The 288,358-nt window shown below is 39.7% G+C and overlaps 2 protein-coding genes and 1 long non-coding RNA gene across 3 annotated transcripts; 2 read left to right on the top strand and 1 right to left on the bottom strand.

The window, feature by feature from the left end:
• Positions 1 to 14,481: 14,481 nt before the first annotated feature.
• Positions 14,482 to 54,354, top strand: Dyl (transmembrane protein dusky-like). Its single transcript, XM_076830640.1, has 6 exons — positions 14,482 to 14,692; positions 28,698 to 28,779; positions 49,220 to 50,001; positions 50,237 to 50,557; positions 51,000 to 51,324; positions 52,343 to 54,354. The coding sequence occupies exons 2-6, from the start codon at positions 28,711 to 28,713 to the stop codon at positions 52,751 to 52,753; spliced, it is 1,908 nt and encodes a 635-aa protein (XP_076686755.1). The 5' UTR covers positions 14,482 to 14,692; positions 28,698 to 28,710; the 3' UTR covers positions 52,754 to 54,354.
• A 47,440-nt stretch (positions 54,355 to 101,794) lies between these two features.
• LOC143378718 (tyrosine-protein kinase Dnt) lies at positions 101,795 to 237,598 on the top strand. Its single transcript, XM_076830645.1, has 9 exons — positions 101,795 to 102,445; positions 151,434 to 151,561; positions 197,652 to 197,919; positions 207,344 to 207,518; positions 219,621 to 219,825; positions 230,628 to 230,784; positions 231,598 to 231,865; positions 232,564 to 232,750; positions 234,839 to 237,598. Exons 1-9 carry the CDS (start codon positions 102,301 to 102,303, stop codon positions 235,085 to 235,087), a joined length of 1,782 nt encoding a protein of 593 aa, XP_076686760.1. The 5' UTR covers positions 101,795 to 102,300; the 3' UTR covers positions 235,088 to 237,598.
• Positions 237,599 to 266,214: 28,616 nt separating this feature from the next.
• LOC143378946 (uncharacterized) lies at positions 266,215 to 268,544 on the bottom strand. The gene is made up of 3 exons (XR_013088394.1): positions 268,126 to 268,544; positions 267,109 to 267,198; positions 266,215 to 266,657 (listed from the first exon to the last, which is right to left on the bottom strand). It is a non-coding gene; the product is annotated as an uncharacterized LOC143378946 (long non-coding RNA).
• Between the last annotated feature and the right edge of the window lie 19,814 nt (positions 268,545 to 288,358).

The following is a 288,358-nucleotide window of genomic DNA, read 5'->3' as shown; positions in this document are numbered from 1 at the left end:
AATGAGATTGTATTAAACTAAACTGATATTAAAGAATTTATGTTTCTGTTATAGTTGAACTTTAATTGTCAAACCAGCCATGCTTTTGACTTTTTGGAAGATTTTTCTTGTATGACAATATAAACGGCGTATATTGAACAGTTCGTGTGTTACGAGAGAAAAATTATGTAATTTGAATGCGCCACGAATAAAATAATAATCATTTCGAAAATACTTTTTTTTAATTAATTAAGTTTAAGCCCCAATTATGCTAAGTTTTGTATATGTATTCCTCTTTATTTAAATTCCAATAGCATTGAGAATATCATGTTAGTGCGTACAGAGAAATTCATATTGATGTATATATTTGAAAATCTCGATTAAAAATTAAAAGGTTATGGCTACAGTCTATTGAATAAATACCAATTTTATACTTATTTACTAGCAAAAATACTTGATTAAGGCAAAATCCTGAAATTATTTTTTTGGGGATTTATGTGGGTAATCTTTGTGAGTAAGAACCAATTTGATATTTAATAGAGCCTAAGAGATATTAGGGAATAAGGGAGTCCGAGCAAATATATTTTACTCCTTTTTTATCTCCTTGGGGATGGAATTTCCAAAAATCCTTCTTTACTGGATGCCTGCGGATCGAGCCCTCGGTCACTTATTCCCGCCGCGGTGCTATTTCGCAAGCGAGAAACGCTCGCCCGGTCGCCGCCTGGCGGTCGCGTCGCGAAATACTGTTATTTAAAAATCATTAGTTAAAAAAAAATAAAAGCGTTAGAACCTTCATCTCGTGAAGACGAACAATGTAATGTACCACACTTGTGGCTACAGTTCATATTTACAGAGAAACCGCATTTCAAAGTAAGCGACTTCAATTTTATATAATAGTATAGATTTCATTGCAAAAGTTTCAGCAACAGATTTTATAATATTTTAAGAAATTTACCTTATAAAATATGTATATATGTTTAAGAAACCTGTAAAGTACAGTAAGCTCTTAAAAAATAAAGAAAGTATCGACTAAAGTAGAACGACCGAATTTCTCTACTTTTTTCGAGCGACACATTTGGTCAAACTTCATTACAAGTTTCGCGATAGCTAGCTGTCGTATATTTCAAAATAAAGCAAGCAACACTTGGTAGGTCAAAAGATAAATTGCCCCTCTTACTTTCTCAATCGTTCCCTAATTGCACGAGGTTGTGTATGTGTAGGAAACAGTCGCGACCACACGAAATTTTAAATTACTTTCTACTGTTCACATGCAACGGCTAGGCACCGCTAAGCACCAGTGATAACATAGTGAAAACGGTGGACTAGGACCTCGAACACTGCTTCTGAAATTCAATAGATCAAACTTAAACGTACAAAAAATATTTGCCTCGACGCAGATTTTACCTTACGTAAGTACTTACCCAGCACTCGTTGTGGAAATTTCTTCCAACGTTTACTTAATATTTATTTATTCAATGCAACTAAAGAAATGTTACACATCAGTGTCTGTCTTTAAGCAGTAAAATAGACCTTTTTGTAGATACTGATGCCATTTCCTATGTCCATTTACCTAATGACATTACACGAATTGATCAGAAATGAATTCAATTAAGTCAAATATTAATCGAATACAACAACGCAATTAGGGTTTGTCGGTTTAAAAAAAAACGGGTTTAAAAACCGGTTTTTATTTATAAATTTGTAAAATTCGAAAACCGGTTAATTTAAAAAAAAAAAACGGTTTTATATACTGGAATTAATATGCAGAAATGAATTAAATGTTTAATTAAAAACGTTAACATTTTGACCTTAAATCGCTTCGGACACAACAAATAACTCGGACATTTTTTAATATTTTTGTACAGTATTTATACAATATATGCACTGATACATGCTCTACGCATAAAACGAAAAGAAATAATTGTCAACCTCGTAGTATCAGTAAAAAAAATCGTCTATTTCAGTGCTGTTTCGAGCGCCTCAGGGTGGCGCAACCCCTTAACTGCATATATTTTGTCTACTTTTCTGAGTACTGTATGCATGATCCTCAGTTCTCGATCTTAATTTTAAATCAGACTGCATATATCGATTATTTCCCTGTTATTTCCTTATTCGTACATTTGCAGGTGTATTTTGATTGGAATTCGTACATTCGCAACGTTTCCATAATCCGTGCGTTAGCCTGCAGGCTAGTCCCCCGTTTATTGGCGCGCTAAAAGCGTTAAAAGCGCAGCTTCTCGAGGCATTCTTCAGAGACCATGGCGCCGTTGGCGCTGACACCTTCGGTTTAAAACTGTTCTTCGCGCGATTAGCATATAGGCACACTGACATACTAAGATCCTGTATCTACGTGCTTTCCTTTTTTTTTCCTCGATCACGCTTTTCGGCTCCACGGGACCTCCAGCGGTCGAGTTTAGAGCGCGGCCCGCTACTCAACTGGCGAACAGGACATCGAGTCAGTTTTAGACAGGTAGATCGATCTGCGATGGATTAAACGAACCTTTCCTTGTAACGCGAAGCTGGGGATATTGTTTCACTTGCACGCCTAACCCTAGCACTTAAAACCTGTAGATTTGGAAGTCACAATTTGGTGGAGTTCTGATCGCACGATTCGTAATTGACCGATTCGCGTCTCAGAGCTGGCGGGTCGAGTTGTTTCTTGGAAGGACGTGGTGAAATAATCTGAGGCGCAGGGAGCAAAGAACGCGCTGAAATTTCGTGAAACTTTCGTCAATTGTGACAATCGAGCACGGCTTTCACTCCATTTGAACGAGAACTTCGGGCCGCGCCGTGTTTCTTCGCACGAAATTTTTCACTACCGATTGGTTCGTAAAACACGAGGTTTTGTTTCGTCGTACTTGTCCGCTGTTGGTGCAAATTTTCTTTTGTCGTGAGAACGAAGCTTCTGGATCACTTATTTGAAATATTTTATAATATTACCGTTCAGGATGTGTTACGTCGCTAATGATAAATTACGGGAGTAAACGCCCTTAAGGTTATTATTTTTTTTCTCGGTTGCTACTTAAGATATTTAAATGAAAAAAAAACGAAATATAGCTACATACTACCTGCACTTCATACATTTTTCTAAAAATTATAAATCAATTATTAAGGGTAGAAAAAGAATATTATAGTATAACTTCCACCACTATTTTAGTCCAACTTCGCCCATAAACAATCAATGTCCGATTTTTATGTTACCCCCAAGATATTCACACATTCCTTCATTAAGTGCTCCACATTGTATAATTCCTTGTAAGTACAAAACTTCGTTTCTCCCTTTACCACTATCATTTATTCCTATTATGATCTACTTCCTGGCATAAGCAAGACTTTGTAACGCCAACTTCTTATTACCCTAACCATCAGAATCACAATTTCACTCTTCTTCATCATCCCCTTAAATGTACATCTATGTCTAACATTTTAATTGTTGAATAATGAAAGTGTTAGATCGTCGCAGACCGCGGAAGACTCCCTCGCTAGACCGATTAAATCCACACTGTTTCAAGCTCCGCACGGCCGCTGTATCGGGGAAGCGATAAGACTTAAAAGGATACGCGCGTCGGTCACCCTGACCGACGTGGATTTATTTCCACTCGCAATAATTACCACCGCACCCGTGGAGAACGACGCACACGGCGAAATGCATATGGATACACAGCTCGTGGTGCCGACAGGGTGAAACGGGAAAAGAAAGCCAACGATTCAGTGACCCAAAATTATCGGAGGTATCGGTACGCCGTGAAGAACGCCCACGAACGATTGTCTTCGTGACGACGCGACGTCTGCCCGTGCGCGATCGAACGAGCGAACATACAATAGGGCACATCCAGGTGTGCCCCCGATGCGTCCTCTTCTTCGTGACGAGCGAGAGGGATTTTCTTCTGCCGTGTGTTTGAATAAGGGCTGGGGTTGTAGTTGCCAAATTTTTCTCCGATAGATTCGAATATCGTGAATAATATTCGAGTATCCCCCAATGAAATTCGAATATTGTAAATAATATTCGAGTCTGCCTCGAATAGAATTCGAATATCCTAATATTCAAGTACCTATGGCTTGAATGAAATTCGAATGTTGTAGTACTCGAGTGTGCCCCGAATGAAATTCAAATATTCTAATATTCGAATATGCCTCGAATGAAATTCAAATATTCTAATATTCGAGTATGCCTCGAGTAAAATTGGAATATTTTCATAATCGAGTGCGCCTCGAATGAAATTCGAATATTCTAATATTCAAGTATGCCTCGAAAGAAATTCGAATATTCTAATGTTCAAGTATGCCTCGAATGAAATTCGAATGTTGTAGTACTCGAGTGTGCTTCGAATGAAATTCGAATATCCTAATATTCAAGTACCTATGGCTTGAATGAAATTCGAATGTGCCCCGAATGAAATTCAAATATTCTAATATTCGAATATGCCTCGAATGAAATTCGAATGTTGTAGTACTCGAGTGTACTTCGAATGAAATTCGAATATTCTAATATTCGAGTATACCTCGAATAAAATTCGAATATTCTAATACTCGAATATGCCCCGAATGAAATTCAAATATTCTAATATTCGAGTATGCCTCGAATGAAATTCGAATATTCTAATACTCGAATATGCCTCGAATAAAATTCGAATATTCTAATATTCAAATATGCCTCGAATGAAATTCAAATATTGTAGTACTCGAGTGTGCTTCGAATAAAATTCGAATATTCTAATACTCGACTATGCCGCGAATGAAAATTGAATGTTGTAGTACCCGAGTGTATCTCGAATGATATTTGAATATTGTAAATAATATTCCAGTGTGCCTCGATGAGAATTCTAACATTGCAGTACTCGAACTTTACATCGGAATTACTTCCGCAGTAAAATATCTGAACACATTCGAATAATTCATAAGTTAGCAGAGCACTAAAAACTATTAGAAACTAATTTCTTCATGTTTCTGTTAATATGTACACATGTGGTTTAAAAAGTGTAAGAGCTTCCTTCAATGTTCCCTGGCTGACATTTTAAACCAAAGTTACTCAGGTTTAAATCCAGAAATGTTCCAGAATAGAAAATTTGCAGTTTTAGAACGTTCGTATTCGCCACTAATTCAAATGTAGTATTCGAATGAAGCAACACTCGAGCAAAATTCGTAACATTTCAATGCTTATGAAAGATTAAAATAATTCAACTAGGATACAGACTGTAAATATAGCCTGAACTATACGTAGGGCAATTACTTCCAACCTTATAAACACATAAGTCATTCAACTATCAAAACAAGCGTCCCACAATTCTTAGCAACACCCCACACGCAATCTCACATGTATCATCCACGTGAAATAAATTTTATTATAAATTAAATTCTGTTCAAATACATCACTATTGTTTAAAAAAAAACATAGTATGACATATACCTTATATATTCACATCATCGACGACTACCTACGTCCCTATAGAAAATTTATAGTAAGTAAAGCCGTATTTGAGAAAAAAACAGAATATTGAATTATTCGAATAGTCCCAACACTCCCAACTACTGGTGCGCAGTGCCGTGGATATGCAATTAGCCGCCGGTTATTAGAACGGGCGAGGCTTTTCCCCGTTTACAGGCGTGCATCTTAATTAGCGGACGAAGAGATTCGGATTTAACGCGGCGGGAGAAAGTTGGTTCAAGGTGAACTGCGAGAACGAAATGATGTCGCGCGTGTAGCGCGCTGTAACGCGCTCCGGACGCTGTGCCTCTTTCGTCGCTCTTTCTCTACCCCCTCTCCTTCGCCCTGCTCCCCCCCCCCAACCCTGGCTGCACGCCCCTGAACGTATCTGTAGTTTTCGTTTTACGACTCACGGTCGACTTGCCGTTTAATCCTTTCGATTTGATTCAATTTGTTGCAATTGATTCGAGCGGATTAATTTAATTCAATTTGCTTTGGTCATCTGACGTGACGCTGACATTTTTGCTTTCGGCGAACGCGCGTCGATGTTGAGGAAATGACACGATACCGGAGCGTGTTTGCACAGAGGTATCGGGAAACGGGAGAGCTTTCGAGCAGCTTTCGGCTCCCCTTTTTCGGAGTACAAAATTGGAGAATTCTAAAATCTATTCAGACGTGCACTGAATTTCTTGTAACTTCGAAATGAGCATCGACGTGTGTAAATTCAGCGCAGCTATGTGGGTTAATCTGCTTTTGCATAACAGCATCGTTGCCTCTTTAAATCCTCATTAAGTACTCGCTGAATTTTCAACTTTCAGAGGAACGAAAGGTAGTTGCCGCGTAAGTAGGATGTAATTCACGTAAAGTGTGTAGCTCTTGGACATTGTGAAGGCAGCTTAGCGAAAGCTTAAAATCTATCAACTTTGTAACGACGCTGAAGAAAGCTGTTGCGACTGCAATGAATAGTAATCTGTGATGATAAGTATGACGTGATAATAATTATTATAAGTTATCGTCAAGTGGGTTACTTGCTATTGATGGTTATTATATTACAAAAGCTACACTCCGAATAGCAGTAGCATGCTATGAATAATAATTATGAAAATACGCTGATACGTGATGTAGTTACAATTTTTGCATCTTTCCTCGCGTAATTTACTAAAAATTATTGCTATATCGCAACCAAAAATAGCTTATCAATTGTGAAATTAATATTACAGAATTTAGAAAATTGCAGAGATGTTTTCAATTTACTTCTTACAATTTTAATTCTTATCATGTATTCCAATGGGTTTCCCGTTTATACCAATAATAATAATAATTTTTGCTATGTCGAATAGTAACCAGTGGTGGCGAACCTTTTTATCTCCAAAAGTTTATAAGTAATAATTATCGAATTGCTGACGTGCTGGAGAGTTTTTAATAAGAGAAAAATTAATAGAAAAGTAATCCTTGCAGAATTTTATTGAGACACGATTAAAAATTAACATATAATTTTATAAGAATGAATTCATAACTTGCCCATACACATTGTCGTACAGTAAAAAGTTGGCCAAAAACATTTTAGAGTATCTAACCATATAATAATTATTTTAGGTTAATATATAGATATATTAATGATATCACTTGTAAATCATTGACGATGCCACCAAAATTTTCGTACATGCCACCCCTGGCACGCGTGTCATAGCTTTGCCATTCATCAAATGTTCATTCAACATTTTCTACTTGCTTCAGTTTATATGTTTTTGAATTTTTCGAACACCAACGTGTCTTGTTGCACCTATGCAGCGAACTGAGGTTCAAATCGACTTGGAAAAAATTACAGGATGTGTAGAACACGTGCCATTTCGGCGCAAACCTCTGATACGGTCCGTAAAAATTCGAGACTTTCATAAAAAAAATTAAGTAGTCACCGTATTTTTTTTATGAAAGTCTTGAATTTTTACGGACCATATCAGAGGTTTGCGCCGAAATGGCACATGCTCTACACACCCTGTAATTTTTTCCAAGTCGATTCGAACCTCAATTCGCTCGCAATCAGGAAAAAACAAAGAGAAAAAAATATTCGAGAAAAATGCATTTAAAGTTTCTGGGCAAAGGCGACGCTGGGTTGCCGCTTGACGCTTTCAACTGCTAAATCTGCAATTTCGCGAATTTTACTATAAACCAAGCGGCATTTTATTGAGAGAAGATAGTACTTTCGGAAAATGCAATACAAAAGATCGATTTTTCGACTGCCTAGTCCCCTCAAAGCCACACCGTTAAAGTAAAGATGACAATTGTATTTTCTGTTTCGTCCATGGTTCTAATTACCCAGTACCTTTACCTGCATCCATAAACGGCGTAGAATTATTTATAACAATTACTTCGAACAATTTCCATCCCAGAGTAACCAAATGATTAAATCCCACTATGCCACTAATTCCTCGAATAACTTTCACATTCCTCGCGCCGTGCTACAGAATCCCCAAAATTATCCTACATAATAAATTCCCAGGAGTCGATGCGCCGTTTTTTTTTGTCTCCACGTATCACGCGACTATGTATCCCGTATTCTCCCGTTCACCAAGCGAATAAGTTATTCGACGTGTTAGGTATTACGTCGATCCGCGGCGCTGCATCGCCATTGATTTAATTCGGTGGGTGCGGTAGCAGCAGCCATACTAATGCGGTTTCGGCAGCTGAAAGTGTGCCAGAACTAAATCTTCCGTTCGACTTAACCCGAAATGAGCGATCGATGGTGCTGCCTTCGAAATCGCCTGCGAATCGACGCTCGGAACGCTCCACGAATTCCTACGATTGGGTGGTTCGAAGCGAGAAATCGGTCAAACGCGCGATTGGATTGGATTCTTTCACGTACGGTGCGGAGGTGCCTTGGCAATTTCAAATCGTCTCGAAATAACCGATACGCCGATCGCTACGCAACTCGCTTCCAAAATACAGGGTGTTTCATGAATACGTGTCTGTTAGGAATATGTTGGAAGGACTGTCCAATTCCAAGGTGCTGGGGTAGGTGCTGCGTGGTTCATCAGAGTCCATTTATATACCGCAAGGCATCCTCGACTTCCCCACTCTGTGGTCAGACCCAAGGGTGGACAGCAGGGTGACAGTTTGAAAGGATTGATTTTTGTTGGGGGGTATTTGTTTAATGGTTGGGGTCTCAATGATGCGCCATTAAAGTATTAAGGTAAAATTCGAAGAAATAACGGAGTCATGGATGGTTTGGTGCAGGTAGTACCTACAACGCTGGAAATCGGCCGTTCGCAGGTAATCGGAGCTCCTTCTAAAACTTTAACCCCTCGACTAGTGTTCCTGATTTCTCGATATTTTTTGTTTCTCGAGAAATCAGAAATGAGATGATATCTCTTGAGAATTCTCGAGAATTCTCGAGAAATTGAAAAAAATATTTCAAAAATTATAGTTTTGGAATAATGTATATCTCCGTATCTCCTACGGACACTGTTTGTCAAGCGGCTCCCGCGCCAGTACCAGATACTCTAGAGGCTGTCTGTACAGTGATGTTTCAGTGCCAAGGCTTCGTGTAGCAAAGTGACGTTTTCGTTCCTAGGGCCCGGGCCCCGCGGTCTGTCTTTCGTTTCAGGTTGGGTGGGGGGTTTCTTCACCTTCCTTTTGGCGCAAGGGCTTTTCCCCTCTTTAATAAAGCATCAATGAACGGAATTGATGTGCTTAGTGCAATTCTCTTGAGAATTTATTTTTCCACAGACTGTAACACCAAAGAGAATCTTTTTCTTTTTACGCACATTGTACGAACTAAGAGTTTCCACAATTGGAACAATTAGTTTTTCTCTTTAATTTCAGAATGTGTGGTTTATTTATTTCTTGTTTGTTTTTACTACTAATTTTATATGTTATTGTACTCATTCCTAATAAAAACATTTTTTTTTAAAAACAAAAAAAAAAGTCTTTCGTTTCAGGGGTCGGTCGCTGAGGGGTTAAACGCGTTTTTCTCGAACCGACGTTTTTCAAACTGGGCGGAAAATTTTCATGCCGGCTGTAAATAAGATTATCTTCAGTTAAGCGAACAGAATTTTCGATTGGGTAATTAGTTTCTTCGTAAAGTCGACAAAAATCTCGATATTCTTACCGATTTTCGACCGTTTTCTTTCGAAAATCAAACAATTTTTGTCGAGAAATAACAAAATGGCGCCGGTTCGAAAGAAAAAGTTCCCCAAAAGGGTGTTTTCTCGAATCTTACCCCGAGAAAAATCTCGGTTATTTTTCGACAAAAATTCTTAATTGAGCTACGGGCGATAGTGACACTAGTAAAGATTAAGAATCTTTTCAAATTTTTTGTTTCAGATCAGCCTGAGCCGGGAAATCACCAGCGCCACGAACATATTACTTTTTGTAGGTGTCACACTGACGCTGTAAAGAAACATTTGCAACAAGTTAAAAAAAATCTTTAAATTTTTTTTGTATAATATATGACTAGCTTAATAAATCCCAAAAGGATCTATTTCATTATATGTTGTATTTATTGAGAAAATAATCTTTGAAAATAGCTTCATATTTTGACCGATCAAAGTAGAATGACCCCTTCAGGGGTCAGACCACCTTAGCCAGGTCGAGAAACACCGCATCATTGGAATTTATTTCTAAGTGACAAAAAGAGTAGCCATTTGATAAACGCAGGAAATAATCATCTGCACCATGTTTTATTTTATTTCCTCTTTTATCAAACGTGCATATATATATATATACAACTATGTAGTATATGTAGGCCCGCAGCGACAAAATAAGATCCGTGTGAAAGCCGCGCTAGGCTCTCGTGAATGGCCGCTGACGTCAATGCTCGTGGAAAAATTGCGCAATTTCACCGTTCCTGCGGACGCGAAATTCGTTCAGTTAGCTTTCTTCCGGAATCAGAACCGCAGCGGAGGCGGGACACGGAGGAAGAGCGCCTCGAGAATCCGGGGAAATTAACGGGGTCGCTGTTCGGTATGCGCGTTAATTACCGACCGATTTGCGTTGCAACGCGCGAAATCGTTGTAATTTCCCCGGGGGAAATCTAGTTCCTGCTCAGAGACAATATTTCGAAATTCATCGCTTACTTTCAGTTACGCTTCCGCCACGATTATCGCGGCCATCCATTTCGTTACGTGGCAGTTACACTTTGTACGCGGGCATGAACATGTCTCAGACACTTAAACAATACACAATTATCGATAAAAGTATATTTTTCCTGTGTGATTATATCCTTATACAGGTGCGGGGAGAAGGAGAGAAGAGTGTCCTGAGGTCCTGAGTGTTTGAGGTCCTTGCAGCAAGAGGGGTGCAGCTCCATCTTTACCAACTTCGAATAGATTAGAAAAAACTGTTTATAAAATTATTGCGTTGACTTAACATTAAAAAGAGAACAGTAATTGAAAAATATATATTTTCACGCAATAAGTGGTAGCTATTGACTTGATAAGTTTTTATTTCTATTTTTGGCGAATTTTTCAAATCTGGAGCTGCCCAAAACAAAAATATTGCACAAAACAGTAATGGGTACGGGTTCAAAATTTGCAGTAAATCTGTCAAAAAACTGTAGAAAATGGAGTTGCATCCTTCTTCCTGCAAGGTCCTCAATGCGTACGGTTCGGCTGGCGTGTCTGTCTATTATTCACTACTTCCACTTGCTCTCTAGTATCCATCACTATTAAATGGTACTTCTACTTTCTTGTGATTTAAATACCTAACTGTACTTGGATTGTGTTTCGTTGACAGAATCGTCAGTCACAAGAGAAATTGAATTATCATCTAGTCCACGTGAAGAGTGGGGGGGGGGGGGCATTAATTTACAATTTTGCTGGTTTCAAATTTGTTTAAAATACACAAGACTTTAATGTTTACAATTTTGTACATACACATACGTTCATTGTAATCAAGTGTGCTACAGTGACTAACGCATCAATAAATAAATAAATATATATATATATAAGCATTCATAGAGACTACAGCACCGTAAACAATATTGTTACATCTGTTACGGTTTTTAGTTCAGTCAACACGACGTCACAGCTTTCTATTCTACAGTATTTTTAATTTTTCATAACTCGTATCTGTATCACCATGCAGCCTGTGTCTGATTTTCAATTAGCCAGAAAAATTGGCGCCTATCTCTGCGATCTTCGTGTTATCCAGCAATATAGACGAAAACTACGAAACTAAGGATAAAGTGTCTAAAAACTTACAGTAGCCACGAACGCTCCTGGTCGAAGACTTTCACTGCTATCTTGATCGTGCTCCACTCCCGGTATCCAAGGAGAGGAACGAGGAGGCGAGCTAGCACAGTGTCCAGGGCAGATGTCCAAAAATTACTTTCAATGAATCGCGATTGCAATAACACAATTAAAAAAAAAAACATGAAATTGCCATTCAAATTTTTCTGAAGCAAACATTTCTAACGACGTTCAAATGTGTAGAAATTCGTTGGCTTTCGCTCTTATCGTCAAGTAAATCACAGTAATGCATAGCATCAAACAGGATGCATATTAATGAGCGAGAGTAAGTGGCGAGAGAGCAAAAATTACATATAAGCACTCGTTTCGTCTAATCCCGATCTTAATAATAATTTCTTGTGCGTTGCATGAAATGTTTGCATATATTAAATAATTATATGGGGTTGGGAATACTTGAATGAAATTGATTGAGTTGGTACGACTTGAAACGATGCCGCATGAAAGTGTCGCGTGGATCATTTGCGATCTATGATACATATTTATCGTAAAGCTTTTACCAAATAAACAAGCATAGTTCATCGCACCAGACCTCCATTGCATACTGAAATAAATCAGGGGAACGAGGTGCTGAAACTACGCAAATGATTTAAGGGGTTATTCTACTTTGATCGAGCGAAAAGTTAAGCTATTTTTAAAGATTTTTTTCTTCGTAGATACAACATTTAACGCAACAAATCTTTTTGGTATTTATTAAGCTGCTATTACATTATACAAAAAAAAATTAGAAGAATTTTTTTAATTTGTTTTAAAACTTTAAACGCGAATATCTGAGAACAACATTTTTTCAACTGGTGCAGGTGATTGTAATAAAATTATTTGACCAATCAGTCTGAAATTTTCACACGTTATTCAGCACATCAGTGGGTATCGCAGGGACTCCGGAGAATTTTCTTGATTAACAATTTCATACCTTTTACAAAGAAAAATGATTGACAAATTCACCGTATTTCGACACTTAAACTTCAAGCCTCCGCCATTTCGTTATTTTTTTCACAGTCAAAATAATTCTGCTCCCAACGCTAACCACACTCATAATGACTACATCATACTTTGAATTTTTTGTTTTACATGCGTCGTTCCCCTGAAATCATCTGCACCAGCACTACATTGTATTTTCAAGGCGCTCAGATCAATGTGATATATATATTTAAAAAACAACTGTTAAAAATTTGAAACAGATTTTTTTATACTGTCAATAACTGTATTGGGACATGAAAATCGGGACGCTAGGTCAATCGCGCGAGGTTGGCTATATATTGGCACATTTACACGTACAAATATTCTTGTTTATTTTACGTTAAATACCAAAAAGATAAATTTTTCTTATGTACGTACTGACGAGAAACTTTCTGAATGAAATCTTTATGAATGAAAAAAAGTTCCATTTAAATCGTTAATTTTATACACAATATTCATTATACTTTGTCACTGTTCCCTTAAGGGGGGAGCCTGGTGTAACTAAATGAAAATCGAGGCATTTTTCGGGATTTTTTTTAAAAGAAAGTATTCGATAGATCTTTCTGAAACTTTCAGCATATTGTGTTAACAGGTTAAGGTATGTAACAAAAAAAAATTATTAAAAAAGTGCGGCAAATAACAAAGTTATGCCCAGTCCGTTGGCGACGCAATTATTGCACTGCGAGCAACGTAGCGTCTTTTGGTTTCATCTGAAACCAAAAATCGAACAATTTTCTTTTAGTTTATGAGTGTACGCACAGAATAAAGAAATTTGAAACTTGAAAGATGCAAAATGAACAAATGGCGGCCTCTTGAATAAAATGTTCACTGTTTCCAACGAAATTTTGCCTCAAATGTCTAAAAAAAAGTTATTTATCTAAACAATATCATTATACTAATAACTTAGTACTATGAAGAAAATGTTCACAAATATCCGTGCACGAGGCCAAGTGGATTGGTTGAATATTTTTTTAGTTACATTGCCCGCAAAGTATAAAACTGTCGTTTCGAGAAAAACACATTTCAAGTTTTGTGGTAGCCTGGCGCTCCGTAGCAAAATCGGCTATATCCGCTTTAATTTTTCGAATTTCGTTTTGCTGCTTTGGGAGCATATTGTCGTGATGTTCAACTATTGATTTATGCAAAAAAAAAAATCGATTTCTTCGATCCGCTACACCAGGCTCCCCCCTTAAACGGCTAGTTATTGGTACATTTGCCTTACCTGATCCAGGACGACACGCGCTCCTCTATCTTCAATCCCCTGCAGCCCCTTTCTTCTGCAACGCCTTGTACGTGGGGCGCGAAGCAGGATAAAGATCGGTGCCGTTCCTCCAGCAATTTTTCGGCGACCCTGAAACGCCCTGGGAACTTTCGCTGATATCCGGTCACTGCTAGGCTTCCGGTATTCGCAGCAGCCAGACCGCGACCGTGCGTCATTCTCCGACGAATGTCGTGATTCAACCTCGCTCCGTTTACGTCCCATTGTGGCTCTCTCGCCGATGATTAAGAAAATAGAAAGTCGAGCCCCACGATGCAGCCGCCGGCTAAAGTAAGCACACGCTGCCCGCGAATCCGGTTGCACGAAATCGATCGCGGACGCCAGCGTCGGGACGCTGGATCCTCACGGGGGCTGGTCGAACGAAAATTTTCCCGGGTGGAAAAAGCTCCGCGACGAGGGTCCTATCGTTTCTCGAGGATTTCGCGCGAGCTGCCCACGGAATCTGAATTTTTCCAGCAGGTGACGGTCTCGACAGACCTAGCGAGGGTTTTTGGTGAAAGCAGACGACCCCGAGAGGGGAGAGTATATAGGCTGCGTTTCGTTTCTGGCGGGCTCACAACGAACTCACACGGCAAGCCCGTCGCGGTGTCTTTTGCCCGTCACGTTTGTTAATTGGTCTCACGGTACACGGATTCCCTTTCGTTCATTCTCCGCAAGCCCTTCGCGAGGATCACGCCCGGTGTCGTCGAAACTGAAACGGACCAACGGCAACGAGACTTAGAAGCTGCGGGAAGAGAATCGCAAGTGCCAAGTGTGTGTGCAAATAGGATTATATCGAGCTACCCCGTACGACGGAGAATCAAGGTTTGTGGCTATGTTGTGCTCAGTGATACGGACTCACGTTTGCAACATGGTGGTGCATAATTTGTAGCTATTAATTCTGACCGTTTCAGACGGTCGTGCTTTTGGGATCTCCATTCTTTGTATACCCCGAAATGTACGTACACTGCTCGTTATAAATATTCAATCGTTTGTGCATCTCTGCATCGTTCGGTGACTTGTGTCTTCGTAAGACCGGCGCTCTGTCCGATTTGATCGCGGAATAGGGCAGGATTCCTACCGGGGGGATTTTCATGCAACTTTGTAAGTAGACAGAGAGGTAAACAGTGTTCTACCTACGCTGGATTTTTCGCTTACGTACTTAATTGTTCACGAGATACTTGACCATAGAGATGGTGTTTCACTTGCTACTTCGTTATATTGTGTAAATACTTACGACCCCAAACTTCGTTCAAGCGAGATGATATAGTCAAGTGGGTAGGGGTCGAAGTGTTTTGTGATCCAGGAAGACCCAGTTCAACAATCGTTTTACTAGCGTCTTACTTTGTCATTTTACTTCGTTTGAATTTGTGCAGAAGGTAGACGGAAAAGTACACTTTTAAATATACTGTTTCCTAGATAGCTTTATCAGACAATCTTCGTTATTGAATGTCTTGTAAACTTTTGAGCGTCTGCGCGAAACACCACGCATAGATCATATATTTTTGGCTCTCTATGCGCCTATAATGTTTCGTTAAATCAGTGCACAGTATATACTTGGTGCTTTTATTAACCTATTTGACTACAAAATTGTCTGGGTTATTAGTGATCAGTTAGCGACATCGGATTTTACTCAACTCGCCTGTAATCTTCGATGAAATTAGAGGTTCGCTGTTCTGTCCCGAATTACGGTTCAATTTGTTTTATATAAACGCGAGGTTTTTGGGAGAGGTGCTCCGAACGAAGCCGTGCCCTTCTCCGTTTCTTTCTTCTTTCCCCCCCACCTCGCGGCTTCTGAACGCGCGTCGAGAAGGCAAAAGGGTATGTGGGGTAGCGAGTCAGTGTGTCAGCGTTCTCACGTCTCTCTTCGAGGCGTCCTTCCTTCTCCGGGTCTATGCCGAGAATAAGGCCGCGTGTAGGCAGAGAAAGATCGTCGTACGGATGACGGAGAGAGAAGTGGTCTGTCGCTGGATGGCCGTTAGAGAAAGATAAAATCATTCTGAATCTCACGAGCATAGTTGAGGATTCGTACCTGATCTAGCTGCATGCCAGATCAGTTCTAGGATCGAGACAATCGACTTTTAAGCGAACGCGGCAATATTATTTTACGCAAGAATATTTGCTTTTGTTCTAGACCTGCTGTGACGGTAAATTTCAATTATTTGTTTATATAATCAGGTTTGGTGGACGCTGGTCGTCTAAATATGTTGATGAATGATTGCAACACAATTTTGGTAGTGCTATTTTTAACTCGTCGAGAAGTTTCTATGAGCAAGATTAGATGTTTTAATCAATGTATGGAAAGGAACCGTTTTTCCGCTGAACAGTATTAGTTTCGTTAAAAAATGGAAATCCAAATACTAAAAAGGAAGTTCGAATTTGACATCGCTAGATTCGCTTCTCTGCACTACCACGATCCATGCCGAATTTTTTACGACGATTTTTTTGAAAAGTATTTATTTAAAAAACCTATGTGTGAAGCTACAAATTATTTCTTACTACAGTCTTAAGTTCTTAATATACCCGTATCGGATATTACCTTCTTGGAAGTTCTCCACTTTTGCTGTATCAAGTTTGACAGATCTTTTTCCCAAACTCGTGGGGTACTGCTTTGAAAATAGTTAATGCCTGTTGGTCATCGAACTTCGTGCTGCTTAGTCGTTTCATAGCGTCTAGGACCATCGAAAGCATTCTGTCGTCAACGGACGTTTGTCCTTTTAGCAAACGAGACAAATACTCATGAAAGTTCCTGGGCGACCGTTCGCGTCCACGTGGGATCAATTTTCCGCAGCGCGACGTCGCCTTAATTTCCCGCTTTCTGCCCCGTCCTAGCAGGAAACCACGGAGAAACGAACCCTGGGCTCAGAAAAATTTCGAAATGCATCTTCACGAATACGCCTCGTCGAGAAAAAGTTCGCTCTTCTTTACTTTCTTTAACCCTTCCCTAACCCAGACCGTTCAACAAAATGTAGTACAGTAATTTCAAAATTATTGCTCGACCTTTCGCTATTACAGGGTTTAGTGATACGATTAGGTAACCTTAATTTAAACTTAGGTATGCTTGTGACGCATACTCGGCGTGCAAATGGTTAAAGATGAGAGATATGATACAGTAATACCTCTTCCTTCATTCCTAAGCCAGACCAAACCACACATCTCTCTTGCATGCTCCCGATTTCTCGTCCACATTGCAATAGCTAATCGGGATTGGCCTCAGCGACCTTTCGCCCCAAGGTGCAAACGTTAAAAAGAAGAAAGCGAGCCAAGTGACGTCCCACACAGGCCGTGAAGATCGCCCAATCCACTTTCCAGTTTCCCCTAAAATGTCATCGTACGATTAACTTTCCATCGATAAGTGGGCCAGTGTGACCATTTGCATGCCCGAGCCATCTTCCTTTATTTTTTACCTTCGCATCCTTTCCTGCACGTCACTTTCACAACAGGGGCAGAATTTCGCGCGACACCGCACCGTCCCATGGTGCGTTCCACATCGCGTCGTCTGGCATTCTTATGGGGTTTCGCCTGATGCTCGTGCAGCGCAACTATAACGGTACCTGGTTACGTCATGGCGCTCGCACCTGTCACGCCTCGACTGGACAAAGGGTTGCACCACCGGGCCCCCCCCCCCCCACCGCCGGATAATAATAACAAGGCGAGAAAAAAATACGAGGCTCGAGGAGGAAGCAGCGCCGCTGCTATCCGATATCTGATTTCCGTGACGAGGAAACTGGGGCTGCCGCCTTCTCGTTTCCTTGGCGCAGTGACGTATTCGGAGCGCTGCGACGCCCAGGGCGACTCACTGTCCCCAGACCTTGATTATTTCAGATTACGCCCGTCGCGAAAATCACATTTATCGACGTCGTCCACCGATACGCTCGTGCTCGCCACACGTGCACACGATTTCCGTGGATATCGGAGCCAACGAGTTTTCGAGAGGGCGCTGAAGGTGGTAGGAGTAACCGGTGGTACTTATTCTTTGCCCAACGAATGTGGAACGAATGTATTATACCTTGTGACAGCTGCTCGAAACCGAGGAGAAGCTCCATCGTAGTACGCGAATTGAACGTAGCGACGACACGCGCTCAGCAATGGCGGCGTGAAGACTTAAAGTTTGGGTTTCACGATCAGCACGCCTCGCCTCGGATCATGTTAATCTTCTTTTATGCTCTTCTTATGCATCCAAGCAATTTCATTCACAATGTGTTCCACCTGGACTCGCTACAACTTCGCGGCGTGGATTTTTCTCTAAAGCTGGGAATCCACTTGGAAACTAAGCTAAGCTATGCTATGCTATGCTATGCTATGCTATGCTATGCTATGCTAGGCTATGCTATGCTATGCTATGCTATGCTATGCTATGCTATGCTATGCTATGCTATGCTATGCTATGCTATGCTATGCTATGCTAGGCTATGCTATGCCATGCCATGCTAGGCTAGGCTATGCTAGGCTATGCTATGCTATGCTATGCTATGCTATGCTATGCTATGCTATGCTATGCTATGCTATGCTATGCTATGCTATGCTATGCTATGCTATGCTAGGCTATGCTATGCCATGCTATGCTAGGCTAGGCTATGCTAGGCTATGCTATGCTATGCTATGCTATGCTATACTATGCTATGCTAAGCTATGTTAGCCTATGCTGTGCTATGCTATGCTATGCTATACTATACTATGCTATGCTATGCTATGCTATGCTATGCTAGGGTATTCTAGGCTATGCTAGGCTAGGCTAGGCTAGGCTATTCTAGGCTATGCTAGGCTATGCTAGGCTATGCTAGGCTATGCTAGGCTATGCTAGGCTATGCTAGGCTATGCTAGGCTATGCTAGGCTATGCTAGGCTATGCTAGGCTAGGCTATGCTATGCTATGCTATGCTATGCTATGCTATGCTATGCTATGCTATGCTATGCTATGCTATGCTATGCTATGCTATGCTATGCTATGCTATGCTATGTTTTAGCTTAGCTTTTGGTGGATTGGCTTGGATTCCCGGCTTAAGATTCAAGATGAGCTTATTCGAGGCGTTAGTAGGAATGAGTATGGTGTTCTGAAGATGGTGCAAAGTAATCTGTAGGAAGTTATCGGGTATGGACTTTCTCTAAGCGACAAACCAAATGTGTGAACAGAGGTAAATTGAAAACTTTGAGCGGAGGAAGTAAGCTCCGCCTGATGGTGATGAAATGCAAGACGATTTAAAACGTTTCGACTTAAAGCTTAACACTCAGGAGATCCCAAAACGTTGTTCAAGAGCGTTATGTTTAGGAGTTTTGTGCAGGCTTGTAAAGTTTCTGAAGATTTGTATACGTTGGTAGTATTTAGTTTTAAATTTATTATGCATATTTTATTCAAAAAGGATATAGATTAAAAGACAACGTTGCCAATTAAATCTCGTTCTTACATTCTTTGTAAACGTTTTACATTTCTCTTCGCCTTTGGTTAATACGATTACAAACCAACAGCAAAACACCAACCATTCGAAACTCAACAATTTCAAGATTGTCAAGACTTACGAACCCGTTTCAGTTTGAAGACAGTCTCCAACTATTAAGCATCCCAAAACTCTTGAAGTCCCATTATTATATAATAATTGCACCGACGCGTATTGTTATTTGTAAATATTCCTTGCTATGTGAGACAATCGGAAGAGCTGACAAGGTTGAAGGAAGCGCACGAGGGTACGTGGTTTCGTGACATAATTGTGCAACGCGGTTTCTCTGACCAGCGATTATTCTTGGTCACATACCGATTAGCCTGGTCGCGTTTAATGCGCGGGCTTGTCAATCTGAGACGATCTCAAGGATGAAACTCCTTCGGTATACCCTTTCGGTATCCTTCGTGAACTCGATTCGGTTGGGTGCCATTTTCCTCGGCGTTGTTACGTGCGGAGACTACCTGTGTTTAGGTTAACCCTCTTGGCGAGTCTGGACTGCACACTAAGGTGGCCCTTATTTATACGTGCCGATTTTTTTTTGTATTTCTTTGCTCTTATCCCCTAGAACGGTGCCATTTGATAAAAAAAGTAACATGATCTGGTTCTATTCCCATTCGAGCACTTTCCAAACCATACAGTACCTACCTACACATAATTTACCGTTAGGCACTGGGTACTCATTTTCATCCCCTAAAGTCTGAAGGTGGAGCATAACTCAACTTCCGCCACAAAATCACACTCCACCATTTGTAAAGCCCTATGAATAACCTGAATATACCTTGGATTTTGTATCTTCAAGTCCTTCATTTGAAAGCCAAATCAACCTTTGATTTCAAGTTCAGTAGTAAGCCCACAGCGATGCGCTTTAACCTCTCGAGGTGTATGAAGCTAAAAACGTTACGAGGCCAAATTAACATTCCCAGTGGCTCCCGGTGTTAACCAGGCACCGGTTGGTCTCCGCAAATATCAAATTCTATAAAGCAACTTTGCAGCCGCCCTTCTCGGCCGCAGCCCTCGGCTCGTAACAGCGTCTACTGTGCGCGTCGTATTTGGGGCGTGAGACGTAAACGACACATTCTCGACACGCACGCGTTCTTCCGCCATTTCTCTAGATTCTAGATAAAGGGGCGCGAATGGCCGCCGCGGTAATTGGAGAAATGCTGCTCGCAAAAAAAACGTGGTCCCAAGGAGCGGAAGAGAAGTCGATTCATTGTAGTCGAAAGGTCGACTTCCCGAGCTTTTTATCGGCGGCTGAACTCTTGGGTCGTTTACGTATTTGTCCGTGGAATAATTCAGAGTTTTTATCGGAAGTTGCAGAGGAACAGGAAGTTCGTGTGATTCTTGCCTCGCCTGGTGGTAGCACTGTTCAAGTAACTGATAGAAACAGTCACTGCGGCATGATGCAGTTTGATTATTTTTATTGTTTATTACAAGGTACTTTTTCCTAGAAGAATGATTTTATTTAATTCTCAGGACCGATATTTGGATGTGGAGAAATTCTATTTGCAACCAGATCTTTTGATGTTCACAAATTTTATTGTTCACACGTTCAGGTGTTCACATCTTTGAACACTTTGAAGTACTGCTGTCTTGCCTGCTTCGTTAAAATTAAAGTAACGCTTTTGTTGGAGAAATGAACAATTTGGTAGCAGTTTTCTTTTCTTTATTCAAACTGCCGCTTTATTTGAGGCCATTTTTTTAAAGAGAATCTTCCCTTAGAAGTGATAAAAATTGTAATTAATGTTGTAACTAGTTACGTCATGTTCTTAGAAGGGGAGTTAACAGTAGCGTACAGTTATGTTTTTCAGGAAAAGTGTATCAGAGTTAACAAAACAGTTGCTTCACTTACATACCCCTTCTGTTCATCCTCAAATTCATTTCTCATTTAAAAAATATTCATTCGTTCATTTAATACAGAAAAGGAATGTCTGAAAGCCGAAATGCAAAGGGAGTAGAACAAAGTTGTTCCAAGTCAAAATATTTCACGTCCCTATGAGGCGAATATTATTAAAATCGTTCTAAAATAAGATAAGATAGTCTATGTTAATTTTATCAATTTGAAGATAGCGATCGAAATAACTGGAGACCCACTTCCTCGCGTTAAGTAACATGTGACCAAGCAAAAATGCTAACGGAAAATGGGTTAAGATTTCAATACGTGCCTGCGTATGTAAATTTAAAATACACAGAAGCTATTCGATGCTGAGGTGGTCATCTCTTTCGAGCACATGACTAACCAGACAAAGATTTGGGTATTCGGAACAAAATTCTAGGGTACCATCCTCCTAGATTTACGATTTTCGATCAGTTACCGCCGCGCCAAATGGGGAGACTGATTTTTGGGGCCGCTTTCTCCTAATAGCCCGCCTTTCTACCGAATCCTATTTCAGGTCTACATCTGGCATTTCAGCTGGAGTGTGTGTTGTGCCCCTTCTACACTTGTATCGCATCATCTTTGTACAAATTGCTTCTGCTTGATTATACAACATATATGCAAATATTTACATCCACTGTTTGGAAAACAGTGGAGTGATTCGTAGAAATTTGAAAAAAAAAAATTTTTCGTACCTACTTTCTTCGTGAAGTGGGGACGCTTAATGCCTACCTCGTTTCAGCTGTTTTATGCATTTCAAAGTCGGGGAGCCACTTAACGTCGTGTTCGCGTGCATTTGGTCCAATTAGTTTTTATGGTAGTGTATTTTCGTGAACGTGTTGTATTGGATTGTTAGAACATTTTTCTTAACTTAATTAAACGGGAAAATATTTCTCAGTTGATGGATCATTCGTGTCAGAACACTTACATTTCCAGCGATAGAAATGAGAATGTTGTTATTCGTGCTTCTTGAAGTTATATTTATTTTTTTACTTCGTGGTACGAGATGTTACAAAATTCCTGAGTTTGAACATCGTCCAGGATTACTACACACATATATGAATAACTAAAGTCGAAATCTGTTTTAGATATTAGCTAATCATAGGTAGTTTCGGAAATATAATTTTCGTTTTATTTTGTTGTTTTAGACATTTAACGCATACGTAATTAATTCAATTGTTTTATTAAGATACTGGGCTGATTCAATGAGAATTGTATATTTTGTACCTTTACTTCGAGATTTGAACATTTTTGCAGCTAATTCTTAAATGTTCTTAATTGCTTAAATGGTATTAAAAAAAGTTCCTTAATTAAATAACAATTCTGCATTAAAGTTCTTAACTAAATATAAATATCAACAGAGCACTACCTCCTCATTTGAATTTGCTGATTCAATGAGAATTCTAAAACTCTATGCACTTACCAACTCAATTAAAATCTCGCAATTTAGACATTTAAAATCGTACAATTACCAGTCGTTTGAACGGCAAAATTACAAAAACAGTTCCTCTCATTCGCGTTTCATTGTCCTATTCGTGCCCATAAAACTGCACCCTGGCCGTCCTGCGATGCTTGATTGGACTTTTTAATCAGGGAGCCCCAAGCAAAAGAGACGATGCAATTTGTTGATCGAGTTTGTCCCGAATCAAAAGCTACGCTGCGGTGTGTGCTGCAGAAATTTTGTCACCCGAGCCAATTCGAATAGTCTCGCTGATAAAGGGCAATATTTGTCAAAGATTCGAGCGGGATACGCTAGCCAGTGAGCCGGGGAGATGAGACGGTTGGAAGAGCCAGGCGCTGGCCCGCGATGACTGGCTGAAAGCTGTTCATAGATTTTCCACCTATCCTCTGAGACCATCGGCGATGTTCGACGCGTGAAACGTCTTAGGTCGCGGAATTTCGGCGAATATAGGGGACCTTTGTATGGCTCCTGGCTCGGGGCGCAGATGAAAAGAGAACGTGATGAGAAAGAAGCAGGAAATGCAATCGAACCGAAAAGAAGTCGATGAACGGAAAGAGAGTAGCGTGTCTGTTCTTTTGGTGCGCAAGTAAAAATGTATCAGAAAGGCAACCCATGTCTGGCGAGAAACTTTGAAATGATGGCCTTTCAAGGTCAGCGTATCTACATATGACATTCGCGTAAATTGTTGGGAAATAAATTCACTAAAATATTATATTGATTTACGTTTGAAGAAAAATAATATTGTTCAGATTACAGTTTATTGTGATTACAGTGGTTTGGGTTATGGGTATAGTTATTGGTAATGAATAAAGAAGGGTGGATCGATTAGTATTATTAAGGGGGATTCTTGTCTAATAGCCCCGAAAGTAATTGATATTTAAGATTTTTTTTAAAAATAACTGTTGGTCGTATTGGATTAAACTCACTTGGGATGTAAGGAGGCATCTTTAAACTTGCAGATTTTTTTTTTAAATTTTTAAAAATGTCAAGTAAACTACCTCTTCATTTTCCCGAAAAATGGGCCCCTCAACGTTTGCCACCTGGGCCTTTTTTCGTAAATCCGCCACTGGGTTTGGCACTTATGTACTGATACCAGTGGCGGATTTAACAGGGCGGCCTATGAGCAGTTGCCACCTGGGCCCCTACTCAGAAGGCCCCACCAGGGCCCCATCCTTAAAAAGAAATTATGATTTTATACAAACTATATTCTTTTTCTGTATTATTACACTGAGCCCGTTTTCGGTAAACTACCGCTTTAGTTTCCCGAAAAATGGGCCCAGCTCAGAAGGCCCCCCCAAGGGCCCTGTTTTAAAAAATGAATTATGATTATATCCAAGCACTTTTATTTCTATATTTTCCTGTACATTTACCCCCTTTTAGTAAACTACCTCTTCATTTTCCCGAAAAAATGGGCCCCTCAACGTTTGCCACCTGGGCCTTTTTTCTGAAATGCGCCACTGCTAAACTGTTTTCGCTTAACCAATAACCTACTTAGCCGGTAAACCTTTTCCTAAGGCCCACAGTAGACAGACAACGAAGGAGAAGCATTCACTTGCACTTTCACGTATTATCTACCTACCGTTCGACGTTATCCCTGCGCCCGGCGACAGTCATAAGCCACTTCCGGATGGACGAGTTAACGCCATGCGGGCGAGGAATCTGGGCCAGCCCGCTGGTTGGCTTTTCTAGTCCCGTTCTTATCGGTCGCGGTGTTACGCAAATCCAGGTTGGCGATGCGATTTCGAGGATCGAAAAGGAAAGTAGGAGCACGACGCGTTAAGGGCGACGGTTTTATTGCATATTTCGTTGGATGAGTAGGGCTGCGAGGGTAGGGGGTGGGGGCTTGGAAGGCTCGGCTGAAGATTGCTACTAATTTTAGATTTAATTTGTTTTATGTTCTACATGCACTGGAGCATGGCATACCACTTGCACACTATACCAGTTTATCGCCTCCGCAATCTTTCGCGTCTACGAAAGTGGAGCGTTTTATAATATCCGCGCGGCTAGGCGTTTGCGTTTCCAGACGCCTAGCAATTAATCGATACCACGATAATCATGCAAATTACACGCATCTTGCCGCGAGACGTTGTGGCGAACGAAATTTGTAGTTTCTTGCTGTAATATCTGTAAATTCATATATGTATTCACAGTCAAATGTATCGACGGTGTTGGGCTCTAATTGCGTTCTACATATCAGTTAAAGATGCTCCAAGAGACCTTGTTTTGCTTCAACTAATATGTTCCCGATTTAAGTTGCTGCTGCGAGTGGAGCAAATTTCCATCGATTACTCAGCGATATCCTTTTGATTTTTGAAATACCACTTCGCACATCTTCGAATGTACTTAGCAGCCAGTTACTAATCCGTCAACGGCATTGCTTCCAATCAAATGCAAACACAGAGAATGGTATCCGTTCTAAGGAATAAATCACGCCCACTAGAACGCTTAGGTATGTCGTCCCCAGGAAAACGATCGAGACCACAGATCTTCATTCTGCCCTGCGCCTCGTAGTCACGCGTTCATCCGGTCGTTAAAGAGAAATGACGGAACGATCCACGAATCGACATATAGGAAAGTAGCCGCACGTCCTCGTTTTTGGTTCTCTCCTCTCCTCCAACCCTCTTTCATCGCGATTTATTGAAATCGAACCTAGTTGAACGAAACGACTGCCCCGCGGTAATTTATTCGCTGATTCCTCCGAGACTGCACAGATGCGGCGCTCCCGTGCCATTATTCGAGTCACGATTCGGCATCCGTTTCACCCATGTATGTGACAGACAACTGAAATATTTTTCAGACGTTCCTTCCTCGCGCTTTAGTTGGAAAGCCAACTGACGCCGCGATATTGTTACGTGCGCAGGGCAGTCTGGGCCGTTCGTTGTTTTGCTACGTGTCGCCCCGTAAATGAGTTTCCTCGTGAAAACGGTTTCCCACCTGAGCGACACTGGTTTGAACGTCCGACAGACTCGGGAAAGAAACCCTGTAATCGTGTTCGGGGAACGCCTCTTCGTTCGGCTGACGACGTATTAATGAAAATTTGTCGAGCATTTCAATGGCATTGTAATTTATGTCCCAGTGTCTGCCTCAGGTATGCCGTTTCAAACGAGTTACGGGGACGTTTCGAATCGAAATAACAAATTCGGGAAGCGAAATTCATCGTTTGTGCGCAAGAGTGTAAAAGATTTAATTTCGGGCAAATTGAAATAATCGATTATAATTTGCTCGTGAAAGTGTGTTGCATAATTCCTTTTATATTTCATCCCTCCATATTTTAAACAACGAGCTGTATAGGAAAGTTTGTACTAAATTTATATTTAATTGCCGAGGCAACTGTAGAAAATTGGAGATGATAAGCACTGTTTGGCACATTTTATATTAGGGATCGCAAATTCACCGACTTTTTCAATCACCGGTAATTCGGTGAAATTTTCAAGCAATACCGGTTTACCGGTAATTTTTTAAGGTGCTGAAAATATAAGAGTAAAGGTTACAAAAGAAACTTTGTTTAAACTCTAATCGAACGTTATAAAAATATATGCAAATTAAATTATTCCGAACATAAAATATAAAATGATATAACAGAAAATAGATATATTTGTATAACTGTTGACAATAGGTACTTATTAATATGGATCTTCACCACGCAACAATGAAAAGAATCTTAACTTACATACATAATTAAATATTTCTTATTTAACCCTTCTTTTTAACAAATAAGCACGCGAAAAACATAATTCGTCTAAACTTTGGTCTCCTGATCGTGACCTAATTTTTGTAGAAAATAATCCAGCTACGGATAAAGCGCTCTCAAATTCTACACTTGTTGGTCGGGTAGTCATTAAGAAATCATATGCCATTTGTGTGTATAGGTATATTTTCTCCTTACTTTTCCTACTTGAAAATACGTCCATCTTTTTGATGACTTGATTCAGATTTTCAGTTTCCTTTTGCCTAAGAGTTGGTCTTCATTTCTAATTGAAGTTTTTTTTTTCACTGACAACATAATAGATGTCGCTGGAATTAATGAATGCATGTATGCGCTATATTGCTCTGCGTAATTTATCGAATTACCGGTAAAAATTTCAGGGTATTCCTTGCGATTTACCGGGCAATCTTGCGATCCCTAATTCATACGTTTTCCAAACAATTCCCCTCAAGAAAATTTAGGCATTCAGCATTTAACTCATCGGACACTTTGCACGTTCCATTATAATTCCGAAAACGTTGAATCGGTTCTCCTAAAAATTACACTTCACCCAGAGAGCATTTCGTTCTCCGAATTACCTGTTTGCAATATCCTCCCTGATTGACAACTACAAGCACCACCATCATCGGCGTTAACCCTGGCCAAAAAGAGTCCATCAAAAGTCTCCAAACATTCTCCACGCTTCGCAAAGAACAACGACCACTGAAATAAACTCGACTCTCTCTATCTCGCCCCCCTCTCTCTCTCTCTTCTCCCCGTTCCCTATTTAATGACTCTCGCGCCTCGCACTGAGCGTCTTTCACCTGTGCCCGAGCAACATCATTCGCCCCGTTGGGGGATAAAAGTAGAGGCGGCAGAGAAAGAGAACCGGGGGGGGGTAGGGGTGGGGGTGGGGTTAGGGGGGCGAAGAGAGACGGCGAGATAGGAAAAAGAAGGAATGGAAACGGTGGCAGAGAGCGGCCGGTGGAAAGGGAGGGGGACGCCGCGCGAGTACGGTGGGCCTGTTTGGGACTCTTTACGTAGAAGGCGGAAGGAGCAGGGGGAGGAGTGGAGTGTACAGCACGAGCGATCGAGATCGTCAGTAGGTCACTAGGACGTGGCTCGTGGCCGAGACGAGCGTGGCTTGCACCTTCAGTCAGTCCTCGTTGGCCAAGGTAGCCACCTCTGGGCCCGTCGAGTCGAGTCGCGGCAGGCAGACGCAGTTCCCCCGTTTTTTTTTTTTTCTTCCACGGGAAAAGGAAGCACGGTCACGCTCGGGCCCGATGAGGGACTACTGACGCGCGAATCGCGGGGTAATTTCGTGCGACCGACGGCGTGGCTTGAAGGGGGGCGAGAAGGGATTAAAAGAGAAGCGAATAAAGGAAAAGGGACGAGCCCGCGAGGAAGCTCGGAGGATTCTCCAGGCGACGACAGTGTTTCGTTTTGGGGCGCAGAGGTCGCGAGCGGAAGGTCAAAGGATCCCCATAGAGGTGCATCGATCGATCGTTCTCCTTTCCGATCTAACTGCTGTCTCGCTGCCACCAAAGGGAATCGTTCCCTCTGATCTCCGCGGAAGGAGCCGCAATATTTGTCCTGCATCCGCCTCGGCTGTTTTCACGCTTTCTTCCCCTCTGTCGCGGAGTTTTCATATTTCCTGGCCTGCATCGGTCTAATACCCTTTTCCCCTTTGACATGCCTGGCTTTATTCAAAACCACCGGTTTCCCAATGTTTCGTCTCTGAACTCGTTCCTCTATCTCCGTATCCGCGTCCCCGCATTTAATTTTTCTCCTTCTTTTTTTTTTCCTTTCTCGGCCCCTTCTTTCCCTTTAAACTTTATTTCCCAGCCAATCTCAGCAGAAATGAAGCCTCCCGCGCGTACTTTGAATCCGGCGAAATTGAATCTCCCGGCGCGGCGGGGCGGTCGAACTTTTTCTTTCAGCACGTCATCCCCGAACGTGGTTTTAATTAAGAAATTCAAGTTTCTGGAGTGCGGTTCAGATGCTCATTGCGTAACGTCCTTTGCAGAGGCCCGAACAGCAAACGTGCCACTTGTGCATTCGACTGGCGACGAACGCCGCGAGTCTCTCTTGTCAGGCATACTTCCGATCCCTTCGACACTTGTGCTCTACTAGCAGTGATAGACGACAGTGATTTCAATTGCGTAATCAAGTTCTCAAAAACATTGATGAAATTTATTATAATGTAAATCAATTTAAGTGCGCATTTACCTGCGTGGAATTTAAGTACTTCGTAGATTCGTGGAATCAGAAGGAAGGGGAAATAAATGAAAGAACGATGAATCCTTGGTTCGTCCAATTGATTGCTTGAGTGTGGTCGCATTGATAGAGAGCTCTGTTCTTCTTTTATTGCAGAAAGGATACGCACATGATGGAGAGGACGAGGCGGAGTATACGGAAGACAGCTTTAATCTTGTTGCTGCCCTTGCTATTGGCTGTGAGTAAAGTTTCCACCTGTTCTTTAGATATATGCCTCGGTCAATTGACTTAAGCCTTCTTCCGAAGTAGTCGAAGATGATTGACGACGTCGTGCAACATCAAATCTTTCGCGAATAACTAAAGTTCACGTCACTCGCGTCACACTTCGCTCAGCTTCTATCATTCTAGCAGCTTAATACTGCCAGTGAGGATTTCGAAAGAGCGTTACAACGAACTTAAATACAAAATTGGTAGAAATAGACGTAATTAAAAATCTCGGTTTTATTTACTTCCAAGAAGAGATTCCTAGCCTTCCGAATTAGAAAAATCTTCAATTCACCTTTCACAGGGTTGTTCTTAAACTGTCCAATTAATTTTAGACAGACGAATCACTTTTAAGTTAAATAATCGTTTCCAAAAACTTTAGACTGAAATTAAAAATTGATAAAGGTCGTTTCACGCGGAACACTGCTGTGCCTCGCGACTACTTCAGCCATGTTCAAATTTCGTATCGTTTTTTAGCTAATGTAAACCAAAGGCTATTGTCCGCCAAGTGAATATCTTTGAAATGCCAGTCGTGAGTTACAGAAGCTTCTCGCGTGAAAAGGCCTTAACAGTTCCCTGAAGTTTCATACACGTACAAACTGCAAATACAACATACATTCGCGCGTTTCAATAACTATCGTACAATTAAATTGCCATTCGGGAAGGCGACTCGTCGATGGGACACACCGATTGCCAACTCTTGGCAGCGGGCTGCTCTTGCCTCGTTCTCTTTAAGCATAGGTTGCACCCCGGCAAATAATCGATTCGTGCATTACCACGATCTGTATTATTATTTCCTAGGCACCAATTTTGCCGTCGAATGAATGGGGATTACTGTTCGTGGTTAGTGGCTGTTCTCCGCGTTTAAAGTGACAGACGGCTTGTACGGTGACCGTTAGGCCGCGCTTGCGTAAAACAGGTGAATCTATTTACGTGCCTGTCTGTAGTCTTCCACGATCGTGAAAAGTGCTCCAAACATGCATACGCATTAATTTGTACCGCTACAAATAATTCGAGGGAACTCACCGCAAACAACGAAAACTCCAAGTTTCGTGAATTAGCAGGCTGCACTCCTGTAGGATGGAAATGGTACCCAAACGATACCGCAGCAAGTGTAGTAACCTCGGTCAAATCTGATCCAAGGACAGATTAGAATTCTTAATGAAAAACTATCATTATAGATGTTCTCAATTTAAGGGAGGAGGCCTAGCTAGACCGGTGAAAACAATATGCTTCTTTGAGAATTTTTTCTAGACAAAACCGATAAGCTTTTGTTATTAAACATTAGTCTAGTGGAAAGAGTACATCTTACGGATATTTCAGTATTTTTTGTGGTAAAAAGTATTGAGAAGTTTGTGAGTTATAGGCGATACCAGAGACGTCCTTTTTTTAGGCGCTTTGCGGTGACAACCGTAGCTCGGTGCAAGATCATCCAAAAATTAAATTTCAATTTTTTTTTTAGATAATATATGGAATTATCTAGGTGCTATCGGACCCGATTTTGGAAAAATTATTTTGAGTAAAAATAGCGGCTGTGCGAAATTGAAGCATCGATATTTGGCAAAAAATCACTCGGTCTTTCGAGTGTAAAAAAAAACTAGGCGATAAGAAAAGGAAAAGCTTCCGATAGCGCTTAGATTTTTAAGCCTACAGTAAGCCTGCGAAGCCTCGAGCAAATCGGTTCATTAATTTTTGAGTTATGTGTGTCACACCTTCCTAGTTACACGCGTATAACTTCGTCAATTTTGGTCGGATTGACTTGACACTTTCAGGGAATATTTTCAAAATGTTGTACCTACTTCAAGAAAATATAAAAATCGAAAAATTGATTTTTCGAAAAATTTCTAGATAGGCCTCTCCGCTTGAACACACAAAATTGGAGAAATGGAGGTGTGAGTGGATCTCTGAAATTACATGACCGAATGCGTAATGAGTAAAAAGACAGAAATGTCTTTCGGGTTCATCGCATTCGGTGAGCAGATCACGTGACAGTTGGCAGTTTTTTTTTATTTTATTATGAACACGATCCTCGTGAAAATCGTCAAGGATCCAAGAAAAGATCGGTCGTCCCGTTAAACATACTTTCATAACCGTTAAAAAATTCTGTGTGTCCTATCGATGGAGAAGGGGTGAATGAAGGAGGAACGGGCGCGTTTCATTGATGCTTAAACGCTCTCGGTTGGACCGCTATTCGCGGGACGCACGTGCTGGATGAGACACAACGCGACGTTAATGCTTAAGAGGAATCACCGTCGCCGCGGGCCCTCCTTGTGCTACATATTGTCGTCTGTTGTGGCGCTCATCGGTTTCAAGTGGAAGCTCAATGAAACGCGCGAATCGACCACCCTCGCCCTGTTTTCTGTTTTCCATTTTTTTTTTCAAGTAGGGCGCAGGGAAGAAACAGGAGTGTGGAGTAGGGTGGAGCGGTACCGTATAGACGAAAATTTAAATATGAATTTTCAGTTCAAAATCTAACACCCAGGCCAACTAAAAATTCAAATTTAAATTTTTTAAAATAAGATTCACCATGTGAATTTTTACATTTTAACAACCATCTTGCAACGTTGCCGCCACGAAGTGTGCTGTATGGGATTAACCAAAATAACTGCACTATATTATTTCATAAAGAAACGTGGCACTACGTCAGTCACGAAATTCTTAATAAATTAAAGATTTATTAAATCCTTTTTCTTGTTAGATCTTGGTACAGAATTATTCCGAGTAAAATAACAAGCAAATCTTTTTCTCCTTGCAATGGCTCGATTCAATTTGATTGTTGCATTAAAAATCAATTCAGAGAAAGCTTTCGCCAGTTTCGACGGCTGCATTGCTTAATCGTACCGAGCCCCGCGCCAATAGATATTTTATCGATAGGGACGGTGCTTCTTTTTGGTCCCAGCGAGACAACTCGTTTGCAGGCACGTCATGTACATGCATATGTACATACGCGCGCTGCATCTAGTCGTGAATGCATTACAGCTTGCAGACGGTAATTCTGCATCGCGTTTATCAGCGTGTTTTTCTTGTAAATATACGAAACTGGGATCGAGGCAATTCATTTCCCCGAGAGCACGTAAAGTACTTTTTTCGAATATAAATTTCGAGCCCCCCGTTGACGAAACGCGCGGTGTTTTTGTTACTCGGCTGTGAACTGATTAAATTTTCCAGCGACGCCGTTAAATCTGAACGATGTAAATATCCTTGTCGACGCCAGAAGGTATTTCGACAAGTGTTTGTTAATATTTATGAGCGACGCAATCGAATGCATTCCCTTAATTTAATATTTCTGTTCGTCGCCGTTTCATCATTTGAATGTTAAACACTTGTAACAGCAATTATGCAGATAATTCGTAAGTGGATTTATTTTTGCGGAATAGCGTTTGCATCCTTTGGCAGGTAGATGTGAATAGGATTCTAGATTAGGTTAATAGTACGTTGTTCTTTGTACTGTACGTTTTTAATGGAATAAAGTCGTAATAGGATTATTTATCATTTGTTCAAATGATGCAAATTTCACGTTAAAGGATCCAGTGTGTTTTATTTGTTCCTTCTTGCATGAAAATTTATCAAGAGACTTTGAACAATGCACTCTTAATTATCATGTAAGCAGGAGAACGTTCTCGTACATACATATCGTAGACCAAATTATTATTTTATTATTCAAGAATGACTTAAGAAATGGATAGTTAGTATTGCAATCTCGATAATTAAGATCTTTAAACAATTTTTAAATCCCCATCAAATTCAAGACCTCAAAGCTTCAATAAGTGAATTAACAGTTATTATTTTCCGACTATTTAAATTATGTTGTTGGAAGTATTGATTGTATTGCTTGCAAATCTGCGTAATGTGTAAAAATTTCATATCTTCGCGATTGATTAAGTGGCTGGCATCAAACTTATTCTACTTAACGGGTCATTCCACTGTGATGTGAAAAATTGTCATTCTTTAGGATTTATTTTTCAGTAAACGGAATGTCCAACGTGAATAATGTTTTCTCTATTTATTAATACACTTATTGACAGTATAAACAAAAATCTGTTTTAATTTTTTAACAGTTTTTTTTAAATATATATCGCATTGAAGTCAGCGGCTTGAAAAAGCGATGTAATGCTGGTGCGGGTGATTGCGGTGGAACGACGCATCGTGAAAAAAAAATTCAAACTGTGTTGTAATCATTATTAGTGTGGTTATCGTTGGGAGCAGAATTACTTTGCCTGATAAAAAACGAACAAAATGACGGAGGTTTGAAGTTTAAGTGTGGAAATACGTTGCATTTGTCAATCATTTTGCCTTATAAAAAGCATTAAAATTGTTAATCAAAAAAGCTTTTCGAGGTCCCTACGATACCCACTGATCCCGCTAAACAACGTGTGAAAATTTCAGACTGATTGGTCGAATAGTTTTCTTGCGATCACCAGTTGAAGAAACGTCGTCCTGAGATAATCGCGTTTGAAGTTGTCAGCGCGCTCCGCTTAGTGCACCGTCTTCTCTGCAACTTTCGGTTATAGCAGCCAAACTAAAGCGAATCAGACCACGAACCTTTACCAGCACATTCTTAGCTATATATGTACTCTCGAAAAATGAAAAAAAATCGACTTCTCCAAAGCGTCACAGTGGAATGATCCCTCAAGATATCGAGCCTAGATACCTACTCAACAATCACGCAACAATACCCCAGTAGTATTCCGATCTCACGGCGGAGTGCTTGTACTGAAATCATCGATTCTTGGTTGCAACGAAAGGTAGAACTGTCTTTTCTGATGAAAGTGCATCATTGATGCGGTAGCGCGCATGTTCGTTAGACTATGGCGGCAGAAATTTGAAGTGGCCAACTACTGTACCCTGGTCAATAACTGTATCGCTTACCCTATGGATAGACAAAGCGAACGAGTCGTAGAGAAATGTTCGTCGTGCCAAGAGGACTCAATACCTCGTGATCAACATAGGAGTCTATAGATCGATGAGCGTAACGCGCATGCCCACGCGACAAAGCGCTCTGAATAGTCTCGTTCCGCGAGATCCTGTCCACTGCTTGCTCTAAAACGCGAGGAGAGCGAGGTGAATGAAAACGCCTAGTGCACCTGGTAGCAGCGTCGTAGAAACACGTACCTGCCAACAGCACAGTATCCAGTGTTAACTATACCTACTGAACAGCCGAAGCGAAGATAGTAGGTCGTCGCGTCAGACGCGTTGTCCTCTTTCGACTATACACTCTCTAGACGATCTTCTTTCTGCCTCTCTCGTCCCTCGTCGCGCTGCCTCACTCTCTCTCTCTCTCTCTCTCCCTCTATGTCTCTCTCTCTCTCTCTCTCTCTCTCTGTCTGCCATTCCTCTCTATCGCTGTTCCTCACTGTCAAGGGAACGGCCCGCGAGACGATATGTAGCGGGTCAGCCTCTAGTCGAGTTCCAGCCAAGGATTGACTTCTTTTCCATCCGCAGCTTTCTTTCCTGAGAAACGTCTCGCCTTGTCCCCTCGCGCTGTCCCGCCTTGCCATGGCGCGCCTCGTCTTGTCTCGCTTCCGATCTTCCAGGCCTTTTAGCGCGAAACGATCCCACTTGTCCTGGTCGCACGACTTGCCACAGTAGCTCTTCTACCGTCGAAAAAAAGCTTTGAACCGGGACGCTGTCGATTATCTTCCTGGGGCCGTTTCTTGTCGACAGGGACCATTCGGATGATAGTTAATAGCGGTGCTTTGGTGGAGGGTGGGTGGCTTGTTAACTTTGATTCGAAAACATTGATGCAAAGCCGCGTGGGTTTTATCACTCGCCTGGCGGATAGGGATTTCGATCCGTCCTAAACATAAGCACTATAAATTGTAGGTATTATTAGTCTTACTTCTCCGAGAAAATGAGTTTCTCTTGTTCTGAAGAACAAATGAATTTGGAGCATAGCAGAATTGGATTCTAATATAAATGCTTATTCCGAGGGGTATGTGAGTGAAGTTATAGGTCTGAGTTAGCTCGGGGTATGTCTGGGTTAGGTTTAGTATAGGGTTACCTGACCTGCAGTGCCTTATTTGTGAAAGTTTGTTGTACTGTATAGAGGGCATGCTGCTTGCTCTTTGGACGTTGCTTTAAATAACTTCTGAAAGGTTTCAAAGGCAGTAGTATGCAGTTGTCACTTGCTGCAAATGTGTACAATAGTATGAGTCTCTTTTACCTTGACAGGATTTCAGATATCTTTCCATTAATATTTCCGTCATGTTAGTCAGGGCTATCTCATGTAAGAATACAACTTACTTCTCCGTTGCATATGTAGAAGCAGAACATGATCATTGAAGGAGTACAGAGGTAGTAATTTTTCAAAAATATCTAGCATGTTTGGAGATGCAAGTATTGTTATCACTTCCTCTGTTTAGTAGTGAACTATCATAATACTTGCAAATAATCCGTGTAGGGTAAACTGTACAATGATTGGCACCCTAAGCGGAACTCCCAATTGAAATGTCTATATCCTTTTGTGAAGTATTTACATGGTCTTAATTTTTAGTTATTATCAATGATTATGGATTCCTCATTAAAATAAAGTCTCGAGTACCTATTAAGTCTTTCATTTTAAAAATATTCAATAAAAAAAAACAAAAATAGGCATAAAAGTACAATCATTGGCACCCTAAAATTTGAGGTTGTATAGAAAAACATATGTAGTTAAAAACGAACTTTAAAGTGTTTAAACAGACTATTTCATTCGCTATTAAATGCTTACAACACCCAGTAAATCTGTACTTCAATCCATTACTTAGATATAAAGCGACAAAATATAATTACCTACCTCTTATCAAAATTTTAAGAAAACGCCTAAAACTTGTCCCACTTTGCGGTGTTGCCAGATGTAGAATGTGCAGTTCAACTACTGGGCGTTGCAGTGCTGTACTGAAAGAAGAATAAGAAATTGTAAAAAAGTACTTTCTAAGCTTGTGCTTCTTAATATTTGGCTCTTTAACCAAGACTGCCAATGACTAGTGCAGTGCCAGCATTAGTGCAGTTTACCCTACCAAGTGACTTCCTAGGTCCACTTGCAAGGGTCTACCAACGATAAGAATCAATTATGACACTTAGATGGATTAATTTCTAATGTCTAATCTTCGTCTGCAATTGATTTACAGATTATAAGATTCGATTTAAAGAGTGTTTAAAGAAAGTAGCGGGAGATAACGAAAACTGGTGATTTGCAGTAGGTTTCGCAGTCATTACCAAACCACCATTGATAGATTCCAATGAATAGGAAAAGAACACTTTCCTTCGGCTCGCGGCTGTTAGAAACGTGCAATCTTGCGGATGACCGCGAGCTTTTCACTGCACTTGTTCCGCTAACGCTTCTGGATTGTCGTGATTCAGGATTCTTCTCGTGATTCCACCAGTTCATTGTTCCGGACAACCTAACGAAGCTGCTAAGTTCGTAAACCCGTAATTTAGGATTATGTTAATTTCCATTAAAATGAAGTACATTGAGTAGATGAAATAATACGTCAGAAATGCTACTACAACGGCTACAAATGGTAATTCCAGTTAATTAGTCAAAGCCTATCATTCTAACGATATAAATGAACGTTTCGGAATTTCCAGATTTTATTATTATTAATATTTATGTACATTGTTCGTGTTTGGTCATTACAATATCCAACCAACTCGATGTAGCCAATATTTTACATAAAACCAAAGATGACATAATCTTCAAAATGTGACTAATTTTACGGCAAAATAGAATAATATTTCTACTCTCCAAATATTTTCAGAAACTACGCTGACATCGTAGCTAAGATTACAAAGACAGTTAAAAGAACCAATTCTTCCAATTTCCCCTGCGGAATATCAGAAACCAAACTGAAGGAGTAACAGTTAGGCCAATGTAATCGAATTAAGCAATAGAAGCCCTGGCGAAATGGTCGGCGCTAAATTTGTCGGTTTCGCAAAACGATTCGCAGCGAGGACAAACGTACGGCGCAGTTAGCGGAGGACAGGACAGACGTTTTTCGCATAGCAGTACCAGCGAACACATTTCTTCTTTAATTAAAATCCCACCCCAGGAGTTTTCCTCAACAAAAGAGAGCGCACTCCCCACGGTTCTCAGCCTGATTCTCACGGCTGGAGGTCCGCGCCTCCGTTCTAATCGTCTCGTTGTAATTAGATCGTCGCTGCTTTTCCGGAAGCCACAATTTTCGGCTGGAAAAACGCGTAATCTTTCTTCCTGAATTACCGTACCGTTCATTGTAAACGCTAGCTTTAAATAAGGCAAAATACAAGTTGCCATTGTTCGATCCTCGAATCGTTGAACTAGTTCGTTCAAGACGTTATCAATCTTCCACTTGCACTCGATTGTCGTTACGAGGGATCCGTGACGTAATTAGTGAGTACATTATACCGATGCCACGGTAATTGGACATTTATCGACGGATGAATGTTTAGCGCAGTGGTGCACAGGGAGCCGTTTTTAGCGCCCAGACGTGAGCAACCCGCCTGTCCCGTTGCTAAGGTTGGAATCGGTGAGGAGAACTGCAATAGTGTACGTGCATTTGGTATGACTTGAACCCAGCTATACACACTATTGCGGTTCGCCTCACCGATTCTAACCTTAGCAACGGGACAGGCGGGTTGCTCGCAGCTAGGCGCTAAAAACGGCTCCCTGTGCACCCCTGGTTTAGTGCGTGTTGAATATAGGAGAACACTTTCTGTCATCAATAGCGATCCATCGTTCGTGAGAGGATTGTTGGCATATTCTCAGGATCGTTTGTAAACATTCGAAGCTTGTGGTATAATATGTTATTGTGTTAATTCGATAACGAACCCAACTACTTCTAGTGACATCTCGTAGATTAAACCACACATGTTAAATACTGTTATTACTTTTATGTATCTGCAGTTCGAAGTTTCCCGATCTTTTCTAAAATTATACTACGATTGTTCAGTCGATTCAGCTCGCAAGGGAGCTTTACTAACCCCGAAATTCCGATTTTATTTTAAGCTTTGTAGATTTCTAGTTTTTACAGGGCCTCAATAGGAGTATCAGACAAGTTTTTTGTCCTGCTACTTTTCGGCTCTTCGGGGTGAGAACTCCCCTTACGGGGGGACTATACTTTAGGCAACGCTAAAACAGGCCTCTAGTATTATAAAAAATTAATTTTAATTCTTCAAAGTTGCGTAAGTAGATTAAAAAACTTCCTGCAAAAGCGCACTTCTATTCCTAAGCATTACAATTTTGTCAATTTTCGACTTTTGTTGGTTTTTGAGGTCCATCGATAATAGTTTGGAATTATCTAGTTGTATGTGTAAGGGCAAGTCGTCTACAATGCATATTTGTAACATACAATTTTTTTCGTATCTTCAAAAGTCAAATATAAAGCCAGAAAAAAGTTCAAAATGATTTGCTTCATAAATTCTCCGGAAAAAATTCCCAAAAATCGGCCTGCTCCAGCGTTGCCTAAAGTATACTCCACCCTTACGGGGGAACAACGCCATGAAGCCCGGAAAAAGTGAAATTTTTAAAAAAAATTTGTTAATACAATGCTAAAAGTGCACTTTTTTTTTATCAATATTCCTATAATTCAACCAAGATGACTCTACCTTTTGCGCATGATTCAAAGTGTCGACTTATCCGTAGCTATAGTTCCGCGTGACGTAACGTTGGCTTTAGAAAAAGCTCCGTTTAAATATTTTAACAGAACCAGCTGGCAAAACATTTTCCCTGGGAGCAGCAGCCGTGCAACAGCTATGTTATCAAAAAGCAGGTGACATATAAGTGTTGCCGTCGCAGCCAACCCGCTCGACCTACTTCTTCGCCACCATGTACAGAGAAAAAGAGACGCCGGTTGCATTATAACTTCGGTGGTTTCTCTTCGTAAAATCTGCCACCTATCTTATTTTCGATAGCGTCTGTCGAAAGCACGCGAGCCCGCAGAATCGTTCGTAGCTGGGTGTTGCTTTCTAAACGGGCAAAACTCGGCCACTTGGATACGATCCCGCGGCTTTTATTTTCCGACGGGCCATTTTCCGTTCGCCCGCACGACCGACCCCATCCCAGCCTTTCTCATTTTCATCGACAACCTCGGATAATGGACTTCCACGCTACACGGTGGCCTCCTCGATTTCGGTTCGGTGCTCCTCCGCGGACGTTGCAGCAGCTGTCGGTCTAACAACACTTCGTGTGGCGCCGGCGTGTTATCACGCCGAGGGCACTTTCACCCTGTCCACGGCTCTTGGCATGCTTTCACGTCAGTATTTTCTGGAAAGCACAAAAAGTATCGCCCAAAAGTCCACGAATGTTTACGTTGGAAAGCAACCAAGCTTGGAGTTCGGTTCGTATTTCGCCACATCAACGATCCAACGCTTGCGCGGCAGTCTGTACCTGTATATGTGGTCTTCGATGCGTCGTCTACTAATAAAAATTCTATTTTCTATACATATTCGCTGGTAGATGTTCGTGAAAATTTTATCAAATTAGCCACCGATGTGATTTACATTTTTTCGCTCTTTTATTAATATAACTTTACTTTTATTTTGGTAGTGTGATAGAGCAGAAAAAATTGAACGATTCTTATAATTAAATTTTTGTTCCGTATCGCACCGTTACAGAAATATACATTAATTAAAACCGACTACAAAAAAATAAAAAATACACTGAAACGTAAAAAACTAGTTTTTTCATTATTTAATCTGTGACTTTCAGTTGTTTTTTTATGTCGACGCCTTATCATTTGCACTGTGTAAATCTGGCGCCGATTTAAAAAAGTTTAGAGTCATAGATTAAATAAGGAAACAACTTATTTCTTACTTTTCAGTGCATTTTTTTATTTCTTTAAAGTCGGTTTTAATTTTTTTTAAATTTTTATTTTTTACTGTTTTGTTATTTAAGTTGTAGAACTAGATCTATTTTAAAAATTATGGGAAGGTCTATAAAAGGAGCTGCTCGTAAAAGAAAGAACCGTTTGCTATGAACGGAAGATTCCAATAATAATGAAACAGATTTCTTATTTTTAGTGTAACTTCAAAACTACTGAACCGATTTTTATAATTCTTTCTCCGTGACCTAAGTCGATTGGAGCTAAACTAAATGCAATATGGTTCACGAAAATCGGTCCAGTAGTTGCGCAGAAATTCGCGCACAAACATAATACGTACAAACACATCGAACTGAAAAACTCTTTCTTTTTGAAGTCGGTTAAAAACGAAAAAACTGAGCTGCGCTGATTAGAAGTTGTTAACGAGTGCATGAAATGCAACCGTTCGAACACTATTTCGTGGATAAAAGTCGATATTTTTACTGTACGTACAAGACTAGTGTATAAATGATTAATTAACAACCATAGAAAGCGTTAAATTAACGGTGCAAATATTCACGAAAATATATTTAGAATTATACCTTAATTTGCGTGTAAAACCAAGCCTAATGTGTTGAAGGAGCAGAGAAATTGTTATATCTCATTTTCCTCTTCTTCGGATGATGGTTTTTCCATAAAATAATCGTTAATGAAGTTTACAGGTGAATGTATGTATAGAAGGACCATAATAACCAGCATCATTCTGTTAGACATTTTCCACATACACACATCGAAATTTATTAAAAAATATGATATGGTGACAGTATTTGAGCAATTTAAAATGTTGACTTATTGCGGCAAAATACTCCTTTCTGTGTTACGATAAACACATTTTTGGGGCATCGATTTTTAATTACGACATGCCACTCATAACTAGCAGAAATATCTACTTTTTAATTAAAAAATGTATAGACACTACGAATTTACATAATTCAAGTCATGATTACATTTATGTGTGATACAATTCGGTGGAATTTATATTCGATAAGGGACTTAAATGACTGAAATCATAAACTCAGCTGAAGTCACGGTGAAGTTAAGGCCAACAAAGTGCTGGCGGAATTGATTAGGTAGTTAATTAAAGGGCGCGGTTTGTCTTCCGTGTTGAGTGAAAGTGTGATGTTCCAGCGTCTCGTTTCAATTACAATGGACAAATGAAATTTGTCGTTTCTATGGCTACTATGCCTCGTCCGAACGTGTCCACTCTCATATCTAACTTGAATCTGGCTTCTTACATTAACGAAAGAAGCTGATTCCCTTTAATTCTCGAAAAACTTCAATCTACAAACGTTTTTTTTTTTAAATTATCATTACAGGCTCAGAGAAAAAAGAAAAAAACGACCTTCCCTATTTTCATCGCTATTCCGACCAGTTGCAATTTTTTTCAAAACGACGAAACACATCACCTAGAAAACTAATTCCGCTAGCTTCTAAAAAAAACTCAAGTCGTTTGGACCAATTTTAAAAAAGTTATGCGATTTTAAAGATTGTCAACTTACTTTCCGATGCGACTGTACCATAGAAATGTAAGTCTTATCTAAAATAGGGTTTAAATAGAGTGGATAATTTTTTTAGAAGTTCCAAATAAAAGACTGACTTGATGTACACACTCCATTTTATATAGCCTTATCATAATGTCTGAATTCATTGGGTATTCATATATTAATTGGTCACGTTTAGTTTATTCCCGTGAACATTACTTAATTCTGAGTTGTTCTTTTTCAGATTGTTATAGGTAGCTATGTGTACTGTTTACTGTACATTACCTATTAACTTATTTACAGCTCCGTATATCTAACTTTAATTTCACTTTTTGCGAACAGTTTCTTGTTTAGAGTCGAACTTTAACGACACCAGTAAATGCGTACTGGAATCCATTTTTTCGCCTATTTTCCTACTTCTGCATTCTCGCTTAACGCGTTCCCTATCACGTGGGTCACGGATGGCTTACGATATCTATTGGAAGTGAAGAGAAGCGTATCTCTCAGTTCGACATTAAAATCGAAGTGGGCAGAAAAGATTACTTCTGTAAAATTCAACATCGCAATTTCATTTTCTCGAATTCCATATGTTTCCTTCGCGCAATTTTCTAACAAGCTAATTAAGTAAGACACTGTGCATAAAAAATGTCATACCTTCTTCAGCTGTTTAGATATAACGACGCAACATGTATTCAGAGACTCAATATCTTTTAAAGCAATTCAAAGCATTTGAACCGTAAAACAAAAATGTAGAACTAAAACATTCTTTAAGCACCCTGATAACATTACATGGGCAACGCATATTATGTATTGCAGCTAGGTGTTAAAGGGTGAACAATAATACAGCTTCATTTCGCCACATAAAAAGAGTACAAAAAAAAAAGAAAAGATTTTAACAAAGGAAGCCTGGACTAAGGGGCAAGATTCAGTGAAGATAAATTACGCTGTAATGAAACCTAACCCTCGGCAAGGTTAATGCATTGTAGGAGGAGGTTACAGGCACACTAGGGGTGAAGCTACTGTTTCCCACGAAAATTCTTTCAGCGCTTAAAAAATTCACAGAAGAGTAGTGTATCGCTCGTCACGGTTCAGTTTTTTTTCTTCACAACGATCGCTGCATTCGCTCTACGATTTCGTTTCACGCATCGACCGGTTCTGCGATACTTTTCTATCCAGAAAGTCCTTAGAGCAGATCGGGTGCAGGTGCAAGTAGAACAAGAAAGCGGACAGGTATGCGCACGGCCGACCTGCCTGTCGGTCAGGCGCGAACCGTGCATTTCCTGTTGGTCCTGAATCGACGTCTTCTGTCATTCTTGTCGCATCTCGCAAGGGGAGTGCGTGACATTCGTTTCGCCAATTTCGTCGGTCGCAATAATGCGCGACGCGCGTGCGCACAGTGGGGCGAATCGCCAATTTAGGTGGAAAAAATTCAAGCCATCAATATTTATAAGAATCGATATGTTGGCTGAAAAATGTCTAATTAGAGCAAATCCAGCATATTATCTTTTTAATGTACACCGTTTTCGAAAATCGGTTCGCTCAAGTTCATATGTTTGAAGGCAAAAGTCAATCCTGAGGAAATTGCTTCGAAATTAGAGCGTTTTTCGCATTAAGGTAAATTTAATATTTAAAAACCTTTTTATATTATAAAAATTTAATATATATTCTTAATTTAGCATATTTTGGTTACTTGGAGAAACCTCTATTAATGGTAAATATGGGGCATTGACTATGCAAAATTGACAAGGTCTTTTTTTTTAAAAAAACTTAATTACTAACCAATGCCACAAAATGCCACTGAAATTCCATTATAATTAGTAAGGTTACTGCGGATAGTTTCGATTTATGTTAATTTGAACTGCTAATATGTGCTAATGGATTGAAAATATAATTATATGCAAAAGTGTCACAAGCTCAAGTTAATAAAAACATATTAAACGCGTTACTACTTTCTTCAGATCCGCTTATTAATACTTTCAGGGAATTACCATATAAAAAGAAGGAAGCTATTCCAAAAGGTACATTGCATTTGCTGAAAGGACTAGAAATTTTAAACCAACTTGCAAACCGGGATCACCTATGTATCTAAAAACACCTCCATCTTCGCTTTCCGTGAAAGACCGCCACCTCTGGTTTCGTTGACGATTTCTAAAAATGTATCCTCTAGGTAGTTCACATGGTGTTCTTCTAATCTAAACATGGCACGGTACTCTCGGGTATGGTTCCTTCGACTTTTGTAAACCTTGGGGGCACGAATTTGCATGAACAACGCCATGATTCCGATTGAGCAGACAATTTAAGACAGGCGACTGGCAGACTTAAGGGGAGGTTCCGGTCTAAAAGTCGATTTTTTTTTCATTTTTCGAATATTCAACCTTTTAGGAATACGCGTTTAAAAGGATTTGTTGAAATTCGTAAAATTCCCGAAGTTATAGGCATTTGAGTCGCGGCAAATGCATGAGTAACACCCGGCCACTCGGCACTCACGTAAAACTTTAAACGCGTTTTTCTCGAAACAGTGTTCTCAAAACGGTGGGACCTGTCTCTCCAAAAGTTATTATCCGATTCGACTGAAACTTTTTTTACGTTGAAGAATATACTTCTGGCTAGGAGGGAACTGAAAGAACCCCAGATACGTGGATCAACTGTACAATCTCTCGCAATACATTGTCAATCACAGTACTATTTAGTAATAATAACAGCAACGTCTTTATTATTCTGCAAGACGAAATGCAATAAAACAGGAATGCGTGTAATTAGCGGGAACGTCGAGGTGCAGCAAAGCACTCTATTTAAACCGAAGCCCGGGGAAGTTAAAAGCACGTTGGTTATTTTTTGCGAGCAGAAACTGTCGATCGGTTACCCTGTTACCGCGTAATTTATGGTTTCCCCGTGTACAGCAGGGCGTCAAAGTGAAATGACGGCGCGCGGTATCCGGTAGAAAAAGACGCTTAAATTTCGTAACTTTTGTAACAGGAACCGCAGTAATTTCAGGAACCTGACTACGCCTGTACAGTTACCTTCAACTGTGCCTATACGTGATGCTTTTTCGTGATTCCTTTTTCCGGATAAATATGATGTTCTCGTATACAAAAGGTTTACATGATACGTGTTGTCGGATTAAAAATCAGGATCCACGCCGTCTTCTATTTCGGGCCGCGTCGAATTCTTGGCTACATGGTAAATGTCACATCGGTGCATTGACGGAACAAGCTAAACCGAGCTTTTTTATGGAGATGGATAGTTTAAAATTAATCACTCGGAGAATATTGACTGTTTGAAGTAAAACTGGCAATAAAATTATATATACATAGGGTAGATGTCCCAATCACTGCCACTGCCCCTATTACTACCATTTTATTTATTCTACTTACATAATAAAAACGTGACGTATAAAGAATAGTGTTTAGAAGGATTAAATTGGGACTGTTTTTCTTCTTCTTCTTCTCCTTCTTCTCCTTCTTCTCCTTCTTCTCCTCCTCCTTCTTCTTCTTCTCCCCTTCTTCTTCTTCTTCTCCCCTTCTTCTTCTTCTCCCCTTCTTCTTCTTCTCCCCTTATTCTTCTTCTCCTTCTCCTTCTTCTTCTTCTTCTTCTTCTTCTTCTTCTTCTCCTTCTTATTCGTCTTCTCCTTCTCCTTCTCCTTCTCCTTCTCCTTCTCCTTCTCCTTCTCCTTCTCCTTCTCCTTCTCCTTCTCCTTCTCCTTCTCCTTCTCCTTCTCCTTCTCCTTCTCCTTCTCCTTCTCCTTCTCCTTCTCCTTCTCCTTCTCCTTCTCCTTCTCCTTCTCCTTCTCCTTCTCCTTCTCCTTCTCCTTCTCCTTCTCCTTCTCCTTCTCCTTCTTCTTCTTCTTATTATTATTATTATTATTATTATTTTTTTTTTTGCCTTCCATACTTAAAATGTCCTATCTAGCATTTCGAAACATCCCAGAAAACTGAAATTTTATTTTCTTTCTGTGCCGTCTTTCTAAAAAAAAAAATAATAAATTAGACTGTTTCTAGATTTCTACGAAGCACGTAGGGTTTTCTAACTTTACTTAAAAGGTAACAGACGCGTGGTATTTTAAAATATTTCAACGTTTCTTGAAAAATAGACAAATGCGAGATAGGACATTTTAATTAACCCTTCATTGACACTTTGGGCGCGAGCCACCCATAAGCTGATTTTGTCGCTCTGTACCTTCTATATGCAAAATGAATACCTTTTCTCCAAAGCTGACTTACAAACTATGTTTTCTCTCAAAATATTATATCCGAGCAACAACTCTGTAGATTTTTAGCTTCTAATATTGAAATTTGTAAAAGTTGCAACTATTTAAAGATTTTCTTCGTTTTTTCTCGACATGTGGTAATCTAGAATTTTTTTTACAAAAACTGTGATTAAATTTCATTAAAAAAACTTTTGGAATATATTTTAGAGACCTTAAAACTGATCCACGATTTTTTTTATGACGATTGGATTCTTTGGATGATAATGGCAGTTGTTCAAAAATTTATCTGGGTGTGAGCCACCCAGGTATGTCAAAGTTGATCGAAAAAGGAGGTGTGTCAACGAAGGGTTAAGGAGGGCAGTACTGTACACTATTCTCGATGAGTTACGTTTTTATTAAGTAAAACGAATAGAATGACAGTAATAGGGACACTGGTAGTAACTGGGACATTTACCCTACGTAACATGATACATGCAATGTTCAGAAACTAGTGATTTTATATTAATCTTTAATTTTAAAATATACTGTTGAATGGCCAATTTTACACAAACATTATCATTTGTTTCTAACATGTATTACGAGCAATCAATCTTTTGAAAAATATATATCACATAAAGTGAGCATAATTTTCAATTTCTCACAACCAGTGACTGGTATAAACGGAACGACAGGGATCATGGAAGTACATATGTACCTATGTACCTACTTATCGCAGCAGCTTTCGAATATCATTTTATTCGTCACCTGAGCGTTCAGTATATTTCTTACTCGGTCATTCGTAATTCATCGGTAGTTTAGCGCCAACTTATCCTCGTAATTGGCGCCTGTGCTTTACGACCCCGAGCGTCCGGCATACCAGAGCGTATGCGATCTTCATAGCCGACGCTCCGGTTTCGAGTTGTAGGATCACTCGAAGCAAGTTGATTTATCGTGCATAATTCGATCGCGTGCGTATGTCAATCGCGTTAACCTGGAATGCAAAATCTGTGGGCGTTGGTCAGCACTCTTGACACCCTCGATATGCGTGCGCGTTCGATTCGGGCCGCGGAAGCGTCTGTTGTATAACAGTAACCTCGTTTTCGGTTGCCCCTAACCGAATCACTATTGCCGTATTAATACAAATCCCGTGCCGGGTAATGGGCGCTAACATGTGTCGCCTCCAATTCGTGACTCGCATTCGTTATGCTACGCGTACATACCTGCCGCTTGACACGCAAGATAAAACACAAATGGCAGGTGAAGGATTAAGAAATTAAGTTCTTCTGGCAGCAGCTTCTGGTGATTTACGCAATACTTTGCCATCTATTTTGGATTTCAGAGAGTGTTACTTTGTGGTTCCTTGCTACTGTTTTTAAATGATTTTACTTAGCCTCGATCCTCTGTATGATTGGTGTATGGTTCAAATCTGGCGACTCAGATTTTGAAACTTTGTAGGCGTGCGTGGGTGTCGTGACAATACAATTTTTTTATAAAAAAAAGTCAAAAATGAAAAGAAAAAAATGAAAAATCCACAAACGCTAACAACTAGAAAATAAAGATGTATATAAAAAAAGGGTATGTTAAACGATTTTACTAAAAGTGCAGTAAAAACTAAAATATAATTATTTTCTTGTACTACACTTTCGATGGTGCTATGTGACTTTAAATAAAATCATACAAGCCCTGTGATTATCCTTTTTCTTGAACAATTCTACAGGATAATCACAGAGTTTTTTAATTTTTTCGAGAATTAAAGGGAATTAGCTTCTTTCATACATGAGTCATGTTTATGGGGGTGGGGGGAGATTAAACACGCGCCAAACGGTGTAGAATTTTTGTTACCCATATTACGCGCCATAACTGAAAACACTGTCCAAAATGGAATTGCACCCCTCTCGCTGCAAGTTCCTCGATTACACAGATGTGAAGATCCGGGGTTGAGTGTACGCAGAACCTTCGATCAAGAGGGGTTGGCGATCTTCAAGGTCGTGTCAGCTCGACAGTTCTCAGTAGAATTCCGTGGAATCTCGTGCACCGTAACCCCCCTTCGATTGGCATTCCGCGAAAGGTTGCAATGGCGAATAACGTTCCTGGAATTCCTGATTCGGCTACGCTCCTGCACCGTGTCCCGCGAAACGAGCCGGAGCTGCGCATCGTCATTCATTGTAATTCCAGAAAGACTGGCGCCTCGGCAACGTTTGTAGACACCGTAATATAGAACAGAAGTAAAGAGGATAGCAGACGGTGGCGAAAGGGGGAGGAAGAGGCGAGATAAGCGGCGACGACAAAGCGTTCCTCATTTTCCGCTGCCGTCTTGCGAGCCTATATTCTCGGTTGGCTCGCCGTTATGACTCTTGAGGGAGAGGTTTCGAAACGCAGCCGGTTGAATTGCCATACCGCATACGTGCAGGGCCTTGAAAAGGGCACTCGCCTGCCATGGGACCCGTCATTCATTTCCGTTAAGAGTTACTGGGCCGTTCTTTAAGAAATTCCTGTACATGCTGTATTTGCGTCCGGTTGCGACATCCTGCGCGTATAACATGTTTCTGAGTTTCAATCCTGGATGGAATTTATTCTAATGTTGAACGCGAGTCTTCCGTGCGCACGTAAGGATCATAAATCAACCGTTCACGTACGTGAAAAAGGGGTAGGGGCAGTTGAACAAAACGGGATATTACAAGAAAGTTGTTCCTAGCGAAAAGGGAAGAAGCAGGTGTCTCAGGCAGTGGGGATGATGAAAATGATGTGGCCTGCTTATATTGCAACGAGCTTTACTCAATATCGGCATCTAATGAAGGCTGCCATGGATACAATGTGGGGATGAATAAAATGGGATTCGTGAACAGTGCAGCAAAGCTGATGAGAATGATGAAATATTTATTTCTGACTTTTTTAGCTAAACAGGATTGCTGCACGATATTCCTTTTTGATAAGCTACAAACTCGTTAGAATGAATATTTCACAAAGTCTGATCCCCTTTGAGATACGGTATTAAATAAATACCGTAAGCGGGGATGACTTTGTGAAAATCAAAAATTCGCACCGTAAGCGTGAATGACTTCGCGACACTTTTTGATGTTTTTCAAATATCACACGAAAACTATACATTATAATCCCGAACCAATACACTGCTTTAAGACAAATCAATGATTACTTTTATAGTTAAGTCAGAAATGAAATTGGAAGTTGTTACAAAGTCATCCCACATTGAAGGGGTGACTTTGTGACAATATTTCAACCCTTTTTATATGGTAAAAAAATTACTGTATGATGAAGCTTATCTCATCTTTCTTATTTCAACATACGTTACACTAGTTCATGTATAGCTTACGTACAGATCACTTAAAAATAAAAAACAAGCACTTTTACAGTGCTTTAATACCCCCTTCAGGGTTAATTTGACTTTCCTTAAAAAAACGCTATTTTGCAAAATAACATAACTACTTATTAAATTGGAGCTATTGTGCATTATACAATATATCTTATTTTATATGCTTAGAAGAAAATATTAAGCTTTATCTATCACTGTGGCTCGAGACAAGCCGTCAGAAGTACTTACCTACCCCGTTTTGTCCAACTCTCCCCTATAGTTCTCGACATGAGAATGATTTTTGATAGAGGATCTTTATAAACTCCCGTCCTTGAAAGAGGGTAGAAATTATGTTGAACGAAGTTCTAGAGAAACTAATTTTCTACGGTACTCTATTGAGAGGAGTCTTGTTCAAATTACGAAAAAGTATGCACGGTGTTTTGGTAAAAGGGCTAGCTTATAAACTTTGTTCTTCATTCACACCAAAACTAATCTTTTATCAATCACCTTAGTGGGGTACTAGGAGTGAACGTCATAAAATCTTAATACTTGCTATAAAAAAAAACCCAATAGAACGTTATTGAAAAAGAAATAAGCGAATTTAATTTTGTTTGTTACAGAAAGTGAAATGCGAGGCTCCACTAGTCGACAGCAGCGCACTGCCATTGGAGCACCGATCGGTGTATGGCCCACCGGCCCAATATGGCGCCCCGACGACGCACGGCGCCGAGGAGAATTGGCCGCTGGCCTCTCCTGACACACCTCAGATAAAACACCTTCAGGTCCAGTGCGAGAAGACTCACATGCGCGTGAACATCGAATTCGATCGACCGTTCTATGGAATGATCTTCAGCAAGGGCTTCTACTCGGACCCCCATTGCGTGCATCTGAAGCCAGGCACGGGCCACTTGAGCGCAACCTTCGAGATCTTCTTGAACTCGTGTGGAATGAGCTCTTCCGCCAATCACAATGTGGCAGCCTACGGAGCACCAACGCCGTCCGGCAGCTATGTGGAGAACACCATAATCGTTCAGTATGACCCGTACGTGCAAGAGGTGTGGGATCAGGCCAGGAAGCTTCGTTGCACCTGGTACGATTTCTACGAGAAGGCTGTGACGTTCAGGCCGTTCCAAGTAGACATGCTGCACGCCGTTACCGCCAACTTCCTCGGTGACAATCTGCAGTGCTGGATGCAGATACAGGTTGGCAAAGGACCGTGGGCCAGCGAAGTGTCGGGCATAGTGAAGATCGGGCAAACCATGACGATGGTCCTGGCGATTAAAGACGATGAGAATAAGTTCGACATGCTGGTGAGGAACTGCGTCGCTCACGATGGCAAGAGGGCGCCGATTCAGTTGGTAGACCAGTATGGCTGTGTCGTTAGGCCGAAGATAATGTCTAGGTAAGTCGAAGCACCTGTAGTGTTTTATTATAATTTTTATCGTTGATTGTCTCCAGTAGTTCAGTGACACTTACCACATTTGCATTCCGCAATATTTACTTTCATGGCGTTAGAATTACTGGTGTTTCTTTATGACTTTGGAATGTGTCTCCTTCTTTACCCGAATAGTTACTGTACTTTCCATTCCTCCTCAACTGATGCCCTTGGAGCTCATACAAATTTCCTTTTCTCATAGGTTCCAGAAAATAAAGAACTTCGGGCCGAGCGCCTCCGTCGTCAGCTTCGCTTACTTCCAAGCCTTCAAGTTCCCGGACAGCATGAACGTTCACTTCCAGTGCGTCATACAGGTCTGCCGCTACAATTGTCCAGAGCCGAAATGTGGGCACCCTGGCCTTGAGTACGGCGCCCCCGCCACAGGTCTCACTCAGGAGTACGGCATACCTGCAGGACACCCGAATCTAGGCTCGGAATATGGCGCGCCACCAGTACCTGAATACGGTGTACCGCCTGCGTTTGCTGATCCTCGACACCCCAGTGGGCCTGCTGGAGCGTACAGGTCAGCTGATAAACATAATCCAATAAAGGAATCAATTACTCTTGAATTACTAAATTACTGTGGAATTGCATCACATAATAGTACGCGATGACCGGGAAGCTGGGAGAGAAATGAAATTAATTACGAAGGGGGGACTGTTTTGAAAGTTACCTGTTTTGATAGTGTTGGCTGATTAACAGCAAACGCGACTTGTTACATGTGTAGATAGTTTTCATTTATGCAGAAACAAACAGGATTGAAAGATACAATTTTTGTGTAATTACTTTATTACAGTATTTCTCGTTTAAATAAATAAATATCCAATTTCCGTTTGTTGAACATCACGAACCGAATATAATGAAATAATAAGAATATAATAGGAACGACAGTGAGTTGGGAAATAGAAATAGTAAAAGATACTTCGATTTCATACTGCATTCTAATCCGAGATTTGTTGCAACAGCGAGCCAAACGCGGACGTAGTACCAGCACCACAAGCACAAACCTCATCCTCCTCACCCAGTTCGACGCCAGGCGACGCGACGGCCAGCAGCTCGCCGCAGAGTCCACAGGACAGCATTCACCTTCCTCCACCTCCTTTGCCTGGCCACCCGGCAGCGGCCTACCAGACCGTGAAGAGAAAGGGTACCGCCGGTTCTGAGGAGCTTGAGGGTAACCTGGCCACCCTCGGAGGTCGGCCGAGGTCGGTCGAAGGTTTCCCAGCCGAGCTTAGAGGCGCCAGAAGGCGAAGGTCTGACGATCATGAACAGCTGGAAGACAGTGATTCTGTAAGTACCAAACGATTGTCAATGATTCAAAAGGGCATTGACTCGTAAAGCAGCAAGGACTCAGGGCCTTAACGCCTCCGAATGTTTCGGTGGCAAGTCGAATGCCTAGGGACCTGTTCAACGTACTTTTCGTATATTACATGTTTGAGGTCATAGAGACATCGAAGCAAACGTTACGTTTACATTATATGAAAAAGAAAAGTTTCTTATGCGAAGAGGGTAAAAAGTATGTTGGATGTGTGGTAAAACAAAATATCTACCTGTGACCAAATAAGTGCAGCACTGTAACAAGTAGCAATGGACACATTTGGCGGTTTATACTCTCAATGTTATCCGTTGGCCATTGCACAGCACTTGAATGTTTCTCGGTTTAGTCGCTATATTTTGGCGAGGCATCATAAAATCAATTCGTAGCAACCCTTAGCTTTGGATGCATTTAGTGCATATTAAAGTTATTTACACTTGTTCGAGTGGTGACAGATATTACATGTAACATGACATATATATATATATATGAAGTGTATATATATATATGAAGTGATAATAGACTCGTGGTACGAGCCTACATGGACGCACACTCATGCAGTCCTCCCGCAGTTCTCGCAACGGGTAACATTGGAACAGTTCTGCGCTCGGCTGTTGCCCAGGTCCCAGAACTTCAGGAGGTATCTGCACCGTAAAGGGCAGGCCTGACGTATACAAATACACCTCATGTATCGGGTTGGCCGAGTAGTTCTCCCACATTTTTTAAGCACATGCAGGGACAAGTTTTGTCGACATACAAATATTATCCAATACAGGAAGTGTCTTTCCAATCTCCCAAGTCGATTTTCAAAGTTCATTTGTGTCCACGAACATAAGCTCGTGTGTTCCAACTAAAACTTCATAGTAGAAAGAAACGAAAAGGTTATTGGACCAAGCAAATGCACCACAGAATAACAAATCTCCATATCGTAACGCGAACAATTCCCAGCGAGACTCACAAATACTCATCCGCCCTGATTAATATCATTTCCAGAGTATCTATCGCACCGTCACCCTGGTTTCCACCCACGTGTACAAGCGAGCAGCCCAGGAGATGACGGACGTCAACACTTCCAGGATCATTCAAGTTGTTGCTCCGGGCGACGTGAACTTCGCTCTGGGAACGACGAACTCCAGCAACGACACCACGGTGGTCATCCAGAACGCCAGCGCCTCTGCCGACCCTGAGACGATTTGCATGAGCCTTCCAGGGTTCGTTGGCGGCCTAGTGATGCTGCTTCTCGTCGTGGTCGTCGCCTCGCTGGTCGCGGCGTTCCTGTTCGTCAGGGTGCGCGCCGTCGACCGAAAGAACGTCGGCATGACCGGGAGTACTTTCGTTCATCCGGCGTACGCAACGGAGAACTGCAGTGTGCCGAATCCAGAGTTCGTCAAGGTGGCCAACTGAGATCTCGCCTAGACGATCGCGTCGATGTAAGGGACACTCAGTGAAGGGACGAGAGAAAGCGATCACTCGAGGACGGGCGACCTCGAGGACAAACCGTACTGGGATGTTATTTAATTTTTAGGCCCGTGTCACCTCGAACGAATTCTCTTTGTTCACCTCCGCCGTCCATTTAACCTGTTCTCTCGGGATTCAGTTGCTCCCTCTTTTCCCCTAGAAGGCTCTCCTCTCCTGGTCGAACTCCGCCAGATACCAGCAAGGTTTTGTCGTTCGATTGAGCTAGCTCGAATAAAAGAACGAGCAGAATGTTTGGGTGCCGTGTAAATAACTGCCTTAGGGACGCGACTCCATAGGAGAGGGAGAAAGTAAAAGGGGGAGGACGAGTGAAAGAACGACAATGCTGGAGCACGTTTCACTGGTCGCCATTGTGTGTTGCTGGACCTATCGCCCCCTTCACGAAGCGACACGCGCGACACCCTGAATTGCAACGTTTGTCTTTAGTTTAGCTAAAACTTGCTCCGCCTTAGGTCGGCGAAAGTCATTCAAACGCTCGGTCTCTGTTTACATGGATATTGAAATTCTTTGCGCCCCAAGTATCGTAGCTAGATGCAGCCGACTGGCTCCGTCGGCGGAGCAAAGAGCGCCATGCAGGAGGGACAGGTTGCTTAAAAGGTTCGGAAGCTATTGAACACCCTCTGGTACGATCAACGAGATCAGAATTCGTAGCGACAGTGGAGCGTTCCTCGGCGTGTTTCAAACTGGATTTCGTGGCACGTTGTGATCGTGGTAGAAGTAGAGATAGGTTAATCACGCGGCAACGCGCGGCGTGCCACGGTGGCAAAGGTTCGTCGATGATCGCCAGAACAGTCTCGGGGGGCATTGTAAATAAGTCGAAAGTAGTCAGACGGCCCTTCGAGACACGCGGGTTCCATCGAACTCCGCGTCCTTCGATCGCAAGCAGCGTACACTCGATCGTTTATACGTTTGTACACATCGAATGGCAATCCTTTTCTCCAGTTTCCTTTTACCTCACGCCTCGTGCGTCGCGGGCTTCGCGTCGTTGGCCTACCGCGATGGAAGGCCGCCATGACGCTGGACGTTGGTCTACGCGTCGACGTTCACGGAACACGCGGTGATCCTTCGTAACGCTCGCGAGACCACCATTATTTATTGCTCCTCTTTTTGTTACATCATCTCTAACTCTTTCCTTTTCGGCCGATCTAACCCTAATTTATTTATCGAAATTCCTGCGAAAACGGCTCCCCACTTTCTCGCTTTCCCACCTTCTCTTTCTCTTCTTTCCTCTTACTTTTGCTCGCTTAGTATTTAAGACTTTTCAAGGAGAAGTGTTCCCTCAACAGGGGGATATGTTTCAAGTATGCGTCGTGAACACACGCCGAGAACACACACACAGATACACAGGCTACGTGTAATGCATGAAGGATATATGAATGAACAACAAACACGGACGCAAACGGGGAAGCACCCGCGCGCAAATTATATACGTCGTTATACTGGCCCGAAGAATGTATACATCCAGACAAGATTTGATTATCTCATAATTATTTTAATTACATATTCATTTTTATTTATACAACCCTGCGTTCCTCTTCTTCATTCCCTTGATATCCCGCTGTGTTAGCTCCGGTGGACACCGGCAGCATGGGTCATTGTGCAGCCGCGTCAATATAAGGTTGTGTTCTAGCAGTAGGTACATATATGGGGAGATATTCCTCTTAATATAAAAATATGTATATTTTGCGGCAGTATTGGCATATTGGCGCGACTGCAAACTGAAGCTTGTCGATCATATGCACCGGGCCTTACTCCACTGTCGGTTCAACACACAGTTCTAGAAATTAGGGTACGATTGAATCTGAATTGAGGTGGGGTTTTTTCCTATACGCGGCCGGACGCAACGTCAAGAAATTCAAAGTCGATTTTCTCGAAAATGAAGGGCAACATCAAAAAATTTTATTCGTTTTTCTCGACTTATTTACTTGTTACAAGTCGAAAAGCAACAGCAAGTTTTTTTGGTATCGCGCTTCATTCTCGAGAAAATCGACTTTGAATTTGTTGACGCTGCGTCCAGACGCGTGTAGAAAAACATACCTTTAAATACGAAATCTAATCAATTATTTTGGTGGCAATGAATCTACATTATGTATTTTCGGAATCTATAATTTATATCTGATACAGTAAGCTTTCTGTTAAAAAGATAGTATTCTTCACAGAATATCAAAGTGCTTTGCACTTTTTCAAGTAATAGTTCTGAAAATGAAGAAAGTATTTTTGCCTATTATTAGCAGAGTGTTTCCCTATTTTTCGCGTATTCGTGGACCATATTTCACAAGTACATGCATTGATTTTGAGAAAATTATTGTTTCTTAAAAGTGGGTTACTATATGTTCAGATTTCTTGTAAATAATATTTTAAGAAATATACGCTGCCATTTACAAATGCGTAAAAACATTCGTGTGAAAAAAACAACAAAAGAGATAAATCTTATGTGAATTCAGATTTTAATGAATTTTAGGAAAGTTTTCTAATAGAATGAATTTTGTACAATATTATTTGGACTACTTTCTGATCATTGGGTGCTATAAAAATGTGTTTTAAAGTAATTTAGTCTAGTGACTAATGAACTTAAGGTGTCATGGTAGGTGGCACCTAGTTTTTGATTTTTTCCATACATCCAAGAACGGTCTGTACTTGGTGACCATAAATTTACGTTGTTTGCCTGACTTTTGGACTTTTCGTAATTCTTCAGCTACATTGTATAAACTGCTCTCGGGGTTCAAGTCAGCTGACACTAGACCCCTGAATTTACATCTATTCCAAATAAAAAGCAATGTTTATTAAGAATTCGTTTCCTTGATATTTTACTTAAGTAGCCTAATCATAACTGGGTGGCTTACTTTTGCACATGGTCATTCGAGCTGGCATCTCTGAAATACGATGAAATTTCTTTCTTGAGATTTAAAATCGTCCCTAACTCTATTCTGCAATTGAGTTTATAACGATGTTAATATTTAAATTCTATAAAATCCATCGTTAACTGTGCATTCATTCTTGTACCGAATACTTTTCCTGGCCGCAAAAAATTGAAGGTTGATGTTCTTGCGATTCAGAATCCTTAAGCTGACATACTCGGTCAATCTCATGCAGATCGCTTGCAGGTGGCAAGTTTCTTCAGGATAATATGCGTGGTCATCTTGTCTGAAGTATAAAATATTTCAGGTCTGTTTCCTTCCTTGCACGAAAAAATCAAGATTTCAAGTTTAAATAGCCGCCATTTTGTTTTAATTTAATATTTCGGAAAATTCTCTCCGTCAACCTGAGGATACATTAATATACTAAAGAAAACTTTTTGGTTTTTTGATTTTAGATAATCTGGTTTCGAATGACAGTGCTCACCACAAACCAAATTTTTAAAAATGCTTCTTAGATGTCGTTTGCTAAAAAATGACCAAATATTCTTTAAATGTTGCTTCCGCTTTTTCAAAAAAAATTAGTTCTAAAAATTAGACTAGATATAACCCCCTAACAGGTTATTAGCCCCTATTATCTAGTGTTACAAATTAAATAGCTTTAGTAGTTTATTAGATACTTTGGCATTCTAAATTACCAACAGTGTTCCAAATATGCTGCACTTCCTCTACAACAGCGTTCATTAACCTATTTAGTTCCCCCTGGCGCGACGCGACTTTAAAGCAGGCTGACATCGAAAATAGTTGGTCGTTAATTGAAAAACTTGATTATTAGCGTTTCGTGCACTTGCAACAGCCCCGTTGTAATTAGTAACCCTCGCTCAAGCACAATTGTACTACTTTTTGCCCCTCAACGTACCCGGACTCGACCTCTTCTTCTTCGGCGTCGTCGTGCCCTGCAACAACAGGTTTCCGTTCCACGACCTTCTTGTCCTTATTTCGCGAGCTGTCAGGCGACATCGGTGCTTTGGCACTTGCAGAACCGAACATATTGTACGTTACACGAGCATGCAACGATGAAATTAATCGGTGTCTATTTCTTAAAAGCCTCAGTGGCCCTACCTCTTTAACGCTACTTTCAATGGCGGGTGGAGGAACTTTTCCAAATGCGTTGTTGATTTCTCCTGCAGCATCAAATCATTTTTGGTGAAATTGGAAGACTGCATTTATTATACAGCGCGACAGCTTTGATACATTGTTTGAAAGACCATTTGGAGTAAAAATTTCACGTGACTGTATGTCGTTTTTTTTCTATACTTTTGTCAGTATTCCTTACAAGTATTCAAAACACTATTGCTGTCAGAATAAAATCACAAATTTCGCAGTGGACTTTAAGAATTTTTCAGTGGAAGATAATACGAAGTATTAGTTATTGTTAACCAAAAATTAGCTGTATGTTATTTAGACAATTGCTTGTTGTGCTGCATAACGGAAGATTTTAATGGAAACATGCCTACCTTGTTTTCATTAAGGGAGCAGGCCACTATAAAAAATCGGAAAAATCGATTTCTGCTTTTTCACATTTTCTGAAAGACGTACGTTTCGAGAATGCTCTCTCCAAATTTTATGAAGAAATTCGAAAAATCGATTTTTTTATTGCATTTTCCGGAAGTACTATCTTTTCTGAATACAATGCCGCTTGGTTTATAGTAAAATTCGCAAAGTTGCAGATTTAGCACACAAACAATGATCACACTACTTTCATACCTAAGCAATAAATGATAGTACTTAGGTATATTAATCGTGGAATTATTAGGCAAAATTATTTAGTGGACAAACAGATCTGCAAATCTCGGTTTCAATGATAATGGACTTACACTGATTGGTTTTTTAGCCCTGCATATGAACATTAGTACTCACCATGTACACAGTCTTAAATATCAAGTTCTTTTCGTTGGCGTTCCACTGCCATGTTAGCGGCAACCCTGCAGGATTATCCCTCCAAATTCCTCCAATCTGATTGTAGGACAGCCTGCAGAAATAATTGGAAACTTGAATTGAAGGTGTGTCGGGCCGACAGTAATTAAAAATTCCTGCCAGATTCTTTTCCCTCGCGAACCTTGTTCCACCGTTCTCGTCGAAGACAGCACCGTTGCCCATGGTGTCGAATACCGCGACAATCTGCGATTCACTATCGACTCCCACGCAATCCTTGCCTCCTGGGGTGAATACAGTATACATATCGTCTTGAAATCGATTTCAACGAATATTTCTTTTTTATGCCTTTCCTCAGCCGTTTCAAGTGGGTTCGTCTTTACTAAACTACCAAGGTTGCTGAAACTACTGCTTTTTGCGACAAAACGTGTTGATCTTTTATTCAAAAATGATTTAAAATAAAGCTGTAAATAGGATGATATTAAAATGTGCTTGATTCCATTTAAGAAATATGGTTTAGGTACTAAATAAAAACATGACAACTAATATTTTAAGATAAATTGGACTTTTCAAAATTAAAACTTTTCACTCTTTTCAGCAACCCTCGTATAATCGATTATCCAGTTGAGGGTTAAAATTTAAGTATTAAATTTACTCAAAACCCAAAGAAGTAAAAAAGTGATTTACATACATATCGATCGCTGAACAGCTGTTCCAATAATTTACTGCAAAATTGACCGTGAGCCGTCAAATTTAAAGTCTAATTATTTTTATTGCAGCGTGTATTAAAGGGGCAAAAAGTGTCGATCAACCAAAGTTCCAAACGAGGATGACGAATCAAAATAATGGCTATTTTAATACTTATTATCCTTCGAATAAGTAAAACGTGTACAATATAAAAAAAAATCATCTTGAATTTCGGGTCAATGCCAATTTCGCGCTACATTTTTTTTTCAAATCTCTATTGATTGAAATATGTGGAATCAGTTGCGAAACCTGTGACAAACATTCTTTCTACACTCCGCACATTAAAGACATGCGCTTTTAACTAAATTTTATAAATATGGTAACTGCGGAATGTCTAACGAAAGATTTTTAGTAACTGAATTTTCTGAATTGCGAATCTTTGAAATTTAGAATAACTGGATTACAACTGTATACAGTGGATCAATTGCAGTAATATGCACACAGAATCTACAATAGTTGCGAATCTATTTTCAGCAAACTTTTGAATCTTTCAACAGGAAAATCGATTCTAGTTAGACTACATTTGATATTCCATTATTTTTTTATTACATTCACGATCTATCGGTTTCTGAACTTTGACAGCCAGTTTCCCGTTTGGGTAAAACACTTCTCCAGTTCCATCGGTTTGGAAATTTAAGAAAATGCTGGATCCATCGTCGTAATATATCCTTCCATCGTTTCTACGCTTCTCGAACCTGCCACGTGTGAGGTCATTAAGCACTTAATGATTAACCATAACAAATTGTGAAAGTTATATACATAGTTTATGGGAACAAGTTAGAACAGGACACCGTCTATAATGTCGTCTTGTTAGCTTTACGCTTCACCCTAATAGCTCGTTAGCAACTAATCCCGAAGTTTACTCAGAGTTGGGTGGAATGCGGATTATGACATTTTTAGTTTCAGTCGAATCGGATAATAACTTTTGGATATACAGGTCCCACCGATTTGGACCAATTTTTTGACGCCTTGACTTTAACGACTCCCCACTGCCGTCTGTAATGATTAATTGTAAAACAAAAAATATATTTCTATAACTTAAGACATCCTTAATACAATGCAATAAGTCCTACTAAATTATATATAGTAGTTTTCCTTTAATTAATTCCTAAAAATCACCTATTTTTGGGCTCTAGACCAGAACCTCTCCTTAATAGTTTCTTGACACTATAAATTTTAGCAATAATGTATGTGAATTCTTCTAACAAGATTCTGCTAAATTACTGTCAGAAATTTATAAAAAAAAATTAATAAATGTATATTATACATTTAAAAATAGAATAATGAATATAAATTAACGAAGTCTGAGAATTCTATAATTTTTATAATATGCTTCAGCAAGATCTAAAGCGTTAGACATATCAGAATACCATTTTTCTCCCTCAATAAACACCTGTCTCCGTTAAATTCAATCGATATTTAGATTAATCTTTAGTAACCTTTATAACTGTCGGTACATCAATGTTATTCGGCACATAAACCGTACGCGATAGAAGATACTTTCGTCACGTTTACTATTAGGTGAGTCATTTCTCATTCTTTTTTAATTTCCCCTTTTAACGATACACAGTTCCCTGTTTTTATCGTCGTCTTCCCAAACTATTTATTCGGTAATGGTTCGACGTGTTGGGAATCGATGACCGTTCATATCATTGCCTCTAGGATAACCCCCACCGTTAGTATCACATCGTCGATTCGTTGACGCATAAAATTTAACGAGCTATTTCGCACGATCGAATTCCACGGACGACGAGGTCGTCGGATAGAACTCAAAAGGGAAGTGCACAAGGTTTGCATCATCGATTTGGCTAAAACGTTGCATATAGTTTGCTCCATGCCATGTAATAACATTGTTGAATATGTACATACATAGGGTTCATTACTCAAAATTTGGGGAGGAAATTAAGTTGAATATTTGGTCTCCTCCAGACCCTGCATATGGATCTGTATGTACAAATGAAAACAATTTAAATAGCTAATCGTAGCCATAATGAAAAGTTAGTAACAAATGTATACATATGCTTTGAATTACTATACGCATTTATAGATTAAATTAATTATTCAGCTTTGATATTCATTTCCTCGGAAAATGTTGAATAGTACGTCCTGTCCATTTGATTAATTATTAGATACTAAAAAAAAATGGGTACAAGGATAGACAAATATTTCAGATGTAAATCAAAATTTCAATTATAATTCAGAGAAGATTAAGATAATACTGTTTTCCCCCGTATTATTTTTTTTATGCAACCTTTGTGTCTTTTTCCAATCGACATGTCATATAAAATTGGAATTCAAAATTTCTATTATTCCTTAATGTATAACGCTTGTACTCCTCAATGCAATATCGAAGGCCGGTTTTATCGTTATACTACCATAGAAAATGATAGGATCACCTACCAGTTTAGGCGAGGTTTCGCTGGCTCTGCTTGGTAGTAAACGATTTTCCTCATGGTTCTAAGGACCGGTAGCACGGTCCAGCCTTGTTGCACAAAGTGCTCGTCTGATAATTGGTACTCGATCGGGCTCCTATGACCTATAATGGGGCGGGATTTTCACGAGAATGCCGTACTTGGGTCACTGTACACGCGTAAACCGCATTATCTGGATACAATACGATAATGACGGCTAAACGTTTGCCGGCCCCAAGTGTTCCCGATTAATGACGATTTGGTATCAGACTTCGGTCGATCTCCATGAGAGCAGGAATGTCGATAATGACATGAGGTTACATATCACCGCTTTCGAACGCAGATTTAGTGAATCGATATTGGTAAGAATGCTTGTTTGCCTATTCCGTTTCTTTAGCGTTTACATACATTCGTCAAAGAGAAAAAAGATTTTGCTTTTGAAGTTCTACGAACGCGAAATGGAATCTCCAACTGACTTCCGCGTAAGTCATTTCAGAGCAAATCGATTACTTTTAGCATTCGATGCCAAGGACTTTGATGAAATTGAAATACGATGTAGTTTACGTGAAACTACCTTCACTACTCGGCTTCGCCCGAAATTTAAATTCTGATTTTATAAAAAAAGAATTTTTAAAATTTTTTTCGCGAAGATGGTCACATTCGTCTGAATTAGTCAGGCATAATGAGCTGAGGCACATTTCGTGATCCCAGAGTGTATCGTTCAAAAGTTTTTAGGCGACAGACAAACACACGAACATATAGAAAAATTGGGGAAAAAAATCCGACGAGAGTTGTACACTAACTGGCTTCGTATTAAATTTTTTCTTTATTTCATTGTCTTCCTAAAAAAAAATGCCGAAAATAACTGCAATTTTGCTCCGTCCAAGGTGGAGGGGCGGGGGAGTGGTGGTTAACCCCTTAAGGGTGGTTTTCACGCTGAAGAACCGAACAGTAGCAGAAAAGAAAAATTGTTTATACTTCTATTGAAGTCCCTACGAAATTGCAAAGTTTTAAAAAGAATTCGGATTACCGAAGTTCCTTTGCAAGTGAGAAATAAGGCTACCGAAATTGACGCTACAGTTATCAAATAGAACCGATTTCCAGAAATGTAAACGCATTTTCTGAAGAAGTCTCAGTTTCTCTAAAAATGCCGAAAATAACTGCAATTTTGCTCCATCCAAGGTGGAGGGGTGGGGGAGTGGTGGTTAACCCCTGAAGGGTGTTTTTCACGCTGAAGAACCGAACAGTAGCAGAAAAGAAAAATTGTTTATACTTCTATTGAAGTCCCTACGAAATTGCAAAGTTTTAAAAAGAATTCGGATTACCGAAGTTCCTTTGCAAGTGAGAAATAAGGCTACCGAAATTGACGCTACAGTTATCAAATAAAACCGATTTCCAGAAATGTAAACGCATTTTCTGAAGAAGTCTGAGTTTCTCTACGACGTCGCTGCGGGTTCCCAATTTTTATCAACTGTACCTACCTCCCTTATGTTTCTTCATTAAGCCAGAATCAATACCTTCTGTTCTCCCGCTCGAGCGACCTCTTCGCTTTCCATCACGTTTAAGAACATCTCCTTCTTCATCACCGCTGCGGGACACTCCACCCTTCTCGCTGTCAAGTGCATCCGCTTTTTTCCTGCTTCGCCGTCCAGCCTTTTTGCTCTTACTCACATCCGCCATTTCTTCCATCTCTTCATCCCTTCCTCTTCGCGGCGTCCTTCTGCCTCGTCTACCAGTTGTTTTCTCTTCATCATCCGTGTCGCTAGCCCGCGTCTTCTCAACCCGTCTGCTCCTCTCATTTTCTGGCACCGTACTTTCATAAAGTTTCCTCCCTCGTTTCCCTCCGAGCTCCTTTCTTTCTCGATTCGACTGATCCCCGTAAATCGACTCAGCATCTTGAGTCTTCTTCGGTCGCCTCCGACCAGCTATCCCCCTTTTTCGCATGGACTCGTCGATCCCCCCAACAGATCGAGTGATTTTACGTTCTTCCTCGTAATCTGATCCCTTTCGACGACTTCCACCAACGTTTCTCCTTCTTCCATCGATCTCGTGTCCATCAACGTCGCTCGATCTCATGCCCTTCGTTTTCCTCGTTAATCGATCAACCCCTTTTTCAAATCTCGTTCCTAAAGGCCCACTTTTCTCTGACCGGTCCCAAGAAGGCTCCTCCGCGTCTCTTTTAATTCCCTTCCGCCCACTTTTATAAGGAGCATCGCCGCGTTCATCTCGCCCGCCTGGCGTGATAGGATACTCGGCGCTCCGGCCGATATTGCGGCTCCTCCTTACTCCACCCCTCATCTTTCCACCGACCGTGCGATACGCCGTCTTTGTTAAATCTCTGCCCTCGACTCTGTCAAATTTATCTGCTCCTAGAGCGGCGTGTCCCTCCTCTGGCCCTGTCTTTCTCCAGGACGCCTCTATGCGACGTGACGGACTTGTCCCACTTGTCCCACGAGCACTTGGATGTTTTATCGCTTGATCGAACTCGCCCAGGTTCCGTGGAGCATCGTCCACTCCTCTCGCGCTTTTACTCCTGTCCGTGGACCGTGCATCGACGGGATCATAATCCGTGACGCGCCTGCTAGCAGATGTCTCGACAGAAGGGTGCGTCCGGGATCGTTTCACGTCCGCCACGTACACCCCCGCGTAATCTTCATCGGTGCCCAGAAAGCGCTCGCTCTTCAAGTGGCTGGATTTTATGTCCTCGTCGCTGGACTTGCCTTTACTGGCGCCCTGTTAACGACAGAATCCGTGGACTTGTTTGTCGAGTTGCTATAGAATTCTAGCGTGAATGTTGCTCTTGCAAAGCTAACCGATATCGATTGTTGCAGAGCCCACTCCTCGCGGATGCTGCTGTACCGATGCGCGTTCTTGCAGCAGAATGCCCCCTGGAAAAACATGGTTTGTATACTTTGTGGAAATCGGAGTGTCTGTTATAATACTGGAAAAATATTTGGCCCAGGTTTGGAGGTTAAGCAGTCCCATATCGCCACCGAAATTGCTCTACAAGAAAATAATTATTTTTCAGTTTTTAGGGCATTTTTAGTAAAATCGTTTAACAGCATTTTTTTTATATTTTTTATTTTCTACTTTTTAGTGTTTGTGGACTTTTTTTTAAGTTTTTGTAGTATTTTTTTCTAGTTTTTAGTGTCTGTGGATTTTATATAATTTATATATTTTTGATTTGTTTGTAGTTTCTGATGTTTGTGGATTTAATACATTTCTTTCTATATTTTTTGATTTTTTACTTTTCTTTAAAAAAAAAATTGTGTTGCCATCAAAACTACACACGCCTGCGAGGTTTCGAGATAATTGGATTACCGAAAGTGGGTGAAAATTGAGTTACCAGATTTGAACCATACGCCAAACAAACTCCAAACATACAGAGGGTCGAAGCTAAGCAAAATCATTTAAATATAGTAGGAAGTGTTAAATATTGCGCTTATTAATTTCAATGATGTAAGTGTTATTATTAGCAAAATATTTTTTACGGTCATATTCTGTAAGATTTCAAGGCTATCTCTAGTTTGTTTAATCGGTTTATATACTTATGTTGACACTGTGTTGTAGTTGAATTAAATAAAAATGGTAACACGACCTTCGGATGACCTTAGCAACAAAAAGGTCTACTTGAACTAATACTTCAACATTTCTTGGTAAGCCACTTTATAATAAATATAAGTTACGTTTACTACCCTAATCTAGCCCCGTTTTAATTAGGGTATTATAAAAGTACCTTCTACGTTACGTACCCAATGTCGAGTCACTTCACTGACAACGTGATCGCAAAATCTACAAACCCTGATGCAGGGTTGCGTTCGAGACCTCGTTTCGCTCCAATTACAAATAAAGTTGTTGACGAGACACAGTGTTAACTTCGTTTCCTTACCGGGAAGGTGTTCTGCAAACGGTGCCATAAAAATCTCGTAAAACTCAAGAACTTGAATAGTTAACATCTTAACATATACCACTTCATTAGTACGTTTCATAATCCCATTAAGCGTTTGATGATGAATTGGGGGTTCTACTGCACATCCATTCACTTAAGTGCCATCATAGTTAAATATATTAACCCTTCCTGGTCACACGGTGTGTATCGCACCTCAAGATATGTCTTTGTCAATATTTCTGTAAATTCTTAGACCATAATAATACAATTTAAATACCTGGTGAATTTTAACAAAAAAATCGCTATTATCCACAACCAGTTTTTCAAATACAAATTTCAACTTATCAAAATTTGCATTTCTAGAAAAAGGCTATTAGAGCACGATTGTAAGTGTTGCATATGTACAATTATCACTCAAAAGTTATAAAATTGAGAAATACGCAAATGGTAACTCAGAAATGACGCTGGGGTGCAGTGAACCCCATTTGACCACTGAGGGTTAATAATTTAATGTGATAATTTCATACCATCTTCCTTTCTGTGCTCCTTTGCACTACTTAATTTTTACAGGCTAATTTTAATTACATACAAAGCACGTTAATCGTTACTCGATATAGAGGTTACCTTCTAAGGCTTGGTCACGGCAAATAAGCTTTTTCACTATCCCTGTGAGGAGAAAGGATAACGTTCGAAGTCTTTCAGACGTGGCGCACGACGGCAATTGTTCCAAGGTGAACAAGACATCTTTCACTTGACATATAATATTCTCGATCGCGCAGAATTTTTGTAGACATGTCAGGATTATATCTACCTTTTTATAGAAAAAGAGGATAATTGCATCATTTATTAATACACATAGACCATGAATAAGTAACGCATGTGTTGACGGTAGAGATGAATGAATGAAGAAGCGCTTTGTAAATATCAATACGTATTTTTTTTACTATAGTGTAATCGATAGAAAATCAAAGCCTATAATAATTAATAATATATCACAACACATTCTCAATTCATAAAAAATTCAACCAGTGTTCTACCATTACTCGTATTACTATATTCTTCGCATCTATCTGATTTTATCTTTATCCTGAGCACGACTATGAAACAGACACAATCTGTTCTCGAGATATTAACAGTTGAATCTTAGCGGTGCAATTCCCGGGCCGCGCAGTTTAAGAACCGAGTCAGCTGAGCACGGAGGGAGTCACCGCTCGCACGCACACAGCCGACCGCGTTGCTTAAAACCGTGAAAATGGGTTAGCGCGGTCGGCTCTACTGTATGTGGTGGTCTGTATCTACGCGTGCCTCCTGCGCATGCGTGAGAGCAGTCACTGCGCCGCGCCCGGCTGACTCGACTTTAAACTGCGCGGCCCGAAAGTTGGACTGTTAATATTCAACTGTTAACATCGTGAGAACGAAGCCTCGGATCCCAAAACACTAAAGGACTTTTTGACGTTTTTTTGTATCAGGACATTGCATGTTCTAGGAGATCCCTGAATTTTGGGACACCCAATTTTTGGTAGTGCTTCCATGAAGAGTTAATGGTTAATATAGAAGTTTAAGTTTCAATTGGTATCCGCATGTTTTGAAAGCGCGAGAGGAGCTGGACAAAACTTCCTTGACAGGAGCGATTGCTCAGAAATACCTGACCGACTTGAAAGGGCATTTTTCCGAACCTTGTGCTACTCAAAGTGTTAATTAATACCATCGGTAGAAAATTGCTAAAATATTACTTTGTAAACAATATGGCCTGGCACATCTTGCATTTCACGACATCGCGTGCAAGGAAACACATCGCGAAATAATCCAGATCGTTGGGACTCTTTTTGGGGCACGTTTCCACGGGCTATCGACTCCATTGCCATGATCACGACGTCTAGCGCTCCGTGCAAAGGAATATTATCGTAATTTACGTCGTAACATTTCATGGTGCGGAACCTGATTATTTTCGTATACAATTATCCCAGAGGTTAATTATCAAATTGATTTATGCACGCGATAAGCGTATTTTGCGCTGGATTATCGTTAACGAAGTAAACGCGGAACGAACTTGAGGAAGTCCGTGAAATTCTTTAATAAACGATGAGCTCTCAAAAAAACCTTCAGCGCGAGCGCCTGTCGGTCCGAATCCTCGATTAATTGATCTTTTCCGGAGGAGCAGAACTTTTTGCACAACATCGCGACACGGATACTGTCTCCCTGGAATTTCAAGGAGGGATTTGATGAACTTCCAAAATAACTTTGTAGGTACTGCATAACCGTTTCGTTATCGCGTTCTTCATTTCGTAAATGAGAATTACACTCATATAGAGTGGCTCAAGTAACCTATTTAGGACAGCTAATATTTTGGGAACAATTGAATAAATTTTAATCATTTTGATCTCAAATTTCATAGATTCCATGGGTCTTCAAATCTATGATATGAGTGATTCCCAATCGCTCCTCTAGGGGGTTAAAATGGTATGTGACTTTAAAATTTGGAAGGAAACCTATACTATTACATAAAATTGAAGTTGCATACTTTGAAATGCGGTTTCTCAGTAAATATGAACTGTACGCACAAGTGTGTTACATCACTTTGTTCGTCTTGGCAAGAGGAAGGTTCTAACGTTTTTATTTTTTTAAAATACTCATTTTTAGACAATAGTAGTTCGGGACGCGACCGCCAGGTGGCGACCGGGCGAGCGCTTCTCGCTTGCGAAACAGCACCGCGGCGGGAATAAGTGGCCGAGGGCTCTCGAGTTTACAGATTGCAGACTACAGATTATGAATCAGTCTCGCTAATATTTCGGGCGAAGCCGAGACGGGGGATGCCTGACCTATATAAATACAATCATTTTTGGTAATCTACGTTAGAAAGCGAGCACCAATTTTTGCCCATTGAATGTTATGAGTGCTTGAAGTTCGAAATGTGATACCTCAATATTCGAGTCAGGCATAAATGCACCTACAATAATTTAATTTTTGCTATACTAATTGTTTACTGCTTCTGTATATTATGTGGAATAAAGACGATTTCTTCTTATTATTATTATTATTAATATAGTCTCATTCTCACTGATTGTCTGAAACAATTTTTACACAAAAGGCACTGGGTCCGCGTATTTTGCATCACCAAACATCGTAGTTTTTCTGTTCTTTAAGTGGACCGACCCTAACGGCTACACCTTAGTGACATCTAATTTCGAACTTTTAGCTCTCGTAACTTTTAAGGGGACCCTCCAGCCAAACCCCTTAAAAATAGGTGATTTTATGAATTTTTTACAAGGTCATAACATATCCCAAAAAATATTATTGGCATTTATTGATACACTCCTTAGGGTGCAAACAAATTTTTTTGTTTCATGTTTTCGGTCTTAATGGATTTTCTAGGTGGCACTTAGTGCAGACGATGCCAAAAAGAGATGCCAAAACGGTAACCACGAAATTTACTCACAGGATCGTCCAAAATCAAAAATTCAAAAAATTTCTTAAAATTTATTTCAATGGCTATCGCGGTACCCTTTGTTGGGGCAAAAAGGACCGAAACTACGATGTTGGTGCACATTTGAACGAACTAGTGCAAAAAAAGCGGGTAATTTTCCGCACAAATATGCAGATAAAAAAGAAACCCGTGATTCAAAATATTATGTTATACGGTGCTGCGGTAGCGAGTCCAATTACGAATTAAATGTCTCAAGGTTTTTTTAAATCGGTTCATTAGTTCTTCTGAAATCGTGGTTACTGTTTCGAAATATCGCGTTTCAAGAAAAACGTGTTCAAAGTGTTCTCGGCTCATACCTACTTAGGTTTGGAGTTTGAATTAGTTATGTGACTGTAGAATCTATACCGTTACAAATTTTGACGTGAAACTTTCACAGGGTATTGTCGGGATGTTATACTACAAATATATAAATATATAAAAATCGATTTTCTGAAAAAGTTTAACCGGAGAGTCACCTCAAAGGGCTAATTCTAACAAAGTGCTTTAGGCAAAAGTTTCTTGACTTTTAATGTAGATTATGGAAATGATTGTATTTATACAGGTTTTCGTTAATAATTTTGAAGTAACACCCCATTTTAGTCCCCCGGGGGTTTAACCATTTAACCCAACAAATATTTACAACCAGAATGATTAAAATTTACCCAACAGTTCCCAAGATGTTAGCTTTTCCGTGTTACGTGGGCCACCTTGTATACTGATGGATCGATTCGAAATACATATTTATAATACGATGAGTAGTGAGTACCTTTGACGAATTGAGGTGATTTTAAGCAGCTTCGATAATTACACGGTGCATGACGAATCTCTTTGGGGAATCGGTGAATTAGTTTCCATTTGGCCTGATATCAATCGCCGCAGTAAATCATCCGTGCTCTTGACAGTTCTCGTCGTCTGGTTGACAACTAACAACTGACATACGTTATGTCGCGCAGAGTATACGCGGCGAGTTGGCACATCGATGTTTTATGCTGTTCCATAGCGATGTTCACGATGCTTTGATGGTGAGCTCGTTGGTTTTATTCCTGGGAGCATTGTGTGAGCAGCAAGAATGTGTCTGCTCGCTGGCTTGTAACAGAAAGTCAATAAATTTAGCGTGAATGGAATGGAAAATTTTATCCCTCGCTTTGTAGAGCAGTAGACAGAAGTTATTGTGGCATTGAAAAGATGACTTCGAAAATGGTACTCATATTTCTAATTGTATAATGTGTATTCAGTATTACTTAGTTAATGTCTGTGAAACTAGAACAAGTGAGATGCAGGATTTTTATTTCTCAGAGATTGTTGGATACCACCAAAGACATGTGTTTAAGCCAATTGTAAGTTTTATCTATAGCACTTTGATTTGTTTAAGCAGCACATGTTTTTACTAGCTATGCAACTGTATTCACAGTCCACTTTTAACGAGCAAAGTGATTTGGAGCAAAAAGCATTAAGCGTTCGATACTTATTCTGGAACAGAACCAACGATTTTTCAACATAATAACATAATTTACGTACTGTATGGTTGACTTGCATACTGCTCAAAAGGGAATGAAACCCGATCTTGCTAAGCCTCTGTCTTCTAAATGTATTGAACTACAAATAAGCCCGTCAGTATGCATTCGCGGCCCTTTTTCTACTGTGAAATTGGGCTCAGACAGTTGTGGGAACATGAATGCTCTCAATTGAATATAAGTCTTTCGTGAAAAACTCGGCTGCACCACATCATTGCAGAAAACGATGAAAATGTCAACAGATAGTCTCTAAACGTAACAATACAGATGTACGTCTGATCGCGTACTGAGCGTTTCTACTTGCTCGTTTAAGGTGGTAGGTTACCCTCGATAGTCCTAAAAATGGCCTTTTTTCAAACACAAATTATAAAGTGATAAATAACAGTAGAGATAATGTTTTTTTCTAGTTTTAATCTTTATTCTATGAGCTTAAACACCAAAAAAGAAAAGTCTAAGTATCTCTATGTACGTAAAAGTTGTGAGTAAGAACGTAAAGGCGTGTACCCGGTGTACCGTTTGATGGTGAACAAAATCTCGAAAACCGTTCAAACGATTTGGATGAAAATTTAATGAGAGATGCAGAAAACCATTCCCTACGATGTGCCGGAAAAAACCAATGCGTTTTAAAAAAGCTTGAAATGCAAATTGCTAAATAAATTAGAAAGTATAATAGTACATAGTTATAGTTCCCTGTAGAACTATGAAATTTCCAAGAATATTAATAAACTGTTCGAGTAAGTGAGGAGCACCCTCTGCTATATTTTTCGTCACTCATACTGATTACAAGGAAAAGCGAGGGTTAGAACAGCCACCCTTGTTTTTGTAAAAGTTTTTATGGCGCTGGACATAATTTATCTACTGCTAAACAGGTTCCTGCACTTTCACGTGCTGCATCGGTTTTATCCAACTGCGACGTTCATTTGAATACTGGAGAAAAAGCATCGTGGCGGGGGAGAAATCCACTAGAATCAGCCCTGCGACTAAACTTTCGTAAACGAAAAAGCTGTAAACGCACGGATACGTGACTATTTGCGTTGACAAGTCCAGAAAAAAGTCATAATTTGTTGTACTGTGTTATATTTGTTTCAACTGCATTAAATACTCCTATTCTGTTAGCAAGATCGTTCGAGGAACGCGTTTATGATGCAAACGCACAATAAATTGCCACTGCTAAGCATTATCAGAATGAAACTCGTATAAATAGAGTGGGTAATGTCGATGAAGATCTCCCCTATTCCTTCACGTTCCACGCCTCTGTCACCCCGTTCAGAGGACGATTGGTCATAGGGCGAGGGAATGCTGCCTACGATTTACGATAGCTTCCCATGAATACCATACTCCCGTAGCACATATAGGCGTGCCGTATTAATATAACATCGCGACACGAAATATTAATATCGTCGCGAAAGTGCAGCAGCTCGGTATGCGCCATATGAGGTGCTTTCTGTCCTCTGTGCAATAATCGTGGGAGGTAACGAAGCGGGCCTGCTCGGCAGTATGCGAGGGGCGGAACAATTTCCGACGGTAGGAATTTAAATATTCCATACTCGGTTGGTTTTTAAGTCGAATGGCGCTGGCGGGAAGAGAGGGGGGGGGGGCGATATCGTCGTTTGAGAATTTCGCTGGCGCACTCTCGATTTCCCTCGCCTCACTATCGCCAGGGATACGGTTTGCCAGTTAAAGGACGCGCTGGAATTGCAAGTCTCGAGACCGTGTGAGATTCGCCAGAAGTTGGAAGAGTCCTCCCCTGTTGGCTACGGGATGAGTAACACCGCTGGATTAGATTCACGAACTGATGGTTTCTGGGTAATGCCTCGTGGATATGAAATTGCATTACACCTTGCCGCGCATCTATTGTGCTTGAAACGTTCTTGCCTTCGTTCGAATGTTGTGCATACGCATAGGAGTTCGTCGCAGGGATATTAATGTTAGTTTTGTACACTGGGTGGTTTATACCGTAACTGTTTATAGACACCTTAGATTAGGCGATTATAGTCTTCATAGAGCAAATGAATTTGTCGAATTTATCGCATATTTTTTCGGGTTTCAGCTCTTAACATAGAAATAATAAGGACGATTGTGAAGGATGCCTCCGTTTATACAGCCGAATGTATTGCCCTCTTTGATGCCGTAAGTATTTCTAGACAGAACCTTAACCACACACACAACTTTTATGTATTTTCTGACTCTCCGAGTGGTCTACAAAGCTTGCAGTCTACGAAAATTAATGTCACAATTAATAATTATGTCTTAGAGATTAAAAAAATGCACAGAGAAATTCTGGCAAATAACCCCGAGGTTCTAATTAAGTTTGTTTGGATTCCTTCACATATTGGGATGATTGGCAACGAGGCGGCAGACCGTCTTTCTAAAAGTGCGACTAGGAGTGAACAGCCTGAATCTCTTTACATACCGTATTCTGATTCGTATTCCCACTGCAAAATGATATCAAAAGCCGAAAATCACCGCCTACTTTCTGAAAAAGGTCTAGTTAAAGGCAAAAATTACTTTGAATTGTTCTTCAGCCCATCCTCTGTACCATGGTTCGCAAGATGTGACACTTCTCGCGAATTTATAGTCACGTTTAATAGATGTAGAGCCGATCATTACAATCTGGCAGTCTCTATTGCAAGAATGTGATAATAATAATAATAATAATAATTATAATAATAATAATAATAATAATAATAATAATAATAATAATAATAATAATAATAATAATAATAACAATAATAATAACAATAATAATAATAATAATAATAATAATGTAATAATAATAATAATAATAATGTAATAATAATAATAATAATGCGTCTTTATCACACCAACAAATTGCGTTAGATTAATACATAGTTGTTTTTTTTCATTTTTGTGGCGCAATGGGGGAGATTCAGCAAAATGCTGTTTTAAAATCCTACCCTACGTTCAAGGGCCCACGAACTCCTTTTCCTCGTCTCCAATCGGGCTCAAACTTTACACAGATTTTTTTTGTTGTATTGGATGTAACTATTCTGTGTGCCGCCAAAAAGGATCAAAGGACGAAAATAAGAGCCACCCTAGCATAGACTGTACATTTACTATAATCTTGTACTTAGTTCTAGTTTACTATACGTCTATTCTCAAAAATCGTCCAAAGCACTTTTACAAATTTTTTTAGCAATCAGTCGTTGGCCAGCGATAAAAGCGAGCAGACGGGGAATAACGTTAGGGACATAATTCCTCGAGGCGTTCGTTGGAAGCCCTCAATTACGGGATCCTCGCAGCGGTCGTTTCCCTAGCAAAAGAAAATCGTAATTAGCAAAATTTTCTCGCGGGCGATGTCGAGCTAGAAGCGTGGCCTGATCAAAGGAAACGGGGCCAACGTAATTACAGATGGATTTATATTTAAAAATGCGTTTAGGTACGCATAAATTCTCGGCCATTGCCTCTAATCGCTTTGAGTACGACTCGCCTTGGATCTTTCGCCAATTAACGTAACGGACCCCGAGAAATTACGCTTCTAGAAATTGGCGTATAAAGGACGCGCCGCGTCACTCGGCCCGGGGGTGTTCATCCAGTCCTCTTGGAAGTGGAGAAATTCTGCACGAATTGCCTTTGAGCCTGATTCTCTCCCTGATTGCAGGCATCTGTATTCCTAGGTGCGTTTAATCGAAGCGCAAAACAGGGATACAAACGGGTATTCCTTCAATTCAAAGTACAAGGTTGATTCTATATGAAAAAATAAGCCGACAGTGTGGAATAGGGATTTTTTTTTATTTGGGCGTCGTTTTCGAGAGAAAAGTCATTGAAGTAAATAGTTAAATACATATATAGTAGAATTGCGGGTGAAACGAATCCTTATGTAAAAATGAGTCGTATTTGTAAATTCACTGTTTTTTGAAGGACATGCTTTGTTTTTCGGGAAATAAGTGTTGAACACACTGTTACTTACAATTATTTAGTCAATTCCACGCGAAGCGATGGCTTTTTTCAAATCGAGTTTCTTTTGGAAAAACTAAGTTTCGTTCGTGAAAAAGTTATTCTACACACCTGACTGCATTTTTGCACGGGGCTAGACTGTGGACAGCATTTTCGATTTTTATGCTATGCCATAGGTAAATGTTACACGATGCCTATATCGAACAGATTGCTTGGTTTTATTATCTACCATTAATTTAACTGTTAGAACCTGTATTTCTGGTAATAATTTATCCATCTTCTTTGATTAGGTTGTGCAGCAGCTCGTTTTCTCATGTACAATTCCGAAAATCTATTCCATTTCCACAGTTTCAAATAGAACTGAAATGGCAGTTCTTTGGTTATATGAAATGAAGTGAAACGCTGTAAAGGAAATGATCATTCCGTAAAACCATTCCGGTTTCCGGTCCCCTTCGCCAGTCAATAGCGACACGACGAAGGTGGTCGTGAAAATTTTATTTCGCTGAACCATATAACGCACAGTACTTTCTTTGATTGGTTTGCTTGCGATGGCTGAGATTGATAAAAGGATAATACTTGCTTATGATTATATGGTTGTTTCAATAACAGTATTTCTGGAGAAATTATGTTCATATTCCAGAATTAAGCACAATGAGAAGGCCAATTATTGATTACCTTGTAAATTCCCAATTTATATTACCTATCTTGATCGACAAGTATTAAAACCGCATATCAGTCAAGTTTCTCCAGTCATCAACCACTTCTACGACTTGAATTTTGTAATTACAAAGTGCCTATATTTTTCCATATATGAGTGTTGACGTTTGGTTTTAAATTTCCTTTAATACAACATATTTGCACAACCACAAATTATGTCAACTTACAGTTAAAAACCTTAGACGTTGAACTTGTTATATTTATCACCAAACATTTGTGATTAAGAGATTTGTATTAGAACCTATTTTAATATTTCCCAGAACACGAGTACAGTGGAAGGATAAGTGCAAGTTGGAATATTTCAGCGAGATACTCGAACTGATGGGTTTTTGACAATTTTTAAAGTCCTCTCTGCTTCAGCATCTTATTGAAATATACCAAGTTACAATTCCTTTGCGAGGTATTCCACGTTACATCATGGAAGCATGTCTTCCACGAATAATGTTGTTGTTTATATAAATTTGTATGTTAAATAAATTTGTTTTGCGTTAAATAAGCCCGAATAGGGCAGCAAGGTTAAAAGGCGTATGTGTTCTTGTATGTATATATGTATCTTGTTTTGTTGTGATCCTTCTTTCTCGGTCGTTGCACGGGATACGTTTATAAAATGATTTTTAAATTGTTACGCTAACAGATTCATTTGTAAATCGCGGATTTCGAATGACCTAATTTTACACTTCTTGAATTCTAGTTCCTACCACGCGTAGCGTTACAATCTGTTTTGAGACTTCACCGGTAACGTTGCATGCGACACTAAAATGGCAAGGGGGTCCTAGGACCCCCCAAACCGGCGACACAAAAATACATTGCTTGATAGGTCTATTCTATACCTCGTCTGTGATACAATTTATTGCGGTCTACCAATTTTCACAGTATCGACGAACTGTATGCAGAAATAAATGTTGTGTAACAAATTGTAACGCTACAATGAACAATGATCTCAATTTAAGTTTTCATAAAAGTGCCAAAAAGTAGAGCAACTAAAATTGTTCACGTTACATACTTTTACATATTCCAAAATTGTGTCTAAAAGTATCGTCAACATTTTTACTGTAAGAAATAACTTTGAAATAAACTTTTATACTACTGGATCCATATAAACAAAGTAAAAGGTACACTTGCGTCGTCCATATTTGTTATGTTACACTAGCGCCACCGTTCCCGCGGTGGTAGATTCCTTGATTAGAGCGACAGATGGCGCTGGTAGTTAACTGTTTTCGTGTATGACATCTGTTATATTTTACACCAGGTTTACAGGCTACAGTAGTATAAAGAGACTATTAATCGTAATATATATTTTTCCCATCTTGTGGATATTTTAGTAAATGTTAAAAACAAAATAAGTTTTATTGCTTGTTCCCCCACAGTTCTTCACTGTAATCAGGAAGAATTGCAAAATTTCGTTGAAATTTTTGCGCAATGATTCATGTAGTAGTCCCTTTCATAGTCCCAACTTTGAAGAAAATACACTACAGTGCATTTGAGGAAAGACGTCAAATATTTTTCGGTCCTCTAGCTTACTGGCAAAAGTTTCGTTGAAATCGGTGCGCAACAATTCATATGATTCCCTTGTCAGCCGAAATCCCAATAAAGATAAACGTAAAGTCTAAGTGCCGACCGATCTTTTCCTCGCTTCCTTTTCAGCGCGCGCTGTGGCGCACACCTACCTCAACCGTACCGTTTGAACTTCAAAGCTGCGAGAGCACTTACACGAGATGAGCTTGCGGCTGAAAAGCTTCGGGGAAAATTGCAAAGACCTTGACGCGCTGGAGTACGTTTCCCGAATAACACTGAGGTATCCGCGCCGCGGTACCCCCGAGCTTCTTTATCGCTTTTCATCAAATTAGAACCGAACGTGCTCCTTTCTGAAACATATGCCACGGCCCTATTGTTGCTCCGGCGGGGGTCGATTTACTTGGAATTCCCCCAGCGGCGGCGTTTACGGAAAACAAGGCCCCCCCGGTCTGGAAAAGTTTGGATGGAAATTGCGACGATTGTCTCGCTGAAATTAAACGCGTCTGCGTCCTACTGCTGGGAGCTTGGATTTTTCTACGTCCGTGCTCGGAGAATGGTTTTAATAAACCTATGCAACTCTCAAGTTTTCCCTCGAATGCTCAGCGCGGGACGATGAACAGGAAGTTGTGGAGATCCACTTCTACGTATACTGCATCACGGAAGTGAAGACGTTGACTATTTAATGCATAATATTTAGCTGGCAACCAGAGCCTGCTGGAAGAACACGTGTATCTGGATGAATTTATCTGTACCTGGCTGTCGTAGAGTAATAACTGAGGAAAGTTTGTGTAAACCTCAATTGACAGATACGGGGTCCATTTTGACCCAGCTTGTCTAATATGAAAGCGTATTCTGAGAAATGTAGGGGAAAGGTGTCTAAAGCGATCCCCTTAAGGCGCAATTCATATAAAAAATACGAATGCACATTATTTAAAAATAAAAGTAAAGTAGTTTTTGTAAGATAGTTTATCTAACATATTATTGGCTTAGTGTATAAAATGATCCCTAGGAGGGATCCTTAGGAAAATGACCTCGAGGATCATTATGCACCTACTGATAATGAATAAGACGGACATTAAAAAGCATTGATTTATTTAAATAAAAACAGAAATTAAACTCGGTCACAAAATATGTGAACTGTATTTTGGTTTTGTATTTGTATCTATATTAATTTACGTATTACTTGTATAATTCTTTCTCTAATCTGCACTTGATTGCTCGGTGTATATATTGTTGTTTCTTGCATTCATCAAAGTGCTTCCGTTTAAATAAATAAATAAAAAGAAAACTAATGTCTCCACCAGGCGATATCTTTATCGTTTCTCTATCTATTTTGACAATTCGTGTTCGTTGCTAGTAGAGATGACGTACACTTTTGGATTTTTTATGATATTTTATGGGACGTAGGGTAAACTATACAATGATTGGCACCCTAAGCAGAAATCCGAATTGGAATGTCTATATTTTTTTGCGAAGTTGTTATATGGTCTTCATTTTCAGTTATTATCAATGATTATGGATTTCTCATTAAAATAAAACATCTTGAGTACCTATTAAGTCTTTTATTTTAAAAATATTCAATAAAAAAAATAGGCATAAAAGTACAATCATTGGCACCCCAAAAATTTGAGGTTATATAGAAAAACATATGTAGTTAAAAACGGAGTTTGAAGTGTTCAAACAGACTATTTCATTCACTATTAAATACCTACAACACTTAGTAAATCTCTATTTCAATCCATTACTTAGTTATAAAGCGACAAAATATACTTATCTACCCCTTATCAAAATTTTAAGAAAACACATAAAATTCAGCCCTTTGTTCCACTTTGCGGTGTTGCCAGATGTAAACAGAGTACTTCAACTACTGGACTTTGCAATGTTGTAATGCAAGAAAAATAAGAAATTGTAAAAAAGTATTTTCTAAGCTTGTACTTCTTAATATTTCACTTTTTACTGAGGAGTGCCAACGACTAGTGCAGTGCCAGCAATAGTTCAGTTTACCCTACACGAGTCCTGAATCTCACCTAGCGCGGAGCAATAAAATTTATTCCTGCAACGAACGTCCTAATAATAACGTAATCTGTCGTTGTTCTTTTTGTATTTCTACAGTGCTTTTCAATCCAATTTGTTCTACTCTTTACGTGGTGGAATAAACTCGTATTATTATTATTTCACTGCATTGAACTGAAAGGAAACTTCCAACCAATCGGCAGTTGAATCTCACCCAATCGCAGTATCTACCCAGCAACGTACGAGCGGAAGAGACGTCGTTCCACGAATGAATAAATTTTCCATGTAATTTTTCCGCGAAAACGAAGACCAGCTCCCTCTGTAATATTCTGCTCGGGTCGTCGACAAGAAGATGGTGAAACGCCGGGGGATCGCATCAAGGATCGGTGAACGCAACCGCGGGATAGGTTTGCTAACGCCATGGGAGGTCGGCGGGGCCAATATTCTGTTCCTGATGAGTTAACCCAGACAGTTTTGAATATTAGATTAAACGTCGGTCGATCCCCTGTCATTAGCAGGATGCTCTAATCAAAGTCGATCCGAAGTTCGGAACCGTTCAGCGGGCGGTGGTGCGTCTTATTAAAGCGGAGACAACCCCCCGTCTTGTCCCCTACCCTCCCCCCCCGCTACTACGTATTACCTCTTTGACAGTGCCTCTATCAGCTACACTTTCTATCCTCTATCCGTTTATTCGCATCGTCGGCTGCCTGTGGCGTGTTTCACCCTGAATTACGGGATCATAGTTGTCGCATGTGCTTAAGTAGTCCATGGAACAGGTTTAAGTGAATCATCCTGTGCATCGTTAACGCCATGGAAGCGCCTCTCTGCAACGAAGCAGCGGATTCGTCCTTCGAGAACGACTAGTTTCGCTACTGGGCACCTACGATTACGATATTGAAAGTATCGTTCGTTTCTAACACAGCCGGCGCATTTAATTTTGTTCTCTTCTACTGCAAATAGAGGGCGTAAAGTGTGGCTAAGTTCATGTAATGCATACCAAATATTAATTATAATATACAACTTAAATAATCATAAGCTTTCTACCATAATTGTAAGTGTACAAATACTTCATTGACTTCCAAGTTCTTGTTTTTATGGCATTATTCTTTTGTAACCCATTATGAAAAGTTGTTAATTTGTACATTACCCCTGTACATAGTACACTATTAATGGAAACAGTTATTGTTAGTGTATCACTTGTTCGTATAAATTTATTGCAAAAAACTTGATGCACAAATACTTTTTTGACTCACTGTACGTGTCTTGGTCATCGTGCAACGATATGTTCCCCGTGCCAATATTGAGTGAGGGTCACGTGACAGGTAACATATGAAAATAATCCAGTGATACAATAAACGCTTGCAGTAGTGTACAGGCGTTATAAGCTATCCGTACACGTTTCCAAGGCTTCCGTCCATTCATGCACCATTTCTCCCGCGTTTCCCCCGTACCCATTCATGGCCCGTTACTCTTGAACTGCAGGTGCGAACGCGCACGAAAGCCTCGTTCATGCTAATTTTATCGCTCGCGGATACGCCGTCGAATTACCGCTGGCGAGTCATTACCGTGGATTTTGATAATATCGTGGCTCGTCGATTATCCACGGGTTTTGTTCGGTGCTCACGGTAAACGAGCCGCGCGGTACTTACGCCTGAACAATGGCCGATTGTTTGCTCGTGTACTTGCCGCTGGCTGTAAATCAATGAAAATTTAATCGCTCGATAATTTAATCGATACGTTAATTACAACTAATTTTATTGATAACCGACCCGATACACCGCGCGGCTGGATGTAAATCTTGCGCCTCTCTGGCTCCCTCTGCTAAATAACTTCGTAATTTTGACGCTGTCGTGCGCCAACCGACCGCCGCGGCGTTTTCGCTTCCGTTGTTTCCCGCTCTTTGCGGACGTGTTATCCCATTGGATTTCGGTCGATAATTGATTTACAAGTTTCATACGTCACGAAACATACGTTTAATAAGTACTACCTATGTAGTTGTGGAACACGAATGAATATTAATCCAACGGAAGAAATGATGCAGGGTTAAAAATATTCTCTCCTATAAATAACTTTTGACGTTGTCGTGCACCACACCCGCACGTGCGGAGTCACCCCTAAAGAAATGGATGATTTTAGTTTCAATTTTTGAAGGGTGACAAATATTAAAATTTTGATTTTCTTTAATGCCAGTAGTAGGAGAAGTTGTTCAACCAATAACATGTATCCTTGGAACAAATTTTCATTGCAAAATTTGGACACGGTGACAATTTTGCGTAAGATGCGGCAGCTGTCCCACAAGTACCCTATTGTTTTTAGCAAACGCGTTCTGTATGAAGCAAAAGGTCTAAATACTTAAACATTCGAAAAATATTAAAAATGTTTTATCGCAAATGAATCATCGCGGATAACATAAACTTCATTTCGCCCTCTCCTGTTTTTTCCTTTTGGTGTATATAATAATTAATTATAGATACACATTCTGGCCGATGACACAATTCTCTTTATTTAATCATATAATATCTATTCTTGTCTAATTATTTGGATTGTTTGCGTCTGCATGTTGAGAGGGATTCTTTAAGTAAACACGTAATAACTTATTCGTTTAATCGATTGTGCAATTTACAGAAAATAATTTAGAGAAATTTAACTTTACGTTATTCTTAGATTTTTACGTTTTTTACCATAACAAAAGAGGCGCTTGAAACTGCGAATTTATTTTATAATACACGTGCGATATTATATTCCTCTGGACGCTATATTTCAAAGACGTTCACATAGATACGTTTTCACGGTACTGCAACTTGCATTTTCTCGTTTACTTCTTGTCGCTGGGAACGGAAAGAAATGGTCCGGTCTACAAGGGTGGAAGAAAAAGGATAGAGAGGACGGGAGGAAGGATTTCGAGTTGATCTCTTCTCCGTTCTTGAAGCTTCGTAGGACAAAGAAGCACTTGCACGGTAGAGAAGCAGGAGAAGAAGGACAGAAAAAGGTCGGTGATAAATGTTTCAGAGGCCGACGCAATGACAAAACGTTTTGAGGTCGAGAAGTCACGATTCGGAGTAAGGACACCCCTTTGTCTTTCCTGGCGACACGTAAAAATACACGGCACGTGGTCCATCGTTCACGATCGTTTCATTCGATTAATAGGTTACGTACATTTAGGGTTTGTCGGTTTTAAAAAACCGCGTTTAAAAACCGGTTTTTATTTATAAATTTGTATTATAAACTCGAATCTTTTCGAGCGGCTCGAATATACTTATAGCAGATCGAAATTTTCGAGCGGACCGACTGTGCCAAGTAAGTAAGTAAGTAGCTTGAAGCTTGAACGTTTCGGCAATACGAATGTTTCGAATATTTTAGGTTACGAAGAAAAAAGTAACAAGGAAAGAAAGATAACATAAAGAGAAGTGTATGAATACGTTCATAAATACACAAAAAAAAAAATGAAGAAAAAAAAAGAAAGATTTGAATTTAGTACTTATTTTCAAAAGTTACAGAATATTTCCCTTTACAGCTTATATTTTAATAATTCACATTTCTTATCGAGAACCATTATTTACATTCCCGTAGATAAACGTAACCTAAAATAATCGAAACATTCGTATTGCCCGAAACGTTCAAGCTTCAAGCTACTCGACACAGTCGGTCTGCTCGAAAATTTCGACCTGCTCCAAGTACAGTATTTCCTCGTTAGCGGCTCGGTGGTCGGGACCGGCGTTGACCCGGTATCGTGAACGGAGCCCTAATTCCGAGTGTTCGTTTCTCGCTTCTTTCTGGCCGAAGGGGGGAGCGAGATGGAACACTGCGTGCGCGGCGAGCGTGCGCGATGGTCGCGAGCGCTTACCGTGAGCACGAAAACCGCTTCGCAAAATCTTGACGCAGGCCCGGCTCACGGTAAGCGCTTGCGACCATCGCGCACGCAAAGGACAGAGTGTCAGGCGTCCGAACAAAACATCAACGCGTCGTCTGCCTCGTACCGTCCGTCCTCGCTCGCTTTCAGTGCCTCTCGCTCGCTCTCGATCCATCTCGCTCTCGCCTTCGCCGGACAAGAGTGAGACAGAAGTGGTGGGGATAGCGAATAGTCCGTATCGTGTACAGCAAACCGAGCCCGTAACGAGGAAATACTGTATATTTGAGCAGCTCGAAAAAATTCAAGCTTCTCGGTTCTTTCGAGCCACTCGGTTTTTACTCGGGGTACTAGGCTCGGCTCGGCTCGCTTTTTTCTAGTACTCGAACAGCCTTAATACCTATACTACCATCTTTTCAATACAACTCATAAACTGAACTTTATTCGTTAGCAAATGTAGCGACCACGAATTTCTGTCAATACTATATTTTGACCAGTATGACCGCAACCACCGTATCAATCTCCAGCACCACGTCCCTCCATTTCTATTAATTCCATCCACTGCTTGTAGGCTCCTAATACAGCGCAATAGCGTTCGCCGGAAAGAAAGCGCGCATATAGATTTACTACGATACCTACGATACGTGACGTTCAAATGGGGTAAACCTGAAGGAAGCTATCGTTGTACATAGTTTCTACGAGGAGAAAAGCAAATAAAGTACAAGGGGGTAGCGTGGGGAAAAAAGGACAGAGAAAGGGTGATTCAACTCTTTTATTACTTGCTGTCTCTTGATTTGCCCCTACTTCCAGGGAGGCAAGGAGGAGCCAACGTTCAGGGTAGTCAGATGGCATCCAGGCAAATTTTGAGCGAGCCAGCAGCTCATAAAAGCTCGGCCTCCTATCCGAACAACCCCTGCTGTCTAAGTCCACCCGGGCGGAGCGGGGAGGGGGTGAATGTGATCCGCCAAAGGCGTATTTCAACGACACAGGGATGGGGGTGTCCGTCGACGTGTTTTGGCCAATTCTGTGCCGTCTTTGGAAGAACGGGACTCAACCCCCGCGGACGTCGTAAAGAGCTGCAAATTGCTGTCCACGAACGAGCGGACGGAATATATAAAATTTGGCCCACCGCCATTTTCACCCTGACCACTTCTTTTTTTCCACGGAGAAACGAAATCTCTGGCGAATGGGCATAGTTTCGTCGATATTTTTTTGTGCTTCGGATTCTGTTACAGACTGTCGTGGTACATTAAACTACATGGCAGGTGAAATTTGCTGAATGGAATATTCGAGGAAGCTCACCCGTGTTTGGCGAAGGGGTAGTAATTGTAAGCAACGATTGTATCTGATCCATTTACACCTGGTACGTTTAGATGTATCTAAATGACTGCTTAAAGTAATATATTTGTAAATATAATTAATTTAATTTTATTTAACGATAATCCGTCCGATGTGGTATATCTTTTATTTAGATATCTCATCTAAGGAAGCGCGTGGGCGTGCGAATTTAATCTCTGAATATTCAGTGGATTATCAAAAGAGTTTGGATTTTTGCAAGTGAACGGTGAGATAAAGGATAGCGAATATGTTATTGTCAGCGTGGAATATTTCTGCGTCTCGTGCAGACAGAAAAAAAAATTCAGAACTGTCCAGTCTTCGCCGAGCCTTGCCCGAAATGTTCCCTGAGTAGGACAATAGCTTAGTCCCCATGCGATTTCCAACTTCGCCCCGTACAAATTCTTTTCGTCCGCTACGCGCTGCCTTGCCTTCCATTTTTTATTTCTCCTCCCCGCTTCTGTCTCATTCCATCTCTTCCCCTAGTTCTTTTTTATTATCCCTAGAGGCAGGGAAGTTTCAATGGACTTTACTCAATAGACTACGCTTCCTAGTTGGCTCGGAGCTAATAAACTATAAATTCACCCCCAACCCTCCCCCTGCCCCTGCCCCGTCTTCCGATACTTTTTTCATCCCATAGCCGGCTCTATCGTAACTTCCTCCGCAATAAGAGCCCCCCGCCCCCCTCGCTGCGCCGACAAATATTCGGGAAGATAAACACGCTTGATGTGTTTGTTGTACGTTGGAATTCGAACTTTATACGCGCGTATAGTGCCGTATAAAAATATACAGCACTCGATTGGTCCCCATAATAATATACTTTTATGATGAGCATTCCTCTTTCCATGGTTACTATGCGATTATCTCGGTGCGCGGAATTTTATGATACAAAACAAATACGTATACGTGGTGACCCAGCAAAAACGGGACACATTAACTAATCTCCTTATTTTCAAACGCACAAAAAGTTGTTCCATATGCACTGCAGGGGAGACCGGGACTGGTAGGCCAGTTCTTCAGTTTTTGATTTTTAATAACTTATGTGGACGAGATATCATTAAACCGGTTAGTATATTTGATAGGGCACACATTTGGCTATCTGATCAAATTATTAAAGTTGACTCAGTGTGAAAACAATTAAGGTATTTTAATGCTTTTCTAGCAACTTACATGCTGGTCAACCAGTCCCATGATCGGGGTTGGTTGACTTACGGTATGGGGTAGGTTGACTATAGGTACAATCAGTTAAGAAAATGGTATTAGCAACTTATCTCAGTGGTAATAAAATAACACAATGTCACAAGAGTTGATTCATTATAAAATATTAATTTCTTTCTTTCATATTTTAATAATAAACTGATTTTTTTCGACTCAAGCATAAATTGTAATGTATTTATAACATAGTAAAATTTAAACGAAAAATAAAAATCGCTCTCTGAATAACAAAATCACAATTTAAACCTTATTAATGTTATTAGTCAACCAGCCCTGTCCGATCATTTTGACTTCAATAATCTATATAACCTTCAATTATTTATGTATAAACAAAAATACTATGTCAATAGATGGCCTAATGAATAAACTTTAAAATAGTCCCTTAGTATACCCTACTAAGATTCTCAAATTATTGGAATTAGATAAAAAACAATCACCTCATCGCTCAATGTTATTTCTTTCATTACGTACTTTGCTCATCTTCACTTTACAGTCCTGCCAGGAAACATTGTTATTTTATGAGGCTGTCTGATAACATCGTAAACAAGTGAAACATAATTTCCAATTTGACATGCACTATCCATTACCTATTCAATTTTCGCAGTGCTGCGGACATGGTAGTAAAAGCAGTGTGTGAAGGAGATAGACATGGAACTATTTCAAACAGTGTGATCAATATAATCGGCAGGAGAAGGAAATAAGCTAACGGCCTTAACGGGAGTCACGCAGGGAGGCTTAAGTCGCAAACAGCTTCTCCGTTTGTCGGAGCTATTAATTTAATACCGTGAAATCGCTTTGTTTTCCCTCTAAACAACTTTATGATGCTGTGCGACAGTGAAAACTCAGCCCTAGTTATCGAACCAGGAAATATCGACGCAGTTTATTAAGTCTACAGAATGTAAACAAATTATTTGTCGCGATTTTCACAGGTGATTTACAGACTGGGACTGGTGGAGATTAACCCCGAGCGGGTGAAAAAATTACCCAGTCTTAAATTGTCGTAAATTTTTAAAAGAGTTAAAAAAAAATATATAACTGACGAAAAAAAACTCTTTTCAAAATTTTGTTAACGGAAGTTTGTAGCGCTTATTGCACCATTCAACTTTTGTTTGAAACATTTTTTCTTTCTGTTGTACTTTGAGAGTTATACGGGAAAAAGTGGAAGTGCCAATTTGACTTCGAGGTTAGTTTTCACCCCCTTAAACGGCGATAGGGCCCAACTGAAACACACCATTGTTCTTGTTTTAAGTCGCTCCAAAAACCTACAAAGTTGCGTTCCAATCAGTGAGACCGGGTTCGCGGTGTTCCCTTGTAAACTGTGTGAATTACATTTTTCGCTACGAACGTTTTAAAAATATTGTAAGTCATTAGTATATAAACCGCAGTTCTTGAGCACGAAATTTTCATCTCGTAACTAGAAACAACGAATAAGTTGCAACATAATTAAGGGCGTTTCCAACGGCGCGGCGGTCCCCTTTTCACGAGCACCAGTAAATCCGTTCAATTTCAAACTGACCTCGTCCTTTCGCTTCGAGGCTTGCGAAGTAATTATTCGCGCTCATCGCCTTCAAATTTCCTCGTCTGCGCCGCGGGCCATTCGTGTCCATTCTCAAAGAAGGCACGAAGCGAACGTAATCTAACCGACGCAATACCGCCCTCTTTCATGCAATTATCAGTCGCCGCACGCGGAAACAAAGTGCGGAATCGTATTTCGTCGTTCAGTCAATGTGGCGCGATGTGATAAGGCGTCCCTTCAACCTGCACCCCTCTACACCCTTGCGCGTCTCTACAGGGTGATTTACAAGCCTGCTGCCTAGCCTTCACTGCACTGTTGCTGTCAAGTGAAATCTATCCACAAAATTACCTTTTTTAAAAAAAAGGTACAAAAATGCGCGCGAAGACGAATGTTAAAAAAAACTGTCGTAAATTTATTATGTGCTATATTTATCTATTTGATGTAACCACTGAAAGAATTTTGGTTTTCAATTATTCCTACTAAGTAATATGTTCGCTGTAGTATGGGGCAGAGTTGGGCAAAATGTAGTAGGGGGGCACGTTTCGCGGACAGTACCCAGCAGGCTGTCGAGTAAGACCCCGCTGAGGGACTTCACACCTAAGTCACTATATCTCGGATAGGCACTATACATAAGTACAATTTTGAACCCTCCTTTACAAGATTTAAAATTAGCTTATAATTTATATTTTAATATTTCTATCTGATACTATAGCCTAAATCAGGGTTGACCTACTGGTGGCTCGCGAGCCACTTCCACATTTATTTCTTTGTGTTTGCAAACTTTCTTGATACGGACTAATCTTTTTTTATACCAAGTTATTTAATCCAGCGTAGAATAGTTATTTACAACCTCCTTTTTTACTATGTTTTCGAAATACTGCATACTGAATTTTATATAATAACATTCTATAATATAATGTTGAGACCGATTCTAGTTTAGAAACAGTTTTAAGATTATTGGTTTTCATTAACTGTTTAAATGGAAAATTGTGTGCAATCTCGAAGATATACTGTTTCCCATTTTATTATATTTATATAATACTTCCAACCTTTTGGTTAGCAGAACACTAATCCGTCAGTTAAAACTGAAAGGTATTAAATAAGTTGATTACAAAGAAAATTGATATAGAGTTAAGTAAACGCGACAAAATCTCAACTTACCCTTTTATAATAAAATACCTTTATACAATAGAACTGTTCACATATATGTTTATTTATGAAAAACTGTATTTTCTTGAAATTGATGTATAATTTTTGCGAAGCCTTATCACAATTTATCATACGCCTCATAAGTCTAAAACCTTGTTTCGTGGCGCGATATTTGATTGATGATGACAAAACTCTAATAAAGTTCTCGATACAAGTATGATAGTTTTCAAACTTTCGCTTACGTTTGCGTAAATAATTTCGTGGAAAGCGTTATTTTAAAATCTGAATTTTGCAGTTGCTGAACAGTGTACACCCAGTATATGACACTGCGGTGTCAAGCATATTAATAATTTCGTAAATAATTTCGTGGAAAGCGTTATTTTAAAACCTCAATTTTGCAGTTGCTGAACAGTGTACACCCTGTATATGACACTGCAGTGTCAAGCATATTGTGGGATCCTTTCTGCCGAGGGGTAGCTACCCTTATCTTTAACAGACAGCATTCCAATCGAAGCGTGTGCTCTCCTTCGGCCCTCATAACCGAGCAAACAACTTGCTACGACTCACACGTTGCCTGAATGGGGTTAGTGTAGCGAGTTCTATTTATTTCATCGCGAAGGACACCTAATCGAATTGATCCAATAAAGATGCATCGAATACGTGTTGACCTTTTCAACTACATGTCTACACTGCGTTCCATATAAGAGCGTACCAACGCTCCTACCGATTTGCAAACGATCTGCGCAGCTCCCACGAATCTGACACACGCGATTGGTCGTGGCACTTTCCCTGCCGGTTTACAACCAATCAACAGTGTATCCCTGCGCGAAACGAGTACGCTCTAATATGGAACGCGGTATGCTATATGACAGTTGAAACCAATCGATCGGAATATTTTCTAATTACTGTTATTAAAATTAACCTAGGGAAGATGAATTAATTTGTCATTTAAAAATGGCACTATTTTTGGTAAACCCATTTAATGCTTCCCAGAAATGTATTAATTATTAGAATAATAATAACTAAAGTAAATAGTTATTAAGAATTTAATCATTTCAAATTTTGGTATTACAAATTTAACACTTTTTAGTAACTCCTGTAAGAGGAAAGAGTAATTCCGAGTTTCGATAAAAATAATGCACAGGGGAAATTTCTAGTCGAGAAATTTCACAGTTAGGGTTTCGTAAAATTTTACCAAAATTTTTCAGCTATATTATTTATTACGATGTTTCAATATTTAACTAAAATACAGAACAAATTTTCACAGCTTCAACTTAGCAAACTTTACCTGAAAACGCAGAAATACAATGATTTTTCAGCATGTTGATTGATTGAACAGTCTCTGTTCCACTTGCCCCGAATTGTCATTTATATTTGTGCGTGGAAACAGTTCTATAATCTGTGTTTGTAGCGATTTGCGCATTGAAACGTGTTTCATCGTTTCATGTGGATTTCATAATTTGCTTTGACAGATGGGATTGCGTGAAATGGCAGCTTGTAAGCGGCAATTAAGCTAAAACTCAAAATGGTTATAGGTGCACCGAAAACAAGGGGTTTCAGGATTTACGTCAATCAAGTTCTGTCGTTAGTTTAAAGATTTTAAGAAACTTAAATGTATTTCTAACTGTAATGTTACTTTAAGAAAGGTATGATGCTTTTAGTACGAGCATATAATATTTTAAAGTGTAATATATAATATGAAAATGTAACAATGTAATAACAGAAATAATGTGTACATATGTATCTCTTTACTGACTTCCCCTTAGGGTTACGTGCTTCCTTTTCCTTCCTCCTCTCTTTTCGTTCTTACAATTTCCCCTAACCTACCTTAACCTAAACTTAAAACTACCCCTTAAACTACTTCTCCGCGCCGCACAGTGGGGCACGTAACATAGGATTCGCGGAAAAAATGTCATAACTTCGGAGTTTCTCAATATTTTTCAGTACTTTTTTTTATATTATTTATTAATAGCCAACGGTTATATGGACAGCAACATAAATAAAATTGAAGCATCTTTAACAAATGAAATAGTAATAAACCGAAGAAACGAAGAGTGCACAGCGCACTCGGGTGATTATGTTTTAATAACAGCCAAAGTTGCAAATAGTTGCAGCCAATTTTTTTATGGCTGTTAGTAGATGGTATCTGCTTTCAATTAGTACTATCTAGAGCCCGGAGGAAGGCGGAGCTTTGTTTATAAACCTAAAAGAGTTAATGAAAACTTGAAATACTGGGTAGCTTCGTTTGAAGCCGTATAGTGGGATTGCAGTGAAGAATTTTCGAAAAATATTTATGTCACAAATAAGCTGAGACTATACACATTCGAAATACATGCGGTAAAAAAATAAAAATATCTAGAGGAATTCAGAAAAAATTCGACAATCTCGTACGAATATTGACACGTTTCCCGTTAGATTGCGAAAGGTTAACTTCAGATCAATTCTTCTTTGCAATTAACACGAATATGACATATCTGTCATATACGTTAGATACGTTGGTCTATTGGATTTCAGGATATAGTGATGGATACATAAAAATACAACTTTCGTTTTAAGACTTTTTTCCTCTCCAGCCCCACTGTGCGCCGTCTCCTCTCCCTCTCCCACGCCACGCTCGCTTCGTTCTTACCCTAGTCTTAATCAATCGCTCTTATTTCCTAATTCTTACATCTACCCCTCTCACGCCCCTACTTTCTCTCCCTCCCTTCGACTTCCATTCCCTCTCTTTCACTCCATTCCTTCTTTCACTCTTTCCCATTTTCATTCGCCCCCCTCCCCCTTCCCCCTGTTGCCACCATCCCTCTCCCTCCTCCTTTCCTCTAACCACTTCATCCATTCCTCTCCTTTTCCTCCTTCGTCCTAAATCTTCTCTATCATTTCCCCTATATTCCCCTCCTCCCCTTCCTCCCGCGAGCACCAAATAATGTGTACGTATACCTAATAGAAATTATAAATAAAAACTGTCGAATATGTACGACGTGTTTTACAATCTGGAGGCTGTGAATTTATTACATTTCTGAACGTAGGCCCCGAAGATCTTTATTAGCAGTATATTATTTACGTCACTTACGGCATGATTTATTATTACTAATATATTTATTGTTAGTAAATTAATTCTCTTGCATTGTATCGTTCACCCGCAGTACTTTTCTCGTTTCATGCATGTTATTATTTGCACAATAGTGCATTCATTTAGACATTGGAGCCATTTTATCAACATACTTATTCATTTGTAATAAATGTACAGCGAAAGTTAAAGTGTTGCATTCAAATGTCATGTATTAGTGAACAGACTTCCTATAAAGAATTACGTAAAGATTGCATATAATAGTTTATTAAGAAACCGAAAGGACTTGACGAGTATTACCGATAGCACCGTTTAATTAATATAAATTGATTATTATCCTCCGAGAAATGCCATTATATTGTAGCTCACACGAGGTCCACATAATGATTATGATACATAGCCCGGGAAACGGTGTCTTATGGCCCATATGTCCTATTATATGTAGTTAATGCACTAGTTTCTCTTTTTATTAAGGGGTGGAGTTTACTGACTAATTGGAACGAATAAAATGAAGATAGATGAGGGAAGAAATAATGTTGATTACGTGAATTACTGCTACTCAGCCTTTCAGTGAATGCCTGATTATTAGTCACCGATCTTTGTATAGATTAGTCAGTACGAAAGAATACTTTTCACGAGAAATAGTGAAACAACAATGGTGCTGTATTTTCAATTATGCACCGTGGAAAACTAAAGTATAAACTTCCGTCTGCTTCCTAATTGTTAAAGAGTAAAATAAAAGTAATTCTTAACGACATAAGTCATTGTTCATTGAAAGTAATTTTGTTAAGTAATTTTTATTAATTTCCCTACTAATAGAACTGCAACATTTAATTATTAAATGTCCATTATGAATATCCAATAGCTACGCCCCTCCTCGTATTTAATTTAAAAGTTGAAGTCGATGTTACAGTGGAAAAGAGCTGTTACCATAGTTTCTCGACGAATACATAGTGCGCAATCAGGAAACAGGTGAAAAGAAGCACAGTATATACAAATTCAATATTTCAAGGTACTGTGCTGCTACAACGTTTGCACCGACATCGCAGGCGAACAATCGCAGAGCCTAGGCAAGCACACATACACTTTCGCGAACGCAGCCTCCGTTATTTGGAAACTTTGAACATTGCTGCGTTTGCCATGGCAATAGAAACATCACTTTATTCTTTAACAGAAGATCCTTAGGTGCCCGAGAATTCTTACTAACCGGTGTAGAGTGGAGAAATTTTGCGATTTTATGGCCAAAACTACGAAAATAAATTTTTGAATTTGACAAAATAAATGCAAATGTCAATTGAAGAACTAATATGAGTTAAATGTTTTAATACAAAGCTCGCATAGACTCTCAAATATGTATGTTCACGCGAGGTTACAACGATCGCAAAGAATTAATCTAGATTTTCGAGTTACTTCAAATAATTTAGGGGAGGGTTGCCTATTCTGGACCACTTTTTTTATTTTTCTCCACGGGCATAACACATTGCAGAAAAAAAAACAGAAACGGGAAAAAGATCTACATTTTATGTAGATTTTATCATGTATTTAGTGTAGTGATAAAATATGTGATTAAAATAATATCTAAAGAAAAACTAAACTAATGACTTCGGTTCATTTCGGGCAAACGGTTTCGTAATTTGGACCACCGGTTTCCTACGTTGAACCGCTCCTAAAAGCCAATGAATTTAACCCTTCGCGGTCGCACGGGATGTATTGTACCCCAAGAATAATTTTCGAGTTAAAATGTCGTGCCTTTACGACTTCCAAAGGGGATTTATCGCAAGAAAAAATATAAAAAAAAAATAAAAAATGTGTTTGTGTGTTTGTCTGTCACCTAACAACTTTCGAAGGGTAAACTCTGGGGTCACGAATGTGTCCCAGCTTATTATGCTTAACTAATCCAGACAAATGTGACTATTTTCACAAAAAAATTTTTTTTTTATAAAATTAGAATTTAAATTTCGGGCGAAGCCGAGTAGTAAAGCTAGTAAATATATAAATGTTTTCTTTAGAAATTTTCTATAATTTCCATTGGCGCCATTGCAGTGCAGATTAGTTTTTGTTTAATTACTGTTTTACCGCACCATAGATTCTACAACGCAATAATAAAATTGTCTCGCATTGTTAATCAAATTCAGTTCGGCATTTATTAAAAGAATAAAGTGAAACCCCAACCACAGAATTATGTGAAAATATTATTAAACGGTTTATAATGCAATAAATTTAAATTTAAATATTCTCTTTAAGAATCTTATCTTATTTTATGCAGAAAAAGAATTTGCATTTGTAGGTTCCATTAAAACAAAACACTAGGAGGCGACTCATCGCGAAATACGAAACTTGCCGTACACGTGTGCACACGAGTGTTCTGCTCGAGAACTGAAGTGAAGTGAGTTACCAAGTTAAGGGTCAACAAGTAGAAGGGTGCTAATTCTCTCGTTATATTCTCCTTTGCACCCTCTTTCCATCGGCCTCTTTCCATCCGTTCACAGCCTGCCTTGTTCTCTCTGTGGAGCGACCGATAATGGACTTTTAATGCGTTCGATTTGCTAGTCGTAGTGGTGGGATCCCCGTACGCTCTTTATTGTAAGATTTCCATATTTTCGATGCCTTCTGTTCGAGTAAAACCGCGCAGAAACGTGGATTTTCCTTTTACTGTCTGTTCCAATCCTAACGATTAATAATAGATGTCATATCAAATGTATAAGTTTCTTCTGTATAGACGTCCGAGTCTTACATTCGAGTGAATAACCTAATTAAACATTAAATAATAAATATTAACGCTGATTTCCATTTGTGACTACAAAGTAGAGCTATTCTTTTGGCCCGGGTACCCGGCTACCCGATGAAACACATGGGTAGACAAAATTACCCGGGTAGACAGAAATTACCCGACTACTCGGGTAGAGAAAAATTACCCGGATACCCGTGAGATACCCGAGTAAATGAGATAGTTGAGAATTCCGATTTGACAGCCGATCGTCTTTCGACTTTCGGTCATTTTCGGCTATCATCAGTAATGAACTTCAAGCAATAAAATGTGATAGAATTTCTGTCTACCCGGGTATCTCACGGGAAGAAATATGACCTAAATATAGCCAGCTTTCTCGCGGGGAAATATCTTTTTCTTTTTCGCATTCAGTGATTTAACATTCAAATAACTTGCACAATTCCTCGCCAGCCCAACGATTTACTATAAGGGGGTCGCCATCCGCGGCGGAAACTATTTAGCACAGATATTCGATGAAAATTCATATTTCCATTCCTCCGGAGTGCTCATAAAATAGACTTCGCCGGTAGATATCGGCATTCATAAGTCTCGCAAGCACGTGAAAAATAGTCGTTGCTCGTGGGACAATTCCGTGAGGTTGACTCATTACTAAGGGGAGGCTTGTCGCAATCCTGTGGGGCTTGCCGCGTTCATTCGATATTCTATCGAGTTATGTCTCGGCAAATATCGATCGAACCGATACACGTCAGTTGTACATACAGCACCCTCCTCCCCGTATCCAGTCGCAGTCACATCATCGTATCCTCGTCCGAACCTAACCGATTATACGGGAGTAGTTGCTCGCTTGGTTCACCGCTCGCCAAAAAATCTGTAAAACTCTTTGAATGCTCGTTCTCTCGCACTGTCGCCCCCGACCCACCCCACTGGAATTTTCCCCAGTTTTGCTTGCCCGCCTACTACATGCATCCGTTAGAACGAAAAATTGACTCGGGGCCTCCAAATACCGAACGTCACTATCGGGTCAACAAAATGCGTTGCTGAAAGGTATCTTCACTGGAGCTGGTTTACGCCTTATAGGGGGATCGAGGGTTAGATCACAGATTTTGTTTAAATTTTCCGTATAATTCGAGCATGACGTATATGTATAATACTGAAGTGAATCGAAAATCGAGTTCAAAATATTAAGTTGGATTTATATCCTGTAATAAATATATTTCTAATGTGTCTTATTTGCCTTATTTTTACGTTACCGTATATCGGGGTGTGTGGGGAGGGGGGAGGGGTGCAGGTTATTTGCATTGATACGTAATTACTCTCATTTTTATACACATTAATTTAGCTATTTTTTCGCATGGAAACGCTTAGAAATTGTGTTAAAATAAAACGATACTATATTGTTTTATTATAATCCTACATTCCTTTCTATTCTCCCTGTCATTTAAGAAGGAACCTGCCGACCGACGAATTCAGACCAGTTCTGCGCAGGTTGACGCTCATTGGTGCCGGGAGAAGCCACTATTGGCTGTACCCCCACCAACGCGTTTTCGGAGCCAATGAGCTCACTCTACATGCGCGAAACGGGTTCCTTCTTAAACGACACGGAGAATACACAGTGTTTCTGATCGTGAGTAAAACAATGTGCAGAAGTGCCCAGTTACACATTCGTAACACATTTAATAAACATTAAATACTTCGTATTCTCCAAACGACAGAGTGCGGACGCGTTCTCAAATAGAATTTTCCGTCTGCGAGTTGGCAGCGTTACATCACGTTTCCAGGGGAAAAGGCTCGAAAGTACCTTGAATGATTTAAATGGATTGCTCGCGTGTCTCAGCGACGTCCATCGATTCCGTTCATCCTGTTTGCTCAGCATGTCCATGCCGATTGCTCGCTTCTTTATTTATTTGCTTAGCAGCAATTACCATTCGAAATTTATCGAATGCAACGTACGAATGCTTCTGCGTTGACGAACATGGAACTAAATTATTTTCATGTACGTATAAATGGAATAAGGAATACACGTTTAAATTCATTAATGTACTTTTCACTTAAACACTTTATTCTGACCTTGAAATTGTTTGTTAAAAATTGTTCGTGCAAAAGTCTCGAATACCACTGTCCAACAAAATTAATTGTTTTTTTCTGTTCCTTAACATTCAATAGCCGTTTCTTATAGACTTTTGTGCACTGAAAACGAATCCGCGAACCGTTTGTCGCCGTCACCCTCAGTTTTTGAGAAATTCGATTTGGAAAAAAAACTGCAAATTTTCAAATTTGAACATCTTTTCTGTCGAAACGGTAATAGTTATTCGGTTGGTTGTTCCGTCAGATTATTCTACGAACCCTCGCGAACAAAACGATATACGTTATTATTGAATTATAAGCATTTAAATATGTTTAAACAACGATAAAAGGGAAAAGGATACCCGAAATGCACCAATTTTTGCAGATATTTTGCTATATATTTTAAAAACTAAGGGTCTGGGAGAAAATATAACTACTCCACGCGATGCAGCAGAAATTTATCTTTCGGAAACCACTAACAGAAGTGGTAAGTCACGTTTTGTTTTCAATACAGAAGCGAAATAGTTTGGCAAAACGTGCGCCGCTGACAGTGGTAGTCACCGCCCTCTGATTCCTCAGAACACATAGAATCACCGTGTAAGAGAATTTTTCTTTTCCGATTACCTCCAAAATTTGTTGGTTTCCACCACACTCTTTTCTCAGCTGCAAATCAATCGAATTCCATAACCCACTCCATTCATTAGAATCCAACAGATGATGGTGTCATTTGTTCGCCAATAACGAACGAATTCGAACTTTCCTACTTAAAAAAATGGGGGGGGGGGGGCTCAACTTTAGAAGCGATTCCGTTAAGGCAGTTCTAAAAGTGCAACCGTACGGGACAATTCTGAAACAATCGACGACGAGTCGCCCCGATCGATGTTCAATAATTATTAATTATCAGAGTTAATGATCTGGCTGATTGGAGGGAGCCGTCTCGAGGACCTCGTTAGTCTTACGCTGGCTGTCTCCACGATATAGATATTTGTTCATTCGTCCTGCCCGCCGTGGCAGTTTTACCGACGACCGTCCTTGTGATCGTTAATTAAATAAATTCACCGCTAATTGTATTCGGGCTTTTCATTACCGACGTGTTGGATCGTTACTGTTCCCTGCGGAGCCGTGAGACGGCCTCTGTCTCTCGGGCTTTCTACCGCGCGAGACTCTCACTTCCGTTGCGTCTTTCTTCACTGACATTATGAATTCACACATCCGTGCGTCCTCAGTGTTTCGAACCGGCGGTTAATTAATTGCACTCGACGCTAATATTTTCAAGCCGAGGTCGCATCCTACTTGCAACGATTACCTCCTCTACACCCTCGAGAATTTTGTTTTTACGCGCGAAAAATATTTGTCCAGGTGTTACTATTGAGTAGGCACCGAGTGATTACTCAGGATCTACGGAACACGAGTTGCAACCGTTGCTCGTTTATATTGTTACTACCTGTAGCTGGACTGTTAATTGAACAGGATCAGTTAGGTAGTTGTCGATGCGTCTCGCGAGCTTCGCCGTACCGAATACCGAGTGCTTGTGAGTCGTAGAATGCCGTCAACGATGTTTGCTGCTATTTCAACTATGTAAATAGATGCATTTATGTTTCGGCACTTTTTGTCACTTGATATCGTAAATTGAAGAGTCCCCGATTGTATGGTAACCCACCTAGTGGCGCACTCAGGACACTTTACGGGGCTGTTTCGGTCTAAAGCCCAAAATATAGGTGATCTTTAGGAATTAATTACAGGAAAACTACTAAATATAATTTAATGGGACTTTTTGCATTTAATTAAGGATGTCTTAACCTATAGAAGTAAATTTTTTGTTTTATTATTCATCATTGCAAACGTCATTAGGGAGTCGTTAAAAGTCGAGGCGACAAAAGTTCATCCAAGCCGGTGGAACATGTAGCACCCAAACCAGTATCGGTGGACTTGTAAGAACACTCGTGATATAAAAAAGCGGAGCTCATTAAAGTGGCATTAAACCACGCAAAATAATTTTCCATGGATCTTTTTGTATATTTCCTTAGGACAGAGCAAGATGACACATTACCCCAGCCACCGGAATCACCCTAATATTATCATCTCCATTCTACGCCCAAGGCGTTAAAATTCCACGATTTTATAACCTATAAGCAATTAAGGCCTGGTTTATATCTTACTTTTAGACGAATCGTTCATATTGCTCTTCCACGTTGAATCTACACGTAAAGTGGATCCTGCCAATACAAATCCACCCTTTGACTACTGTCTGCCGCACGATTTAGATAGGATGAAGCCGTAAGACCTACAGAGACGTAGCTGCTCAGAGAGGCTGTGCCCGACAAAGAATATTTGCCATGATAGCACGTCAAAAGGGTACGAGTGGAGGAAGCGATAACTCAAGTCGGTGTCCTAAAAGCTGCAACGGTATCAGGATGAAATAAGAGGGACGATGAAGAAATGTAAATGTGAATATTAATACAGAGAGTCGGATACTGTATGGCGCCTAAGAGCCGAGGGGAAACTTCCTGCGGGGATCTTCCATCCCTTGCCTCTTTCGCCCGTTCAAATATTTAATGGATTTGGCCACATCATCCCGCCTACCCTTATACGTAGATACGTATAATATATATATATATATATATATACATATATATATATTGGCGCGGCATTTCACTGTGTGGGTACGATGATTTCACGCAGCCCAATTCATATGGTTACGCGAGTACGCGGCATACAGACATTTACAGGCGTTCGTACGAACAATCGTTTTATCGTGAAAGGCCCACTCGATTGAACTCCGGGGGATGTTGATAGAAGCTCTCACTTCGTTAATCGACAACTGATGTGTTTAATGGTATGCATTTGCAGACTGGCGAGTTGGAAGTTATGCAACGCTAGGGGAAACCTGTCCAAAACCGTATACTTAAGGTTCCAGGCCCATAACTACAATTAAATTATAAACCAAATTGGGCAATGAAAACGGTATTTATTAAATGCTTTCATAAACGACAGAAAGTAACAAAAATATAATTGAAAAATCCGAGCAGGCTACTCAATTTTGTAGGATTTTAATAATAATTTTAATAATTTTTGTCTTTTTGAATACAGATTAACCATATGGCTAAGGCACTGTCAACGCCACAGGAACGATTTTGCCGCAGCGCACATTTTGACGAAGAGTAGGTGTACCGAAAACGAATTCATGAATCTGATTGAAAAATTTGTTTTTACCCTTCAAGATGTACGTATTAACTATATTAATCAATACACTGATTTACTTACATTGTTTGGTTGAAAGAAAAACCCGAAAACACCCTTACTTCTCAGGCCATTACAGTGGTTGCCTCCATTAAAGGATAAATTTTGCGTTCGGAGCACGGTAGGATGAACGGAAAAGGGGAAAACGGGTAGAAGATACTGAGGCGCGTTTCGCCGGATTTTGACGGAATTAATTAACCCAGTGGTATAATTAAAGTCCCCGTTTCGTCGGCGCAGAACGCCACTGCTGAAAGTTAAACCGACAAAGAAGAAATCGTGAATCCTATTTAGTTGCAAACTGTGCACAGTGTATTTGTGCAGACGTATCATGACAGAGCGAGAAACACACGAACGAATGGAGAATAGAAAAAGTGGCCGGTTGGGTGGGAAAGACAAGGGGAAGAGGATTTACTGGCTGGGGAGAGAAAAGACTTTAATTAAATTCTACCATTTCCCAGATTATCGCGCGTTTTCCATCGTTTCATCGACACAGGATCAAAGTTTCGGTGGAGGTGCTTCGACGGATCATTCGAAAACGATCTATATTATTTTGTGGCGTCTGTCGTTTCGAAAATTCTGTACTCAAACCAAATGGTTGTATTATCAGAGTTTTGTTTCATCGATATTGAGGTTCCAGGGTCAAGTAATTGCAACTATTTTCCAGGGTTGGAACTCTTCGTACTTAAGGGGTTGCCGAAAAGAAGCGAATGTTTGTGAATTTTTTTTGAAAAAGCGGAAGCATATATTCCTACAGAACTTTTTGCACGTAAAAAAGCAACATTTAAAGAATATTTGGTAATTTTTTCCTGGAAAAATGTTTAAGTTTATAATAAAGTAACAACCGACATCCAAGAAGATGATTTTTGCACGAAAAAATCAGGATTTCAACTTTAAATAGCCGCCATTTTGTTTTTAATTAATATTTCGGAAAATTCTCTACGTCAACCTGAGGATACATTAATATACTAACGAAATCTGTTTTGTTTTTTGATTTTAGATGAACTGGTTCCGAATGGCAGTGCTCACCGCAAAAGCAAATTTTTAAAAATGCTTCTTGGATGTCGGCTGTTACTTTATTATAAATGTAATTATTTTTCTACGAAAAAATTACAAAATGTTCTTTAAATGTTACTGTTTTAAGCGCAAAAAGTTTTGTAGAAATATCTGCTTCCGCTTCTTCAAAAAAAAATCACAAACATTCGTCTCTTTTCGGCCGCCTGACTAGGTATAACCCCTTAAGGGGGTATTCTCGTCTAGAGGGACGAGGTCCTCTATTCAGTCTATTCTCTTTAGAGATGACCCGCAGAAAAATTACACAATTTTCACCGATAAGCATTATCCACACATATTTACTAACATTTCAGTAACTTGTAAAAAAAATTCGGTTATATACAATAATAATTAATGGAGATATGGGTTTTTTTTCAAAACGGTGTTTTGAATTTTAATTTTAACTTTTAATTTTCTACAATTACTGTATATATAATTTTTTTCGTGCTTCCAATCATTTTTTAGATAATAACGTTTGAATACAGAGAAATCAGTGCCTCGCGCGTCCCACCTGTACGGCGTGACGTATTGTCTGTACGCGCATGGTGCAAACCTCTCTATATTCCAACGCTATTATCTAAAAATGAATGAAGAAAAAAGAAACTGAACGACAGACAGTAAACAAGCTTTTTGGACATTATTACTACATATTTGAAGAACAAGCAATAAAATTATTGTTTGAATTTTATCAATATTTGCATTAGATATACAGCATTCATTGTACCACTGTAGAAATTTGAGCTCTTGACGGGCGCCATCGGAACTCGTGGCATTTGTACATTTAAGGCAGAAATTGATAAACTTCAAAGAATAATTTTTTTGTTTATTCTTCAAATATATAGTAATAAATTTCAAAAAGCTTTTTTACTGCATATGGTTACGTTTCTTTTTTTAATTCATGAAAATCACGTATTTTTCAAGTGTTTTTACCAGAGGGTGCCCTTAAATAATATATTTAAAAAAAACCGTTTGCTTCGGAAAACTATTAGTTCTTGTAAGCTGTATGCTGGAATTTGACGTGGGGCAATTTTTAATTTCGATACGAAGGGTGTCGAATTCTGAGGAGGGTAACCCCTAAATTGTATGGCAAAGTTTGTTCGGCAGAGAAATCTTAAGGTCCAGAAGGAATTTAAATATTTCTGATGTTATTGGATCCTGAATATCAACCTCGACGTGACGTTGAATGATGGTAAATCCGTACCATCATGGCGGGTTCCCGTTCTGAATACGCTTATGTAAGACAAACACTCCGATTGGCTATTACAAATCCTGCTATAAGTTAAACGGCTTCATGACAGAATATTTTGAAGTAAGTCACTGTGAAACTAAATCGAAGAATTTCTTAAATTTTATAAATTTCAAAATGTTGGGAAATGGCGTATTAGCCAAGGAGAAACAGAGAAGTGAATGAATGTGTAAAATGATTGTGTAAAAGTACGTCTACAGGACGATACTTCTGTGGCTAGATCAAGTGCCTTTTGTGTCTTGTTAGAGTTAGTTGCAGTGCCTTCAGTTTAGCGCTAGCTGCAACTCCCGCGACGATAAGTCGAATTCAGTGTCGCGGACTGCCCTAACGAGGGGAGGACACCATGTGGTAGCCTTGGCAGGATGGATCTATGTTGAAAATAAGTAAATAGGTGTCCGAGCGTTTCTGCCAATGGACCTTAATAATAGAGATATTTACATGGACATTATTAAAAAATTCATAGTGGCCGTGGGGTTTTAGTGGGTAAAAATCCCACACTACCCTGAAGGAGTCGGGGTGCCTTTTGAAGATTTCCCCAAGTTAAAAAAAAAAATTATAAAAAAATTAATAAAAAAAATAATTTATAAAAAAATTAATAAAAAAAATAATTTATAGAAAAATTAATAAAAACAAAATTTATAATTTTTTTTAACTTGGGGAAATCTTCAAAAGGCACTCCGACGCCCAGAAGGGAATTCCCCGGGGGCGCCAAGGTAGTGTGGGATTTTTACCCACTAAAACCCCACGGCCACTATGAAATTTTTAATAATTTACAAGTAAATATCTCTATTATTAAGGCCTATTGGCTGAAACGCTCGGACACTTATTTACTTATTTTCGAAATAGATCCATCGTGCCAAGGCTCACCAAAATCGGTGTCTACCACATGGTGTCCTCCCCTTGTAAGCTGATACTAATCTTTCGGAAATTTTGTTCAGTATCGTATACACTTGATCTGGACACACAAGTATCGTCGTGTAGACGTGCCTTAATAAATAATGCAATAATATAAAAATTCTGCGATCACTGTGATAAATCACTGTCAGTGATTTTGCACTCCATCCCTAGCCATGATTCTCTGAAATGAGTAGTTCAGCGATCATTTTGCAGTAGCCCTCGTCTCTAGGCGCTGCATACGACGTGATTCACTGCCAATAACGCACTGGACCAATCGTAATCGCGCGCACGTTACCAGAAAAAGAGAAGGAATTTCTGAAGCTACTCGCGTGTCACCGCCTGATCTCACATCCCCACACTGCCGCCTCCTCGCGCGAACGGGAAGGACAGGAATAAAAGCGCGGAACTTGGTGTGGTGATTTCACGTTTCCCGATATTTTGACGATTCTCACGGCGCGCCACTGTGCGCCGGCTATCCGAAGGTGTGACTTACACCTCCCGCGATTCGCAGCGCGTACGCATACCGTGTTTTATACAGTGATTTGTCAGCCGTATGCGTATTTGGCGTCGCACCCCAAACGGGCGCAGGCGCAAAGTCGCGTCGCGCCTCGAAAACGCGAGTGCCAGCCGTCAGTTGCGTTCCGACGCCTACAACGCCGAGGTCGTCTCCCATGGTACCTTGGCACGTTCCGCTCCGGCCCTTGTCACTCGCGTTGCCATATGACCGTCGCTCCTCTTCGAACTCACGAGAGCATGGATGATCGGTAACCGATGCCCTCGTGCCACGCTACACTGCGCATTCTCTGACGTGATACCTCGGTTCGCGCTGCGTTCAAACTCGTCGGACGCACGACGCTCGAGACCGAGGGGGTAGTTAGCGATAGAGACGGCACGGAGAGGGGAGAGGGTCGGGTGACGGAGGTTTGGCAGGACTTGGAGATTCGATCGTGAGTCGATGACTCGTCACGTGGTCATATAGCAACGAACGATGGACCCGCGCTTAAGAGGGGACCAGGTGAAGTTGGCTGGTGCGGGCACGGCTGGCTGCTGGTGGATTTCTTCGTGACTTCTGGCGTGGTCACGTGGTAGGGAAACGGAGGCGAGTGGTGTGTACGGTTTACGCGCGTGATTACAACGGTGCGTGATGTTATTATGTGAGACAATGCGGTGGGGTGATTGGTCCTGTAATCTGTTGCGACGTAAGTTCTTCGTCCTTTTGGTTCTGGTCGGCTGCGGCGATGGATACTTGAACATCTTCATCAGCCAGTCCCAGGTCATGAAGTTGTTGGGTAAGTGGGTAGATGCATCTATTTCTGGGCTGTGAGGAACATGTTCTTTGGGAACGACCAGCTTAGAATGTTTAATTACTAGCGGTCTAAAGAGATGAGCAAGTTGACTGGATAGAAGTTAGTGAAATAGGACGCGATTAGAAGTTAATGAAATGAAAGAGATCGTGAAGTAAACATTCGCAGAACACGTGGAAAGATTACTAACAAGGGGAGATCCAGAACCTGAAATTTCAAAAAAATCTGTAGGGGATTTCCTCCTGGTTACAACGCAATTTTTGTTTGCTGCCCAAATTCACTCGAAGGGGGTGAAATTGACCCTTGAAAATTCGACTATTTTCCGATTTTGTGTTATAACTCGAAAACTGTAAGAGATAGAAAAAAACGTTTCAAGACAAAAGTTACTTCTTTTAATTAGACCTATCATTTGGTAAACAAAAATATTTTACAGTTCACGAGTTATAACAGAAAATCGGAAAATAACCGGATTTTCAGGGGTCAATTACACCCCCTCAGAGTGAATTTGGGCAGCAAACAAAAACTCCGTTGTAATCAGGAGGAAATTCCCTACGTATTCACAAAGTTTCAGAATTTTTTGAATTTCCGGGTTCGGGATGTTCCCTTGTAAGATTAAGGCGCTTACATCATGGTTTATTGTTACTGCGTCCTTTAAAGGTTAATGATAGGGTGCATAAACATCTAGGGAGGAAAGGCATTTATGCTTAATGTCGAATCACTTTTCACTTTTCTAATAGACTTTTATGTAATTTGAAGATTTCTAACGAAGTTTAGTGTCATTGATAAAAGTGGTGCTTCTGCACAGTTTACTTAACCCCCCCCCCATTTAATCACTCTTTGTTTTGAAGTGAATTATTAAACACTGTTGCCTTTAAATTGATTCAAACATAAAAACACTTCGAATGAAACAAAGAAGTTCGGAGAAATTCAACAATTGATTCGTACCTTCACATCCTGAGGAGTCAAGATACGTCAGAACTACCAGCTTCAGATTTTTAATCTCTGTATTTGTTGTATAATTTTACTTAATTTATACTATTTGCAGGAAGTAGCGTCATATTCGTCTAAGAATGGCAAACTATGTTAGACTACATAAAGCAAACGTTGCTTTTTCAATTCTCCACACGGCGGCGTAGGCAATAATTACAAAGAATTACAGACCCTTATTGAAAAATTTTTAAATTAAAACTTTATCCCATTCAAACGTAGAGACATATCTATCGAGAAAAACAAAATTCGCATTAGCCTATCGTGAACTTTTAATTAGGAACGTGATATAATTGTGCGTGACTGGATGGTAACGAGTCCCAGCTGCGTATAATTGCCAAATTAACAACGTCCATGGCGAACGAGGTCGAATTTAACAATGCGCACCTGTGCGAATCACATCGAGCCTCTATTGTCTCGTGGTCCTTGATATAATATTGATTAGTGTTGCGAAAAAATTAAACGGTCCTTTTGATTAGATGGGATCGCATTACAAATGGCGATACAATCGGCAGATATATTATTCTGGAATAATAATTGTCAAAATATGGGATGTGTTTACATACTGTATTCATCGTAATGGTACTCGTGACTTTTACACTACTTACGGTAATGGAACAGACAAAAGTTACGTATAAAAATAATTCGCTATTAACTGCCAATAAATTACAATAATTAAAATAATAATAAAACGAGGCTATCTTCAGTTTCTTTAATGGAACCATATTATTTATTCCATTTTGTATCGCAGAGGATAATACATATTTTGTGTCGTAGAAAATAATGTTATTTTCATTGACATTTTTTAGGGAAAAAGTAGCTTAAAAGGAGTCGATACTGTTACACTATCTATGTGTATGTTAAAATAAATAAGTATATGACGTTAGACATGTTAAAAATGAAATGTAAATACAGTGTACGTATTCCTTTTATTCTAATACGTGAAATATATATTAAAATTTTATTGGAACACTGTTAACAGCTTAAGGGGGTGTCTCACTGGGCGTTGAGGTGTGTGCGTACGCTGAACAAGCTAAGTTAAGCGTGCCCGTACACGCGTGTAGTAAACAAACCTTAAATTACAACTTTCGTCCTGGAATCGGCCAGAAGGAAGTTTTTGCGGGTACAGTTGCCTCCAGTAGACGTCTGTGCAGGGTGGTCTGGTGCGTTTGAACCTTAATAAGCACCGTACGTTGAAATAATAATGAATTTATGACTCGAGAAATGACAGAATGAGGCTTCAAGGATTCTCCGTCGATGGTATATTCGCGCCACGTACCATCAGAACGTACTAAATGTATGCATGTATACTTACTTTCTATTCCATCCGATATCACTTCACAGTTCTATGATTCATACGCCTCTAACCGCCTGTGCATAGCGAGTGCATGTGCACAGCTTGGGCGCGTCAGTTTTCCGCTAGTGCAAAAAGTGGAATAGCTGTATTTACGAGCGAACGGTCGCTCGTGACTCTTGGAAAATCGAGCCAATCCCAGCGGCGCATCCCTCAGAAATGGCTCCATCCCTTGTTTCTGGTGTCAATGGTCTTACGGTCGGATATCTACGCGCTTTTCCATGGTTTCGCACTGTTATATAGCGACCATCCCCCTATCCGACACGTACAGCCAAGGAGAGGGAGGGGTGAAAGGGGATAAAAATTGAAAAAAGTCCCGTGAATTTTTGTCGGACTAAAACCAGGCTAGGTTCCCTCTTAAATTTCGTTCTAATTCCACTTTTGCCTGAATTGCTGGGTAGTATGTAATGGAGAGATAGATAGATTTTCATGTTAAAAGTTTAGTTGCATTTCCTTTGCCCTTTAGAGCTACGTATGGATTTAGTCTTATCTTTTGAATTAGGTAAGTATTTTGCCATTCCATAAATACTTGGGTTCTTTCAGCACGTATGTCAGATGGACTTTAACAACTTTCTGTCTTTGATCCTAACTATATTTCTTCTTTCGTTTTCTACAATTCTTGCTTGCTTTTCTATTGAGTTCCTATTCCCCCTTTAGGAAACCTGACTGATGTTCTTCATCGCTACAGTTGTGTTGTTTTCTTTGTTAAAGTCGTAGAGGTTAATCAAAATGTCGGAAATGTTCGTTTGTCACGTCCAGTATAATGCTTTGTATTAAGTGGTGTTCGACCTGTTTGTCAACGTTCGATATAAAACTGTTCGAAATGTAACCTAAGTAGTGTTTATGTCAAATGGATAAGCGATGCTTGCGTCGAATTATATTGTTGTTAGTTCACTTCACAGAAAAACCACATTACTTATGACTAGACTGCGGAAGTTTATGCAAGTATGATATTTATTACGATAATTACGACCTCCCTATTGTAAGAAAATCTGTTGGGAAATGAAAGCAAAATAGTATTTTAGTTATGTTTGTATTTGGCGCTTCGCCGTGTATTCCTTTGTTTTTCTTATACACCTATATATATATATCGGGCTATCCCCGCTACTTGGTTCAGAAGGTAATAATAATTATTTTAAGTGGCCATCAGTTGCCCTAGTTGATAGGTGGAAAATTGATCTGTTTCCACATCCTTCGCGTTCTCCAAAAATAGTTCCCACCGTGACAAAAGAAAATGAAGCCCCTTACATGAATTTATGATGTGCAACGTATTCAGGCGTCCCGAATGCTTACCTCCGAATTTATCAGCCCCGAGCCCCAACAAAAGGAGCAGCCGCGCTCCCGTTTTTTCGGGGTTTAAAACCGCGCGCTGTCACCTTGAAAAATGTCTGACACGCGACGATGCAGCTTTGAAATCGTTAGTCTTCGTCCTGCCCGTGTCCTCGTGCAAGGATATCGAGGTGTCGCTAAGCGGAGTGACGTGCAACCGTTCCACGACGAAAAGAATGGTAGCTTTAGAGTCGATTTCTCAGGTGCCTAAGTACCCGTGAAACCTAACGGACGACGTAATCCTCGTTAGATCTCGAATCCCAGGCCCCTCCCTGCTGTCCCCTGACCGTCCGCACGTGGAGCCAGCGAGAAGGGTAAGGGAGAAAGGGTTGATCGTGTCGCGCGAGGAGCGATCCACCGGAGGCGAGTTTAGTCGGCGAGGCTCTCGAAAGTCACTTAACTTAGATTGCACCAGCGAAATGACTTTAGTTCCCCCGGAAAACTTCGTTCCGCTTTCAGAGCATTGCTTGAAAGCACCGAAAAAGTGGACGGTTGGGGGTGAGGAGGAATGCATGGTGACAGAGGGCGAGAGGTAACAGACGACAGGGCTTACAAGAAGTGCATCGACAAAGAGGCGCAGAGAGGGACGACGAACGGGGCATATTTGTGTGTGGGGGGGGGGGGAGGATTTTCGCTACCCCGAGGCAGCTAGCGAACCCAGCGGACGAAAATGTAAAGGTGCGCATCGACTTTGCGAGGCTTCCCCGCGATACCCTGCTTAAGGGGGGAGCCTGGTGTAACTAAATGAAAATCGAGGCATTTTTCGGGAATTTTTTTTAAACAAAGTATTTGATAGATCTTTCTGAAACTTTCAGGATATTGTATTAACAGGTTAAGGTATATAACAAAAAAATTTTATTAAAAAAGAGCGGCAAAAAACAAAGTTATGCCCAGTCCGTTGGCGACGCAATTATTGCACTGCGGGCAACGTAGCGTCTTTTGGTTTCATCTGAAACCAAAAATCGAACAGTTTTCTTTTAGTTCATGAGTGTACGCACAGAATGAAGAAATTTGAAACTTAAAAGATGCAAAATGAACAAATGGCGGCCTTTTGAATAAAAAGTTCACTGTTTCCAACGAAATTTTGCCTTAAATGTCTAAAAAAAAGTTCGAATCAGTACAAGCCCAAAGATTTACTAGAAAAAAGTTCCAGAATCTAGCTTTTCTTAAACAAGAGCACTTAAACGCACCAATAATGGACACTCAAGGGTAATATGAATGAACACTATTATAAAATTATGTTTGGACTTGAAGCAAGAAATTAAAAGAAGTCTCTAATTAATTAGCTGCTTATTTTAATAACTTATTTTACTCGTTTTAATAAAAAATGTTCATTCACTGGTACGTGTTCATTTACTGGTACATCCGCCCTATTCAGGCCAAAATTCTCCCTGCTGCGCGCGTTACTTATATGTACATTAGTATTTATAATGTTACCAGTAATATTAACTTACACATTTATAAAGGATATTAACAAGAATTTATAATAGAGGCAATTAGAATGAACGAAGCAAAAATGACAAACGAATTTCAGAATAATTTTATTTGAAACTAGAATCAATGTGCACGTATCGATTTAACGTATGACAAATGTAGCGAGACAGTTAACGTTTTAATCTGCTAAAGCGCTAAAAAATACGCGTTTCTGTTTACGAAAAATATGGTTCTAGGCAATGGGATGTATACGACGCTTGGCTTGGACCGCCTGCAAACTTTTAGGAAATTACTCTCGCTACATAAATCTCTCTGTCAAACGAGAGAAATAGTCGCCCCAGTACTTTTGAGTTATCGGGTCCCGAAATTGATTTTTAATTTGCTCCCATGTACAGCAGTGCGTGCCGTGCAATTGGTTCCCGCGTGTTTGCCGTCTGGACCGCCAAACGGACTGAAATAGTACAGTCCTCAACATTTTCATTCGCGTCGACTGCCCGTGCCGTCTCGCGAAACAACTCGCGCCGTTAGTTCTACTCGACCTCTGTCACTAGAAACGACAAGGGGAAATAACATGACTGCTGCCGCTGCGCAGATAAATCTGGTAAATTTTTAGGCGAACCTTGGTCCGTCCAGCTATGAAATGTGTCAAGTGCCGAACCGGGGTAATTGTTGGTCCTTTCTTCAGTTAGATAGTCGAGTAATTCGAGTATTCGAATATATGTACCTACGTTGAATTAAATTCGAATATTGTAACTCGAGTAATGTAGTCGACTATGATTCGCATTTTCGAATACTCTAATATTTCCTTCGAATATCGTCTTCTGTCTTGAGAAGAAGCCGGCGCTATCCCCGCTACTTCTTTTGTAGTTGCCGCGGTAAGTAAGAGGTGCTAGAGAATCCTATTCTAATTGTAAGTAATTTATGGCTCGTCGCTGTCGCGTGCCCCGTCGCTCATTCGCAATCCCTCTCACTCGCCACGGTAGAGAGGAATGGCGAACCGAATAGATTACCCATTTTGAGAAGAGCTCGCGCCTGATCCCGAGGTGCAGGCTCGTTTCAAAACAAAATTGGAGGTACCTATTCACCGGGGAGCATGTGTAGAATACATTTTACTGATCACGTTATTTGTTTGTTAAAACGATTCCTTACTCCCATATTTTGTATTATTATTGAAATCAGAAATGAGAATATATAGATGGCGAACTGGCGATGGTTATTTCTAACCCTTCGTGGTCACACTTCTGTAAAGTTACGCGGTGGTCGCACTGAGTCCAATGGACCCGGCCGATTTTTAAGCAGGTACCGTACGAACATTATCAGTCCAGTCGAGTCCCCAAAAATTATAATGCGCACTTTGAACATTGCAGAATATGGAATAGTCGCGATTTAGTAAGAAATGAAATGACAACATGTACCAAAAAAATCGGAATCGGATTCATTTAATATTGTTTTATTGGTATATCTTCGTAGCGCCGTGTCGCCGGAGTTGTCAAATTGTGTACAGTCTAGCGTGTCCAATTTTTGCCCTAAATAAAAAAGCGGAAGTTTTTCCTAATTAACATGTATTTATATCGCCAATGAATAAGAAACATTTATGCAAATTTTGATCACAAACAATTTTTTTACACCTTTCTGACGAGTAACCTCTTAAATGAGCAGAAATTGGGACATTCACCTTACTGGAAAGCCACAGACGGGGTTTAGGCGGAGCTAGCGTCGGACAGCTCCGCCTGCCATATTGGGCCTTCTTTCTGTGCAGTAATAGTACATCGGATTATCTTACCAATATCCAAAGACTGTGCCGAATACACGGCACAACCGGTGGTCACCCCCTTGTTTTCACGACATCGCTATATCTCAGCAAGGCACAATGCACGTTCGACGGCGCGGACGTCTCGCGGAAGATCATTTATCATTCAGTCGCCGCTATAAAAATATTGACGTGAACCCTTGCTGGCTGGCGGTTGGACGGGTCCTGGTGCGTGCTGCCAGGATGCAGGCGCGTCGTTTCGTCCCTATCAATTTCCACGAGTACACAGGCTGCAAGGAGCGTTAGCCAAATTGCAGCAGTTTGCCGACGGGTAGATCCGGCCAGACGATAACGTAAACCGCCATGGTTTATGGCTGAACGATCTCCCGTGTCTCGTGTTTGTGCACACGCTCGGGTGCGTGCGAAACGCGTTTGTACCTGTGGATTCACATATTCCCCCGATATGTGCATAAATACAGGGCGCACGTAGACGCAAGTGCAAATACATTACGTATTGATACACAGCCGCCGAGCGGCAGCACCGACGCGGTACGCCTTCTCAGTACTAGATGGCGTCTTAAATAAACGATGACGAGTGTTTTAGAAACGATTGGCATTTCGTTCCGTTACTCTGTGGACACCGCGCATGGAAGCTGTTTCGAGTACATTATTTTGCAGAAATCTGGAAGAAGACTGACATTATTTATATCACTGTTTGGCATTGATAGCGGCGTAACTAAAACACAAGTATAAATTTTTAGTTCTCTTGCAGAAATAGACTGCACAGCTACAATTTTTATCGTGCAAAACGGCACTTTTCTAGCTTCATTATATAGTTTCACACCAGAGAGCAAATGTGTGGTTATCAAGATGGCCATGTTTTTTCAACCGCACCGACTCATTTTCAGTTGTTTTGCTGCAGCTGTAAGTGGAAAGTTATGTTGCCTTCTCGTATAATGACACATTTCGTGTTGTGTCGATGTTTGCGTTGAAACCTTTGCGATCGAGTTACTTCGTTGGTAACGTTTCATTGTACGTTTTATTTTATTTCATCATGGGTTATAACTCGCAAAGTTAGAATTACATTTTTTCGAACAACGGCACAACTTAAGAAAAGGTGATAGACATAGGACTGGTTACGTTTACGGTCCCATGTGTCGCACAAAATACGGGAGTGCCTCATTATGCGCACGACCATTCAGGACCGCTGCCGTGCGATTTTCGGTGCACGATCACGATTTTTATCGCGGGCTCGAGCATACTCATCGCCAAGGGCAGTAAACAAGGCACGTCGAGAGTTAGTGAGATAGATCTTGAGATGGGGATGTTGATCGTGCGTTTTCTGAAGGATAGGCCACATGCAGTTTATGATATAATGTACAGGGTGTTTATAAATATGTGGGACAACTTTTCAGGATGGGTTATTCATAATAAAATTATAAAAAAATTTTTGGAAAAATATTCATGTTTGCAGGTTCCTTTTTCTCTTAAAAATGTAAAAAATCACAATGTGAATCTTATTTTTAACATTTTTAAGAGAAAAAGGAACCTGCAAACATGATTTTTTTTTCCAAAATTTTTTTACATTTGTGTTTCGTTAATCAAGATAGAACTATCCCGCACCCATACCAACTGAAAATTCAAAATTTAAATTTTTGCCTATATAGTAATCGCCCGTTATGAATGCGTCGAACGGGGCTAGCGGCGGACTCATAGTGGGTTGCGGACATGGTTCCGCGCCGCGCGGCCAGTGGCTGTGTCGACCCTTTCGTTTCCTCTCGCTCGTTGTCCGGTTCTCTCACTCTCGCCCGCAGGCTTCCAAGGAATGGTGGGGATAGTCGCTGGTCTCTCAACGGGCGGAAAAAACGGACTCATAACGGGCGATTACTGTATAGTATTGCTCCGCCCTAAGATTCACGATGTGAAACTTATTTCTTACATTTTTGAGAGAAACAGGAACCTGCAAACATGAATTTTTTTCCAAAATTTTTTTACAGTTGTGTTTGGTTAATCAAGATAGAACTATCCCGCACCCAGGCCAACTGAAAATTCAAAATTTAAATTTTTGTCTATATAGTATCGCTCCGCCCTACTGTATACGCAGGTACCACTAAAACGTAAAACTCTGGAAAAGATTTTACTATTAGGTATCCCTAATAATTTCCAAGGAAATATTTAGCAACACTTTACGTGGTCTACCTTGTATAAAGTCTGAATTGCTCACTTGCCCGTGTTTATGTTGCGGAATCATGTTTTCTATCTTCCCCTCTCTATCTCATTAACCTCGCCTTGCTGCGTAAACCTTTAGCATCACAATGAGTTAATTAATATACGTATTTTCTGCATAATTAAACGGAGCTTTCTGTACACCGTATTATTCGCCATGCTGTTGGTTGAATGGTTGGCGCGACGCAAACGTTTAAGCAGTCACGCATTGACGCTGGAAAATACAACGGATATAAATTCGAGAATGACTGACGTAAAGTAAGTGAATTTTCTGGCAATGCACCGTGACATATCCGCGCGTGAAAGCTAGGTACCAAATTACGCGTGTCGAGAGTGCGCAACCATTTTTTGCGGTAAAACGATTTGTCGATAATACAGTATTTCGATTGATGTTGTCGGGCTTTGTAACGCAGTTCGTAACGCGGTTAGCCAAACGCTATTGCAAGAAAAGAAAAGTGAATGTCGACGAACTCCAAATAAATACGGTCTGCTTATTGGCATTTTCGAATGGAAAGAAATCAAAGCATGCACAGATTTCAATCAAATATATTTTAAATACCTACGATTTGGGAATCAAGGGTCTTTTGATATTCATTCCACGACCAATATTTTTTTATTTTCTGACTACAAGAAATATCTCTGCTGTGGTAATCATTAGAAAGAATTGTGGGTTATAACTTTTTTGCGAGTGAAGGGATGATTTATATTTCGAAGTTAATTTTATCTTTCCAACTAACAATAAGTAGACTGTTTATTTTTTAAGAGCCCAAATGTTAAGTCCCAATATTACCTAGTAGTTTTAAAATGGTGTCCACTAATGGAGTTTTGTTTCTGCTATGTTTGTTAAATTTTGTCCTTAATAAATAAAATACAAATAGATGACAATTATCCTGATTTTGAAGAATGTGACATATACATATTATAGATTCCTTCATTCTACAAATGTTACAAATACGTTGCAAGTATCTGTCAGATTTTACACCCATTTATTATCGTTAGCAATACACGTCTAAAAGATCTTGCATGTTTTCAGGAATATGTGTGTAGTTCCTTCCTCATTTCCATTCAATTTTGTACCACTCCCTTCGATAGCATTTACAACAATGAACCAGAACCGAAACCGATATAGGCCAGAACCGTTTTCACTCGTAACTGTTTCAAGATTATATCGCTTCTCATAACTGTTTCGAGAACCGAAACAAACCGATATCATAACTGTTTTCAACCCCTGCTCGTTAGCCTGAAAGGTATATATATATGCCCATCCCTCCCTTAATGTCCGGGAGAGATGGGCAATGACACTTTTTTTTCATTTGTGAAATTTGTGTATTAAATAATAATTATTCGTTTATTGATATTAACGGATATGTAGACAAAGGATTGAAGTTTTGTTGTACATCATTTTCGTCGCTTTATTTCAAATAGGCTGGCTGTAGGAGGCTCCAAACGAAAATATGACCATCTCACCCGGACTTACCCTACAAGTTTCGCGTATGCCCTTCGGTTCGACTCGGGTGCACGCTCCGATTCGATCCCCCGCCATACGAAAATTGTTCGCAACACCTAGACGATTTACTATCAGACGTTATTTCTCCATTATACCGCGGCGGGCGCGCGTCGAATAGAAAGAATTAATTTGACAATGCGCCGGGTCGTTATTTATCGCGGCGAATTCCATCGCGCGGCGTCCAGCGTGCCATAAATAACACCGTCGAACGCGTTCAGCCCCGCTGATCCTTTCATTCCCGCCCGTTTCGCAAGACTGGGGTCCCGTCGCCTATCAAAATTGCATTATACAATGAAAAAACTTGGAATCGCCCCGGCGCGAAATGCGCGATGGACGGATGTCCGACTGGAGGCCCGGCAAGGAGGCCCACGGTACCATAAAATCCTCGTTGATCGATGAGGGACGAACGTTGCGTCGCTTCCTCCGCGTTGTCCACTTGACGCTGAACACGGCGGTCGCGCGCGTGCGGCAACACCAATCGCGATTAATACGTCGGGCGGCAAGTTTGATGATGCCTTTGCAGTCCAATCGGCAAATGCTGCCCGACACGAGCGTCGCGACGGTCCCGTCCATCCATCCATGTACACGGGAAGTACATAGAAGGTGATTGAGGGTGGTTGGCACAACTGGGCGTAGATTGATTTCTTATGTAAAAGTAAATCGAGAATGTGTCAGATGTACGAGAAAGTTCTTGCATATATTGGAAACGGTGGCGTGCTTTACTACTAGTATTTTATTCTCCTTATTTGTTTATACGGGGTGAAGCGTGCAACTAGGATAAGTCAGCTCGTTTAATTGCCATTACGAAAAGGTGAAGAGCTTAAGGGGTTACACCACCTGGGCCAGGTCAAGAAATATCGTAGCTTTGCGAATTTGGCAAATTTGTCAATGAATATAGATACATCTATGAATAATATATACGATTTTTTTTTTCAAATATCAAAACAGTCCGAAAACTATAAATGCGTTTTTCTCGAAGCCACGTTTTCCGAAACGGTGTGAACGCTGTATTTTGAGTACACTGCGTTCCGTATAAGAGTGTACCAACGCCCCTACCGATTTGCGACCGATCTGCGCAGCTCCCACGGATCTGACACACGCGATTGGTCGTAGCACTGTCCCTGCCGGTTTACCACCGATCAACAATGTATCCCTGCGCGAAACGAGTATGCTCTAATGTGGAACGCAGTGGATTTTTATACGCAGTAGAACACTATGGATTTTTATACAATTTTGCACAGATGTGCTCAAGTGATTGAAAAATAACAAAATAGTCTTTATTTACGCATAGGTCAGGTAAAAAATAAAATATCGAAAGAATTTTCGGTCGCACGATAGAGGCACATTTAAGAACATCTGTGCAAAATTGTATAAAAATCCATAGAGTTTTACTCAAATTACAGCGTACACCGTTTCGGAAAACGTGGTTTCGAGAAAAATGAATTTAAAGTTTTCGAAATGTTTTAATATTTGAGAAAGCAGTTGTATATATTATTCAAGGATGTCTCTATCTTCATTGAAACAATTTTATGGCTAAAAGTGCTTTTGCAACTTACAAATGAGTTCCCAAAGATGCGATATTTCTTGACCTGGCCAAGGTGGTGTAACCCCTTAATAAATACCAAAACGATTTATTTCATTATACTGTAAGAAAATCTAAGATGTAGCAGAAAGAATTTGCTGAATATATATATTTTCAATGAAGAAGCAAGAGTAAAGATGGGATACTTCTCGACTCGAGGTCTAGAGAAGACTGCCTTTCCGTCCTGTGGAAAGTCCTCGGTTGTCCTTTTGGGAAAAGTCCTAAGGACCCCGATAATAATTTTATGACAGCTATGGCGTCGGGGCTAGTCGGGCCCAACGTCGCTGCACTCGTCACGCTGGCCACATCTGGTTAGGCTCACCCGTGCAGCCCCTTTTATGACGTGTGCCTAAATGTTTCTAACAATATGTTGTATTTACTGAGAGAAAAATCTTTAAAAACAGCTTAATTTCTCGTACGATCAAAGTGGAATAACCCCTCAAATAATTTTGCGTTCTATTCCATCGATGAAAGCTTGAGGGAATATGGAGGAAGAAATTTTCCTATACAAATTGTGCAACAATTCCTTAATTAACAGACCACTAAATGAATTTAATTATTAAAATATTGAAATGTCACCAGTTGATATCCGCAGTGGCATTATCAACCTTAAGCCGTGAGACAGTCGAGCGCTCGCATGTCCGACGAATTTTCAAAGTCGATTCTCCCGACGAGAAAATCAAAAAATTGTTTTCCACATTTTCGTATCGAAAAATTATATTCCACATTTTTTTTATTCGTTTTTACTTAAGGAATTGCCCTATGCTAGGTTGCATCACCCGTCCTCATCCACCCTGTATCACTGCATACAAACAAACACAGGATCCACGCCATCGCGGTGAAGCACCATCATACGCGTGATTCCGTTCATATTTACACTTGCCTCGCAGAGGCGGGTGCGCATGATTTGCGCAAACACTCGCTGGACACAGAAGACGCGTGAACATTTATTCCCTCGGCCGGATCATCGACCCATCGTCGTCGATAAAATGGGTTAAGTTAAGCCTCACGATCGCTTGTTTGCACGGCGGCGTATTAATATATGCTCATCAGCCGTTTCTCTGTTTGCTGGGACAATTTCGTTGGCTGCCGGAATCCAAACGCTGTGTTGGGACAGCAGGGCCACTGAAATATCGTGGGGACGCCGCGAACATGAGAATAATACAAATCCCAGACGTATATGAAACGCAGCCGCGTCAACGCGCAAACACGAAAATTATCCGAGTTGTTTTAACGTTTCCAGAGTTTTGTTCCCCAGTTCTGCTTATAGACGTGTCGGCGAATTCGCGTCAGTTGGTGGGTCGATTATATTAGTAGTTACCTAGGTGGCAAACGTTCTGAGGGGCCCATTTCTTCGGGAAAATGAAGAGATAGTTTACTAAAAACGGGCCAAGTGTAATAGTACGAAAAAAAGAAATGTAGTATTTGGATACCTATACCTACTCATAATTTTTTTGGAGATGGGGCCCTGGGGGGCCTTCTGGGCAGGGGCCCAGGCGGCAACTGCTCATCAGCCGCCCTGTTAAATCCGCCACTGTCCTCCTGGCTGGCGAGCACGATGCCAGTTTTATGAAACCTGTATCGCGATCTGTATCGATACATATCTCAACGTGTATAGGGCCCTTTAACGGTTGCTTTATGTGTACGAGATTTGTTCAATTCCTATTTATGTATATATATACAGGGTAGTGTGGGATTTTTACCCACTAAAACCCCACGGCCACTATGAAATTTTTAATAATTTCCATGTAAATATCTCTATTATTAAGGCCTATTGACTGAAACGCTCGGACACCTATTTACTTATTTTCGACATAGATCCACCGTGCCAAGGCTCATGAAAATCGGTGTCTACCACTCCCCTTGTTAGTGTGATGACTATATAGACTATAGAGGGTGGACCATGCAACTGGGACAAGTTGTGATCCTTGTTTGGTTAAAATTATAAGGTGGAGGAAAAAATAGACTGGCCTAAATCTGCGCTGTTCAGTGGCGGGGCTTCTTATGCGCCTGCTTCCGTTCAAATCAGTTTGATTTTTCGACCGATCTGAGGTTACGGCAGCAGTATAATCGTTGCCTAAGTTCTCAGGGAAACCGTGCGACGTGCGACACTAAAGAGGCATTGGCTCGCTGTGGTGGCGTGTGTCACCACTGTCACTAATCGCGCGTCATGTGTAGCGTTTGAGTTTCCTTGATGACGGAGGCGGTAACCTGTCATGGTCGCCTCTTTGATGTCACGCGGTATCCCTGACGACGCAGATGAAAGTGGGAGAGGCCCAAAGGACTCGCGAGCCCCGGCTTGGACAGCGCTGGGTTAAATTTGAGTTGCCAGATTTGAACCATACATGTATACAAACATGCAACATACAAACATACAAACATAGAAACATAGAAACATACGAACAAACAAATAGAGGACCGAAGGTGAATAAAAACGTTTAAAAAGAATCCATTTATGTAAAAAAAATTCTAAGGTTAAACTTAAAAAAAGTGCATTTTGTACTTACATCAACGCATTCACGAAACAAAATTGTTATTAAAACATTCAACGTTTCCCTCTATCAATTCCCTGTAGCTTTGCGTGGAAAAGAGCTAAGCTTGTCCCAGTTTCTAGAACAACCCTGTACATACATGTGTTTATTTTTTGTATACCTACTAAAACCATCCTGAGCCAGAATCGTTACACGTAGGGATTGAAAAAAGTAGCTTGCAGATATTTTACTATTTTCCATCCATCACACGCGTAAGCAACTTTGAATTGGAGTATGGAAACACGAAAATTATTCGCGTTATTTCGACAGTTTCGGTAGTTCTGTTTTCACTGGTTGCGTTGCAGATGTGTTAGCAAGTTTCACGTCGGATGCGTTCGTCGGCGGACGTGGCGTTTGCGTGGAAAAAATACGCTCACTGGCTGGGGATGCGTATTGCTTTCGAGCAGATACATCGTTCCTGTAGGAATACATTAGAATCCAGGGATCAATAAACCCTCTAATGGCGGGGAAAATGGTATTAGGGATTTTCCTTTAATCCGTGAGCTGACCTCATTGCTGAGAATCTACGGGTAAGAGCGCGTCCCCTGTAATTGCCCAGGATACTTTGGTTGATTGTTTCACTCGATGTGTGTATTCTGGATAACCATTATTAGCGGATGAAGTTGGTAGGATCACGAATTTCAGATGATTGACTTCTTTGCTGAGTCAGACAGCAGTGAGCACGTTTTTCTTCAATAATAAGGCGAATGTTTCTGTTGCTGTAGTTGAATTATATGTACAGAAGATGAGTGAGGACAGGTGGTACCAGCGGGCATAGGATGGTTTCTTGTACGAAAATAAATCGAAAATGTTGAACAAGATTCATAAGTCTTCGTTTTTTAGCATATTAATTTTATATGTATGTACAGTAAATCCTCGTTATGAGCTCGACAAACGGGGCTGGCGGCGGGCTCTTAGCGAGTTGCGAACACTATTCCGCGTGGCCAATGGCGCGAGTGAGAAAACACAAAAACGAGCGAGAGGAAACGAAGAAGCCTCTCTCTCGTTCCCGGGATCCCCCACTCTCGTCCGAAGGATTCCAAGAAATGGCGGGGAAAATCGCCGGGCTTTAAACGCGAAGTAGAAACGGGCTCATAACGAGTATTTACTGTACTTACTGATCTGGTACGCATTCAGTCGACTAAGAATAAACAAAAAACGAAAACCTATATATTGTTGTTTATGAGTATTTATTTAGTTATATAAAGAATGTTTAACATTTTAATAAATCAACTCAAAATATGGGAGAAAAGTATAAGAAATCTACCTACAAGCAAAAGTGTGTAGTGGAAGGAACATTAGATGAGTTTAAACACATATGATTTTCCTTCATATTTTCTTCCACGATTAACAACACAAGTATTTGTGAAAGGATAATTATAATTCTTATAAGTAGATACATAGTATATTAAATTCCCTCGACATAGAAGAAGGTAATCTCTGTATTAAATGATTCAAATGTCAGTATAATTATTACTTATAAATACTCATAGGAATATACAGTAGAATATCATAATATTAATTATTACTAAATATGTAGTTCAGCTTCTTCCACTTTTACAAGTGAATACGAAACCTGGAACTGCTGATAATATTATTTAATTATCAAGCTATGAGTCTAATTATGATTCTAAAAGATTGTTGAAACCAGCACCGGATGTACGAGGACAGAAAAAGGGGTACAGAATTAATAAATTGATATCGCGGTGTAATATAACTTATTTACGCTTGAGTGCCATCGAGCTTACTCCACGTTTTTAGGACCATCGATCGAACCGAGGTGCCATCGGTTTCCTGTGACATATGGTACGTGCCAAACGCATGGTGCACGCATGACGGCCAAAGTGGTTTAGCACGTTTGCACATAGACATATATGTGTAGTGAAACGCCCGGAGAGAAGTGTGAGAGAGAGAGAGGGAGGAAATGTATACATATTTAAGCATAGAGTTATAACGGAGGTTGGTAAAGTTAGCGCAGCAGTGCTCTAGAGTGACAGAAGTTTTTCAAATGAATATTACGAAATTTCCAGTTAAATTTTAATTTCATTTTACATGCTTATTATTAAATACATTGCATGCCTATAAACATGCGGAGTGTTCGAAACGATCTCAATGATATATTATAATTATATAGTCGCTTATACATATAACTTGAAAATATACAAAATAGATAAAATCATGATTATTTTTAATTACTAGAAACACACACTCCTACTATAAACTATGTTTATATTGTTATTAAGAATTGTTCCTTACAGGTCCTAGTTAATTTAAAAAATTCATATAATTTTATTACAACGAAGCAGAATAAACAATAGTGCATATAACGATACCTATTCTGATCCAATCGTTTCATCATCAGGAGTGCCCCAAGGGTCACATCTTGGGCCGTTTCTCTTTAATATCTTTATTAATATTAATAATTTAATATATATATATATATATATATATATATATATATATGATGTTTTCTTGCACAGCAAGTTCCTTTTATATGCGGATGACTTTATCTATAAAAAAATATCGGGGCACCCTGATTATCTTGAAATGCAATCGGATCTGGATAGATTTCTAGATTGCTGCAACTTAAACATGCTAAATCTTAACTTTTCTAAGTGTCATGTCATGTATGTTCTCTCGTAATATGAAAGCAATTGTTTATGCGTATAGTTTGGAGAATTCTCTCCTAAACGAAGTAAATGAAATTAAGGACCTTGGGGTTCATATTACATCCACGCTAGATTTTTCCAAACACTATTCAGTGATTACTAACAAAGCCTCGAAGACTTTGGGTTTCATGAAACGTTTCTCTGCTGTTGGAATCCAAAAATTTACTCTTGCTTTGCAACATTAGAAGATGAATCTTTAGGTACTGCTCGCACAACACAACATTAAACTTCGCAATAAAATTCTACACGTCACTCGATCAAAGTGTGCCGCGTAATTGCTATTTTCGCGACACACGACAGATTTTTTGTAATTTCAAAAAGGCATGGTAGATATGCGTTGCTTCGTCCGTGCACGATGCTGAGGCAGTAAGTAAAAATATGGACGGAAAAAGTAACGCGCCAAATAGATACCGATTGACGTTCATTTCTATTCATAACATTCCGAGGCGTGCAACTTTTAGGGGGAACAGTTTTTCGCACACTGCGGTGCGCGGCTCGCGAGGCATTTCACGGTTGCAAACTAGCGCGCTTGCACAAAATGGAGAGGCGAAAGTGCTCCCGCTAGTAAAATATTAGACTTTCCGTACGAGGAGTGGTTTGAGCCTGCGATAATTCTCTCTACAGAGTACGGCCAAAATTCGTGGTACAAGCGAGATCACAGTGCACAGTCACCCCCTCGTGCAAAAATATGCCAAATATTCGGAACAAACTTTCTCACGCGTCGTGTTCGACAAAAAGGACTTTGAAATTTCTTACAGTACGCCTGCACTTGCGCCTACCGCTCGTAACTCCATATCTGGATATTTAAGGTGGGGTTCTCTTTCGCATGCCCGAAGAGTCATGGGTATTTTCGGGAATTTATACAGAATAAACTAGCGATTGGTTTTCAAATTTTAAGGTTAAGGGGTCGTGCTCAGTCAGGAGGCCGAAAAAAAGGGTGGTCTTTGGAAATTTTTTACTCAAAAGCTATAACACATTTCTCAAAAAATCTTTTTTCCTTTTAAGGATTGCATCTAGCACCGTTTGTTAATTTTTCTGGTTACATGTTAATCCATTTTCCTGCACACATGCGTGTGAAAAGTATACACCCACAAGTTCAAAGTACGGAAAAAGTGGAATTCTTATTTTCGCATTATACGAAAGTTATTATAGTTGAACTCTTCTCGCATTTCGTGCAAGACATCAACTACATAGTGAGTTCAGTATTTTCAACATTTTCAAAGTTATCAAAATACAGAGAATAAATACTTAATTTTCTCCAACACCTTTGTTTTATAAATCACATTCGATGAATTTCGACAAATCGATTCACGGTAAGTAAGTGCGCGCGTACTAAAAGAACAACTTCGAGTAGTTCAAGTCGTTTTTTCTCAGAAACGTAGCGTTGCGCGAACAGGATTAATTTCAAAGCCGCAACAACCAATTTATACACGACGAATCATCCTGTCTCAGCTTTTGCCACTGCTGCACCCTGTATAGGCAGACTAGAGAGTTGACGATGGTAGCAAAGCGTCGTGTCGAAAAAGCACTACTTCCCCAGCCGGAACGGAAATCAGAATGCGTAGAAAATCGTTGGATGACTGTCCACCGAGTGCCTGTACGTATATTGCAAAACGGTCGTGCCAGTCGAACTCTATCACCGTATAAAATCTGCCTGCAGGCGTAATACCCGTTCCGCCCTCGTCCAATGGAAATTGCTCGTGATCCTCCAACATTTTTTATGTCTCTGCCTCTCGGCGCAACGGCCGTTCATCCCGCATTTTTGTTTTTTAGCGCTGTCTTTCCGCGACGTTCCGCGGAAATATTTCCCTTAATACTGCGTGACTTATCGCTTCTCGGCCAAACGGTCGAACTAGATAGGGTGGAAAAAAATAATTTGTTGGTGTTACGCGCGTGGCTGCATCCAACCAGTGCAATGGCATTTTCTTCGGTGCAGGTATTGTGTATTTCGTTGCCGTTTCTGGATTTTAAATCTTGCGTATTTTTACAACTGGGATAAAAGAATTATTCTCTTCTTAATTTAAGAAATATTGTTTGAACAGGTGCAAACTTCTTGCGGAAGCTTGTTGAGTAATTTTATTTTTGTCGGAGTGCGAGCTTCGAATGAATGGATGTCAGCGCTGTTTCGAATGGTTAAAAGGCGATCGCGAGGGTGTTTATATATGTGTACGTGGGGTGAGTTTCTTAAGGATGACCAATGTGTGATAAATGCGTCTTTTAGAGTAATCTTTAAAGGATATACAGAAATATAGAGAAAAAATGTAGCGAGTAATATTTAAACTTAAATAATACTAAATAGTATAGTAACCATATACATATAATATAGAGGGTGCGCCGCGGCCGCACAGTGGGCCGGATTTAAAATTTGCCGCCTTTTGGGTCTTTTTCTTAAGGGGTCATGCTCAGTCAGGAGGCCGAAAAAGGGTGGTCTTTGGAAATTTTTTACTCAAAAGCTATAACACATTTCTCAGAAAATCTTTTTTCCTTTTAAGGATTGCATCTAGTACCGTGCATCCTAATTTTTTTATTTAAAAATATTTATCAATAACTAAGTTACGGTCCATCACTCGAAGGTTCTCTCAAAAAAAGGCGTCTGCGGTGACCACTGCTGCTCGAAAGTCGATCATCTGAAGTAAAAAATTCAAAAGAATTTACTTATTATATTATATTATCTAGTATTTGAACGAAGGATTTTTCGAAATATTGATTTGGGAAAAATCGCTGATGTTTAAAGTAAAGGTTTCAATTTTTATCATAAATCCTGCCTGATTTTCGTCAATTAAAAGAAAACTCAGCATCGGATAAAAAATCCGATTTATATTTGTATGATCTGATTTCTGATTTCTCGAGAAACAAAAAATATAGAGAAATCAGGAACAGTAACTACAACGCAGTAGTAAAGAAATTATGCAGTGCCATTTAAAAAACTGAAAGTCACTTTGATATCTCAGAAAATATAAAATATTCAAAAACTAAAATGCGTCTGTTTAACAAGCCCCACCATGCGCAATATGTTGCATATAAAACAGTTTTCATGAAATCAATAAGTAACGAGATACTTCATATCTCCATACTTTTCAAGTTACCCCCACCACCAATCCTTAATTCGACAATTATTTTTACGCAGTTTTGTAGATATAATAAAGGGGATGCAACTTTTATTTTAACTTCTTTTCGATATCCTTCACCGTTCTCGAGATATTCCACGAAATAGAAAATTCTGCATTTTTTTCAAGGGCTGATTTCACCCTTTAAAACCGCACTATGGCAGCAGCAAAAAATATGGTTGTACTTTACTTGCACCACAAAGTTGGATAATTTTTTGAAAAGCCGCGTCGCCTAACTTCCCTCGTAAGTCTGCTACGAACCCACCTGAAATGGAAGGAAATCTGAATTTGAGCAGCACAGTTACAAAGCACCCCGTTGAATGCAATTTGAAACGAATGGCGCGCGCGTTAATTATAATTTCGGTCGACTCGATGACTTTCCATAAATCGCCAGCTTCCAACGGGCCTCTGCGGGTTGGTTCCTCCTGCCGAAAATATACGGTGGAAAAATTCGACACGCTTGGGAAAATAAATAATCACACGGTCCGAATGAATATTCAGGAGGGGAATCGCGTTTACGTTTATCGTTGGCTTCGCAGTCGTGTGCCTCACCCTTTCCTTGTGTCGGTTACGATAATCGATATTCGGCGGACAGATATTACTCGCTGTCAGAAGTAATACTGACATTTAAGCCTGGCATTTCGAAACGTATTCTTTGAATATTTAATGCACGAGGCACTGGTTCTGCGATTTATTACCACGTGATCAGCAGCAATATCGCACGATGGTTCCGTTCGAAGCTCTCGACTTATTCCGAGTGTTACGAACCACTTGAAACGCTAATTGTATCGATTTTACCCTGCTCGGGGAATAAACTTGACAAGAACTATTAACAGAAGTTACATAAGTTGGGTTGCAAGTCCTGTTCGGATATCCTTAAGAGCCAATCGCTCTGGCGAAGGCGAATGTGCCGGGGCACTTGTTAATTGGCTCTTAATCATTTTCAGATAATTTCGGTTCAAGTATCGTTGGTTTCGTTAAAAATGCTGGCGTATTCAGAGGAATAATGTAGAATTTTATATGAAAAAAATGTAAGATAATAAGTTGGTTGGGTTGACTACTTACAAGGGAAGCTCCCCTAGATACAGGGTGGAGGGAACGACTGCCGGCCTTAAGCCCCTATAACTCTGGGAGTTTTTCGAATTTCACTTTAATATTTTAGGGACATATTTTCGAAACCCTAAACTATTAGAAAATAAAAAAATTTAATTTTTTTCGGTAGAATACCCCCTTAGTGTACCGCGTGATACCATTGGCGAAATTCGAAGACCGCGCGCAACATAACAGTTCACAGCGTGTGCTTAGCAGGTGTATCAATAAGAAAGGAGTGTCTTTCCATATGATAAATCCAGCGCCGAAAGTCTGGCACGGAGCAAGACGGGATTGTCGGGAAGATTGTACGAGACGTAGGTGCATCATCGCCTGAAGTTGGCAGGATAACCGTGCGCAGAGAAGGATAGGAGGGTGAGAAGTTCTTGACGTCTGAACGAGGATCCTGTCGAGGCAAATCCAATTCGACAAGTCTCGTACATAACGTGCAACGCGCCGCCGAGGAAATAAATCTAGCGACGAGTGTCTGAGGCAGCGATGTGCCCAGAACAGCTGGAGAACCACGCTGAAACTTATGAGAAGTCGTCCATTGTCATTAATGCGGATATCAGCAGGGAAGGGAGAGTTCGATTTCGCCCCTGCAGGAGAACCTTGCGGAAATCTATTGTCGACTTTGCTACGTCTAACATTTGTGGCCACAATTACAGCTTCCCTGCAGCATCTAAGGGGGCGCTGTGAGTGTCAGGCGACGAGGGAAAATCGTGGATTGATTTTCGATGAATGTTCTTGAATTGGGTAGAAGGTAAATTCTATGTAGGTACATGCAGTTTAAGTGACTCTGGTAGAATGAAGCAGGGATGGATGTGGAACATCGAAGTGTATTGAAGAAATCGGAGCTGAGAAAAGGATGGAATAGCTACCTGCTCAAAGATCCTTGGGAAAGTGTAGGATGAATGATACAAGTAATGAGAAGGGGAAAAAGTAAATAGAAAGGGAGGAAGTAAATATGCAACGCAAGAAATAGTATTTTACTAATTGTGAAAAGTATATTTTAGTACCACATTGCATAAAGAATCTTGTGTAATTGTTGTATGAATTTATTAGGATGTAACTAATTTATGCTGGTGTAATTACTTTGAAAGTTTAAATGTTCTTACTCATATTTCATTCTGCGTAAACGCAGTCACGCTCAACGACTGATGTAGAAAATTTTACATATTTCACACTTTCAGTTTGCATACAGGGTGTGATGTAATTGATGGTACAAGCGGAAAGACGGTGATTGTATGTATATACATGAAACGAAGGGTAAAATGTTTTCATACACGGCTTTCTTTTCGAGAAAAATAACTTTAAATAATATATTTGTCCAGTACCTACGTGTGTATTTTATTGCATCTCGACGACTAGGGCTGGGACTATTTGTCGAATTTTTCGGCATTCGAATATTCGAGTACTTCAGTTGCTCAATTATTTGGCGAATATAATTGGATTATCCAAGTATTCGAATACTATTCGAATATTTAAGTATTCGAATATTTAAGTATTCGAATATCCAAGTATTCGAATATCCAAGTATTCGAATATCCAAGTATTCGAATATCCAAGTATTCGAATACTATTCGAATATTTAAGTACTCGAATACTATTCGAATATTTAAGTATTCGAATACTGATGTATTCGAATAGTATGGTGTGAATTATAAATCAAGTTCTTTAGGTTCATTTGTCAGGGTGAAATCTTGTAAGCTAATTTTGACCCACTTCACACCATAATATTCGAACACATCAGTATTCGAATGTTATTATACTCAAATATTCGAAGTTTATTCGTAGCACTCGAATATTTGTAAAATATTCGAATATTAAATTATTCGAATAGTCCCAGCCCTAATCTCGACTCGATAAATTTCGCCGCAATTTTACATTACTCATATTTTTATTCAGATTAATTCTATTTGGTGATCAAAGTAATACAAGAAACAGGTCGTTCACATTTGAAACAGTTTATTTTATTAGTTTACTTTTAAAATCATTATTAGTTTAAAAATGGTTGAAAATACCTATTTTTACTGCATGCATAATTGTGTTTCCTAATATTTTGCGTGCCTAATGCTTCAAATGTTACAGTAATTGTTTGTCTTAATTGTTCAATGCTCGCTATACCTGTCATCACTGAACACGATAGATTTGACGTAATCGATAAATAAAAATCGAGCTGTGAAATCCGTCGAGTCGAGATACAATTTTATTAATGTATTCGATAAATATCTAAAGTTAATCTTCTCGAAAACAGAACCTCGTATGAAAACATTTTATTCTTTATTTTCGTTTGATTTCTTCATGGTGAATTACTGAATCACCCCTTTCGGATTGTACCATTAATTACATATAACCCTGTATACAGTAAACATGTTTTGCATTTGTAGCAATGGGCTTTTCATACAATATTTTGGATTTTCACACGTACAATTTCATTACACATCTGGATTAAAAAATTTCAGATATACACAAAGACATGTATCGATGCCAGACAAAGAAATATTAAAAACTAAATTTCATTTAATCTATCTTCAGATACGATCTTTCTCACATAATTCCATAAACAGCAGTACAATTGAGTAAATCCACTTCTGTTTAACATCGCGATTAAACAACATATTGTAACGAATCTTTCGTAAAATTAACAAGGGCGCGAATACGGAAGAGTTCCTGTTCCTATCGTCAACTCGAGAAACTTCTCGTTTCATTTTTTTCGTATCCCCTTGATTCAAGCGAAATTGTTCCAGCGGGTATTCCCCAATTAAAAACTCCGTCCGACTGAGCTCCGCTAATTATCGCTGGTGCCCTGCGATAGGATGGGTTTCTTAATCAGCGATGGTTAATTAAAAAGCCGTGTTGATCATCGACAAATTTCGAGGACGAAACGAACCGTCTCTGAAAAAAAGTGGCTCTTGTGTATGCGTCTGCTACGGTCTCATTGTTTTTTCCCAGCATCGACGACGAGCAACTCTTTTATTTTTATTGTGTCACGTTTGCTTTTTGTGCAAAACAAAATAGTGGGCTGGTGATCGAGTCAGGTACGATTTTTCCCGATTCCCAAGGGGACTACATGAAATGTTATACCGACCAAATTTAATAAACTTTGCAGATAGATAGGGAGCAAAGAAATAATTGATCCACCCGTGGCGTCTCAGGCAGACATTCAATACTTTGCGAGAAACTTAAAAATAAAAAATCGCCTAATAAAAATTCGCTGGGGAAAGTATACGAATGTTAATTCGTTTCATTAGTTTACAAAGCGACGTCCAAGCAGAGTTCGTTCTCAAAGTAAACATTTGGGGAATCTAGAACAATACTTTCGATTCTTTACAGAAGATATCAGTGTGAGAATACATCAACGAAATCCCTCGGCGTGACAACACGATATTTAGAAATTAATTAAAGCAAAACTACTAAATATAATTTAATGGGTCTTTTTGTATTGTATTAAAGATGTCTTAAACTATATATATATATATTTTTTATATTTGTAATTAATTATTGCAGACGGCATTGAGGGAGTCGTTAAAGTCTAGGCGTCAAAAAATTCATTCAAAATGGGTGTAGTGGAATGCGTCCGCGAGGCGGTGTTGCCATTTCGTCTGTTCGCGCGCGCGTAGGTTGCAGGATGACCCTGTATATACTGTACAAATATAAACGAAACAAAATGAAAAAGCAATGATGTTCTAAAACGAACCTCGAACTATGGATTTCTAGATCACAAAATGCCTCGATCCTACCAGTGGGTTGTATCATCTTGTTGGAAAGAAGTTTGAAGTCGTAAACTCTTAACGAAGTAGCAACACTATTCCTACTGTAAAATATCTCGCGAACTACTCTGCCCTATCTACCGCAAAGTTACATTACAATCGATGTGTAACGCTTTATGTTGTCCCGTAGCGAGTTGTTGCCTGTTGCCAATCGACAGCTATTTCCTCCAAATAAATTGATACACGCCTCTTTCTTTCTCCTTGCTCCTTCACCCCATCGCCTCTTTCATCGTCGTGCTTTCTCCAACGTACACGCTTTCACGTTGTGTCGTGCTATACAGAGGTTTATCTTATTTGGCCTCTGGCCGTCAAACGGAGATTGTTGAGGGGAAGCAGCATGAGTTGTGAAAAGGAGGATCCAAGGGGAAGCAGTTGGAGTTGTTGGTGGAATAAATCTGCGTTGGACGTGCGCGTCGTATGTCATTTGGGAAGGAAGGAACTGCTGCGGAAAGACTAAACGGAGTCGAAAAACGAGGAGTTAAAAGGGGGGGAAAGGGTTTATGTAACGTGGACTGAGGAAAGTTGAAAGGGTAAAAAAGAAGCAGGAGGGTTGTACGATAGATGTATTGCAGTATAGGTACTATTGAACAACTTCTTGTTTGCAGACAAAACTAGAAGTTTGCAAAGGGAATTTTGAATGTATCAATTCTAGTCAGTAAAAAGATGTCACACGTCCGCAGCATGTGTTCAGAGTAGAAAGTAGTCGTATATTGAGAGGGTAGAATTGAAAAGTGAGCAACGATTATGCATTATTAGAAGTTTTCATGAATGTATTAACAGCACTGGAATAATATTTCTTTAAAGTTTATCATATGAAGGGCCTTTTTGTTGCATAAGAGGGGAAGTATATTCAATGAATTTTTAAACATCCGTATAAGTTGGGTTTTTTAAATAAAATGCCTGGATAATTTTGTATATTTGTGTGAAACTTTTGTTGAACCAAATAATTCTTTGTACAGAAACGTTTTAAAATAGTAGGTTTCCATAAAGTAGGGGAAAGCCTAGTGAATGTTCCAATTTCTGTTCATGTCCCCATTTCTGATCATTTCGTATTTTTATTTTCTTGTTGTGTTCAGCAATACCGTAGAATCTAATTACAATAGATATTCATTCATTTTTATTTAGCTACTAAAACTATTGAACTTTCATAATATAACTACTTTTCGTTTGCTAAATAATTGGACAACCATTAAATTATTATCCCAGCATGGCCCTGACAATATAAGATATACGGGCAGATGACTCAATAGCATTCTCGTTCTTCGTTCTCGGTACGATTAAAATAAATGTAGAAAACCTAAATAGGAAGTGAATCAAAGAAAAAGAGAAATGCAGAATTTGCGTCACACGTGGAGATAATAAATATAATTAAGGAAAAGAAGAGGAAATAGAAAGCAGAAAGGCAGATGGACGGAGAGGAACCTGATAGAGGAAAGAGATTAGAGAATGAAGGACAGGGGCACGTGTAAAAGTGGACAACGAAAGGGATGGCATTCGAATTGCAATTATAGATAGCAAATGGACACTCGAGTGCCACTCCAAACGATTAAATGATAAAATGGAACGACGACAAGAGGAAGGGATCGACCACGTCCATAATATCGTTGATGATGCCGATTTGATTAAAAAGTATTCCGACACTCAGCATTAATGATAATTGAACGTGACATGTTGATAATATTCTCAATATATCCCTGCACTATTATTATGCATTCGTAGGTACTACAATTGATAAAATTTATACTGATTTTTTGTAAGGGTACGTTTGGAACGCATTCGGCTTTGACGATTTTCTCCAACCGACTCGTACGTTCGCACGTTTAACACGAGCCAAATTTATAAAAACAGACGCAGTTTTCTCCCTGATGTAATTCTTTCCTTGATAATGGTCGCAATACTGACCGAAACGTTGGAAATTTAATCTTAAAAATTGCACAATAGCTTTTATTTAATCTCTTCAAAATAGACCGAACCGGTGCGCCGATAACATTTACTTTTAAGTTTTAAAAATTCTTTACGGTCGAAATTCTAAATCATTTTACGTATATTATACTGCTTTGTTTTTGCTTTCCACGATTATTTTGTTGAATTTTATCCGTAAGCTTTAAATTAGGAATAATATTGATTATTATTGATAATGATATTAATCTTAACATTAAAGTGAGTTGCTTTACGAGTAATAAAGACGAAATAATAATAATAATAATAATAATATAGGAATATCTGCAGAGTCGAATCATATTTAGGGTTTATACAAAAAACGACTGTTGAAAAAATCGGTTATCAAATTCCACTGACCCCCCAAAAAAACGGTTTTCGAATTTTCACAAAAATATATTATTAAAATAGAAAATAAATATTTGTACTTATTTTAAATTTTTCAGTTTTCTTAATATTTATTATTTAGGCATGGAATTACAAAAATATGACAAAATAAAATATACTCTATCTGTACAAAACTAAGTAAATAAAAAAAAAATTAAAAGAACTAAAATCCGTAGAAATCCATACAACTTTTGAATTCATTTAATATTTATGGATCTACAAAAATACACTACATACAAAACCAAATGCAAAAGAAACTAAAATAAATAAAATCCGTACAAAATATAAATTATAAATCTTTATTTCATTTAGTATTTTTCTTCCAAAAATACGAACTCATGAAGATTAGTGTTACAGTAAACTGTTACCTACTACCTACAATATTCTTATGTCCGAGGCGATTTCAAGTAAAAATGTTAACGTTTTAAATTAAACAATTAATTCATTTTTACATTTTAATTCTACTATACAAAGCCGGTTCTTTTAAATTTAAAACGCGGTTTTCGAATTTTAAAAATTTACAAATAAACCCGGTGTTTAAAAACCGACAAACCATAATCATATTCGATAATTCCAGTGTTGAAAATTCGAGTACAGCCCTAATTCGAATGCAGTACTGGAGTACTGCCAGATTCGAATTTTATTGGATGCACATTAGAATACAAAAATACTCGAATTTTATTAACCGCATAATTGCGTACTCGTACTGCTAGAACAATTCGAGCGGAGTATAATTCATCAGACAGCCTCAGCCAATATCCAACAACCTGACTTATTTCGTGTTCGCAGTTCCGAAAGCAGAAAAGAACGCAAAGCTCTGCGAGAACGGAAAAAGAAAGCCGATCGCAGTTTATTGTCCCTTCTTCTCCCTAATTTGCACAGCTTGCCGTAAATTCGCCCGAGTGAAGGCTGTTATTAACGCGCGACAAATCAGCTCGGTTAAATCGGCGCGTCTCGCTGCGTTTTCCGCGTGAAACGTGACTCCGAATGAACGGGCGGCGGTGACGATAATTGTCGATAATTACGCCTCGCGTGTCACTTTTAAGCCGCTCGAGGGTCGACAATGGCTGTTTTTTTTTTCGCCCTCCTTTCATCGAATAGTTGGGCCCTTCTAACGGGACCCCCTCCCAACGAGCCATCGCAGTTTCTGTTCCACCGAGCCGCGTCTCGATCGATCTCACGGCGAGTGTCGTCGCGTTGATTGAGTTTCACGACTTGCACTTACCGAAACCACTCGTATCTGGCTGGTGCCTCGTTCCGAAGTGCAATCGAATCGATCAGCGCGACGATGCTCGTCGAGGATCGGGCGCCAGTTATTTGAACGAGACGGCAGACCAGCTTAATGAATGTTTTCGTTGATGCTCGTGTAAGGTAGGGGGCGCTGCCTCTTAAAACTGCCGCGGACGTTGCCGGGGAAGTAGTGCGGAGCGGTAACGATCGGGATCCGTGAGTGAGGATTTGATTGGAGATTTTCTGTGGTTGTTATCGTGATTTTATGATACCATCCATTTGTCCGGACGGCTCTGCGCAGCCGAATTATGGGATTTCCGTGAAATCTCTACTGATGGCTGTTCCCATCCCCGTTTTAAAGTAAAACGTGGAATGACGGTGAATTTGGTTTAGTAACGTTTTTGCAGGATGTGCTGATTTACTTTTATTTACGTGCGCAGCATGTCGTCTTGTTTACAGTAGCGCGAGTAGGGTGCTTGAGGGGGAACGTTTTTGCAGTGAATCTGATTTAAAGGTGAGATACTAACGATGAACTAAAGTTCAGATATATTTATATTCATAGCCATTTGAATTTTCTTTAATAAACATGGAAAATGTAGCCTTATTGGATCGTTTAGGGTAATACACACATTAGGGTGCCACTTATTTTCCGACTTTTGATTTTGAAAGGAGACCCCACCCCTAGTTTTTTTTTTGGCTGTACTTTTGAATGGCCCCAGTGGCCGATCGACGCGAGATTTGTGGGGAGGGATGGGGAAGGTGTTTGGACTCTAAATCTAAAATTGTTGCTTCGGGAATTTATTAGTTTACGAGATATTAATAAAAAACTTTTAGTATTTCTGTTGACTTATTCGGACATTACGCATTCCACTTTCCAACTTGTTCTGAATATTAGTATCGGTTGGGGCTAGATTAGTGCGGGGGCGCGTAAAACGATGTAAGTTTGGAGATTTGAACCAGAAACTAGGGGATGCGCTCCATCTTATTATACAGGGTGGATACCTATTACTTTATTGATAGGCAATACTCTAGGGGGGTGATTCTATGGGTCAAAATAAGACGAAAATATAGAATACAATTTTTTAATATCGTGCTTCTTTTTCGAGAAAATTGGCTTTGAATTTCAGCTAAATATGCATGCCATTTAAGTGTCTGAGGGGCACGCGGGGGTAAGGGGAATGCGTCCAGATGTCCGTAGGACAAATTTTGGGAGGGCAGGATGAAACTCCGTTAGGGTTACGTATATGCAGTTCAAAAAAATAATTTGTAAAAAAAATATTAACAATAATTTTTTATTAATATTTCGGGAACTAATAAATTCCCGAAGCTACAATTTTAGATTTAGGGTCCACACCCCCTCTCCACTCATCTCCTCAAGCCTTGTGTCGATCGGCCATTGGGGCCATTCGGGAGTATTTTTTTTTTTATTTAAAATTGCGCTACACCAAATCTCAGCTCATTCGGATAATATTATCCCGTGGCGACAACACGTGTAAATTAACAATATATATATGGGGTAAAGTGGTCGATTTTGCATTTTCTTTTCAAGTTGAATTTTAATATACTTTAAGTTTATATTAAGTATTGATATTCGTCTTTTATTAATAGTAATGTTCAAATTATATTATAAATCTATTTTCACACATTTTTATTGAAAGGGAAAAATTTTATTCGACTTCAAACATTTTTCGTCCCACTTTGCCCCGGTCTCCCCTACCCATGTTTTTCAGTTCCCCAAAGGAAAAACTCCTCCTTAACACCTTTCCAAGTTCAAGAGCTGTTACAACATACAGCAAACGGCACCCTCGTGCTCTCCACTAGCGCCACTGAATCACAGTAACAGACGATAGACGGCGAGTCTGTTAAAAAGGTGTTTCTATATTGTGCAGCGTTTCCCTCAACTTTCTCAATTAGCCGCGTCCGCTGTTTCGTCAGGGCTTTAATTTGCATTGACGTCCTTGGCTGGCGTTTTCCACGCGGTAGGATCGTTCTCGTTGCTGTTTTGGACAATCGGCTGCTGGTAAATAGTCGCGACTGCAAACACGTGGGAAGAGAATAAGAAGAAAAATGGCTGAGCCGCATTAACAGTAGACAAAAGGTGAGTCCGGAAAAAGGGACGTCGAACAGTGGGTCGTTCAATAGAAAAAAAAATGTAAAAAGCAATACTTTTTTTGCGATGATCTGTAACACGTGTGTGTAATCCAGACTATTTGTATATGAACACTTGATTACAACTTTCAACAACCCCATTAAGCACTATTGTGTAGAATAATGAAAATTCCGTAGCAACTTACCACCGACACAGCTGCATGGATAAGAATCTAACAAAATCTTCCCGTATTTCTACGACATGTTTTCTGGGTCATTTAAAATTCTGAATGCATAAAGTTGATGAAAAGGTCTTTCCCATGAATAAAAGCACGCTGGTAATAACGAAGAAAACTACAACACTTTATCATGCAAGCCAGCGCAGTGGACCTTATGAACTGAGTCTACGAAAAATAAGGGCAAGAAACGTGAATAACTTAACCATCGCATTGCAATGAATTTCCCCGCCTTAATGTAATCACAATTACATTATGTTACGTGATACATTTATACTCAGATTTTGCTGCCAGCTCGGAAACCACACTGCATCGAGACTCGCCCCTGCTTTTAACAAAGCACCGCATAAATTTCTGTGCATTAATTTTAATTTAATTTTGTAAGTAGATAGGGAAGGAAAAAATATTTTACTAATGCTTGGTTTTTAGACACTTAATAGTTTACGAGATATTTAACAATAGGGATGGTGTTCACGTTGCTACTTCGTTAAGTTTTTACGACTTCAAACTTCTTTCAATTAAGATGATATAGCCCAATGGCAGGATCAAGGCCTTTTATGATCCAGAAATCCATAGTTCGAGGTTCGTTCTAAAGCGCCATGCCATCGCTACTTCATTTCGTTTCATTTATATTTGTACAGTAAATAGAATTTTGTGATTATTCATTTCGCACTTGAATTGGCTTCGTCTTCAGTTGCTCCTCGCTCTCGGAGGCACCGAGCCAGGCCCAAGCTGTGATGCCAGATCGGGGACGGGTTCCCTCGAGAATTTCCCCTACCTCGCGCACACTACGCCGGAGCTGCATGTCCGTGAGTTGGCCTCCGAAGCGCCGAGCTCACGGACGCGCTGCTCCGGCGTGGTATGCGCGAGGTGGGGGAAATTCTCGAGGGAACCCGTCCCCGATCTGGCATCACAGGGCCCAAGAGCGAAACGTCTTCTTGGTGGGGGAATCTGTGAAGCCACTATCCCCACTCTTTTACGGCTGCCGCGTTTGCCGTCGCTCTTGCCTTCGCTTCGCACGCGCCAGCTTTGAAAATACAGTTTTGAGAAAAACGCGCTTAAAGCTTCGGGTACCGTTTTATTAATTTTTTTCTTTAAAATTTCTAAATACGTACAAATATATGTACACACTTTTCCATTAATATAATTTGAGGGTGTCTCTTAAAAGAATCATAAATATCGCGCTCCTTTTCAGACCATCGCAGACGATCGCCGCCCCCTTCATTTTAAAGTAAACCAGAAAAATTAATCATACCTGTTCCTTGCTAAATCCTTGTTACGCGATGTCTATTGTTATGCTTATCTTGTAAACTGTCAAGCGTCTCCGTAGAAAGCTAATCATGGGTGAAATATTTGTTGGTTCCCCATCTACCTGCAAAGTTTCATCGAAACCTGCACCCAACAAGCGGCGCCCTTGTGAAAACACAAACTTGCATCTCTCGGGATCGGTTGCCAACGAACCGCGACCGGGAACAGCCGCGCGTAATGGCGGACCCGCGACTATTTAAAAGCATCCCGAAATAATTGAATATTAAGAATTCTGCTTGACAAACCGGTAAGTGGCTGAGCGGCGCTGGAGGGTTGGAGGGGCGACGGTTCGGAGTGCGGCGAGAGGATTGTCAGAGCACGTGAAACGGGTTGCGACTGATTTTAATTAAAGACAAACATCCCTCTAACTCGACGACGCTCTTTTGCGGCCCACTCGGGAAACAATGATTCTCCCTCCGTTATGGCGGCTTATTCCATCCCCCTCTGTCCCTCAGTCACTTCTCTTTCGCATTGACTCTCACTCGCGCTTCACCCCCTCCCTGCCCCTCCCACGCCAGAGATTTCTCGCGGCACTTCCTTTTTAGTTTTTCCACAAACGATCCGACGTAACTGCAGCCTGCGCAACCCCTTCGAGCGACGCGAAACGGTGGGCGGAGGCAGCCTAGAACAGGCGGAGGAAGGAAATTTTCAGTGAGGGAGGAGAAGGGTAGAGAGAAAGCGCGATGGTGTGAGGAGTACTGCCGTTGGATGGGCGCAGATAATTTTCAGACGAAGTGCTCCAGACTCTCACTGGCGAGATAATTTGCGAAAAGTAACGCCAGCTTGCTGAAATGACCCTCCACCCCTCGCCCCCCCCCCTCCCCCGACCCCGCCTTTCACTCCTCTCGCTTTCACATCTCTCTACCCACGTTCGACGTTAAGGGTGGATACTGGCTCCTAAATGGGCCACTTTGGCAGCACGCTTGACGTTGAAATAGACCGGGCGCCTTCGTAAAAGTTCCGGGAAGATTATGAAAATATCATGCCGCGATTATGGCAGATTAAAGGAATTTTGGGTGGGGGTGGGCAAAGATGGAGGAGAATATTGAGTGTACACAGGCCTCTCCCCTCTGCAGAAACGCCGTAGGGCGTGAGGCTCCCTGAATCTGTCTTGTCAGACCAAATGTTTCCGGAGAACAACCCACTGCCAGCTTCCGATAAAGACGCGTCGTTTACATGTTACTAAATGGGGAGGATATTAAAAATAAGGGACTGTTTGCTCCATCTTGAAGCGGACGTTATTTCGTGCAGAGTTTGTGGAGAACAGATTTATGTACAAAGTGGCTCATAATGAGTGGTAGGGCCGCGGAAGTAATTCCAGATGTAAAAGTGACTCAAAAATGTAAAATAAAATTTTTTCATGGGAGCCTTGATTTCTGAAAAAAAAATGGAGCTTCAGATCTAGTTTGGGACGCGTTTACTCGACTGTGAGTTGACAGAATGTTGTAGTGAATATAGTACCTACAACTGGGAATGAAGTTTAATGATACCTAGGTGCAAAAAGATGTCGAAATTGTAGAGTAACTTTTCCTCGAACGAGCCGTCGTTTTTGAGAAAATCGATTTCGAAAATGGAATCTATTCTTGCGGTTATTTAGCCAAGACTGCAGATAATTGAGTTCCATAATCGATTTTCTTCGAGACAGGCTTATTCGTAAGACCTCGATTTATTTTTTAATTCCTCTTCATTTCTTCTGTAATTGTACAATATTTTTAGCTACGCTTTAGGCATTTTTAATTACCTGTACACGTCCTTAAAGAATTATATCAGATTCAACTTCTTCGAAAACGAAGGGTACTTCGCAATATTTTATTTCAAATTTCTTGTTTCCTTTTGTATGTAAAATCATTTCCTGTGATATTTAACCAAACTTTGCAGGCATACATATTTCATTTACGACAGAATCTTAAATAGAGAGAAATCCGGAATAGTTTTGTCTTCAATATTATGCAGATCGCGAAAGTTGCGCGTTGCTGTTTTCACCCCCAAATAGAATGTTCCATATTTTGCAGTATAAGAGGACTTCATAAATGGCATTGAATTCTGTTCTTAGTTTTGCTTACAGCTTATTTTAGGAGAGTGAAAATTGTATCACAGTAGCTTCCGCATGGAATATTATAATTTTCTGCCTATAAATTAGGAAATACTTAATAAGAATTATAAATTGAGGCTATCAGTACAATAGTGGCGTAACTCTGAAACTTTTGTTTCGAGATAACGACGAATGAAATTATTGTCATTTTAAAGCCTTTGCTTAAAATTTCTACTTTCAGGTGCATAAGTATGATTTTTTACACACGTGCATTGGCTTACTGTATTCTAATAAAATGGTTCTCACTGAAGTGAAATGTTGAAAGCGTGTTGAAATAAAAGGACGCGTCTGAGGAATTCCGGATCGTCGAAAATTGCACAACGCGCCAGCTCCGTTGGCAAAGCAAAGTGAAGCTTAATGAATAACGAATGAGAAAGGAAAACGATGAGAAACGGAGGAGCAAAAGATTAGCCGCCGGCGATATTCCCCTCGTTTCATCTATCTTCTTTATTGCAAATTCGACCAGTCAACGTGACGCCGTACTCCGGGCGCCAGGTTACGACAAATGAGTATCCTGAAATTCCATTCGACGCCAGCAGAAACGCGAAAGCGTGAATTACGTCGCGGTAAATGGCACGGATGTAATAAGCCCAGCGAACTATTGTGGATTAAATTCTTAACAAGGAAGCCGCATGAAGTGTAGCAAACCGATTTTAACGACTGCTTGCGGACAGATATGGAGCCGAGAAATACTTAAGCCACGCTTTGTTTTTCGAGCCGACACCCAATACTTTATAAGATGCAACTTAGCAATAATGGTCGCGTAAACAAAAATTTATAGGGAAAAGTGCATGGTTATTATTGGATATTATTCCGAAAGGGACCGGTGGCCGATCGAGATGAGGTTTGGGGGGAGGGTTGAGGAGGGTGTGTGAACTCTAAATCTAAAATTGTAGCTTCGGGTATTTATTAGTTTCTGAAATATTAATAAAAAAATATTGTTAATTTTTTGGGGGGATTTTTTTTTGGACGATGGTGCAGACCCGGGAGCCCTCCCGCCCCTCAATTTCGAAATTTTGTAGTTCACTAAACCATACAAATAAATAAGGGTAGATGTCCCAATTACTGCCACCTTAAGCTCATCCCGTAACTTTCGTTAATTATTTCAAAATTAATTAACCTCAATGTCATTCCAATTTGCAGCATAAGAATGCCTAATATCTGTTTTATCTAAGAAATTTTTTTCATATAATAAATATGTGTTATTTGCTCAATCAAATAAAAGTCACTACTTTTATGCGTTTATATTGTTACAATGACTCTTAACTATATTAATAACTCATTTATTGCAGCAAATATAAGGTGAACGGTAAAATTACCATTCTTTTTGCGCTACACTTTTCTCTTATTCTCTACTTACGCCAGTCGCATTTTTCATAGGCTAATGGTAAATTCACATTTTAATATTAATTTATAAATATAAGTATGCAATGCTTATTTATTATTATCTAAAACGAAAATCAAATTTATCATTACAATTTTTTTCCTTCACGATTTGGCAAGCATTATTTCACTATTAAGTAAAATAATTAAACTGACAGTAATAGGGACACTGACAGTAATTGGGACATCTACCCTATATTGCGTTTCTTACACTCAAATATGTACGTTTTTATGCATTCTCCTGCTAATTTTCACTACCAACATAAGTGTTCGCTGAATTCTGCGAGTAACTACAGTATACACCGCGCAGCTAGCTTGCTCGTCGACGAAACCAAAGTTGACAACGATAACAAGATAGACGGCCAAACTCGCGCTGTTCCAGCGATTGCCGCGATAACGAGATTTTCCAGAATCGGCTGGAATGAAATTAACATCTATCGGTTACGCGGCACGAGGAGTTTGGTTGACTCATGAAAATGTAACGGCAACGGTTACGCGGACTCCAGCAGTTTTCACGAAACTTCGTCAGCCGTAACTAAATTCCATCGAATCAACGAAACTTTCCTCCGTTACTGGTCACCGAGTGAATCGAGGAATCCCGGAAAAGTTTCGAGATTAGCATCCACGATCGTATAAACGGGCTGGGAGAGGGATGGGGCCAAAGGTATATCAAATCTCAGCGGATCTCGATACTCCGATCGGTCGGATTATCCGGGGAACGAAGTCAACGTTCTCGTGCGGTAGATCCGATTTGCTTCCTCTCTTGATGTCTATCGTCTCTTTCGGTTGTTTTATTATAACTGAATTGCAATACAGCTTTAAGGCGGCAGTGGACTATTTCAGCTTCAAAAAATCGATTTTTAATGATTCTGAAAGTCCTATCCTTTATGAACATTTCAAAGAAAATTTCACGAAGAAATTCAAATAATTGTAGAAGTTATAGCTAACGTAATTGAGTGCACCGTCGAGTGCCGGCCTCGCTGAGCGGTATTGGCATAGGGGACTTAACTTTGAAGCCGTTTTTCTCGAAACATCATTTTCAGACATGGTGTACATCATAACTCTTGAACCAACGAATATTTTCACTTGAAATTTTGACTGGACCTGTAGAATTCCTTCCTCTACAGAGTGGAATTCCCGCGTCGACATTGGATGCTTCTAAAACATTTTATAACTAATTAAAAACGATTTTTTCCGTAAAAATGTGGGGAAAAAATTAATTCGTGTGTAACTTCCACAATTTTTGTACAAATTCATTGGCAAAGTTCCACTCTGTAGACTTTGGTGTGTAAAGTGGTCCACCCAAAGCATTTTGCTTTCAGATGATTGGCTCACCTGAATCGATGTACACTACCTGCAGCGGCGCGCTGTGCAGGGCTATCTTCAACGATTAATAACTTTGACAATTTTATACATTCCGTCGATTTTTTTTGTTGTAATTACGTGCAAACGTGCCCACAATAGATTGTGAAAAGCACGACTATAACGATTATTTGGTATCAAAGTAATTTAGCGTCAAAGAAACTAACGATTTTACGCGTCTAATAGTGCACTACCCCCTTAACCCTCGGGCGGGCGCGCCAATGAGAGTTACACGACCAGGCGCGTGGTGAACTCAGTTCACCAGTTGAAAATAATCATTTTAGTCCTGTTAAATCCCCAAGGATGAGCTAAACTCGTTCAGGGTTTGTTCACTTTGCAACTGATTTGCCGACTACGAAGGACCACCCTTACTATATAGAGACAACGCTTGATTATTTTCCAAATGTTTATTTTAACAACTGAACTTAAAACAAGGTTAAGGACGTGATTCGATCCGTTAGAAGCATTACTTTTACACGTGAAAATTATCGTATTCTGAAGTTTCATATAGGTAAAGATTTTGTACATGCTTGTCGAGTACTCGGTTGTTTAAAAAAGCTGAATACGTATATGAACTTATCAAGCACCGCATTACCCGAAATAATCGAGCTACCAATAACAGTCGGACTACCCGTGGGCCCGTCTGTCCCGGGCCCCCGTCCGAGCCCGCCCGACTTTACCCGACCCGACCCGACCGCTCGGGTACCCGACACGTTCGATCACCCGCACATCCCTATATCATACCCTCTTACACACTTCTTATTTAGATTGATTAAGGAATGTTACAAAACTGAATGTTATAGTACCTACTTCGGCGATCCAAGTTTCAGTTTTGCATTATGCGTGGAAAACCAGTATTTGCTGATATACCTACTACAATATGACCTTTTTCTATTAACTATCGTAACTGTAGCATTGCTTGCAAATTAGACAACATTGTAAAGTAAATTTTCACAAATTTGCCGGCAATTCTCATTAATAAAATCTAACGAGTACCATCGAAACATTTTAAAATGGAATAAAACTTTCATCGTCAATTTCCATGTAACAGAGAAAAAACATGCGAAAAACAACGCAACTTATTTCCATTCGCAAATCCCAAGATTCCGTTATTTTTCATGGAGCCCAAACGCTGTTTTTCTTTATTAACGAACTTCTACATTTTCATACAAACACATCGGGAACTAACGAGGTTCCAGAACATTTTACTCCACCCTTTGCGCCAGGGGAAACGATCGAGTCCATTTACGAATGAATAAACAAAAGGGGACTGCTGAAAAGGAAACAGAGAGTTTACAGACGCGAGATTAGCTCAAGGATGTGTAGCGGAGCGGCGTCGCAACCCCCCATTGAGTTTTTCACCCTCGATTCTCAAGACGCTACGAATTTCCGTCCCAGACGGCCGTATCGCCTCGCGCTCCCCTATTGGCCGGGATATGTTTCCTACTAGGGATGTTATGTCCTTAATGTGTTTACCTTGGCTGCTGACCCTGATGCACCCGAACTCAACATTCGGCTCGGAACGTACATATACCTATACATACATACGTAAATAGATTTTTCATTCTCACTGCTAGAACACGCAAGTTTTTGTCACGGTGACACATTAAATGGCAAGCTGTTCATCCATATCGTGAATCGCAGCATAATTTATGTTAGAATATAATGTTTATTTATTTAAGAAAATAAAAGTTACACAGTCGGACGTCAGTATAATAATGATAATAAGAACTGTATAAAACTTAAACTAAAAATAATAGAAAAATAGTCTTTAGCGCGATACAAGTTATCCGTTCAGAGGGTTTTCTCGGACTGAGAAGCGCAGGGGTCGAGAAGACCGTTTTCCCCTCTTTTGGGTCTCCTGTAGCGAAAGAAAGGAAAACTCATAAGTTACCGGGTCCTTAAAGTCCCTGACACTCTAACTCTAGGAACAGTCTATCGTTGTACATATTCCAACAATTTACAACATAATACAACAATTAAAGGGAGTTAGTCAACTAGCCCCGGTCTCCCCTACTTGCATATCCCGAATCTCCCGATAGAAATTTTCCTCCTTTCTTTTTTACCTATAAATAATGTCTACTGAGAGTTCTTAACTTCTCATTCGTAGCTAAAAAAGGAAATGGAAACTCAGTCCGCCCCCATACGTGTGAAGACTATTCGGTTACTTGCCCCGCGCTGAGGAATAACGCCCATCAGAATTGCTAATGCCCATTAAACGGCACCATCGCATTATCTCGATGTAACTTTGAGAAACGCATCAGGTTCGTCTTACTACTCATCGCCAGTCTACATTTAAGATGCAAGCATTCCCTCGACATTAGTAGTCCGAAGTGAGTGGCAGTAGTGGCTGCCCGTTCATACGACAGACATGATTTTCTACTTAGCGCCAGCAGAAGAGGTAGTCATCGACACCTCGCTGAGGGATCCCATAACCCATCTTCCTGGTCCCTGCACTCTGCCCCATATGCCATCTCGAGTCCCGCGGGAGGAAAACCAGGCCACCCTCTTTGCGGATTTTTCCTTCCGCTATCCTAGAGCTAAATTGATAAATCGCTACGTGACCCGCTGAGAGTTCGATCGCTACGTGCAAGGGAATTTGCGTGAAATGTCTGATGGATTTGATTGCGCTTTCATCGCGTAGAAAGTACAGAGGTGGCTTTGAAGAGATCAAGGTGAAACGAGGCGAAAGATGTGATCTTTTCTATTCGCCGTAGTCTAGTACATTGCCTGCTCTTGCCTTCGATCACTTTTTAAGTTTTCAGCTTCAGAGGGAGATGGTGCTCAGGAATAAAACTTTATTATGTGTACTATCAGGTTCTCAGTGGTAAAGTATTCACCTGGAATATTTATCCGGGACAGCCTCGGCGAGATCTATTTGTTTTTAAACTGGTATATCCGCTAATTAAGGAAGCTCAATCCAAAGTGGAGGAACTACGAAGTACGAGTGTAATTGAAGGGTCGGATGCAATAAGGGGCTGGCGCTCCAAATTGGGAAAAATAATTGTCCAAACGCTAAGAAATATTGGAAAATTAAATGTTGTTAAACTGAAGTTTAAAAAATATAGTGTTGTAAAGCTCATCGCGACACACACTTTTTTTATTTACAGTTTGTTTATCCAATCATTACTATTCGAGCTAAAAATTATAAACAAAAATATTTTCATCGTCCATAATGTTTATTTCTTTAAACATAAATTGAGATAACTTCAGTTAATATTAACGGATCGTTATGAGAATTAAAACAGGGACCAAAAATCTAGGGACCACGGTTTAAAAGCCACTGACATCCTGTATTAGGTATATTCCTATTCTGAAGTTATTATCCCATAAATACTATCCACGTCGCCGTATGTATTGTATTCCACATTACCTACAAAATTACCCTTCACAATAACTCATTGAAAAAATGCAAACGAATGCACACGCATATAAATTGCAATCAGCTCCGTACAGGTGTATAACAAAGATGCTATCCTATTTCGCGTTTATTAATCCCAACGAATAAAATTCCGCTGCCTCCCTATTCTTCCGAAAATACTCAGCGTCGTGCACCTCTCACAGCAGGATATTCTTCTTCTGTGCGAACAGAAAGGGATTCCCGTGGGGTAAAATTGTACAAAATAAAAGGTTCGGTAGAAGACGCCATAATCTCGGTAACTTAATGCAAACCAACGTTTCATAACAACCCGCACCACGATTGCGTCTATTTCTTGGCCACTCGAAACCCTCGACGCCGGGAACTTAATCCAGCCGAGTTAGCTGCACGTGTTCCTCGAAGGATCACATAAGATTTATCTTCCTGAAATATTTTCCCGGGAGCATCAACCCACCGCCGCGTCGCGCTCCTCGCTACTGGAACGCAGTCACACACCCACAGACACAAAAACAAAGTCATTTTTTCCCCTGACACATAGTTAACTCTGCGAGGACTTCTGGGGCCGTGACTGATGCCACGTATTTCTGGATTCACTTACGGTGAAAATCGCGCGAGGTAATAATATCTTGCAGGGATTACAACTTTGGAATGTGATGAATCTAAAGGCATTTTTTCAAATATCTCTTATTGCATTTCGAACGACTTTCATGGATACCTACATACTATTTTTGTTATGTAGCTACAGTTACTTAACTCCTTGACCTACAACATCAAACGAGACTCGTGGTTTCTCGATCGGGCGAAACGTAAACACCAAGGGTTAAGGCACATCCAGGCGCTAATGCAAGAGTCATGAAACACTGATGCATGCATCACGATACAGGTCCTAACCCAGACCTAACCCAGACTCTAGCATCTTGCCCACGCGCCTAGCTGGTGAAAATATATAAAAAAAAATTACAAAAAAAAAATTTTGTATCATCTGTTCTTTTGTTTCTTTGTTTCCATGTTTTTATTTATTAATTTTGGTACTTTTGTGTTGTTTCAGGAATTATATTATTTTGCTGTGCTTTTTCTGTTCTTTCGAACAGAACGAATTTACAGTCGAACATGCATACAAACACAGTCGAGCACTAACGCACACATACGTATTTATGCTTTAAATCATTTTTAAGTAGTAGTGTGCTCCAGTAGCGCGCCGGTCCCCCAAAGGTTAAAAGAAATATTTCTCCTGTACAACACATTCAGGGCACGGCGTAGAAAAATGTTTGAAAGCAGGAATTCTTTCATCTCAGAATATATACAAAAAAACTAAAGATATAAAAATATGCTTTAATCTATCGGCTCACGCGGAACGAAACGTCACCAGAATTTCACCAGCTTCTTCGAGTTTTTGAAGCACTGTGCATAGCAGAAGCGGAGCTCTGAATGCGCTGGAGTCATCGTGTAGTTAACATCACTATTTGCATCCGTAGATAAAACCTCTTTCGCGGTTTTGCGCGCGTAACATTCCCGCAGGAATTTCCCTATTGGTACCACTGATAAAGTGACGCGTAAATATGTGAACGATTCTGCGCGGCGTGTATCGCGGAACACAGATACCCCCCAACCGCGTAAAATTCGCTCGAGGCTGAATGTAATTATAAAACGTGGCGGCCGCTCTCGCGTGTTGAGTTTCAGGGCTCGGCCGCGATAAAGCTTTTTTTTTATGAGTTATAATTTGCTGCGCATCGCAATGGGGGTTTAAACGCACCCGCCCGCAACAGGGCTGGCTATTGCTTTTTATTTCTCGTTAGTGTTCATAATAAACTGGCGGCCACGTTACTGTGCCTGCGTGGATTGCCGCGTTACGGGCAACCATGACGCTGATGGACGGCACGTTCCCATTTTGCCAATCGAACGGCGGCGCAATGGAATGAAACTCCGATGGATTAATTCGATCAACTTAACGCTTTGCTTGATACCCGGCAAACTGTCGTCACCAGCTTCGCTTTTTCCTATTGGTGTTTCGCTCGTAAGAATCCTGCCGCACAGTAAGTTGGCTTAATCTTCTTAGGACTCTTAAGGCTAGGCTACACATACCACTGTAAGTCGCACGACAGTCGCGCGGGAACCCTGTGACAGTCGGCCCAACGTTACGACTCAACTGTTTCGTCGCTGGGTGCGCGCAGACAGCCGACATTCTGTCGTTGCTAATCTTTCTTCCGGGGGGATTGCGACTCTCATTTGTGTGTTTTGACAAGTAATAAGGTAAATGCCCCAGTAGCTGGACACTAGTGTAAATAATACTGATTGTTACATTTAATATTCTCTTTATCCATAAGATAACTATTTTACTCAATTATTCAAATATTTAATAAAATATATTCATGTACATATTTTTTGTTTAGTAAATTTGTAACACTCGTAATAAAAATAAATTTTCTTGAACCCTCCAGTTTACGCCATTTTAGTATTGCTCTTATCTGATTTGCTAAACAGTCTCGACTTTTTCTTAAGCGAATATAATTAATAATGTTTAGTATATTGGTGCAACTAATACATTTTTAGGAAACTGGTACCTTGTAGTGTTATTTTTCTGTGCAAAGTATTTGTGATTAGGCAGGTTCAAATCCAGAACAGGCAGGGATTGATGCGTACCCAATGAGCGCTTCTACTTTCCGCCACCAGATGTCACGGTGACGGATGTCAGATCCCAATACCAAAGGTTCTGCACTCCTGGCTTAAGTTATTTAGCAGGTCGACGTAGTGTAGTTCAGGAGAAAATTACACGAATTTTTTCACTGAGATTCGCCTCGTCATAGGTTTGCTTTCTTTCGGGGAAGGTAGAGATATTTTCTTCTGAGATTTTACGTAGCCATCTCTGTTTATGTGTGTCGCCGCCATTTACTTCTGCCACTTTGTTTCTGCTCTGCTTCTTTCGCCTTTTGTAACGTACGTTCGTAATAATTATTTCGTATTTACTTTCTTCCGACTTGATAGGGAAATGTTACACCCACAGAAGTCTGTTTGATGTAACATTTTCACCATTTTCATGCACTGTTTCACGTTTACATTTTCTTTTGTATGTTCCACTTCCGAATTTACATTTCTATTTGTTTCAAAATGTACCATGGGACATTGGGATATTTATATTTCCTTAGAAAGAACGTCACTGTTTTCTGTGTTTCGATTCAGGGTGCTCAGTGTCGAACGCATTGCACAAAGGGAAATAGAATTTACTGCTTTGGCGTAAGGCGTAGTAGTAGATATCCGTATATAGTCAGACGGTTCGTCAGAGTTTTAACGAAGAACCGCCAAGAATCAGTAGTAATAGTGGTATTGGTATTTATGTCAGAACCAGAAGATGATATGTACGGCCAAGAAGACTTTCAAATATTTAAGGAAATCAATTAACTCATCGTGTTATAAAATTAATTAGTTAAATTAATTTTCGTTGAAATACATATCTATTAGTGTGGATTTCTTATGATATTTATGCACCGATATGGTTAAAATATTTGAGATATCTAAAACGCGACAACTGAATATTTTTCAAAATATCGATATTATCATCAATTGTTATTTATGCATATTAAAAATCCACTACGATATATTATTACTTCTGTTGTTAATTCGGTACGTGGTAGGTGATAATACTTCTATTTTCTTTACTTCCCTAATTTCTAGCGTAGCATAATTTACACGCTGATATCACAATAAATAATTAAACAAAGCAGACTTAAATTACAAACGAATCTAGAAATACGTGGGGTCGGTTAGCAGGTCCCCACCACGGTTAGCACGAATCCTCGAATTTAAACTGCCCTTAAAATTGCTCTCGTATCGGGCTCTATCTGATGGCACGACTGTTCGTTGGAAAATATCGCTGTGCGATTCATATTCCCAGAAAAGACACTCCATTCACGACGTGCTTTACATCGTCCAGATTTCAGGAATCATTTCCCTCTTCCTCTTACCCCTTTCTGCCGAGATGCATACGTATCCCGGATTCTGGATATTTCCCATCCTTAAAGGCATTTTATCGCGACGCTACTCTCTTCCCCATCCGCCCTTCCGTGTGGAACCTACGTGTACGTACGTTAGATCAGTGTCTCTCAAAGCGGGTGCTGCCGCCCCTTTAGGGGCGTTTAAATTATCTGGGGGGCATTAGGCATTAAGGGGGAAGGCCTGATTTTAGAAAATCTTTTCAAAGAACTTAGGTATCTATTCTAACTTGTTGCAAACTTTCGGGAAGATTTAGTACATACTTAAAAAAATAAAAAAAAACATTTTTAGGAAGTTCCCCTTAAGGGGCAGCACGAGGGCGTTAGACATAAGGCGGCGGGAATGGGGGTGATTCGGATTCAAATAACACAAGGTTGCACATGATTACCCAACAAAGATCATTATCAGCGAAAAAACTGCAATCGCATACGCAGATCTTTTTACATTAATAGAATATTTTTTGTATCAATTATATGAATAATATTCGACGGACTGCAATTTTATAATCCTCGGAATAGTCGTAACTGTTGTGATGCACAATGTTGCGTCGCTGCGACGCGACCCTAATCGTTAGAATATAACTCGTGGAAATATTAAAATGGAACACCCTGTATATGCTAGGGGATGGTTGGAATAATTTGATAGAACCAAGAGGGCGGTGGCCTGAAGGAGTTTGAGAAGCACTGACTTAGATAGCGAATGCAACTGCCACTCGTACGATCGTGCGCGTACATAGGCACGTGTATATACAAGGTGGTCCGTTAGTCTTGTTGCAATCGCAAAAGGGGATATTTTTTACGAACGAATGCCTCGACAATGTAGCACGATATTTATTCATTTCGGGGTCTTGTTTTCGATAAAAATCTGGCGCACAAGTATTCTAACTGGCTGAGACTTGGCAGAATGCAGTGGTAAATGTGATGGAACGGTTGAAATAAGTATAATGCAGTTAACTCTTTCCGAACTGAACTTTGTTTTCGAGAAAGTCGATTTTGAAGAACCGTCCAGTATTCGCGCCTTCGACGAAAGTTCCACCTTCAAAGCCCCGATTTTCTCGAAGACAACACCTGGCTAAAGACAGTCCTTTCAAAATTACAAATCATTTTTACACAACGATCCATTTCACTCAGAATTATTGTGCTATTATTGTTACACAGTCGCACGCGTGCTGTGCGAGTTTTCGAAATCGAATTTCCCGCCACGGGAGCCTAAAATGAAAAGGTGTTATTCCATAGTTTCTACTTATTTTTTCGTGAAGCATATTTTTGGCGAAACAAACGTGTTTTTTTTTTTTAAAGCGTATGATGTTAATAAACATTGCGTCAAAGAACAAGCCTCAGCTCCGATTTATTTATTTGTAACTAAATGAAAAAGAAATGCTTCATTTTCGACAAAAACGGCTGCCTAGTGCCCATAAGGACCTAGAAATTTTCGAAAAATCGATTTTTCGATTTTTATATTTCTTCGAAGGATTTTTATATCTTGAAAGTATTCCCTGAAAGTGTCAAATTAATCGGACAAAAATTGACAAAGTCATACGCGTGTAAGTAGGTAGGTGTTCGTCGATGTAGCTCTCAGACCCAAAACTTTAAACGCGTTTCCCTCAAAATCATGTTTTCAAAGACGGTGACACACATAACTAAAAAATTAATGTACCGATTTACTCGAGGCTTTGCAGGCTTATTTTAGGGTTAAAAGTCTAAGCTATATCGGAAGCTTTTCCTTTTCTTTGCCTAGATTTTGCTTTACACTCGAAAAACGAGCGATTCTTCTGCCAAATATCGATGCTTCAACTTTGCACAGCTGCCATTTTGTCTCAAGATAAGTTTTCCAAAATCGGGAATGCACCATGAAGCACCCACCCCTTTCGCCTTGCACCGCCACCAATAACAGACCACCCCGTATATCTGTCCGAACGGGGCAGAAGGAAGAGGCTGGCGGGGGAGGGTTTGTCGCAAGCGTGATATCGAATTGCGTAGTCATACGTGAATCCAGACGGATGACGCACCGATCGCCCGAGGAAATTCAGATCGTGTACCTGGCCCGTCTACGAGATTCTCCGTGAACGAGAGCAGGGACGTGTGCGGCGGCGCATAGCTTTCGAAAAGTGTTCGTAGATCATGATCCAGGAAACGTGGCGGATAGGAGGAACACAGAAGATGTAACGGTGCGGTGAGTGGGAAGAGGGTGAAAGGCTGAGGGCGGAGGGGCAGGTCTCGGTGGATCCTGCGACACAAAATCCGTCCGTGAAATACCCACGGTTATTTCGCGTTGTACACCCTCGAGATACGATCTTATCGTGGGGCAAACGTAGCGACTGTAATCATTGGATAAGTTTCTGCCGGGGGCGGATTGTTAGAGAAGTGACCGTGTCAGAGGTTTACTTAGAATCTTTGCAGTGGAGGAGTTTCTAGCACGGATTGGGGACAAAATGGAGAGGGATTAAATGGGACTTGGTGATTTGGGTGGATAATTAGTGCTCGGAGCTGAGGATTGAAGTAGAGAGGTTGTGAATTGAATATCCGTCTTGTCGCGTGATTAAATAGCACGGTATTAGATTAGTAGTAGTCTAAAGGCTGCGTTAGAATTGAAGTCTGGAAGGTACGTTGTGTGATCGAAACTGAATTGATTTTGATGGCGGGAAATATATTTGAAAGGGAAATCAAAGTAGGGTAAACGATACAGTAGTTGACCACCTAAGAGCTCCAGTTTAGGTAAACGCTACTGAATAAGTAACTCGAATTTTGTAAATGAAGTTTTGTTAGGCCAGGCGGAAAGCAGGGCTGTGGAGTCGTAGTCGGAGTTCAGAAGGAATTTCTGATTACCGGAGTCGGAGACGAAAAAATATATGCCGACTCCAACATCGACTCCATATTAGTAAATATTTATAAAAATCCCGAGTCTGTTGAGCTCTACGTGTTTATACACGCTCGCGATATATTTTTGTTTAACACTCGTACGACGAATGCGCGGTCATTTTGGCCCAACTTTGACAAATAGGTGATCTTTAGGAATTAATTAAAGGAAAACTACTGTATATAATTTAATGGGACTTTTTGCATTCTATTAATGATGCCTTAAATTATGGAAATATGTTTTTTGTTTTATAATTAATCAATGCAGACGGCACTGGGGAGTCGTTAAAGTCGAGGTGTCAAAAAATTCATCCAAATCGGTGGGACCTATATCTCTAAAAGTTATTATCCGATTCGACTGAAACTTTTTTTATTTTGAAGAATATTCTCCTGGCTAGGCGGGAAACCAGACAAATTACAAACATGACATTTTTTTAGAAAATAATGACACTTGAACTCTGAAATCACTTTTTCCATATATTTTTCGCCATCTTAACGCGTTTAAAAATTATAAATTTTCCTTTTTGTTTTAATTTTACTGGTCTATCCACGAGCCAGAGGTATATTCTTCAAAATAAAAAAAGTTTCAGTCGAATCGGATAATAACTTTTGGAAATACAGGTCCCACCGTTTTGAGAACACTGTTTCGAGAAAAACGCGTTTAAAGTTTTACGTGGGCGCCGAGTGGCCGGGTGTTACCCATGCATTTGGCGCTACTCAAATGCCTATAGCTTCGGGAATTTTACGAATTTCAACAAATCTTTTTAAACACGCATTCCTAAAATGTTGAATATTCGAAAAATGAAATAAAAGAAAATCAACTTTTAGACCGGACCCTCCCCTTAAGCAGTTCCTAAAGGATGACAACAATTTGAACATTCTTGTAAAGGTTCCCTGCGATATTTATGTTAAAATAAAATTGCTTAATACTACACTAGCGTTGCACTTTTTGCAATAACTCACGTGTCTTAAAATAGATTAAATTCATTTAAAGATCATAGGTACAAACTTCAAATGTTGAATTATTTTAAGGTGGACATATGTAGATCATTTCAAATGAGTGTATTAAATGTGTGTGTTTTTTTAAATATTTTAGTACTATGAAAAATTTCTATATTTTGTCACAATGTAATATATTTTTTATCACACTTGGCCATAAAGTGGTATATTTTTGCAAAGAAAAAGCTGGCAACCCTAGTACACGTGTCTGTTACACGAAATTCCGGTCAATATCCTCATCTTGCAGACGGAAGGTCACACGTACTATACCTTTGTTCAGTTAATTCATGAAGACGGGTGAAAGGGAAACGTCCACGTGTTGGTTTGCATCGACCTACAGCTTTTTCATAATTAATCGACCAATCGATGCGCATGGCTGTTCTGTTTTCAGGACTCGAAGCTGAGTTGTACTACGTCAGGGAGGGGGTGGTCAATACGTACGCGATGAACTTCGTTGTTCCAGTACATGCAAATATTGCAGATCTTGAATTCTCCTGGCAGAGCCTCGCTGGACAACCGGTAAGTCCATTTGCGAAAAAAAATCTCATTTTAATTTACCGCAAAAATATCTACACTGCCGGTCAAATGTTCGGAATTACATGCTGATTTTCATTAAAGTCACATCGTATGGCATATTTTCGCCTGATTCGAAGGCAATAGTATGAACAATGATTGTAATTTGTAATACTCTTTATTTCAAAGTTTTTTTTTAATATCTCACCACGCGATCTGGGATGATGTCAGTACACACACAACCTATCCCGTCCATTTCACTGTGCAGCTATTTCTGCTCCACCTAATCCCTCTGTTTCACGGGTTATCTGTTACCTCCGCCTTGTTCCCTAAAAAGATACCCGTCCATCTCGTCTGCAGCTTATAATGACAATTCGGGGCACGATACTCTCCCACGTAGTACGTACATGCCCCTACATTTGCTGGGAAACGTGCACACGTATATAAGCCAGTGGGGGCCGAGGAAAATGCTTGCTCCGGCCATTAGCGAGGTGCAACAATGCGGAACAAAGTAAACACATGAACCGGCCGAAATGGTAACTCACGGCATGCTCGTTTGCGTTCCCGAGACCGGGACGGATAGCGGTGGTCCGTCACGGCGGTTCACAAGGTCCGGGGGCTGGAGGGGGTGAGTTTGTCGACCGGTGGGGTTATACAGGAGGGCTGTATCAATACTCTATCAATATGAAATACAAACAGGCAGTATTCGAACGGGGGCGGTGGTTGGGGGGCAGGGATCGGGGAGAGGAGGGAGAAAGGGTGGCTGATATAAAGCGTGCAGCTCGGTGTTGCGTTCCCTTCGGTCACCAAGGAAACCGAACGAGACCCTGAGACCCTCAGAAACGAGCGTCACGAGAGAAAACGCGAAAAGTCGTGGCTCTCCCTTCCCCTTCTTCTGTAGCCTCTCGCTCTATCCATCGCTCTGGTCGAGGGAACGTTAAACGCCAAGGAAATCGGGCCTACGTGCCTGTCGTTACATGCTTCGGTTGCCGTGAATTCCGTATTAATTTCTGACGAGGGGCTGCTCCACTTTATTGCCGGAAGTAATTGTTTGGTTTAGTGTCTTGAACGTCGTGGAAGGGGGTGGCGGTGCTTATTAATGGTAATTGAATACGATGTTCTTTAACCCGTGCGGCGCGTTGCGTGTTCCATGGAGGATGTGATTATACCACCCGCGAGGATCGTAGGCTTGTTACGGGGGCACGTATTATCGGCTTTTTGGCAACGTCGTCTTTAGAGCTTCGTGCAATTACTAAATTTAATTCTGGATATTCTACTTCTGCACATAAACGTGTGAGGAAGTTTTGGTTTAAAATAAAATTTTGGTAAATTCAAGCGGGGATAGATGTAGGTAGGGGAGACCTGTACAAAACCGTACACCAAGGCAAAATCGTATACCATACTTATTTCTAACAATGAATAAAAAAAATAACACTGTCAATTGTGTTTAGACATATTGTAGTGTTTGTCGACGGAGATTTGTCACGAAATACGTATGCTCCAGCGAATTATCAAATCTATTTTGTTCTGAAGCGTTTTCATCTTATTTTCGACTGATTTCAAAAGTTTACTGTAACGTTTTGGTAATTAGTAGATAAAGATATTGGGTTGGCAACTAAGTGATTGCGAATTTTAAATAAGAAGGAAAATTCAAAAATTTTACTTGAAAATATAACTTTATTAAATTAGGTATTGCCCGTTTTTGTCGACGACCTTTTGCCATCTTTCAGGCAGTCTCATAATTGCATGTTCATAACACTTCTGATTTCTGTCAGCAGAAAACTGAATTAAATAAGATTTCACATCATCAGCGTCATTAAAATTTTTACCATTTAAGGAGTTCTGCATGGAACGAAATAAATGGAAATCTGAAGGCGCAAGGTCAGGGCTGTATGGTGGATGTGACAACTCATCCCAACCTAGCTCCAATAATTTTTGGCGAGTGACCAAAGATGCGTGGGGCGTTGCATTATAATGTTGGAAAACAACACTCTCCCGATTTGCCAATTTTGGCCGCTTTTCTTGAACTGCATCGCTCAGTTTGGTGAGTTGTTGAACGTAGACGTTTGAATTAACCGTTTGGTTTCTTGGTAAAAGTTCGAGCTGCAGAATTCCTTTATAATCCCACCAAACTGACAGCATAATCTTTTTTTGGTGAATCTCAGCTTTTGCTGTTGTCTGGGCTGGTTCATCCTGCATCACCCACGATCTTTTTTCGATTGACGTTGTTATAAACTATCCACTTTTCGTCGCCAGTAATCAGTTGGTTCAGAAATGGATCAATTTCGTTGCGTTTCAGAAGCGAATCGCAAATACTAATGCGTTTTGTCAAATGAATTTCCTTAAGCTGATGAGGGACCCATAAATCGAGTTTACAAATAGATATAAAAATTTATAACCATTGTAAATCAGCAACATACATGCAAAGTTTTGCGATATTAACGGAACCGCTGTTTCTTTTATTCTGCGCGTGATTACCTCTTATCAGAATGACAATAATACTACTGCAGAATACGCCCAGCGAATTCGTCGAATCCACGAATTTCTACGCGGCGAAACGTCGATGGTGTGGAGTTACATGTTGTACTCGAGTAAAATTGCACGGCTGCGTGACGCTCGTCGAAAGGGGTTACATGTATCCCGGGTATACTGTTTCGGTGACGCTTTATCGTCGCTGCGGGAGCAGGAGAACTAGCCTTATCCCGCGGGAGCATTTTCCATCCCTTCGTCGCGTTATCTCGTGGATATCACAGTAGGTTCGTTAACCGCGAAATCTCGCCATTCTCACGGCCACGGGAACGCCGTTTCTCCTTATCTCCTTTGCCTCAAGACAGTCCCCGTACCCCCTTGCGCCTGCAACACCGGATCCAGATAAAGAAAAGTAGGAATTAGTTCTATACACCGAGGTCCGTAATTAATGGGACCTCGTTACGCTGCAACTTTCCAAATTATTTCTAATAAAACTGTAACGCTCGCCTTTTATCTAACTGATTTTTCTTTCACTTTCTCCACGGCATCTACTAGTAGGTATCTATGTAATGGAGTGGTAATAAGGTAACCCTGATCTAAATGGAACAGAGTCTTTATGCCGAGTAACCTCTTAAATCAGCAGAAATTGGGACATTCACCTTACAATACAAATTTAAATATTCACTTCATTTACAGAAATCAATATTTATCCTGTCACTATACGTGGACTTTATTTGAATTGCGTGCAATAGTCTGAACAAAAATTTACGTTACTTAATAATATTTCAATTTCGAATTAACTGTTTAACATATAATATTAACAACTAAACTTTCAAGTTTAATTAAAATTTATTATTTTTTAGAAAGAGATTTACTTCTCTGTAAAATATCTAATACTTTATAATAAATTCTACCCTTTGCGACTTAGTCATAAGCATTCGTACAAAGTAATTTTATGACAAATGAATATTTCACTATATTTGTTTTATTCTGCCCTTTAGTAAAGCATTTCCATGTTCTTAACTTTCCATAACAAAACCCAGTACTTTGAAATATCAATTACACTGTTGATGACGTACTTGCACTGTGTAATCTATTAGCACACATCAACTGTTGAGGAACGTTCGTCTTTCACGTATTATAGCAAACTGAATTTTCGTTTTAGTAAATATGCTTAAATTTTTTTAAGCGCTTCTATCTATACTGTTCATACTTTGACGGTTTAAAGAGTTCTTTATTCAGTTTCATAAAATTCTCCGTAATTCTTAAATCTGCTAAAAAAAACTACTACTCCACTGACAAATGTCCCGGTCATTCACATGCTTCATCAATTTTGAACTCTTTTGTTGTTAAAGTTCTATTGAATCCGTTTGATAAAATTCAGCAGCGAAGAATTATAATTTCCGAAAAGTAAATACAGCGGGGAAATGTCCTCGCATAAAAGTGTGAGCGAATTGAGAACTGGATAGGGGATGGCCGAGGGAAAGTCACAGATGGCAATTTACATTGGAATTGTTCGACACGATGGAACGGAAAATGCGATGGAATCCAAAATGTGATTCCAGAAAATTGTCTGCTAAGCGAGACGGAACTTATTCGATCAACGAGGAAGGTGTTGCATTCGAGTCAAGATTTTCAGCAGTAATACGAACTTATCTCGAAGCCCGCGCGGTGTTCATGGAACATCGATCAATCTCAGTTACACGTTAATTTCATCCTACCGCTTCACAGGGTGTCCCCAAACAAAACGACTGCAGCTTTGGAACCGATAGAAAATATAATTTTGAGTAGGGGAAGGTTGCCTATTTTCGACCACTTTTTTATTTTTCTCTCCTACACGGGCATAACACATTGCAGGAAGCAAACAGAAACGGAAAAATGATCTACATTTCATGTATATTTTATCATATGATGAATTTTGTACTTGAAAAAGTAGTTGTGGGGAAAAAGCGATTATGTTCATTAAAATGCACCAAAATTTTGAAATTTCAATATTAAGGTCTAAGTTTACGTTGAATTCTTAAAGGCGCGACATTTGAACTTGAAAATTGCCCGGGTTGCGATGCACCCCGTGTCACCACGAAGGGTTAAATCGTTGCAAATTAAGAATATCCATGGATTTCATTTATTAATGTTTCCTGGTTAAACATTATGGCGTATAAAGTTTTTCAACAATTTAGGATAACTAATTTAGAGACACTCTGTGTACAATAGTTGCCCGTGCCCCGTTCGCCTGTAATTTTGTCCCTTTTGGAATGGGACTTTGTTTAACTTGGAAGGAATTTCTGCCGCCTGACTCACCATGTCATTTCGTGCCATATTTATCTGCATCCTGTGATCAAGCCGGGACTATATCCAGGATCGTGCAGCGTCTAATCTAATCTGATCTGGACCAGAAAGTTCGATCTCACCCTCGTGACTCACGGCACTTTGTTTCTTTTATCTACCGAACTATCGCTGCCGAAGCGAGCGTGCCGCGATTCAGTTGCTGAGGTTCGATGCTCGTCGATGCCTATCTGACATCGTCAAACGTACTCCTCGTTTGTCAGACGTGGCTTCATTGTTGAAACGCGATTAATAACGAGGTGGCGTTTAGTGCCAGTGGAGCGGATTGAAGTGAAAGTAGATGAGACGATAAAGATTAAATGTCGAGAATAGCATCCGCGAAACTTTTAATTTCTATGATCTTTTGTGTATTTTGAGTTAATAGTGCCGTTTTCTTCCTCTTCTTTTCAAAATAATTTTATGATCATGTCGAAGTGTACTTCTATATCCATGTACAAGGTGTTTCGTTTATCTTGAAGAACCTAAATAAATTACAAGTTTCTTCTTCTTAAATTATTTATCATAAACTTTTGAAAATCTTTAAATGGTCACTATATCGCGCATGGGTCCATTTGGTTTTCTTTGTCAGTTCTAAAATGTTACGAACAAAACTATATAGGAAGGGATATAGTATATATTTTATGACGTCAAATATAATTAATCTGTATAAAAAATGGTATGTACATAAAGAAGTCACGACTCGGTCGGCTCGCGATGGATAGTACGCGACGCGACCGCCAGGCGGCGACCAGGCCAAGCACTTCTCGCGCTTCTTCTGTGCTTTGTTAAATTTCACAATGCACAATAATGAATGATTCTCTATTATATCATAAATTTATATTTTTTAAAAACATTTTTCATACTTTTTCATTAAAAATGAAGTATTTATTTTATAAAAAAAACTACATTTTTTGTAGTTATTACATGATCCCGCCATAAGGCGGTGCCCCAGAAGGTTGCCCTGGGGAGCCCAGACGTCCTACAAATTGAAAACAGACATCGGTTTCGGTTTCTTCATCCCCAAATTAGACTAGTCCAATTTTTCCAACTGAGTTAAAAATCTATGGACCAGAGGGTTAAGCTAATATATTTAAAATTTAATACACATCAAAACAGAGTGGTATAATATAGAAATGCTAATGGGAGAAACTTCTAAACTGTATTTACTAAACACATACATAGAAAACCTAAACGAAGCTAGTGATTCTTTTCCTAACCTTCTGAAATTCAGACTTCACTGCACCAAGGCCGTATTTAAATAGGCAATTACAAAGCTCAGCATTCAGATCAAAGAAGCGTCGGGAAAGGAAGTTCTCCGGGCAAAACTCCTAACGGGAATCGCGCATAAAGCGCTGGAGAGTCATACAAACAAGAAGGGGGTCTTAAATTCCCAACGATAGCACCCTCGATTAAGCTCCGGATTCCTGAAACAGCGAATCGAGTTGTCCCGCTTTATTTTCTTCCCTCTATTCGGTTTCTTTCATCGTTCCTTTCGTTCTTTGTTTTCAGTTCACCGAGGCGAGCGAAAAGAAAGTTATTGGTTGCAGCGAACGAGGGGGAAAGGCGCAGGGGTGGGGGCGGGGAGGGGGGAGGTATAGACTGAAACGAAGTTTCTCATTGAAGTGGGGTGGCACAGGCGGAATTGGGGATGATTTGTGAATCATCCACTTGTTAGGCGAAAGTTCGTCGCCACTTTTTCCCCCCGAGCTAGGACCTCGGATGGCTAGTAGGGCGCGCGACGTCCTTACCGTGATGGAGGGGCGTTTCGCTCTAGAATTGTGGGGAGTTGCTCTCTATCCTCTTCCCTTTTCTATTTACTTATTAGTCTTTCTATTGCTTTCAAATTTCTGCCCTTGCTCTGGACACTTCTCTGTTTCTCGTTTCTTACGCATGTAATACCTCTTCGCCCCCTTCGCCCCATCCCTTTCGAATATTCGTCTGTGAGTTCACCTTACAAAATCTTTTGCCCCCGTCTCCTCGTTAAACTGTTCGTCCTCCTTCTCCTTTCGTTGAGCTTCCTCACTCTCGCTGTCGCGGGTTCTCTCTTCCCCGTCTCGTTCCACGATCGAGTGGCCGGGCGGGACCAGCGTGGGGAGAGAAACGCGCCCACCCCAGGGCGACAATTACTTGTAACACCGTCGTCGGTCTCTCGGGGCCGATGGGAACTCGATGGGGCGTACTTTCGGCCAAAAAAGGATATTACTGCAGCCTAGATCGACTCTACCCCATTGCGCGGAAGGGCACGACCTGTCACCCTTGTCTTATCGCAGCTGAATGTGGCTGATGACCCGTCAGAAGCCGCCCTTGATTCGAACGTAGCATATACCGACGGGGACGCAGTGCGCAAAAGATAATAGCGGATATAATTTGCGTTTCCTGCAAAATATTGTCGAATAGGTATGGAATGCTGATAACTTATGTGCGCTTAATTTGTGACCGAAGAGGAAAAGAAATCCAATTTTATTTAAATACAATTAATTTCCAATTTCATTGTTTCATGTTGGTTCTTCGTTATACATTTTCTGTTTGTATTGTAATTTAAACAGTTTGTACAGCATGAGAATGTATTTTAAATCACGGGATCATTTTTAAACAAATACCGATGAGATTATTCACTAGTATATTAATATAGCTGACGCAATTATTTTTGCAGGTACTTATTATTATTGCAATTTTTTACATCAGTGCTTATTTATTTTTAAGTGTTGGAGTATCAACCTAATATTTGCATTTTCACATGAAATAATCAAGAAACTTTACTGACAATAATCTCCCAAGATTATTAAGAAACTCCAGGATTGTCAATAAAATTTTCAATATGAAATGTGATGTGAAATTTTTGAAAAACAAATTATCAAACTAGGGAATGATAATTCGCAAATTTATTTGATATTACTTACATGTATGAAAGTCTTGTCTAAATATTACTTAACTGAAAGCTTATTTTTAAATTCCAGTAAATAATTACGAGAATTCGCGTCTGTAGATTTTGCAAATCTGAAAACTACGATATTGGTAATAGGTATTAAAAAATCTACACACATGCTAACTATATTTGCTATTTGAGTTTACAGGACACTTAAATTGTAATAATTAATCTGTACTATTATATAAAATTAAAGTTGCATACTTTGAAATGCGGTTTCTCAGTAAATATGAACTGTACCCACAAGTGTGTTACATCACTTTGTTCGTCTTGGCGAGAGGAAGGTTCTAACGTTTTTATTTTTTTAAAATAATGATTTTTAAATAATAGTAGATCGCGAGGCGACCGCCAGGTGGCGACCGGGCGAGCGCTTCTCGCTTCCGAAATAGCACCGTGGCGGGAATAAGTGGCGGAGGGCTCTCGAGTTTACAGATTGCGGAATACAGATTATGAATCAGTCATGCTAATATTTCGGGCGAAGCAGAGGCAGGGATGCTAGTTCACTATAAAGACGAATATACAAAATGTTATTCACTTAGAAAAATCATTTAGACTGTTGAAAGTAGGGATGAACCGATACCGTCAAGGTATCGAAACTTTTATTCATAACTTGTATCGAAAGAAAAAAGTATCGATATCTATTCAGTATCGAATCAAAAGTATTGATACCTACTTATATCGCAAGAAAATTAGTACATATTTTTGTTTATTAATATATTTTATTAACGAAGACGTATTTTATTTTACTATTATTTAACGAGGAGTAGCCTTTATTTACAACGAAGTATATAAGTAAGTACGAAGCAGTCTATAATAATTAATCTATATAACGGAAGAGAAAAAAAAATAAACAGTCGTTTCGCGGCATGGAAACAAGAGAAGTGGAACATATAATAAGATAAATACATAATTGATAAAATGATATATACGGATGTTTATCACACCAAAAGAATGCAGAAAAGTGTGTGACGAAGTCACGTCCCGCGCCGCGCGAGCGTACAGCGCCGAGACAATAGACCTAGTTCGTGCCGCGACCGCCAGGCGGCCGCGGCCCCGCGACTGCTCTCGCATGCGAAATTGTACGGCCTCACGTCATAAAGCCCCGACGAGCGAAGTCAGTAGCACTGGTGCATGATAGCTAAACCGCTTCAAGCAGTAAATCCAGCGCTCGATTTTTGGAACTCCCGAGGTGTGCGAGTTTCGGCCATCGCCATATTGTGCCATTACCAGCCTCTATTCGAAATAGGCTGAGAAAACAATCTTGCGCCCTACCTACGTCGTCAGAGAGGAAGTGTCTCCGCGCCATTAGGCCAGTACCCCATTGCACTCTGAACCTCTATTATACGACTCCCGCGCGGGTGCGCCTTATATGCCCTCCAGGGTAGAACGTGCAACAAACTCCGCATCCCACTTCCCAAGCTCGCCGCTGCCGCGAAAAAACGCTCCGTCGCGACTAACCCTAGCGGAGTTACCGCACGAGACTCATCACCGCGACCGGACACATACCTCGCACCTGTACTAGAGACAGACCAAATAAACAACCGGTAACCCGTCTCGCCAACGGAGACCTTCACAAATGAAAGGAAAAATAGTATTTTATTAACAAATATTTATTTAACATATAAATTTATAAAAAAATGTATGTTCTGATACGAGTACCTTTTTCCGATACCAAGTACATATCGCAGCCGTAGGTATCGATGCTAAAATTACTCGGTATCGAAACGAAAGTATCGAGTATTTACTCGTATGTACTTGGATCGGTTCATCCCTAGTTGAAAGTATTTGAATAAAATATCATTTAGATAGTAAAACTTCGATTTTTCCTAGAAATTTATCTATCAACGAAGGAGAGCAAAAGAACACAAATAAACAAAAAAATCCAGTTTACTCAGATCCTGGTTCCACGTTCCCAAACCCATATAGCATTCGTTATAAATTATTAAGCATAAAACTTATTCAGAAAACTCGAACGCGTCTTTCGTAACCTAAAGTCTAATTAAATCAGTGAAACAAGCCGAAAACGAGTACCCGAACACATCGTATTCATAAGTTCGGTACATATAACGATAATAAAATCGAGTCGCCAGCATAATTTATTCATCGTCTTTCCCTGGTTACATAAATTATCTCCAATATACCGCTGCCCCGTCTCAATTGAAAATAACTGTTTCAAATGAAATTATACGGAGCTACCAGTGGCGCCCCCCCCCCTTGTTACAAAACAAACTCCGTATAAAGTCCGCTCGAATCCTCGTTATCAGACAGACGTTCATTTTTCATTTTAATAGCCGCCTCCCGAACACCAAGCCCGAGCACCCGTTAATTAATTAAATTGAGACCGCAAACAATTTATTACGTCACGCGATAGGTGTACGCGGGAACGTGGCCTCGCGCGCACGTGCATGTATACGTACGCACTCTTCCGCGCACGTATGCGCGCGTGTAGGCATGTTCACACAAACCCTCCGTGTTTCTGGCTAACGCGGACGAGGTTCGTCTTCGAGACAACGATGACGGCAATTTCGAATTAATTGCAAATTCGCTGAGATCACGGGCTGGTGACGCTAGGTGATTAATGCCCGCCCCTGTTGTTAATCCAGAGATCGACCACACCCTTTCCTTCGCCCCTCGTCCTTTGGTAGCACCGCCAACGCCACCCCCCTACGCTGCTTTCTTCCTCGATGCGCGTCACGCCGAGCCACAACGTGCCACGCGGCGCCGCGTCGCAGCGCTTCCGTATGGTAAGTCCTGTGGGATAACAGCCCTGCGTTTCGGATAACAGGGAATATCACCCACGGGGACACCCGACACCAACGGTCTACACGCCGCCTAGCCCGTGACAAACGCACCCACCGCGGATTATACGACATAATCGCTCGAAAGCCGAACATCCGACGCGGTGCGGCGGACGGACGACGCGATGGACGGACGGATGCGACGCATTGTAATTTCCGTGCCGTTGTTGAGGAACTTTTCGAGGGCTGGCAGGCGAGATTGAGGAGGTGAACTTTCGACGGCAGGGTTTGTTGATATGGTTGTAAATGATCGGATGGCATAGCGGTAGTGGGGAGTGGTTTATGATTAAAAGCTGATGAGAGTTGTTTTTAATCGACTTCAAAAAAGAAGGAGGTTACTCAATTCGTCACGTATATTTCATTACGTGTGTACAGTTAGTAAAAAAAGTATTTGGACACTTTTTAAAATCGCATAACCTTTTTTAGAATTGATCCAAACGACACGAGTTTTTTTTTTAGAAGCTAGAAGGATTGGTTTGCTAAGTGACGTGTTTCGTAGTGTTGAAAAAAATGAAATTGGTCGGAATAGCAAAAAAAAAGAAAATAGTAAAGGTAGTTTTTTTAAATCTTTTTTGCGAGACTGTAATGAAAATTAAAAAAAAAGCGTTTGTAGATTGAAGTAAGTTGTATACATTCCTAAAATTTCATCGAAATTTTTAAATTAATTAATTCCCGAAATCAGCGATTTTCGACCTTATTCTGCGATCTTTAAGCGTTTATAGCTCAGAGCAACGTCACCTAATTTTCACCAGCACTATACATTTATTGGTAGGTATATTAATATAAGTACAAATACGGGAGAAGCTCTTACTATTGGTGATCTCAAAGATGCAACAAAGGTTAGGCATCTCATTAAATCAGCAATAATCAATTAGTCGATTAAAAATTTTATCAAGGCAGACTAAATTAGAGACTAAATCAACGACCTTTGTTAAATTGAAAATTAGTGATATAGGTTAATGTAATATGTTGATAGCCCCAGGATACGCTTTGCAAATTCCACAAACTTATATCGTGTACTTTCAAGAACTTCGGCATTTTTTACGCAAAGGATTCCAAATTAAGGAGGCATATTTAACGAACGAGTTCCTTCAGGCTCAGCATCGAGACAAGAGGTAGATTTGGAAATTGAAATATCCCACACAAAACGGTGCGAAACTTTGTCCCGCACCGTCTGGGGTGTTCGGGACCGACCAGCCAGCGGGGAATCATCGTGGGAGGAGTCAGGCGTATCGAGTAACTTTCGATTTCGAGCAAGTTGGTAGCACATGCCGTTATCACGCGCGATATCGTTGTACATTAACTTTTCGTGTTCTCCGCGGAGTTCCGAAACTTAAACGCTCGCTCGACAAGGCCTTAAGACTCGAACGTGGACCGCGTTTAAACTGGAAATTTTGTGTATACTGCATAATGCGATCTTATTATGTTAAGGTATACGGTAAGCTGCGATGGTCTCGGCAGGGGGAGTGAATGCATAATACAGTCGCCGATCGGCAGCTTGGTAGACAGTTTGATTCTCGATCTCGAAGTAGATGGGAAACGCCGGCTGCGCGCAGTATCCACTCGCACGATCGGCAATAATAATGAAGTACTTACTCTCTCCGTCTGTGTATACTTAGCCTCGCGAACGAATGGGAAAAATGGAAGATTACAGTAACTCGATGTAGCTACCGATAGGCATTATTCAACGGAATAGACGTGGATTGAGACTGAGATTGAAGGATCAGAGTTTAATACGAGTATTAGAGTCAATGCACACGAACGGCGCGGCGTCGCACAGTGGTTCGAGTATACTACATGCTAGCTGGACAAAATTATTTTTTCGCGGTATTGGGTTTATATGGGGTTCAAATTGTATCGCAGTTTATTGTTTCACCAAAAATATCAATAAAATAAAAATATGACTAATTCAGTAAAGGAACAAGAGCAAACCCACAGTACATATTGTGCTTTAACTATAATTATCAGTTATAACATTATGATTATTCCTGTAATTTCTGAGTTTTCTGTGGAATTTGAAAAAAAATTTCGAGCAACAGTTGACTCACCTAACATAAAATGGCTATTAAAACAGTATTTTACTATATGTTCCACGTCGTTCCACGCAACAAGGGTTGAATGTACGGAAAGTAGAGACTTTCTAGTTTTTTTTAATCACATGATCGGTCTGCAAAAATTTGCAAAACTATATTTTGTGAATTGTTTTAATTGATATAAATATAACAAATATTTTAAGTGACAAAGTATTAAATACCTCCCACTATTTTCCCAACTACTGAATAAACACGACATTTCATACGATTTCATGAAAATACAACCCGTTCGGCCTCACTTTACACCCCACAATTCCCGAACCCTTCTTCTAACCAACAAAGAAATTGACTCACCGATAACGAAGAAACCCAATCTTCCAAATTTATTTGCCGATTCAGTTGGCACGTTCCTCTTCTGTGGCGAGCACCAATAAGCCCGTAATAATATTCAAATACCACAAGGAGACATTAGCGAGGCGGAAGGGAAGAAGATTCTGACCGTGGGAATCGCCGAGCAGCAGGGGAGGCTGAAATGAGTTTCGCGAGGGAAATTGCTGACCGACTGGTTCCCGTGGGATAAGTTGAGGCCACATTTTTGAATTCTCTCGCCGGGAAATTTCGTCCTTTTCCCGTTGCCGCGTTACTAATAGCTTCATCCTCGGGTACGTGGCGTTGACGTTTTAATAATTTCATTTGTCGCGCCGAGGCCCTCCATTTTCCGCGGAGTGGAAGGGGATGGGGTGGGTTCGCGAGGCCTCCTCCTCCTCCTCCCCGAGGACTGAATCCGTGTCTCTTTCTCCCGCGAGTATATTCAATTTCAAGTTGACGGGATTGTGTGTACCTAGCGCGCGAAACACCGCGATTTAACCCCTCCGTGCTGATTCTTCGGGAAGCTCGTTATATAATTCCCGCGCGGACAAGAACTGTCGCCGAGGAACGAGTGGCTCCCAGAAACACCAACTACCGCCTGAAGTGGTCGCAGTTGAGCCGCGTGACAACATCGACGGATGAACAGGCGGCGATTGAATAAACGCGGCGGAAGTGCCATTCGGTGAAGCTCATTACCGCCGAGACGCCGATAGAAATTCAAATGAATATTTGCGTAAACGTTAATCGCCCGCTGGGTAAATAGACGGGCCCTTCGAACGAATAAATCTTAATTTCTTCATCTCCTTTTTTTTCTCCCTTTCTCCCCCAGATCTTTTTGCGCTATAAATGGACCCTGAATGTTTCGCTTTCGTTTAATTGTCCAGACTATTGAATGCATAATTAAGATGCTTAGCGGGGTGGCGGGAATGAACGTATTATAGTGAAGCATAATTAATTGAATTAATTAATTAACTGGGGCGTAATTAACTGGTCCTTGATAGGTGACAAGCCGGTTTGTTTCCTTCTGTGACGCGTTGCTGGCTATTGCAGATAGCAGTGGATGTAATCATCAGTAATGGTTGCATCTTGTGCCTAACTAATATTAAGTATAAATTAAATAGGTAGATACTAATCTATTTCAAGTTGTTGCTTTTATAGGGGTGACCGGGTAAAGCGAGCCTCGGGGTAAAATGAGCTTTCTTAATTTGTTCTTTAAAAATAGAATATATTTACAAATTTTTGTGACGTAATAAATGTATGTAATGAAGCAACGATAATTATATGCACATTCAGATATCGAAAATGTAAATTCATTTAAGAACTTAAAAATTAATTTTTAGAGACCTCCGATTGGTTTTCTTTTCAATTTCACTTTTTGGATAAATGAGTCATAAATGTGTTATTTTAACTCCAAATTTTGTATACTAAAGATGCTAAATGGCGCCAAATTTGAAAACCTTAACACAAGTCAACAAAATACCAATGGTCCATTTATGAAAATTAGAAATGTTAAAAATTAGTCAACTTAGCCCCGGTCTCTCCTATATCGTATTACATGAAACAATTGAAATTCCCCACGCTAACCTTAAAGGTCAATGGCATGATTAACTACTGAAATAATGCCAGGGTCTCGGTTTGTGACGCTATTCGACCGTCCCCGAGCGAACTCCGCATAAAAGTCCCGTGAACAGAAATGGGATAAAGGCAATGTCCATTCACAGATCGACCGTTGAGAAAAATCCATTGTCGTTGCCCCCCATTCCGTCTCCTTTGCGAATTTCCTCCATCCCAGGGAGGGATCTAACGGCGAAGTTCCCTATAGAAAACTCTCGGATTCCATCATTAATTTTCTCGAAGGTGGGGGATTGGGGAGGAGGTCAGGTAGGTGGATGAGCGGAGTTATAGTGAAGATAGCAGCGCTGGTGATGGTGGCATTGAGCGATCATCTCATCTCAGAGTAGAAAGTTAGATGAGGAAATTTGTCGTTGCCATAGGTTCACTCATAGTTGGCAAACTTTGGGAGAGGTTGGACCGTGCTAAGTCTGTGCCTGTGCAGCACAACTAAAAGGGTCCCTTATAATTCCGTGAATAATAATTTCTGTGCGCTCAAATTTGTGAATAACATTGGTAATGGGATATTACGAATTGTTGCTAAGGAGTGTCGACATCTGACAGTAATTTTGTGCTTCTTGCTCTAATGGGCGGTAACAGCTCGCGTTGGTATGCCAGGAAATGAGTGGACACGTAATATGTTGAAAAAGTTTTGCAGGTATATTCTGATCTGATATATGCGAGTATGTAATATTCGAAGTGTTATACTTGAAAATTTTGAATAATTGGAGAAATGAATTTTAGGAGCTGAAAAGAATTTCGATTATTCCACTAAAAATTGACTACACTCAATTTATGTGTATATTGTTACTTTAATAAATATAATTCTACACTATTGATTAGGTGTAATAAAATTAATACAACCCTATTGACTATTCTAAGACTTTATTAAAAAGTTCCTTTTCTTCTTATTAAGTAAATTTAATGGAAGAATTTAGAATGAAGAAACTAAGTTTATTGTAAATTTAATGTGAAATTTATTCTGGACACCAGATTAACAACAAATTGGTGCATAAAGGAAGTCATTTTCATTTATAATTGGGCACTTTAAGGCCAGTGTAATATTGAATACGTTATTATAAAATATGCAGGTGACACTCCTGCGTATAAATTTTCATATCCAAAATAGTTTACTGTTCGCAGTAATTTGAGCTTCTTAGAGCTTGTTATCTCGCGACATTGCGTGTTCTGCGTCTGGTGTAGCATATTGCTCTGCACCATTTTGCCCAATTTCAGGGTACTTATATGATAACGATAAGGTTTATGAAATTTTAAACTAGTTGATAAACTCTACGAGTTCCTCGCCAGTGGTGGAGACTTCGTGAATTAACTACCAAGAAATGGAATCCACTGAACCTCTTGAGGAGTACTGCGACAGAGAGAGCAAATGACAGACAGATAAAAAGTTCACCTGTTGATATCTCGAAAACGTATCCATAGAAAATTTTTTGGACCTTATTTTCGGCGAGTCAGCCGGCCATTTTACATAAGAAAAAAACATGTGATTTCCTCAATTATGATCCGAATTATGTCGTTTTTGCGGCCATTTGCATCGGGAAAACATAAGGAATCGATTAATGCCACTGTCGCAAAGATCTGATGAGAAATGCAGAACTTGAAATTCGCCATTTCTTAGTGTGCAACATTGTATGGCCTCCGCGGTCTCGAGCATTAAAGTCCACAAAACTCAGCGAGGTGCGACTTATTAGCGGCATTGCTTTTGAGTCCTCTAGCGAGAGAATCACCCGGTACATCGCAGCTTCGCATTACTCAAAAAACCTTGAAAAGAAAGTAATAATATTGCCCGAAGACGTACAATATGTACCAATGCATACATATTCTCCTAAAACATGTCCCTCCATATTCTCTATAATCAACAAATATTATCAAAAATGTTTAAATAGGGAGATTAAGGGATGTTTGACAAATGTCGTTCTGTCAACCATTGTCGTACTGCGTCGCGAGGAATCCGAAGCTGAGGTACACTCGAGAACTGTCGACGAGATTGAATTATTACAGGAACTCAGAATCCTACGACAGGATGTGTTATGCCAATTGCGTTTGTCCTCGGCATGTTCGGTTAGATGGCGCCTACGTCGTCACGCTTGACGTCAGAGTCACAATCGGGTGCATAATTACTAGGGCTGGGAATTTGACGAATTCTTCTCTATTCCGAGTGTTCGAATACGCATCGAATAAAATTCGAATATTATACTATGCCAAGCATGTATTCTGATATTCCAGTATTGCGTTCAAATAGTCATGTATTTAGATGAAAACATTCCGAGAGTGATATTTTTTTACAGTTCAGCCAATGTAGATTTGTAGAACATTAGCAAAGTATTGGAAACGTATTCTTCATATTTTTAGCAATGAATGGTTTAACGATCGAACCGAAAATGCTTTAGACCATCTTTAGTATTTAAATACTCAAACGTTGTATGTATTCGAATACTGTCTTGTTCGAGAAATATTCATAGTTCTTAACATTCGAACATTGAGCTATTCTATCTTTTAAACCTTTGAAGCTTCCATATTACATTGTGATCTCGTTATGATGTACCCACATTTCTTGTTTTCTTAAATTAGTAATACTACTAAGAAATTTATAATGTAAGTAGCTTCAAATTATTCCAAAAATGGATCTTTGCATCGGCTAGGTGATACTTAAGGCCTCGTGTGAACAGTGACAGACTTGACTTCTCGAAGAAACGCCAGCAGCTGCTGCCAGGAAGATCGGGGATCGTTTATCAAACGAAGAATTAGGAACATCTGTCCGATCTGGAGCCGCGCCAAATTGAGCTTCCACCTTCCAGAGACGGCGCGACCTTCGATTCTGATGTAATATCACGTTCGTGTCCACTCCCATTGGTGATTAACGACAACTAATTTTTCCTGCTTGTCGCCGTGATTGAAGACCCAAGGTTGAAGGCTCCGGTCGCCGGCTGATCATTAATACAGATCGAGATTTGGTGGGCTTACGCAGTTGTCATAAATTGCTGTGATTTTGCATTCTTGATATACATAATATTTTTTCGTGTATAAATTAATCTATATTCTGTTAAAAAAGAAATTTGATATTGTTAAGCTTCGGTATCTTAGGTATAGTGTAATTGTTATTTTCTTAATGTAATTGGCATTATGTATATAATCTATAATACATTTTAGGAATATGTTTACATTGGAGAAATTCTTTTCTGGTTGCCTACACATGTGTGTGTGTGTGTGTGTGTGTGTGTCGCTTCGTATACAAACGTCCCGAAACCACTGATTTACTCTCTAGTATCTATCACAAGCACTTCACTTCCTCCGTTTGCTATCTGTCAGCTCCTTCCCCTATTATTTTTACGTATGCTTGTAAAAACACTTGAAGCTCTCCCCGTCTACCAGGCACGAGAACAGCCAGTTTACCTCACACAGAAACGTAGAGTAGACACTTACATAGAGTAGGAAGTAATTATCTATAGTAAGAAGAAATGATATGTTTCTATTATCACGCAATATCGCAAATAGTGAATTCTTCAATCAGTGCAGCAATCAAATATTTCACAAGGGGAGGACACCATGTGGTAGACACCGATTTTGATGAGCCTTGGCAGGATGGATCTATGTCGAAAATAAGCAAATAGGCGTCCGAGCGTTTCAGCCAATAAGCCTTAATAATAGAGATATTTACATGTAAATTATTAAAAATTTCATAGTGGCCGTAGGGATTTAGTGGGTAAAAATCCCACACTACCATAGCGCCCGCGGGAGATTCCCTTCTGGAGGCTTCGGGGTGCCTTTCGAAGATGTCTCCACGTTAAAAAAAACTTTATAAATTTTTTTTTATAAATTAAATTTTTATAATTTTTTTTTAACTTGGGAAAGTCTTCAAAAGGCACCCCGACTTCTTCAGAGGGGAATCCCCCTCACTTTGAAATTTTTAATAATTTCCATATAAATATCTCTATTATTAAGGCCCATTGGCAGAAACGCTCGGACACCTATTTACTTATTTTCGACATAGATCCATCGTGCCTAGTGTTCCTTCTCGAGAATTCTCTCTCGAGAATTTTTCGAGAAATTTTATAAAAGCTTATTTCTTATTTCTCAATAAATACTATTTTTCTCGAGAAACATAAGTCTACGAAAATTATTATAAATCTCATTTATTTTCGGAATTGAATTTTTAATTAGTTCAATTTTTATATTACTAGTTAATCGCGAGCGTATACACACATCTACAATTTATGATAAATCTTATTAGTAGCATTAGAACCTATATGAATTACAATAGAAAATCTCAGTAGAGAAGATTCGACATTATTGACTGGTGAAGGTGCTCTAAAGTCTTATTTAACAATTTAGAAAAATGGTATACCTACTGAATTAAGTAATGAGTTTCTTGTGGCTATTAAAGAAGAAATATCGAAAAGAAGAGACAAAACTATTGTATCCCTTATAAAATTGTTGCCTAGGTAATGGAGAATCTCTTCAAAAAGATTCAAAAGACGCGTTTTTCATTTAATATCCACGACAGATATGTGTATAACGCCAAAACAATTTTTAAGTAGCTAGACTTTTCGGAAAATATAACAGTAACCATGATTCTCCTGAAGATACTGGAAAATTTACGGGTCCTCAAAATGAAGAATTACCATTAAAAAAAAACAATTAGAGATAGCAATCGCAGAGAGCCTCCAAGAAATTAGTATCAACCAAGAAGTCGATAAATTCTGGACTTTAACAAAGGAATTTCATATTTTTGAGTCCACTGGAAGGACACCCTTCCAATCTACCATAAAACGAAAGAAAGTTTTCTACAGCTACAGATTTTATCACAAAAAAAAGAAACAGATGAAAAACTATTTTAAAATAAAAAAGTAATGTTTCATCTTGCACAAATTTTGTATTAAATAAATAAATATATCAATTACATTTAATATCTGTTTTTTCATTTATACAAGGTTTGTGCAAATAATTAGACAGGAATGAACAATTAGTTAAAGGTTTCTTGTGTTTCTGTTAAATATTATCAACATTATTCCAAAAATATAAATTTTCTAATATTTTTTTCAATTTCTCGAGAATTCTCGAGAAGTATGATCTGATTTCTGATTTCTTGAGAAACAAAAAATATAGAGAAATCAGGAACACTAATCGCGCCAAGGCTCCTCAAAATCGGTGTCTACCGCATGGTGTCCTGCCCTTGTCAGTCAGCAAGTTTCCCATGAAATAGTAGAAAGCCACAAGTAACGCTTGGATTAAACATTTCATCTCATTACTTATCATCGTCACATCGTGGTAAATGAATACCCGACACGATTCAATTTTCCATCGCAAACACGGTCGCTCACAATCAGATCCCGTAACAATGCGTACTACATATTAGCGTATGACAAGTCACGCGTCCCATCATCACGGTGATTGGGAGCGTTGATGAGTAACCGACGCGAGACGTCTCAATCGATATTCATACGTTCGCGCGTCATAAATGTAATTACGTGTGTAGAGGCCCGCGAGCCAAGAATCTAATCACACGGTTGCCTTGGCTCGAGGCAACGCACTAAGTACGCGAGTCCATCGAGGTGTGAGCAGCCCACCTTCACAGTAACGAAATGAGCGGAAAGTCGAGCGAGCACGGGGAGTGGCGAGGGGTGAGGGGGGGTTGGGGACGGCTCTATCGAGCAACGACGCGACGGCGACGTGCTCTACTGTCCGTAAGTATTTATACGCTTACAGGTTCTTAGAAAAACATGAAACAGTTGAAATTCTTCGAAAAGAACAGGATTTCAATATTTTACAACCCTATGCAGTGCTATGAAGAATCAGAGACAGAGGAGAACAATTCGTTTTCATGTAAGACAACGACTCCGAAAAGCGCTCTGGTTATTGGTCTGTAACTCGGAGCTACAGCTGCATTTTGAATTGATTTTTTTTTAAATTTTGTCCAAATATGTACAAATATGGACGTAAAGTTTTTAATTAATATAAAGTATTGCTTTTTCTTAAAAAAATCCCTAAATATCGTCTTCTTTTCAAGTTGTCTCACTACGAAGACCCCTTAAAGACAGGGCTGGCCAAGCCGCGGCCCATGGGCCGCATGCGGCCCGTTCCCCGACTTGCCTACTCTGCTGGGCCGCAGGAGAACGACCCCCACCATACACTTTTAACTCCTACAGTGTACGCCGTACCTATATATGACCGCACTCGTAGGAGTAAAAGGAAGGGACATGGAGTGGCGGCTAATCTGCTGATGGTGGGGGAACCGGCTGACTAGTAGTGGGGACTGTGCGGCCCGCGGCGGCGATCAAGCTACTCAGCCCTGCCTTAAAGACGTCCTAAACACGTCTGTAGACAGACATCTTAGAAACCTCTTGATACAGACGTCTTAAATATGTCTTAACACAGTTGTTTAAAATATGTCTTGGCACAGACGTCTTAATAAGGTCGTCAGACGTTCAGACCAAAAACAGACGTAAAATGGACGTCTCTAAGACGTCGTATGCTATCTGGGATCACATGGAAGTCGGTGTCTGGGCTAATTTGGGGCCGACGTAATTATCCTATACGTATAGACGTATTTTAAACAGCATTCGCTTTCTTAGAGTAGTAGAGAAGTAATTTTTCAATTTCTGAAGGTTTCCCTACTACCCAGATAGCACGCAAAAGACGTTCTAAAGTCTATTGCACTCGGCAACGTTACGCTTGGGTCCAAAGAGACTAAACATTGCCGACTAAGGGTAAAAAAAATCGTTTAATTATTGCAAATTCTTTATTTACAGCCCGTTTGTATGACCAATTTTACTCCACGCTTCTAATGCCATAAACCGCTTACAGTATTGATAAGCCAACACTTTAGCATTTGATTCGAGGACCAGATGATTACGACCTTATAAAGGTAACCTCTGACATGGTTCGTGGTCGGTCCACAGCCGCAAACCTATTCAGAGGTCAGTTGTCTTGCTAAGGGGAAGCCTTCCTCACTCAACTCCTTGTATGACATCTTGAACGTGCAGGTTTGTAGTGATGGGATCGAACATATCACGTGTCCCTTTCACAAATTAACCGATAGATAATCCCAAATACATATTGGACTTAATCTATATATATATATAAAAGAAGAAGTCCCGACTGACTGACTCATCAACGCCCAGCTCAAACCTTTTAATCTAAGACCGTGAAATTTGGTAGGTACATTGTTTTTATGACGTAGCCACCCACTAGAGAAGGATTTTTGGACATTCCGTCCCTGAGACGGTGAAAAGGAGTAAAATGTGCTTTCTCGGAGTCCTTAATATCTCTTAGGTCCGAAGCGAAGCACGGGGTATTTTGCTAGTGTAAATATAAAGCATAGACAACAGTAGTAGATAATAACAAGGATTATAACAAAAATAGTAACAGCAATAATAAATATTATCAGCAAAACTTGTCAAATGCAACGTAGCACTCCTTTTTATTTTTTTAGGTGATCTTTAAATATAATGCTACTAAATAGATTACAGGGTCTATTACTTATCGAGTGGTGCGGAGGCAAGGTGTATCGGTAGCTTACGGCTGCCGCGCATCGATCACTTACAGATGCCACTATCAGCACACTTTTCGCATACGTACATACAACAGTTGGGAGAAGTCAGATAGTAGCTTGTTTGTTTTTTTTTCTCCGATTCGAAGACAGCTTGGCTCGGCAGTTCAGTCTACGGACAAGTAAACTTCTACTTGCAGAGGCTAACGTACGTATAGAAGCTCGGGATCAGAGGCTCGTTTATCAAGCCTCAGGGATTCCGGGCGTCTGTCCCGTGTCCCGCAAGATGAATTTATCGGTTTCATAATTAAGCGTATTTCGTAATACCGACCGAGTAACTCGCTCATAATTTATATCTGTGCGTTCCACCTAGCGGAGACGGTCAGTTACAACAAGTAATGGCCCCCTCCTTACCTCTGCCCACACCCCTGCACAAATCTCCCACCCATCTTATTTCGTGTTCTTTCTTCCGGTTTCAGTGGTCGCGTTCCCACCTTCGTTGAATTTTTTTCTGTAATTTACGCAGATACCAAGGAACAGCCTAAGGGGGGAGGTCTCCAGCGAGGCAGGGCTAGTTTCTTCTCGCCTGCGCGAGGAATTTAAGTCCCGTAGTGCGAACCGAGCATCCGACGAGTAACTTGGTTAATTAATATCGAAGGGGGAAGAAAGTTCCCGGACGAGAAACACTGTAATTATGGATCTGGCGGTCGCTGTTTAATCTCGAGCGTAATGATGGCTGTCTGAGAGTGGAACGGGTGGGGGGTAGGGGGGTGAGGGGGGAAATGATTGTGACTTTTTATTTACTTAGTGATATGCGATAAAAGAGTGCTACGTGAAAGTAACGGATATAGAAAGCTGATGGGTAGGAATAAGGTGCTTCAGACTCAAACTCTCATGTGAATTTAAATAAAAATATCGCCAGGAAAATCGATCATTGATGATAAAATTCAGTATTTTTGTAACGAAATTTAAGTTCGTAAAATACCTATCATGAATTACGTTTTTTGTTCTGTTTGCAGTTGACAACACGACTGGATATAGTCTTTATGAATGCTTTAGTTTGATTGTGGTAAATATAGATTTTTTTTCTCACAAATAAAACTATGATTTTGGTTATATATTTATATTAAGGGCATCTGCCGGTCAAAAAATGGAAATTTTTTCCACATTTTCAATCAACTATACATCTAAAAAATGTCCAGTTCAAATTTTGGATCGAAATTCCTAACGGTACAGATTTTACAGGCAGTTCAGTGGCATCAACAGTGTGACCCTTAAACAGTGGGGGCCTTAAAAATAGGTGTTTTTTTGAAGATGGATTGTGACGCAGGTATAATAGACAGAAATATGATTTGTTTTTAATTAAAAACACATTTATTGATCTAAAAGATCTAAAAGAAAAAATTACAAAAAGTGACAATTTTTTTAGAAAATAACGACACTTCAAGTTTGAAATCACTTTTCCCTGTATTTTTCGTCCTTTCAACGCCTTTAAAAATTATAAATTTTCACTATTTTGTAATTATTCTAGTTCCCCCCTAGCCAGAAGTATATTCTTCAAAATAAAACAGGTTTCAGTCGAATCGGATAATAATTTTGTGGAGATACAGCGCCCACCGTTTTGCGAACACTGTTTCGAGAAAAACGCGTTTAAAGTTTTACGTGAGCGCCGAGTGGCCGGGTGTTACCCATGCATTTGCCGCTACTCAAATGCCTATAACTTCGGGAATTTTACGAATCTCAACAAATCCTTTTAAATACGTATTCCTAAAAGATTGAACATTCGAAAAATGAAATAAAAAAAAATCGACATTTAGACGGAAACCTCCCCTTAATAAGACAATAGAGTAGTATAAAACAACATAACACATTCCCCAAATAAAGACTCGCGCAAAAGTCCACATTTCGCGCAGTGTACACCGTCGGATGCTTACACACCTGTGTAATCATGTCCGAGGAATTGCTGATAGTTACTACTAGTGACCCTGCTTATTCCAATCCTCCGAACATAAACAAGGTATGGCTGCGTTCCCCCGCTGCGCGCGATACCAGTAATCCAGCCCATAATCAATGAAAATCATCGAAAACTAATTTCTCGGCCCGTTAACGAGCGAGCAATTACAATGAAACGATGGTGTCGTCGCTGCCGCGGCGCAAAGGAAATCTGAGTAGTTCCAGCGGTGCCCGCGGGCGGCGTTCGCAGACCCGTGCCCGGAGGATCGTCGAAACGGAGAAGGGATAGTTATGGGAAGCGAAACTGACAAATAACGGGGGGAGGGGTGGAAGGGGGAAAGAGAATTCAGCTGGAACGGGAAAAAAGACCTCAGGAGATAGATGGTACGAGTAAGAGAGCGCAGCAGAGAGGGGTTGATGGTGGATACGACCCCCGGTATGGAGTTTGAGGCTTGTTTGAACAGGCTCCGGCTTCCAAAGAGGGTGGACGGGGGTATCGGGAGTTGCTATGACGATCACGCCCCATCGAATTACGCGAAAATTGCCCTACGTACCCTCGACTGCCCTCCCCTCCCCCTCTTCAGGCGCCCTTCATCAGGACTTCGGTAATTCCGAACTCCTTCGTTACGAATGCGACGATAAACGGTCCTACCTGAGCGTACCTGTATGTACACTGGATTTCTCAGCTTTGACATCGGACTCAGTTCTGGATGTGGCATAGCACATGCGTGTGATTAAGGACGTGCCCCTCGATCGAGATGCGCCACGAAATTTCAGGATCGGTATACTTGGGTACGCCGGCTGACCTGTGACGGGAATCAGTGTCTTGAAAGTTTTGTGGTTAATACTGCTAATAGTTCAGGGAAATTAGGATCCGTCTACGGAATAATTTCCAGCAAGCTACATTTTGGCATGGGCCTTTATTACGTCGTTTTAAGTAATATGTCAAAAGTCCCCATCCATCCGACATCCGCTAAGAATTTAACGGAGAATCAAAGGTAAAAAAACGGCTTTTCGCGATTATCTATCAGTACAATGTAATTGTACTAGAAATAAGAAAATCCTTGGTTTTTTTATTTTAGGGAAGAATTGGGGCCAACATTACAGTCGCAAATTTGCAACTCCGGCGCGCGAGTCCTAACGAATGTGTTCATATATCTCCATTTCTACTGAACATTTTGTAACGAAAAAAAATAATTTTTATTGTTGGAATGTGAACTAAAATACCCTGAAAGTTTGGGAAAGATCCGCTTAACAGTTTCTCAGAAAAAAATTCCCAAGAATCACCTTATTCCCAGCGTCCTAAATAGGGCTGCCCCCTTCAGGGGTTACTTACCGTCAGGAGGTGGAAAAAGAATCGGTTCTTTGGGAATTTATTTCAGAAAGTACACGCATATTCTTATGCAATGGTTTTTGTATTCAAATGAGGGACACTTTAACAGGTTATTATATTATGTTTTGGTATAAAAATATTTAGCTATTGCAAAATTACAACTGACTTCCTGGAAGCTGTTTTTAGAACGGTGATCACGATTTCTCCGAAACCTCATCACCAATCTTCCTGAAACTTTGTAGGTTTCTTCTAAACATTCAAATCTAGTCTTCAATCGAAGAATTTGTTTTTCCAATGCATAGTTTTTATTTTATGGATGAAAAATGAGTGCTTTTTTTTACGAAAATCGATCATTCCACTTTAAACATCTGCCATTTTGTCTCACATATGCATAATAGAAAGAGTTTTCTTTCATAATGCTCTTCGATTGAGAAAAAGTTCCTATTTCGCATAACGAAATAACTTTCATCATTTACTATGAGCCTGCTGCACTCTAATCATCCCCTCATTAAAAGCCCACTTAACTATTTTCTTTGAACGTAGGTAATGCCATTCGACACATCGCCAGAATTATGCATAATCCACACTAAGATTATGACAATCAAAATACGTATGATTATCCTCATGTACATGTCCAATGCATTCGAGTGTATTTGATATTGTCGAGTGTATTTGACAGAAATAAAAAATTTATAATTAATTTCATGTCATGTCACGTGAATTTCAAATCAGTATATACGGTTGTAATCGATATTTGTCGTATCTGTTCCAAGGATCCTCCATTTCTTCCACGCTCGCCGACTCGCTTTTCGCAAGAAGCAGGAGCTGTATTAAAAGATTACGTCCAATATCGTCTGCGCTGTTGTTTCCGAAGCGAACTAAACGTTGCACGAAAGTCCTCTGGGAATTTCTGCAATCCTTTACGTGACTTTTTCCCGGTGGCCTCGAGGTCCATCCACTTTGTAGCACCGGAGGGACGCAATGTTTTCGCATTAAGGGAGTAAACCGTCGCCGGTCCAAGAAGCTTGCGTCGCCGTGACGACGCAGTTTATACGCCAGAGGCGTCAATTAACCGGGTTTTCTTGTAATAAAATTAATCTCGGACGATTTCAACCGGCCGAGGCGTGGGGTCAGCGTCGTGGAAAGGATTACCGTACCGTACCGTTTCGATCGCCCGGACCTTCCGGCTGTTGAGGTAAAGGGTTTATGAAAGCCTAAAAGAGTTTATAAGGTGTAACGAAAGCGTCTGGAACTTCACTGCCTGGCTGTAGTAGATCAAACGTTACGTTTACTTATAATAAATAAGAAACACGAGCCTTTCCATCTTCTATTCGATACAGTGCAAATCGTGTAGTTACCGTTTCTAGTACCTATTATAAAATATGCCTAGTAGATATCCAGGAACATATGGATTGGTCGGTGAATGCATCCCAGCACTGGCGCAGCTAGTAGTAAACTAAGAATTACAACTTATTTTAATTGAAACTTGTTTTAAGATAAAATATCGCAGATACTTGGGAAGAAGCTGTATGTATTTTTATTTATAGTATACGGCGGCTGTCCTAAAATAGAAGAATTTAATTTACTGTTTCAACAATTTCTTTATACACAAAGCAACAGATGCAGAAAAGTATTTAAGAGGTGGTGCCTACCTGCAAGGTCTGAAAACGCAAGTATTTTCGGGATTTTTTTTTTAATTTTGAAGAAGTTTTTAAGTAAACGGTTGTATATTCGAAAATATATATTTTAAAGTTCTTGTAGTTTTTTTTTTGCAATGCGATATGTAAATAAATAATGGAATTATAAGCGATCTTCCGGCAGCGTTTTTTTTTTATTACGGTGACCACTGTAGGTTTAACCTGGTTCAACAGAAATCAAACATTCGAAAAAATTTAGTTAGTATATTAGATTATCTTGTCGTTAATCGTGGCTTTTTCGTTTCCGTTGCGTAGTTTTTATTTTACAGATGAAAAATGATGAAACACGAGCGCGATTCTGTAGTGAAAATCGATACTTTTGCTATGAGAAGCCGCTATTTTGTAGGAAATTAATATTTTGGGATAATGAACGATCAAGGACAAGATAATCCAATATACTAACTAAATTCCCGCGAATTCTTTATTTCAGATGAACTAGGTTAGAATCAGAGTGGTCACCGCAAACTACTGAGAAAAAATCGCTGCCGGGAGATCGCTGATATTTTTATTTATTTATTTATATTTTCCATCGGAAAAATTACCACAAACAGCTTAACATGTACACTTTCGAATACATACAAGTTTATTTAAAAAAGTCTTCGAGTTTGATAAAAAAAAATATCCCGAAAATACTTGTGTTTTCAGACCTTGCAAGTAATTGAGAAATACGTGATTTTCATGAATTAAAAAAAAAAGGAAACTGAACAACATACAGTAAAAAAGCTTTTTGAACTTTATTACTACATATTTGAAGAGCAAAAAAAATATTGTTTGAATTTTATGAATTTTTGCATTAGATATACAATATTTATTATACCACTGTAGAAATCAGAGCTCTTGGCGGGGACCATGAAAACTCGTGACAGGACCGTCCGAAATAAAAAACCTAAAAATATTCTTAAAACATATGGGAATGGTTATCGCCTTATCCGTCTTTATTGCAAACAAACAATCCAGCGATTTTTAGCACATGTTCAAACATAATGTTGCAAAAAAAAACAGTTTTTCTGCGCATAAATCTGCCCATAAAAAAATTGGGTGATCCAAAATAATTACTCTTTGTGGATAAGGCGATAGCGAGTCTAATTATGAATAGAATGCCGTAAGAGTTTTTGAAATCTGTCCATAATTAAGCTTTTCATAGTGGCGCCTGTCAAGAGCTCTGATTTCTACAGTAGTACAATGAATGCTGTATATCTAATGCAAAAATTGATAAAATTCCAACAATAATTTTTCGATTGTTCTTCAAAAATCTGACAATAAAGTTCAAAAAGCTTTTTTACAATATGTCGTATAGTGTCTTTATTTTTAATTCACGACAATCGCGTATTTTTCAAGCGTTTTGACTGGAGGGTACCCTTAATTCTTGGACATGTACAGAAGCAACTGTATGCCTTGGAATATTTATTTCATATAGTAAGAAATAAAGTTTTGGCCGCCAGTGGCAGGCGTTCCGCCTCATTATCGGGACCAGTTCGTTAACTTCTGACCAGTAAAGAAATCAATTTATTTTTGCGGTTCAGATTTCCATTACCACGGCCAACGACGCCGTTCCTCCCTTTTTGTGCGCCCGTATAGACGACTGCGTGGCAATGAATGCCGCACAATAGATCGAGGAGATAGATATCAATCAACGGCAGGAAAAACCGGAAGATAAAAAAAAATACCCGGTAAAAGGAGCAGAGAAAGAATAAACGGAACCGATATTTTTCTCGACCCGAGGTCTTCCTGCTTTTTACGGCAGCGCGGACAAAGTTAACTAACATGGCGTCCACAGGGCCTTTTATACCCTATCGCCTGGAGGAGCTACGCTGTATTTTTTTTACGTTCGCGTTAAAGTGACGTTCCAGCGTCATTGCACTTTCGGCAGAAAAGAAGTATCATTCGATTAAAAATTAAGAGTGTCGCGAATTTACTCGGTGAGTATTAACCGTTTCCACTACAACTTATTCGCTCGTCGTTCCGGCAGAGATCTTTTGTGCGATGCTGCACTTGCGAAATATAGAACTTCGGAATGGAGGAAGAATTCAGTACAGTTATTTTGATATTAATAATTCATTTAATGCCACGAATCACGAATGTTTCCACTTTTATAAGCTTCAATTTTATCACTATGGATGTTCCCTTTAAACTTTGATATGTTTAAGGGAATACTAAACTATTCTGTGGCTGTTGTTAAAGGTGATACGTTTTAATATATTAAGTGGAGAAAATCATTTAACTCGGCATACTGGATAAAACCAGCGGAAGGATAGAGCTTCGTGGAAGTTCGATAATTACATTCCTGCAAAAGGGGAAAATATTGCACAATGACATATGTATCTATTTTTTATTTTCCGTCTCTATTCCACCAATTTTAATTAGATAGGATGGCGAACAGGCGGGATCTAGCTGTGCCTGTTATTATGCCTGACGCCTGTATAATATTCCAGGACATGACATTAGAATAGTAAAAGATAAATGAAAACTGAACTAAAACTAAAGACTAACTAAAAGTAATAGTATTAGTACAAGTAACAAAGCAATCGTAACAATAGATAATAAGTAAAGTATGCAAAGTAGTAATAGGCAAAGTAACAAGCAGAATAACAAGCAGAGTAATCTACTACCTATTTGACAACTATACATATAGGTATAAGATTCACGAACAGGCAACTAGATATCAGCGTGGCGCTAAGCGAATAGTAATGAATTTATGGAGATGGTAAAGGTGTATAGTAAGAGCAGTGGTGGGTAAAGACGCGAATATTTATTTTATACACGACACGTGTCTTAAATGTCGTAGGTATATCTGGAATGAAAATAACTAGGAAGATTAGACCTCTGGTGGCGCTGGGACGTCACAAACCTATAAAACTTTTAAAGTTTTTATTTTTATTTTATTTCTTTATTTTTTCATTATAATATTTTATTTTTTCTATTTCCGATTTTTCTTTTATATACGCGATATTAGCACTTAAACTTACCCTTTCCCCGTTTTTAGGATATCTATAACTTTTCAACAGTATAATCTAGGACAAAACTTCAAACGCAAAAATAGTTCAGTTTTATATGATTTATCATTCTAACAGAAGAGGATGCTTCCACGACGTGTAATTTATAAATAAAACTATTCGTTTATCATCTCACGTAGAAATTCTTGATCATGAGATATACCTAGGTGCCATCGTTTTATGCAGAAAATGTATCATTCTGGACGTTCTATGAAACTATGAAGGAATATAATAATATTGCCCCGCTGATACGTGGCACCTTGTTTCATTCCCATGTTGCAACTTATGGAAAGCTTTCCCCCGGTTGTACATTTAAGGGGACTTCATTATTCTTTACACGCATACGAAGTTTAATTGAAATCAAAATTTCGAGGCTAGCAAGTTTCCGTTGCCAGTTGCGATTGTCATTTGGATCTCGGATGGAATCATTGACGGTCCCCCAAATACTCGTGAAACTATCGAGTCCCCCGCAGGCACAGAGACAAAGCAGATACTATTCACGATAGCAATAAAACGTCAACCGTACTGTTACCCCCTCGGACTGTGTCGAATCTACGTGTCTGCGCGGCTGAAAACTTTCACCCTCCGACATTGTCCTATCAGGATCCACGGCTGTCCTCCGGAAAACTGTCACGGCGATTGCGCCGTCTACGCGATGAGACGTTCACCGGGGCGGAAGATGATAATATGCACGAAAGGAAACTGCGCTGGAAGGATGAAAGTTTCGCGGAGCAGCGAAAGGCGCTCCAATAGAGGGACCAAAGGGCGGTCAGACTTTTGTCTGTTGTATCTTGTCAGTTTTATGATGGTTATATTACCGGCAACGCCATGTCTCTGCGTGTTTATTATATTTGGAAGTCGTGGAACGCAATGCTGTTTTATTTCTATTGTTGTGATTGAAATTTTTTTTATTTAAAGGTGATAGAGTGAAATCTTATTTAAAACAATACTTAGTAAAAAATAAGAGGTATTTAGAGAGGAAATAAATGGGTGATTTATTTGTTCAGATATTGATGATTATGGCAGATTTCTGTGATGTTTATTTTACACTTTTACAGAATAGACTGGCTTGGCGTTCTATTTTATATTCGAGATATTTATGGAACGTACTCCTATCTGTAGTGAAGTATCGTTTGTTTAATTTGAAATTGGAAATCAAACGCTGGGGTCTCTTTCGATATTTTCAATGAGAAAATCATTATTGATTCGACTCAAACTTCTTATTTTACTGTTTGTTATAGGTTTCAGATCCATTATTGAAAAGTGATATAAATTACATTATTTTTTTCTTAATAGTAACTTGTTAAACGTTGTTTCAAAATTTAAACTGAATAATTGCAGATCGGCGTCAGAATGAATTTAAATTACAAGCTAGAATGAGTAGATACTCGCTATTTGACAAGATGTGTAAAAGAAGTTGAAAAATTTAATCGAGTAATTTTAGCAAATGTGCGATGTAGAATGTCAAAATTACAAATCAGTGTGAGCTATAGAAATTATCTTATCTGTTTATTGAACTGAGTCCTGCTCGAATCCTGTTTCTTATTGCAATGTGTAGTTTTCATATTTCCAGAAGTGAGCAAACTGCTACAGCGATATTTATTTTACGGATTTCACCAGTAGGAAACATATCCTCTCGCGCGTAAAACGACACGTACGCTGCCGATATCGTGTTTCAAATAAAATATAGGTTATCCGTGGAAAGAATCCTTTTGCTCCTCAGAGGACATGTGACCTGCAACCTGCAGATTTACGCTCTGGGCATTCTAATCCCAATGCAACACACTGTTATATTTTTAACTCGTTTTACTTCCAAAATAACATCGCAGAGCTTAGAGCTTAGAGTATAATTTATCTCGTTATCTTAGATATCGTAATATCGTCTCATGAATCTGTCAGATGCGATAAGGTTTTTCTCCCGATTCCACTATCCAATCTACTCCAAATTTTGACAGCTTACCGTCAAGTTATAACCAAGTTATAAACGTGTTTTTACAAATGTATACATAAATGAATTTCTTTTTAATTTAAATGATAAAAACCAGTTTAAACCAATTCCACCAATCCAAACTTATTCCTGAAAATTCAGTTTGAAGTCGATTGATGATTATGTGCTAACCTTCTAGTCGAAACCTACTTCAGAGAATTATTGTAGTTAGAATGGCTAAAGCATTCAGGATAGGCAGAATACCTATAATATCTGGGATAAGTAGAATTTCTAGGAAACCTATTCCCTGCAGAAAGGATCAGTAGGTACATGTAAATTTCTTCCACGAATGTTGAACTCTTAAGCCTTAAGCCTTTTGCGTAACCGTAGAGTAGAGTTAAGGTAACAATAAACGGATGCTTAGAGACTACACCCGAATCTAAATAGTGGCAACTGACAAGATGGAGGAAGAAGATGTTGTCGAACCTGGCGAGAGAGATGGCGAGAGGAACAAAGGGAATACGGTCAAACGTGACCAGACGCTTAGTCAAAGCGTAGGAAGACAGAGGCAAACTGAGCATTCGCGTATAAGCGCCTCCGTCTCCTCCAGAGCCGAGCATATTGCGTTAACACCGAGGGTGCAAACAGCCCTTGTCTATGTCGCTTACCCTCCTTTGCGTTCTCTCTTTCCTTCCAGTCTTCTGTCACGCTTGCATAAACTGAAAGACCCCCTAGCGTACAGTCAGGCTAATAATTAAAGTTGCTAAAACCGCTCGTTAAATCGCGCACCGCGTGCCCTACATCGCCGAGGACGTTCCTTTGCTTTATAATTAATAACGTTCGCCGTCATAATTGCAACTAGCATAGGCTGAAATCTACTATGGGAAACACATTTTTCTTAAGGGTACCTTCCGGTCTAAAAGTCGATTTTCTTTTATTTCATATTTAGAATGTTCAACATTTTAGGATTGCGTGTTTAAAAGGATTTGTTGAAATTCCTAAAATTCCCGAAGTTATAGGCATTTGAGTAGCGCCCACGTAAAACTTTAAACGCGTTTTTCTGGAAACAGTGTTCTCAAAACTGTGGGACCTGTATTTCCAAAAGTTATTATCCGATTCAACTGAAACTTTTTTTACTTTGAAGAATATACTTCTGGCTAGGAGGGAAACTAGAAAAAAAATACAAAAAAATAGAAATTTATAATTTTCAAAGGCGTTGAAAGGACGGAAAATACAGGGAAAAGTGATTTCAAGCTTCAAGTATCGTTATTTTCTAAAAAAAAATGTTATTTTTTGTAATTTTTTCTCGCCCCAGCCCCCCCAGACAGAAGAATAATCTTCAAAATAAAAAAGGTTTCAGTCTAATCGGATAATAACTGTTGGAGATTCAGCGTCCACCGATTTGGACCAATTTTTTGACGCCTTCACATTAACGACTTCCCAGTGCCGTCTGCAAGGATTAATTATAAAACAAAAAATATATTTCTATAGCTTTAGACATCCTTAATACAATGCAGAAAGTCCCATTAAATTATATATAGTAGTTTTCCTTTAATTAATTCTTAAAAATCACCTTTTTTTTGCTCTAGACCGGGAGGTCCCCTTAAGGGGGTACAGCAGCTTTGGAAGGGCAAAATCGGTGGTTTCTTTTGTGTTGAATTACTTCAATACTAAACAATCATGACACACGTACTTTTTGCAGTTCGTTTTGCATGTGTTTGCGAGTAACTACAAACAAGAAAATTGTCGATATTGTTAAAATTATTGAAATTATTAAGAGCCGAAAGTGGCCCCATGCGTGGCGCACTTGAAACTTGTGTACATAGTTTCGGGTGAACCTGTGACCGGAAAGCAAAATGCTTTGAGGTGAGTAATTTCTATACCGAGTGCTATAATGTGGAACTTCCCCACCGAATTTGGACTAAAATTGTGGTCGTTATGCACGAAACAAACTTTTCGTGTTTTCACGGAAAAAAATCATTTTTAATAATTTATAAAAAAATGTTGCCTCCATCAAATGTTGATAGGGAAATTCCACATCACAGAGAAGGGAGTTCCACATGCCCAGTTAAAATTTCAAGTGAAAATATTCATACGTTCAAAAGTTATGATGTACACGGTGGTTAAAAATGTAGTTTCGAGATAAACGGCTTCAAAGTTAAGTCCTCTACGCCAATACCGCACTGCGAGGCCATTACTCAGCAGTGCACTGAATTACGTCCAGTGCTGTTATGTATTGAAAGTTAGTTGTAAATATTCACAAACGACGATACTCTCAGAATTAATAGTAACAACAAAATTCGATTTTTCGAGATTTCAATAGTCCTGCATCCCCTTAAGATGAAAAAAGAAAGGGAAATTTGCATGTGAACATAATCGAGATTAGTTATTTTCCAGTTATGGCACACATTAGTGCAGCACACATTCCTTTATCAGTTACATGTTGTTTAAGAGAAAGCGTTAGTTCCATTTTAATTAAATTTTATTTCCTTCTTTCGTTCCTAGTGTTTTTCCGTGGAACTAATGATGCCATTTTAACAGCAAAATATAAATTCGACGGAAAATATCGTACGGGCTAGTTGAAAATTGAATACTGCAAATTATTTCTATAGAGACTGCCTAAAGGGTTCCCAACATTTTCCATAATTCAAAGCTTTGTGATTGCCAAGATTAACGATTTTCTCGATTGGCTGGGTCTGCCGACGGAAGGCTCTTTTTTCCTTTCCACTTGTTTACACAGAATCCATTGGCACGTGAGAGGACCGAGGGGCGCGAGGTTCTGCTACATCACAGAGGAGGATAGTTAATGATTAATTCATCGTGTCGTTAGAAGTGGCATTAAGCCGCCTGCACATAAATGTTATCCAACTGAGGGAGATAAAACAGGGAGATGGCGAAAGTGGGAAGGGGAATCTCCCGTTTGCAATTAGTTACTGCGGGTCGTGTCTAGCTACGTATGAAACCATTAAGGGATAAGTATTTTATTGAAGTATTACAGGGATCTCGAACGCATTCGTGCGCCTTTGGAGAACCACTCAGGAACAGAGGATGACAACAATAGCGACCAGGGCGACATCGCGGATGAGAAAGGATAGGTAGCCTCTTATGGGCCCGCACTGCTTGGAAAACAAGGGGTGACTGACTTTAACTTTTGTGCGAATTTAGTTTAGTGGGTGAACGAAAATAGCAGCGGAGAAAGATAGGCCTAAATGATTTCGACTGGGGTATTGAAGCACTGATAGATTATACTTCAAGATTACCTGACAAGGAAACGTTCCCAACCCGAAAATTCTGATTTTACTGCAACTTCGTGCGAATGTAAACCATACTTATTGGAGTATGCAAGGAGCAATTTGTTTTTTGCGGAAAGTCACTCTGAAGGTGTGAAATCAGACCCGAAAATTATGGCGTTTTCTCGTTTAGACCTTATATTAAAGGTCCCTGTTAATAGAGTTGAAATATCGAATAACGATTTTATTTGACGAAAAACTATTCGTGAATAACGAATAAATCTGTAGCGTTATTCGAGCCAGATTTATTCGAAGCAGAATTTATTCGATATTTTATTCGAAAATCTGCCTGTCATGTACAAATCATTAAAGTGCGATAAGCTTTATAATACAGACTGATAAGTAGCTTGAACGATATCACAAGTATACGTTTGTTTCGATAGTTTGCACCGAGGAATTTTAATCTATTTTTGAACGACTGCCATCCTCATCTAAAGAATCCAATAGTTATGAAAAAAATCATGGGTCATCTTCAAGGTCTCTAAGATGTATTCCAATAGCTTTTTTTATTGAAATTTTATCCCAGTTTTTGTGGAAAAATTGTAGATTACCATATGTCGAAAGAGAACAAAGAAAATCTTCAAAAAATTGTAACTTTTACAAATTTCAATATTAGAAGCTAAAAATCTACAGAGTTGTTGTGCAGATATAATATTTTGAGAAAATAATAGTTTATAAATCGGCTTTGGAGAAAAGGAATTTAGTTTGAATATAGAAGATACAGAACGTCAAAATTAGCTTATGGGTGGCTCACACCCAGAGTGTCAACGAAGGGTTAATGATCCATGGTCGTGGAACTTGGTTCGATACACTGTGCAGAACATTGTACATATACATAGTTACGGTAATCGCGGTCAAGGCAGATTAGGAAATGGTTATAATGGTATTTCGCGAATTTATAAGAACGAGAGTTGGTCAGCGAATTACTTCAGGTAGAAAGAACAATTTGGCGGGAAAAGAAATCTAGTTGAGTATCATCGAATGGAATTGAAATCTAAATGACAAAAACTGATGTTTAACCTTTCGTGGTCACACGGGGTGTACCACACCCTAGGATACGTCTTTGCCATAATTTCTGTAAATTTTTAGACCTTAATATTAAAATATAAAAATTTGATGAATTTTAACCGAAAAAACCTTTTATTCCAAAAGTGTAGCTGGAAAAAAATGGAAAGACACAAGATACTACTGGCTAGACTGTGATGTTCGTTTATGCATTTCCTGTTGTAAAACTTAGCATACTAGAAGGACTATAATTTATAATAAATATAAGCGATAAAAATCATAAAAAGCGTAGACATTTTTTTAATGTGCACCGAGAGGGTTTAAATTCATTTATAAAACACAACAAGAAATGATCCCGAACCTGATAATTCAAAAAATTCTGAAACTTTGTGAATTTTTAGGGGATTTCTTCCTGATTACAACGCAATTTTTATTTGCTGCCCAAATTTACTCGAAGGGGGTGAAATTAACCCGTGAAAATTCGGTTATTTTCCGATTTTCTGTTATAACTCGCGAACTGTAAGAGATAGAAAACAAGTTTCAAAACAAAAGTTACTTCTTTTAATTGGATCTATCATTTGGTAAAAAAATTATTTTACAGTTCACGAGTTATAACACAAAATCGGGAAATATCCGTATTTTCAGGGGTGAAATATACCCCCTTAGATCGAATTTGGGCAGCAAACGAAAATTAGGTTGCAATCAGGAGGAAATTCCCAACATATTCACAAAGTTTCAGAATTTTTTGAATTTCCGGGTTCGGGATCTTCCCTTGTCAGTTAAACACAATTTACTTCGCGGCATGTCTTGAACCAATTGATATAAAAAGGAATGAGAAGATCAGTCCAAATAGAATTCCAGGGAAACGATTAAAGTTGCTGTGAAATGAGTGGCAAGTTCCATTACACCCTCCATGTCCGCATTCTCGGGAGGGAAGGAAGACTCCAAAGACGATGGAAAGAAACAGTGTTGAAAATCGAAATTCCCGCTTTAGGGTACTTTGTACTTTGAAGTGTACGCTGAAGCTTCGAAGTAACTCCTATCTGTATCCGAGAAATTCCAGACGTGCACGTATCTCTTTGCCGCCGGTTTCTGCGAAAGACTTCGATTTAATCTCTGCCCTGCGATGGATAACTTCGCGGACCGGGCTGACGACGGAAAAGGGGAGAATCAAATCGAAGCGTAAACGCGTAACTTTTTCTTCTTGAGAGGGGCTTATAACAGGGGAAGAACAATGGTATTTCGTAATTGCGTCCGAGAAACGGAAAACAGCAGAACCCGTTTCCCTCCCACCCCATCGGCACTCCCTCCCCGCCACCTGTCTCTCCCTCTTACAATCGAGAATCGATTGCTACGCGACGAATCGCGTTCCACTTTCTTTCTGGTGTGACTTGCTCCCAGTGAATCTGGCAATTGATTTCACACGACGGAATCGAGGTCAAAGATGAAAAAGCACCCTAAGTGCTTGGCAGAGAAGAACAAGGTGCAATTGCTTTGAATTTAACACGTCCCACGTTGGAGGTCATTGATTTTATTGGCCGCACGGCTTTCAGCTGAGATGTCAGGGACGCTGGTGACCAGCGACCTGTATTCAGCTCGGCGAAAATAGATCCTGCGAGTAGAGGCAGGTCCAGACGCTGATGCAAGAGTCATGAAACACTGATGCATGCATCACGATACAGGTGCTAACCCAGACCTAACCCAGACTCTAGCATCTTGCTCATGCATAGACATATATATATGTGTGATATTCACCCCCCTGAGTCGCCCCTTTCAAGGAACCTCAGCATTTTTTAGACACGCTGTATCTACATATATTTCTCGAATTGCCTGCTTGCTGTATGTCACGAATTTTCAATTTAATATTTCAGGGAAATCCGTACAAGTTTCACGCCACTGCTTCGCAACTCTACGTTTGAACAAACAATTTTTCTATTACGATAATATACGCAGGTTATAACCGATTATACTTGTCTGACTGGAAATATTGAAATACATCCCATAAACCATGCACACCGATTAATCACCAAAACAGCAGTCGTCGGTAATCTTTTTCTCCACGCTTCATGCCGCGTTTATCATCGTACTTTTTGCATGGTTGCACACTTTTCATCGCCCACGCCCAACGGCACGCGCGTAAATGCAGCAATAGAGATCAACCAACGTGCTCTGCTCACTGGAACGACATAAAGGACGCGAGTTTAAAAGGATTATTGAAAACATCCATCGCGTGTCTATATCGTTCTAAATTATCCATGGGAGACGCAAGTATAATTGTGAAGCATGAGCCTAATTGAAGAAAAATGGTCTAATAATAGGAATAATAATAAATCGTTTTTATTACTCACTAACCTCTAGAGGAAAAAATACGAAATTAAAAGAGTTACTGTTTCATCACGGCGTTTTAAATCTATACAATTATCTCTTCTCATTGTTAGACGTTTTGTTTATGGAGATATTATTAAAATCCTTCTGCCGTTTGCTGAAGAAAAATTACCTGAGGATTGTATTTAGCGTGCCGATAACGATCCAAAGCACACATAAAAAATTATCAAACAATTTTTAGGTGGAGGAGAAGTTAATGTATTCAAATGGCCGGCACACAGTCCGGACTTAAATCCCATCAAGATACTGTGGATTGATGGAGATAAGGAAATAAGGCTAAGAAAATATATATTTTTTTATGTTAAACGATTTTATTAAAATTGCACTAAAAACTAAGAAATAATTATTTTCTTTTACTACAATTTCCATGGTGTTTTTTCACTTTAAATAAAATCGTGGGGCACCATGTTTAACCAGGACTTGAAGTAGCGGTTGGTACGTGGAATATTATCAGCTACAATTTATCAATTTTATGTTACATTACGTTCTGTATCCTGTAATTAGAACATTTTGTTTCATTAATGCGAATGAAAACTTTCTCACAACAAGTTCATTTCGACGTTTGCTTCTGTATTAAAGTGATTCGTATCCTGTTATGAAATATATTATGCTCCACGATTTTATTTAAAACGAGATTATTTAAAGTGCAAATACACCATCGAAATTGTAATAAAAGAAAATAATTATTTTTTAGTTTATAGTGTATTTTTAATTAAATCGTTAACATAATTTTTTTTATATATTTTTTTATTTTCTAGTTTTTACTCTTTGTGGATTTACATTTCACAGTTCAGACTTCTTTACAAATATCTTTTCTTGCTGTATACAGTTTAACAGTTTGCTTAAACGCCAAAGTGCTAAAATCACTAAAAAAAAAAGCACTAAAAAAAAGTCGTTTGGATTTGTGGTTATGGATTATATTTATTGATGACTGGGTAATTTGTGCACCCTCTCGGGGTTAATTTTACTTTAATATATTGTATTGTCATCCAAACTACGCACGCCTGTAAAATCTCAAGTCTATTGGAGAGTTAGAGTTTTCTTATCTTTTTTAATGTTCAAGTTACTTTCAATTTACTTTGTGGTTTTAAAATATATCTGTAAATTCACGTTGAAAACAGTCATCATAAAAATTACATATGTCCGCCACTGCCTCTCCGAAATGCACAATGCGCGCGTTTTCTTCTCATCTGGTGCGTCCCGGGGTAGATTCTGCGCGTTGCACGGTTTCCTCCTCATCGACAGCAACAATGCCGATGATGTACGGGTTCTCGTCTAATGTAAGTTTGTTCCGCACACAATGTCATACGCAGGAGGGAAGCCTCGCCATGGCTGAAAAGCGGTTCAAGTGTTCCGAAGTAGCTGATTCGAAACCTGTATGCTGGTGGAACGTGTCCTGAACGAAAGCAGACGCTCCCGAGGCAAACATTTTTATGTTATTATACGGATCCCAAAGTGGATATTAAGGAAAACCGCTCGCCCTTCAATTCAGCCGACTATCATTCGCCGTTGGCCCAAGATTTCAACTCATTTACTGGCGCACTTGTGAGATTAACCACCCCCACCCCCGCATCGTCGCGTCGCGTTTCTACGACGCTGAATCAATTTCATTAAGATCACTTAGTATTATAGTAAAGAGAGTTCTAACCCAAAATTTAGTTTTGCATTCAATACACGTTCAGAGTGGTACGATAGACGTTCAATACACGGTCAGAGTGGTACGATAGACGTTCAATACACGTTCAGAGTGGTACGATAGACGTTCGATACACCATACTACTTTTGACTGACGCCATACGTGTATTTAACGTGTATCGTACCACTTTGAACGTGTATTGAACGTCTATCAGACCACTCTGAACGTGTGTTGAACGTATATGGTACCACTCTGAACGTGCATTGAACGCAAAACTCAAATTTGGGTTAGAACTCTCTTTACTATACTACTTCAGTTATATTTAATCTGTAATGTTATATGAAGTGTAATACCGTTTCATTCACTTTATATTCAGACATTTACTAAAATGTTTCATCGCGAAGGTATTATTATTCTTATTATTATTATGTTTTAAAGTCACCATCTGATGGATTGCGAAGGCCTCCAGTTTTACTCACGAGACTTACAAATTAAATACTTGTACTTTATTGCCATTGAAATCGTAAGTACTGATTTTTGGACAACTGGGCACAACTGGACACCGCGTACACTCAGGAAGAACGTCAGTCGGGTACATGTTTTTTTAGTTCTGTGCAGGGAATATGATTAAAGTTTCCCACTCATCAATACTCATTTTTTTTAACTCTGAATTGACTTCGAAAGGTTTCTAAAGTAGGTTTTAAATGAAATATAGGAAGATTTCTTGGTAACGTTTCTTTTTATTGCGTTAAGTCACGACCATAAGAAACGAATAGAGCCTCCAAACTAAAAATTATTTCCCCTCCCTAGTGCGCCAAGAAGCGTTATACTTTTCGTAATTAGCACCCGTAACTAATCGCGTAAGCTGTAAACCCCAGTTACTTACTAATTAATACATATTACGAGGACAAGGGAAGCTTCTGCGGATTATGTAAAGATGCTTTTCCTCAATTACATAAGGCTGCACTCGTACAAGCGACGCAGTTGCATTTATCAGAATTAAGTTTATGTTCTGTAGATAGCCAAGTAGGAGCTGGAGACCGTACACAAAGATTTAACGCTACAAAGCCTAATGAGTAAGACAGTGCTTTCTCACAAGTTCTTATTTGTTTTAAAAAAGAGACTTCACAGTATTTTTTGGAAAAAGGTTATATATTTTGAACTTAAAAAGAAAGTATAAACGTAATTTACATTCTATTAAAATATATAATATATGATATATAAGATTACTGCATGCATTTAATAATATCCATTAAATAAGAAAACATATATAAAGACATAATATAAAAAATCTACCGTATTATACTGTGCTCCGATGAGATGTTGCCGCGAGAAACTCTATCTGCATTCCACTTAAGAGTAGACTCGTTCCGCGCAGGGATACATATACTGTTGATTAGTAGAAAACCGGCAGGGAAAGCGCTACGACTAAGTAGTCGCGTGTGTTAAATCCCTGGGAGCTGCGCAGACCGGTCGGAAATCGGTAGGGGCGCATTGCGTAGGTCTACTCTTAGGTGGAATGCTATATACATGTATAAGCGAACGGGATACAGGCGAGCCAATGCAAGCGAATAACACCCTTGCCCTCTGTACAGTAGCACAGTAATGTCGCCCACTTTAAATCTTAATATATAAAGCAGAGGGTGTTTATGTGTGTTGTCTGTCGCCTGAAAACTTTTGAACGGTAAACTCTGGGGGCACGAAATGTGCCCCAGCTCATTATGCCTAGCTAATCCAAGTGAATGTGACTATTTAAAAAAAAGATAAATAAACAAATTAATTTTTTTTTTAAATAAAAACTGAATCTAAATTTAGGGCGAAGCCGAGTAGTAAAGCTATTGTGCCGATAAAACTGAATTAGTGATATCCCATTATAAAATAGTAAACTCTCTTGCATTTATGTATGATATTAATCGCCACTATAACGACTTATTAAGAGTCTGATCTTAACAGGGCACAAAATCAAGATCCTGTAGAATCGAATGTGTCGCTTTTAGAAAGGAATCCCCTTTTCAAGAGCTACAGTCAATTGCCGGTATCACTCAGATGGGGTGACAGGAACAAGTTGCCACCCCTTGGCAGAGATGTAAAGTGAATGGGTTGATGCCGTGTCATCGCTACCCTCGCAACAATTATAAACGGAAGGGCGTTGAGGAACGATCGAAATATCACGATCAACAAGGTAGTCATGCTTGAACATGACATCCCCTCAATTCGGATTAAACTATGATTGAAAAGCAGGAAATTTTAGAATTGAAAACTGTGGACAAACTGTTTCGTAGTATAATAACAGCGGAATAAATTTTCCCGCAGTAATTTCAATGCTCGTATTCTTTTAATCCGTTGCAATCTTCATTTTGTATTAAATAAATTAGGTACATTCACTTTAATATAGAGGGGAATAAATTATTGTCGTGAACTTTATTCTCGCGGTAACGTGGTTGTTTTAGACTATACGAAAAACATGTTACATAGACGCTTGTAATGCGATTTATCAGGTCTCATCGGGGCGAGTACGTTTGACGTGTGCCACGTTAAGCCATCCATGAACGACGATAAACGACACGTACATATACAGAATACTTAGATGCTAGATACCCGATGCAATCATTAGATTCTCATAAATCACTTGCTAACGGTTATTAAGTTTCTGCACTTTCACCTCCCGTCGAGAAGCTGGGCGTCCAAATACGAATTACGAATTTCATTTATCGTTGCTGATACTTAATGAGGAATAATCATAGCTTAAGTAAACAATTACCAAATATTATTTTTAAAAGACCGTTGTATTTCAATTGTGTTAGAGTTAGGATCAGTGAGTCTTGCTGGGAATGTATTTTTTCCAGGGGAGGGGGTAACTTTGGTAAAATATACCCCTCCTGCTTTTTTCACGCATCTTACAGTGTCAATTTAACCCTTCGTGTTCACACCTTCTTATAATCACAAGTTGGTCACACGGGGTTCACTGTACCCCAGCGTCATTTTTTGAGTTATTATTTTCGTATTTTTTAATCTTTTAACTTTTCAGTGATAATTGTACGTTTCTTAATACTTATACAATCATGGTCTAATAGTCTTTTTCTAGAGATGTAAATTTTGATATCATCAAATTTGTAGTTGAAAATAAGCGATTTTCCACGGTTGTGGGAAAAAAGCGATTTTTTAATTTTTTTTAAATTTTTTTTCTTGCGATAAATCCCTTGTCGTGTTGAATACACGTTTTATTTGGTTACCCGGTATATCAAAGAGAATCGGAACGGTGCAAGGAGAGAGGGAAGCCTGGGTGGTAAAGCGGGGGTACAGAGACCTCGCGACAGTGGAAGAGCACATTCTACATGCGCGAAATGGGTTCCTTCTAAAATGACCGGGAGTAGGGGAGACCGGGGCAAAGTGACGCGAAAAAAGTTTGAAATCGAATAAACTGAATTCGTAACTGAACGAGACTATAAAGGCAACGTTAAAAACAATATTACTTCATGCCACCGTGAAGCAACCCTTTGCCCCTATCGTTTACAACGTATAAATTCGAATAGTTAAAGGGGGAATGTATACAGAAAGATGTATACAGAAAAAGAATCGGCCAAGTTTCAGCCGAACGAATGCGATAGGTAGGTGTCACGCCACCGGGGGCCCCCGACGCGGCGATTACGACGATTACTGGTGGCTCCTGGGGGGGTCGCAGAGGGTGGGAATCGCCTCCGTTGACATTGCATCACGAAGCACTAACCACATTATTTATGCCACCTCGTAAAACTTGTGGCGTGCCTAAACACACTACTCGATGCCACCACCCGTTCCCCTTCTGCTAGGAAGTTACACACAGCGGGGAAAGGGGAAGGCCGCTGTTTGCGAAGTCCACCACCTTCAGATAGTGGAATTGCTTGTATCAGCGATGGTTGAAGGAGACTAAACGTTACGTGATCCTAGCATGAGGTCAGAATTCGTAGTTGAACTGTGGAAAAGGTGACTTCGCGTGAAACATTGCATAATACACTAAATGTTGTACAGTCGATAGAGAGACGCGGAAGCTTTTACGTACAGCGGATAATCGGGTTTTTATGCACATGCTAGTGATATAACAACTATTTTCCACGAGGAAGACTAACTGAAGAGACCTTACAGCAAGAGGGGTGCAACTCCATATTTACCAGTTTCGAGTAAACTGAAAGAAACTGTTTATAAAATGACTGCTGTGTCATAACATTAAAAGGGGAACACTAATTGAAAATTATACATCTGCACGCAATAAGTAGTAGTTATTGAGTTGCTAAGTTGGCAGCAAAGCAAGCAAAAACTGTCAAAAGTGGAGTTGCACCCCTTTTCTGGCAAGGTCTTCAATTATTCTTAGCTAAATTTTTATACATTTTAAATCTTGTAAATAATCAAAAAGCTACTTGTTACGAATATTGTTACAATTATTGTCATCGACGCGATTCATCGAACGAACATGAAACGTAGGACGAACCTCTGATATTCAACGTAAAATATTGCATGCATGTATAGTAATATGCGAATTAACGTTCCTCGCTATTTTAATGAACGAGTTCGTGCCGAGATATTTTTATTACGCACGAGAACGTCTGTTTGATGAATGTGACTGCAATAGAGATGGCTGTAGCTCAGCCAGAATTAATAAGACTTTATTTATGACAGCTAACTGTTTAGTAACTTACGCATACACCATTCCAAGAGAAATCGATCATTTTTTCGCTCGATGTCAGGGATTTTTATGAAATTGAAGTACGATGTAGTGCACATAAAATTGGGAGGGGGGAGGTGAGTTACCATTTTGTTGTATCACCGGTTCTCGTTAGATTACCGAAGTTAAGCATCACGGGGCGGTGTACTGGGGAAAGATGGGTGACCACCTTTCTCCCGTTGCGCTGCTGCTGCTGGGGCCCGAAGGAGAGAGGAGGGAAGAAATGGGACTATAGTTCGCTGGGCAATATAAGCAAAAATAAGCTTGAAACGCCACCCTGCTTAAAACACAGGAAACAATGAAACATAACATACAAAGTAGTCAAGGTTTGCAATTTTTACTTATTCCCACGAAATAAGTTTTATAAATAAAAAAGTTTGAAACCATCGAAATGATGACTTAAACCTCCCCCAATTTCACGCGAACTACCTCATAATTCAGTTTCATAAAAATCCTTGGCTATTACGAACTATAAAAACTATTCAACTCTACAATGACTGTGGCAAAACTTGATGAAAAGTATTTCTCTACCAAGCGGGTAGAAGAATCATCCTTACGTAATAAAAGCTTTTCAAACTTCTTCTATATATAACAGTCCATTAATTTGGTGTACGGAAAGTACCGTGACCAGTGACGAAAGCTGTACAAATAATATAATCTGTATAATCGGATTCTGACTTCGTATAAGAGAATATGGAGATTCAATACAAAGTGTCGCATGTCTATAACCATATGCTGCTCCAAAGGGGTAACGTTTAGGGTTCCGTGTCGGTATGCCCCGAGGGTTATGATTTTCGAATGTATTTTTATTGCATGTCCGTTATCAGCCGTGTCACGCGACTACTTGAGGAGAATAAGAAAATCTTAAAGTACCTACTTGATATTTGACATTTTACCTCCGAGAACCATGGAGCCTGTTTTCCTGCCCCTGTGTTTGTACATTTAATTATTACAATTACAAGTCCCCTCGTTCCTAGCAAACAATGAAGCTCGATCGCTCAATTTAATCGAACTTTTCTCGCCATTTCTATGTGCGGTGCAACGAGCAGGGGAAATGCAATTACTGTAAATGCAATTCGAAGCATTTCCAGGCATTTATAAAGATTTGTCTTTTTTTTTTACTTTTGTGTTGGCGTATAGTTGGCGTACGCAATGGAACTGGATTATGACGTGGTGGGTGTTCCGGGCGGTGCTTCCGGAATAATGGCACTGCTTCCTCCAAGAGTGAACGTGTCAGCCAGAGGAGAAGTGCCAGTCACCTTACAGGTCTTCAGGATCAGATTACCCTGCTCCGGTCTCGAGAGTGCAGAAATTCCTCTCGCTCTGAGGTTGAACGTCACTGCCCCACCTGGCACTAGGTACAACGACACCATTTTAGTCTTCAAGAGGAACAAGATTTGCATCAAGGGTAAGTGGAGTAAATTGTTCATGATTACCTGCATTGATTTTCTGAAAATGTTTCGTAATTATTTGTAGATATAAATTTTTCGTAAATAATTCTTCCCACTCATTTGTATTAATGTTTCATACATTTTTTGTAACAACTAGTATTCATTTTTTTTTTGTGTAAATTATTTGCAATTACTTGTGTTAATTCTTTGTAATTATTTGTAATTACTTGTGCTAATTCTTTGCAATTACAAAACGCAAATAATTTTTGCCAAACTTTTTCATAATTTACTTTGCAAATTTCTTTAAAACGTTGTGGCGGACCGTCGATAATTATTTGATTTACGTAATCGTGAATGTAATTAGTACGTTCACCAGCATCGCCTGAATGCCTTCGTTAAAGGCAACACGGTGTCGACGTATTCGTTATTAAAATAGCGAGAGCTGTGGATTCGTTCCCGGGTCCCTTTCGCGCACCGGTTTCTACGCGCGATTTATAGCCCTTTATGTAGAACGTATAATCAGCAACAACGTCGATCCATAATTTCTGAAGCAAGAATTTCTCCGACGTGTTACCTCGCAGCCATATTCCGCCTCCTCGTGAAAATCGAGCGATTAAAATTAGATTATACCCACTAGCTAACTATTTAACTGCGTTTTGGCGTTTGTAGTGCTAACTTTCCATTTTCGATTGATTGAAATACACTTACAAGGGGAGGACACCACGCGATGGACATCGAATTTGATGAGCCTTGGCACGATGGATCCATGACGAAAATAAGTAAATAGGTGTCCGAGCGTTTCTGCCAATAATAGAGATATTTACATGTAAATTATTAAAAATTTCATAGTGACCGTTGGGTTTTAGTGGGTAAAAATCTCACACTACCCTGGCATCCCAGGGGAATCCCCTCTGGAGGAGTCGGGGTGCCTTTTGAAGATGTCTCCACGTTAAAAAAAACTTTGTAAATTATTTTTTATAAATTATTTCTTTAATAATTTTTTTTTAACTTGGGGAAGTCTTCAAAAGGCACCCCGACTTCTTCAGAGGGGAATCCCCCCACTTTGAAATTTTTAATAATTTCCATATAAATATCTCTATTATTAAGGCCCATTGACTGAAACGCTCGGACACCTATTTACTTATTTTGTTCATACTGCAATGTAGCAATTATGAGAGTTCAATGTTGTCGGAAAAAAATGTTCATATTGTTTATATTTAGGTGTATTGGAAACTTCATTGTTTTTTGTCAATACTATTATGTTGACAATAAATTAACATTTCAATGGAATTTAATTATCTTAAACCAGCTTAAGATATGCCTTTTAAATAATCTAGATTAGGAAATAGATTATTTATTTTCAAACCTACACCACTGCACCAGAGTAAAAATATTAGTTTGCATTAAATGCTTGAAAGAACAACGAAAAGGTAAATAAACAACGAAAACGTAAATAAATAGCAACAAAGTAATACAGTTACCTAACCCGGAATTGTTGACGACAAGTTCATAGGCATTGTGTTAAAGAAAAGTAAAGCGCTCGTTCCATAAAACCAGCAGAAAATAACAGTTTCGTGCCTCTTAATTCGACAAAGTTTTGTATCACATGAAACTGCATAATTTCCGAAGAATGCCAATGAAAAGCAGTCGCAAATCCCTTGTAAGTAGTTCACTAAATTCTGCTAACTTTTAATGCACTCACGACGCGCTCATAGCCGTGTGAAACGTTAAGATCATTGAAACTTTACAATGCCCGCGAAGACCTTGTGACCACTTCATTTGACGCGAGGAACTTCAGAGCTTCTCTCAACAATGCACCTCCATTGTAGCCCGCTAACAGAATGAGGAAGAATCGCGGAGATATAAAGTTTCCTAGGCAGCACCGAACAATAACCACTCGATCACGGCCGACAACTTACAGAATGGGAAGTGAAATCATTTGAACCTCTTACTCGTTTGCTAAAACCTACGACAAAATGATAATTCGTGCGGTGCTTTAGAAACTACGATCAGAAATTGCAATTAAAAGTAACTTCTTCCTTAAAGGGAGGTTCCGGTCTAGAGCCCCAACAAATAGATGATATTTAGGAATTAATTAAAGGAAAACTACTATATGTAATTCAATGGGACTTTTTGCATTGTATTAAGGATGTCTTAAATTATAGAAATATATTTTTTGTTTTATAATTAATCATTGCAGACGGCCCTGGGTAGCCGTTAAAGTCAAGGCGTCAAAAAATTAATCCCAATCGGTGGACGCTCTATCTCCAAAAGTTATTATCCGATTTATTTAAATGTTTGTTTCTATCGTTTCTAATAATAAAAAATCCTATTTTGCTTTGGAACAAGTGTTTTCACTTAATTCTCCTGAAAATAATTAGTATCACTTTCGTCCCCGTGGTATGTTACTTTCGTCCTACCCCTGCAGGACAAAAGTAACAATGACAGTCACTGCGGAAAATTGCCACAACTCTTCGGCTACTTACCACGGAAGGCTGATTTTTCTGGTCAAATGATAGACCAAGAAAGACACCATCTTAAGGCATAATATTCGTTTTTACATCTGTAAGAGCTAATTGATAGCTAGGTCAAATGTAAAAAGTGTTGTCCCCGCTCTCCCCTATTCATGGGTGACGAAAGTCACGAAATCTCGCGAGCGTCTCCGATCTTCCGAGAGCAACGTTTCCTACTGACAGAAGTTACGATATGACGTTCAGACGTGATTCTGGCGACGACCTCCGAGGAAGTGTCTCCTAGCCTCGCCCTCCCCCATCCGGAAATCGACGAGAACACCGAGTATCGGGACGTCGAAGTGGAGGCAACATTCCGCCAGACAGGTGGATGGAGTTAGACTTTGCTCTGCGCGGAGACTATACGTGTTCACACCATCCGCTAACAGGAGAGTTGCACAAGGAAAGGCTCAGCGACGGAATAAGAAAACAAAGCTCGAGAAAGGGAGACAACAAGGAGAATGGAACGGAAAGGGAGCGAAGGGGAGAAGGAAAGGGAGAACAATGGAAGTTGATAGACGCTGATCCAGATCCAGTTACCAGCGCGGGAGACGTTACAACGAAAAGCAATCCGTTGAATAAAATTGAATCTCGTCAGGAGTCGGTGTATTTAACGGAGGCGGGGAGAACGGCAAGAACGCTGGTGGAAAGTGGGGTAGAAGATGAGGCCGAGAGGGGCGGCACGGGGGCGAGGGAGGAGAAATAAGTAATCGTCTCTGAGGCGGGGATTCATCGACGAGAAGTACTTGTGAGACCACGAGCTTCCTTTTTTGACGGGATTTGCTTTCTTCTTGACCCGCTCTCGTCCCTCGTGGACGAGCAGCCTTGGTCCTTCGACTCTTAAGAGCTCCCGCAGAAATCCGAAATCGCCTGGAGACCACTCGAAAATAATCGAATCCCGTGTTGGCTCCTCGAGTGCTCGTGTTCTGCCTGTGTACACGCGGAGTAGGTTAGAAAGGTTTGATAGCGGTCCAGGGGCAAATATTGGAGGAGTACTGGACGGAAGGGGAAATATTAGTACCGTAGACAATTCAGAAGCCGACATTATGCGGTCGGTTCTCCACGGACTTCTTTGGGAGAGCGGACGGCAAAGGAAATTTTCTACAATAGACGAGGCATGCTTCCCGCATTTCTTCAATTCGATGGCGTTTAACCCTCGAGCGTGCGCGCTTTGTGAACTCCGTTCGCCGATCTGCGTATTTCCTTCGTTAGGTCTCGGTAAGGCAAACATTCTCTCCGCGCGATCCTGGTGTGTGACCCTGCGATTTTCATTTTTGATGTTAAAAATGTTTTACATATAGTATTTTTGTGTTTTTAAATACATTTACTGCATTTTTTGATACATTGATAATATTTTGCCAACGCATTTAATTTAAGTTACCACTGTCAACAGAGAAACCGTTTCTGAAGTGTAATATATGTATAAGGGGGCTGAAATGATTATTTTCAAGAAATGCGCCTTTTGAGCGTTTTGGAAGAAATTCTGGACCATGCAAAAATTTGATACGGGATACAATAGTCAGTCTTATCTCCTCTTTTCTATATTTCTTCTTTAATAGCCACAAGAAACTCATTAGGTACTTAATTCAGTGTACAATTTTTCTAAATTTTTAAATAAGAATTTAAGAGCACCTTGAGCAATTAATAATATCCAATCTTCTGTACTGTGATTTTCTATTGGAATTCATATAGGTTTTAATGTTATTAATAAGATGTATTATAAATTGTAGATGTGCTTATACGTTCGCGATTAACTAGTAATACATTCGTTTACGAAAATAAATGAGATTTATAATATTTTTCCTAGACTTAAGTTTCTCGAGAGATTAGAGTATTTCACGAGAAATAAGAACTAAGCAATTATAAAATTTCTCGAGAAGGAACACTACCTATATTACTTTGAACGGAATATATTATTTTTAAACCTCGCAGCTTGAACGAGAGAAATTTTCATTGCGAATGTATGAACCAACAATGTGTGCAAATCCAATGCCGCAAATAAATAATTGTTTTGCAGTAAATAAACAGCCGAGAAAATTAAAGTCAAGTGACCGTGATTCAATTATATCCAATAAAACAGGTTTGTATTCTAAAGTTATTGAATTATAATTCGATGGCATGGCGGTATAAATTAATGTCTCAATTAATGCAGTCATGTTCATCGCGACAAATTAATGTAAAATGTGCGAATGTACATATATTCCATTTCACATAGTTGCGTTCCATCTACCTATAAAGAATGTCAAATAAATCAAACGTAGATACAACATTATTATAATATTGCACTCACATTACGAACTTTTCTCTTACCATAATTATTATAAAATATATTGCTATAATATATGAAGTAGACGTGATTTATTCATCGCGACAAAGCGAAAGCATTGTTAAAGGCGCAAAACAAGCTAATTCGGATATGGTCCGTTGTCAGTAAAGAAAATCTAATAATTCTAATAAACGACATTGTTTATTCCACACATCCGCACTTATCTCAGACACAGGAGCAACTCCACTGCCAGGCAAACCACGCTTATCTAGTCGACAATCAACGTTTGCCAATCTACATTCATTTATATATGCAGCGATTCAATATTTACATAATAACGACTCTATTATTACAACACTGCAGCGATACCCCGCCCCCGTGGGAAATCCGCAATTTGTGCGTATTCCGCGTCCTGTTAAAATTTCCTTCAAAAAGATGGAAGCTGGTGCGAGTCGGAGGACGGGGCTCAAGGAGGGTCATCCCGTTAATCCCGCTGGGACTTAATTCTGGACCCCCGTAAATCTCGGTTAAGGTTTGTTTGATAGCGTCGGATAACATCGCCTGCCGGGATTTAACTGATTGTGAGATACACCTCTCTGGCCTTCGACGCGCCGTCTCGACCTCGTGCTTGTTCTTAAATCAGCAAGTTTCTAGCCGGGCGAGCCGACCAGGGCGAAGTTTAATCGATCCTTCACCGTGCTCGAGTGATGCGAGCAAATTGATTTCTTTGTCCCGCCACCCGTCAACCTTCGCCGAGCATTTAGAACGAAAAAACAAGTACCTACCGAAATTTCCTTGCGCGCGTTAAGCTGTCAGTTTCTGGGATTAATTCTGCAAACGTTGCGCGTCATGGTTCCCCAAATATAAGCAACGAATGAGTGAAAAAGTTTGGAATGAAGAAGGAGACTGAGGACGATACATATGTGACGATTGAGAAGCTGTATGGCGAACTTTGATCTGGTACAGCTTTCCTAGATTCGATTATGCAAGAATATTATACTGTCCACTGAAGTTATGCTTTCTAAATTTTTATCTGAGTCTGTAATTCATAATTGCTTAAGTTACGATTAGTTTTTTAACACAGCGTTAAGGGGACATTCTACTCTATCGCGTAAACAAGATAATCATGTTTATTTTCCCATACTGCGTAATAATGACGATTAAAAATTATAATTGTTAAAAAATATACTGTTCGTAATGTCTGCAGATTATGTCGTGCGTGAAAATATGAGTAACCACGTTCGTCGAGAAACGTTTGAAGAACCAAACAGTTTATGAAAAAGCAGAATCTAAAATTTTAATGCAAGAAACATTAAAAACGAAAAATATGCTAAAATCAAAACCCCACTGCAGGCACAACGATTTTATTACCGCCAGTGTGCCAATTCCCAGGTTTACCCAAACACGTAGTAGACATTTCTGTTACACTAATAAACGCTAATTGATTGCTTAAGTAGGTGGCTAATTACCCAACATATCTCAATTAGATGGTGTAATTAAGGGGATAAGGACGCTTCCTGAGAATTGAATTGTCCCCTCAGCAAACGGAAGGATGAAAAACCAGGGCGCAACGCTGCCCGGAAAAGTAATTCCCTCCCGACTACAATTACGCGGCGGAAAGGAATGAAAACTAAAGTTACTTAAAAACTTCGCGTGGTCCGTCTCGGGCAGGCATTGTACCGCGTAAGAGAGGACATTTTAAAAAGACGCGGTCCCCTGGCAAATAAAGAAGCAAAGATTCCTCTAAGAAGTTGGAAGCACCACCGAAGGCCGCTAGGAGGCCGCGCGATTTATTTAACTTTTTCCTCCCCGCTGTTTCCTGCGCGCATCTCATCGCACTCCAGCGAAATTTCTCTTCTTTCCTGCGTAGTCGCGAACGTTTCCGCCCGTTATCGTGTAAAGCTCGTCCGTCTGGTTTGCGTTATTTATCCTGGCAACGGCTCGAAACCTACTTTTTCCTGCCGCTTAGTTAGCCCAAAGTAAAATAAGACGGCCCCCGGGAGGGGCAAAAAGGACCTGGCTTGTTAGACGCAGGATGCAGCTCGCGAATCCGCATTGTATCGCAGGGTTCATTTTCTATGAAAAATAGTTGTACTCAGGGACGTTCGGCAACCCGGAAATTCAGAAAATTATGAAACTTGCTCCGCGAGTAGAGTAGTTCGTCCGTAAGGCAACCCTCTTTTTGTCAGCGCCATGTGCAGTTTTTGCGGGTGAAATCACCCCGTGAGAAATTTTGCAGCATTTTTTTTTACAAATGTCTACTGAGTCAGAGGTGTAGGTTCGCTCCTGAAAGCTGTGACCGTCACTTTTTATACACTCTGAACAACATCGAACATCGTCCGAAGAGGAAATTACGATAATTGCAACGCACGTGTGACATCGTGAGTCGATACTAAACAGCGTTGATAGATAATCATGATGAAAGCTCTCTAAACAATTAGCAAATCGGTACACGCTACATCATTAGATTAAGTACCTACAGAAACTAAATTATGATGATTGCCATGTATGCGTCAGAGTTGACGCTATACTTTGCATTGTTCGTATTTGTAATAAATAAATTACATGTAAAGATATTCGCTGAGTTTAGTACTTACAAAATACCTAAATGAAAACTTTAACAGCGCACTAAGAGAGCGGTAGGCTTTTAAGGGGACCCTCCGGTTAAAATTTTTCAGAAAATCGATTTTTTATATATATACATATTTGCAGTATAACATCTCGAGAATACCCTCTGAAAGTCTCCCATAAAAATTCGTAACGGTACAGAGTCTATATACAGTCACATAACTAATTCAAACTCCAAACGCAGGTATGAGCCGAGAACACTTTGAACACGTTTTTCTCGAAACACGATATTTCGAAACGGTAACCACGATTTCAGAAGAACTAATGAACCGACTCAAAAAAACCTTGAGGCATTTGATTCGTAATTGGACTCGCTATCGCAGCACCGTATAACATAATTTTTTTTAATATTATTTAATATTATTTTTTAATATTAATATTTTTTTACACTACGTCGTTCAAATGTGCACCAACATCGTAATTTTGATCCGTTTTGCCCCAACGAGGGGTGCTGCGATAGCCATTGAAATAAATTTTAAGAAATTCTTTGAATTTTTTATGTTGGACGACCTGTGGGTAAATTTCGTGGTTACCGTTTTGACGTTTAAAAACAAATTTCAGGATTTTGCCCCAATCAACCCCTAAGGGGGTGAAAGGGGTGAACTGTGGTTTCACGAGCTTCTCGATATATCTTAGGCCCGAATAGATATCAACCCGTTTTTTGCATACAAAAGGTATCCACACAAATCCGACTTCAGCGCAAAAATGAAATGTTTGTTTAATACACGAGATACTGGTGCCACAAAGAAGGAAAACAACAGAGAGTTATGTAGGGCGGAAAGCGCGGAAGAACGGGAGAAGAAATCCACCAGACTTCCAAGGATGAATGTGCATTGTAGAAAACTCCTAGTTTGCGGTAGGCCAAAGAGGCCAGGAGGGCTGGTTTAAAGGGACCTCTTCCTTTCGCCTCAGCCTCCCTGCTCGTTAGTAATCGATATCACTTATTTCATAGCATCGAGATAAAAGTAAACAACAATTTTATTCTTCGGCGACATCGGCTGCGGTGGAGCGAATGCGGAACAGTTTAATCGACAAAATGGATTGTCGATAGCGTAATGCGGCTTAAACGCGCTTTGTGCCCTTTGTGGATGTAATGCAATTATTTTACAGTGGCACAGAAGACTATGCGTATATTAATCGCTGCATTTCTGTTATTACGCTGCCGGAGTCACGTTCGGAAGCCAGAGTATTAAATGATACACCGGTAACACGCGTCAGAGCTTTGCGTAATCCATGAAAACCCGGAAAGAAATTTCAGCAGTGCACGAGTTAATGCCAGTTTCCCGTAATCGTTTCCGTCGATGGAGCCAATTACGGTCAATCTGGGGGTTGCATTCATCGTGGATTACACTTTTCGGATTAGTACTTTGTGATACGTGCTTCATAATCAGAAATTTACGATTTCTAATAGAAACGGTGCGGAACAGAGTTGGGCAAAATGTGATCTAATTACAAATTGCAAATTACGATTCAACTGTAATTGTGTAATTAATTACACATTATTTTCTGTAATCGTTCATTTAGGTAGTTGACCACTTGGTTTTGTCAACTGTCTAAATGAACGATTACAGAAAACAATCTGTAATCAATTACACAATTACAGTTTAATCGTAATTTGCATTTTGTAATTAGACTACACTTTGCCCGACTCTGGTACGGAATAAATACCCGAAAAAGACAAACTACCGTTTCGTTTAACAAATGTTCATTAAACTAACAAGCGAATTTATTTCTCATCAATAGACGGAGATGATTTTTGTATTTTTCGAAAGGCAACCAATTATTTAGTTCTGACAACGAAAAGTTGTGTAACAAAGTCGGTTTCGGAATTTTTAGCTTTCAATTAGTTGATATGAAAAATTGTCTCGTCATTAAAATGGATATTTCCAGGCACGTGATGTGCCCGAGGGAAGTTCGTAGTCACGTGCGACAACGTGAAACGATTAAATTCAGCAATTGCTTCGCGCGAAAATGCAAATGCGGCGTGGAAAAATTATTGGGAGAACACCGTGGTAATTGTTGCTGTTTGTTTTCTAGGAGTGGAAGCACCCCCGAGAAACGATTCGGTTCGTCTGGAGCCAGGCCCTCTGGTGAACGGAGCTGGGGCACTTTACGTCGCTGCGACATGTGCTTGCGCCTTGATATTAGTTGTCGGCAGTTTTGCGAGCGCTCTGTACATTCGCAACAGCAAGGCTCGTATACAAGAATCGCAGTAAGTATAATTTTACGAATGCTTCGCTAGCAGAGAATTACCAGTTTCAGGTTTAAATTAGCAGGGAAGTTAAATTCGAGGCTTAATTAGTTTAACGCCATGCTTGAATGCACTGTGGAAGTTAAGGGTCCCGACGTGCCAGCAAATTAAAGTGTGAATCAAATTCGTAATCTTATTTAAGGGGGGACCCTACCCTGAAGCCACTAACAAAAGACAAAGTTAGGGATTTTTTTGTTCGTATAAATAAAAATATAGGGCTTGGATTTTTTTAATATAGTTTTAAAACAATCCGTATTAAGCTAGAAAAAAAATTTGTTTGTGAAAAATTGAACAAAATGGCTTCCCGGAACACGGCAACAAAACTGGCCCACACTCCCAGAAATGACTGGATCATCTGAGAAGGAAATACAAAAAAGATATGTAAACAGGAATATATATCTACGCCCTAGCGTAGGATTTTTTGAATATTTCAATTACTCGATTTTTTGCAAGCATTTCAATGCAAATTTTTATGTAACAAATTGAAGTAAATTCTTCGTACTGCTATAATTTCCAAAATAATTCGAATTTTGCGATGAATCCTACGCTAGGTCACAGATAATATATTCTTGTTTATATATCTTTTTTGCATTTCCATCTCAGATGATCCAGTCATTCCCGGGAGTGTGGGCCAGTTTTTTTGCAGTGCTCCGGGAAGCTATATTGTTCACTGCCATTTTGTACAATTTTTCAAAAAAAAAAAAAAAAATACAGCAAACTAAAGATTGCTTTAAAACTATATAAAAAATCCAAGCCCTATATTGTTATTTATACGAACAAAAAATCCCTAACTTTGTCTTTTATTAGTGGTTCCAGGGTGGGGTCCCCCCTTAAAGCTGCTACACGTATGTGTGGTAAAACTGTGCAGTTATTTTGGCCTGTGCTGGTCGGCCAGAGCATCTGTAGCAAGCTTTAGCCACGGGGATGTTAGGAGGCAGGGCGAAACAGGTACAATATGTTGGAATCGGTAGTTGAGGGAGAACTTGCAAGAGAGCGGAATTGCTTGAAATGCTCTCTTGTGGCGAGTACAGTGCTATCCCTATAGTTCTATTTCCTCTTTCGGAAAACGTGCATAGAACATGTGATCAAATACTTCTGAACGCTAGTGTATGTAGGAGATTGACATCCATTTACTTACGACGCTTTTCCTAACTACCCAAGACTCTTTAGCTATACCTACCTACAGAGTGACTCACATAACTTGTCCACCCCGAATAACTTCTAAAGTGTGGGATTCAACAGAGCAGCGAACTTTCTATAATAAAGTATTAAGCTTTATTTGCGTTAAACCTAATTGTTATAACAGGTGTATTGAAGTCAACGGGCGTCACTTTGAGCACCTACTGTAACTAAGGTAAGTATGCAGTGAGATCATGAACAACGTTTCTGTAAATATCTAGCTAAATGTCTATTAGGTCGAGGGAAAATAAAGCTCAATAGTTTCTTATAGCCAATTGATACAAAATGACACGCATTCCATTAAAAAGATTCAAAGTCACCGTGATATCTCGTAAACAAATGCGTTATTTATAAAAACCATTTCAGCATCATATGTCCCCTTCGATACCGTGCAATTTCCGTATAAGAGACTTTTTTGTAGAACGCGTGCTTTAGAAGTTATTTGGGGGTGGGCAAGTTATGTGATTCACCCTGTATTTGCCAGTACAACCCTTAGATTGTCAACGTGTCAAATATCCTGTACAGAATAAGAACTGACACATGCACGAACTACAATTTACATGCGCTCGAGTACCATTTCAGCGTGACGCGTTGGACACGCGTAATGTAAGAGGAAAGCTTGTCCAGAATCTAGCTTTGTGTAATCTGATTTTGAACGGTTCAGCCATTTCGACATATACGTGGACGAATATTGTGGCGACGTGGAGCTTTAGCCGCAGCATTGCAATTGATTGCGGAGGTGTTGCTTGCAATTTGACTTTAATTAATTCCGTCGATTATGCCGCCCAATAGTACACGAAACTGGGCGGCAGTGGATCCTCAACGAATTAGTCTTTTGTCGCTCATGAAGCTCGAAGGTAACAGACGACTCTATTCAGTTATTTTTCTACGCAGAGTGTGTATTTTTACACAATATTCAAATCTAAATCTTTACCAACTTCGAGTAAATTAAAAAAAAAAAAACTGTTTATAAAATTGTTGCTTTGAGAGAACACTAGTTGAAAAAAATACCTATTTTCACACAATACGTAGTAGTCATTAAGTTGATAAGTTTCTATTTCTATTTTTTCATTAATATTTCTATTCATATTAAAAATAATATTTCTGTTTTTATTTATTTGCAACAAATCGATCATTATTAAATTGTAGCGTTTTTCCACTAGTCGTTTTTAAAATTAAAACATTGAAAAAATTAACACACCCTACTAACCCAGGCTAGTCGATAAGCTCAGTTATTAATTTAAAAAAAAAATGATTGTAGTAATTTTCGTATTTCTCTGTAATTTCAAATGAAATTCCATCTAGGTAAATAATGTATTACACAAAAATTTAAAGGTAGTGGTTAAATTTAAACCCGAAATTGTTTAAACTTTGAAATTGAAAAATTTCTCCACTGCTCGTTTTTAAGATTAAAACATTGAGAAAAATTGACATACCCTAGTGTGCATACGTTAATAACACCATTCACTTTGATTCAACGGCACTTCGATACATCGCATCCGAGTAATCAATACGACTGCCAGCAACGTAAGCAGCGAGAAAAATATATTTACAAGTTATCCAACCCCGGCTCGGGTACGACCCAACAGAACCAAAGCAACGCGACTCCATGGTAACAAGCCTCTCCCGCGGGAGAAAGCAGCCCGCGATTAAGCATCGATCGAGTATTCCGCTTATTAAACCCATAATTTCATTCTGCCGCGAGCACGATCGCTGGCGAATAAATCAGAATTGATGGGAAACGACTCACAATCAGCGTGGCTGCGCGGGCGCGCACGCTCGGCCGCGCGCGGGTTGGTCGGTTGCTCATGCTGGTAAGATTCGCACGGCTGGGCGGCTTTTCACGTATCGTCGGGCGCATTCTCATTTCCCGCGCACAGTCGTCAGAGTGAAAAGTCGTCGGCGGGTGTTGCACGGCTGTCGTGAATTTCCCGCTGGATGCGGGTACCCAGAGGTGGGCTGGACCTGGTTCACCAGAGGGAGGCGACAGAAGGAGCGGGGAGCGAGATGGGCGAGGGGAAGATTTTCTACACCCCCGCGGGAAATTCGCCGGATAAGCTGGATAGGAACTCGTCCGCATGAAATATCCTTTCAATAAGCCCCAGTGATCCGTCGGTCGCTTGCCACGGCAGCCGACATTTTATTGCACGGCTACACGCCCTCGTTCAAGAGGACTTTCCTGACAGAGGATGTAAGAAGGAGATTCGGAGGAAGGGAAACCACTCTTCTCTTCTTCGCCCTGTCCCCCTCGCATCCGCTCCGGCTCCTTCCCCCGCGCAGCGCCCGCGAACCACTTGCTCCTTCGCGGGTCTTGAAATCTCTCTTATTCCTAGCGACGGGAGGAGGGTTCGTGAAATTAGTAGATCTCTGGTGGTCTTTCGTTGTACGTTTTGTTCGTTCAGAAATAATGAAGATCTGGTGGAAGGATGGAGTGGAATGACGAGTTAAGGGGGCAGCGGACTATTGGATACGTAAAATCGTTAGTTTCGTTGACGCTTCTGGGGTTCGGTAGGAACAATCGAACAACATTTTAAGTTACATATTTTATTCTTACCTTCTACCATAGTATTGCAAGTTAAAGAAATTCTTATATACGACTAGAATATTTGACAATCGCAGCCATCGGCTCGGTTCTCACCGATTACCAGGTCTCACCGCGAGGAGGTTGTTGCGCTTGGAGACCCGTAGAGAGATAGATGGAATCAAAGTTCCATCGATCTCCCTGTACATGAAGCCTACTAAACCAAAGAGATGGATGGAAACAAAGTTCCATCGATCCCTTCGGTTTAGATATAGAATCTAGGGAACTGCCAAGCAATCACTCGATTAAAAGAAATTCAGGAAAGAAGGAAAGGCGAAGGGTAAGCATGAAACAAGTATTGGACGGCGCAGTTCCTACCACCCTGCTGTCCGAGTCGAAAGGGAAAAGCGCTCGGCGCCTCCCAGACGATTCCTGTTGCTCCGATGCGACTCGTCAGGAGCAAACAGTTGACCTGACTCAAGCCGTCCAACACGGAGATTGGGTAATCGAACCGGGTGACTTACGCAGGCAGTGTACCAAAAGGTGCACCCCCTATGCCCGAAACTTTTCCCTTTGGACAAGAACACCAAGGGATGAAACCGATCCACCCATACCGATTCCATGCTCAGTCACTTGCTTCCGCAAACGGAAGCAGCGGTAACCTCCTCATCACAGATGAGGAGCCAATAAACGAACAACAAAGTTAATGATTTAGTGACTGCTTGGCAATTTTACATGGGACCTTAAATACTTCATACTATAATAAATTAGCCTAGGCTTCCTTAGATGTCTTCTTTCACTGTCACTTTTCACTATCACTTTTCACTATCACTTTTCACTATCACTTTTCACTATCACTTTTCACTATCACTTTTCACTATCACTTTTCACTATCACTTTTCACTATCACTTTTCACTATCACTTTTCACTATCACTTTTCACTATCACTTTTCACTATCACTTTTCACTATCACTTTTCACTATCACTTTTCACTATCACTTTTCACTATCACTTTTCACTATCACTTTTCACTATCACTTTTCACTATCACTTTTCACTATCACTTTTCACTAGTTTCTTTTTAAATATATCGTGTTATTAACTCCATTCCCCGAGTAACGGTGAACCTGAAAAGCTGAAACAATCAATATTTTATATTAGCAACGGTGTTGTCGGCCTGTAAAGAAATTAAGCAAAAGCTTATTCAGTTGGAGCGGATCGAGATAATTTCGACGTATAGAAGAGCACGCACGAGCATGCAAAACCATCGCAGAGATAAAGTACACGAAGGAAAGAGCAGAGAATGTAGACCCATCGATGAGATGCATGGCCGAGTGACAGAAGTCACACAAAACCATCGGAGAAGTCGACGAGATGAAATAAATCATGGAAAACCACCGAAGAAATCCACGAAATGAAATAAATCATGCAAACCCATCGAAGAAATGCATGAAACAGAATAAATCATTTAAACCCATCGAAGAAATGCATTAAATAGAAGAAACGCATCGAAGTGATACATCGAATAAAGTAAATCATATAAATCCATCGGAAAAATGCATGAAATAGGAAAGATCATGCAAACCCACCGAAGGAATACACGAAATAGAAAGACTCGTGCAAGAATCCTCAAAGGAATGCATGAAATAGGACAGATAATGAAAAACAATCGAAGAAATCACTTAGAAATGGAGAGAAATCTGTTTTGGCCTTGACAGAACAATACAATTTTAAATGACTCAACGAACCTCAAAATTTCATCGGCACCAACCGAGTATGCTTACCCGAACCAGAGGGACGAGGGGCCAGAGGAAGAACCAGGATTGAAACACTGACCAGGTCCCCAGGAAGTCCAAGAAGTCCAAGAAGTCCAGTAGGTCCAGTAGGTCCAGTAGGTCCAGGTGCCTCGGCAGCTTCGGGGTCCCCGGAGGACCTCTAGGTCCCGAAAATCGACGACGACTGAATACATGGAGCTCCGTGAGCTCCTTATATAGACTTCGAGGAACGATATCCCCCGATCAAAACAAGGTCGACGGTTAATTACAATAGCGAAATCCAACGAATTCTTCGGCAAAAATGTGTAATAAATTACTTCGCCCTTCTGTAAATTCCGTTATACTTCTTTTGTACGTGGCAGAAAAGGTCCCCCGTGCATCTACGAGGACATCTTCCTCATCGAGGTTTTATAATCCATTTCCTGACGCATACATTATTAAATACACCGCCCGGATCTTATCCAAAGAAATCCCAATAAAAGAAGACTCAAGACAAAGTTCCAAGTAGAAGAGAACTTTTACTTCTCTTACCCACCCTTCTCCCCTTCCTTCGGGCTTTTCTCCTCTTTATGCAGACTTGTCATAGTTCTTTTGAATATATTAGCCCTCCCGAGACTTCCGGCGTGCGATTTTCCGCGCGATTTACGTAGAAAGGGTGTAATTTAAATTTCCTCCGCGGAATAAGATCCACTTCAAACCCGTTTACTCTTAATTTTAATTTCATATCTACCGAGCTTGCCTACTTATACGTTTCCACGATGATTACTGTGGGCGTCAATAAATAACTCCAACTATCTACACCTTACCACCTCAAAATATGTAGAAATTCATAGGTTCGGTACGAACTAAGTTTTATTAAGGGGACTAGGCAGTCGAAAAATCGATTTTTTTATTGCATTTTCCGAAAGTAGTATTCTTTTCTGAATACAATGCCGCTTGGTTTATAGTAAAACTCGCAAAATTGCAGATTTGGCAGCTAAAAACGTCAAGCGGCAACCTGTAGCGTCGCCTTTCCCAGAAACTTAAAATGCGTTTTTCTCGAATATTTTTTTCTCTTCATTTCTTTTCCTGATTGCGAGCGAATTGAGGTTCAAATCGACTTGGAAAAAATTACAGGATGTGTAGAACATGTGTCATTTCGGCGCAAACCTCTGATATGGTCTTGCAAAAAATCGAGATTTTCATTAAAAAAATTAAGAAGTCACCGGACTTTGGTAGCGCACCATCATTGTTTTTGTGAATATCCCGCGAGATATTATACGTGCCACGTTATTCGATTAAAAGCCTTATTAAGTCTAACCGTAATTAAGAAACGCTATTTGCAATGCTCGTATTAAAGCTCGAGTGTGCGTAAAATCCACTTAACGACGAGTAGGACGGAGGATCTCTCCACTTACGTAGTATAATTTCAGAACCAGTGGGACGGCAGTTATTTCTGGTATTAACTATTTTAAATGGTCTCCTGCGCGATTACGCGATATCAGCGGGATTCATTCCGCTAGGATAAAATTATAAAAATGAAATCGGGAACAAGGACCTACTCCCAGCCTTTCATCTTCATTCCCTTTGCACACCGTCATTCCAATTTCCCTCGAAGTAGACCAATTGTCTCTTGGCGGGTGTTATTAAATCTTTTGAAGTTCTCTCGTCGTGAATTTTTCTTAAGAGGGAAATAGTTCGAGCTCTCCTTTGACGACGAATATTACCGAGCCTTCCTAGTTATAATGCGAAAACACTTCTGTCTTTTCCACTATGAACGGTCACGCTACTTGGCCTACATATGTATGTATAGCATACGTAATACTTGTACCGCGAACGAAATGTGTGAAATCAAGAAATCCCAAGTGCCAACGGTTTATTAGAAACAGACAAAATGTAGGTAAATCGTATCAGTCTGTGCGAGTTTTGAGGTATTATTGTAAGTCCAGTTATGTTCGAATCGAGATATTAAAGTGTTTGCGTTGGATTAAAGGGTGTAATAAGCATAGTGAAAAGTGCCCCCAAACCAAATTCAACTTTGTTTGCGGCAATCGATAGGTTCCTCTAAGGAAACTATTTCTTCCAAGTTTCAACCCGACACGCCTACTACTAGGCTAGTTACAGGGTGAAACGTAATTTACAGTTTAAGCTCCATTACATTTGTTCTATTGAATGGAAACTTATACAAAAAATCAGAGGCCTTCTGCCCATTGATACACGTGTCTGTGATTTTTTTTCAGAATTTTCAGTGGCAAAACCGAATTTTAGTAAATTCAAAAATATTAAAAATCACGATTTCAAAGTAAAAATTTCAAACTACAACATTTATATTTTTACAGTTTTGGCGTCTTTGTATGGTCATTGATGTCTAATTTTTTCAGATTTTTCGAAAGGGTGGAACGCAGTCGTAAAAATCAAAAACTGATATTTCCTACCTTCCCGTACGCAAAGTTGTGGCATACACGTACGACGAATATATTTTTTCCATTAAACGGGTGTTATATGTAATTCTAAATACTTTCACATGTTTTAAATGAGTCGATGCAATTAATCTGATAGCATTTTACCGTTGATAAGGGTGAAGTTTTACCTAATTGCGTGTATAAGTGATGTCAGTGCATAATAAGTGTCAAATTTTATGACACTTATTATGCACTGACATCACTTATACAGTACAATAAAATTTGAACTCGAAGTAGAGATGATAACAATACATCGATGTTTTTATAATTGATGTTTGAAGATCGATGTGTACATCGAAACCATCCACGTTTTTCTAATGAATTTCGATATTATTCGTTGTTATTATGCTAAGTAGTTATGCAAATTACTTCTCTAGGGCAAAAATTACTTTTTCTAATTTAATGCTTTATCAGCATTAGCAGCATTTCTGAAGCAAAGCGACCAGAACCGCACGGACATGAACCCAGAATTTTCAGTACCGATAACTATCGATAGTGAAATTAAGCCATCGATAGTTCTCCACCACTAGTGCAATGTACATCCACGATACTTAACAATAAACCATAGAATACACCAAATAATGACGCAATAAAAAATGGGGGAAAGCAGCTATGGGAAGAACTGGCTTTATACGCAATAGTTTCAAAATCATTTAGATTAAATAGTATATCACGCTCGTGAATACTAAATATCGTTCATATGAATAAATCATGCTCGAAAAAGCATTAGTTTATATAAGCACATAACGTCATCTACGTCGCACAATATAAATAAAATCACTGTTCAAATTGCAGCAGCAACTGTGGTAAATAATCTGAAATTTTAATACGTCAAATATATGCAGAAGTATTCCCTTAAAAGGAATATCTTTTACGAGAAGGAATTTTTATTGCAAGAGTAGGGGGCGAGAGTATATTCCCTTTCTTCTTCCGATGCCGCTGCACCCTCCTCTGCCATTTTTGCGTTGGGGATGTGTCGGTATGGACCAATTGTCTCTCGAGGGATATATTAGCTCTTTTGAGACTCTCCAGCCTGATAACGCGCGGGAAAACGAGGCTTCTGAGTCCTTCTCTGCCCCTGGCGCGGACCCCCCGCGGGCGAAACTGCAGATTTTACATCCGTTCGCTCGAGTAAACACCTCATACACCCTTGCGCCCTCGTCCCTGTTAGCACGCCCATCTCAGCGCACAAAGAACGACTTAGGGGTTCAACAAGAACATGGTACTCTTGTGCGACCGAATGCTCTGTTCGCGAACAGAGTTCAAAAAGTATTTCAAACTCGTCCAGTACGTGGTATAAATAACAATTCTTCCGACAGTTTGCTGTTTCGTGCCCCTTCTTGTTGGCATCACAAACTTTTCTAAAGAATGGTTTAGTGACCACGACTACGGCCCAGCCTTACTAAAACCGAGGCTTCATACTCTTAGCGACCGTCGTGTTTGTTCGGACCTACTATTCATCTACAAAGCTTTCCACGGTCAGATTAACTGTCAACAGCTTGTTGCAAGGATTTGTTTTGATGCTGAAAATTCAAAAGTCGAAAATAAGAGCCACCCTAATCACCACCCATTGCATATTCGCTCAGAAGAGAAGTTCGGTTACCCGAACATTCCGATTTTGTTAAAATTATGCAGGTTTGTAGAGGACCTCAATGGAAGTAACAGGCAATTTTTCGTTTGTACCAATTTTCTTTTGAAAATACCCCTGAAGGTTGATGAGTGCTTTCCTACTCTCCAACATATCTTCATAATGATAGTTGATATAAAAAAATTGGCATAACGAAAATTTAATACTTTTCATGCTGTATGAAACTATATAATCGAATTGTTTAGGATTTGTGGTGAGGGGCATTTTACTGTTTAACCCTCGGTTGTCACACTGGGTCAAATTGACCCTGCAATTTTTTAAGCAAAAACTTTTTGTCGGAACTCTTATTGTTTCAAATTTTTTTTAATTATGATGACACTTTAAATGTCAACTTTCAACGATGAGCATATATTCTACAATATTCAAACTTTACCTCAGAATTTTTTAGACTTAATTTAACAAATACTTTTTAAATAACAACTGTTTGAAAATTGGCAGGGTCAAATTGACCCAGTGTGACAACGACGTACGAAAAAGTAAGTGTGACAACCGAGGGTTAAATTACAAAATTCGAACAACTTGATTACACAGTTTTGTATGTTATAAAATGCTGCTAAGTATTCATTGAAATAATTTGTTTATATCTACTATAGTTTCTTAGGAAAGTAGAGAATCAGATATTAAGGGTTGTTTTCACCCTGAAGAACCGATAATGGCCACAAACGAAAAATTGCCTGCTACTTCTATGGCGGTCCTCTACAAACCTGCACAGTTTAAAAAAAAAACAGAACGTTCGGATGACCGAACTTTCAGTAACTTTTGGCCTCGAATGCGTCACATAGAGCAAATAGGGTTCGACAAATACAAACCACGCACCGTCGTGCAATACATTTTCGAGGTCCTCGTACTTGATGTGGATGTTGGCGAAAAAACCGAGCAAGGAATATTTGAAATCGCTGACGCGATACATATCTCTTTTTTGGCGAATTGTGCTGGCAAATTTACATGCCCGAAACGACCAATAAATCCAGTAAAATATCGAAACTACTATTCGTGGACGGATCCTATCGCAGTATTTTAGTTCTCTCTTCACATCTCTGCCACAGTTTCTCGACAGCGCTGTCCCCATCCCATCCACTTCCCCCGCTTTTGAGGCCTCCTCCACTCTAATATCGCGCGGCGAAGGGGAAAGAGACCCTCTTTGAAAATTTTTCCCCGCGGGCTAAGCGGTAATTTCACACGCTACGAGGACCTTCGACAGAATCGATCAAACGCAGGGTACCGTGGCGGATGTTGAAACATTGTGGCATGTCGGAAGCCGAGTTTATGAAAGGACAGAGATTTTCCAAAATGCGAAAGTCTTACCCGGAGATGGATTCGCGTCATCAACGAGGCTTATAGCCGGACGTGGAAGTGTTTGTAGCTTGCTGATGCAATTAGGTGGTTGGAGAATGTGCTTCTGCAATCAGTTTGAACAAATCAGTTGGGTACTTGGAAATATTGTACAGTACAATGCGTTAGGATGTTATGGAATCAGAGAAATAATATTAGCGGATGTGTTCCACAAATTTGAATGATTTAGTACATATTTGGGAAAAAATGAAACTTTTAAATATTTTGTTGTTTTTTTTTTCTCTTAGGAGATAGAACTTCACTAGAGACTGACTTCTTCATGAAATATGGTAGCGTTGGTTCCATATAAGAATGTAATACTCCTTCGAACTTTCTACTGGTTTTGAAAAAAAATTGTTTCTTGCTCCAACTGTGTTGCAATATGTTTCAATAGGTTGTTAAAATTTCAATATTAATTTTTTAACAAGTTTCAGCACTTAACGAAGTATTTGCTGATACTTATGAATGATACTAAAATATAACACAAACAGAAATTCAGAAATATTTTTCTCTCCAGTTATGTACATAGAGTAGAGACTGACTAGGGTAGATTACTGACACTTTGAGCGTTGACCCTGACATTATCTTATAGTTTTGTTCTTATAGACTAAATGTATAATGTTGTCCTTGTTATTTATTATTGTTTAATATGTTTACTTGATGAAAAAATTTTGCTGAACCTTAAAACTTCGATTTTTATGTATACAATCATCAATTTTAATTTTTTGAATTTCCGGATTCGGGATGTTCCCTTGTATGCGAGCAACTACTCAACAAACACGGAATCGATTTTCCAACAAACTAAAATCGAACCCCGTGCATTCGATTCCCTTAACATATAAAATATTCGATAAAAAAAGTAATTAATTAAAATAACAAATCAATTTGTGTCATAATCACAAGGTCGTCGCCAGCGTTCCATTTCGATTAAGATTCCTTTACGGGCTTCGACGTTTTAACGCAAGTAATATGCGAGTTGCTAAGAAACCAGTGGAATGGGTAAACGATAAGTCAGCCAGAAGCTAGTAGCGCAGCCGTATCAAAGTCTCTCCCGATTATTACGCACGCGGGGCACAGTCGGCGATGCAGGGCATGTCGTGCATTAGAGAAATAATTAACCCCGTGTATAATCATTAGGTGGCTACAAGGTCGTCTGCCCTTTCAGGAAAACACTGCCCTGCTGCAGCTATTCAGCAGCAGACACCGGCGGCTTGGCCAGAAGTTCTGTCCTGGTTAGGGTCGACCCACGACCCGGAAGCGCGAATTCCGGAAGTTACGCGACCATTGCAGACCTGGAGCCACTCTATGCGAGACCCTGCGGTTCCAGAGCGAGTTACTACGCTTCCAGCCATGTGACGCATCTGAGCCAGGTATGGTGCAAAATGATTTTACAGGAACTTCCCCAAAGATACTGCATTAAGTATGTACCCGCGGTGGTTTCGAAACTTAGAACATGAAAGTCCAAGGAGGTGTGCCGGGACGCCAGCAAAAGTTTAACCGGTCCCACCTTACGCGCTGCGCGATGCCCACGCTTCGATCGGGTTAATCATAATCAATACATGTCACAATCACGAGATCGTCGTGAGCATTCCATTTCGATAAAAAATGAGAATGAACACTGTCAAACATTTGTAAAGAATATTACAAATCTTAAACAGAAAGTTGTAGAATAGTAAATCCAAAGAATTTAATAATCGTTGGGACAACTTTTTGAAGGGGCACAATTTTGTCTTTGGACATCTACTTGCATAAACTATATTGCTTTCAATTCTACACGAATAGGATAGGTAGTTTAAATCATATGTGCATTTGGTACTCCTTGCAATACTACTAGAAAAACATTCTATACCTATCACCGTTTAGCCGTCTAAAATCGAGAGACTTTCAGGTATGTATGCATAACTTCCGAAAAACAATAGTTTCTTAACTGAAATTTTTTTGTTAAGTAGTTCATAATACTATGTAAAAGATAGTAAAAAATGGGAAATCTTTGTCAAGCCGTTGATTTGTAAAAAAATCCACAAAATGCACACATGTTCCGAGGGTTCGAACGGGTATACCCTCTTAAACGACAAAAGTTCCAAGAACTCGCGATATTAAATAAATTTGTGCAAGGAACATTTCGAGGAAAATTCGCAGCGGAATAATCAGACCTTGCGAATTCTCCAAACATTTAAAAACCTGGCCACTCGAACATTCGGCGTTTCTCAAAGTTCAGGCCATTGTGTGTCGTCGAATGGTGTAATAGGCTTAAGGACGGCGAAGTAGACCGCGAAACAACGTCGAAGGTAGACGAGAGAAAGTCTCGTTTCACGTCAGGAAATCTGATTTTCTCTCAGCCGTTCATTCCTTCCCTTCTGCTGGACCCAGCTCTTCATCTGAGAACCCTGCTCCTCTACTTTCCTCTCGTTTCCCTGCGTCCTTCTTCCGCTATCGGAAGTGGAGGATGCGAGAACGATTCCGGTTCCCGCCCGTTGCCGCCCTCTCTCGTTTGCTCTTGCATGCAAGACAAGAGGCACGCTCGAAACTTTATCGAATTTGTGGCCGTTGGGGCCGCTTTCCACCAACAACTCTCTATCTCCCGTTCGACCCTTTTCAGCCCCTTCGACTTTTTATTCAGCTATTGCAGGCCCGCCAACCTACAACCTCCATTCAAGTAAGCAAGCGTGTATTGTCCATGAGAAACTGGTACACGTGTAGAGCCTTCGCCCTGCTCCTCTCCCTTCCCTCCCTTTTCCTGTTGCTCTTATCGGGATTCCCCAACCCTTACGCTTCGCGAAACACTATTTTCTGCTAAAGATATTTTCTTCTCTATCATGGAAGCAGACGATGTTTGGTTGTTCGCTTAAATGATCGACATTTGATTTGTGATTTGAGTATCCAGTGGGCACGAAACCAAAGATTTTGTTCGCTTTCTTTTATTAGTAGAATCCTCGTATTTTTCTTTTATATTTTTCAGTGGGAGTATTATGATAACGTCATCTTATACCTGACTGACTTTGTTTACAATAGTATAAACTGTATAAATCACACTGGATATAAATTTTTGTTTCTTCTTGTTGAGCTTGAAAAAGTGATAGATTTAGTGGTGAGAGTTTTTGCCTATAAATTTCATCACTGCGCTTATTTCGAACAAATTGCCACGCAATAATATCTCGTTTCTCCATTTCCACAATTTCAGAGAGTGTCGTGAATTTTCCTTGCCCTTATTCTTTTAATTAAGAGACACAGCTGCGTTTCGTAATTTGAATCTCGAATATTTCTTTACGAATGTAAATACACGTCTTTCATTCCATCCCCAGGTAAACACAAAGGGGACTGAGCATACTTGTACAGTCCATCACTGGTGCTTGAGTGAATAATTAATATAGTGGATAAATCAGCAATTTACAATTTTTATCCGCCTTCGAGACAGCGGTGCTGGCTGCCGTGAAAGAAGGAATATAGGGGTCATGCTTCATTCTCTTCCGCCTTTTACCTCCTCGTGTTCTCCATTGAAGAATACGATCCGATCCCTCTATTCACGTGCACCGCTGCTTTCGAAGGGTGCACGCCCAGTCGGTTTATCTCTTTGGCCGCTTAGAATTCAAATTTCAATAGATCGAACTAAATCGAAGAATGCACGGGAAAGGGGCGATGTACTTTCGCCCGATAAGAACGGCTCCTTTCAAGCGACTTATCGAAAAATTATGATATCAGTGAGAGGGAAGCCCACGTTTCACGTACGTTCTGCCATTTATACAAACGGTTCCTCGCTGTGGAGTGTAGACACTTTGTCGAAAGACTGACCCAAGAAATAGCCCCTTTTCGGGTCCCACGATTTTGGAACTGAATTTTCTGCCAAATGATAGCTTATGATGAGACATCAATCACTCGAAATTTTCAAGTTGAGGTGACAATTAGTTTCGGAGATATGAGAGGTGAAAGAAGTGAAAATTCATTAACGCGTCAGCCCATACGCTTCGATGTATAAACTTTTATGTCATTCCGATAATTTAAACAATTATTTCCAGGGGTTTTGCTGACTGCTAATAACGGATTTGAACTTAGATTTTCAAAATTCACGAAAAAGAAATCAAGAAATATAAAAATCAATGTTGAATTGGCCATTTGATTCTTTTTTTTCGTGAATTTTGAAAATCTAAGTTCAAATTCGTTATTAGCAGTCAGCAAAACCCCTGGAAATAATTGTTTAAATTATCGGAATGACATAAAAGTCTATACATCGAAGCGTATGGGCAGACGCGTTAAGCCTCCAGTGCATACGCCTGCCTTAAGGCGGGCTCCTGCTTAATTCAGGAGTTGGGCCCCTATAATTTTTTTTCAGAATTTTCATTTACCAGCCTTAAAAGTACTCCCGCACCGCACATATTGGCCTAAGAAACATGTCAATCTGACGTTTCGATTTGACAGAAATCTACTTTGAAGTGCATTTTTGAGCTGAGCACGCTGCGAGAATTATTTGTGAAACTAAAAAAATCAGATAAAATACTTCCCGACACCGTGCAGCTAAAATAAAATGATTGGTAAGCAGTTTGTGTAGTGATATATTGAATGGAATAAAGATTTGAAAATAAAAAATAATTTACACCTGTGAAGTGAGGCTTGGCCGGCAGCCGCCTTAAGGCGGTATCATGTTAGTGGATCGTCCTAAGTTAGTTAGGGTGTTAGTTTATCACCCTAATAATTGATACGTGAAAATTGTACTTGTGCAACTCTTTAGCTCTTTGTTTATGAAATTTGGTACCTATATACATACATATATCATATCATACTAATATAATAAAGCTACAGCATTTGTTTGTATGCTCGCAAAAATCTCACAAAGTATTGAGCAAATCATTACGAAATTTTAACTACAGTGTCCTTGAACATCAGGAAGGGATATAGCCTACATTTTATGACGTCACATATAATTAATCTGCATAAAAAATGGTATGTACATAAAGAAACCATGACTCGGCCGGCTCGCGATGGATAGTACGCGACGCGACCGCCAGGCGGCAACCGGGCCAAGCGCTTCTCGCGCTTCTTCTGTGCTTTGATAAATTTCACAATGCACAATAATGAATAATTCTCTATTATATCATAAATTTATATTTTTTTTAAATGTTTTTCATTAGAAATGAAGTATTTATTTTGTAAAGAAACCGCTACATTTTTTGTACTTGCTACGTGATCCCGCCTTAAGGCGGTGACCCAGACGGCTGCCCTGGGGAGCCCAGACGTCCTCCAAATTGAAAACAGCCATCGGTTTCGGTTTTTTCATCCCCAAATTAGACTAGTCTAATTTTTCCAACTGAGTTAAAAATCTATGCACTAGAGGGTTAATGAATTTTCACTTCTTTCACCTCGCATATCTCAGAAACTAATTGTCACCTCAAGTTGAAAATTTATCGGGATTGAAAGCTCATCATAAGCTATCATTTGGCAGAAAATTCAGTTCCAAAATCGTGGGACCAAAAAGGGGCTAAATTATATATAAATGCTAAATTATTATATAAAATAGAGCTAAAAAGGGCTGAATTATTATATAAAAATAAACCCAAAAAGGCCTCATTTTGGGGTCACTCATTCTAATGCCTATGGTAATTATTAGAATAATTAACATAAATACTGCGTATAATAAAGTTAAGAAGAATAAATAAAATGTTAAATAGTAAATAGCGAAAGTTAGAAATAATAAATCAAAAACTAAGCAACCAAAGTGACAAGTAAACTTAGAAGAAACTATCAGATGGTCGAGAATTTCGCAATATCTGGGAACTCAAATATATTCATTCCCACTCGAAACACTAACACACTTGAACCACCCACGTACTGTACACTCTTCAAACCCAAAACGAAGAACACCTCTCTTAAATAAACCATTAAATTCGTGAATAATGGCGGAGAACAATGCCCTCCTGTCGCGTCAAACAACGTTTAAAAATCTCAAAGACCGGGAACGCAGCATTCCGGAAACATGAAACAGTCAGAATAATAACCCCTCTCGCACTTTTCGCGGGAGTCGTTTCGCTTTTCACGTTCCGCGCACGGATAAAGCGAAAACAAGGAACACGACGGTGGGGGGAGGGTCGGCGGATGGAGGGATAGAACAGAGATCGCGAAAATGTCGAATAAATATGCAATGGGGTTTTAGAAAGAGCAGCCAACCGCGAACTCCATTCGCGCAACGAAGTCTGGCCGGCACTTTCCGCCTCGGAACGAGCGTTTTACATTAATTTCCGCGGGAAAAAGAAACGGGGGAAAGAGAAACACCACCTGTACACCGACATTCAAAGACGGAGTCGCTGGCGAGGAGCGTAGGAAGGTTACACACGCGGTTACCTTTCTTCCCTGGCGGAGCCTTTCGCAACCAGCGACGGCCGAGGGGTGGATGAGGTCGAGGGAAGGTAGAGGGAAGCTGGAAGTGGGTCCTGTGATTGTTCCGGCTTTGATCTTGGATCAATTTACCGGGTATACGCGTATGCTTGAACCCCTCCGTGTCGTCGTCTGAAACGCCACCCTCGCACAGAGGACGCGTGTGCCGCCATGAAGGAACACGAAAGAGGCAAGTATTTGTATGTACCGACGCGTACAAACGCGGCTGTACTCGATAGGCACCGGCCTACGGGCATACAAGGTGTTCGGGAAACATTTCAGCGAATTCTGGTGGCTCATCCCGGTAATTGCGCTGATGACGAACTGTCACGCCGGGTGTTTCGCGATGGGTGGAATGATTAGGTCAGGGAAGTTGTTCCAAGAGCCACGGATTATGTGGAATGGATTAAAGGTTTGTAAATAAGTGTAGGGGGAGTTGAGGCACTTTGATGCAAGGGGCCACGGTGTAGTAGACAGGTGTTCCGACTTGGCACCTCTACCCCGGCGGCATTTTGTCACGATTTCCGGATGCAGGGCCGTTCCTGGGGTTTGGCCGCTTAGGTGCAAAAACAATATTGCCGCCCTTATTAATTCAATATTCTTTAATTAAGAATTTAATACGCAGTGTTTACTTTTATATCTGTACATACATAATTTTAAACAGGTATCATGCAAAAGAGTTTCGATTACACAGTTCGACAAAATTTTACTTTTTTTCGGACTTGTAACATTCAATAGCCGTTTCTTATAGGCTCTCATGCCCTGAAAACGAATCCGCACACCGTTTGCCGCCGTCACCCTCAGTTTTTGAGAAATTCGATTTTGAAAAAAAACTGCATATTTTCAACTTTGAACATCTTTTGCGTGGAAACGGTAATACGTATTCGGTTGCTGTTGCTGTCGAACTGTTACCAATCCTCCGTTGCCAATTTTATTATAACTAAAAATTTTAACGCGTGTTTAACAATCACTGACACAGCATTCTGACTATCCACTTCGAAGTATTCGAAAAATTCAATTATTTCATTTGATCTGTACATTAGGGTTGTAATTCGGAATTATTGCATTGGGAGGTATACATTACCGTGATATCGTTTTATCAGTATATTCACAGAAATATTTCTGGAACACCCTGTACATTTACACGTAACCACGAGTTTTGGGAGGAACTTGTCTATCGCTTCTCCACCGTTTCTTCTCTCTTGCTCGTTCGAGCGTTCTCTTGAAACCCATCCAGTCATGTAATCTAGCAACGTCTTACCCCCCCTGTAAAACGATACGCTTGAGATCCCAGTGCTGAAGAAGTCATTACTGTCCCTGTCTATTGGACATCTTCGGTACGAGAATAAACGCGTTTTTCTTCGGATTTTCCCGATAGACGCTCGCCAGCTCTCTGCCGAAGAAAGATAAGAAAGTAGTCAGCCGGTAGATTCGAACGGTTAAAGCAACTCTGTATTCTTCCCAGCGTAGCAGCCCTACTCTATTTAATATTTGCATTTTAGTTGCTAATTTCAGTTATCGAGTGGAAAATTTCCACAGAATAAGAGGTCCTTTACGATCTTCTTCTTACGTAAATCCCGAGGCATTAATTAACCCCCATAATGCATACACAGAAGAAACGGAAAATTTTAAATGTTGAAAATTCTGATCCTCTCCTTGTTTCGTTGCAAAAATTGTAAACTATTTTCCACGAAGAACTGAATCATTTACTTCGAGGAATTTTGATTTCACATTTGCTAAGATAACTGCTATAAAGTTGCAGATAATGAGATATGAAACAATAGTAAAGCACAGTAAACATTTTATGATCAATAATATTATTCCACGTTCCTTTCTTCAATAAAAATTCATTAAACTCCACAAGATATCCGATATACTAGATCTCTAAAAAAAAAACATATAGGTATAGAGAGAAATTGAAATCATAATTATAAAGTGCTTAATAAGATTTGGGATTTAATAGCTTCATTTTTTTATTTCTATCCGGGTCTGTCGGGCATCTCTCTCGCCATTTTCAGAAGAAAAATATATTGAATTGATAATTAGACTGTAACGTGCTCAGCGTTTGAATCCAAAGCTGTTAAACGCTCAGGAATTGGTCGCTCAAGCCGATTCTTCGGTTTTAATTAATTCTCGCCACTGCGATGTCGTCTCCCGTCGCGCGGCCGGCACTTTAAATCGAGTTAAATCGAAACCTGTATTATTAATTCCCCGAACCGAATTGAAAGTTACCGCGCCGCCGACGGCGCGGCGAAGCCCTGGGTGTCCTGAAAATGAAGCTTTTAAAGTGCCTTCCATGGAAAACAAACGGCGATGTTTGACGAGGCCCTCTCGCCAAATAAATCGAATTGCTGCTCCGTGCGCATCCGGCAAAAAGTTCGCCCAAGGCACCGTTAAATCAATAGCTCGATTGTGATTGTATAAAAGCGATTCGTCAGTCCACATTCATTACAACAAAAACACTCGCCGGTTTAATTTCACCCCCCCCCCCCACCCCACACCCCACACCCTCCCTCCTCCCCCTTCATTTGCCACAGCAATTACGAATTTGTTTTCCTTTTTTTGCTGCCGAGTAATAGCAACACTTGTTGTTAATTATGCAGCGAACGTTGGATTCGAGTGTCGGAGAGTTTTATATCGTCCTTTCTCGATTGAACGTATCGGTGCACTGAAATCAATCGCAACGAATAAACAGTGGGCAAATGGCATTGGTCAACGTTGTAGCGTATTTATCGTGCATTGTTGAAAATGCCAACTTCTCTGATATCACTTTTATTTAGTTTTCTGCCCGCACTATGTAACAGTTGCATCGTCCTCTGGTGGCATTTTGCAACGTTAGGCCGTAAAGTAGTGTGATTTAAAGATAGTTTTGTAATCAGGCTAACGGAGGGCAGCATTGTGCAGAAATTAGAGAATGTGTTAAAGTAGCATACGCAAAATTACACATTGATTGTGGTACCTGTATAGGTCGTAATTAGTATTTAAGGAGATACTTATAATTAATGTTGCCAATTTTGACCGATTTAAATGAAATTTCATCTGCGGAACTCACAATTCTATTGGCGTGTTTCTCTTTTAATTTTATGCAGGTACTCGCAATCAGTGATGTTCAAACTTCGAAGCTAATTCTTTTGTTCAGACGTAAAATCATTTTTGCGATGCGAAGGATTATCTTATATAAATACTTATTTTGTATTTTCCAATGTGATATCCTATGTCTTATTATTGTTATTATATTCTCTGACGTCAATTTTGGATGAAACTTTTACACAAAACACCTCTTACAAAAATATTCCATGTGTATCATGTTTTAGTTGTTAACGCCCATACCGAGGGTGTGAAAGCAGGCCTCAAATTTCCTGCGGAAAAACGTGTTCTGTATAATATTTCAGAAACTGTTAGATCTAGGAAAACAGTTTATACACAACACTTGTGTATTTTGGAAAGACAAAAATTCAGCTACGTTAATGTATTAAGAATGAATAAATCTGTGTCCATTGTTCTTGCATGATATTGATGTATTCTCGTGTAGCATAAATGTGTGTAAGGTACAGGCCAAAATATGATGGTCATAACATGTCGACAAGCAACCGTGATTCAATTGGTAAATAAGTCAAACTACGTGACAGATGAATCAATAATTTACGATCAGCTTACAAATATTAATAGAATAACATAAGCAAATTCATACTTACAAGGGGAGGACACCATGTGGTAGACACCGATTTTGGTGAGCCTTGGCACGATGGATCCATGTCGAAAATAAGTAAATAGGTGTCCGAGCGTTTCAGCCAATAGGCCTTAATAATATAGATACTTACATGTAAATTATTAAAAATCTCATAGTGGTCGTGGGGTTTTAGTGGGTAAAAATCCCACACTACCTTGGCGCCCCAGGGGAATTCCCTTCTGATGGCTTCGGGGTGCCTGATGAAGATGTCTCCACGTTAAAAAAAATTATAAATTTTTTTATAAATTATTTTCTTTTATAATTTTTTTTTAACTTGGGGAAATCTTCAAAAGGCACCCCGACCCCTTCAGAGGGGAATCCCCCGGGGACGCCACGGTAGTGTGGGATTTTTACCCACTAAAACCCCACGGCCACTATGAAATTTGTCATCGTCCGCCGTTGCCATGGCGCAAAGACGCCGCCGAGTCAAAGCAGCGCTGTCCAAGATCGTTCTCGCGGGAGCTTGGGGTTCTCCCACTCTCGTCCGCGTTGCCAGGGATACCGCGCGACGCTAACCACGAAGACGCTAGCCGGGCAAGCCCGTCATGGCAGCCTTCGTAGCGTCGCGCGGTCTCCTTGACAACGGAAGGCACGCTGTGCGGGAGAATGATTGGAAGGGGAAGCAGGCGCGTGAGGGGCCCCTACGCTGGACAGCGCTGCCCTAATTAATCACATGGATGCTTAAAATGAAATGTTCCCTCGTATTTATTACCCCAGTTTGCAATATTTAGCACGTTCCTTTGCGATTCACCGCGTCATAGAAACCACTAAGCATTAATAATAACAAAATATATTAATTAGAAACACTACAGTGTAGTGCTCCCGTTTCAACTACGTTGAAAGCACCATTACCAAAATTATCGCACCACGTCCGTCTACGTTTATCACCACATCTCCGCGATTATCAATGAAACAAAGGTTCGATATCCGTGTCTATTTATTTTGATAAGCTTATTCCGTGCCGCTATCCCCGTGCCGGGGCTTTATTCGTCGCTCGTTGATCTCGAATCGTCTCATCGCGTTTTTCATTAGCAAACGAAAAAACAGGCGAATAAAAGGGGGAGCAGAGAGAAGGATCCGCCGACAATAAAGCAAGAAAGAGTCGAAACGAAATACACGGGCGGAGGAAAAATAAAATCGACGAGCGTAGGCATGAAAACCACGCGACAAACAGGGAAAGAACGAGCAGCACGGCTTGAAAGCAGAGCTTTTTTCCACAGGGAAGTTACAGCTACCGCGTCGACACCAGGCTCGGTAATAATTACAGACCGCCGATAAGCCGTGGTATTATATAGTCTCTCGCATTCTCACCGAACCGGGTGCACCCATGAGTTTCATCGAATGATGATCCTGCCACGAGTCCCGCCTTCGCCTCCAGTCCTCCCTCCTTCACGCTCATCCCCCTGCATCCCCGTGCCCTGACTCTCTGTCATCGTACCTTTCCCGAATCCAATACATCGTCCAGTAATTTCCCCCCCTCATCCCCTTGTATTAATGCGTTTCGAGCTGGTTTCCGTCGGCTTCTACCTCTTTTTTCCTTGCCATTGCCGCGCACACGCGTCTCCGCGCCGCTCGGAACACAAGCGTAACCGCGCGTAAGCGTAGCCGCGTGCAAATGGAATGGGAGGAGCTGGAAGCAAAACTCCGGAAAATTGAAATTAATGAATAACCTGGCCTCGCTCCACCCTCGCCCCTCGTCCTTCCCTCTGCTACGAAGCCCTCCTCGGGGCTACGCAACGCAGGGCCAGCGGGAAACTGTCGCAGAACAAAGGGGGGACGCACTGCCTACGGTGGCCGGGGATGAGGCACGACAACGCGCGGACCGAGGAGCAGCGTCCTTCCTTTTCCCTTTCTTGCTCCCTCTGTCCTTCGGGGACTTCCCGGCCTCCTTCGTGTCCTGTTACAGGCGACAAATGCTTTTTTAATGAATACCTCCCGCAAAGGGATTTTGTTCTGCGATGAATTATGCGGACCGAGTGTGACGATCGACAGTCGGGTGGTTGCAAATTGTTTAGGAATGTCTTTGGTATCTATGCGAGCCCACATTAATGTCGCACTGTTATGCCTGTTAATTTACAGTCGACTGATCCTTGCGAGAAGGCCAGGGCGCTGGCTGTGTCGAGGTCCGCATTATACTGTCGCAACCTTGTGCAGGAGGGCACATTCGGGCGCGTCTACAAGGGCACGTTGGAGCTGGCTGGTCGCGAGCAGGAAGTCATCATAAAGACAGTTACAGGTATTTCAATGCTATCGCTGGGTATTAATAGGTTTCTAAGGGGGTTCCAACCGGGAAATTGCGGGGTGTTCCTGAAACGTGGTGTTTGGCTTCGAGAAGGGTGTTTCGGTAATTTTAATCATGAGACGACACAAAGTGGTCTGACAGTACCTAATACCGACAAAAGGATCGCATAGTGCTTACAAATGTAAATGGAAACACTTACTTAACACTTTTAGTGGAGCCGACGCGTTGTGTTTCCTCTTAATTCACACTAATTTTATTGCTCTCTACGCACACATACGTTTAATAAATCAACTGCTTTAAAAAGCTTGTACATCATTCGCTGTAATGACAATTAACGAAATGGAACCATAACGTTTTACACCATATTTCGGAAACACCCAACATGCCAAAATGTTGAATGTGTATATTTAATATCGATACAGAATTCACATGTATTCCCTGTGATTTTCATTAATTATACTAAATGTTACCTCAGCATTACTCGAATATATACGTGTTTATTTGAATTCGAATTCGAGGACATATAAATTGAAGTTTCCTACGCTAACGGCGCGCGATAAACTAGAGAATCTCATACCTACCACTGGTTCCCACAACAACAACAAAAAATTCAGAAAATCATTCTAAAAACAGCATGAACTTACGCGTGAAATACTTTCTGACTAACAAAAAAGAAAGTCACTTATGAATTTTACATTTATTATAAACTGCAAATACTGAAGGAATCGTGTCGTTGAGTTCGCGGTTCTACGCGTTCGAGGAATGAAAAGTACGCCACAAACTAACGCGAAAGGTTTGAAATTTTAGAAGTGGCATCGGCTTATCAGGCCTCTTTGCTGGTGGTGGAGGGCTCGCAGCTGGCAGGATTAGTGCATGCAAACATAGCTTCGCTTGCAGCCGCTTGCCTGGATAGTTCTTGCCCATTGTTGGCGTACACGAGTACGCCTGGCGAGATGAATTTAAAGTTATACCTTACCGACGGGAACCATCATCCTGTGACCAGGGACCTCGTGCACGTTGGGGCACAGGTCGCTAGAGCAGGGGCATTCATGCACGGTCGGGGACTCCTACACAGGTGATTATATTCAGTGCATTCGATTCCCCTATTAATTGGACTGCTTCTTACAGAAAGACATCAATTTACAGAATCCTGCTCAGTCCGGAAAAGTGTATATACCTCTCCATAGGAGACAGAAACGCCTTGCTTGATCCAAAAAGAATTTTCTTAACACAAACACTTTCTATAAGAAGCGTTCCAATTACCCAAAAATTATTTTTGTGGTCCTATAAACTCATATTGCATTGTTTGCAAATTTAAGAAATAATATTAGCAAAATTTAAGCTTCTTCGAAATTCTAAATTATATTTGGGGGTTGCTTATGACTTATTAAAATGACGAATTTCTGCGTGTAACGTACAGGCGCTCTAATATTTTTTAAAAGAGGCATTTTTTTTAAATATCAGTAATCACTAGTACGAATTGAATTGTGGTTTTCCGAGCTTAAACGGTAACTCCACGGTGAAATATCTTTTTGGTATTATCATCTTGTCTTTCCTAGGGCGAGACTTAAAATTCGTGAGTCTATAAATATTCCTGAAATTTTTTGGAAAATTCTAAAGCATGGAATATAACTTACAAATACTTATACAATTTTTCATAGAATTGTAAGCTGTATAATACATGCAAAATTATAAATTTTTATAAAATTCTACAGCATGCAAGAAGTCTAGAAATATTTACGAAATTCTGCAACGAACCGCTCACGCTTTCAGAGACATTGCTGCCCGGAACTGCCTGATCGAGCCAAGCAGTCTTCGCGTCCGATTAGCTGACACTGCTTTGGCGCGAGATCTCTTCCCTCAGGATTACCATTGTCTCGGCGATAACGAGAACCGACCCATTCGTTGGATGGCCTTGGAGACTCTCCAGCACACTCAGTATAGCACGGCAACGGACGTGGTACGCCCATAATTTCTTTTGAATGCCAATAAAATTTTGACACTGCGCTATCTGCTGCAGACAACGGGCAAGCGGATTCTATTTCCAATAAAGCTTCGCGACGAACGACACTATATTCTAATAAACCGCTTTCCGGCTCGTCGTGTTTTAAAACACAGCACATTTATCACCATTTTACTAAGCTGTGCTCACCGATACGCGAAGGCTGCGCGAACATTCGATACATCTTTGTAGGGTCACAACTTGAATGTCATAATCCAAGACACGGTCCCCATTGCCTTTCAGTGCTCTGACACTTTGATACTTTCAAAACTCGACTATAAATCATCGGGTGCGAGAAATAGAGGCGGTTGGTGTCAATATTTAATGTTCTATAATGGTTGACAGAATTACAGTTCGGTGAACTTTGAAGACGTCAGTTGGATGGAAGAAGGCCCAACAATTAGTTTCCCCGGATTTGTCCTCTTTTTTAGGGAGTCCGGGGGGACTTTCTGTAGCGATCCGGGGTTTTCGATGCTGCTTGCTCAAAAAGTCATAAATATTTTATCTTTATTACAGATAATTTTTACAGAAATTTTTGTCTTGGGATATCTTACCTAATATAATGGTTAAAAATGTCCGGGTTTCAAGTGCAAATGGCCGGGGTTTTAGTGTTCTTTGTCCTAGATTAGTGATTTTACGGTTGGCAACCCCTACACTGTTGCCTCCCGAGACACGCTATGAAAAACAGCATTTCCATGACACGAGGTTCTGTGGCGTGCACCACAGCGCCACTGAGCGCCATGCGGCTCTGCTCGTTATGTCATTAATCGACTCGTTTCAATTTCTCACTTCTGCTCTATAAACAAAATTTCTTCGACTTTTACGTTCATAATAATGCTAATGTATAAATGATACTAATGCGAATCAACTACAAATAAATAACGCTGTAATAGGTAGAAATTCTGGTGAAAGTTTCTAAGATTCTTATACTCTTTTTTTTTTAAAAGGGGGAAATAATTAAGTAGTCTGAACTACCGCGGTAGGTTTTCTATCAATAATTCTTCTATCATTTTTCATCGAAGATCTGAAGTTCCATGGTAGCAGAGAACGCTTCAAGTAGAAATCCAATAATATTTACGTAACCGAAGATTTTAAAATAAAGCGTATCCTACAGTACTGACAAATTGTATGGTGCATTTGTAGTATCATGCGATCAAGTTCAACCACTATTACTTATGCCACGGCCGTCTGTAGTACAGGCCGGTACATAGTGAATTTGGCAACACTGTCATCAGTCCTATTTGAATTTTTCCGAAGCCTTTCAAGCGTTGTATCACGGTTGGCTCTGGTACCGGTCGGAACATAGTCATCGAACTGACGGTTGTTCGAAATGCGGTGTTGCAACATCGTAGTGTCCGTCCTGTACTACAGATGGCCGTGCTTATGCTCGTATATAAAATAGTATCGGGAAGACTAAACACATATCTTACATTTTATTAATAAATAAATTGTTGAAAATGGTGACCTCGCTGTTGAATGAATAATTGTAGGTACAGTACGCACTCGTTATAAGCCCGACGAACGGGGCTGGCGGCGGGCGTACGGCGCGTTGTGGACACTATTCCGCGCGGCCAATGGCGCGAGTAAGAAAACCCTGGGGCGAGCGAGAGGAAACGAAAGAGCCTCTCGCTCGTTCTCGGGTTCTCTCACTCCCGTCCGATAGTCGCCGGGCGTACAACGCACGGTAGAAACGAGCTTATAACGAGTGCGTACTGTACTTTGCTACTCTCCAACGCAAGGACTCACGAAATACCTACTGCTAACGTGGAATCTGCTTTTAATCGTTCAAAAGTGCGAATAACTTTTCCTTTCAATTAATCAAGATTAATCATTTTTAACGTAAATCAACGCATGAGCAAATGTAGACTTAACTAACGATGCATGCGCACCTACTCCGTGACATTTCGATGATGACGTTTTTCTCGTCACCTCCAAGAAATTTGTTATTTAATATTCCAAGGAGGAACCACCTTGGGTCTCCTTGTGCATACCGCGTTTTTCGCTCCACTCTGCATAAGCACCCATTTTCCAATTTTTCTTTTCTAGTGGTCATTCGGGGTGTTCCTGTGGGAGTTGGCAACCCTTGGCCAGCAACCGTACGTCGAAGTGGACCCGTTCGAAATGATGGCGTGTCTTAGGGATGGCTATCGACTAGCCCAACCGAGGCCCTGTCCAGACGAACTTTTCGCCGTGATGGCTGTCTGCTGGCTAGGCCTTTCCAGGGATCGACCGACCATGCCGCTGCTGCTCGCCTATTTGCAGGACTTTCACGACGCCCTCGGCGGTTTCATTTAAAACATTCGTACTTGAACGTTTCGCGATGTTCCTGGAGACAACCATGCTCAAACGACACGTTTGAGAAACGTCGCGAAAATTTCCTTTGGGCGTCTATCACGCCAGGGGGGAAGTTTCTACGTCACGTGAACGCGAGATGGAGCCTCGTTCAGAGAGATTCACGGTGAGGGTATACAACAAAGACGAAACTTCTCAAAGTACGAGTACGTTCCAATACCCAGCAGTTTCGCGATCAAAACGAAGGAGGAAATCAAAACGAAACAGGAAAATCAAACCGTTTGGACTTGATCACTGCCCATTTGCGACTATTGTTTTATCGACGACAGTACTCGACACCCTCTTGGGCCCAGATCGGAAGGGTGCGTTATTTTCGAAATTCCGTTCCGAGGATGTCGAAGGATCAAAAAAAAAAAAGAGATCGTTGACCGAGCGCCCACGCCATTTCGCGGATCGAAATGATTCGATCCTCTATGAACCAGCGGGCAACGGTCCGATCGGAGATGAAAAGATCGGCGAATACATCCGTCCATAGCAGCTAAAACGATAATTAAAAAAGGGAAACGCAGTTGAGACGCACAACATTTTTCTATAGCGTGACAGATACGGCATAGCAGCAGAAAACGCAGCTGGCTTCATAACCGCCGCCAATCTTCGTGCGCGTCGCATCATCGTCACGCAGGCGCACCGCGACAATTTGTCTTTCACTCATCGTCGGACTCTTCTTTTTCCGATCTAAGAAATTTTCCACTGTCTCGAAACGCGTTTCGACGAGCCACAATGATTCTCAGCCCACTACCACGCGATCCTTCTCGCGAAGCTTTCGCAAGAGCTCGAAGATCTTGTTATCGCGCGTATTCTAGCTTATAAGGGTTTCGCCGAAAACTTTTATAATCAAAAGCGTGCCACAACGTCTGCAAACTTTAGAACCGCTGAGCCAGGTTCGCTATTAGTTGCAATTTGCAACGTATGTTTGGCTATTAAATGTAAATAGAAATTCTCCTTCCAGCGGGTACCATACAGAGCTTTGCGTTGCTCCGCTGACTCCATTGAGAATGGAGTTCTTTCGCTGTGGGTTAACACTTCGACATGTGGCACAGTGCGGCGGGTATACATATGGGCGTTCGGGACAAAACTCATCACTTCTGAACTAACCAGTTTTCGACCTAAGTACCCTAATAATTTTTTAACGAGAATAACAAGATGCAGCGATTGGTGTATACAAAAATATACAGTTCCATTTAAAAAAATGAGGTGATCTTATTTTTTGATTGAATAGAAAGTTTTTTATCGATATTTACTTTTGTAATTTGTTACCAACTGAATACTGGCTAACGTTTATTGGAAACATTTTTTAGTCAAATTATTTGTATCACGTTTATCGCTTTTCATTGCTATTTTAAAACTGAAAACAGCATCCAGCATGGAAACGTCGTGATAGATATCATATAAATAATTGGAAAAAGCAGATCGGAGGCTTGGAACTTCCATTCTTTTGTCTCTTGATGCAGAACAAAACCACTTTTCAAAAATTTCTTGGTGTCCTCGTTGAACGAATGGATTTCCATAACAAAAAGATAAATAACATTCAGTGCGGCAGTTTGTAGCAGAAAAAAATGATGTGGCAATGTGATACGATAGCTTCTTTATACAGAAGAATAAAACTTACAGGATGGTTTGAACCGTTCTTTCTGAAATTCCTTTTTTTTTAAGTTTTTTTTTTAATTGGAAATTAAAATTATACATGCCTCTATTCAAATTATTCATATTCAAGGTATAACAAATACTATTTTAAAAAAAAATCAGAAACAAGAACGAATAATGCACGAGGACGCTGATATTTTAGTTTTTCGGTTATAAGAAACATATGATAATTATTGATACTCTATTGGTTTATTGGGATAGTATATTTTACATTCATATTCCTTATTTGCGGATTAATGGTTATATAGGATAGTTAGTTAAAAATTGAACATTTACTATTTCGATTTTTGTCCATTACGTGCCGCACTGTGCGTTGGCCTGATTACAGTCATAATCTGATAGAGAATGCAAAATGAAACTTAAAAACTTGAAGCACAATTTCTGGTACAATTGTTTCTCAAGGATTTACTACACTGAGAACTAACTATTTGTAATGACTGTCGAACGAATCAGTAGCTAAAAATTATCAGAGTAATCAACGCTCAAACAGGTTCAATGTTTACTATTAATGCTCCATTCAAAGGCCCGTGTTTGCGCCAATTCTTTGAATTTGGACACAGTGTTTTAAAGGTGTGTTTTCGAAACCTTAAATCTTCCGAGACCTTTTACGTGGAAGTTACAGAACTTAAAGATTGGATTTGAGGTTACGTGGTACCTTCGTACGAACACCTAGCGACACCACCTTAAGCTGCTTCCACATTTCTTACCGCACCGCGCTCTGTTACTTTATTTAGTGGTAACGAGGGCAAACCTCTTACAGGATCCGTAAAAATTCGAGATTTTCATACAAAAATTAAGATGTCGCCGGATTTTGGTAGCGCACCATCATTGTTTGTGCGCTACTAAAATCCGGTGACTTCTTAATTTTTTTTATGAAAGTCTCGGATTTTTACGGACCCTATAAGAGGTTTGCCCCGAAATGGCACATGTTTTACACATCCTGTAATTTTTTCCAAGTCGATTTGAACCTCAATTGGTTCGCAATCAGGAAAAAATGAAGAGAAAAAAATATTCGAGAGAAACGCGTTTAACGTTTCTGGGCAAAGGCGACGCTATAGGTTGCCGCTTGACGTTTTTAGCTGCCAAATCTGCAATTTTGCGAATTTTACTATAAACCAAGCGGCATTTTATTCAGAAAAGATAGTACTTCTGGAAAATGCAATAACAAATCGATTTTTCGAAGTTTTAGAAAGGCTATAAGTGTTCAAGAACGACTGGCAGTAACGTCGCGGTGTAAGTGCGGTGCGGTAACAAATGTGGACCCGGCTTTAAATGTTGGATCGCTGATTCCGATGAAACCACGACGCTGCTCGAGAAGGCGCCACGTGCTTCTCTCATCACCTAACCGCGCTAAGATGCGACCATGGTTGTTTATTGACAATTGCGAAAGTTACAGATAATCGTGATCGAAGCGATGCGATGGAGCGAGCAAAAGCAAAGCTTTGAAACACATAAAAATCTTATTGTCGTGCTTGACCTTCGGCAGATCTCTACTGTTGCGTAAATGGGCGGTCAAACTGTACGTACTTGTAGTTATGTATCCATTAGCCACACCTCGCAAGTCACTTCAAATATCCACATCTCGCGTCGGGTTGCACGAATTATGCAGGATGTCTAGGAGGTTCGCGACGTCAGTGTCGTAGTTTTTGTTAAGCAATTAACCCCTTGCTATTCAGTACACTCTTCCTTCTACATACTAGGGCTGGGGCTGTGCATCGAATTTTTCTTTATTCGAATACTCGACTAGTGCGAGTGTTTGAGTATGCGTCAAATAAAATTCGAATATTGTCATGTTTGAATGAAACTGGAATATTGTGGTATTCAAATAGAATTCGAACTGAAGGGAAATCAAATTTGAATGCTGTATCATTCAAATATTAAATCCGAATATTGTTGTATTAAATTCTAATGAGGCCCTGGTACCTATTTGAATATTTGAGCTATAGCGAATATTGGAGCACTTTAAAGAAATTTCTTTCCCTTCAGGCCAACGTAAATTTATAGAGCACTAAAAATATTAGAAACATATTCGTTGCATTTCTGTTAATGAACGACTGTATAAAGTATGAAGTGCGCTGGCCATAATAGTAGCTATTCCTCTAACTATATAATCCCAAACTATTTGTCGACTCAAAAATTTTTTACATCAACTATGCTCAGTTTCAAATGTAGAATTGTATCATTTGAATACCGCAATATTCGTAGCATTCGAGTAGGTACTTAGGAAACAGCCGAAATACTGAATTACTCGAACAGTCCCGAGCCCCACATCCTCGTAGTTGGACAAATCGTTCTTCAAATTTTACGCGGAATTCACTATCGTTATTAGCGGAGCGCCGCTTTCCTTATAAATCAATTTCAACAAACTGTGTTCGCTCAATCGTAAAGCATCCGTGCTGTTGAATGCAAGCTGGGGATCGTACAGGACTAATGGAATGTAAGAATTCAAATTATGCCGTTCAGAGGCATACGTATTTGAAATATAGGATACCTTTTAAATTCCGCGCTACGTGTGAATCGAAATCTAACCGGTCTAATATAACCTTGTAAGCTTGGGACAAATTAATATTCATTGACTTGCGCCTGATGAATTTAACGGCTCATTCTGGAGAAGGAAAGGGCATGCCTACTCGTGAGAGTGAATGTAATTTTTCAACTGACGTTTCCAATCGCAAAGCTCGATGATATCGAATATTAATTATTCCAACCTGCATTTATTTCACGCAAGCGATGTGCTGTATTTGAAATGTATTCTACACCTACCTTGCTAAGTGCCGAGCACCGCGAAACACCACGGGCGGCATTCGATCTGACCGTCGATCCCGCATCGGAAAGAAGAAAGGTGCATTTTATTGCGTGCACGGAGAAAGAAAGTTGTTTAATTTCTCTGGGACTCCGCGAGCCAACGATAATCGCGGCATAAAATTTATGAAAAGACGCGAGATGGCGTAACACACATGTTTAAATGTACTCGATGTGTAAATGTCGCATGTTCCTGACTACGACCATTTAACTTTATCGCGCTCTCTCTTTTTCGCCCCCTTTCCCCCCGACCCACCCATCCACCCTCTCCACCCCACCCCTGCCCCACAGCGCCTTTTTGCAACTATACTTCGACATTTATAAAACGCTGAATCCATGGAGTCCCACTTCGTATCTATCTCTACGGACATTCCGCTATTTAATAATTAATATTACTATTTAATGATAACTATCACTCCTCCACTATTTATTACGACGTGCTAACAACTACACTAATTTCTGCGAAATCGTCGTCTCTCTTGTATGATGTATCCGGTGTTCGTTATTCGTTGAATGTCTTTTTTATTAATGGAGGAACAGGGTAGGCTAGCGCTGCACACTTTTTCGCTATCGCTGTAAAATGGAAATGCCTCGTGTCTCCGCGCCAGTGTCGTCACCACCCCTTTGCCCTTCTACCGCGAGGATTCTCACAGAGGAGATCGACGATGGAGGAGTCGAGAACACCCTCCACGCGACACCACCACCAAACCCCCCCCCCCCCCGCCCCTCCCAAACCCCCCAACGCAACCAAAGACATCGTCGTGAGACAGTTCCAAGTCACTGTAAATATCTCTAGCGAATAATAGTGGTGCGCCGAGTGAGTTGATTTGTGCAGATTCTATTATTTCCTACGACGATTTACGGCATTATTTTTTAACGGAAAGTGAAATATACGTGTTAAAAAAAGGAACGGAGGTGTGGTACCTTTTTTCACCCCCTTGCCAGCATATACACATGTCATTAATTTCTATTGAGTCGAAACCCTTCTCTGGTATTTCACAAAGATTCGTGTAACGCAGGGCTGCGCAAGGAGCCGCGTTTAACGCCTAGCTGCGAGCAACCAGCCGAGCATCGAACTGTCCCGTTGCTAGAGGTAGAATCAGCGAGGAGAACTGCAGCAGTGTAGGTGCGTGCTTGTAGGCGCTTAGCGTGAGTATATGTATTTCGGCAGCTCGACGCTTGGCTGGTTGCTCGCAGCTAGGCGCTAAAAACGGCTCCTTGTGCAGCCCTGCCTTAATGCATACCTATCCCATAAGTTATTGGTGACTTATGGACAGAAGTGTATGTACTTACACACATGTTATCTTCTCCGAAATATTACGAAAAAATCAAGCTTTTTTTTCAAAGTACTTAATTTCCTTAAAAGATATTAATTCTAATAAACACGAATCAGTCACGATAATATCTCCGGCGAAGCCGAGATCGGGGACGCTAGTTTTTTTTAAATATTTTTGTACAGTATTTATACAATACATGCACTAATACATGTTCTACACGTAAGAGGAAAATAAATGATTTTCAACCTGATAGTATCGGTAAAAAAAATTCGTCTAGTTTAGTGCCGTTCCGAGCGCCTCGGGGTGGCGTAACCCCTTAAAGCGTCCCAGTGTAGTTTCACAAACAGCGCTGCAATGTCGAAACCGCTTACCAAAAATGAATAATAATGTGTAGCGGGTTTAAAAGCCATGGTATAACATCGTGCACACCTACATAGATTCACGCGTCGATCGGTGTTCTCCAAACAGCGCGAAGGTACCATACGGGCTGCGAGCTGGTAGGAGACCCTTTCTAAAATCGCGGGAGTCGGCCGGAAGCGGTTCGAGGGCCCCAGAAAAGAGAAACGAAGAGAGACAGTGAGGCCGGCGCAGGAGGTAAGCGAGGAGGACAGCGCGAGTGTGCGCGAATGAGAAAAACGAGGGCCCGGAGCCGGGCAAAATAGGAGGGTGGGGATGACGGGGGAGGGGGGGGGGAGGGGCACGCACTATTTCCTAATCCAAGCGAGAGAGAAGCGAGAGAGCCGACCAACCGACCAACGAAAATGAAAGTGACGGAGAAAGTTGGGGCATTGTTACGAAGCGTAAAGCCCGGCGTGTGACGATGGTTGTACGGCTCTGAAACCGTTGGATTTCGATTCGCGTGGGCACACGTACGTCGACGTTATAACACTTAGTTACTCCGGAAAGTGGCCACGTGCTGGAGCCAGCGCGCCTTATCTCGTTTCCGATTTATTCCCCTTTATTTTCCGCAAAGGCGTGCTTCAATGTCACCGAATATCGAAGGTTTTCTAAATCAACGATCGCTCACTTCCTAGCTCTTATTTGCCGCCGTGACGAAATCCATCGCCCCGTGCGAGAAATTCTGTGGCTGAATAGAAAGGACTCTTTTTTCGTAGCCTTTCTTTAACTTTTTCAACTCGGTTCCCGATAGCTTAGTTTTTGCATTCTTCCGTAATGTTCAGGTAACATACGTAAGTATTACAGTAAGTGCCTATATCGTTTCTGAATGTGCGCGTACAGTTGTAATTGTAAGACATTTATTGTGTCAGTATTTTTTTGTTATTTGCATTCGTCGAGGTTTACTTACTTACACATACAGTAGCGGGTAAAAAAGTTAACACATTTTCAAACCACTCTACCTCTATTATTTTTTAAATGTATCCACTGCCTGGACATATATATATATGTATCTGTAAGAGAGAGAGAATTAAAAATTGCATAATACCCAGTTGAAATAGAATTTATTTCATTAATAAACAAAATATAACTACATAACATTAAACACGACAACACCCCTTTAAAGCAGTTAAAAAGTTACCACTTTTGAAAAGTAATAAAAAATCTATTTCGTGGGGGCACCTTCTGCTTTTAAGACGGCCTAAAAAATTACCAAAAGTGGTAGCTCCTCTTTTGGCCCCAAAAATATATTGTCCTGTTCAATGCCACAAAAATTTATTTTTTGTTAGTTAAATAAATTCAGCTTTAACTGGGTTTCACACAGCTTTCAATTATCCACCAGAATGTGTATATTAAACACACACCACAGCTCAAAGTTGATGTTAGAGAATAACAAAAACAGAGCAAATCGAAAAAGTGGTAACTTTATTGTCCTCTACTGTATATACCTAAAAGCAGATTTAGTGGCATTCTTACTGCAAAGATTTTCCTGCAACGATGTGGAATTTGAGTCAAGGAAATTTAAAAATTGCAGCATAAAAAATGTATTTAAATATTCAATTACTCATTATAATGAAAAACAAAATATTCATTATATCTAAATTCTCTTTTCAACTCTTTCTTATAGAGTTTGTCGAAAAGTAACAATAATTTAAGTAGATGAAAATGTCACGGTAGAAGATAAACTATAAATCTTCAAACCGATGCAATGTATTTTTGCAAGCGAAGCACTATTTAATTCAACGTAGATATACTTAAATTCCTGTTTCGCTTTACTTTCCTAATTCATCGTGTCCGATCAGAAGAGAAGTTACGCATTAATATGGTAAGAACGAATTTTTTTAATACTATTTCAGAAAGTCATGGCTGAAATATTTTCAATTCACATTTACTTATTGGACGAAGCATTTCATTACAGCGAATTAATTTTACAAGTTATTATTTGACTTCGCACGCCTGAAATACCGTTGCCAAAAACGACTCACGAATATTTGGCAGGGTGAAAGCCCCAACAGGTCCCTCCTTCCCCTTCCTGCTAGTTACGCCATTCACCATGGATCATTGGTATTACGATATCTCGAAACTTTCTCTTTGAGTTAATAAATCGTAATAGATTATTAACCGCTATTGTACTGGAAGTATAAACGTTCTCTGTGAAACAATCATATTTAACATATGTAAATTGAATACTTTTTAACAACTATTTAAGTGACAAGTGTTACGTAATCCGAAATCGCTCCATTGACGTTTCATTTCAACGGCTAATGATATTATAGTGGAACGTGGAACGCCCATAGTCGAATCGTCTATGTCCATATCATTGTAATATCTTGCCTGAACTATTAGCAAATACATTGCGGAATTACATTTTGAAAGAATGTTAGTTCACCGTAAATCGAAGAAATGTTAATAACTCTTTACCGGTGATATTTTTCAAAGCTAAGTTTGAACTGTTTATGTAACTTTTAACACACCATACAACTGTTTCAGCGATCTGTCGTGAATTGTAAAAAGAATACTGCACACGACTTGTTTAAAACCCTGTTTAGCTTTAAAATTACACATTATCTAATTAAGTTATAACGCAAATTTTATTATACTGGTATCATTTATGTTTTCAGAGTCTTTGCTACGTTTAAAATTCATTTGGACACTAGATAACTATTTGCTTCTGCTTTTAACACCATTTATTCCGATAATTATTTTGCGCAGAATAAGTGTGGGAAAAGTTCTGCAATCTTATGGTCTGCTGATGGTTCTCGTAAAAATGATGAAATCGAGCCTGTATTTTGATTTCTTAGCCTTTCTCTTTCTCTATTGGACACTTTCAACCAAATGAGATGTATCATATAAATTCGATAAATTATTTTTCAGAATCAACGAAATGAGTTTCTTGGGGAAAAATGTATTGTTTGTCTAATATTATATGGTACTAGTTTCTTCAGGTCGCAGAAGAACTCCGCATGACACGTTACCTGGAAAATTGAAATTAGTATCAAATGTCGTATGTATGTGTACTAAAAATGTTACTTTTTGCGTAGGTATATTTAATAATAGTTAACACGAGAATGCAAAATTGGACAAATAAACATTTTCAACGAAGAACTGAATCAAATTTTCGAAGCTGCCTGAGAGTGACAATAAGGTATTAAATTAGTAACAAGAAGCATACAAAGATCTACTAGATCCTGAAGAATATATTTATTACAAAGATATCACAAACCCTTCACTGCACTAAACATTACAAAAGGATGGGGGAGGATGGACTGATATTATTATTGACTGATTTACTCTGTTAAATCTCGCCTATTACGATTACCACTTAACTCTTCGTTGACACACCCCCTTTTTCGATCAACTTTGACATACCTGGGTGGCTCACATCCAGATAAATTTTTGAACAACTGCCATTCTCATCTAAAGAATCCAATCGTTATGAAAAAAGTCATGGGTCACTTTCAGGGTCTCTAGAATGTATTCCAATAGCTTTTTCTATTGAAACTTTATCCCAGTTTTTGTGGAAAAATTCTAGATCACCATATGTCGTGAGAAAACAAAGAAAATCTTCAAAAAATTGTAACTTTTACAAATTTCAATATTAGAAGCTAAAAATCTACAGAGTTGTTGTTCAGATATAATACTTTGAGAAGAAAAAAATAGTTTACAAGTCGGCTTTGGAAGAGAGACATTTATTTTGCATATAGAATGTACAGAGCGTCAAATTGGGCGGGTCACACCCGGAGTATGAACGAAGGGTTAATCTCACTACCCAAGTCTTCATTTCTCTAATTCGAACGCAATATTCCAAGCTCAAACTCGCGCATATGGGTGGATGATTCAACGAGAAACGCTATTCTACTGTTCCTTTAAATAAAAAAAAAAGAGCAACAAAGCAGAAAAGTTTCTTTGAACGTTGCTTAATTTCTGTTTTTACGCGCGTCGCAACCGCCGTTGCGACAAGGTTACCCGCGGCCGCCACAATGAAACTCGGTTCGAAAAGAGAGAGAAGAAAAAAAAATATGTATACCTATGTGTGTAATCAACGCGTTAGCGCGCTTCAATGCGACGGTAAAGGCCTACTGACATAAGAGGCGCCGACGAAAGTGCGACGTTACATAATTCGAGCACGGGACATTCGTCCTCGCGTCCGGTTGGTAGGAAACGAATTGTCGACAGTACGTAGGAGGAAAAAAGGAGGATGGAAGCCGTGCAAGAAGCTAATTACATTGTTTTGTCCAGCAGTCGAAACGTCACTTTCGACCAGACTTCGCTTTTTACGAGTTCTCCGCTCGCACGAGAAATTGATTTTCTTCATGCAACCCTCCCCCTTCCAGGATGTGCAATGGAGTCCTGAAGAATGAGAGCCACATCGATTTCGAACGAGTTTGATTTTTATTTGGGAAATAAGAATCCTGTGCTTTTTTGCAGGGATATTCACTCTCCAAAATATTTAAAAAAAATTGCATTGCCTTCCTCCTAGACTGTAAACAGAAAAACGAAGAGAAGTATATTGAAATTCAATGAGTTGATACCGATTTAAATATTTTTAGTGAATTCAGTGGAAAGAATAAAATTATTTGGTACTCTGGAATATTTATAATTAGGTAATATAGTTTTTTTTTTAAATTCTCTCTGTTATTTTAATTACGAATTTTGGCGTGGTTGATGTGGTAGTTTTTCTCCCGTTCAGGTCGAAATTATACGAGGGTTTATCTGACTGGTTGCTGAGTTAAACGAAATGAAGAATAAATTACGTAAAAGCGGAACAAATGAGATAGAGTTTTCTTATAGAGCGTATTTTGTGTTCGAAAAACATTGCCATTTGCTTAACCTACGTTCTGTGAATGTGTGTTTAAATCTCTTTTAAGCGTGAAACTCGATATTTAATGCTTTTACATTCCGTTTGTGTTTGAGCGAAGGAAACGATTAAAACTTTATAAATATTAATTGGTTATTATTTATCGGCCACCATTATTAGATTATTAAAAGAATTGTTTCTGAATATGTGCTCTCCACTTTCCAAAACACATCAGAAAATTTTTATGAATTTGTTCGAACACCAAAGTCCCGCTATTAACCCTTCGTGGTCACACCTTAGAATCACAAGTTGGTCACACGGGGTACACTGTACCCAGCGTCATTTTTTGAGTTTCCGCTTTCGTATTTTTTAATCTTTTAATTTTTCAGTGATAATTGTACGTTTGTAATACTTATACAATCATGGTCTTTTTAATACAATATAAAATGTTCAGTTCTAGTCAAAGCTTCCAATCAAGGAAATTAAACTAAATCAATTAAATTACTAAATTTGACCACCCCCACTTTAGGGAATAAACTAAATTTTAGAAAGTCTAGGAATCCGCTACCCTCCAGAAATCGGATTCCAGATTTTCTAATTTTCAGTTCTAGTCAAAACTTCAAATCAAGGAAATTAAACTAAATCAATTAAATTACTAAATTTGACCACCCCCACTTTAGGGAATAAACTAAATTTTAGAAAGTCTAGGAATCCGCTACCCTCCAGAAATCGGATTCCAGATTTTCTAATTTTCAGTTCTAGTCAAAACTTCAAATCAAGGAAATTAAACTAAATCAATTAAATTACTAAATTTGACCACCCCCACTTTAGGGAATAAACTAAATTTTAGAAAGTCTAGGAATCCGCTACCCTCCAGAAATCGGATTCCAGATTTTCAAATTTTATTATTAATTTTTAATCCATGCTTACAATTAGAGTACATGTTATATTGTATTAAAACACCTAGAAATGTGAATTTTGATATGATAAAATTTGTAGTTGAAAATGAGTGATTTTCCACGGTTGCGGGAAAAAAAAGCGATTCTTTAATTTTTTTAAATTTCTTGGGGTACAATACACACCGTGTATCTTGTATCTTGAGTACCTGTTAAGTCTATCATTTTAAAAGTATTCAATGAAAAACGAAAATAAGCTTAAAAGTGCAATCATTGGCACCCTAAAATTTGAGGTTATATAGAAGAACATATCTACTTAAAAACGAAGTTTAATGCGTTTAAACAGACAATTTAATTTACTATTAAATACCTACAGCACTTAGTAAATCTGTATTTCAATCCATTACTTAGTTATAAAGCAACAAAATACACTTACCTACCCCTTATGAAAATTTTATAAAAACGCCTAAAACTTAGCCCTTGCCCCACTTTGTGGTGTTGCCAGATGTAAAATGTGTAGTTCAACTACTGGGCTTTGCAGTGTTATAGTGAAATAAAACTAAGAAATTGTAAAAAGTACTTTCTAAGCTTGTACTTCTTAATATTTGGCTTTTTAATCAGAAGTGCCAATGATTAGTGCAGTGCCAGTATTAGTGCAGTTTACCCTATCTAATATATTTTCATTACGCCAATGCCACTTATACGAACAGATATCTAGTATTAATTAATCATAAAAAGAAAGAAATATAATGATTATAAATCGGTACAGTAAAGCGAGAGGTACAACAGCAAATATAAAATTATGAGTTATTGGAGCAATAACTATAATTTGGAATAAAATTGATCGAAGTTTACGTTTACATATACTCTTGTAACCCCAACCTGGATAGACACGTGCTCACTTAGGAATCAATAATTAGTAGTAAAGAAGGGACATCGTACAAGTGATCGAACAGAAGTTAAATAGGAAAGGAGGTTATCTTTAGCGGTGATAGACAAGCTTTCGTGTATGCACAGGGCTGAGTGGCCGAGCGTCAATCCTCTGACGAAACTCCGTTTCTTGCTTCTTCATCTTAAATAGCAATTATCGTGCTTTCCAGTTAGACCGGGTAAAACAATCGATCCTCTCGGGCTACATAAACCAACGAGTATGAGCCCGACCAGTCCTTATACGGACAAGGAAAAACTGGTTCCGCAAGCGGGGAACCGGAGATCGGAACCGCGACGAACAAACTCAAGAAACGGATAATACGAACGGACGTTTTGTTTCCCTGATATTCAGAGAGATTAAAATAAAATCGGCGAGTTGATAACTCCGAGTGGGACCTGGGGATCATACAGGCAGATGTTCGGTAGAGTTCTGCATCGGATGTGTTTTCAGGTGTTCACTGGTGTGAACTTACCGCTAACTGAGCAGATAATGTGTGTTTTCTGGATTGCGCCATATTGAAGTTTTTTCTAGCCTTGTAAAGGGCCCGCACGAGGCGCTTGTGTAGCTTACAATGTTGATATTTCAGTTAGTAGGCCATCTCATAAGTAACTCGGCTTTTCTGAGACCTGAGTTTACGACAATATAATTCGACACGAGCTTCATTCACTTACAGTAGCGGACAAAAAAGTTACCACATTTTCGATCCACTCTACCTGTATTATTCTTTAAATGTGCCCACTGCCCAATATACATATTCTGGTAGAGAATTAAAAACTGTATAGAACCCAGTTTAAGTAGAATTTATTTAACTAATAAACAAAATACCTAAACAACGTTAAACACGACAACACTCTTTTAAAGCTGTTCAAAAGTTACTACTTTTGAAGAGTAATAAAAATTCTAATATTTCGTGGGGGCACCTTCTGCTTTTAAAAAATTACCAAAAGTAGTAGCTCCTCTGTCGGTCCCAAAAATGTGTTGCCCCGTTCAATGCCATAACAAAAAAAAATTTGTTGATTAAATAAATTCAACTTCAACTGGGTTTTATGCAGCTTTCAATTGTCCATCAGAATGTATGTATTAAACACATACCACAGTTCCAAGTTGATGTTACAAAATTACAAAAATTAGGCGAGTCGAAAAAGTGGTAACTTTTTTGTCCGCTACTGTATGTTATGCGAGTTTAACATAAAACCAATGCAACTGTAGCGGTGCAAGAAATTGTCAGGTGTATGCGGATATTATTAGTATAAGCCAGTATAAAAGGTGATGTAAGAAATGAGAATAAGAGAAGAAGACCAGAATGTAACAAAATTTTGTATGTATAGGGGGAATAGATATTTTAGTACAGAGCAGTGGAAAGATTCTAAAAAATGAGGGAATATGAAACACACATCGTTGTTTATTCTCATCTGACATAGGTACCAAAAAAATGGCACTGCTTATAGGATAAGCCCGATAAGCTAATATATTTCCTTTCAGGATGAGTGCTAATTTAAGGGGGACTACTATTTTATGGGCTAAAAACACAGCAATATTTAGGATTTTTTTTTAAGAACCTAGCGCTTCGATTCATCTGAAATTTGGGCCATGTTTTTATGCATTCTTGATGAAGTTGCAGGTTTCTTTTTATTCATTTTTAATCATAAATATAGGAGTTATGCGTAACGCCGCGCGAAACTCGTCGTCCGCTGGTGTGCATGACATTTACCTTCCAGGTAATCTGAAACAGAAAAATGAAACGGCGTTTTACTTTGTACATACGTAGCTTCAAATTGATGAACCAGAATACCGTTAAGCTCTGTACTTCTTTTATTACATAAGGAAATTGGCGCGAAATTGAATAGCAAAAATTAAAGGTTCTGACCTTTCAGCTTTAAAACTCTCCACACCGCTGAATATTTTTTTTTGTTTTTTGCTGGTTCATCAATTTCAAGCTACAAATGTATAAAATAAAACCCCGTTTCATTTTTCTGTTTCGCATTATCTGGTAGATAAGTATCATGCACACCAACGGACGACGAATTTTGCGCGGTGTGATGGTCGATCATGCATAACTACTATATTTATGGTTACAATTTAATAAAAAAAAAACTGCAGCTTCCTCAAAGGTGGATCAAAACATGTTCCAAATTTCAGACGAATCTAAGCGCTGGTTTCTTAAAAAAAAAATCCCAAATTTTGCTATGATTTTAGTCCAAAGAATAGGATTCCCCTTAAAGGATATAATAAAAAGTAGTTTTTTGATCGTAACCGAAGTATCAAAAGTCCCTAATTTTCGCTTTATACTCGACGCAACGAAGTGTCGTTCCCCCTTTTTTTTCGTTTCAAGAAATGCCTTATCAGAAGCGCAAGCAACAATTTCATATCGGGTATTCGGCTTATCTGAAAACTTGCCCAACACCCAATGTAGATCTCTACGTTACTGGTATTGTGTCCCTTCAAACTTCCAATCAAATAGCTATCATGTAACTTTGAAGACGATAACGATCCAATTTTATTAATAAATAGTAGAGTGAAAAATAAGTTTCCAACTGAAATGTCTAATTTTTATAATTTCTCCACAATGAGTGATCAGAAAATATATTTGCGGTCAAAAGTCTTAAAATTACTATAACGAGGAAAAATTTATATCTACGTCTAAAGCACTCGCGTTGAGTATTGTTGAATAGCGTAGAATCATCTTCGAAACGTAATTAATTGCGAACAATAGTTCTGCATGGTACGTGAAGTGCTGGCAAGCATTCAGTTTATTGTAATACTTATTAAACAAAATATTTATTGTGCGGTACACTATTGAATCAAGCCTATACTTATCATTTAATCAGCTGTCAACGGCAACATGTGTATTATAGTATTTAATTGACTGCACGATTATTATTACTACTTTCACCGCAGGTGATGAAATTTCACGGAGAACAAAATTTTTCTCCATAAAAACCTCACACACGTAACATTATCGGTTACAGTTTTTTTTGTTCAAGGTGGCTACAGCAACGTATGTACAAAAGAAGCGTGAAAGTAGGTAGGAGGATTTGAATAAAAAAAATTTATTATATTTGGCGTTGTATTTATTTCCTATGTACAATTTTTCTATAGAACTTACAACCAACGATATACAAATTATATTCCCTGATTAATATTCGTCTAATAAATATTCCCTGGCGATAATAGAATTCTGTTAAAGTAAAAAAGCGAAAGAAGAAATTAGAAACTCACTGATTGTGAGTCAAGCATTTTGTGGCTCCACTGCTGTTTCCGTCAGCAGTTCCAGTGAGAAGTGGACAGCATGCCATACCAAGATGGGGGCATACTTGGACAAAAGGATGAGCGATCCAAAATCTAATCATAAGGAGACTCGGATCAAACCGTTACGATCGAGCGAACGGTCGGATTAGTGAAACACTTGGAAAGGCAGCTCAAGGCTCGGTTAGCCTTGGACGCGTTAGATTACCCAATATTCAGGCTTCGAGCAATGCTGCGTGTCGCCGGCATGGGGCAAAAATACACGTGAAACCGTACAGCACAGCCCGCGATGGACAAGCCAGGCTCAGCTTCGTACTGTGGCAATAACCTCCAACGAAAGAAAGCGAGCCCTGAAATTTTAGAATCTTTTCCTTTCGACTTTTGGGCAACTCTAATAAGTTTCATCGAAATTAAATCAGCCATACGTGTTTAACTGTCTTTTTCCACGAGACACTTCTGTGGGTCACGACTGATACTTTGGATGCTCACTTTGAAGAGAGACTGTAGTGATTTAAAAAGATAAGGTGAATGTCCCAATTCCTACTCATGTCCCTATTTCTGCTGATTTCGTATTTTTCTTATTATTATAAGCGTTACGTTTGTGCTACAGTTGCAACAAATTAAATCTAAATTATTTGAACATTTACGCGAGTGTTGCACGAGCTTGGGGCTAATCAAAGTGCAGCATAAGCAGCGAAAAAGGGTTCTAGCTGCTTGTGCTAAGGAACAGCGTCACTACTGGTATTCGATAATTGGGCAGAAAATAGTTTTTCAATAGATTTATTATTAAAGAATTAATCAATTACTCTGCAAAATTTGATCACGAACAAATTTTTTACACCTTCTTTATGACGAGTAACCTCTTAAATGCGCAGAAATTGGGACATTCACTTTAGAAGAAAGTAGAAATTGTGTGGATATATATATATATATATATATATATATATATATATATATATATATATATATCTGAAATACCAGCCATCAGCTATTAATACTTCACATGGAAAACATTACTGTTTCACCGTCACGAAGATCTTAGTAGATACTACTGTGGAAGCCTCTTATGCAATACAATCCAATCTGTTGATACTTGTGGCTTTATCTGTCTAGGTATAACATATGGCCCCTCTTTCGGGATATACATGTAATTTTGAGACGAAGAAATTAAATGATTCAATAAATAATTAGGATCATATTAAGGGGACTAGGCAGTCAGATCGCTCGAAAATCAAGTATTTTTTGCGAATTAATTACAAGCAGATGAATACAAATTGTGACTAGTACTTTTGGGTAATGTTTGTTAATACTATAAACAGTAGAAAAATAATTATTTTAATAATATATACATATGTATGACAGCGCTACAGTTGCCTGATAAATAGGTGTTTTTTTCTGGAGCCGCTGTAATTTTGCAGTGATTCTGGCCGTGCGAAATTGAATTGTGAAATATCCTCTGAAATTGATACTTTGCCCTGACCCCCATTCTGCACTGAACCTATTGAAAAAGGAAAAAAATAAAAATTATAAAAACGGCGGCTGTAAAACGGCAAATTTTAAAGAAACTTGATCTTTCGCCAGGGAAAAGCGCCATTTTAATTTTTTCTGTCAAAACAGAAGTTTTCACAGAGTTACGCGTAGTTCAGGTCGTAACTAGACATGTTTCACATATGCTGAATTTTTTTCAAATCGACTTGTACCTCCGTTTTTTAGCAATCACTGCAAAACGAAGAGGAAATATGATTACGAGAAAATTGCGATTAATATTTCGAAAGAGGAATTAGTCTACCTGTGTGCGCGCAGAAACGGCTTATGATGCGCTCGACCTTTTCGGCTGTAAAATCCTTAATTTTGCAAATTTTAACATACACCAAACGGAATTTTACTTGGGAGGGGTGGTACTTTCGAAAAATACAACAACAAAAATCGAGTTTCTGATTGCCGAGTCCCCTTAAGTAGCATTCTCTTAGATGCTAACTTATATAAACAAAATTGAATAAACGTTAGCCATGGCTTCCTATAACATGAAATAGTGTATTACATATTCGGACTATTTTAATACTTTTAATTAAAAGAACCATGTATTCCTTCTTTTACATTTAAAACACCCGATACTCCCAAAGTTCCAAAATCATTTTATCATTTTGGAGAAAGTGTACGTGCCATTGGAAGTTGAAATTGCGTGCAATTTCAAAGGTAACGAAAAATTTAGAAATGTGCCCACCTACGCCACAGTGAAATTTGACTAGAGAAAATAGAGGCTGATCGTCGTGCGCTGATGCAACTGTTTGAACCTTCCAAGCAGAAAAAATACATTTTCCCTCGGGACGTTCGATTCTGATTAAGTATACTGCTCGCATATCACGAAGGTCGTAGAGTCCCGAGTACCATCGACGGCAATATAGTCCTGTTGCGCCTATCGGGCGTCCCTAGGCACACCTGCACGCATTACAAATTATATAGTACATGTATATGTATGTACAACGAAGCATGTCAGACGTGTACGCAGTGGCGTGCAGGTCTGTGGCCATTGCCGAACAATGAGAAGCAATGTTTAGACATGTGTATACATACGTTTCGACATACGAGCAATGAGAAAAATTACAACAATACGAGAAAAATTAATTAAAAAAAATAAAACCGACTTAAAAAAATAAAAATGCCCTAAAAAGTAAAAAAATAATTGTTTCCCCTATTTAATCTATGACTCTGAATTTTTCGAAGTCGACGCTTCATCGTTTGTACTGTGTAAATCTGACACCGACTCGAAAAAATTGAAAGTCGTAGATTAAATAAGGAAAACAATTATTTTTACTTTTTAGGGCATACTTATTGTTTTGAAGTCGGTTTGAATTTTTTTTATTATAGTTTACGGCTCATATGACATTCTTTACTTACTGTAATGTGCAAATTCAGCCCCTGAAGTATTGGCGTGTATTTATGAATCAACTTGCGTTGATAACGAAAATACGCTGTCTCACAAATAAATTATGTCACCGTGTTGACATTATTACGTTTAACAAGCACTCCCCAAATATTTACGCATCCTCATAATGGCATATGTTGCAACCATGATGTGGCTGTAGGTATATATTCACATAATTATACGTTATACAGAATGTCTTACAGTAATGAACGCATAACGATGCTCAAATAATTAATTACATATTACTACATGCAAATTGTAATCGGCGAAATGTATTGGAATATTCATGTTCACTGTAACTTTCTTCCGTTTACCTACTTTTGCAGATGCCAGGTACAACACGTTTCTCATTTTTAAACTGCAAAGCAAGATGATAGAAATCAATTTGAATAATTGTTATCCATAAAAATAGAATTTGTCTGTAGAAATTAATATCTAGGATAAGTGGAGAGAATGCTTTGCATACTTGGTACAAATAAATGATTGGATTGTGTGTAATCTATGTATGTGCATGCTTGATTATAATATCCTAAGAACAATCTAGTCTCGTTTGATAAATGACCTTGAAATGTTAGTACGTAGGTACTTGATTCTTTAAATTGAGCGTCCTGTCTGAGGAACTTTCATCGAAAACGCCTGATATTCGATGTTATAGAGGCGATTCTCCGCTATTTCCAAATTGTGTACGCGATGAAAAAACTCAGAGTTGGTTCACTTTCTAAGGCCAATGACTGTTTAACCAATCAGCCATTACCAACTTCGACATCACAGCAGAGGCTTTGCGAAACGTTACTGCTACCTATACGTGCTCCTCTGTTGCCATAATCCTACACATCCAAAGAATAAATGAACGGCACTTGCCAAGAAATCGCGATTTGTCCAGATGAATATTTACTTTAAAATTAAGAGGGATAGAATTTTTATCTAGAAGCAAAGGCATTGAACAAAACAAACAAGGCAAATGAATTTTGAAAGATAAAATCTCCATTTTGAGGCAAATAATCTCTCATTTTCGATTAATCCTCGTTGCAGAGTAACATTTACTTAATAATATATGATATTTCGCAGTCCAAACTATTTATTATTTATTAGTATTTATTTCCTTCTCTGATTCATTTCCAATATTATAATTCGGTATATGACGGCCCCTGCCCTAGACACACGGGGACTAAGGGGAAATGATCTTGGAACTTGTATATATGCGAACGAGAGTAGACGATAGGACTTGCGAGAAGAGTAGACCTCTAGCGGCGCCGGCGGAGACTAACCGGCGTGACCCATGTAGTGGGGCCGGAATGTCACAAAGGCTTGGATTTTTTATATAGTTTTAAAACAATCTTTATTTTGTCAGAAAAAAAATCCAAAAAAGAATCCATATAATAACATCTACTTCAGAAAAATTTTGAACGTAACGAAGCAAATCGGTTCCAAAAAGAGAATAGCCCAACCATCTAAGTCTATGGGAAAAATAAATTGTCCTACGTGTGAAGAAGAATAAATTGATCCTCCAGAAGACTGATGCCTGCGCAAACTACGAAGGTGAGGGTAATGTTATGTGCTATTACTGTTACCTTAATTAAAAAAAAAAATTCTAAACTATTAGTAGTTTTGCTATATTACCACAACTATTGTATGTAGGAAAGTAAAACACTTTTGTGAAAATTTCTCGCTGCGTTCTTTTACACCACAACATGCGAACTTTTGCCCCACGTATCGAGTAAAACTTCGCATTTGACACTTTTTGGAAATATTTATTTTATACATGTTCTGACAGGTAGATTTACACGAAGTCACTGCCTATCGAATAAGAAGGGATAGTAGTTATTTCTTACACAATGATATGTGCTATCAGTGCAATACCACGGATTTTAATGAAGTCTAAACGTTAAGTGCGCACTCTTACATCACTCTACTGTACTATTACAAAGTTTGCCCAAAAATATGCTGTCGACTGACATGGTGAATACACAGGTATAAATGATTTCTGTTATGCGATTGATAAGGAGATGTACGCATCGTCAAGATTCTATAAATTAGTATAGTAGGGAAAATACACTTGCTGAAAGTAGCCTGCCGAGGGACTTGCCTAAGCTTGTCCAAACGGTAGAGACCCATGAAAATCATCCACTGGGATAAAACTGAGGAGCCCTCTTTATCCGACTTCCTCCCGTCGACTGAAAATCAAAACAATCACATGCTGCCCTAAATATAGATCGAAATGATTAGCACGGCGAAATGTAAATCCGCGATAAGAATAGCGTGGCGGCAACACGTGTGGAGACACGCGGTTTGCATTTTCTCCCGCGTCTACAGTTTGGTTATGACATAACCGTGTAATACATGCGTTTAAAAGAGACCATCGAGGAGACGCGAGCTGTCTTACGGGGGAAAGCAGTTGCTCACTTTCACCACTTCGCAGGCTTTTATATTGTACATAAAGACACGCGTGCAGGGAGCGCGTCTTTACGGTCGTTTGTCCGTACAGTCGAGTTTCGTTTTGCCGTTTTTTAATACAGGGTGTTGAAAAACAAAGAGTCCTACGATCCTCATGTTCCAACGAGCGTTTGCATACTGGCGAAGCTTCAGCTACCGTAATCAAAGATATACATAGAGTGCCAGGTGTGAACGGTTAATAGAATTCAGGCAATAAGAAAGTTGAGCGATATAAAATTATACAGTAGAAAGAAGTTGTAACGTAATTCGAAATCGCTCGAAAGAGACCAAGCTTTCGGTGGGCAAACATCTATGCCTCTGCGCCATGTGCTTACTTCGTCAAGATTGACGTGATTCCACCACTGAAGATAGATACATTTAAAGCTTTAACGATATATAAGTATCTTACAAACTATTACACCGCCTGTACCTAAAATCATGTATCATTTCCTTCTGTATTCCAAGCACTGTCAGTACACAAAAGCCCGTTGAAAACTGTGAGTAATACCTCCAGACCTTCCCTGGTATGGGAGCTCTACTAATTTTAGCGCGCACATGAACGTTAGTTGCTACCGCGCTGTATGCGTACCTGATACTAGCGAAACACGGCGTATAGCGAGGGACAAAGGTACGCCTATTCATGGGTAACGTTGCTGTAGGAACTGGGGCTCTTACTATTTCTCGGATTTACGGATATTCGAGTCTTGGATATCCGAGTCTTGAGTATCCGAGTCTTGAGTATCCGAGTCTTGAGTATCCGAGTCTTGAGCATCCGAGTCTTGAGTATCCGAGTCTTGAGTATCCGAGTCTTGAGTATCCGAGTCTTGAGTATCCGAGTCTTGAGTATCCGAGTCTTGAGTATCCGAGTCTTGAGTATCCGAATACTCGGATACCCACAAAATGTATATTCGGATATCCGGATACTTATTTAATTTAGATTCGAGTACCCGAGTATTTAAGGGAAATTAAGAGAAACTAAATTTCCAAAAATGGCTTCCTTAACAAAAAAAATACCCATGTACGCATACCTGCAACATCAGTAACTTCGGAAAAGGTTTTCTTTACAGCGGATAATATTGTAACCACCAAAAGATCATGATTGTCACCGGAAAATGTAAATAAGCTTGTTTTTTCCATAGCAAAATAGGAAGTTATTATCTTAGTGTGTATGTATAACTGTAAATAAAATATTAATATAATTCCCTTCGAATTTCTCGTTTTAATCACTCCAGTTAAACTTGCCCTCTTTAATTAGAATCGATATAAAGGAAGCTTTATTCAGCCATGATGATAAAATATCCGGAACCGGGTACTCGGATACTCGGATCCAAGTACGGATATCCGGATACTCAGATCCGGATTTCGAGTTATAACGAACAATCCGGGCGCTCGGATATCCGGATAGTAAGAGCCCTAGTAGGAACTGCATATTGTTTACCGAAAGTAGTAAAAAATCTTAAAATTAATCAATACGAGGCTGATAATGAATGCTATTCCAATGACGTAAGTAAATTCATCCGCAACACGACGAATCTGAATAAACGAATAAGCCTGGAAGTAGGTACCTACGTTGGTTCAAGGAATCTAAGAAAAAGGATTATCGCCGATATCAACAGGGATTACTTAGCACACACAACCCTAGCGCAAGTCTTCAGTATCTACGTATTAGCAGCTCAGCAAATATTATCATCATTTTGCTGTCAATGTCAACTTTTTATTCTAATTTGGAAATGACAAAGACGCGTTTTGCGCATGGTTATGCCAGTTACTACCCTTCAATGGTGCTGCAGTGAGAGTGAAAATGAACTTTTTTTATTTTAGCCCGAAACTGTTGACTATGAAGTCCATTTTGGTTTAGCATTTCTCTACTTCTCCCGGCGTGCAGGTACTTCAAGACCCTAAAGTGGTAAATTTTATTTTAACACCATGTATAATGCCCCCGCTACTCTCTCGACCGTGGGCCTGCATCAATCTTATGCAATTCGCGTCGAAGACGCTTCGTCCTGCGGAATTTCTTTCTTTCGTGAAATACTCCATAGATACCTACCTCGAAGATACTACCGCCAGCGACAAGTTTCTCCGTGTGCTCGGTAATGATGGTGAAATTTTACGTCGAACGCTGTCAACGTTTATTTTATTCCCAAAAGGAGCACTCGAATATTTTACGAACTCCTTCTTCGTCCGGATGTACTTTAATTTGCCCGCCTATGCCTGCTGCTTTCTGTCCGTATTGGCCTTCAAATTGGACCATTTTAACTCTACTTTCACTCTGACTCCAATGGCCTGCGATTAACCGATGAACTAATGGCTGTTCGCATGATCATTCGCTACTTGCTTCAGGAATGTGACTTCAACGATATTCATTCTACAGATACGGAGATAAAATTGTCAGTGTAAAATTAAATGGATAGTTAATACACCAAGAGTGAAAATAATCTGAAGAAGTTCGTGAGTTATTCAGTTTCTTGGCGGGAAGCTGTTTTAAATCTGCTTGATGCATATGTTGCGTGTACAGATAACTTGTACGTCAATAAATATGTCTAATGAATCATTTTCAATTAACACAGTGTTTGTGGGAAAGAATAAGGACAATTGCTCTAAGGAAGTGTAAAAAGATGGCAGACCGTGGGACTGAATTTTCCTGTTACTGGAAATGCAAAAAAAAAAATGATACATTACAAGGCCTATTATTTGTCGAAGGTCCTGTTAACCCTTCGTTGACACACCTCCTTTTTCGATCAACTTTGGCATACCTGAGTGGCTCACACCCAGAACAATTTTTGGACGACTGCCATTCTGATCTAAAGAATCCAATCGGTATGATAAAAATCATGGGTCAATTTCAAGGTCCCTAGAATATATTCCAATAGTTTTATTGAAATTTTATCATAGTTTATGCAAAAAAAAATCTAGATTACCATATGTCTAGAAAACACGAAGAAAATCTTAAAAAATTGTAACATTTGCAAATTTCAATATTAGAAGCTAAAAATCTACAGAGTTGTTGCTCAGATATAATATTTTGAGAAGAAAAATAGGGCCTGCAGAATGTATTCCAATAGTTTTTTTTATTGAAATTTCATCACAGTTTTTGTAAAAAAAAATCTATATTACCACGTGTCGAGAAAACGCGAAGAAAATTTTCAAAAAAATGTAACTTTTACAAATTTCAATATTAGATGCTAAAAATCTACAGAGTTGTTGTTCAGATATAATATTTTGCGGGAAAAAATAGTTTGTAAGTCGGCTTTGGAAAAAGGTATTTATTTTGCATATAGAAGGTGCGGAGCGTCAAAATCAGTTTATGAGTGGCTCACATCCAGAGCGCCAACGAAGGGTTAAATGTTCATAGTAGCTCTCGAGAGATCAAATATTCTATAATTCGAGTGATTGCGCAAAATGTTATGTTTACGAGGTCTTGAAAAGAAACCGCCTCAAAGTTACAAAATGAAAATATTTTTATTCTTAACAGAAGGCGTTGACATTCCTTGCTAGCATTTAATTTAAATATACGTATGTTTCTCAGCATCTTTCTCCACCGAAGATAATACAAATTCAGGGACTTACAGACGCGTATATATAGTACTTAGCAGAAATGCATATAATGTATTTATATAATGTGGTAAAAGCAGCTGGGCAAATAGTTGGTAGGATTCTCGAATGCTTTCCCTCGAGTCAAGAGCCCAGTGATATATTCAGCAGACTTTTTGGACATTAATACTTTAGAGCCCTAGGGTGTATTAGGAATTCGATGAAATAAATGCAATCCAAATGGATAACGAAGATCACACTTGGTGGTTGCGCCCTCGAAGCTATCGCTTTACACCATATTAATCGCTGTCACTATATCTTTCAAACGGACAGTACCTTACCTATTAATTATCCCCTAACACAGAACACATACAAAATTTCTCATCACCTAAAAGCAATTGTTTCCCCAAGCCATATTTACTGACAACATTTTACTCTGTCTCGCAGGACAAATTGTAAATTTTCTTGGAGATTATAAAAAAAAAAATTGAATACTGGTCCTGTGCAAAATACCCCCATACACTGTTCCTCTGCATTCGAAAATCTCGCCGAAAAAAAATGAGTTTCCCCACTTATTGGGTATAGGAAACGCGAGCTGTTCGGCCGTGCAAATTCGTTCAACACTTTTCACTTCTCCCGTGTGTGTTTTTTTTTTCTTTATTCCCCTCCAAAGATAGCAAGTAAAAGCACGAGGCTAAGCGTGCGCTCCTTCATGAGATACCGCGTATCCTCGCTGCGATACGTAAAGTAAGGCGGGCACTTTCGAATTGCATAACCGCGGCCCGCGCCTTCATTCGGTTATGTCAGAAGAAAGCTGCCGTGAGCCTGCCTGGGAAATGTAGGTAGGCATACACGCCACATACGTGCACACGGCCATTACTGTCTGCCCGATTCTCTTTAAACGTTATAAATAAATGCGCTAGCTTCTTACACCACCAGGGGTATACCAGGCCCCGACCAGACGAAAGCGCCATTCACGTCCATCGTCGAAACCGCCAAGAACAAACTGGCTTCCTCTTCTTTCGGGGCCCACTGCACCTCCGAGTCCACGGATAATCCTCCCTTGACGGTCGATTACGTAATTTCTCAGCATACTATCTTCACTTGTCGCGGCAATGAGGTATACACGGTGTGCGCACAGTCCAGCTTCGACCAGGTGGCGTCTGGAATTGGTCATTCCCTGTCGGAGTTCCTTTAGAAGACAGTATCCAATAGACTCCTATATGCTTTGGATTTGTGTGGGGCGCAGACGTACTATTGGAGCGAAATGAAAGATTCGAGAATTTTGTACTCGGTACGTGGGAGGATGTTGAGAGTCTTCTACGCCTTACATGTAACTGTGACAGAAATAGGCTTTAAGTATTCTGGTTATTATGGGTAATGGATGATACGGGCCAATTACAGTCGAACCTCGATAACTCGAATCTCAAGGGAAGGGAAAAAAATCTTCGAATTACACTGTCCAACAGCCAATTTGGTCTGTAACATTCAATAGCCGGTTCTTATAGATTTTTGTGCGCTGAAAACAAATCCGCGAACCGTTTGTCGCCATCACCCTCAGTTTTTCAGATATTCGATTTGGAAAAAAAACTGCAAATATTCAACTTTGAACATCTTTTGTGTCGAAACAGTAATAGTTCTTCGGTTGTTTGTTTAGTATATATATATATATATATATATAAACACATTACCCTCCTTTTCGCCTGCGCCGCAGTCGGGTGAAAATAATTATAAGATACATTTTATGCTCGAAATATTACTCTTTATTACATATTAAAAAAATGTGATTTTGCTTTGTGCTAGTCTTTTAGTGTATTGTAATTCAATAGCATTTTCAATCGTGATTAATTCAGAGAAAACATTTTCCTCAATGTTTTGAGATCTTTCTACGAAATTTCGTAATACATATGTAGAAGTAAACTTCGACTTGTGGAGGTCGAAGTTCTTCTAAATAACATGCAAAATATAGTTCGAGTTAAGGAAGTTTTATTTCGAGTTTTAGAGGTGTTCACAGCGGAGCGGAAGGGAATGAAGAAAATTTTCGACTTATACAGGTTTTCGAGTTACCGAGGTTCGACTGTAATACGGATATCCGAAATTAGGGAACACTAATTTCTAATTCCATCGTACACTCGTATCTCTCAAGAGGAATTGTAATTTGAATTTGTACACTATAAGCAGAGAAAGCAAAGTTAAAACTTAGTGATTACAGAACAGAAAATAATTGTCATATCTTATGTTATCCCCGAGAACAACTCTTGTGAGTAGAAATGCCGAGCCGATAGTAAAGTTGTGTCGCGTTACTCGGAATATTGTTAATAGACAAAAACTAAATGAATAGCAAATACCTAGCAGCTGTTGTGTTTCCTCCTCCTCAAATTTAGCGTAAAATAGCTTTAGCAGTAAATGTTTAAAAATTCGAATGCTTAAAATAGATAAGATCCGCCATGAATAGAATTTCAGGTATCAAAGTTCAATACTTTCTAATTTATAATTCAGGAAGTAGTTGATATATTGTATTCAATTGCAAACTTTGATTGTACCTTCTTTTGAACCACCGGCAAACTTTCGAATCCAGTAGCGTGCAGGCGACAATCCTCGGGATAGGCACATGAATGTCGATCAGGCTTATCTTCAGGGCAATTAGCAGCATGCAGCAAAAGCGGCTGCTCTTCCGGAACATTAAACCAACAGATTTTGACGCAGTACGTGATAACATCCCTGAATTACGACGGTGTATACAGAGTGCCCGGTTATTCACTGATCTCCTTAAAGCAGGTGATGAGGGAGGTAAAATGAAGAAAAAAGTGTTATAGCTATAAACATGGTGGCAAAAACAAATACTGAATGAGACATACGTTTTAAAAAATTAGCATTGGTTGTAATAAATGTGCAAAATGACCATCGCTTTCTTCTATACAAAGATAGAAGACACCTACGTTACAATGGAATCCAGAAGTCATTCGATTGTCGAGGAACACAATTTAGCAATACAACAAATGTTGCATTTGTGTAAAAAAAAATGGATTATGCTGTTTCTTTAAAGCAATTCAGATTTCACGTAAGAAAACGAATTTTAGATAACATTAATATTTCTGTTTATAACTTTTTCTAATTGTTTAAACAGTTAATACAACTTTTACCATTTGATAGATTTAATGAAAAGAAGTATTTTTTGTCTCGAAACTTCTTTTCTATCCCTAATGAATTGCGAGTTGCAAAATAAAATCGAAAGATAGCCGAAATTTCAGGGGTTAATTTCACCCCCTTAGAGCGAATCTGGGCGGCAAACATAAATGGCCTTGCAAGCAGGTGGAAATCCCCTACAAATTGACGAAGCTTCAGAATTTTTTGAATTTTCGAATCCGGAAACTACCCTTGTTAGTTTTATTTAACATTCTGTTGTTAAAACTTTGTTTCAGAAACCTGTTCATCTCTCGATCGTCGTGTTTGTTTTTAAAGAAAACTTGAAGCAGAATAAATGCGGCGCAACAGCGATTGTCAAATTCGTGGGAGTATATTTAACGTGATATGTTCACTTGCAGGTAATATTGCATTCCACAATTCGTCACGATTTTCAAACTCATGGGAGTACTGGACAGTAAACTGTTTGCTTTATTGCTCCCCAAAAATGGAGATCTAATGGTGGCATAGCTGGTGATCTAGGTGGTCATTTTGTTGATAAATAAATAAATCTACACGTTTGTTAAATCTATCAGTTCAGAATTACGCTACGCGTTGACATCTCTGGTTACTCCTTTAAAATTGACGTCTCCGTAAGTGTCCTAAAGTAATTTTTGACACCATGTTTGTAGAATGTTTTTTCTTCGTTTTACCTCCCTAATCATCTCTTGAAGGAGACCAGTAAATAACCGGACACCCTGTACAGCACCAGAGAAAACGTTACGTCCGTTCAAATCGTGTCATAAGCCACAATGTACATGCATGGTAGCACATAACGTCAAGTAGTATCAGCATTTAAATATCTGTTCCTGTATTTTGAAAGATAAAACATAAAAAAGTAACTGCAAAAATCTGTACAGCTTGAAAATTTGTTATAATCTCTATAATACGTGGTTTCTTTCTAAATCAGTTTTGAGGTGCCCGTAATATTTATCGACGTAATTTTCTCTTAGTGATAATTGTTACCAACACAGGCCGTACACTAGGCGCCAGAATCGGCTTCCCTTCGGAAATTTGGCAACGTTGCATGTCACTAGAACCGCTGAGTTATGCCTAGTGACATGCAACGTTGCCAAATTTCCGAAGGGAAGCCGTTTTGACGCCTAGTGTACACAACGCTATTCATCTGTTTCAATTTCACGGCAAAGTAATTGTGCTCTATAGTTAAGAGTACCTAAGCCAAGTACCTATGCCTGACACAAGTGGGGTAGGAAATGCTTGAGAAACTTTTAAAAAGATCGCTTGTAAAGATGGCGCGTGGTCTGTGAGATATATCCTACTTGTGAGACTGCGCCTCCAGGAGGTCTTCTTTCTGTAAAAATGTAGCGAAAGTTGGAAAATGTTCTGGATATTGTAATATCATTACTTTCAGCATTTTAAGCACTATCACTGTGCAAAATCTCGTTAAGAAATCAGAGTTTCACATGGAAACCCCCAGTGAGATTTCAAAGAATGATCAACAACTGTTCTGTTGTTCGTCGAACTACGTAAACGAAGGAAACAAAGGTAAATAGTCATTTATTTTAATGGTTCATATATTATGGGGAAAGTAATTGTTTTTGTAAAAATAAAACGTCAGATGAGCAAGGAACTGAGAATCGTGATAATATTAAGCAGTTCAAGAGAGATCATGTCACCTCTAGGATAAAGATCAAAGTGAACAGGTCACTCAAAAAGAAAAATTTAAAAAATCTAGATCGCGAACTTGCGCATCCTTCCTATTCTGCCGGCGTTATTTTACTGAATTTTTATTTGCTCAGACTTTCAAGCTACTCTTCTATGATAATTAATAAACAATATTAGACAGGTATATATTCCAAAGAGAATCTAATAAAATGATTTTGTTAAAAACACTATTATTTCTCATGCTTGTCAGAAATTAATATTACACACTTCAAACACATTCCTAGAAATTGAACACGTATATCGTACAAAATATTCTACAGTAACGTTAACAAATTTGTTTGGGAAATTTATATATTTATAAATACACCTTTGACAAAGCTTCGTTAAATAAATATTTCTGTCTCTCTTATACTTCTACGTACTTGCTTCGTATTTCGATTTGTGGATAAAAATAAGGATAACGTAACCCACGAACGGTGAAAATATAATGAAACATCCCCGAAGAAACTGCTGTCTATTAAGTGAACTAAAATCACGAAAAAGTAACAGCACTATTTAGGAACCTGCAGAGAAGAGAGTCTAACGGTGGAGCAGCAGCGGTTCGGAGCAATCCTCGCGAGCACCTGAGCCCCAATTCGGTCCGGGTACCTGTTTGCTCCAAACATAATTAACCCCAAACAGAGGGGGGGCCAACTCCTCCTTTCGTCGCGCGTCACGGGAATTGTCATCGCGGAACGGTCCCAACGTCAGTGGCACGCGTACGACCTGATTTACAGCCGATTTGCATTTTATGTCCAACCTTTTCACCCCGTGACACGGAGACGTCCCGGCTCCCTCTCGCCTCTGTTTTCACCGATGCGATCCGTTACGCAGCACGGAGCGTCTGAACAGCGCGAAGGAGAAAGGGCGGCTTTTCAGCGGATGCTTTGCAAATCTTACGAACGATCTTTCAAGGAAACAAGGTCAGTGATGTCAACATTTTGCACTGGCTTCCCCGCGTCGCAGCAGGAGCACTTACTTCACTCCGGTGGGAAATTTATTGTCCTGCTACATTTCGGGTAGAATGTCAAATCCAACAGAATGCCGCGTAGCCCTGGGAATTGTGCACGGGGTGTACCATGTTCTACCGATTAAAAGAGGAAGCTTTTTGGAGGGTAATTTCATAATCTTGGGGTCTCAAAACTATACCTGCACAGTTTCAAAGTGGATCTCGAAAATTTGTGGGAGCTACGGAAGCTTTTGGTTGGAGAGAACATATTTACGGAAGTATTCAACAAACAAAATAAAATACGAATGAAAATTGCTACTTATCAACCTATGTTAATTGCTGTTGAAATAATTGAAATTCCCCAAAGCTTAATAACAGGAATTTGTACACGAGGCCACTTACATATTGTTTTTAAGACCACGAACTACAAGTTAGAAAAAAAGTGTTGACTTCCAAAATCCAATGTCACAATTTTTACTTAACAGTTCTGTAATACTACCTCCTTTCGAAAAAATATCAGCAAGGGTTTGGACTCCAACAGGCCCGGCCAACTTCTGCTCTTGCCTTCGAAGAGCAACCGCGGGTGATGAGGCCGTAACCCTTGGGCACAACAGCGATCCTTGAAATCGTGACGCCCAAGGATTTTCAAGGCCTACGCTGCAATGTCTTTCCGCCGATGTCAATGTCCGAACTTCGTCAGCGATGTACACTGGATCGTGGGAATGTTTGGGCCTGACCTCCATCTTGGCCATTCGAGGGTAAAGGGTGAAACCTCTCTACCCAGCATTTTTTAAATGAGGCTTTCTCGGGGCGGAGAAGCCAGTTGACATTTTGGGCTGAAGCAAGCAAGTTCACTCGTGAAACATAATTAGTCGTGCTACCGACGTCCCTATCCCAGTTGTAAATGACTTAAATGCCATGACATAAAAAACGGACCCCATTTTATTAATAAATTTAATTCTATAAACAGATATCTAACTGTTATAATTCGTAACACGTGAAAAAATAAATTTCAGGATTTAAGGGTTTTTTTCGCCTCCACCCTACTATGTGCCGGAAACGTTAACAATAAAATTCATAGAATAACATTGCGGTTACTCGTCGAGCGTCTGAAACCGATCAATGAAGAGACGTTGCTAATCCTAATAAGAAGCGAATAATTGTCCATGTGAAACGAATATTAGTTGTACAAAACCGATTGGCCGTTTACGGTAATTATCGAATCACTTTCGAGGGACTTTCGCGCTGGTAAAGCAAGATAGCGATGTAAAATTAGTAATGTATTACCTTATCGCCACTGGTATCGCCGCCGTACATGACTATAATGAGCTGTCATTCACGAGGAGTCTTTGTTTTTTTATCGGAGTTACATTTTACCTGAAAAAAAAAATGAACCAAGTACTACGTGCCGCCATTTTAGTCTGCCACATCGTTTTTTCATCATATGTTTCTTGTAAACAGTATTTTTGTCAACTGAAAACTGGTTATTGTATATTGAAAACCTCGGATGTCAGGGTATTCTGAATTTTGGTCATAGAATATAAGTGCATTTTTCAAGACATTTGCCATAAATGAGAGGATTCTTATTACGAATGTTAAGTACAGACAGAAATTTGTTTTAAAATTGTTGATATTTAAAAGAATATTCAGAACTATAGCGTGGTTCACATAAATAACAGATTAGAATTTTCCTCTAATTATAAATAAATTGAAATAAATTTACTTGCAACTATAAATTCGACTGAATCTTAAATTAGCTTTCCTTCTCGTATCAGATATAGGTATTGCTTCATACAGTAAAAGAATCTAGAATTATAAACAAAGAATTTGACTCTGTATCTTCCTTTTGCAGTCTTCACAAACATAAACAAACACAACACCGCATTGTTTCATAGTAAAAGTGTGAAAAGAAGTTTGTAATATTGAAATCTAGTAAACAGCATTACCAAAGTCAGAAGTACCAAGCCCTTAAAATTTATTAACACATACAATGTATCTTACTGTACCCAAGAAATAAACTTCTCACACAATAAAGAAAGTTACTTAATGTCCCAACACTCCTTGCAATAAATCACATATTGAATATAAATATGCTCTGAAATGTTAACGCCCCAATGGTCTTATTTTACTACATTCGAAAATTAGAACTTAAACGTTTACAAGTATTTAAAAAAAAAAAAACGACCGAAACCTAAACCAATATTTCACAATTCTCTGCTTGCTCAGGGTAAATAAATAAAAAATTGTTAACGCATTAATTATAAAGGACATTTAAATAATCACGTATAAAGACGAGAAATGTACCCAATTGTTGATAGCCAGTTCGATGGGGAGAATTGTAGGATTCGGTTGGATAGTTGAGCTAAACTGCCCTAGATCGTTTATCGCGGAAGAAATAAGCGCACGCCGCGTGGCCGTGTAAGTGCGAGCTCACGATTGTCACGGAAATAGGTCGCCAGTGTGACGCCGTTGAAGAAAGGAAAAAAGGAAAAAAGGAATGGTGTTAGCCACTTTCCTTCTCATTCGCCGTGGAAGGTGTCGCGGACTGTGTACACGCAGCGGCGGCGTTTACCTGCCCCCGGCGTAAATGCTCGTTCGAGCGACTTTAAAGCAGCCACGTTCGACTTCCTCAACTCCCTGTCCACACGGCGATGCTGTATCTGCTGCTTATTCTTGGACGCGAAAGCTCTTAAAACGTGCATTTGATATGACTCGACGCACAGGGTCATTATGCCGGGCGGAAAATAGGCATTAGAACGCGAGCAGAAGTGTTGCTGGCGAATAGGTACCTACAGGGTGTTCCCTAGGTTGTCGTACTTCAACTGTAGGGGAGTCTGGGGCAAAGTGAGACGAAAAAGATTCGAAGTCGAATAAAATTTTTCCCCTTCAATGAAAATATGTGGAAATAGATTTGTAATATAATTTAAACATTACTATTGATAAATGGCGAATAGCAATACTTAAAATAAATTTGGAGTATATTAAAATTCAACTTGAAAGGAAAAAGGCAAAACGACCACTTTACCCCATATATGCTGAAATAATATACGAGCTTTAATGAAGGATATAATTATAAAATTAACTTTATCAGAACTTTTAAACTATTTAAACTATTTTTTAAAAAATATATTGAATTGATACAAGTTTAACGTTAATAATTTGTACTTTGTAACTTTGTACTTTGTGTAAACACATTTTCTTCTGAAAATGAGTTTTTACATGAACTTTGTATACATGAACAGTCTGACATATTATTACTGAAACAAATACATGCATAATTATTAATAAAATACGTACTTATACTATCTAAATAATTTTTTTAACAAAAACATTTTATGTTTTTCTATTACAATTTTTTTTCAAATGGGCTTTGATTATTTTTGCAAGGCAGGTTTCACATAAAGATAATGATGTTTTAGGATATTGCGCACATCACTCGAGCATCTTTTCTTCGCAACTCAGTTTACCCCGGTCACTGTACCTCGTACATGTACTCAGTGGAAAATTAATTATTTAATAATGTTAGGATTAACACATTTAAGACTCATTTATACAAAAAGCTAAATTAAAAAAAGATTCGGTTCTTACTTTAAAAAAATTAAAAACGAAGCTTTATCTAAGTTACCATATAATTTTATCATTAAGTTGCATAACAACTCCATCAAATTGGCTTCAATTTTCCAAGGACATAAATCCTTCAGCTAAATTGACAATTTCACACTTTCTGGTCATTCTTCTCCAAACGGTTTCCAGATTCGCATAAATCCTAGATCAATAAATGATCAGCAGCTTACAATCCACGCGTAATCTTTCGTAGCATTCGGTTAAAAACTAGAATCTTAAACTAAACATGACAACCAATATGAGAATATAAATAACTCCACTGTACAATTTACTGGTCAGCCAATATAAATTCGAAGGTTAGCAATCAAAGTCTAACTCCGATCGTAACACTTAACCTTCCACGCGTTTTTTGCGCAAATTATGGCGGCTGCATTTCTCAAATGGAATAGAAATCTTTCAGTCGTACGGTGGCTTCATCAGCGATAAGCATAAAATTAAATCGAATCCTTAGTTTCACGCGCGGTAATAGAACGCAATGATGAAACCACGCATACATGACGACAGCAGATAAAACGATAGGAAACTGATATTGATTGGAACGAGACGCCCCGTCTTCTTCGATAAATTTACTCCTTAAGCATGCTGTGAAATCTGCGAGTGCTATTAAAGAAAACGACGTAGAAGGTATAGTAAAAGCACGATGGACGGAAGATGAAACTTCAAAATTGTAGACGTGCGTAGCGCTCGGCTTTTTCTGGCCAGCCGCGTTTCGTATGCAGAGATATGCGCGGGATGGTCGTAGTCGCCGTGGTAGTTGTCGCAGTCGCCGCCGCAGTCGCCGTAGTCGCCGCCGTAGCCGTTAGCGTCGCCGTAACCGTCGTCGTCGTCGACAAACAAAAGTGCGTGAGAGGCTATCACACGTAGGAACTGGGTCAGAGTACTGGAAGCGTCGATGTCGAAAAGAATCGAGGACGAAATGGGTCAGCGCCGGAAACGATGTCGAAACGAATCACTCGTCTAGCCGCGCTTTCTTCGTGACCTTCCTCCCAGTCTATAAATAAGCGTACGTGTAGATGGCGCGCCCGTGTGTGAGTGCACGTTAGAAAGAGACACGGTGCGTGCGAGCTTACGAGCGCGTATCATTTGTGTAACAATTGTTCCAAGCGAAATATAGGTCGGCGCCAAACAGTAGTCTAGGTACTTTCGACTTCAGCTGCGCCGCTAAGCAGACCTACGTTCAACGATGAGCTAGAATTCGACCGTGGGCTTTGTAGAGTCAAGGCATTTCTTACCCTTTACTTTCTTTGAAATTAAAACTAAGCCTTTAACCAATTAGAAATCAATGGCATTGCTTTTCCTCGTTTGGAGCAGCTGCTCAAGTGATTACTGTAATTAAATTTAGTTATTAGATGATGTAAATTAGCGTAGATTGATACTGCCTGTTCCTTCATGTTAATCGTAGTAATTGCTCTTTTATTTATTCCCACTGCTCGTTTAACTTTTCGACCCAGGATGGTCGATAATACGACGGATACAGGGTCCATTTTAATTTTAACCCATAATGCACCTCGATACCTACGATGTAATAAGCTGTTGCATTGGATTTTCTTCTTGTAGTAAGTTAGAATCTTTATTCTTTTACAAAAATGATACTAATAAACAATAAGAAGCTTGATAAATAATATGGATCGAAGTGGACCCTCCAGCTGGGGGTTAAGACGCACCATTTCGTTCATGACGACGCATTGAAGGCTACACAAAAATTTAGTTCACTCCAAAGCAAGAGCTAACCAATATACCTACTTACATCTTCCAAGTTGTTTCTAATCGACATCTCATTTTACCTTGAGGACCCTTGACGTGTTACACGTTTCACTCAGACATGAATTAATATCCGTGTATGTTGGCCATTTTCATATATCATCAATTTTGTCTTAAAATATACCCGATCCTCTCGCGGCCATTCCTCGAAATCCGCAACATTCGGGACATTGCACAACTCCCCCGTTTCGTGTGTTTGCGCTACACTTCTCGCCACTGCGAAGGCGAAGGAAACGCAAGAATTTAGCCTCTAGTTAATCTAGTTGCACCTAGATCGTGTGACTGCAAAAACGATCTATCGTAGATTTCCGGTAGCGAAACCGCATCGTGGACAACCCGCCTGGTATCAGCCACGCGAACAGATTATTAGCGAGCTAAGCATATGATCTTCCAATTCGCCTGCGCCTGCGACGGGCTACAATAATATCGTTTACATCCTTATTTGCAAGGAATCGCGTTACACAACGTGTAGATGATATTATTAGTGACCCGTCTGGATGATTGCTCGGCAGCTGCCTCTGCCAAATGGTCAAACGGTCTAGGCGCTTTCTTCCCGACCTTCCCCGTCTATAAATAATACGCATGAGCTTACGCGACTGCGTTTATGCAATTGTCCGTCGTAAAATAGGTCAGGCTATCGTGGATAAGACTGTTTTATTTTATCACCAATGCCGTCCAACTATCCTCAGATTTTTCTTCCTGTTTACAGAGAAGTTGACAACGGCCTGACTATCGACAGATTCTTTCTAGACATTATGTTATGCGTCTCAGCGATGATGTTTACCGAGCTCCGCGCAGTCCAATCGCTTTTAATCCGCAAACTGAGCAGCACGAGCGATCTTGTCCACTGGCAGCAAAACAATCCCTATCTTTCACCCATGCCCACGACATTGCGGCCTGTCGGGTGGACTAAGGGACGTCTAGTTTGAACAAAATTCAGTCCCTTCGACTTCATACTTCGATCGAGCCGACGCGATAAGTTTCCAATGCATGGCTCGAAGCCACGTGCTAGTATGACGTACATCGATTTTCTAAGATACACAAATGTTGTGCACACCCTGCGACGATCATGTGGCTTGTAAAGTAGGACCATTCGAAATGCAAAGAAAATGGTGATGTGGAGAGCCAGGAGGCGGCACAGTGAACGCGCATATACCGAGGGTCAGGCTGAAAATAGGTCAGAGACCAGTGACATCGTCGAGAAAAGTTCAAGCCACCGTGAAGCTTTCTTCGTGGCCTTCCACCTTCCTTCACTTCCCTTCACAACTTCGTTTTCGTTTTCATTTTCGTTTCCTTTTTATTTTCCCTTTCATTTCCGTTTCCGTTTCCGTTTCGTCTGCCCGCGTATAAATACTTACATAGGTGGCTACATACACTGCTCGGTTGGTTCAAATGCGCGTGTGCGTGTCTGTGTGTGCGCCGAGGACGCACGCATCGCGCACCGATTATGCCCTGCGCGAGTTGCCAGTTACGACATCATAGCCCGATTGCGACAGAGTTGTACAATGCGTGGAGGAGGAGCTTCTTCCTCGATCCCTACATATTCATCGATGACCCACGTGCAAACGCTTCCCCTCGTCTTTCCCGCTGCTTGCTCGCGCTTAAATTGCCAGTCCTGTGATCCCTTCGGAAAGTGCAGATCAGTGAAACCTTTCTTCTGTATTCTTTTCCCAGCGTAACTTTTCAACAGCAATTCACTTCCAAACTAATTATACAGGGTTGACTTGAGAGTTGTGGATTTGTCACATGGGGGTCCTATGTGTGGCATTATACCATTCTTTTAAAAGGTTTTTGCTAGTTACGACGCTCAGTCTAGTAGTCTAAATTGTCAAAAATACTATAAACTCGTGTTTTCAACGGAAAGTGTTGAGGACGGATTAGTTCTGTTTTTGTAACTCAAGAATATGTTAAACACTTTTTACTTCGGGGTCGTGATTACAAAAATATATCGATGCCAACTTTTACGTTACACTATAGGGATGTATGTTACAGAGATCGATACGCTAAGAAATGGAGAATGTTTCTTCGTTTTAGGGGGTTGTTTATAAAGTATGTAATCTGTAACTGACGTTATAGCGAGACTTGCAACCTAGATTAGTATTGGAAAACTTTTATCGAAGTACACACGTCTTAGTTTAGATCTAAATGCTTGGAGGAGGAATACAAAACGTTCGTACGTAAAAAGTACCATGAGTTTATTCAGCTAAAAAAGGGAAGATCGTGGTCCATTATTCATATCCATTTTACAGAATAATTGCGTTATGACAATATAAAAATTATTTACAATTATTAAAAATTTGCAGTGGTCAACAAATTTTGGATGGAAAAATTAAACATTGGTTTTAACAGATTCCTTTGTTTCTTCGGCATAAACAATTATGTTAATAAGATATCATATTTAAAAAAAAAAAATTTAAACACAAAAAAGTTTTTTTTACCTTAATGCAATATTGAGGAACAGTCTTCTCTATTATCTGCAAGAAAGAAAGCTTACACTGAAGTACCTGATGCAACCACAAACAAAAATATAATTCAATAAAAAAACATCTATGGTGACCGTACCTAATATCCCTAGCAAAAGTTAAATCGCTGTCAATTGAATATTAATTGATAGTTTTGCATGCAATTCGTTTCAAAGTAAAGAGAAATTATTCATCTTTCGTGTAGCATAAATTAGAATCGTTGATACCTACAAAGTTTTAATTAGGAATTTAAAAACCGTAAGACATGCAACAAAAGGGTCCTGAAAAAGTGTATCTAATATCGCCTACTGAAGAAATATTGATTAATTCATGTGTAAAATAAAACGATCCCTAAGAGAGATCCTTAGGAAAATAACCCCTATGATCATTTTATATCAACTGATAATGAATAAGACGACTATTAAAAAGCATTGATTTATTTAAATAAAAACAGAAATCGAACTGAGCCACAAAATATGCGACCATAATAAATTAAAGCGATTTTTTAAAAAAAAATCAAATCTTAGATAATTTTTGGTACATAATCAATGAGTAGAAATACTTAAACTCGACTAACAAACATAAGAAAATGAGATTAGGTCTCATTTTGAGGCTTCACAGACTCAAATTTTTTCGCGCACCTCCTGGGATCCCTGGGATCATTTTACCCTATTAGAGAGGGATCATATGACCCCAAACATCCAACTCACATTCAATGGTTGAATATAACGTCAAATCATTACACTCGGTAACGAAACATAGGGGAAGGTGTGGCAAGACGGGGTAGTTAAGGTTTGATGGTGAATAAAACACAGATTTTCATAATCAACTAATCAATTTTATGTCTGAACCATTCTTTGGTAATAAGTCTTTCAGTTTAACTGCGAATCGACCTAAGTTTTACAGGTTTAAATGGAATAAATAAAAAAAATCAGAAAAAGTTGTTCCTCCCCATCTTGCCTGTCTCCTGGCTGTCTCAGGTCTCAAGGAACATCGGCTGTTCCATTCAGTATCCAGAATATGTGGGCGCCTCCAATTTCGCCTTGTTTCACTACACCTTGTGTAAGGACTTACGCGATAAACACTTGATTTCCAGTGTTCATTAGCACTTTACAAGTGCGCCCTATATGCAGACATAGAGAATGCAGTAACGCAGCCAGGGATGCGGTAAGACTTCCAAATTGAAGTGCAAGCCTGAAATGTAAACCCGTCGAAAAGGGCGTACACGGTGTTACGTTTCTAGGAGGCCATCAAGTCTCGACGATCCGAGGCCGACCTTAACTCTAGTCTCGAAACGAGAGCATCGCTTCTAAATGCGTCGTTCGCGACACTCTTTGATGCCTGTTAGCGCTACTGCAAGCAACGCCACACACACACACCGTCGGAACTAAATTAACCTTGTTTTACCACTCACAGATCGGTCGAGTCGAAAATTGTGCCAATTTGTCCGTTCGTCAATTTTCCCCGAGAAAAGGAACAGCATTACGTACGTCGATCACTTTGACTCACGAAAATGATTCTGCACCTAGTCCTGTTCGTGGGACCAGTTGCCGCGGTTGACGAAACTTTTATCGATACACGCTGCAAGCCAAAAGCTTTTGGAATCACTCTGCGAATTAAAGGAAGCAAAGATTTGACTGTTAAACAAGTGAATTTAAATCATTTTCTCGCGTGATAAGATATTTAAGTTTATTGAAATGTAGACAACGTGCCATGTGACACGATCTTGAAGAGAATCAGCAAGTGATTGCTAACTTTTGGCCGGTAGAGTATACGCGAAACCATGTTCATTTCCTTCTCCCCTATTCCGTAATACTGTTAAACGTGTATACTAACCGAACTGTGTCATAATACGTTAGAAAAATTCAATAAGCAATAATTGCATTCATATGCTTTGAGGAAAACGGAGCAACGCCAGTTATCTTTTGAAAATAGGGCATCTTGGTTGCGAATATAAACATGTATGACTCTATTTAGATGACTTGCGGGGTCACCTGAGACCCCTCAGGTACTTGAATTGTATCAGTTTTGAATTCAACGATGGAATGACCACGTAATAAAAACGTCCGACTACCTCACCTAATTAATGCTACAACAATAAAGTGGAGAATAATTCGATACTGTGTTCTTATGTCATGGCGCAACCTATTTTTAACGTAACCTAGCAATTATGATGATTGCAGAAAGCTAAATAAGTTACAAGCAATTTCGAGGTGCGTGGGTCTACATAGAGCCCAGAAAAGTGCCCAACTGCTCTCTCAACAGCCAGCACTTCGTCTACCCGATGCTCGATACTCCATCTTGGTAGACAGAACGAACCTCTGCGGTGATCGAGCGTCTGCAAATATTTGGCGGCCGATTTCAGGCAGTTTTTCTTGGCAGATCTGCCAGCCTATTCACGATAGAGGTGAAAATGGCCCGAGACGGTGGCAGCGGACGGTGGCAGAGCAAGATACATAATGAGAGTGACCACTATTATTTTGACGTGTCTCGGGTCGAGCAACGCTGTGGCGGGCCGCGTTCCTGGCTTACGTAATTCTGCCCGACCGCCAACATGCCACGAGCGCCGACGAAATGAAAATGAAAGTAAAGTAACCAAACATTAGGCCGGCGAGCCGCTACCGCCCGGCGCTATCAAGGAGGATGGCGAGAGCGAGCCGGATGGCCGAGAAAGGGGGACCTCTGCTTGGTAAATGTGGCCTTCCGTGGATGGTAACTTCCTGTTCACTCTGTCCACGGAGAAACAGATCACTCTTCGTGCTTGCCTGTCCAATTTTTTTTCACTCGCGAAGATAAGCTGCTGCAACGTTTTTGAGAAAACTTCGAAATATTAAGGGTATAAGGGTAAATGTATATTTCTGCTTGGAGTGGAAGACTCGACTTTGAAACGGAGGGCTAGGTAGCTGCTCTTGTTTCATTTGTCGATATTTCTTATCTACTGAATATATTTGATATTAGACAAATGTGATGATGGGAATTTTAAACAACGCAATAATCGGGATGGTAGAGTTTATCAGTAGTTTGTAGGAAATCTTAAATAATGCAAATATTGGAGTAACTTAATAAATTAAAATGATTTACTGAAATAGGTATCTAGTTTTAATAATCGCGCTCCACCGTTTCGATTTATTTAAGCGTAGTAAGTATTTTTAATGGTGACGTCCCAACTGTACCTTTATCGGCCACTTGCTTCTATTTTAATAGCAATGTTAATTATACTATAAAAGTGGACAAAAATGTTAATCGTATTGAGCAGTGCAATTAAAATTTCACAAAACAGGAGTACATACTTATTACATTGTAACATGAAATAAATAAAAAAATCGTAAGCATTATAAAAAATTCAATATATTTGAAAACAATAAATGCTACTTTTTCGTCTAAGGCTGAGCTCACAAGGGGACCTGCAGGTTTGTGCAATTTCAGAAAATTTTTAAACATAGTGTACTTGAAGGTCTTGGCCTTCAAGTACACTAAGTATCCAGATTTTCTGAAATTGCCAAACCTGAAGGTCCCCTTGTAAGACGGACCACTTTAGAAGCCCATTACAATCACAAAAAGACGGTTGTGCGTTGTGTCACCCACCAACAGCGACAATATCGTGGTACAGTTTTTCGTCGTGCAGCAGTGCACCGGGAGAAAGGTGGTCTCCCATCTTTCCCCGGTACACCGCCCGGTGATGCTTAACTTCGGTGATCTAACGAGAACCGGTGTTTTCCATCACGGCTACGGCCGCTGGTTATTAGCTCTTTTATGAGGTGAGATTGTGAGACATTCTTTATCCCCTATCATCTACGACAGGCCTGCCCGGTAAGGAGCAAATACCTCCTTAAGTTCTGGGACCCGGGTAACAGCCGAGCGCTGAACTGTTACCTTGCTAACCGTTGCGAGGGTTGTGAAAGAACTGCACGAGCGTGCGTCCATGTAGGCTCGTAGCACGAGCCTATGTAGCTGGGCCCCTTGTTGGGCCCAGTGCGGAACAGGTCGCGCAAGAGAATTGAGGATAGTGAAATTCTCAAAACGTTTGCTACTGCCGGAATTTGGTATGACATAATTCATTATGCCGTCCTCGATGTTTAATGATAGTAAGGAACCCCGGAACGATGCATATGTATAAGAAGCAACAAAATTGAAAATATAGAAACTAGGGATTGCAAACCGGTAAATCGGTTTGAAGCTTTTTTTCACTGATAACGTAGTAGATGTCGACGGAATTATGCGGTACATATATGCGCTACTATTTCTCGCGATCTACCGGTAAATATCGAGAAATACGTAATTTATCGAATTCCCGGTAAAAATTTGGCGAATTACAGGTAAAAATTGTATGTATAGCAATGTAGCGCATATATATAGCGCATAATTCCGTCGATATCTACTACGTTATCAGTGAAAGAAAACTTCAAACTGATTTGCCGATTTACCGGTTTGCAGTCCCTAATAGAAACGTATTATTAAATTTCACCGACACATAATATATTTGGAATGTTATTACTAGATAAATAAATAACTCGCAAAGAGAAAGAACAAAGTGGCATTTAACGATATATATCATTTACAAAAGGCAGAAAATTATATACTAATGAATAGGTAGCATCAGAGATGCACAAACAGCCATTTGGATCCGGAGACCTCTTTGCAATTCTGTGCGCCGGGCCAAAGCCGAGCACGGAGCTGAGCAACGAAATAACACATTTTATAGCAAATGTTGTGCACCTCTGATATGGACTCGTGGTACGAGCCAGCATGGACGCACACAGAGTCTTGCAGTTTTCCCACAACCCATGCTGTGGTTAGCAACGCAACAGTTCCGCGCTCGGTTGCTACCCGAATCCCAGAACCGAAGGAGGTATTTGCTCCTTATCGGGCAGGCCTGATCTACGACCTAGGAAAATGGAAGTAACGATTGTTCTGCTCAACAATATTTAGAGATTCAAGCGAAAGGATAACTTATTAAAGCAACATGTAGAAATAAATCTAGGATACAGGAGAAAATCTCTTCGAACGAGTTATTTTGTTAAAAACATCGGGGTTAAAAATTTGTTCTTTAAACGTGAGTTATTGCTATTGCTTTTAGTTGGTTTGTAAATATCGATACTGGTAATCGAACATTTCCTGAATAAGCAACATATGTACGAAATTGCAGGGAAATATTTTAGTGGCTATATTGAAACCAAAGTACAAGCAGACTATAGTTTCAGCAATTTCGAAGAATACAAAATATTGTGTTTGTAAATAAGTAAACGGATCATTCTGCAACCGTGCCAATGTCAATGTTTATAAATAAAGGAAAATGAAAATAATGAATCACAGAGAAGCATGTTACTTCATTTTCAACCGCGTGCACGCACACTTAAGAACTTATTGCCACTGTAGAAAAGTGAATTGAAAAATTCTATTCTGTGCTCTTTTACACTTTTCACGAATTTCTGTTCAAATATTCTGCCAGAAAGAATTGCCAGAAACAATTCAGATTTGAGTTAAAATTCTAGTCTTCGAATTAATTTTTTTTTTTTAATATACATATGTATAAACAAATATATCATAATTCTATAAAAACAGTCTCATATAAAATATCTTTCATATATGATACGAATATTATTTTTCTTGCCCTCATTTACTAGTATATTCAATATTATTGAAGTAATAGTAAATTTATGATCACTCTATTCATATAAATAGTATGGCAATTCTCAGCAACAGTTGTTAGATCTTAGGTATTAATTACATTTAATTACAAAGCTTACACTACGAAAGATTGTTAACCTCTATAACTATTCACTTCCTTTTTGGTGACTGCTCTTACGAGTAAAGGACACTGAAATAAGATCTGTATGAATTTTCATTTCCAAATTGATTGTTTACATTTTTATTTTTTTCTATCGCACTTATGATAGCGTACCGTAAATGTCATCACAGAACTTTATCTATAATCTCCAAACCAGTGGAGAATACACCTAGGTACCTATTACAGAGACGCCTAGATTTCTGAAAGACACTTTGCACGTGCAACTTCTGTCAAAGTCCCTAGACCCTCGACCGGGGTAAAAGAATTACGCGGCGATATTCCTTGGACTGATCTATTTTCTTGCCAGTTAGTCATTTGACCAAGCAGTTGGCTATGTGCCACCTACTGCACCTTAGCAGTCTCTTCCTAACTTTCCGGACCTTGCTCCCATTTCTCTAGTCGAGATGAGGCCGTGTAAATAGATTCGAACCTCGAGGAACAGCTACTCAAAACTGACCACGCGATAAAGTGGACAGACTTTACGATGTTGCGGGGCAAGAAAACCAAGGCGATCTATCCGCATAAAACCTCGTTAGAATTTCACTATTATCAAACTTTTCACGCCTGTCGGCGTCATACAACGCATCTCCTAGCCACAAGACTGGCGCATACCACAGAATAATACGTCCACTCGCGAGGGAACTAGAGAATTAGATGCAATGCTGAAGCGTTCCAATTGCCTCCAACCAAGAATGCCACGAGAAATGTGCCGAAAGCCCGATTTCTCTGACACAGTTTCCTACGAGGAGGAGTTCGTAACGCAATAAAAATCGTTTCTCCCTTTTTTGCCTGGCGAGAACGGTGCCCTTAGAAGCCTAATGCGCGCGCGTCGAAGGCCAATTTCTAATCCCCTTTGCGACTCAAGGATAAGAGAAACGCAGTTCCTTGTCTCTCGATAGAACGGACGAACAAAAAGGCCCGACGAGGAACGCTGCGAAGAAAAGGTTCGAGAAGCGAGAACGGGTGAAAATCGTCTTGGATAACATGGCGGTTTCCTCCGGCTGGAAAAAAAGCCGCCGGTTCTGAGGTAACTGCGCAAAAACTCAGGCAACTTCCTTAAATCTCTTTGACAGTGGTAACAATAAAAACAAAAAAAGAAGAAGATGAAGAAAGACGCTCGGAGACGAGGCAAAAGAGAGAGGGTTGCACGGTATAAAAACTCTCATAATCTCGGCATTGTGACCGGTAACGGGCTGAATAATTTCCAGCCGGTCGCTCGTAAACGTTCTCGTAAACGCCTCGTAATGCCACGGCCGTGGCCCTTTTTGGTCAGTCCTTCAACGGATCTAAGAAAAAAAGGGTCGTTTGCGATTTTCCTGGTTGCAAGGACGTCTTCCTCGACTTCCTATCTCGGTGTAGAGGAGACAGAGGTCTGTTGCGCAGCTGTTATGCGAACGATATGCTTATGTCCCGAACGATATTCTCCTTGCCGCAGAGAATGTTAGAAGATCGCATTGTTTCACTGAAAAGTAGGGTGCTGTAATTTCTTCTTGTAGGCATGTGTATTAGGGCGGAGCGATACTATATAGAAAATTTAAATTTAAATTTTCAGATGGTCTGGGTGCGGGATAGTTGTATTTTGATTAACCAAACACAACTGTAAAAAAAAATTGAAAAAAAATTCATGTCCGCAGATTCCTTTTTCTCCTAAAAATGATTATATGATTATATGATTATATGTATGATCATTTTTAGGAGAAAAAGAATCCTGAAGACATGAATATTTTTCCAAAAAATTTTTAACCCAGATCCTTTTTCTCCTAAAAATGATTATATGATTATATGATATGGTTATTACTTCAATTAGGATTGCTAGCAATCTTATTTTATTTTGGAATTGGATTTAGAAAGATAGTAACACTCGTATTTTAAGTGAACGTGTTGCAATTTTGCAGTGTTTATTTTAACAGCTGATCTCACTTTAATTATTTTTCACTCTATTAGAGAGACCATAATAAGGTAAAGAAAAAGAGTCTGTCCTAAAAAAAGAGTGCTTCCGCAAGAAGCAATTCAAAACATGAAGAAAAACATTCTATTGAATAATCATGATGCATACCCCGCTGATTACGAGAACGATTAAACAAGTTCCACGCCTACATATGTATACATACATACATATCAAGAAAATACAGGTATCAAGAAAATTGAAATGAAGTTTGCAATACATACAAACACAAAAACGTCCATTTATTATTTATACGATAGTGATTTACTGGCTGTTAAAATCGAAACACGAGGAATTATTTCAAATCTACCTCAAGAAGCATTTACTCAAATGAAAGATCAGATGTAGTCGTCACGCGTCTTCAGAAATAAAAATAAAAAAAAAAAATTGGAAAATTCCACAGGACGTAAATCGTTCGAATGAAATAAGTACCTGTAGGTACTTCTCGTCTGCAAATGACTTCTGATTCAATAAAATGATTTACTACTCGAATGATCGTCTCGATACAATTTTATTCGCATAATTCGCTAATTTGCAGTGGAATTTTCTCCGAAGGGTTTCCGAACGAATTTAATAACAGAATTTTCCCGTCCCTTCTTCCTCTCCATCGTTCATTCTCAGCCTCTTCTCACCTCTTTAGCGTACCAACAGCTACCACGAACGTCATTTATGGCCATGCCTAAGTTGGCCGAGGCTACATTTTACAGCGTTTCTGTCTCAGATGGTTCTTTAGTATCTATGCTTCGTTTCTCCTATCTGCTTCTTCAAGGTTGCAATTTTGTCGCGCACTGTTTCTCCCAATGAGCTTATTCCCTCCGCGAAAACGCGGTTTTTTGCGTTTTCCGCAGCGTATCGAGACGGAAAAGTCGGGCGTGACGCTTACAAAATCAATTACGCTCGACAATCGCGTGATTTTACTGCATTGGCCGAAGAAACGATTATTACACATGAAATAGATAAGTGTAGCAAAAAGGTTTACGAGCCGTACACAAAGTGTCAGGCACCAATTTAAATGAAACCTTGTAAGTAGACTGAGACTCAAACAAAATATTTTATATTAAATGGTATACGAGCTATTTAATAAAAAAAAATGGGGTAATAAATGTGCATGGATAAAAATATTTGAATATTTTTTAATCTTCCTTTTGAATGATGAAATAACCCGTTTAAGTGCGAAAGAAACGTTTATAAAACTACTTTTGCTGTGTGAATTTGAAACACAATAATTTATAGTAAAAACAAATATTTTAGAAACAAGTTTCTATTAAAATGCACTAAAAGGAAAAAAATAATTGTGGTACCGACCTAAATGATTGCCTTAGAAGAATTCCCTCACATGACTAAAAATAAAAGCGTGGGGCGTAAATATTTAAATGTCTTTTTTATATAAATATTTATAAGGCTCTACGTATTTTGATACATTCGTTTTCGGATTCCCCTAGAGTGTCCTTGTTGCACGATTTTTTTCCAATCGATTGCAAGCAGTCTAATTCCTTGATTCAACCAAAAAAATTTTATAAGCCCGTTTTTTACCAAAAATTACTGTATGCTTTTTTGTGAAAATATTGTTTTGTCATCGGAACTGCGTATGTATGAAAACTTTCAAGTCGATCGGATACGTGGAAGTGGGTCGAAATTAGCTTACAAAATTTCACCCTAACAAACTAACGAACTCACAACTGCAAAGGGAACATCCCGAACCCGAAAATTCTAAAAATTCTGGAACTTTGTGAATATGTAGGGGATTTCCTTCTGATTACAACGCAACTTTTGTTTGCTGCCCAAATTCTCTCTAAGCGGGTGTAATTGCCCCTTGAAAATCCAGTTATTTTCCGATTTTGTGTTGTAACTCGTGAACTGTAAAATAATTTTTTTACCAAATGATAGATCTAATTAAAAGAAGTAACTTTTGTCTTGAAAATTTTTCCCCATCTCTTACAGTTCGCGAGTTGCAACAGAAAATCGAAAAATAGCCGAATTTTCAGGAGTTAATCTCACCCCCCTGGAGTGAATTTGAAATCCTGATTTTCTCGTGCAAAAATCACGCGAAAAAGATCAGGATTTCAAATTTAAATAGCCGTCGATTTGTTTTAAATTAATATTTCGGAAAATTCTCTCAGTCAACCTGAGTTTTCCTCACCGCGAAACCAAATTTTTAAAAATGCTTCTTGGATGTCGCTTGTTATTTTATTATAAACCTACATATTTTTCTACGAAAAAATTACCAAATGTTCTTTAAATGTTGCTCTTCTAACCGCAAAATTTTTTGTAAAAACATACGCTTCCGCTTCTTGAAAAAAAATTCACAAATATTCACCTCTTTTCGGCCGCCTGACTAGGTATAACCCCTCAACGATTATACAGCTGCAATATTCACGTGAACCATTGCCACTGAATCATTAATTTGTATTTCGATTGAAAACACGAGTGTTACAACCTCATTTGTACATAGTGAGAAAATTTGTTTCCACTGCGCAGCAAGGCTATCAAAAAAGAAAGATAGCGCATAAGCAGATAAGAAGCAGTGCAGAAAACGCAAAACTTTCCTACGAGGTGGAGCTATGCTTAACTAGACAAAGAGTGTTTACATTTTACTAGCATTGCGCCATCATCGATCGAGTATCGTTCGATCGGCGAGCGTTTCATAACGATAAGTCAATATAATCGCGTGGAAACCTGTAATCACTTTTCTGTGATATTTCACGCCGATGTATCGCCGCGGTTTAATTGCTCGATTAATCAGATGCGATCGGGAGAATTTAGAAGGTGTATCATTAAACGCCAAGAAGATTTAGACGATGGAAATTCCGCGGGAAAACCGAAATGGAAAGCAAATGTGCACCGCTAGAAATCACACTCCTATTCCATGCGCCATCTGTGACAATATTGTGGGTGACATAACCTATAAAAAAAAAGCGTAATCTCCGTTAGAATCGCGTGCATAAATAGCAGGCGCTAAATGCATTCACGAATTTCAGCACGACGCTCTATCTCGCTGTTAAATTTTATTACTGTTATTCGCCGTGCGCGTCCAGCATGCTGTTAGCAATGTTACATATGCGCATTTATAGATAAAAATGGAAAGTTCCACCGACAACTGAATAACGGGCAGAAAAAAAATGCTCGTGTTTAAAAGCGATTCATATTCAGTGAGGTTAGAGCGGTTGACAAGAAAAAACGTTGTATTCCACTTATTTGCGATGTACTTTTTACGATTTAACAACATTCTACCTATACAGGGTGTTCCAGAAATCGCGGTGCAAGCGGAAAGGAGATGATTGCTCGTCCAAAAATAAGTCGAAAGTATACAATGAAATTGCGTTCGTATGAAGCTCCATTTTCGGGAAAATCGAATTTGGACAAAGAACATGGACAAAGAGAGAAACATATAATTTACACAACACACTGAAGTTGAAATGTCACTATATAAGCATGAATTTGCATTGATGTTGTCCACCTCTTTTTGTTATCAGCTTGAAGCACTTTCTTTAGCCATTGCAGTACATGCTTGGGGTAGAAGAGCATCAAAATATTTAAGGCCTCCGCTGCAGCCAATTGAGTTAATTTAAATTGTCATCTTATTATTATCCTATTTATGATAATTAATATACCATGTATAAATAAATTAAGTATTGTTTTTGTCTTTTTAGTTCTCTTTTTAATTTAATTTTTTTAATGTTTTTTTTATTAATTTAATTTTTTTAATGTTTTTTAAGCAGTCGGGTTTTTTAAATTTTTTTAATTTTTTTTATTGTTGTTTTCTTAAAGAACGTGAGTCGCTGATTTCAAGTCGTTTGGATTTGTGGTTATGGGTTATATTTATTGATGACTGGGTAATTTTTTCACCCCCTCGGGTTAATTTTTTTTTTTTTTTAAATATTGTATTGCCATCCAAACTACTATTACTTTACAGAAAGAAGGCCCCTGGCAGGCGGTGCAGTCCGCCGCTAGCTCCACCTGAACCTCCATCTGTATACATGTAGTAAGTGGATGTGGCCGATTCCACCAATAACAAAAATGCGTGTGCCTTTTTTTTCTCGGAAAAATCGCCGTTTTTCAGCCACCAATCGCATAATTTTTATTTATTGTTTTTATGGGTTTGCGCGTAAACTATGAATCCAACAAACAAGAATCTCACCTTTGAAATCGGATTACATCAGATTTTAAGTCTGATATTAAGCGAAAGCGACCGAAAAATTTCAAGATATTTATCCGTCTGCAGCGCCATTTTTAAAGCACATATGACTTTCATTTTTAAGATTTTTTTTCAGGCATAATTTACAGTTATCATAGAAAAATTGTATTACCTACGAAACGTAAATTTTATTACCTACGTTTAGTAGGTAATACAATTTTTCTATGAAAACTGTATATTAATCCTGAAAAAAATTCATAAAAATGGCTTACTATTCCGGCAGTCACAGTGGTGTTCCTCCTTAAGGGCACCAGATTTGACAGACGTGAGGACGATAAGCGTCCCATTGTTTTCTGGTCCCGCGTTATCGGTAAAATTTCACGTGTTGCCTTCGCAGTTGCCGTCATCGCCGCGAAGAACAAGCGGATCAGCTTCAATTTCTGGCTGACCCAATTACGCAATTCGCCGCATGCACGTACGCGCTCGCGTGTATATGCACGCGGCTGCGATCGAGCCGTGACGAACTATCGAATCGCTGCTTTTATTGTTCCTCTGTCGGCGGCGCTTTCGCCGATCATGGCCTCCAAGTCGATCGATCGTCGGGGGATTCCTGCGCGGCGACCAGCTAACGAGGAAAAAATCTCTGTTTACCTGCAGGACAAACGAGCCTTCTACGCGCGTGCATTGCTCCAGCCAGAAGCAGAAACAAAATTGCGTGTAGAACGGATCCGCTACTCCCGCCGACGCGGTTCGTTCATCCATAGTTTTCGATAATTCCAAGCGTTTCAGGTATGTCCGCGACGCGACGCAATCGTCGCTGCGGAATACTGAACGTTCTAACGCGATCTATTATGCATACCATACACCCCATCGATTACAATGCAATAACGCTCAAACATTTGTATGTAATGCTTCTGACTCCTTGAGCCACTCTTCTGCACCGTCTCCCACAATCTGTGGAGTTGTTTCTATAATTATTTTTCATTATTGGGTCAATAGATGGCGACATTCAGGTCGCGACGTATCTTTGCATTGTATGGTGTAGAATGCCATCTAGTATGATTATGGTTTCTGTTCTTCTCGAGCGATTCGACGGTCGCCATGTGTTTTATCGCGCACGAGTGTCACGTATGTAATTCCCATATATCTGTTGTAGTTTTATTGTAAATAAGAAACACGCGTGTTGTTTATATTCCTCGCGCAAACTTCTCTACTTCTTCCGTCCATAGTATCGATTATTATTATTGCCTTTTGCCTGTCTTACTATGCGTGGTTATTATATAGTTAGAATGCGGACTGCGTCAAGTGTTCTTTTCTCTATTGCACATTGAGTAACCGTCTAACAATCGCCCATGTGTTCATAACAGTTGTTTCTTGTGGTGTTGTATATATGCTTGAATTGAGGTCGAGGACCTTTAATACTGTTGTGCATTTGTTTTGGTATGATTATACTGGCTGAATGGATTACGGGTAGTGTTGTTACTCTGTCATAGCGCCGCAATCGCTGCGCCTCTTCGGCAAAAGGTATATTTGTATATGTTTGTAAATAGTGCACGTTAAGGATTGATATGTCTCTTAACTACAGGGTGATTCATAAATGCGTGTCGATACTTCAGGGGATAAATCTACACACTAATAGAAATAAAATCGTCCTATATAGCTTAGTTTTCGGGTTATTCCAGTGCCCGCCTCGCGTCGCAACACACGCTACTGCACGGCGTAGCATTGAGTCCCGCTCGAAAATACTATAGGTAGATATTCTTTGAACAGTCTCAAATCCATTTTGTATCCTTCCTCGCGGATTTGCACATTATTCACTCGCCTCGAATACACGATTGTTTTCAAATGGCCCCAGAAGTAAAAGTCTAATGGGTTAACATTGGAAAATTTTTTTTAATCCTTCATAACTCAAAAACTAATGTGTATTAGACGTATGTTCACGTGACGTTCTTACTTAGTGTATAGATTTGCCCCGTGATAATTATTATTATCACGTAAGAGAGTACATGGAGAGCCCAAGTCCAGTTTGCGGTTTACTAGGCGAGATTCAACGAGGGATGGGTACATACTAACTATCGGTGTTCAGTGATTCAATCTCAGAAACTACGAGTCGAAGGAAAGCGCGGGAAAAAAACAAAATCGTAAAACGGTCTTGTGTGGAGAGGGAACTTTATTTCCACCGCCACCGCATATAGATAGGCTTTACACCCAACGACACGCTCGTTCACGCGTGCTGGAGGCTCGCATAAACTGCGGTGCCTGCGTAGACGAGATGCTCGCGCACGTGTGCGTGCGCGATCACGTAAACGCTAGAGAGACGCGTATAACCGCGGACGGAGGATAAGTAGGCCACGGTGCTTTCACACGATAAGACCTTATCACAATGTACGCGCACGGCTTCGTTTCTATCGTGTTCCCCTCCTGCCCCCTGCCGTCCTTCGTATTTCCTTCCGCCGGTTTTCCTTCCTTCATCTATCTCTTCCTCTCTCTTTCCTCCGTTCTTGAAACTCAATTTTCCTCCTGCTTCTTTCTCCTTTCCCGCCCTTTGCCTTGACTCCCCTGCTCCGAGCTCAGCCGCTCCTTCTTTGTTCCGAGGCGCTTCTTTTCTCTCCACATCCCTACCATGTTTTCCTCCCATCGTTAAAATCTCGCGCGAACCTGAGCTCTCTAGTTGCCTCCTTCCGTTCCCCTGGCGTTGCTCCCACATTCCTCGCCAGTTCGTGCTTCTTCCGCCAAGTGGCATCACACCGATCGGGCCCCATTCTGCTTCGTGCCCACTTTCGTTTCGCTCCCGTTCCCACTTTCTTTGTCTCTTTTCGCGT

This window comes from Andrena cerasifolii, chromosome 2 (genome assembly GCF_050908995.1).
Source record: "Andrena cerasifolii isolate SP2316 chromosome 2, iyAndCera1_principal, whole genome shotgun sequence".
NCBI classification, from domain to species: Eukaryota; Metazoa; Arthropoda; class Insecta; order Hymenoptera; family Andrenidae; genus Andrena; species Andrena cerasifolii.
This window is presented reverse-complemented; position numbering and strand designations above follow the sequence as displayed.

Excerpts from the sequence above, each read along its gene's own strand:
- LOC143378718 (XM_076830645.1), top strand. The coding sequence starts at position 102,301 with ATGTTATTATGTGAGACAATGCGGTGGGGTGATTGGTCCTGTAATCTG. Across the intron at positions 102,446-151,433 it reads CCAGGTCATGAAGTTGTTGG|GACTCGAAGCTGAGTTGTAC; the intron begins GTAAGTGGGTAG and ends TTCTGTTTTCAG. Across the intron at positions 219,826-230,627 it reads ATGTGACGCATCTGAGCCAG|TCGACTGATCCTTGCGAGAA; the intron begins GTATGGTGCAAA and ends GTTAATTTACAG.
- Dyl (XM_076830640.1), top strand. The coding sequence starts at position 28,711 with ATGATGGAGAGGACGAGGCGGAGTATACGGAAGACAGCTTTAATCTTG. Across the intron at positions 50,558-50,999 it reads GGGCCTGCTGGAGCGTACAG|CGAGCCAAACGCGGACGTAG; the intron begins GTCAGCTGATAA and ends TTGTTGCAACAG. Across the intron at positions 51,325-52,342 it reads AGCTGGAAGACAGTGATTCT|AGTATCTATCGCACCGTCAC; the intron begins GTAAGTACCAAA and ends TATCATTTCCAG.